Raw genomic sequence first — 288,358 nt, 5'->3', positions numbered from 1 at the left:
CTAATAGGCCACACCACTGACTTATGCTCAAAATATTACACCTGCTTGTATATTAGACAATTATCATGTCAAAGGAATTTTGCTTTGATTTTTACTCCTGGCCCTGTGCTTGTTTCTGCAGATTGCATTAATTCAAAAGCCAGAGACCTTGGCTGATTTGTGAAGGACAATTAACACTCAAGCAAAAGTGTTTTAAAATCCAGCTACTGCTAACTTGCCAAAAGAAAGGACAAAGTCATAAAATGCACATTAGGGATGAAAAAAAGAAAAGAAAAGAAAAAAGAAAAAAAGAAAATAGGAAAAAAAAAAAGAATTTACTTCAAAACTGAGAAAGGAGAAAAGAATACCAAGAGAAACTGAAGCAGGTATAAAATACACTGAATGCTTAAGCAGTGAATTGTTTTTTTGAATGCTTGGCAAAGTGGTGTGGTAATCTGGGAACCAAAGAATATAGGGAAACATAAAAGCTGTCTATTGTAGTTGCTTAAAAAATAAAAAAGGTCATGTACTCAACAAAAGAGATGTGACGAAATATGAAAAAAAATTACTATTTATTACTATGAACAATGTATTTAAAGTATTGGTGGCATAAGTGTTTTTTCACGGTTTAAGCTGCAGCAAAACAACAAATGGATCTTCAAATAAAAAAAGGGATCCCTCAAATCCACCTCTATTTCTTCTAGGACTTTACTAAGAGGAAGAATTATTCAACAGAACCATAGCCTAATCCCATCTTCCAACCACTTTCAGAAACCTAACTTTGAACTTTACAATCTTCACATTTGCTAACATTATTCTACACACTGGTTTTGCCTGAACTACTCTATTAGAACTTGTTAGTGAAATTGAGCTGCTTTACAAAGTACTTAATGCACTTGTATATCCTGTCCTTGACAGGGGTCTTACAGACCAACTCGGTGGTGAACTCAAGTTTCAGCAGGGAATGAGTCAGGGAGGAAAGGGACAACAGAAATTCTTTGTGGCAAAGGACCATAATTTGAATCATGACTTGGAAGATAGTCATTTCAAGCACCACTCTCACAAACATATCTTCTTGGATGACAAATTCATTCCATAAGTACATTATAACTAGTCAAAAGCACACCCACTTTGGGAGTATATAAATACTCTGAGACTGGTTAGAGCTACCCACATATTAACATCATATATTACAGTTGTTTCAAAAGCAGATTTTCAAATTACACCAGCAGGATCTTTTCTATAAGTAGCTGCAGTGTGCTGGAAGTAAACCTTGGAGAACAGACACTTCAGTGGAGAAGGTTGCTGTGAAGTGTGACCTCCCTTTACCTTTCTTTCTTCTTTTCATTTTTTCTTAATAAGCAGAACTATTTAAGACTATCACATTCCACAGTGCAAAGCAGAAAATCTGTTCATCCAGGGCTCTTCTTAGAGAAACCAATGTCTGTGGTTTTCAACATACCCCCAAAGGAAAATGGAGCCCAGCACTCCCATTTTGTAAGCAGTAAGAGGGCAGGGAAGAGAGTGGGGTGATTTCCCCAAAACCATGTGAAGTTTTGGTGACAGATGGAAGCAGAATCCATGTCTCTTTTCCATACTCTAATGCCTTTATCCTCACCTGAACAACTGGGCAAACAAAAATGCAATGGAGAGGCGCTTGCAGTGACCAGTACTCCTCATTATACTGTTCTCCCATAATCGTCCATTGAATTTGGTGCCCAGAAACTGCAGCAATGCGAAGGGTAAGAAATCAACAGCAGCTTAAGGGACTTGGTGTTAACAGAAAGAAAGTAGAAAAGATGAGGTAACCAATCTCACAGCTTCCCTGGGTGGAATTGCAATACAGTCTGGGACTTGGGCAAAAACCTCAGTCTCCAATGAATTGTCATGGACTACAACTTTGGAAAGCTGAGGAAAAAAGCTGCCAAAGGCTTTTTGACAAACTTCAAAACCACTGTTTGATCATGATGTTTGTAACCATGCTGAGTACCAAACATGGTCTGCATCAGTGTTTAAATTACACAGGTCTGAACAAGAAGAATGGGGGAACCACAGAATGAAACATTTTCAGAAAAAGAAAAAAGGTGAAAGAGCATGAGAAACCTCACATGTTTTGATCATGCTGAACATTTATCCCCTCTCTTTGTCCTCTTTGGCAGTCCAGTTGCACTGCTTGAAGTTGTTCTTTTGGCGCAGTTGGACTGCTACTTGGTTTTCTTCATAGCAAACCTGGGAATACCTGGATTTTGCAAGAGAAAAAAATAAACTTACAAACTGAGATTTTGTATAATCCTGGCATGGAAAAACTACTGGCAATTCTAACATTTTTTTCATTTAAACAGCTGGGCAAAGCACTTCCCAATTTGTAATTCGGCCTCATGGTAACAACTGCAGAAACAGTGACCAAAATCGAAACTATCCTTATTCCGAATCCTTTCTTATTGTTCAAACCTAACTTTGTCTTACCAAGAATACACTTGAACAATGTAGTTGCCTTCTCTTTCAGTGAGTTGGGGTATCACTCATAATTTCAATAATAAATATGAACCTAAAATTCTCTCTGAAGCTTTGAACTTTATCCATGGTTTTCTCTGGAAAATTTCTCTATTTCACTCTCCAGTGTTTGGCTTCCAAATAACTGAACAAGTTGCTAAAGTGTTTGCTCAAGCTAATAAACCAGTTGGCTGGCACAATTTAAGAACAAAGTCCTACATTCCTCTACAGTATCTTTAAAACAGTAACTTGCTTGCAAGTTCAAGAGCAATCACGACACAGCAACTTAGCCCAAAATAGGTATGCAAATGTTGGCTGTACTGGATCACTAAGCCACTTGCTAGAGGGTCATTTGCATCTACTTAAGCAGAACAGGGTCTACTGAGACACAGACTGATTTCTTAAATATCTATTAGGATCTAGGCAGGGCAATTTTCGTTTCCTAATGAAAAAGGTCAAATTCTGTAGTCTACACACTGACAAGAACTTTGAAGAGCTAAGAATGGCAGCATTAAGAACATCTGTATTCATGTAATCAAATGAGTCTCCAAAATAAATGCCAGGATCGCTTTAAAGGCAGATGAGTTATCTAATGTGCTTGTATGAGGGAATGCAGCTCTCCCTGCACTGACAAGTTTAACACCCAAGCACGCAGCAGTCAATCCAGGTGAACAAGCTTTCTACAGAACGCGAATCAGAAAGCTTTATCAAAGTAAACATTTCTTTCTTCCTGCAAAGACAATAGACGCCACCCTGAAGTGCCAAGCATGGCAGTTTCTATAATGCAACACATCTGCCTGCCTGTGATCACCACTCCAAGATCTGAAGTCTGTGTGCTGCCAACGAACAGCCCTACCACAGAAAATGCTTGATTGAAGTATTTTCACTATACAGGATTGTGTCTGGCCCTGATTCTTTTCCAATGCTGGCTCATGCCAGTATGGCACTAAAGCTGTTAAAAACAGTGGAGTTGCAGCAGCGTAAGACTATAGTCTCTCTACCTTTGGAGGCTTTGGTGTCTTTGCTGATCTCTACGGAGGCCAAGAGAAAGCTGTACCTGCCACTGAAAAGGAGCCAATGTCATTACTGCTGAACCTTCAATCAGAAAATTACAGGTGTGGCTAAGACAGCTACAGCAGAGACAGACCAGGTGTCAACAGCTTTGGAGCAAGTACCCCCTTACATAAAAGTTTTCCATAAAATTATCTTTCTTAAACTTTCTTTGTGGGCCTTGTGATGTGCCGTTCTGTAGAATGGTGGTGTCTGATGAGGTGGAAGGGGTGTGGTGGAAGAGGGAGATCCTGGGCACAACCAAAGCAACGTGAGACTTTGCTTTTCATTGTTGATTGAAAACTGACCATGAGAACGCTACTACAGAATTTAGCATTGGTGTAGTAAAAGTGTACCTAAATAACCAAAGTGCTATGAAAGTGTAAAGTAAATGCTAGTGTACATCAGTCTTAAACAGAGACATTTCAAAGAATGCTCATTAAGTGATTAAAGTATTTACATAGCCTGTTTACATATCAGTATGTTTTTGCTTCCCTAACAGTATTTTTTTCTGCAGCAAATATGTATCCGTATGAAATATATTCAGTATATAAAACCTAAAGGTGGAACGTGTGTATCTGATGAATAGCCTGTTACAAGCTGATTGTATTTCAGAATTGTTCCACTTCAGTTTGCAATTTTTTTATGTTCTTTTGAAACTGACTTGGTAAAACTGAGATCAAGTTAATACGCATTTAATTCAATTGTTTGCAGTAGGGTTAGACAAAATTATGAAGTACGGCAGACATTGAAGCGCTGGGCTGCCTACAGTATTTAGGACAACTAAAAATAAAGAATATCAAACTATGAATTCCACAAATTTCCTGATTTCCTGGCCCCAGTCACTCTGTCTCAGATTCATGTTAGACTGAAAGGTCTTTTATACAATTCAGTCTTTCCTTAGACAATATGATAGGTATATCGTTAAATTATTTCCATACAGCCACTGTGTTCAAACAATAAAATTCTCCGTCCAGCTCATTTTGTAAATATGCTATAGCTGTTCAAGGGCTCTCTGAGCTCATGTGATTGGAGTGATGGCTCTCAATGGTCAAAAGAAGGGAAAAATCTCTGCTGGGATTTTCCCATCTGGTTTACATTGCAATCCAAACTCTATGGATCAAAGAAAAAGCGTTTTCTCTTTCACTGTGTTATCTAACATGAGCCAAAGTATTTTTGGGTTTGTTCAGTGGAAAAGCAAGAGAGCACCACTTTATGGAAACTATCCCTATTTTTATTAGTTTCAAGTCACTTTTTAAAGTCATAATGTATAGTGATAGACATGGGCATCAGCCACGTGAGTGCTGGTACAGAGAGCTGAACAATGAAATCTTTGCTTCATTTCTATTTGGTTCTTAAGAAAAGCTGTGACAGCCATTCCTAGAAAGATAATCATCACATGGCTGCAAGTTTAGAGGCAAACGTAAGCCAGATTTTAGCTTTTTGCCTCCACAAATCAATAGCAGAACTACCAGGTTATTTTAGAAGTTGTAAGGCTATCCAGCCTAATTTAAAGCTTGGGCTGAAATGCAGCAGTCTAGAAGGACAAGTTTAGTTAGTCATACAGAGCTTTGACTTGGACCCTTCGAAGGCAGACATGCTCTGCTTTCTTTCCATTTCAGGTACTTTCTTCTAATGCTTCTTAGTTGTATCAACAACCCCTCTAAGTCGTAAGTTCTGGTGCTCACTTCTCGTTAGCTGGCACCTAACCTTGGGAACATAAACTCCTCTGTGTCCTGAACTTTCCAGAAATGTAAAAAATGAAATCATAGAAACATTTAGGTTGGAAAAGACCAAGCAATAGGACAAGAGGTAATAAGTAGAAACTGATGTTTCTGGAAGTTCCATCTGAATATCATGAAGAACTTCTTTACTGTGTGGGTGACCAAGCACTGGAATAGATTGCCCCGAGTTTCTGGAGTCTCCTTCACTAGAGATATTCAAGAACTGTCTGGATGCAATCCTGTGCCATGTGCTCTAGGATGACCCTGCTTGACCAGAGAGGTTGGACCAGATGACCACTGTGGCCCCTTCCAACTTAACCCATCCTGAGATTCTGTGATCGTTGAGTTCAACCATAAAGCCAACACTGCCAAGTCCACCCCAAGTGCCACATCTATACGTCTTTTAAATATCTCCAGGGATGGTGACTCCACTCGCTTCCCTGGGTAGTCCATTCCAAAACTTGACAACTTTTTCAGTGAAGAATTTTTCCCAATATCCAATCTAAACATCCCCTGGCACAACATGAGGCCATTTCCTCTTGTCTTATCCCTTATCCCTGAGAAAAGAAACCAAACCCTACCTTGCTACAGCCTCCTTTCATGTAGTTGTAGAGAGAGATAAGGGCCCCCCTGAGCCTCCTTTTCTTCATATGACTTCACCAGCTTTGTTGCCCTTCTCTGAACACACTCCAACACCTCAATGTCTTTTGTGTAGTGACATAGTCTTTTCACGACAAGGCACAGAGTTCCAAAAAAAAATCCACCCCAAAACAAAACACCCCAGAACCACACACCAAAAAAAGCATAAATTAGCATAGTTTTGTATTTTTTCTGTCTCTTAGGCATTAGAGAGACATTTAGTAGCTATAACTTTACAGAGAATCAAAGGATGTCAGTTGTGCAGTCAAACACTGTCCTCTGGATTGCTTACAAAGTCTTTTAGCCACATCACTGTTTTAACTGGGGGTCAGAAATCCAAAACTTTTTAAAAACTTGCTGGATTTAAACTTATAAGAAACATAGAGATTAATTAGATGTATACATTGTACCTATCAGATCCCATCAGATCTTGGTGGGAAGACCCTCAGACAGCAAGTAGCACAGGCAATTGAGTGTCCTTATTCTACAAAGTCTGTGAACAGCCCAACCTTGCAGGAGGTAAGGAGCACACATGGGAGCAATGCAGAGTGTCCAGCTGTTGGGAAAAACTTCTCTGTCTGCAGGAAAAGCAGAAATTTTTACATCAGTCCGTGAAAAGGAAAAGACTATACCCAAAACCAGTCCAAAGTATATATATTTCATAGAAAGGAAATTTCAGCTAAGGAAAGGAAAAAATATCAGAATTCAAGAGCTTAGATAGTTCCACTGATTGGAATATTATGTCAGATCTAGATGAGATGATTATTACAAACAGGACATAACTACATTGATTAATGTGACATCAGAATCTAAACCAAAGATTTTGCAGAGAAAGTTGACTCATGTGGAATACAGATGGGTAAAACTTCAGGCATGCTGCTTTTAAGGGGAAATAAAGTCTTGAGGAAAAAAAAAGTTTGCAATTGCCCATAGAAATGGAATATCTGTTCTTAGGTTGAAAACGTATTGGAGCATATATTCCATTTAAAGGCTTTATAGTGCAGAGGATGAGAAAACCTTGAAAATGGGAACCATTTCTATAGGAGGAAGAAAATAGAGCACAGCTGTGCATGAAAGTTGATGTGCTATAATGGTGGGCAGCCACCGAGGGGAGAAGGCCAGCTCCTTCCCCAACCTCCTTTAGGGCTGCAGCATCTGCTGTCCTCCCATACATCAGTCCAGCTCCATCAATCCAACTTGCTCATTTCCCACAGAGACAGTTGCTGTTGTGGGGACTTAGCCTGATGTTGGATCTGTGCACTGAACCAATTCCTGCCTTGACCAGACATTTAGCAGCTGTTTACCGTAACCAGGCTGCGCACAACAGGAACTGGAGGAGGAGCAGGACTGCTTCTTCTGGTGGCAGCCTGCAGTTAGACCAAGTTCTGTGTGATGCAAAACTCGGTGAGAGCAAGAGAACACCGAATTGTCAACAAGTAAAGAAATACCATAGACACTCCATTACTGTCTGCTTTTAATATTAGAAAACTTCCTTTAAAAAACCCATTGTTTAAAACTTTGTTTAAAAAAGAAAAAGCATAGTGAAAACAGTCTGAAATTACACACACCGGTATATGCAAACAAATAAGTTTTGCTTGGGAGTCTTTGTTGATGTTGACTATGGATAGGGTTTCTGCACTACTCCTGTCACTATCCAGATCTCTTTAAAGAATGATCTCATATGTAAACTCTGTATTTAATACCTACGACAAACCAGCAGAGCATAATGTCACACATTGGATCACAATTTGATTGTTAAGTTTGTGACAACTGTGATTTGAAAGATATTACTTCATAACCAGGGAATTACAATTAAACTGTTTTATGGAAAACAGCATCAATATTGTTTAAATAACATTTTAAAAAACTGATAAGTTTGCATAGGTAAGGAGTATCAACCTGCAGGACAACACATCTGGGATCATCACCTGATGAAATACTGTATACTAAAGTCTTAGAAATATGCCACTAATGCTAAGAATAAGAGTATTGTAAGTTCTTGAAAATACAATGAGAAAAAGTGACACAAAGAAAAGCATCACAGGCATAGGCCTATTCACATGTATAGTAACAAACACATAGTCCTCCTCCCAGAGGCATCTGTCTTTTGTGAAGCTGCTTCTGTGAGTTGACTGTTATGTTCCTGGCTACAACATGAGCCTTTGTTTTTTAGCTCCTTCATGGCACTGGATTTTAGCTTTCAAAAGTATTGTGGGAATTGGAGCAGCTTTTCAGAGCAAACTGAACAGTGACTTGAGCCACAGAGATGTTGCAGGAAAAAAACCCTCACCTAAACAAGATGAGATTGAAGTGAAAGTCAGTATGGCACTGGAGGTTGCATGAGAGTAAAAGACATATAGCCAGCACTCAAACTCCGTGCATCTGCGACAGGAGCAGAGAAACTTACAATGAGAGGCCTCAGGCTTTAGTGAGCCCCCAGGCATGCACATATTACCACATGGTAAAAAAATAGCAAACCATGAATCTAGAGAGAAAGAGCATTTCTCTGGCAACTGCAGCATGGGCTAATTTCTAAAGGAACTCCCCAGTCCCCAGTGGAGAGGTAGTGTGAGTCAAAGGAGGAGAAAAATTATATCTGAGAATGGCAGTGAATGTAGGTGGAATTAAGCAAATCTAGCATACTCTTTTAGTACTGCTTCCCAGCGGAGCACAGTCATGATCACTTGGGGTGTGGTGTTTTGTTCAGGTCTAGAAAGAGTGGGATATGGGACATAAAGGAAAATAGAGTTCTTCACTAACTCCAGGATTAGAGGATTTAGAATAATTCATAATGTATTCAAAGTTAGCTCCTCTGCTGCTTATGGAACTGCAGAGAAGAGTTTAATGTATTCATTTGTTTAATGAAACTGCAGATTAAAGTTTAATGTATTCATTTGTCATGCATACAATTAAACCAAAATTTTTTCACTGATTGTGAGTTATTTACAGAGACTAATAATTACCTGATATATCCATTTAAGACAGGCCAGCCACAGTCTGTCTGCTGGCTAGATATGTAAGAATAATCTACAGTCGGAAAGGATGTCTTAGGAAGTTTAATTCTCTTGGAGAAAGTTGGCAGTACGTGGGGAGGTAGAAGTTTAAAAAAGCATTAGACATTTCAGACATGTAAACTTTCCTTGTGAGGGCAGTTTACATTGCCTGATATGTCCTTTTATAAAATATTAGCTTTATTGGCCAGAAGCCCAATTCTCTGGTCACATTCACAGACAGCTCTCATGTGAGCATGGACTAAGACACAGAGAATGTGAAACAGTTCTCGAAGTCTGTATCTTGGACGATACGAAGAGGAGTAAAAAAAATCTTGTTCTATGAAATAAATATCATTGCCAGATTATTGCAAATACTTGTGGACAATATGCTCAGCAGATGTGAAAGTGTGTAGTGTTACTGACTCAGTAGCACAAACACAAATTACTCTGTGCAGAGCAAAGCCTTGAGCCTTCGTAGTTTGCAAGTTTTTCTTCTGTGGAGGTTTGCATGGGTAATGCTTAGATTGCTGAGCCATTTCCAGAAAGCAAAACATGGGGCTAAGCTAAATATTTTTAAAATAAATGAATGATTACCCTCCAAAAACAGACATCTTGCGCAGAGTACAAGTTTGTCTCTTTTTTCAGCTAACAGAAACACCTCACAATCTTCATACCACAAGCCCTCCACGAGGCTGATAGAGTTCTGTGTATCTGGATAAATATCTGGTCCACTGTAATAAGTTTCTGTTTTCTTCTGCTGAGGAATTTTATTTGGCATGTGAAGAGGCTGCTAGCAACCACATATGGCAAACCTACCCCATAGGAAGGGCTTTCTGCAGAGCTATGCTGTCCATCCTCAGATGGCCCCAAGCCTGCAATGATGTGGGCAAGTTGCCCTGGTAGTGGCTGTCATGTTATCAGGCAGATGGGCTCTGGGCAACCATGTGGACTCACTGCAGGTGAGCAAACCAAGGAGCAGCTGAGCCTGTGAGACTGTACTAAGGGGAGCCCAGAGGAGTGCTGAAGGGGTCCCTCCCTCTACCAGCCATGGAATCTGGCAGTGCAACCTGGCACCAACTATCAGGGATTTATGCCTTGTAAGAGGTAAAGTGCACTGAAGCAATTTCAAACATTCAGGGCGGGACACAAAGCCATTTTTGTGAATTGCTAAAAGCCTTATATGGGTTGAAGTTTGTAAGTTTTGATGGTACCTGGCTGCCAGCACAGTGAGGTAATACATCTCCTCGCTAGGTCAGGCACAATCCCACAAACCGTAGAGCAGTCCTGGCAGCAGCTCTGCTCCATGTCTACCTATGCAGGCCAGATGTTTGTGTTTTACAGCTTACAATAGCAAAGACATGAGGCCAGCTGACTGCAGGCAACAACACTCCAGCATCCCAGGCCAGATTTGGGGTTTGTCTTCAGTAGACATTCAAGGTGCTTGTGACCGTTTTCTGTTGGCTCTTCAAGACAAAAGCTTTTCCCCAAAGGCTCGGTTGATCAAACTGAAATACCTGTTTTGTACTTGATGCTTAAGGTGACCTTCATAGCTTGCTGAAGAAAAAGGGATTTTTTTTTTTATTTGGAAAATTCAACAGAGGTACTCAACCTCAGCCATGTGTATCTACATTACAAATATATTTTTACTACATTATTGAAGCCTGATGGATTAGAAAGTCAGCTGCATAAATTACACTTCACAATCCTTTGCCAGAAGCTCAGGGGGAGACTAATTTTAACAAATCATCATCCCATCTCCTTTTTATGGGCTGTACTATTTTTTAAGGGATAAATTCACAGTGCTCAGGGTTCTATTTTCTAGCTTTTTTTAAAAAACCCAAACAACTAACATATGTAATTACATAATGCAGAAACACTTCCAATGCATTACTCTACTGAAAAAGCAAATAAAAATCTAAAGTTTAATGTTCCCAGAGTTCTTGCTTTGGAAAATTGCTTGGTACAGGAGAAAGGGATGCAAGAAAAACCCCTTTGGACTTTAGAGCACGACTCAGAAGCCATGAGATATTGCTCCCTCTGCAAACTGACACGGGCTGCACCTTCCCTTTATGCCGTGGATGCAGGTAAGACTGGCAGCAGGTTCAGGATCACTCCAATGAACAGAGCTAACCATGGAAACCACAGCAAGGAGAGAGTCCATCAAAACCCCTGGGGTTAATGAACCATGTGGCAGCACCTTGAGACTTTAATTTCATTCCAGTGAATGGTTTTAATTGGGAATTAAAACCAACAGCAAAGGTAAAACCATGAAAGGAGGAAGAGATTTACACTCACCTGCATGAGGAGTTTTGGATCCCTCATTCCCTCAAGACATACTCACCCAGCAGGAACTGTGGTTTGTCAGGATGCTTTGGCCATACAGATTTTCCACATGAACACCCACTACATATAATTTCTACTCCATGAGTTGTATATGTTACCAGAGGTGAGATCTGCAGACAAAAAAAAAGCAAAGGTGAACCCATATTTAACTATTTTTTATTGACTTCTGCTTGTAACATCACCTTGGAGAGCATACTTAATTCTTTTTCCATATTATACATACTCATGCACAGTTGTGGGTTGGGGGGTTTTTGTTGGGTTTTTGTTGGTTTTTTTTTACTCTGAAGTGTGTTTTGTTATTTCTGTTTTAAGATCTATGAGAAAAATTTCAGGAAGCTGCTTCTTTTTGAAGTTCTTTCTCAGGTCACAAAAACAAAAACAGAGTCAGCTTCCTCTTTTTTTTTTTCTTTTATCTTTGAGAAAATGAAAAAAAAATCTAACAGGTAAGGTGACTTAAATCATACATCTCTGAGTTTTTGAATTAAAGTATTTGCTCTTTCTGCTTTTGGAGTCTTTGAGAGCTGCAGTTTGAAGCATTAGCTCCCATTTTACTCCAATGTATTTTACCAGAAACTGTTGTCAAATCAATGCTGCCTTTCATGGGAATTTTGATCATAGGTTAGCACAAGAAATGCAGGTCAGTCAGAGAGCAATGCTATACAGAATTGAAGCATGAGACTGTCAAACTGTAAATATCATGAGGCACTGAAATAAGAGAGGGGACAAAGGCTCATTTTACCCTGAGCTAGAAAGGAATAGTCCTACTCTATACAACATACTATACCAAAATATTTTCATCAGCACCATAAAAACAAATCTGAATTAATGCTTTTCTTCACTTGCCATTCTGTGAACTATAATTTCAGGCTTTTCATCCTACCTGGACATTTTGCTTTTGAAATAATCTTGGTTTTCCAACAGACAGCTAGTTCACTTCTCCATGACCTCTAAGAAGGCTAGCTTATCTCTCTTTCCTTGGCAGAGGTGGCAGGATGATGGACTCAGCTTTGCAGGTGGGAAGCTGCGCTCCAGAGCAGCTGGAGACCCCAGTGCATGTAATTTGAATAGGCAAATAATGAGCCTTTCTTAATATATGTCTTTCAGAAAAACATACCTATATTCCCCATGGTCATATCACACAGTGAACACTAGCAACATGTCATTTAAAAGCATATTTTAAGGAGCGATGTAAAAAAGAAGCACAGCCAAGAGGTATAGAAACCAGTAACTGTAAATCAGTTGCATCAGTAAAAGGTTGCATTCCCATGGCTGGGGGAAGGGGAGCTTCTACCAAAGCTAAAAACAAGTTCCTCGTGGCAGCAGCTGGGAAAAAGATGACACTGCAAGGAATCATGGTTCCCATGCCCTCAGGATGGCTGAGCAGCCACCTAAGCAATGCGGCATCATACACCTCATTCCACAAGGAAAAAGCCCACAGAGTGGAGTTGTACAATAACCACTGAAGGGCGGCTTGGGAAAGAGCTCTGTTAATGCTGCAGCAGCATGATTTTGGCAGTTGTTACATCCCCAGTTATTTAGGCCCTTATGAACCAGGAGACTGAGTTCGGTCTCAGATCTCTCATGGTAGCAGCACAGAAACCAGAGCACGAACAGGCCTGACTATCTCGATACTACTGGCCTGCAAAGGGAATTTCCCTGTCTCAAGTTTCAAATCAGCTGAATGTCGAGGATTGTTCAGATCAGGAAGATGTTTCTTCCTCTCCCTTACTTCAATTTCAATACAAAATAAATGCAGAAGCTTCCAGCCTGGAGACATTTTAAGTGTAGCACATTTAACTGTAGTACATTTAACATGTAGCAATCTGTCCAGGACAACAGAATAATCAAACACAGGGATAAGAAAACAGATGGGCAACCTGAGCAGCCACAAAAGTCAGAAAGGGGAGAAGGCATACTGAGAGAACATGAACAGGGACAACCCACAGAGATGTCTAGTTTGCTTTCTGATGAGCAGTAATAAAACCCCACAAACAAGTGTGATACAGCATTTCCTTATTAACTGAGAAGTTGAGGCAGAGGTGGATATTTATATGACCTAACTGCTGATACCTATGATAAATCTTTCAGGTTCTCTGTAGGTAATAGTGAGACAGATTCACCACTTTCGGGTCAGTCGGTTTATCTAAATTACATTCCTGCTATAAATCCCCTTCTCAATATAGGAAACATCTCTCTCTCCACTAGTAATGTTAAGGAGTATATTTCCTGACTTAGGAGAGTAATCAGTGCCAGAAGTTTGATGCTGTTAGTACTATCAGGTTGTCTTTTCTCTTTGTAGTGTCACAGCTGTAGAGCTGTTCTCTGATCTTTCCTAATAGTTTCTGTCTGCTTGCAAACAAAAGAAAAGCACAGGTTGCATCTAGTTTGTGATTAGATACCAACACAATGGTGCCAGATATGCACACAGCAAACAGTAGTTTTACAATGAAAGACAAGCTAAATATTAATAAGCATGACAAAGTCTTCTTCATGGGGGCCTACTGAAAGAAAATACAGGAGTATGCAAGCACGGGGCATCACTGTAAGTGGTCACTGATAATATCTCCTAGCTGGATAATGTGTAGCCACTAGGACACTAAAGAACTCAAAATAAAGATGACAGGTTATACGTGTATATATACATACACATAAAGCAAACAGAAACAACCCACCTTCTGTTGAAAGTTTATCACCAGGTTGTTTGGCTGGCTGGTAGCTCATCTTAAACAAGCAAGTTATCATAAGAAAAGGCAAGGTGTAATAGTTTTTATCAGATCAGTGTGTACATCTGATGCAGTTCTTGAGCTTTTTTTGGGTGCATGCCCCCTTCTCCAGTTCTGAAATAGAAACAGCAACTACCAGGCCAAATGTACACAGGAACAGCCAGTCTGAGTTGTGAGTATGTAACAAGTATACCTAGCTGTCTTACTGTTTGCATGATGCTCCCCAGGGAATGTGTTCAGCTGAGAACAAATAGTGAATTCAGGCCAGGGCGTTCCCCCACCGCCACTAGCAGAGGTGCTGCCTCTGCCCCTGCCTGGGCAGCTGTTTTTAGAGAGGGACAGTTTCTGTATTAGCAAAAACAGTAGAAAGCAGCAAGGCAGCAAGTAATTTTTAAGCTTAAAACAAAGATAAAACCAAAGTGGACGCATACTGCATAAAACTTTTGTCCTTTAAGCTGCCTTCCTCCTAAGGAGAAATGAATGTATTATCCTGACAAATGCAATAGTGAAAAGTACTGAAGTATTTTTATTGTTAAAGTTTCCTGTGTTAGCAAAACAATTATTTTTTTTCTCCTGGTTTTAGCCTACCTAACACAAAAATATTTAAATTTAGAGAAGAAAAAGGGGAAAGAAATGAAAAAGAAAGGACTTAAAAGTCTAGAAACATTTTTTCTGCAGTGAACTCAGAGTGACTGAAGTTTGTAATATAAGTTGAGCATGTAATATTTTCCACTGCTTACAGTTCCCTTCTGAACTTCCATTTTGTGGAAATACGCTTGGATCATTGCTGACCTGTCTTTGGAAAAGGCTCTCTGTGTATTTTGGCTTGGCTTCCTTCCATTTCTACTCCTCTAAGTCTGTTCCCCATTTCAACATCTCTTACTGCCACATTGCCAAACACGTTGCACAACCCCAAAGAAGCAATTTATGGGAATATTAGTAATTCAGCTGTGACAAAACAAGTACTTTTCCCTTTTAACAGATAATTCTCTCCTGGGAATCATAGTTATGTGGCTGTTTGCTCTCTTGTTTATAGCATTGCACTGAATGAGATATTTAAGCAGGCAAATGACCCAAAGCAGTATAAAACTGTGAAAGCCAGCGCTAGGCAGCAGCTTTCAAAGCAAAACCTGGGTGGAAATATTCTGTGAAGACTTTTCCAACAGAGCCTGGAAGAGTCTCATATGCGAGTGTGTAACCTTCCTATAGTCAACCAAATCATACCGAACGGGTGTAACAGAGAGATCCTCCTTTGATGACTGTAGCCTGAGACAGCACCATCCTGATGAGAGTCCTGAGCACTCTAGGAATGTAGCCCATCACAAGTACGGGGCAGTCTTACAATGCCAGCAGATAGAAGGATATGGGACTGCATAACTTATCACAGGAATGGAGTTACTGATAAATGACAAAGAGCAGTCTCACCAAAAGTACTGAAATTCACAACTGTTGCCTAATCTTGCAAGCCCTATTTCCCTGAACACTGGTTCCCATGGGACACTCCTGCAGGTCATCAGTTTGCTAGGTCAAAGACCTCAGATTTCAGTACTTCATTGGAAAATTATATCAAGTTAAATGTCAGCTTCTCTGGAAAAATATGAACCCCTTTATGTGAACTTAAAACCTGAGACACATCAAGACCTTTTCATCCACCTCTTTTGCAAAACAAAAGCTTCCAATTTATAACATAAAGTGTGTTTTGCTGACCTTCAGTTGTCCTTTTTCCCTATTTCAAATATTGCCATCCCTGCAGAAGAGCTTGCCAGATGGGAGTATCTACCTGCCAGAGTTTACAGTCCAACACGTTAACATGAAATAAAATTACTGACTTCAAATTTATGCACTGGTTACAAGCTGCAGCTCATGGTCACATTTATTTCTGCTTGGCACTGATAAAGACCTTTGGAAAAAGATTCGTGGCATGAATTAGGGGTGGTAATTGCTCAAGCCCTCTCCATGACTTCCACCTTCAAGTCAACCCAAAGGAAGTCCTGTAGCTTGACTTCCATCTTCAAGTCAACCCAAAAGGAAGTCCTGTAGCTATACTCTGCTCTACCATCCATTATGCAATTGGTATAACCTAATAACAAAGTTCAGTGGACAACTGTGGTCAAGAGTTACTCAGCCTCTCAGAGGGATGAGAATGAAGTCTAGCAAGACCCTCTGAGCCAGAGAGCAGAGACAGGGCACACGGCCAGGGGCAGAGCTGCCTGACACACACCTGGCAATAAGCAAGTCTCCTAAAAGCAACACACCCACCCTCAGCTGTGAGCACAGAAGGACACAGAAACAAAATTACATTTTTCTATGTAAGGCTACTCAAGCAATCCAACATAGTTTCAGTAACAAGCAGTTTTTATGTTTTCCTGCCACAAATTGGTGAGCTCCACAATTTGCCAAACACTGGCACCATATGTCACCACAGAGAGATCTTCATCAGAAAGACTTGCTCAGACAGAGGTAAAAATTAGTCTCTGTCACTGATGCCATACAGTAACCCACAATATCCTCAGCCTGAGAACATGCATACAGAATAACATTCACATACCTAGGCCCGAAGGGGCGGATATCATTCTCATCATACATTGCTTCCTTTTGAAATCTTAGAGATATCACTGATGTCTTTTCTGGCTTCAACTAGGGCCTTCCTGTAGGACACCACCACCACCATCATTGCATGGGTAGTGGGACATCTCAGTCATGACCATCTCAGACATGCAGTCAGTGACCACCCAACCAGCCTACCTGACCATTTCACCCATTACCTTCTCATCTGAGAGCATGTTGTACCTGGCTATGTGCAGTTACTACATGCATTTTGATCTGGGGTCAGCACGAACGTGTGTGTAGGGACAGGGTTTGGCACAATAGGCCCTGAGTAGCTTGAGGGATCTAGTCCAGTCTGGAGCAGAGAAATCAGTTTGCTATTGCACCACTTGAGCTTGTTTGGCCTGGGAGGTACAAGCTACTCTCTATCTGCCATCTCTTTCAAAAGTGAAGCATCAAGAAAAATTATTTTTTAGAAATCTTATTAGTAAAATTGAGGAGGGATGATGAAGCACAAGGCAGGGATGGGAGTGAAGGGCAGAGGGAAGTAGAAATGTCATAAGCTGCTCCCCGCAAAGCTCCTGAATTGTGTAATACACCCCCAGCTTCTAAATGTCAGCACTAACGAGTAGGTTTTCTCATGCCTCTGTGAGTTTTCCATCTTTCCAGGGCAGAACTGAAGGCTACGTAGGCAGTAACAACGGAATGAGTAGGCAAACCAAGTGACAGATATTTGTCAAAAAAAATGGACAGAAAATTCCCACATCCTCTTCAAGGACTTTAGTTGTTATAGAATCACAAAAATAGTAGTGGGCTATAAAGGCACTGTAAACCAACAACTTTCTCTGTCCAAACTGGTGCAGGTGTAAACAGAATAAAAACACAAGACTAAGGTCAGAACCGTAAGCTATTGGGAGCCTTTGGGACAGAAGGAAAATAGGTTTGAACCCTCCTGTGTGAACTTTCTGGGAAATAAAAAAGTTAATGAAAAACTGTCATGTCCAGACTCAATACAGAGATTTACTGAAATTATGAGAAACAGGAACGACTTTTGGTTTCATCTTTGGTGAGGGTTATGGCACAGCAAGGGTGTTTGCAGCATTTTGTTCTGCTCCAAGACACTTCCAGTGGCCCTCTTGCCACTGTGAAACTATTCAATATATACTTTCCTAGAGCAGGGAAGAATATCCTGAGCCTAAGGAAACCATGCAACCACAGCACTGAAGTAGCAAATAACATTTTGATTGTCCATGCTTATATTTTCCATCTTCAGCAGAGGAGATATTTTATTTCCATTAGATTTTCCAGTCACACTTCTTTCATCCTTGACAAGTATAAAAGGGGACAGTTAACTCATACATTTCCTGAGGCCACCTCACTGCAAAGCCTATTAACTATATTCTAAAGAAACTTTCGCTGTTACTCTGCAAAGTGAAGGAGAAAAAGCATCAACTGAGCAATTGTATTTAGTGTGCCATCTATGAATTTGTGATAACAATAATGCAATTCTGTCCCCAAATCCTCAGTTGTTCTTCTTGAGATGACTGACTTAAGAGTGAGTACTCCTACTTAATGGTTTCTTTTCTTCCAAATAAATTCGTACTTTTTAGGTAGGTTTGTCTTTCTCAAGAAGATTGCTGCTTTTCAAAGAAGCCAATCCTTAAGACTTCACCTCTCTTCTCCTTTAAGTGCACTAATAGGAATAAAAGAAAGCCAGAAAATCCCCCCAAAATGTATTGAAAATACAAACCCACAATAACAGGCTCTGGCCCTCATTGTCCCAGGAACTAAATGCATCTCTTTACTTCTGCAGGGCTTTGAACTCAGGTAAGTGAGGATCACTGAGTTCACTCTACCATTAAATCTCTGCTCTATCACCCTTTCACTGTCAACGCCTGAGAAAAATTTTGTAGAAATGTGGAAAAAGAAAGTATTTTAACTTGGATTTGTACTTACTTGTGGCCTATGTGACAACCCACTTTAATCTGGATTTTAACTTCCTCTGAGAAAACATTTTTAACTCATTAAAATTACCCACACTCAGAAAAACCCCAAACATCCCAACCTTGGAAAAAAATTTCCAAAAACCCCAACCCCCAAACTCCCAAAACAAAAAACAAACCAGGGAGGACAGTGTGGACTTGTTTTCATTTATGCCAATTGAAATTTGGTGGACATAGGGCCACTTCCTAACTGATTGCTTGGCATGTTTTCTGCATGCGGTAGAGAAAGGGAATCAGACAACACCAGTGAGTATTTTGTTATCAATTTTCCCCAAGAACTTCTCCTGTTGGCTAGTCCAAGAAACTATGAAAAATGTATATGAAAAAAAAATTAGTTTCTTGATAATATCTTATCTACAACTTAGCAGTTATATATGACTTCAGCATTTAGAGTCTACAATATGTCTGCTGTTTGAAAAAGAGTTGCCATACCAGCAACTCTTCCTAGGGTAAGCATAATTAGGAGCTGGCCAAAAAAAAGTTCTTTCCCATGACTTGTATCTAGTCCTTAAGCAGAACGTACTATGGTAGCAAACGGATTTTTTGGACAGCATTTGCACTGGAGCTGTACTGCTATTGCCACATCAGCAAAAGGCTCTCACTCCCCACTGACATTTCTATGCCAGCAAAACTTCTACAGTATAGGCTGGACCTATGTTTTAGTTCTTTCCCACGGCTGCCCAAAGGGCCGCAGCAACATCTCAGCTCTCTGTAGCTCTGTGGCTCTGCCCCCATTTTCAGTACTCTTTCTTCATCTTTCCCTTCACCTGTGCTTTCAAAGGAAACCAGCCCCAGCTGCTCAAATACCTGTCTGCCACTGTGCCCACACTGGGCATATGCCACCACTAAAGAGGGGAAAGGCAGTGAGGTATGGATCATATATCTGCATTTTCACTGGTGAGACAGAAGTAAAAGCTTCCCAGGGATGTTTAATTCATGAGTCATCCCCATCATTAAGAATTCAAATCTTCTTGTAAATTCAAAATGTGAGTAACTGTTTGAATTAATTAAACAATGTCTCCTTTTGTGTAGGAAAAAAAAATCATATGTGAGTACTATCATGTAAAGGTCTTTTAGAGGAATCATTGCTCTTGTCCATGAAAGAATCTACCTCCAGATGGAATTTACTCCTTTATAGAGATCTCATTTCTCTGAAACATCCGATGCAAAATGTCTCTGTTCTGTGCTTCTGAAAAGATTTATTCATAGCTACTCTTCTGGTAAGATACTTGAATCTTGTGGTAATATTTGGACAAGGTCAGCTTCTGGCTAAAACTAGTGTGTTGCTATACATTATTCCTATCCTTAGCCAGTATCATATCATATAAATGCATTAGGACATTTTCCTGGACTACAATGTCTTTATACATATTGGAACAACTACAGAATAAACAAATGGAAAGGCATTCCCTGCAGCTGACCCGTAATTTGGAGTTCTCTCTCAGTTCCTTGACCTTCATTTTCAGTGTATAAAAACAAACCCAAGCATCGAAACCATACGCCTGTCACTTCCTCTAACATTCTGCTTTCACGAAAGGAATAGAGTGTGTAATGTGCCTTCACAAATGCCTCGGTATCAATACCTTCATCTCTGTATTTCATAGCTATGTTGCGCAGATCTCCATCAGGTCTAACACTATTTTCAGCTTCCAGCCTTTGCTCCTTACCTTCCTCCTTCTTTACCTTCCCCAAAAGAAGGAAAATCTAAGATGAAAGTCAAGCTGTGCTGACTATTCAGTAGACTGCTGTGCCTCACCTCTGCCTGCAATATCCCTGTGCATAGGGATGAATTCTGGATACTGCACAGTAGATCACAACAGTGTGAGAGAGATAGTGGTACCAAAACACCACACCACTTAATGCAATAGCCTATTTTTCTCCTTCAGATACTGGAATTAGGGTTAATTCTGTGCTATGCAAAGTGGCAAGCAGCAGGGAGGTTTGGAAGATTAAAAGAGACCAGACCGAATTTTGACTACAAAGTGCAGAAGACTTCAGAGCCAGATTGATGAGGAGCTGCAAGTTTACAAGACCGTTTGTGTCTTACTCCACTCCTGCAGCACATTTTCAGGGGCACACACAGTCGCCAAGGGTGCATCCAGAGAGTAAGACATAGAGCAGGGGGCCAATGCCAAGTGAGTAGACAGCAGCTCTGTAGAGGGCTGTGCAGCTGCTTCCCAAGCACACAGAAGTGTGGGATGTGCTTGGGGCTGCTATGGTGAATCCAGATGCCCAACAGCAAAGCAGCTCACAAACTCTAATTTGGACAGGAGTATATGCTTCAGGTATTACCCACACAGGTGGTACAACTCTCATTTCCCCCTCAGGATTTCAGAAGTCTATAAGAGCATAATTTTCACCTTGGGAACACCGTAGAAATATTGGGCTATAGTAGCTGGAATAAGGCATTAGTTTAACAGCATCAAATCAGAGATATTAAGAGCGGATATGGTTGAGGGTATGTTATGGGAGGTTAAAAACCCCAAACAGCCATGATAAGTAAATATGTCTGGGGGAAGGGTTGAGGGCTGAGGATTGAGGTGGGAGATTCCAGCTAGGTGGATGCTTTAGCCTAAACATTAAGAGAAAACCTGCAGATGTTTCAGGGTCTATGTCAATATGCAGAGTTCAAGCTATGTGTCTATATAAGAGATGGCAGTTTCTGAGTCACTGAACATTATTATTTGGCAACAAACTTATGCTGTCTCAACCACTTCTCAAGGGATTCTTGCCACAAACTGCTGTGAAAGTGATATGTATTCTGTAACATTCAATTGCAGAGAGTTTGTAAACCATCAAGCAGAGCTCCATATAACTATAGACACAGATACATACTTAAATAGAAGATCTGAAGTAAACTTGCCATATATGAGCCTGAGTTAGAGAAACCAACACTGGAGTCCAGAGGCCTACCATTTTGTGTGTATTTCTGAATTATTTATACTTGCTCTTCACTACATCCTAACAGATCAAATCATTATTTTGGGGGGACGATTTTTAGGAAATTTTAGTAAATATAACAGGAGAATTAAATCTTAACACCAAAGTCTGGCACTGAAAGCAGCTTTCTCTTTAAGATATTTTCAAAAATAACAACCACACCATATTTATAGATTGATTCCAACACTGCTACTATGAGTTTTATATGTCCTATTCAACAAGTAGATAAAGGTTCAGAAGGCCAGATACAGAAAAGTATTCAGGTATCTAAATGCTTCCTGATTTCATTTAGTCCAAGTTTGGTGGGATTTAGGTACCAAAACACTTTACACGATCTGGTCCTTTGTATCTTTGCAAAGCCATTGGAGCTATTACTCTCACAGGCAGGATCAAAAAGTCCCAGCTCCAGTCTCATTCTCAGTTTATTAGTCTACAGCTTTTTCTCAATTGCCTCAAAAGAGTTAATAGAAATAGCACATGACCTTTCTATGATAAGGCTTTTTATCACAGTAGCCTCCTTGAGAGTTGGTGTCTACTTTGCAGAGCTAATAATAGATAGCATTCCTACAGGGACATAATTCATGGGGCTGCATGCACAAGGCATGCACCAAAACCTCACAAAGCAACGAATGAATCATGCTCTGAAACAAAACAAACAGGCTACACACCCTGCACACTGAAATGTTCAACACAAGCTATCTGCCTAACAGCTACATGCTGAAACCCTAAAGGGGAGAGAAATGGTAGAGGGTAGGCAATAGCCAAATGACTGTATATCACATCTTGGGCTATGAGGTTGCTATTTTTGCCTCTGGTAACATCCTTCTGCCTGTTATATATTTTGTTTCTATCCTGTAATGATTGTTGATTAGGAAGAGAAGGAAAATTATGAACGATAAGAGCAGAGACTATTCAGAAGACATCAGTATGTTGTACTTAAATCTATAAAGAGGAAATACAGAAAAGGGGAAAGGATGACTTCACTTAAAGCAAAACAAACCCTCAGAGTTAAAGCAACTTTCAGAAGGCACATCCTCTTTCCTCCCTCTCCTATACAATACCATGCAGTTTGTTGAGTGAAAGTCTGCTGGATGAAATGCTTCTTTCTCAGCAATATGACAGCGATATCTTGAGCTGCTCATAATAGAATGCAAACATTTTTTGTAAACAAAGTCATTGCTTATAGGCATGTATGTATCTAGAAGGTGATGGCTCCTTTCAGTACTGCCATTTAAGTTGCCAGTTTTGGCACAAACCTGCATTTTTGAAAAACAGAACCAAGGAATCCTGTTATATAGAAAAAAAGGCATTATGTTCCAAGCTGGAAAAACAGTCTCCCTTCCCCCCTGGTTTTGTCTATCAAAACAGGGCAACAAAGCTTTGCAACCTTGATATTGTACACCACTGGCAAGGTGACTCTTATTATATCCTGCTCACTGTCATAGGTATGGAAAGGGACCTATTCCATCAGTACAGAGGGTTGTAATAGTTTAGGAAAGGAAACAGTTAAAAAACATTGATCTAAACTACAGTCATAAATAAAGAGATGGTGATCCTTATGGATAATTAACATGTAGAAAACTTTTGGATTTTGTTTTTAAAGTTCATGCTTTTCCTTATTATTTGCTTTATGCATACAGCATTTTCATTTTGGTCTGGTGATAATTCATGGACAAAAAAAAATTCTGGCTGATTCAAAGAGCAACAAATCTATTTATATAGACAGCACCACAGCCTTTGCAAAAGTATATGGAGTGAAACCGTGTCCTTTCTGAAATGCACAGGAGTCTACCATTGAGTTCAATAGGGACAGGATTTTGGCCATCAGCTGAAGGTATTTCTAAACTGAAAGGTGAGGTAGCCAGCACAAAACCTTACAAAGTTAAACATCAAAGGGTGCTTAGACAAAAGAATTTTATGTTCATATAATTTTGCTGTTGGAGGGGCTTGCAAATACATTGGTGAAAATACATTAAATGCATTTCCAAAGTCCAGCTTTATGAGCACTCCTTCTTTAACCATGTATATGTGCACAATTAGATGTTATTAGAGCCAGCCCTTTGTGATCTTTTTTTCCTCCTGTAATGTTTATAATGTGTCCCTGGTTAGCAAAGTGTCCAACAACTCTAGAGTCATCAAATGTTTCCTGATTTGATTTCGTAGAGAGACAGACAGTAACAGTAATGAGATACTCCCTAAGGATTTTTTCTTCCCAAGCTTTCTCCTCTTCCACATTTTGCACTCAAGTAGTGATGTCCATTCATCTCTACTGGTATCTCACCTTGCCAAGCTGAGCTTTGGCTAGAAGGAGTATTAGCAATAGTTCTCCTTGTAGACACCCCACTTCTTACTTTTTTTTTTAACCCCAGTAATTACGAAGCAAAACAAAATATTGATGCACAGCCTAAAATAGATCACTGAACCTTTGAAAGGGATGGGCATTTTCCTCCCGTAAGGCAAACTATGTAATCTGTAGCACATTCTTTTGCCAAGTAACATGCTCCATCTCACTTTAAGAGAGAAGTAGTGTAAAACCACCTCACCCTTTTTCATCACTACACATTTTTACAGTTGTTCTGTTGCTGCTTCAGATATTGTAAAATGCACCAGTTCAGCCAAGTGCTGTTTCAGTCTGCATGAAAACAGGCATGAGAAATTCAATACCCTTCTAGGTTTTTTTTCCTTCCAAACTTCCATCAGCCATCATTTCACTTCTTCACAAACAGCATCCAGATGTTAATAAACATACTGTTTTTCAATGGCACAACCTCTTCCTATTCAGCTTTTTCTATCATTTATTTTGTCCACCCTGCAGCCTTTGTTCATTGCTCATATTTCCAGCTTACCACAAAATATGTTGCATGAGTGTCAACAGAAGAATTCCTCTAATATGAACCAAAACAACATTATTTACTTCAAATCCAGGGAAGTAGAACTTGCATTTATATTTATGCTCATTGGAACTTCCACTAATATTTTTCCGGATGGAAATTTAATGTGGAGTATCGCTGAGTGTTCCAGTTGGATTCCAAAAGTGAACATCTATTTTGAGAGTTCCAAACAACAAAGAGATTGAAGATCTTTTAAATATTTTTAAAATGTGCTTTATTTGTTAGAAAATAAGTCCCCAGGTCATGAACTATGGATTTTAAGATCAATACAGACCTGATAAGGTTGACAAGTAACCAAAGTAGAATGTGCTGCACCTTGCACAGGCTTTGCAGCATCACTGAACACATTAATGCTTCTACATTTTAAAAAATTTTCTGAGTTAAATTTATGGGCATGCTGATCTAAACTAGGTAAAGGGGTTTAATAGCTATATGGGAAATGTGAAAATATTTTGTCGCAATTCCCATAATTGTGTATATAGTGATAAACAGTTGTTTTCAACCTGAGTTCAGTGGACTCTGGAGGTTTGCAGGCTACTTCTAAGAGGACTGTATAAAGTAATGAATAGAAGCAAGGGCATCTTTTCTGGGTTTAATTCTGCTACATATTCACCCCCATCTCTACTGATCAAAAGTGCTTGAAATGACTGGTACAACCTAAAGGAGAATTAATTAGGTTATTTCCTCCATGGACCTGACAACAACAAAAATTGGCAAAAAATATTTCTAGAAAGTAGTGGCCTATTTCCAGAGTCCTGGAACTGAGGATGAAACAAGGAAGGGCTCCCCCAGTAATGTATTACCTTCTCAGGAAGGTTCCTGCAGGGAACCTTCTCCAGGTTCTTTAAAAATGCTGACAGCAAGTCTGAGGAACCACAGAGTTTCTCAGGGTATCTGAAAACTGCAGATACCAGAGATACTGCACCTCTGAAAACCAGCTCAGGAACTGAGATGTGGTGCAAGTCTGAGATGGACTTTTGCTAACTGAATCATGGCTCTCCTGCTGTGTATCCTCCTGTCCTGTAGAGATGAGGATAATTTTATTTACAGTTAAGCTCACTTATCTGGCTGCTCTTTGTGCCACAGGATTGAGGCTTGCTATGAAGGGTTAAACCCTTTTCTTCAATTAATATTGTTTGATAAAACTCTTGAGTATGCCAGGCTTGCCAGCCAAAGCTGAAGAGCTTAGAAGAGCCAAGGGCTTACCGTACTTCAAAGCCAGGACAAGGGCTGGGAGCATCAAGGTGATCAAAGAAACATGGAGCAGACAGATCATGGACAGTCAAGGCTCTCCTGGCACGTGGAACTATGACAAGAAACAAACTGTGTCCTCAGGCCTGATGTTCAGACCTTTCTTCAGAGGAATCTGTTGCCAGAGCATGTGCTATTTGCAAACACCCAGGATCAGAAAGCAGTCTCTATGTCTCCCTTGCAAAACTGCAAAATAGGTTTGAATCAGACTTAACCCTAATCAAAATACATTCGAACCAATGTTTCTAAGGTCTTTTTAAACTCATAACAGCTTTGCAATTTCTGCTAATCAGAAAGAGTAACAGCAAAGCTATCACCACTGTCTCCAGATAGGCACCTGCCAGGCACCAGGACTGTCTGCACCTGAGCAAGTCTGCAATGCTGTGTTATATCCTACACCTTTCTAGCCTATGTCCTCAGCATCCATAGAGCTCCCACGAGGTGCAACTCCAGCCTCTGTGCTCCCCACAGGGCTTGGTGCTGCTCAAGGTCCCGCCTGGCATCTGCTCCCTACAAGGATTCTCATGCTATGTGCTGTCAATGTCTGCTTTCCATTTTGAGATGGTCCATTTTCCAACTTAAATGGGTTTAAACTGGTTATGAGCCCACCAGCAGAACCAAAACAAATTCAGCCAAAGTCCAAAAAGAAAAAGTCATGGCTCAGCTTTCTGGTTTTATTTCTCTAAGGACTTTGCTAATGGAAGTGAGAAAAATTTAAAGAAAATGCAATTATTTAGATAATGAAAATTATCATTACAGCCAGCCTCTAGAGTTGCCTGTAAAGTCTCAGACCTGTGGGCTAGATTTTGCATCAACAGAGTCCTTGGGTCAAACAAGCTTCATTACAAATATGTAAGAGAGGAAGGGAAGAAAGAAAAACAGATGAAAGAAAGTTAAAGCAGAGTCGTGACAGTGCTGTCTTTGAGTACAAGCCCTGTGCTCTGCTGCAGAGCAGAAAGGTGGGAGAAGAAAAATCCACAGCAAATGTCTTGGTTACATTCCCCTGCTCATGCCACAGCTTCAGTGTTGCTGTTTGTCTACCTGTGAGAGCATCTCACTTTCCCCAGAAAATTATTCCCCCTGCCTCTCACACAATCAAGACAGCAAACCTATCAGGAACATGGAATTTGATTGCAACTCATATGCAGTAGATGTTCTGCTATGAAAGCCTAAATAAAAGTCAGTTGTGACACAAGTGTGATTACGGGAAAGGCCCCCGTTATTTTTGTTTGGTTTTAAACAATCTGTGCTCTGCAGCTGAATATTTTTTTAAGGACATAATGGGTATAAGGTGATCACTGACTGTATGTAGAAAAGGACCAGATGCTTTTGGGTTACACTTCTCTGGACAGGCAACACTAAAAGCTTGAACAATATTCCCCCAGTAAAAATGCAAAGAGTTAAAAAAACCTCCAGGCTGTAACAGTGAAGTCACTGCTTATATTCCTACCCCTATTTATGTAACAGTGTTTACTACTTTTTCTCCCCAGAAGTAAGATTTCAAATAATTGACTACTCTTCTCACTTTCAGTCTTAAAACTCTGTTCTTTTCAAGTCTTTATAGAAAGACTTCATAAAGTCTGATTCTGTTCAATTCCTTTCCAATTACAAGGTCTTCTGCAAAACGGTTCATTTATACCTAAGGAACAGCTCCAAAAGAACTGCTATGAGGAAAAGTGTTTAGTGATGATCAGCTATGTCTATAAAGATATTCAGAGGCAAACTCCAGGTTTAACTTCTGCTAAGAGGAGACATTGAGCTTTTGTTGTCAAATTAGATTCAGAAACATGGGGAACCAACAGACAAAACCAGCAACATTCACATAGAATCATGGCTACAAACAGGGAAATCTCAGGACTTCTCAGCAAGGTAGGCAAAATTGGATTTTGCCTCCTGGAAGAAGGGATTTGAACTGGAGGTTGAGCTGTTCCTACCACAGGAAGAACAAAAGAAAAAGTGGGCACAAGTGGGATGCAGAGACAAAGACCTGGGAACCTTTGGCTATCTGCTATCCTAAGAAGAGAAGAGGAAAGTTGTTGGTCCATATTACTGAGTCATACCTCAGGTAACCTATTGCACTTCCCTTAGCACAAACACCTTGGCTTTTGAGTGCTTCAAAGCAAATGAAATAGGATTATGGTACTTTTGTTTGCTTGCTTTAGCTTGCAGGTTTTTTTCCTACTCAGGGCAATTTGACATCTGAAGGAAAGGTTCTGGCTACTTACTGTAGTGGGTTTGTGTGGCAAGGTTTGGGTAGCAGGAGGGGCTACAGGTGTGGCTTCTGTATGAAGCTACTAGAAGCTTTCCCTATATCCAATGGAGTCAATGGCAGCTGGCTCCGGGATGGACCCAACACTGGCCAAGGCTGAGCCTGTCAGCGATGATGGTAGAGCCCATGGGATAACAAATATAAGAAGGGGAAAAAACCCTGCAACTGCAAGCAGAGAGAGGAGTGAGAACATGTGAGAGGAAGAACTTTAGAGGTGACACTTGCTATAGCCTCTTCAGCTGTGTTGCCTTTTTGGTGCTTGCTGGGCACTGGGTGAATCTTGTTTATTGCAGAAGCAGTATTCTACACCAGCAGAAAAAGTTGCTTTTCAATAAATCAATAATTGGCCTGCTGTGTTCTGCACATGAAATGGTTAAGCCAGTTCCTTCCCCATTCTGTATTATCTACTTTATATAAATGATTTGTGAGTGTTGATTTGTTGGTTGTTGGTTTGTTTTGGTTTTTTTTAAGAGTATGCAGTTATTCCACAAAGGATTATATAAAATATTCATGAGGTTCAGATAAAATACACCTGCTGTGTGGTTGCACTACCTACCAAGTCTTACCTCAGTTGGACTGATTTATATATTTTGGCTCTGTTTTCATAACATTTTACTCTTTTGAGCCAAATAACATCTTAATCAAGGAAGATAAGAAACTAAAGTCAATTAAGTCTGTTCAAAGTTTTCACTTTTACTGGTTTTACTCCTCATCACAAATCCTGATCTGAGCAGAGTGGCATGAGTATGCCTAATCCATTATACTACAGGTTTTGGAGGGGATTACTCAGACAGTAAAGAGTACATATCAAAGAAGAAAATAAGGAAGAAAAGTGGGTTTATTTGCTTGCACTGAAAGAAACAAACTAGCACTGAAAATGCACCAAAAATAACAATTAAACATCTTTTCTTTGTAAGAAGGCCAATGTTAAATAAACAAACTACGTCATGAGATGATGACATAAATGAATGAGTTTCGCCAGACCCAAGTTTCATCTTTGCCTATCACTGCTCCCAAAGGGGTCCAACTGTGCAATTATCATTCCATTACAGTGATGCATTGCTTTTGCTCCTTCTAGAAAGTGAAAAACTAGAAGTTTCGACAACTGAAAAGAGTTTTGTTCATAAAAAGATCATTTGGTTTGTGTACTTCATATTAGAATGAAGAATTTCCATTAGCCAAGTGCTTAGCAGTACTTCTTAATGAACTGACCTGTTAGGATGGATGTCTTCGGTATCCTTATCATCTAAAACAGTGAACAACTTTTAACTTCTGATACTTCATATAGAAAACCCTTAAATGCATCATTGCATTATGATGACCACTTAAGTGTCCTCAAAGCATGGTGTTAAGTGTGATTATTATCTTTTTCATCTAACACTTGGTGGTTTAGCTATTTTAAAAAATTACTATTCCATGGCTAACAAAATAATTACATAATGATGCTAAATAATACCAAATCAAAATAAATAAAAACATTCTAACAATGTTTTTGGAATAACACCTGAAAAGGCTGTTACAGTGACCTGCAGTTACGAGGATCATAACAGACTCACAATAGCTGGAAATGGAAGGATAAGAGAAACAAAAGGCAGCTTTGAACAATCAATGCATCACTACTGATGGCTGCACAGAACCACAAATACACCGATTCCACCGATAACAGGAGGAAGAAGATGGAAACACTGCTGAGCAAGTTGTATCCACCAACGCCCAGCCCTCTCCAGCCTGGCAGGCTATGTGGCTTATTCTTGTTGTGGGCAAGGCTGTACAGTGAAATCAGTCTTCAGATACACTGCACAGCCATTTCCCCCATACACACCAGTGAACCCAAAGCCACAAAGAAAGAGAGAATGACTTCATTCAGTTCACAGTTTACAATCTTCATGGACCATTCATAGACTATTTGATCTGAGTGGCCACCCTTTTTATGGATTATACATGAGTAAGATGAAAAAACAAAACCCTCTGTGCACTAGCTGCCTGCTTTTGAGTTTTAAACTAATAAGCAGACTTCAACTTATAAACACTCTCTACACAGTAATTAGGGGAAAGATTTTTGGAACACCAGTCTGCAGTTGGGGTAAAAATAGTACAGATGAGTCACACTTTTTATTGGTTACATAAACTTTCATTTTCATTAAACTGTTTTCTGAACATGCATTTCTTTTTTTTTTTCCCCTACTTGCTGATATTGATTGGGCATTGTTTTTGTTTACACCAGAATAACAGTGGTTGCTACTTTTGTGACAAGTTTTGTTCTCACAGTTTTGGTAATAACAACAACAAAAATACTATTTTCCCAGCACTAATCAGCCCCATTTATCATGACTTCAGAGCTGACAATTTGTGGCTTCTCTATGGGTACAGTAAAGCGTATGCTTTTCTTTAAGCATAATATTCATCCTGTCTCTCAGCTGGATTTCACTTACCATATACACCACCTAAATCCAGAACAGTTTATTGTAACCACAATCAGAATCTAGCCCAGACAGTTAATTTGGGAAAGGAGCATAAAAATACCACAATAGTATTCAATGTGTCAGGGACAACATTGTTATAATATGCTAAAATATGGTGGAAGAGAACCTGCAAGTAGGTAAAGACTTTCCACTGCTTTGATGGGGCTTGACATATACAAGTAGGGAGATATGGAACACAAAGGGTGTGGTTAGAAGTTCAGCCTCCATATGTGGCTAGACCCGTTCGATAAGATCGAATGCCCTCACAGAGACACAGCCTAGAACATACATGCAGGGACGGTGGCCGACAGTGCAGTTGTCCTAAAAGCTTCCTCCACATCCATTGCAGGCAGCAGCACATGGCTCACAGCAGCCCATACAGCTGAGGTGGGACAGAGGCCACAGGCTGACACGATCCAACCCTCCACTCACTCTTCCAAAGTGCCAAGATCTCTGTTCTACTTTCTGTAGTGGAACCTAACTTTATGTGATGTCCCAGCACCTGCATTTCCAGCTCTGGTACAAAGCATTTTAAAAGCTGCAGGTATTATCTGCTCATCACTGTGCCTTGAAAATATGATACTGCTCTCCATGTCTTCCCTTGCCTCACTGCACAGTCTGAGGTTCCTCTTGAAACTCTTGTCCTTTACTTCAGCCGGGAGGCCAGCTTATCTCAGTATCTTGTATCAGAAATGGGGGCCAAATACGATTGCGTACTTGGAAGCCAGTTTTAAACTTAGGAGGTAAATATTGAAATGCATTAAATCTGGGGATTTCAATTCCTTGCCTGCCTGACACTCTTGGACTACTCCTACAATATTCCAATATTGAGCCTTCAGGCCTCCACTAAGCTGGAAATCATGTGTGGTATTTTGACTACATTGTAGGTTTTCCAAAATAGCTGAAAATAAGAATTAAATGAATCCTAGAAAAAGGGTAATGAGACCAGACTCATAGACTACAAGATTTGGTAACAATTCTAGATGGAATTACCTCAGTTTGAATCAAAACAAAGTTTATTAATTCCCTCCATGCTCAATCACCTGAGGCCAACCTGATTACAGTGGGGGAATGGGTAGGGAAGGAAAACCAGAGCGCTCCCAGTGCTATCACAGGGCTGACCAAAAACGGAGCCAAATTTCTTTATTCCTCAACGTTAGCCATTACAGTCCATTCCCCTCTTCATTCTCTCTAACTGGTAATCAGCCATGTCTCACCACCCAAGAATGAAACTACCCTACAAATATGTTACACACCAATAAAGGAATTCATATTTTTTCCCATCATCTCTATCCTCCTATTTTAGGAAGTGGCTTGGCTTTTTCCCCCTGCCCTCCTTGCAAGCAATATTTGTCCTTTTCCCTACCCAATTCCTTGCCTCTTGCACACGCACCTCTTTCCACTTGTTCCTCTAACTGTAGTTTCTACTTTTTCCTAAAACAGGCTGTCATGGACTAAGTAACAAGCAGCATTGCCTTAAATGCAAGAACAAGGTTTAATGAAGTGGACAGGAGACAAAATTGCAGCTACAGAACCCACACTGAGGAATGTCTCCAAATACTCATGAATAAACAAGATGTAAGGGAAGCAAGGGTGATCAGTCATGAAGATGGATGAAGCAACAGTTTCTTCTTCTCAGCTGCTTGGCATTTCAATGAGATGGCAGAAAGCCTTGGCTTTAGTGCAACTTGAGACTGCAAGGATAACAGTTTACATCTCTGCCTTGTGGATGCCACAGTTATGCCTTGTCAGACAGTAGTGTGGGAATGTTTGCAGGGTTTTGCCTTCAGAATGAAGGAAGCAAATAATTGCATGCAATTGTCAGACATGTCCAAGGTTACACTACTAAAGTCACATAATGAAAGTACTTATCGTTATTCTTTCTCTAAATGGACACGAATTAGCCTTGGACTTTGCTGACAAAACCTTTCTGTTCTGTTCCAAACAGGATCTTTGAATCTTGTGTTCCATAACACAACTCCTCAATGTATTGTAATGTGCGTCATGTGAGTCACAGCAGCTGAGTAAGAGGTAAGGACCCAACACTGACATCTTGTCTTCTGTTACAGTTAGGCAGTTATGAAAGTGGACAAAGCAAAAGTTACAAAATTAGGCAATGAACTTGACACCTTGCCAGAATCCCAATGGATTCAATTAGCCCCTGCCCAATATGAATGGTGCATAATCTACATTTACATCAAGCTGCCCCATAAATCTTATGGCTTTATAGTCATCTGCCTGCCGGTACCTTAGCTGCCATTCTGACTGACTGCCAACATGTTTTGTCTACTTATGCAGTGAGAAACAAAGGGAGCTTTTTTTTCTCTCAGTTCCTATGTCCTTTAATTTTTGCTTTGGAAAGAAACTTTATTAATTTTCCCATCCTTATTCCCCTGCAGTTGCTATTAGAGGGAAGAAGAGGAAGGGGAGGAAGAATATGAGAAGAACAGCAGAAAGAGCCAAAAACTGTCAATGTCTCAAGCATGTTCTCATGTTTTTAAAATGCCAGGAAAGAAGGATAACTATTTCCATTTCACTTCCCTCCTCCAGTTTCAAGCACTCCATGGGAGAGGAGGTGATGACTAGCTGAAGGCATTAAGGAGTATATCATGAACAGCTGAAGCAGGAAACCTGAATGTCTGAAACGTCAGAAAGGTTTCCTCTCTCAGTAAGTTGGAAACTGTGATGTAAAGCCCAATCATTTCCTTCTTCCACTACACTGCTTACAGGGAGTGTTATTCCCCATTCACTCTGGGGGTAGTGTTTTTCTCCATTGATTCTCCAGAGGTGTCTACTCATTCTCTATCCATAGTGTCTGCTAGTGGTCCCTTGTAAGATCCTCTTCTCAAATCTGAACTCAGAAGATGGAGCCTGTCAGATAAAGCATAAATCACCCTGTTACATGGAGGCAGGAAGCCTCAACCAGCCTTTCACCAGGCAAGCAACTGAGCACTGCCATCAGTAGAGAGGCCACTACAGTGGCAATCAAACATCAGCTCATCCAGCCCACAGCTTGGCAAAACCACATCTCTGTCCCTTGCGTGCCACAGTGTATCTTCTGGTGTTCAAGGTTGCTTGCAAGGAGGCTTGATTCCACACTCTGGCAAAGTTGACTGTCAAAAAGAGATTATCTGGGCACTTAGCCTACATTTTTCATTTGTGTTTTTCATGTTCATACTAATTTATGCATATAAATAAGCTATATGTACACATTATCTTTTCTACATTTTAACAGCCAAGTATTTCTGAGTGAATATTAAAGAGATGTTAATAACATGGCAAAGCTAATTAAACATTGAACATGTTGCTATGTAGCTAGCATTTTAAAGAGAACTACAGCTGCTGTGATGGGATTTCATTTATGTGCAAGAAAACACCCTCTTAAAATAATCAGAAATACATTATTCAGAAAAAATACAATATCAAACTATTTTGGCTGGCAAAATAATAAAAAATCTGATGGGAGAAAATCACACCATTTAATAATCATGTAGGAAAGCTCAAATTTATACAAGGAGGTAAGGCTTTTTCATTATACCCTAGATGATTGTGGCTACAATAATGCTATCTATTTATGAAGGATCTGGATGCGGTAATCCAGTCTTAGATGTAACAAATAGAGATAAATATATATTAATAAAAGCACAGATAAAGAGCATCAGCAGATATGCCAAGTATCTCTCAGTTGTCAAATACAGAGATAGCAAATATCTTTGGAGTTCAGTAAATAGCTACTCTGAATGTTAACAAGCACAGGCAGGAAATTTAAACAAAGACTAAAGCAGCAGGCAAGCCATACTGCACTGCCTCAGCTGCCTCTCCTACTAAGCATTCTGTAACATCACGTGAAAGTGTTCTTTTCCTGTTCTTTATTTATATGGTATCAAAGCCTGAAATACAATTTTCCTTATGAAATGTGATTGCCAACTCTACTTTAACTCTGTCAATGTAGCACTGCAAAGTTCCACTTCTTATTGTCATTTCTATGTCAACCATTAACTCTAAGCCTTTCCTTTTTTCAGATTACAATCTCTGTAAACACCCCTTGAAATGTGAAAATAAACCTCACTTATTGTAGCTTGTAGCTCTTCTCAAGTATCACAACAGCTATACCGCGGCTGGCATCTCATATACTGTGCCTTCCGATAGCTGTGCAAACTTCAGTGGGTTTACACAACTTAAACATCTGCAACTTATGCAGCTCAGCAGATGAGATATATAGCCAGTTCAATGCCTCCAAGTAGCATCAATTCATCTAGGAAGAAATGGTTAGTAAAATTAAGTATGAAAACCAGATATGGCTGTATCCACAGACGAGTCAGATTTAAGAAACGGCATAGGAGCTACATTAAAATGCAGAAACCCATATCTAAAATCATATTGGTTCTGCATGAGAAGTTAAAACTTGCCTCTTTGGCTACAGCAACAACGTATAAAAGCATAGAAGCAGATCCCACAACCTCACAGTGTTATTGAGGCATTCTGAACTCTTCAATGATTTTTAAAATAATGGAATGTATTCAAGCAGGCTAAGGAACAGCACTCCCAACTTCTGCAAACATTGTCCTTGAAATAAGATGTTAGCACACTGCATTTGAGCAAAAGCAGAGTTTCATAGTGGGATGAAGCACTGAGCCATTTAGAACAGAAGCAACAAAGATTAGATGCAGCTCATAAAGTTGTCTTACATAAACAGAGTCAAGCAGGTTATATCCCAGCATTCAACAGTCTTCCCTCTTCCAGACAGTCTGTCACACCTATGATGTAATAGGGAAACCTCCAGATGGGAGAACTTTTTCCTGTGCTGATTTTCACTACAATCTAAAGATTCACTGCAGGGTTATTTTCACGGATTGCCTCCAACAGGTCAAACCCATCCAGTTAAGAGGTGCATCTAAAACAAGTATCACTGTCATGTTCCCCAAGGCAGAAAAACATAGGGAAGATGTTGCCAAGATTAAAAGCAAAAAAAAAAAAAATCCCCACTAAGACTGAATGTCAAAATGAAAAACTGGTTAAGTAGTAGCCCTGCATCCCAAGATTGTTCATGCTTCTAAACTTGGGCCTTTGGTTGCTAAGGGAAAGATTTTCTTCATGAATGTATTTAAGAAATAGACAATAAGTTGGCCAGAGATAATTGCTTGCATTCAAAGCACAGCACCTTTTGCTAGAGAAAGCTACAATCTTCCAGAAGGAATAGCTATACAAGAAGAGAGGGCAGCTGCTGGGATGACCCCTTGAGTGGACTGCAAGGATGGCATCTTCCATGGGAAAATGAGACAACAAATGAGGTCAGATGGATGTGATCTGCAGCCTCAAGGGATGATAGAAGATGGCTGCTCTAATGACAATTTTGTACAGAGTATTTGCCTTGAACATACAGAGAACATGACATAAAGACTTCAACCTGGACTATAGTTGCTCTTTCCAATCCTCCCTCACTCTAGACTTGGCAGTGGGTCTTCAAACTCTCTGACTTGAACCAGAAAACTCTAAGAGCTAGAAATCTCCTTTGCATGACACATGGGAGTGCAGAGCAGCCAGATTTGATTTTTCTCAGCTGCTTCCTGAAGCTTGAAGAAAAAGCAAGGCTAAGAACTCCATGCCCAAAGAGGAGCCTATCTCTTAAATGTGGTTGGGAATGAGGCAAATTTGTTGATCTGAAAGACTAGAAATAGCATGGATGTTCCTAAGCCTAGGTGAGTCACTAGCAAAGTAAGTGCAGAAGACCATACTGTTAAGAACCAGTTGATGCACTGTATCCACATTCTCATTACAAAGAGAGTTAATCAGACAGAACCCAGACCATGAGAGAAACAGACTACCTTTGGACTTAGAGAGACACAGAGGGAACCTATGGCAAGAATTCTTTCAAAAAACAAAGAGCAGCTCAGGTAAACAAACCCATCTTTGCTTCAAAAGCAACACGAGCAAACATTTTTTTATATTAGCAGGGAAAAAATATTATGTACTTGTCTTAGACCTTTGTGCAAAACATTAATGAAATGAGCACACTACAGCAGTGAGCCTAATAATAATTTTCATTAGGAATGGCACAACTGAGACCATGTATGACAGTAGGCTACAGCTTAACAAGTGTGGGTCTAAATCATTCGCAATAAAGTTTGAATTTAGAGATGTAACAAGCAATTCCCATTAGCCCCAATTAAGGCTTGGGGAAAACAGTGTCAAAATGAAACGCCTACTGTGAAAGCTATAGAATGAGACTGTGATCCATATTTAATACTCTTAAATTAAAAGACACCAGTGGAGAATGGATGGTTGTCTGATGCAACTTTGCTAGAAGGTTGAAAGCAAGAGTGTCTGCTCTGTTACAAACTCATGTTTTAGTTGCTGAGGATTTAGAGAGCCATAAACAGGCAAGATAAAACCCTGCATCTGATTAGGAACCCCAGGAGCTTTCAGTGTCCTGGGAATGATTCTGCGCATATGATTTGTAAGATTAAAATGTCTGTTTTTCCATAAGATATAAATACTCACACACACACACATACATATACATAAATAACATACAAAAAGCACCACTGCAACTGAACTTGGTGTGTGGAAGAAAATTCTTGTTCCAGAAAAGGTGTGAGATAATCAGGTTCAAGGCCACTCATTCTGCAAGATGGGCAATAAGGCAACAGGCCATGTCAGCCATCCACCCTGGCATGGCAGGGCACAAATGGACTGATTTTATCCAGCACCAACATGGCCCATGTTCCTTGGGAGACCAGAAGATCATATAATAAATATCAGAGCATTCCTCAGAGACTAACTGAGTATAAAAGGCCCTAGGTTGTTCTAACGCATCTGGAATTCAGCATCAGATCAATGTGGATATTACATCACTGTCATTTACATGTTTGTTTCGAGAAGCACCATACAAGTATATTTTCAGTTTTAAGAGGAAGACCCGACAGGAACAGATCTCTTGTTGGGCAGTGCTCATTAGCTGGGACCATGACACAGGGTCATTTTCAAGCTGCACAAGAGCCCCGAGTCTCCTCCGCTGGGGGAGAGCCCCACTGGGCAGCAAGTGATGGGAGACAAATATCCTTGTCCATTTCCACAGGGCAAAGTGCACAGGGATATTCTGCAGTATCAATTTCTGACAAATTCTGTACAACAGCAAATGGAGCAGAATATGCAGAGCTAGTTGCTTTGTCTAAAAGCAATTCAGAGACATGTCAATGGCATCCTGCTCTAGGAAAGGCAGGGGAGCAATACAGACATATTCCAGAAAACAAAAAAGCAAACAAAAAAAACCCCTCACTGTAAGACTTAGATGAACTTGGCAGAAGCAAAAGGAACGAAGGCGCGTTTTTCCTGGCATAAGGGCAGACAAGCTCATGGTGATGTACAGAATATGATTTGTCTGGAATCTTGGAGTTCCCAGTTAGAAACCTGATTTTGCATCCACTGAAAACAATGGTAAGACTTCCAGACACTAATCTAGGTGAGATGAGGACTGATCCTTAACCACACAAATGCAGAACAAGTTGGCTGATTGTTTTCAGGGAGTTTAGTATTTGTTTGAAACAGGCATTTTCAGGAAAAGTTCCCTAAGAGAAGGAATTCCTGTAACAGTAAAACATTTTTCTTCACCATCATAATTTTATTTTGACTTAATTTATGACTAGATTAATTTTAAAAGCACTTCAATACACTTCTATATATACATATATATATATATATACAGAATATATACCATGACATACATGTTTCTCTAGCTAGTTGCTCGTTGTTAGATGAGAGAAAGCTTCAAAATTGTTCTCCTCACCACCCTTTTGTCACTTTAAAATGAGTGACTTTACACAGGTGGCTTGTAGTCAGTACCATTTCAAACAATATTTGCCTGAACAAATCTGGACTTCTAATTAGGTTTAGATAGCTTAGATGCAGTTTAATTGTGTTTTGCTAAGTCCTTGCTGTTATTTCCAGAGATAGTGGCAACTCCTAGATTCGCTTTACAATCAAAAGCAGGAGAAGCTTGACATGCTTTTGTCAAGCAGGAAAACTTCAAAATACGTTTGACTAAACTGACCACATGAAATTAATATATTAACAACTTGGAAGAGATTAACTCCAACTCATACACAACTATGATATTTGTTGCAACATGGTCTGTTTGGGCAGAGAGATGTGAAAGGTTGTTACATGTACATCAAAAGAAGCTCTTGGCCCAAGACTCTCCATCAACGCTGATGACACACCACACCAAACACTGCTGCTCCCTACCACAACAAGCCACACCAATGACAGCACTAGGAGAGGTCAGCAGCTTCAACATCCCCTTTCCAGATTTGCCAAGCCAGGAAGAAGACAGCAACCTGGCTTTCCACAAGGCTGGAATGTTCAGCTGTGTAGGCAACACTCGACTCTTTAGCTTTCAGAATTCAACTCCATCCAGCCACAGCCCATCACAGAACAGGTAGGAATCATCTCAGTTGTCTAACTGATAAGTCAATGCCATTGGTATCTGTGTGCTGATGATGCACACCAGCTGCTGTCTAGTGCCACACTGCTGCCCAGACATCTGTATGGATGGAGCAACTGTGGATAACAAGGGGCAAATCACAGAGCCATGTGGATAGCTGAAAATTGCTGGCTGGAAACAAAGGGCAAATGGAGCAGTGCAGACCAGCATGCGATGACAAAGGCATAGATGAGCAGAAGGCAGTATAGATATAGAGCATCTCAAGGGGCTGAGGGTACTCACCGGGCATCAGGAGTGACAGTCCTCAACAGGATTCAACCAGTTTGACCCTCCCTTTGCACATTGTCCAATTCCAAAAGTAATCATGAATCTCCTTCTATGAGCCTAAAGAGTTGCCACCACAAAAATAAACCACATTTTCTGTTTACCACAGCTTTAGGCCTCAGACACGTGGCCTGGTACCCTGTCACTAGATACACCCCTCACATCAGCTGAGGCAACAGGTCCAAATAAATGTACTGTTGATTATTTCTTTGTTTACAACTTATTCTTCTGCCTCAGTCCACCCTTGGCATTAAGCAATTATTGAGCAATAGTGCATGTATCACATATTTCCACTGCCATGGATTCAACACAGAGCACAAATCACAGAGACAGATGTATCAGGGGTGCAAACCTCTGCAAGCCAGGGCTGCCATCCCTCAGTCTATGAACAGCTGCTTCGCTGACTAGCAGGCAGCCCCTGCATCAAGAAATACAAGATATCCAGCATTATTTATTACCCCTCATCAAGGTTCCCCTGTTTGGAGGCTGCCCTCTTAGCCATGTCAGATATTTTTTGCATGCAAAAAAATTGAGTATTGGAAGACAGTGGCAAGATCCTCACATACCACAGGTCCCTCATCACTCCACACCATGCCAGAAGTGTGGAGCAGATGAGGAGTTAAGGCAGCCTGGCAATCTGTGGATTTGCTTTCAGCTCAGTGGAACCAGAAGATAGCATGGACAGTTGATTTTAGCACACTCATACAAAATCTGTCAGGAAATAGGCAATGACAGTCTTGTGGTAGCCATTGTTATTTGTGGGAAAGAGGACCAAACTACACAGTCCTCTGATCACTTGCGGGAATAATGCCTGTGACAATATAGACCTAGGAATTTTTATTACAATCTTTGTATAAATTACATTATTTAATCTTACATTATCTAGTACTGTACTGCTAGAAGGATATTTTTTAAGCAACAGTATAGACCATTAGCAAGTCTGAAGGACACAGACTACTTGTGAATATCATTTTCATCCATATAATAGCTTAAAAAATACACTGAACAGCAAGGAAATAATTAAATATTGCAGGAGAACAAGTAATTTTTTGTAGATGTTAACATCCACACTGAGCTGTGAATAGCAACACATCATAAGCTCTTTTCACAGCACTCTGTAAGTTGTGGTTAGTGAGCCCACATTTAGAAGAACCAGTGGAGGATCAGTAGACAAATCTCTTATCCTACTATGTTGAGACATACTAACCATTTTGAGCCTCCTTGTAGAAAGGACATTCTGGCTGCAAATCTGTTCCACCAGTAAATTTTCTCTTGTGAAGAAGGATCTGTCATTCACAGCTACAGGAGTTCACACCAGTCAGTTCCATCTATATCTAGCTGTGAGGTTACTTTCTTTTACAGGTTTGCAAAAGGGCCTCATAATGGCTGTTAATACATCTGATGCTACAGTACTGTAACTGGGGACTCACTGTGTGATATCCTGATCCAAGCTACAAACAGCTTCCCCTGAGCTGAAGCACCCCCTCAATTCACTGTCCACTGTAACTCCAGCCTTGAAACAACTACCTTTAAAGTAAGGCCAGCACCACAGAGATGCTGCGAGAACGCTTGACATAACACAGGTCCTGTCTAGAGAACACGGAAATCTAAACAGACAGAAATGTAGGAAATGCATAAGTGAGTGATCCACCAGCAGAGGCTAAGATACGAGGAAGGGGGAAGAATCCACATCTCACATCCCCCCTTTGCGCAGCTTCCAGGGCACTGTCAGCAATCACTACATCTTTCTGAAGCAACTTTCAAGGAGTTCGCTAATTCCCTCTACCTTCCTCCATGCATAGAGTCCACCACAAGGCATATGCTTTGTGTTGTTACAGAGCAACAAGTAACAGAGTAGTCTGTGCAGCTTCCAAAGGAATTTCTGGGCGCTTACTCTGCGTTTATCATAATACCAATGTGTTTCCTGGTTACCGCTCTTTGTGATGTTTATATGCCAAGAACAGATGATCATTTCACAGAAACCAAAGAGCCTAAACGAGAGGAGAGACAAATTACCACAAAGCAAAAAATTTGGTGCAATGCACTACCAGAGTAGGTTAAATTCTCAGAGCGTTTCGAGTATTTAATATATACAAGCTGTTATTTATATGTAGGTGTTATAATTTTTTCCACATTAGACAATGCCCAGCCATTCATTTTTTAAATTAAACTCTGAAAAGGTAATTTGAAAAGCAAGACTGGAATCTGTCCTTACTGCAGGATTCTGTAATTAAAACAGACCTTTGCAAAATATTTGCAAGAAGTCCCACACTAACCAGCTACTTTTACATGGACAATAGCTGTTCCATCAAGAATTCATCCAAGTCAAATGAAACGAGACCAAAAGCTTGCTTAAAGAATCCCATCCACAAACTATTGAAATACTGGTAGTAATGATACAGTTTCACATCTACCTTGAAAGATTTTGGGTTTGCATATTGTATTCAAGCATCTAATGTTAAATTTATTCTTTGCTTTGCTAGTGTTCCTGTTTTTTTACCCTTCCCCCCTAAATAAAACATCAAAGGTGTAACACAGATTAGTCACATCTAAGACATTCCAGCACATTAGTTTGCCAGCCATTAGTAATCCAAATGGAGTTTTGTGTAAAGCTCACACTAAAGAAGCAAAATGCAGACAGATTTTGCCAAAGCTTGCTAAGATAAAGAGGGGATCCTCAAACTTCTTTGCAAGAGCCAAGCAAAATGCATTAGTTTACACTCCCAGTATGTAGAGCCAAGGAGAAAACAAACTAGCCCTATATGTTGGCCTTGTGCCCTTTCCACACCATAAAATGACTAAGGCAACATGGAAGAAATGTTCTCCATACCCTGCTGAAACATCAGCTTGCTTGTATCCTTGTTTCCAAAGGTCTTTGCTTTACTAACAGGCACAAATGCGTTGCTTCTTTTTGGGCGCCTGTATGATGTTCAGTGTTTTACTTACCTTAACTCAAAGTTTGACAGGTTCCATACTGTCAAGGAATGCACTGAAAGTGATGCTGTACAAGAGGGTGAGAGAGAGAATGAAGTGCAGTTTTGTGTGTAATATGATTTACAGAATTTCATACTGCACGCAGTAGTCATTAGTGAGATGAATTATAAATTTTACACTCCTGTAGTCAGTTACTCAGCTGATCTTTCCAGAATCTTGGCAAAAGAAGCGCAGCTATGCATATATATTATACTTAATGATGGCCATTAAGTCTGCAGTCACAAGATTCAGTTTGCCTTTTGCAGCTAAATTTGTACTGCAGCCTCCCAGACTTTGTAATAGTTACTGACATGGTACAAAATAATAGTCCTGTGGAATCATGACCCTGATTACTAAAGGGGTAACTGCACTCCCCTCTTCATCTTCACTGATCCCCATTGGTTTATACCAACAATAAGTGTGGTTCATTCTTTGAAGATGAAAGCTGCTATAAAGTTCACTTTATTAAAACCACTATAAAGACTTGTTATTTTTGCTCATATACCTGCCGAGTGATAGTTTCCAGAAGTCTAGTGGCACTCCCTGAACACACACACTCTGGTGTTCTGGTTTGGAGAACTCTTAAAATGTAGGACACTTTTCCAGCTTTTGGTGTACAGCTTCTTGTTTGCTTTAGGACTACAGGTCAGCCTTTCTATAACCCAGACAGCTGTTTGGAGATACGGGTTTACTGTAAGGTAGGAATGGTACAGTATTTTAACATATTGAGATGACCCAGCAGACCAGCTTCATAGCCTGATGCTGATCTTGACTAGGCCTTGGACTGGTGGGTTTGGGCTCAGATGCGGCAGTGCCAAATTCTCATCATCTTTGACCCCAGTCAGAAATCTCCTGTGATGATTCTAGCCGTGACCACCTTTTCCTGCATGTTGACTTTCTGTACATAGGAAAAGTCCTGAGAAGCCTGCAGCACCATTTTTTAGCTTCTATTGAAAATTTTGCTCCCTCTTCTTCCTCTTTGGTGCAGAATCTCTGAACCACTGTTTCCCAAAACAGTGTCCAAAAACTCGCATGGGCTTAGTCTTTTGAGGCTGATGACAAAAATCTTAGAGTAGCAAAAGAACAGCCCAGGTTTCTAGTACCTGCACCAAGACACAAACCTGCAGTCACTAGGGTCTTCAAAAATGATGATATCCCCAGGTACTCACCTTTAAAAGTAGTACTCTTCCTACCAAAATTGTCTGCTTCACATTTTCAAGCCAAGAGTACGATTTCTGAGAAGCACTCAAGAACCTTGAAATTACTAACTGTAATTAGCCTACCTCCTTTTCTACTCATTCAAAAACTTTATTATTTGTTTCAATTTCTGTGACCATTAACCACAAAACTGGCTTCTCAGACATCTGCTAACCACCTTCACAAACCAAGTACTCCATCTATGCCTAGAGAGACTTTTCCCTAAACAGAAAAAATAAAGTAAAATAATAATAACAACCAAAACAAAAAGCCAAAATTAAACAAAGAAAAAAGAAAACACAAATCAAGACTTCACTTGAAAAGGAGTCAGGGAAAAATCACAGTTGTGTAGTACCATATGCAGCAATTAAGTAAGAGAGGAGAAACAAACTTTCACCTCAATCACGAACACAGAAAAAACAAACTGGAATAATCAGTTACATATCTCGGTTTGTGTTCTTATGCAGCTCAAAGCATGTCCAGAATCCGATGAATGAGCAGTTTTCCTAGCATTTGACAGTCAAAAATCCCTGCCTCAATAACCTTTACAACACGGATGATATTTTTGCAGACCCATATCTTAACAGATTATTCAGTATCTATTAACAACCTGTTTGCTTGTGATCACAACAATAACACTGTTCATGACTGCTCCTATTGCCTCTTTGGCAGTCAGAAGTGACCACAGCCTGTACCTTCCACCACCTCTGCCCCTTTCCTAAGCTGCCAAGAAGTCAGGAGTTTGAGAGATCTAAACTGTTGTTATGACCATCCTAGTTCTTATAACTTGGTTTTCAAACTCCCAATTCTTGCCTAAGTTTTTGTTAAGAATAGAAGAAAGCTCAAAAAATCATGAAGAAAATTCCTGCAAACTACAGGCAGGAGGAGGCTTTTCTCACAGCACATGTCCCTTGTAGCTATTTGCTTCACCTCCTTCAAAGACTTTGTTTGGAAAGGACACTCCTTTCCTTTCTACCAGAGTGGTTCCTTTGGAAACACAGACTTGTATATGGAGCGTTTTAAATTAACACATTTTAGCTATCTTGCTGCTTCCTTCCACACCCTTAATCTTTTTAATGGCTTACCAATGTCCAGATATTTTCACAAAACAGTAAACAAAGGGGTTTCATGTCCCTTAGCAGACTTCCTTAACTGAGGATTGGGTCTTCTATTTTAAGACAGAGAAAATAGCTGATCCAAAACAAACCCAGATCTGCAGTGACAAAATGGAAGTAAGATTCTCCAAAATGGAAGTAAGGTCAGACATTACTGAGCAACTTCCCAGAGAGTCAGTGTTAGCCAAAAATGTATATAGATAGCAAAGTTTAAAGTATATTAACCTATTTAAGTCATATACTTAATTCATCTGTACAGAATTCAGTTCTCTAGTGCTAAAGGGATGAGAATAGGAGCTTTTCTATTCTCATCTCAATCTATTGCAGTTTAGAAAAAAAAAAGCAAGAAAGGAAGTATCTTCAGCATTTGGTTTACTCCTTTCTTTAGTAATCCTGGCACAAACCAAACAGAGTACCTAGGACAAGACAGTAGGATAATCCATGTGGAAATGGATGCGTGTGGTACAAGAGTAAACCAGGGGGGGTTTATTTTATATGTTTATATTGTCATATGTATATGCACATATACATAGTATATAAACAGACTGAAATTCTATACACATACAAACACATGTATTTCCGTTTTTCGACTGAAATCCAGTACTGCTCTTAAATATGTAGGCCACACACACAGCTCCTACAGATATCAGTGCACATCTCTGGGCTAAACCCATTTTATCTAGAACATCTTAGGCATGAAGCCCAGCTTCATTTTTAATACTGCTTCATATTTAACTTTTATTTATGCTATGCAAATATTGATGATCCTAAACAAATGTAAAGAAAAGCACAGAGTCTGTTTTGAATTCTTGAACAAACATTTTCAAGATCTACATTAGTATACTATGTTTCATATTTTACAGAATATCCATCCCATCATGAGCTGCACTTCAACAGGGCAGGGAGTGGGGGGAGAAGAAACCTAGTCCTTTATTCTGGAAAGTGAACTTTTACATACACGCAGCTGAACTGCATCATAACTTCAGTGTTAAGTCTTATGAACATAATGTATTTTCAAAATTGGTATTTTAGAAAGAAAAAAACTAACAAAGGCAACAAGCTTGCAAAAATGAGTATTTTCCACTTTCCTCTTACCAAATAGTTGAAGAATATAACTCGTTTGAGAGATACAGAGAGAAGTCATAGGTCCCACTCATGCACCTATGATATCAACACAGCTTACTTTCATTTGCTCTGTATTTCCTCATATTAAAAACAAAAGCACAGAAAAACAATACCTATTGTAGCCTCTTCTCACACCTCCATCCATTTACTTCAGTTCCTTCACCATAACAGCATTCCCAAGTATGTCCTCTATATTCTCAGTTTGTATGCACTTGCTACCCAACTGCAGATCATTAAGCTGCACACCTGCAGTGACTTAACTCAGGCTTTACTCAACTCTTAACCCACCCCAGCAACAGTGAAATCATTCGCTTTTCACACTATCATTCAATATTTTCTTCTCATCATGGTACTCTCTGCCAACTTCCTTGATGGATCCAATCCCTAATATTCAGCAGGTAACCGAAGAGCAACTATTTACTATACCAGCTACAGACAAATATGTAACTATTTAGGATTAAAAAAAAAGGTAATTTTCACCTTAGGTGATGTGGATGACCACTGCATTGAAATAGGAGCAATTGTTTATGTAACTGCATGTCACTTAGCACTTAAATGTGTTGAGAGATGCTAGAGCCATTTAAAGCTCTTTCTTTTTACTAAACTCCATTTTAACTAAAAATACTTATTATGGGGACAGCCTCTCCATATGAATATTGTGACTTTTAAATGCTCTCTGTATTTAGAGTTTCTGGGAAACATATGCTGTTTATGTACTGCCTGTATATGCAGAAAGAAATAGAGCAGATGTGAAGTTAGAGCTGCCCACCAGCAAAAGAGTACTTGGTGGGGAAAAAAGGCTTTGCTGTGATACCTTTAGTATCACTCAGATTTCTAGAGATTTCTGTTTGCAAATGGTTTCATGGCCTGTTCTGTGGAAGTTAAGTAAATTCCCAGCCACAGACGGAACTTTACAGGCAGAGATCCCCAGGGGGGACCCATTGCAGAGAATTCCTTCTTGTGACATTCCACTCATTGGGCTGAATTTATCCTTGAAGTAACTGTATTGATGTTGTTAGTATTACATGAGGGATCAATTTCCCTTACCTCATTTGTTTCATTTTTAAAGCCAAAGAGGCCAGACTAGCCATTCTGAAAGAATAAACTACCTTATTTCCATTTCCGCCTGCAAAGCTACAGCAATTAAGCCAGCAAAGAACCTGTCCCACTATCCCTAATACTGGGTTAGATCTTACACTCAATGCGGGGTAATTTTCTAGTGAAGGATGTTGACACCAAAATAGTCACAATCAGTTCAAAGCTGGATTCAGACTACCTTGGGTTGGGGCACTGGGTGTTGAAGGTATAGAAAATCCTCTCCAGCTCAAGGATATTAACAGTGGTTGAGTAAGAGAGGCCTGTACAAGTGATGGCCTGTGCATTGCCCACAGCACTTCAGATGCATCATTTCTAGGCAGGTTAATAACGATCAATAGTATCACTCCTCACAGATAGCAGGTAGCTCTTTAAGCCTGTGTTAGAGGCTAGGTTTGAGGCATGGAGTACATAATACTGCCCTGAAAGTCCTGAGAGCTATTATTTCTGAGTTAGCCAGGGACTGTGGTACAGCAAATCCAGAAGCTGTCCCTCCTGTGATATATATTCCCTCTCCTTTCCATCAAGTGCAGCCAACCTTCATGCCCACAGAACTGCTTTTGCAAAGCAGTGCAAAGGTCCACAGCTTCCATGCTTCATTTTACACTGGCCACATGATTTATAAGTAGAAATCTTATAAAAACAGAATTTCAGCTGCATTTCCTTCACTGACAATGTTTGGCAAACATGTTATAAATCATAATGCTAGTACCAAAACCCTGCCAAAATCAAAACAGATTTTATCAAGCTTTTATAGCCTCCAAAAGCAAGTCCGCAGAGCTTGTTCTAATTTATTATTGTCTATTAGAAAATGTCATTGAATGAACGGTATTTGCTACAACGTCAAGCACACAAAACATCTGCAACACTTGCAAATAAATTACATCTTCTGATGATCTAAAAATACATATCTCTTATTGTATCATGAGAAGAATGGGGAAAGTAACCTGATTACAAAACCACCACAAATCCAGTGCACCATGTAATTGGTCTCATTTTATGCATTGACTTTCTTCACATCTGTGCAAATAAAGCCATTGTTACAGTGCTGTGGCATATAATACATGCAGCTACAAAAACGTGAGTGCTGCTGTGTGTTGAGTCTTTGAATGGAAGTGGCACATCTGCTTTTGGCATAGGAGTGTAAATCAATCCAAGATGTTTATTAAAGAGTAAGTAATGACCTGTCCACACACTCTTTCCTCCATCCAGCCTTGGTTTTGTTCTTGCTTTGTTATATTCCTGGCAGTAAAACATGGGCTCTGCACATTGAAAATATCTGTTGTTTCTTCATGTATGGATAACATAACGTGTCACGTAATATTTAATGAGTATGTGATGGGGAATAGTTTGGGCAAAAATGCAAGTCAAAATGAGGTGGGGAAGAAAGAGTAAGTACAAACAGCTACAGCACACTGACTGAAAGGTTTATTACTCCGGATAAGGCAACTACGTTCCCTATGCTTTTTGAATTACGGATAAGACCTAGATTTGAATTCATGTTCTAGTTCTTGACAATTAATGAGCAAAATTTGCAATAGTAAAAGATGGTGGATATTTTTTTAAAGAATGGAGTAGTCAATAATGCTTGACTTTGCATTTACTGAAGGTATTTATACCTTCCACAACTGGGTGAAGGTATAAATGTTCCTACCTGAGCAGAACAGGTAGGAACATAAGCCTTTCAGTTCTTGCCTAGGTTGAGCAGCAGGAAAAGTCAACACAATATTGGCACTGGCCAACATCGGCACTGCAGGTTGGCCCTTTTTTTGGAGCAATTGCTGATATGTTTGGCACAACCTGTAATATGTTCCTTTCCCACTGACTGAGGAGCTCTAGAGTCTGCTGTGGAACAGCAGTCCAAGGACAACAATACCATTTGTGGGCAGCCTCTTCACGGGCTACTTGCATGAAGCAGCACTTAAATATCTGGACCTCTGGAAGAAGGCAGTGGCTCTAGGTCTGACAATAGAACCTGGGACACACAGTGCTCCTTCCTCTTCCATCAAAAGATGCACAAGAAAGGGTCCTAGAAGGAACCCCCCAGAAGTAGGCAGCAGGAGCAACCCATTCTGTTTCCCAGTGAAGGGCCCACTTTTGAGTAACCAGAGGTAAAAAGAAAATACCATGGATGATGTCTTCTTGGCTTCCAGATAGCGAGGTGATAAGAAAGTGATGCTATTCTTCAAATGCATTTCGGAAGCAAGATGTGTCCTCTCAGACACTTAAGGGCTTATCCATTGGAAAGACAATATCTCTTTTATATGATGACAACGGAAAACCACCATTTTAAGAGATGAGGTTGCAAAACATACTGGTTGAAGAGAGATGGTTCAGGCAGGCTCATTGTGCAGGAGAGGGAATAGAGGCTGCTGGAAGTGTGCCACCCAGTGTTTTATACTTGCACATTTAATTGACTCCACTGACCAAACATCTTCTGTAATTATCATCTTTTTTGTTAAAATGGTCAGGACATATTAAAAGGCTGGATTCCGTGTGCATATGTTTCATTGATAATGCTGCCTATCAGCTCTGTCCCAAAAGTGTCTAAGATTGCTGTAAATTTGTTAATTGGGTCTCTTTTCATTTGTAGCTGAAACTTAGCTGCATGAGTGACCTAGGTGAATTTAACAAGACAGCATTTTTACAGCAATTACTAGTGCAGGCTAGAATTATCTTGATCAGAGTTGTTACAGCATCTGGTTAAGATATTTTACCCAGGATAAAATATTAATTGAAGTAAATCAAAATACCTGGGTAGCCCAAAAAAATTAAAAAAGAAAAAAAAAGCCAATAATGCTTTCTCCCATTTATTCCACACAGTCTTCAGTTTCTCCTTTCAATTTAATTTTATTTTTATTTTATTCGGTATGCCTGATAATGGGACTCTGTGGAACTAAACCTTTAGCAAGTTGCTGGTGCCAGCTTTTCGCAGAGTGCCCTGGACAGGTCTCTTCATTTCCATTTCGTTTTGTCTTTCTGGCTGACACGTACTGTTATTTAAATGAATGCTTTTGAACTCAGATTTTTTTTAATGCAAATGTGTGCTGCTTCCCTATTGAATTGAAACCATCAATACTTATTTTTCTCTATGAAAAACAGGCTAAAGAGTAATATTCTCAGGGCTGAAGGTGGGTTGGGATGTTGCTTTTCCATGAATTAAAGCTAAAAAAAGGAGACACATAAAATGGTGAAGTATCAAAATATTGTTTCAATCTTCCTTCTACCCAAGATATGATTAAAGCAGTGTTGTATCTTTTAAAGAACAGCTGAGGAAGGGAAGGTGCCAAGACACAGCAGACTGGTCACACTACCTCAAGGCATTCTGTAGGGGAGTACACACAGAAGTGTGAGACACTACATCCCTTCAGCAATCTTAAGGTTATGAGTTTTGAAGGTTATGACTCATTTTAATTTGAAAATAGGTGTCCTCTCATTTTTAACTTTTTGGAAGCTGTCTACCAGGAACCATAGGCTAAACTTACAGAACATCTTAGAGGGAAGTAAGTAACAGGGAAGAAAGTAAAAAAGAACAGATCCTTGGTTGCCTTTAGAGTATACTGCATTCTTATCTTCAGATTTTTCTTTTGGCTATAATGTCTAGAAATGTACTTTTAAATAAACATGTGAATGTGAAAGTTCTCCAGTAATCACATGCCTCCTGAAGCTGGAGCTTTCTGCTCACCAAAACAAGATATGCAAAACACCACATGCCATGCTCCAGCATCAAAAGGGTGGGTAACACCTGAGTTACCTCCATCCCTAATCTCTGCCAGACCAAGAGATGTGTGATGCTGAAGCATGTGGACTTTTTCACCCCTTCTCCCATTGGACAAGCATCCATCTCACAGCAAAAAAAGCCACAGTCCATGCCCAGTAGCACCACTGCCAGCAATATTAGCAAACAGACCTCAGAGGCTGAGCTCCCCTTTCAATCACAGAAGTTGTTGCTTTCTCTCACTGTCAGTGGTTGTTGTTCCAGCCCAGGCTTTCTACACATTTCTGGACTAACGAAAACTTAAAGTGCTGCTTGCCCTGCAATACCAAATTTATGGATGAGGAGACAACTTCAGCCTGCCAGGTGATAATTTGGCACCCTTATGTCAGTTTTAAAATCCCTACAGCTGTAAATATTTATTGGATATGAAATATACTCTAGATAACACATTATCATATGAATAAATATAACCTTAAATAAAACATGTGCACTCCATCTTTTATTCAGTTTATAAAATTCTTGCTTCTCGCTCCAAGCATTCTCAGTCTAATACAGCTACTCAGAAGCACAGCAATCGATGGTGTGCCCTGATTTCTTTTCTAATACAATGTTTTTTTTCTTGTATTTCACCTCTTACGGCTTTTGCAAAGTTTTGATTTGATAGGACAAGCACAGCGAGGGCATTAGGACCAAGAGAAAGACACACACATTGCTCTGTATTATGTCTGGCAAAGTGCTTCCTGACTGAGTGCCGTAGTTATGTGTGAAACAAAGTCACGGACCGACTAGTTCTCATCTGTTGATCGCAGTTAAGTTAAAGCCTCTGAACGGAGGAGAGCTGTCAGATCTGCTTTCAGAGACACAGTGCTTCAATCCAGGCAGCAATTGGAAACTTTGAAGAAGCAGGATCTATCTGGAAGGAAACTATAAGAAACGGGATTTCTTTTGACTTAGAATTTTAAAAGGGAAAAAAATCAAAGCTTTAGTTACTCTTTTAATCAGCAAAATATGTGCTTTCCTAACTAAGCTGGGACTCTGTTCAATAAAGGATCTACTTTATTTCACTGGATCCATGCTACGTTTTACTACAGTAAGTAAAATATTAATAGGAATGTTATTTTTTTTCTGTAAATAGAGAGGAAAGCATGAAACAGCATCAGTGAAATGTGAGGGGAGCAAAAAAATCCTCTTGGCAGATAGTGAAAAACAGGGCTTTTGTGCAACCCGAGGACTGGAATCTGAGGAAGATCGAAGTGATATTTAACATGACCATCTGTATTGTTTTGTCACCAACAGCATGTTCTTGAGGAAGAAGTGCAGATATGGATCACGTAAGCTGCAGTTTTTCTTGTTGTTTCTGATGCTGGGTTTTTTGCTACTGATGGTTACAATGCTGAATCCACCACCCAGCAACCAGAGCAAGGAAGGGACTTTCCAGCCTGTGGAGTTCAACCCCCGGGAAGGGTATCAGATGGACTTTGCGGAGACCCAAGAGATGCTGGAGACCCAGGAGGAGAGCCAGCAGTATTACCCTTTGGATGGTCTATCGCCTTTCATCTCCCTGCGGGAGGATGAACTGATCGTGGCCGTCGTGTCGCCCACGGGCAAAAAGAACCACAGCAAGACCAGGAAGGGCTATCGCATGGTGAAGCAGCAGAGCAGGCGGGCAGAGGGGAAGGCGGAGGGGGACCCTGAGTCCCTGCCGCTGTCCCTACCCCTGCAGGCTGGGGAAGGGGCTGCTCCGGGGGAGCGGCCGCTCGGCCTGGAGACCCACGGCTTTAACGAAGCGCTCAGCGAGCGGATCGCGCTGCGCAGGGACCTGCCTGAGGTACGACACCCGTTGTAAGTAAAATACCCTATTCGCTTCTGGGGGAAAACCTATCTCGTTCCGCGCCGCCGCGCCCACCCCCCCCCCGCACCTCTCCGCCTCCAAACCCCGCGTTCTTTCCTATCAAACTCGCCGCTCCGGGTCGGGAGAGCGCTTTTCCCCGCGCTGTGTGGGGAGCACCCCCCGTTCCTCAGAGGCAGGGGCGCTCCCACCCTCGCTCCGGAGGTGGTTCAAGCCCTCAGGAACCGACGGGCGGCAAAGGTGGAGGGGGGCGCGGGGTTGGGGGGCACAGCTACGGCTTCCTGAGTCAGAAAGAAAACCACAGCCCAGCGTACCCACCCCAGCAGAGCCGACCGCTGCTGCCGTGTGCGCGGCTGCGCCGCCTCTCCCCGACCCGCCCCGGCCCGGCCCCGCGCCGCCCTGAGGGCGAGCGGGCGGCAGCGCCCCCTGCGGGCGGCGGAGGGAGAGGTCCGAGCGGATGTCTGTCCGTCCGTCTGTCCGTCCGTCTGTCCGTCTGCTGGGGCTGGAAAGGGAATCCGCGCCGGGATGTCGAGCGGGAAAGGCAGCTGCCCTCCTCGGCCAGGCCCCGGGCTCAGCCCACGTGCCGGGGCTGTGATGGGCTACGGGCTCGTAAAGCGATAAAGCAGTCGGGAGTTGGGGCTTTCAAGTCTTTTAGAATAAAAGTGACCCAATGGTCACATATCAAAATGGACCCGACCCTGAGCTGGTGCGGCCTCACTTTGAATACTGTGTGCAGTTTTGCGCACCACAACATAAAAAAGATATCGAGGTATTAGAGAGTGTCCAAAGGAGAGCAATGAAGATGGTGAAGGGTCTAGGGTAGAAGCTGTATGAGGAGCAGCTGAGGTCATTTGGTCTGTTCAGCCTGGAGAAGAGGAGACTGAGGGACCTCACTGCAGTAACAACTTCCTTGTGAGAGGAAGAGGAGGGACAGGCACTGATCTCTTCTTTTCTGTGGTGATCAGTGACAGGAGCCAAGGGAATAGCCTGAAGTTGAGTCAGGGTAAGTTTAGGTTGGATATTAGGAAAAGGTTCTTCACCCAGAGGGTGGTTGGGCACTGGAACAGGCTTCCCAGGGAAGTGGTCACAGAACAAAGCCAACAGAGTTCAAGAAGTGTTTGGATGATGCTCTCAGGCACATGATGTGACTCTTGGGGATGGTCCTGTGCAGGCCAGGAATTGGACTCAGTGATCCTTGTGGGTCCCCTCCAACTCAGAATATTCTGTGATTCTCTGACAAACACTGAAAGGAAACTCCTGGAAGGCAGGAAGGTGGAGATTGGTGTGTCTGACCAGAGCTGCCAGCACCACCATAAGTGGCTGTAAGGCCACTGCCTTACATTTGGAGCCTGGATACTTGAAAGTCAGTTGTCCCAGGAGCCCAGGAGGGGCAGCTGATCACACTTCTTAAAAAGGATCTGAGGTGTATCTACTATCAAGCTGCCCCAGGGGAGGTTCAGGATATTAGGAGGAATTTCTTCACAGAAAGGGTGATTAGACATTGGAATGAGCTGCTCAGGGAGGTGGTGGAGTCACTGTCCCTGGAGGTGTTTAAGACTGGACGTGTCACTCAGTGCCATGGTCTCACTGACAAGGTGGGTGATCAGTCAAAGCTTGGACTCAGTGGCCTAAGAGATCTTTTCCAACCTAATTGATTCTGTGATATGCTTCCCTGCCCAAGGAAGAGGGAAAGGATATGGGTGGGTATCTTTATTTCTTGCCTTCTGTAATGAAAACTATTGTAGCTTTCCTCCAGGACATAGTGGAAAGATGCAACAGAAAACATTTTAAGCAAGACACAGAATAATTTTGCTTTCTAGTGTTCATTTTCACATGTTTAAAGGTAGCTGGCAGCTACAATTTAGGGGACAGTCTCAAAGAAAGAGAAATGAAACAGTGTTTTCTGTACTTGGTGACTAGGTTCAGTGTTAATTTCGATGATTCCATTAAATAATGAGATGCTGATATTATTTCAGTTATTTTTTGGCATGCTTCACTGGCAACTCTTTGAACTATGTAATGTTCAAAGGAGGAATGACGACCCTGGTTTACTGCCTGTGATGTGAGCCAAAAAACAATTTTACTTTGGCAGCTGAAGGGCCATCCAACAAGAGACAGGTTTAGTTAATACTAATCTCGGTAAGATTTAAGCCATGGTCTCAGAGCTCTTGGATGGATTTTGCTGTCTGACTGGTTACAGCCTAAAGAGCTCTCAACACCACAGCTCACAGAGCCCTGACTGAAAATTCAGATCTCAACATCTGAAGCTGATCTAAATCCAGACCATAAACCTGCAGCAGAGGTATATCTCTATGCCAGTCCTGTCCTTTACAGCACAGCACACAAACCACAATGGTATTTTTTAGGTGTAGTTTAGTCTGGGGGCCTGGATCACAACTATGTCAGTCCAGTTTTACACCAGTGTTAAAACGAGAGTGAACCAGAATCAGACTGTGTATGTCTCTAATCCATTTGCATAGTGTTGTTCATAACAATGTCTGTTATTATTTAGTTAGAGGGAAGCCAACCAGTTAGAGATGTTTCAGTGAGTTAGTACCATGGACTAAGTCTCTCTCATTTTACTTGAAATTGGATGGGAAATTCTTCACACCAGAAGAGTACTCTGAGGTACTTCCATCCCTTCATACTTTTTGCTGCTATCAGCTGGTCCAGCTGCAATTGCCACCCTCCTGGGACACCACAATCAAGCCTGCCATTGTGACTTTTGTGATGGGTGTTCTAAGAAGGTCTCTTGGGCTTGAGTGTCAAATGTATCCAGGCAAAAGAAACTCACAATGTATCTACAAAGGTTTTAAGTTTCATTACAAAAGTATAGCTTCCACTGGAGTGCTGTTGGGAGCTGAATCTCAATGAGACATTTTCCTGAAGGTGAGTGGGAGTCTATGCCTTTGCCATGTCAGAATTGCTCTCTGTTCATTGCTGCATGTGACAATTCCTTGTTTTTCCCAAATTGGATTAAATCACTATGTCTCATATCAGTCACACTCCTGATTTTTTGAAATGCCAATTTTTGATGGACAGTCTATGAAACTGCTCCAAATTACAGGGAAGGTATTTCTGTATACCAGTACCCTTTTGAATTTTTCTGAAGATTAGATATCTATATTGCAAGTCTTTGCCAATCTCCATGGCAACTAGGCACTTGCCACCAACGGTATGTATTCAAGTGCAGTTATTTTCAATTCTTTTTCCAATTAAGATTTCACAACAGCCTTATTTTCTTGCTATAGCCACACTACTAGCAACAAGATGTTGTAGTGTTACAGTGCAAAATATAGGTGCTAATATCTGTAGAATGTTTCTGATTAGAAGCTGCTTGGTAGTAAAAGGACTGCATCAGCTCTTCACTTTTCTTAATTACCTCTAGATTCTTCTGCTTGAAAATATTCACTGTCAAGTCACGAGAGTATTCTGTTCTCCATCTGCTGAAAATAGAAACAATTATCCCACATGAAATTGTGAGGAAGCAGCATTATTGATTACAGAAAATTAGTAGACCAAGGGCGACATAGATTTATTACAGTGCACAAATCATCAAGAAAATTTGCCTGTCTATGAAAAAATATTAATATGAACTATTAAAAACTATAACAAATTATTACAATTGTGCTCATTTAAAATTTATATTTCCAAAAGTGTATCTATAATATTCATTTATGTGTACTTGTAATTAAATCATTCAGACTATGGATTCTCTTAAACGATTAGCAGCTTTGTGTCTGTATAGTGTCTAGCAACATAGGGCCTCAGTCCATGAATGGAAGTACTAAATAAAATGGTAATAAATGGAAGCACTAAGTAAAATGCTAATAAACATAGCAATATTAAAATTATATCCCTTACATGAGTTTCTCCTAAGTAGCTAATTGTTTAACAACCACTGTAAAACCTGTATAGTGATTTGCTTGGTAATACAAAAAAGCTGAAATAACAATGGGCCACACTCAACCAATTCTGTAATTCCTTGAAGTTCTTGCTGCTGGAGATTAAATGAGTTAGGGCACTGAATGACTGTTACTTGGGAAATGAAAATATTTTAAAATGTGTGTTCTATTGTAAGCAAAGCAGATATATAGACACAGCCTTTGCATTTCTGCAAGGGGCATTGGAAGGCATTTTCTGGAAAATGTACATCTTCGTGCCAGGATAGCGTGTCCTATGTCTCTGAATTAGGACTGGTACATCAGAAAACACTTTGTGTCATGAAGGCAATTTGTAGGTCCTTTGCTTACATTTATGAAACAGCCATTGTTTGGCGAGGGTTTATGGTTTTCACGTGCAGTTTCTGTGAGGATGAACGGAAAGTGTTTTTCATCTTTAAATGCTTGAGTTGTCAAAGTAGCATCTAATTCATGGTAATTTTGATGGAAGTTGTTTCAAAGTCATGGGTGAAATCTTGGCCCTGTGGAAAACTGAGGAGCCATGGGCTCCAGCTGCAGTCTGGATCATCTCTAGGAATGCCATACACTGACCCACATAGCCAGGTGTCTTGCAGTAGGTTGTGTTAGTACCTGGAGTTGTAAAGTAATAGCAGAAAATGGTATAGAGAGAATCTGCCCAGTTGTCAGCCTCATTCATCAGTGACTCATTTTCATTGGAAAAAGCAAAATTTGTAGTGAAAATACATTTACTTTCTTAAATATATCTGTCTTTGTATTCATGGTCCATGTAGGGATCCATTTCTTTCCTGTAGAGGACTGAGATGTTGCGTTTATTCACTAGGATCTTGGTCACATCTACTGCTCAGTTGTTAGTTTTAAAGGTACTGCATTTCAGTTTGCTCTTTTCTCTGTTACTTGAGAAAATGTGGAAATTGGTAGAGACTGACTGACTTGCTTTACCTCCCTCTCTGCTCTGTCTAATTGTCTTTATGGTTTTTCTTTGCTCTCTGGACCATTTCTATTTTGAGCTCTGTTTTTTGAGGTACCCAGAGCAGAAAACAAACTATCCCAGAACACAGGAAAACTTTTCTTTTTGTATTTTAATTTTTATGGTGTCATTCCCATGTTTTCACTTTGTATTCCAGTTTTGGACACATTAATACTTCCTTTTCTTAGAACTAAGCTGAGATCTTAAACTGCTTTCCGTTCCTGAAGGTTTAAGAGTTGCTAACAACTTTGCTCTGAGAAAAAAGTAGCCAGCTGTACCAGCATTTCCAGTGTCTTCCTCATTTGATCCCGCAGGTGCCTACAGCAAAAGTATGACTCCAGTCTGCCTACTGCAAGTGTCATCATCTGTTTCCATGATGAAGCCTGGTCTACTCTGCTGAGAACCGTGCACAGCATTATGGACACAGCCCCAAAGGCCTCCCTCAAGGATATCATCCTCGTTGACGATCTCAGCCAGCAAGGTAGCCCCTATTTCTCTGTGTGTAAAATTGCCCTCTTTTTTCCAAAGCTTCAGGGAAGAAGCTGTCCTCCTCCAAGAAGTGCATGAGGAGAGTAGAAGGCAACAAGGACTCTCAGAAAGAGAGCTAAGCAGAGCCCAGAGCTGGCTCCCAGATTTCACTCTTCCATCCTTAGAATTCAGCCTTTCAACTTCGAAATATGCTTCTTTTTCAACCCCCTTAATCTACAACCACTCTGAAATTTCTTACTTTAAAATAAGATCACAGTATGCAAATCTTAGCTTTCCCACTGGACCAGATCTACTGCCATAATTTCCAGACTTGGATTTTGGCTGAAACATAGAATGGAAAACTCCACAATGCTAAAGTAATCCAAAGTGCTTGGGAAAGCCAAACACCTGTAGTACGTCACTGTGATCTGTGTATTTTTTTGAGATGATGAGAACATCCACCTTTTGCTGAAAACAGGAGAGGAGGCTATTAAGCTTCCCACAGGAATAACTTCACACCTAGTGAATCTCATTTTCCATTAGTCTCTACTTCCCTTTGACATTATGCCACTGTGGAAATATTTGGAACGTGGCCTACTTGGCCATTTAAAACAAATGCCCCCAAAACATTATACCAGCAAGAAGTAGCATCTCCTACTTCCTGTTGCTTTTCTTTAACAAATCTTGACTCAAAGCTAAAACATTTCAGTGACTGTTCTGTTTCTGACAGGGCCCCTGAAGTCAGCTCTGAGTGAATACATCTCTAAGCTGGATGGTGTGAAGCTCATCCGGAGCAACAAGAGGCTTGGAGTCATCCGGGGTCGGATGCTAGGAGCTGCACGGGCAACCGGTGACGTGCTCATCTTCATGGATTCACACTGCGAGTGTCAGAAGGGCTGGCTGGAGCCCCTCCTGGCCAGGCTGTCCAGCAACCGGTAAATATCCCTGTGGCCTCTGAGCTCCCTGTACGTGCTCATTTCTGCTGAAAGAAATGTACTTGGAAAGTGTTGGGTAGCTTTTTTTTATCCTCCCTTGGTTACCTTCTTGCTTCTGGTCACATTACTTTCATTTTCTACCTTATCCCCACATGCATCACTCTGATGTGTGGGAAGCAGGACAGGTCACACAGCTGTTAACCCTCACTTCACACACTTCAGTGTCACTGAAATGTCAGCGTTTGTATCCAGTTAGAGCTATGAGAAGGCTTCCTGGTGCTCTGAATTAAAAAGGTTGCACTCTCAACTTCTTTGCAAATGGGCAAACATCCACCAGAGAAACTACTGTGTGACTCCATTATTTTTACTTTTTAGCTGTCTCAGTGATAAAGCCAAGAACAAAATTCTTTGTCCTTCTGTGCCAATTTGGCTATGTACAAATGTCACCCATGCCATTTCTCTTCTGCAGAAAAAAACCAGACTTCCTGGGCAGCCTAGACAGTTCCAGTTAATCACAGGTACTTTCACTGACACCAAATTGACAGAGTAAGGTAGAGATTCATATTTCTGAGTCTTTCATATTTAGGGTGGTGCTTGGGCCTGCTCTCTAGTGTACAGCTGAGCTCATTTATGCAGTCCACAAGTCCTTCAAAGAGATTAAAACTACTGCAAATGTTTCTAGAGTTACATGTCAGTAAATCCTTTATTAAAGGGACTTTTCTGAAAGAAAAATTTGTACATTAACTTGTCTATCATTACCCATAAACCACTTGGGAAAAGATTACCTGCTAGAGGGGGTAAAATAAAAAAAAAAAAGTCCTTAAAACTCTTACCAGACCATTAAATAGTCACACTAAAGACCTTCAAAGGCTGTTCCCAGGCACTGGAACAAGATGCTTTTATGGCTTATTATGTTTACTTATAAGAGAATTAATGTGAGTTTTTAGAAATTATTACATCATTTGAATGAAAACATTAAGAATACTGAAAGCAAGAGTAATGCTGCCCTAGGACATCAGGAATATTCTTTTTGAAAAGATTCCTCCTTGGAAAAGCAGATTATTTTTGTTTGCTGGCTAATTAGATGGTTTATTATGAATATACTTCATGATTCTTCTGCCTTGAGCTATAGTCTATTTTTGATGTTCATGCAAAACTCCTGTGTGTTGGTCAGTCCTTATTCAAGGGTGTATTGCTGAAATAAAGAGTTACAAAAAGTCTTCAGGAGAGCTATGGTGAAGGGAGAATTACAATGGCGAGAGAGAAGTTAGGACCCCACCACAAATGTCAAAAATTCACTGTCAAAAATTATCTTTGTTGAGGAAATGCAAGGCCACCAAATCTACTATCATTCCAAGATTCTGTAGCCCTGTCACCAGGGAGTGAGGAAGGAATTCTCTTCCTCTATAAGGCCCATATGCTCATTCACTCCTCCAGGAGAGCAGAATTTAACACTGAGTTAGCTAATGTCTAATTGGATTAATGAAGCAAAGGTGGAAGAGTGTTTGGATAATAGTATGGGCTACACCACCCCTTTCTTTATGCCTTATCAGTCATTGTGCCTGACCCTGGAAGCTTTGTCACTGCTAGTGGGGAGAACCTGTGACATTCTCCATTGCACAGGGAAGACAAGCTCTAAGGCATCTGGCAATCACTTTCTCATGCTGTCCCACTTTCTCCAGCTGAAGAATGGTGATAATAACACTGACCTGATAAGGAAGTTAATTCATGATTTCTTGTAAATTGTTTGTAATGCTTGCATGGGGATCACCATGGAAATGTAAAGCATAGTCAACTTGGCTTCATTTAGCAGCTGAGGAGCTGTTAAATTGAATCATGTTCACTCCCTGAGACTACCCAAATGAGGAAAGTACAGTGAAAAAAAGCTTACAGTGTCTGGTGAAATATCCATCTTTCCTCTTCTTAATGTACCAATCAAGCTGTAACTCATGCACTTTTGCTGGAGAGTCAGGATGGGAAATTACTTATGTAGAGTGAGTGAGTTGTTTGCTGGCAAGGAAAAATGCAGCCCTTCCAAAGCTCAAACCTTTGCGGGAGCTTAAAGGATCTGGATGGATGTTTTAACTTTGAAAATTGTGATTAAGCCTAATTTTCTAGACTGCAGATCTATAGCTATTACTGTGACCTGTCTTAGAATGATGCTGAGATCCTTGCCCGAACTGAGACCTCACTGTGAGTTGAACGCAGAACAAGAGAGTTACCCCCAGCATTTAGTAGCCTGTGGAAATGACAGATAGGACAAATACAGGAAAAATTATTCCAGTTTTACAGGTATGGAAATATTTGACAGATATTTGGCTTGCTCTGGGTGATGATATTTCATCTCTCTACATGATGGCTTTATTCACTAGCACAATCAAATATATTTTTCCACAAAAGTATTAAGTCTTTCTAAAATCATTGAACGTGCATTTATGGGCACCTTGACTGGGATTAGTTCTGTGAACCGTACCTAACAAATTGACTGGGAAGCTGTGCATCAGCCTAGTATATTGCCTAGAGAATGGTTCAACGGTTTGTAAAGCATTCCTTGACATTTTGATTATTCAAGGATGAATACTGTAGGTACCTGGGCAATATTAGAAAACTAGAGCAGATGCCCCACAGATAATTTCATTTGACAACTGTTTGTGTTCCAAGCTAATTCCAGGTGAGTAGTATGGTGCATAGCAATGCAGCTCTGCCATTATTACAGTCATCTTTTGAAAGGTTTGCCTTTTCCAGGAGACTGCGGAAGACAGCTGCTATTTTGTATTCCGTCCAAAGGCAGTGAAAGGCAAAGGGAGCATATAATGAACTGTACCATGAAGCCTTGAAAATGTTGTTCCCTTAATCTGAAACCAGTGGCCATAATGCTGAAGCAGGATGATTTAAAAAAAAAAAAAGATCCAAAGAATGTTTCCTGAGAATACTCATGAAAGCAAAATGAACCTTGGTTGTTTCCTTGATAGGGAATTCCACATCTAAAAAAGGTCTGGGCACCATAACTGTGGCAGAGGGGTGGCTTGCAAAGGGGTAGCTGGCCCTCAGGACCTTTCTCCCACTCCTCATTGTAAGGGTGTTTCACTCTCCCTGCCTATACCACAGAAGCCCGTAACATTATTTAAAAAGCTTATCTAATTTCTAAAATTCCATTTAGCACCATGATTCTAGGTCACTAATCTTTAATGAAAATGCTGATAAACAGAATTAGAAATTAGCATAGCAGTGAAAAGGTATTTCATCATCTGTCTGCTCCCATTCAGGAGTAAATGGGAGCCTCAGCTTGCAGATACAGGAATATAAAACAGAGCTCTGCTGTCCAGAAAATTTGTCTGGTTCTGATTTTGTGGCAATATACTAGAGAAAAGAGAAATATTTTGCACCAACGATGAACAGCTCCTTCATCTCTTTTCATATGACTCCCCACTTTTCAGTGGCCCATATCCCAGCTTTTTGAGTTACAAAATACATAAGCCATCTGTTTTCTAACTTCTCATAGGCAAGCATGATGTTATCCATTCAGATCCCATACAACCCCAGCATGTGAGCATGCAAGTCCATGCTACTCTCCTTGTTTTGAAAACCTTCCATATCCTTCACATTTAACAGCCTATTTCCTGGGATTTCTGTGTTTGCCTGATCCTTTTATATCCTCTATTTGTCAATAACCTTCATTTCAAATTCAGTAAATGTTCTGCATTTACATGGTATGTTATGGGAAGATGTGCTATCTCTTTACAATCTTTCACAGTTAATCAGGATCAAAAGGTGACCTATTTTAAAGAAGTTGAGGTAAAGAAACTGAGGATGAGAATCTAAAACCAAAAGCAGATATTACTGCTAAACACAGGAGCAATGAGGATTTAGGCACAATTCATGGCACAGCGCCCTGACTGTCCAGTGTAAAAACGTGTTGGTTACACCTACAGATTTTGTTACCCCACGTACAAATTTGAGCATTTTAGCAGAAAAGACAGCTTCAAAAATTGTTACTTTTTAATACAGCATTCCCTTTGCACTCTACCTAGCCGAGATTTGTTTAGTGCACAGCATATGAATAGTCCGTCCATTCAAGGAGACCCTTCGTATGCCCTGAGTTAGTCTGGAGCTGGTCCGTAGGGCAGTATTTAAGTAATTCTTTGCCATTCCTGATCACTGCATTTTATCTTTTTATTAACCTTATCTAATTTCAAATGTTTTGCATTGCTAAGACTTCAGTTAGCCAGGAAGGTGCTTTCAGTGAAAGTGCAGCATGCTGTGGAAACAGCTTGGGTCCTCAGTTACTCACTGAAGTTTAAACTATGGGCAGAGACAGAGAACTTGAACTGCCTGGATTTCCTAGATATCTAATTTTTGCAAGAGTAATCCCCTCTGAAACTGAGGAAAATACATGATCTTCCTGTTTAGTTTGGGTGGGTTTTCCCTCCTTATTAAAGGGGGGATTTCAACAGATTAAAATCTGTTTCCTTCCCAGATACACAAAATACAAAGTAAGTATAAGTCAATAAAAAACACTTTCAAAGAAAGTGTATCTAAAACTTCAAAACAGATATGTTAATTAAATCTTCCTCTCCTCATGTTACTTAATCTAAAACCAGAAAAGAACATAATGTCCATGGTGACTGTAAAGGGTCATGGGAAGACATTTCATTACCAATTGTATTTGGTTGAGAAATCCCAAACCAGGAAACTGTTCTTCTTTGGGTTTCTCTTTTTCATGGAATTGTGACCTTTTGTAGTTCATGTGCGTTCCAAGCATTTGAAATATTCACAAATTCATCAAATGGTTCAAAGCCTTGCTGCTAGTCGTATTTGAATTTCCTGTTTTTGCCTTTCCTTGGATTCCACAGAGTAAAATTAGCAGTAGTTTGCCAATGTTTCATTTCAAAGTGCTGAGAAGCTGCTGTCTGCCAGTTATGCAGTTAAAAACAAGAAGAATTCGTAAGAACATCTTCCAACTTTCAATTACCTTCTTCTGCAAATTTGCATTTAGAACCATCATCTCTGAATATGCAGAAAACAGATTTTTTTGTTTTTAAAGAAAATACCAACCAAAAAATAGGTAAACGGTGGTTGATTAAGATTAAAATTGGACATTAACCACTTTTCACACAAGATAAAATTTCTGGATTTCTCTATTTCAGATCAGAAAGATCCTCCCAATTTTTAGTTTTAAGAAGATGTGTTTCTATTAGTTTCAGCAGAGCAACACCAGTTTATATTAGGTGAAGATCTAGAATTACTCTTACAAACATACTCTTGAAAAATGTTAATCTTGGCATTCTGAAAGAGTTACTAGATTAGTAGCTCTAAAACACAGTTATCAGTTTGCACTCTACAACTGTAGATTTTATTTTGTTCTGGTTTACTGTTGAATTTAACCAGGGTAGAATGTAGAATGGGACCTATTCAAGTGAGTTATTTTCAGCTGTCTTAAACACTGTAGTTTTTCACATCATACTTTGCAGATAGTTTGGATATTTGCTCGGTTTCCAAACCGTTAGAATCTGTTATGTCATTACAGGTATTTTTCTTGAACAGCATTGAAGAATCAATGCCCAGTTACAAGAACTACTACTGTGGTACTTACTCTTGTGAGCAGTTGCACTGATACCAGAAGCATCATTGGAGTTTGGAGTTTTATAGTTGCAACAATTTAAGGTGGATCCAAAAAGAAAGACAGCTTTTAAACGGATGAAATAATATGAAAATGTAGGATAGTCTGAAATCATCTAATCCAGAATATCTATGAGCATATCTAAGTATCTGCACTGTTTCTGTCCAAACTATTCAAGATCAGTTCAGTTCATGTGGTCTAGTCTTCATGGTCAAGGTCTTTTGAATGGTTTAATCCACATTGCCTCTGGCTTCCACTCAAATACTCCCTCCTGGTATTTTCCTCTTGACTCTGAAATTGTAAAATAAACAACCCTGGGGTCATTAGTTCCTCAGTCCCGTCTGGATGAGAATGGATAAACCAGTAGCAATAGACAGTGTGGGTTTCAGCAAGTAGCAGCAAACCGAGGTGGGAAGTGTACAGCTGCAGCTCTCTTCTAACTAGACAGTGGTCAGAGATACTCAAACACTGGAGAACGCAGTAGGCTGTGGAAATTACTATTACAGTGACTTTTAATTTCTTAAGTTTAGTCACATAAAATCCATTTAACTTGTTAGGTGGATTTTTCCCAGCATATCAAAGGAAAAATACCTGCTTACGTGAGTCCATCAGGACACTACCTTTCAGTAACTTAGAAACAGTTTCCTTTCAGTGGTGTTAGTGAGTAAAACTTTCAGTAGAAAGGCTCCTGCTGGCTTGAGCACTAAGTGGTTTCTCCTGTCCTGGATGCAAAACTGTGTCACAGGGTTATCGTTAAGAGAATCAGGAGAGGATATCAGCTTTATTATTTTTAGTACAATTTCTTTCCATTTCTTGATTCCTGCAGAGGGATAACAGCAACTCACTGCCTTAATGTATATGCCTACAAATGCTGCATGTGACTATAAAAGTTTATCATCTATTTATAAAAACTAATGCTTGTTTCTAAGAGTGCCTATTATTGCATATTACAAAGGATGGTTTTACATGTGAGCAGAGAAATATAATCACTTTTCTATTTTAAATCTTCCTGCTTTTAGCTTATCATAGGACAGTCTGCTTTTATTAGGAAACAAAAAAATAACAGAGTCATTTTAAAGAAATCCCCTTCATAGTTTGTCTTTATACAATTCACTGACAATCAGTAGTCTCTGTTTCTCCATGGGCTTCTAAAATCTCTACAGGAAATGTCAACTTTGATAAAACTAAGTTTGGAGTTTCCCCCCACTCTGATACTGAAAAAACATTAATGATTGTAGAGGCAGAGAAGAAGATATGTCAAGATTATGTTAACATCGCCCAGAGCTACCCTCTTTCTCAGCTGGTTCTGGTCTTTGCTGTGGAAAAGTACAAATGCCTCACTGCGCTGGAGACTTCTGAGATGTCCTTTCTTCATTAATAGTATTGTGTTTTAAGCAAATTTGTCTCAAGCGATTTCTGACCAACATACAAATTTTTAAAAGAGGAGATAAAAAAATCTACATTTTGCCCCAAAGTTGACCATTTCATTTCTCTCTCTCCCTAAACAGAAGTTATTTTCTAGGAAAATAACTACTCAAGAATAATTTCCTATATGGACATTCCTACTCTAGAACAAGAGTAATTTTTTCCAACATACTTTAATATCTCTTAAATATTACTGATTTTTCTCCAGAGGAATTATAGCCAAGCCCTTACACTGAGACCAGAGGCTATCCTTTTTGCATAACAGAGAAGAAATAGATAATGTTGTTCTTCAACGCTTTTTCCTGAAGTCCCTAATACCATTGCCTTTATACTGTGACAATTTCCAAATATGATATGTCACTGACCTGGAAACAAGGAACACTGAAGGCTCTTCTGAAGTACCAGTTAATTCCAAGATGATATGCAAGCATGCTGCAAAATACTGACTTGTTTGCCATGGGGAAATGTCTAATGCCTCTTCTCAGACTAATCCAAATTTAACTCCAGTTAGAAAGGAATTGAAGGATTGCCACTTATGGTGTAATGGCTCTGTTCTGGCTCTTAAAAGTAGATTCTACACTGTGACAGTGCATTTGCAGGAGCATTTTAAGCTTGTGATAAAACACAAACAGAAACTGGTTTATGAACTCAATAATAGATGTTTTTGCAAAACAATCAGCAGAACAAACTAAGGATAAGTGCACTCTTCACTGGCCTGAAGTGACAAACTTCAGTTTATGTGTAGAGTGTTTGTGAAGTGTGTGGAACAGCTACAGAAAAATCAAAGGATGGTAAAGTGTGTGAGGCCCAAATCATCTTTTGTTATAAACTTTGCATCCATGCAGAGCCTGTAACATCAGAGGCTGGGGCCTCTGTGTGAAATAGCTTTATAAGAATTGTGATAGTTTATTCATAGCAAAATCCTGAATAGTTTTAAATGACAGTGCAAGGTACAGGGTATCAATAAATTATTGATCTTTAGATTCTGCACTGCATGCCTCATGCCCTGAGCACCTGAACTTCTATCAGCAGGGAAAATAAAAGCACTCAACATTTAGAGGAGTGCTTATGCTAGACAGTGTCAAAGTGGAGAACAAATGTTTGCTAACAGAGTAGTGAACTTAATTTATGCTTTGGTTTGGGAAATAAATGGTATTGTCTTTTTCAGAAACAGTGTCGTCTCCCCCGTCATAGATGTCATAGACTGGAAGACTTTTCAGTACTATCACTCTGTGGGCCTGCATCGAGGTGTTTTTGATTGGAAATTAGATTTTCATTGGGAACCAGTGCCAGAGCATGAAGAGAAGGTACGACAGTCTCCCATCAGCCCTATCAGGTAACAGTCCATCAGACAATGCGCCTCCACTCAGCTCAGCAGCAAACTGTACAGTTTGGGTCATCTTCCAGCTCACAGGAGAGATATGGTTACTTGCATATCCTGAGTTAATATTTTTGAAGGCATAGGTTTTTTGTTTACACTGTTTGTTTTGGCCCTTAGTAATTATTCTAACTAGATTGCAGTCATGCTTTCAACATGACCAATATTTTCCACACATTGACACAACTGGTGTACAGCCTGACCAGACAAGGTGTGGAGGTTTGTAGGGAAAGCAAGAACAAGTCATAAAGAGTTAAAAGAGATGTCTTAATCATGATCTGTTTGTTTCTTTTTTTGGATGTACACGTATTCCACATTTCCCATTGTTCTGAGCCTTATTTGATAATTCAGCTCTTGACTCCCTTCCCCAGGCAAATCCTAGAATTAGACTCCAGTTATTCTTTCTTTTGGTTAGATAATCAATTCATTCAAGCTTATAGGAGCAGTATTTAATCATTTTTAATGCTATCTCTATGGAAACGGTGGGATTTTCACACTTCACATAATTCCTTATCCAACACTCAAGGTGTTCACTTTCAAACTGCTTTCTACACAGGAGTCCTGTGGTAGCTGGTGCAGTGGTGGCCATGGATCGGCATTACTTCCAAAATACCGGAGCTTATGATTCTGACATGACCATGTGGGGAGCAGAAAATCTGGAGCTGTCTATAAGGGTGAGAACCTTAATTAAAACATCAAACTGTGGTAACTCTTGGGCTTTTAAGGAACTTAAATGAAAAGGCAAGAAGATATTTATAAAAGAAATTAAGTGCAAAACTTATCAGGGTATTCAGATTAAAACCTTCTTTGCAGAAATCTATCCCCACGCTCTGCAGTCTGTCAGGACAAAATCATGCAGCTGCTCTGATTTAGGAGCATTATGTCGGGAGAAGGAAGTTTTGTTGGCTATCAGTATCTGCCTGAGGACTGAGTCACTGCTTTTGGCACCCTCTGAAAGCTGCCTCTTCTATTTTGGCATGTAACATGCACCAAAGGGAGAGTACCTTTATTTCTTTGCCAACCTGTAGTTTTAATAACAAATTATTAATATTAAATCCTTTGCATTGATTTTTGCTGAATACAAAGAGTAACTAAGATTAAAAAGCAATGAAAATTGCAGGCATGAAGGGTATGGTCTCTTTAATGTCCCAGACAAGAGAAGGTGTGCTCCCAGGTCCTTCCACTACACTGCACTGTTTGTGCACAGAAAAACATAAAAGCATATAAATAGCCATGCTGGGTCAAATCAGAGGTCTGAATGCCCAGTATGTTCTCTGTGCCTCTGCATCTGTAGGGAACAGTGTATAAAGAAGAATATAATAAGGCTCTTGCTGTTTCCAGCAATGTGCAGCTTAGGATTTCCTGAGGCAGAGTCTAGAGTAAAGGAGCTTCTCCTTTTCAGATAAAGGTAATCTAAATAAGGTAATCTCCTTTTGTGCTTTCACCTGTGTTCCAGACCTGGCTCTGTGGTGGCTCTGTAGAAATTATTCCATGCTCCCGAGTTGGGCATGTCTATCGACATCTCGTTCCCGCTGCTTTTGCCTATGAAGAGGCCATTGTGAGGAACAAAATCCGGATAGCAGAGACCTGGCTGGGCCCATTTAAAGAGAACTTCTACAAGCACGACACAGTGGCTTTTTTAATCAGCAAGGTAAAGACATCTGTAGTCGTTTGTTTCTGAGGGAAGGCATGTGAGTTGAGGTAGGTGAAGAAGGTGGAATAGGGGTGGGGATGTCTGTGTTGAGTCAAACATTCAATGAGCATGGTGCTGGGGATGGACTTTTTATTAAACATTCCAGTGGAAGAGCTGTCAGATCAGGAAGGGAAGAAAGAATATCCTCTCCTACAAGGCAGTGGGCCAACTTGTGAGCAATTTTGAATGAAAGTGTCATTCACCTTCCTGTTCATTTAACAAAGCCATGCTTTTAAGGAGAAAAAGACTCCCTGAAAGCATTTAGGCAGAACACAGGTAGGTGCTGTGCAAAGTTTCCCATACAGTTTTGCTTCTGTATTTCATAGAATCACAGAATCATAGAATGGTTTGGGTTGAAAGGGACCTTAAGGATCATCTAGTTACAACTCCCCTGCCATGGGCAAGGATTCCACCCACTAGATCAGGTTGCTCAGGGCTCCATCCAGCCTGGCCTTGAACACTTTCAGGGATAGGGCATCCACAACTTCTCTGGGTAATCTGTTCCAGTGCCTCACCACCCTCACATTAAAGAATTTCTTCCTAACGTGTAAACTAAACCTACTCTCTTTCAATTTAAAACCATTGCTCCTTTTTATAAGACCTCTTTAGGTACTGGAAGCTGCTCTAAGGTCTCCTCAAAGCCTTCATTTGTATTCAGCTTCATCAAATGATCCCAAATCTGCTCTTTGCTTATAGTAGGAAGGACTTCACTCCCGCTCCCCACCCACTCAGAGGATCAGGGACTTAAAAGAAGTGGGAAGCCTGACTGCCTGCAAAGACTGAGGAAAAGAACTCACTGAGTACCTCAGCCTCCTCCATATCAGTCGCCACGAGTTCACCCTTCTTGCTTATCAGGGAGACACACTCTCCTCGGCCTTTCTTTCTGGTCTATGTACTTAGAGAATCAGTTCTTGTGATTCTTCATGTCCCTTGCCAAGTTTTGTTCCAGCTTTGCCTTGGCTTTCCTAACCCCATCCCTATACATTCAAACCATATCCCTGCACTGTCCCCTGGTCACCTGTCCCTGTGTAGCCGCTTCCACTGTCTGTGCATTTCTTTCTTCCTCTTCAGTTTGAGGAGCAGATCCTTGCTCAGCCATGCTGGTTTCAAGCCTGCCTCGCTCGATTTGGCATACACCGGGATAGAGAGCTCTTGTGCTCTAAGAAAAGTGGCCTTAAAGAGCTGCCAGCTCCAGTCAGCCCCTCTGTCCTTAAGGACAATTTCCCAGGGCATCTCTTTCACCAGCTCCTTAAACAGCTGGAAGTTTGCTCTTGCAAAGTTCAGGGTCTTGACTTTGCTCTTCACCAGGCTGACATTCCTTGAAATCACAAACTCAACAAGGCCATAGTCGCTACAGCCCAGGCTGCCACCAATCCCAGCAGCTCTAATGAGCTCATCCACACTGGTGAGCACCACCAGGTCCAGCAACACTTCACTTCTGTTTGGTTTGTCTAATACCCAGACAGTCCTGCACGCTCAGTCATTGCAGGGCTGGCCATCACCTAAGAAAGCCAGATCCAGCAGGGGCTGCATTACAGTGGGGAGAGGAACAGGGCTGTGTGCCAGCGTCACTTCTCTCTTGTCACCTAGTCTGACTTCCTTACACTCCATGGATAGATCTGCCTCTCCAGTTGGTCTGCTAATCCTACAGTCTGTGACTACTACATTTCCTTTTTTTACTCTATTTTCACATCTTTTTCAAAGCTTCTCTCTCCTTGTCCGTGTTGTAGGTTTGAAATCCACTAGCCACATGTTTGTCAGTTGACTCACAAGGGTTTCAGCCTTGTACCCGAAAGGAGCACACTAGGCCAATCTTTTTAAATGGGCAGTTAGGTCCTTAAATAATTTAAAAATTTCCTGAAGGCTTTTCTTGTCAGCTCAGAAGCAATTTTCTGTACTAAAAACTACAGTCACCAATGATACAGTTTACTAGCTGTAAGCAGCATGACCTTTTGCCTGAGTTTATTCTAGCCAGAATACTTTCAGTACTTCTAAGTATGATGCTCCCTCAAATGATCCATTTTATTATCTCTGTGCCCAACACACCATAACATAAACAGCTCTTTTTCTCTTTTTCTTTCTTTCATAGCCAATATTTTCAGCATGTCAGTGCAGCTGGATGTCATTCAAAAGGCACAAACAAGCAATGACACTATTGCTGCTCAGCTGCAAAGGGCCCTGTGGGGATTTATTGCACTGAGAGAGTGAGCAGAGCAACCTATGGGCCACCACAAAATTCTCTGTGAGCCTTGACTGCTAATACTGCCCACTGCAGAAAACAACCAGTGACCCCTGTTAGGTTCCTTTATAAGCCCTCTCAGTTTATGATCTGAATCACATCTTGCACAGGATATTCATGGTGTGAGCATTAAACAGATGAATAAGGCTCTTCCCAGCTCTCTGCTATTTCAGCCACCATCTCTTTTGCTCCTTTTCTTGTGTGGTTTGTTTATTTAATTTACAAGCACAGTTTCCTTTCAGATTGGTTTACAGGGATAATGATTTTCTTTGTGTTATTTACACCATTTATTCAGCATCAAATGCAGACGGTAACTAGTATGACAAAATGAGATTTACTGCCATTATCTTCTTCAGCCAAAGCAGTCTCATGAGAGACATCTCTTTTTAAGGGAAACATTTTACTTTTCTCCTTCCCTTTTCCAGGAAAACCTCTTAGGGGACAGGGTTGTGTGGTGCTGAATTGCTGAACTTTGTTCTTACGTTTATTGAATCTAAGACTGACACTAAACTATGAGGTTCTCTTTAACATATTGCAACTGTTGAGCATTGCCTGTGCAGTTTACAGGGGCTGGCAAACAGTGCCACATAGCATGACTGATCCCTGCCTTTAGAAGCCCATACTTTGCCCTTGATCTCCAAGGCCCTTAATTTGTCAGCGTTTTCCACATTGCAAAGTCCTTTTTATGGATGCAGAGAAATAGCTGGTCTGAGGAAAAAGTTATTTACAGGCAGTTCTTTGCTTATGTTACCAATCCTAATTTTTGATGTAGAAATCCAGACCAGTCTCCTGGAATCCCATCCCAATGGCATTTTTAAAAAGTAGAAGCATGAAGGGGGGAGATGTATTGCTGGAAAGAAAGAGGAGAAAGACTCTTAAGGCTTGTGAGATGTTTTTAATATTTGGGCACCGAGAGACTTAGAAAACTGTTTTGTGTGGTTTTGAAGCTGAAGGATTAGACACTTAACTACTTAGAGTTTTCAGAACCCTGTTAGCCATCCTCAGTGCTAAATACCCTCAAATATTCACACTGTCGGTTCTTTGCAGTGCAGATGCCTGTAACTGCACCAAGGATTGAAGGCATTTGTCCTTTTTCAGAACAGAGGAAGAGTTGATATTGTGTATGTTTATAATTCGAGAAAACACAGAAATCATAGGAAAGTTTTATGCATTTATAGCTGCAAAACAAATTTGTTTACTAGACTTAGTAACTGTCAGATAATATATTTTGGGCTAAATTCTGTCATCACTTATGCCCTCTGGTCATGAAGGACTGACAATAACTGCATAATCTGGGCTGTTAAAGGCCAGGAAATTGAGTTTTACTCAGAGGGACAAATTCTATACTGAATGACAATCCAATACAATACCACTGAATTTCAGTGCAGCAAGTGTCAAATTTGGTCTTGACTTTTTAATGTAAAAATATGACAAAGGCTGACTTATCTTGCAGTATAATAATCATTTTTAGAGGAAATACTTATTTTCACAATGTATGCTAATTCTGAAATATTTACTTCTCTCACAAAGCCAGACTGTGGCTGTTTTAGCACAAAGTTTGAGAAACGCTATAGCTGGACTTCCTCCTTTGCAAGAGATATTGATAAGAGACATATCAATATCTGTAACACATAGGCTAGAAAAGGTGGTAGAAACAATTCCTATTTTCACTCCTAGCATCTCTAACACAAATACACTAGTAACCTTGTTGCTCTTATGCTTTCTCCCTTTCTCCACAAAGGCAGAGAAGCCAGACTGCAGCGAGCGCCTCCAGCTACAGAAGAGATTGGGCTGTAGAAATTTCCAGTGGTTTGTATCAAATGTGTACCCTGAACTCTCCCAACCTGGAGACACGCCAAGATTCTCTGGCAAGGTAAGAGAAAACATCCTATAAAGAATGATCGGTGTTTTTCATTGTTCAAAGACTCCACTGTCATTTCCGTGTACTCAGGGAGCATAGAGTGAGTGAGAGGCTGTTCCTGCTTTGAAACCTTTATTGTCCAAACAGCCAATGCAAACAAGGGTGGGAGGAGAAAGAAAAGGACAGAGACAAAGGGCTAGCACACATCTCACATAGATGTCGAAACACAGCCAGGAACTGAACCCAGATTGTCTGACTCAGTTCAGTGTCACAGCTCAGAGGATCCTAGGTTTTTAAGCTGCTATTAGTAAAGGAAAAGAATTGTGTTGCCTCATGCAGATGGCAACAGCAACAGCAGCTGAGATATCTCTGTGCTGATCCATGTGCACAAAGAGAAAAAAGCATTTCTTCAGTTCTGCGCTTCTCCCAAGGACAGAAGTGGTAGCAATAGCAGTTCCTTGGCTGACTGTGTACAGGAGGCAATATTCTCAATGTTGTTTGTTGGGTTTTTTAAAAATAACTCATAGTTGATAATTATAATTCATTAAATGTTAATTTATTCCCAGCAGCCTTAACAGAAGGGAGTTTCCCCCAAAAAGGCAACAAGGTCTACTAATTAATTCACAGTCTACTACTATCTGGAGCTGGGTTTTACTGTGTCCTTTTTCTATTTTGTCTGCTCTTTATTTTCCAAGTTTGCTTGAGAAGAGTGCAAGAACTGAGTGTAGATGACAGAAATTGTCACATGTTTCTTTTCTTTTGGAACATCTCGGGTTTTTTCTAACTACAGTGTCCGATTGAAGTGCAATTTTCCATTAGCATAAAAAGTTTGAAAGATTTCTTTTCATTATCATAATAGTTAAAACCAGAAGTGGGTATCTCCAATTTAAACAAAACTCACTGGGTAGCACTGACCTTTGATGAAACTCTGTCTTTTATATCAGGTCAGTTTGCAAGATCAATATTCAAGATCTAGGCTGGAAAAAAGTAGTGCCTGAATTATGAACAAAAACGTATCATAAAGGGATACAATTACAAAAATGTTAGTTGAAGGATATTTTGGTTGTATCCAACTGTGAGTTATTTCAGTATAAATCTTTACTTGCAGCTTTACAATACTGGTGTTGGCTTCTGTGCAGATTACAGACCTGGAAAAGCCACTGCAGAAAGCTCTATCAAACTCTCACCTTGCAGTGACAGTCTCACCCAGGTAATGTATACTTTGAGTATACAGGCATTGTGTCAGATCTAGGGAACCATCCTGAAGACAGTCACTCCAACGTGTAAGTAGCTGGGTTGACGCTCGTGGAAATAACTGATGTGTTCAGAATTAGGCATATGTTAAGGTATTGACGCCCACACTTCTGAAGATGAGTAATTTGAAAAATGGCAGTGTTTCATGTGTCACTGATAGACACACTTTGCTCCAGCAGACATCATTAAGTGCCTATTTGTTTGGTATATTTGGTAGTGTCTGCGGAGCGGAAAGCCTGTGAGTAAAAAATACATAACAGTTCCAGAATAATGGGAATGGGTTTCCCCCATTAGTGACTAAAACTGAAGTTTAGTGTCTACATTGCAGTGTAAAGCAGGAGGAAAATTCATGTAGACTCCCAAACTGAAATTAGTCTAGAAAGTTCATGCTTTAAAAGAAGCCAAACCAATGTAGACTGACCGCAGATATTTATTCCAAGTCCCAGGCAAGTTTTCCTGCTCACACTGAGCTCAGGGCGAGCTGCAGGCACATTTCTAACTGCATTGTGTGAGGACACTGCCAGAAACACCCTTCTATTCAAATATTTATTAAACTAGAAAATTTTATTACAGGAGGGGTTTACTTTATACATAATTGCAGTTCACAAGGCCTTTTCTTAGGTAAATAGTTATGCCAGTATTAGCTAGCAGGGGAAATTGCTTTGAAGGGTCAAGGTTCTTGGGTCTCTGTCATTCATGTTTGGGTTGCACCTTAACAAACATGTACAGGAAATTGCTTTTTGGAATTAGCATTTAGAAATTAATTGGGATGTCTGTCCATCATTGTTCAAACAAACCCTCCCTCTTCCAGCACTTTGAATATAACAGCATGAAGGAAATCCGGCTTGGTTCTGCCCCGCTGTTTTGCTTTGATGTCAGACACGGGAAGGTTATCCCTCAAAACTGTACAAAGGAGACAGACAACAGCCACCAGCACTGGGATGTCCAGGAGGTCAGTAGTGTCTCTGCTGTGAGGGAAAGGCAGCTGATGGTGACTGTGGGATCACTGGGTGATTCATGTGGGGAAGGGATGAGGTGGATCACTGGCATTCATGTGGGGAAGGGATGAGGTATTTGAAGGGCAAGTTTCACTTCTGTACCATTTTCAGCCAGAAAACTTAGGATGCCTCTTGCCCATTTACACTATATGAAATACATTTCGTTTAGAAATACAAAGTACAGAGATCCTAACTTTATTCCTATGTCCTTGTTTTCACTGTTTGTCTTATAGGATAGAATCAGAATCAGTGGTTGTGAAAATAAGAGCAGGGCAAATCTTTGCTGACTTCTTTTGGATAGAGAAAGGGTCTGGGAGTCCTGAACCCTCCCAAATGAGAGCCCTTTGTGAGGAGCTCTTAGTGGGAAACATTAAATTTCCTCCTGTACGTAAGAGAAGAGCAATATCAGAGGAATTCAGTATTATTCAGTGGACTTCACCCAGCAGGAACTCCTCTACAGGACTGAATAACCTCATGCTCTGGGACAGCCGGAAAACAGAAGTTACTGTAGTTGTTGGGATGCAGAAAGCCTCTGGGACAGTTCCTGCTGTAATTTGGTTTGATTCCTAAGGGAAGCACTGTGAAATTTTGTGGCCGGTAGTAGTGAGGCTGATGCTGATGACAATCTGTAGCCACAGGAAACAAATAGTGGTGGAAAAGAATTCTGCACCTACCACTCCTGTCAGCTTCAAAAGGAACTATGAATATCTACCATGCTCTGAGCACAAAGTTAAACCTACTCATTGTGTTTGGAGTAATACTTAAAAATGTTTGAACAACAAGTCCTTACTGGTGATCTGCTGTATATAAAAATTTTCTAGCTTTTACTGGAAATCCTTTATTTTTATTTTGTTCTTTCTTTCCCTTCTTCTCTCACCTTGTAGAATGGAATGATTGTCCACGTCCTTTCTAGCAAATGCATGGAGGCAGCAAAGAGTGAAGATGAGATGGACTTGTTTTTGTCTGTGTGTAACAAGAACGCAAATCAGGTGTGGCAATTTGAACGTTCCCATGGGCTACATCAGAGATGACTGACAAGTCTCTGTGGAGGTCAAGTCTCCAAAATTTAACATTACTTCTGCTTGGGATTTAAGATGCATTTCCTGCATGGACAAGAAAGATGTTTGTGTTTGCTGTAGCATGCAGGGAAGTTAGGAAGGTCTCTTATCTAAAAGCCTGGCTCCTGATTTATTCAGCTCTAGCTAAAATTTCTATTTATTCTGAGAAGCGGGGAATAAAGAGACTGAGAACCAATAGATTCTCAACTCTGCTATTGCAGAAGACAGTTAAGTTTGCCCTTTGAAACAACATGGAAAACTGGCTTCCAGACAGCCTGTCTTCAGCATATTCTGTGACTTCGGAGGATACAGGAAAATTAATGTTTGTGAGACTTTTGAAACTGTAAGAGGAAGCCAGCCAAACCAGGATAAGAGTTTAGCCTTGTTTAACAGTGCACTCGACTCATATAAAAAAAAAGTAAGTTTTATATGTATAAAAGTAGTAGATGTTTCCACATGTAATAGCAAAAACTTTGTTTTCCAACTAGCCTGAGTCAAATTTCTACCCTCTATGAGATTACACAGAGCATAAAGTAGCACTTAATTAGGCACTAATTGACTTGGAATACTAACAGTCCTCAGCGTTTGGCACACCCTTCCTTAAATCCTTAGTCCACAATCTATTTTGGATGGGAGAATGAGACTGAAAAAACAACTTTTTGTTTTGTTTTAATGACATTTAGGAATAACTCCTGAGGAAACTTTTGTGGTAGAAAGAAGGGTAACAGCTTAGCTTCTCTGCTTATTTGCAGAGAATTATAAGCAGAATTGGTGGCATCCATTTGCTCTTGTAAAGCCATGGGCTGAGTTTATTATTATTATTATTACAGTAACAGAAGTGCTGGCTGAAAACAGCAAGTGAAGGGAAACAACAGTTTTCAACAGTGGCTGCCCAGGAAGAAAATACTGGTGCTTGCTTCCATTTGCTTGCAGCCTCAGTTAAGTCTTTCACTCTGTGAGTTTTAGCCAAGAACGAACTGTAGATTCTTGCTGTCATGGCTCTCCAGGCTGGTCCTCAAAAGACCAAATTTCCTAGAGAAACTTCTTCTGTAGAGCCTGCATTGCTGCTGACCTGCTGTCTTTCAAAGGGGTGAACGAGAGTTGAGGTTAGGTAGCAAGAATGGTCTCACACAGCATGCAGTAGCCAAGCAGACTTCTCCTTTAGTATTTTGTTAGGGTACTTTCAATTTTGGAGTTAAAATCAATAATGATGACACTTCCCAAGAGCCAGCTAAGACAGAAGAACAAAGATTTGGGAGTCTTCGCACATCAGCATCACACCCAATTTATAGTATAAATCAGTCATGATCCTATGGATTTATTAAAGGGGGGGCATCATTAAGGAAATTTAGTTAGGTTTTGAGATGTTTTTCAAGAGAAAAAATTGTGGGTTTTTTTTTTTTTTTTAATGTACAGCACATTGTTTAGAGAAAGGAAGGAATAACAGAATATTCTGCTCAGAGCCTTCCAGTCATCTGCTTTTGGTAAATCATAATAAACTGATATTGAGCATATAAAATTGGTCACAACAGAAGACACAAAAATCATGTTTGCAGTGTTGTCCAAAATTTTTCCCAGTGTCTAGTTCCCTGTCTACTTCAAGTGCTACAGATTCCATACTATATTCAGGCATCACTTCAATCATCCTGATTATTACTCCTGCTTTCTTTGATAGCATCAGAATCTAATACTATTTCTGCAGTGTTGCTTAAAATTTCCTGTGACATTCTTAAAATGCTTCAACTTTCATCTGAGAAGATGGTAGCAACCTCTTCCAGAGCACCAAGTGATCCCTGACCATTGCCCAAATTTAGGGTGAGAAAAGAGAATTTTTTAAATTGCATAAAAGCTGAGTAAAATGCTGTTTTATTGACACATGATTCCTTTATTTAAAATTATAAGTATTCCAGATTTTAAATTATGTATTATTTATTTTATTTTGGACACTACACTAGGAATATCATTCCTTCAGCATTTGGGTTAATATTAAAAAAATGTGTATATAAATATGGTAATTGAACAGAAGTGGGATGTATCGCAAAGAAGAATGAAAAGATTTTTGGTTTAGAAAGGAGATGTTTGGAATTAAATTTCAGAGACATGGACATCTTCATCTTATGTTACTTTTTAACATAATGATAAAAATGTAGAAAGTAAGGTTTGCTGTAGATATACATACAATAGAAAAATACATTACCTGATACCTCTTCCAACAATAAAATGAAAATATATGGTTCAGTACCATTTAGAAAATAATTGTTAAAATACTTCTTTTGTTTAGTAATAGAGTGAATGTGTGTTCGATTTCCAAGCAAACTGAACTCCAGAGCACAGGCCAGAAGGGAGCTACAAGGTGGTCTAAGAGGTCTCTGCACAGAGACATCCAGGGTACACAGATTGTGTACCATGTCATGGAGCACACTTCCCTCTAATATAAACACAGCTTATTATTACACACAAAAAAAGCCCCAAAGGGAAAGCATTTATCCCTGTTTTTCCTAGATTCCTTCCTGTATACCTTTTAAATGCATTGGTTGGTTGTACCAATACTATTTCCTTATTGTGGTCATTTACACCCTGCCCCTGTGGTTGGATCCATCTGCTGAAACCTTCTCCTCATGGGAGTGGGCTCAACAAAGAGTCTCTGCTAAGGGTGCTGGTGTGTTTTCCTCATTTTTGCCCATCTTTCATGCAATAGTGATGCCTTCAGCATCACAAAACATGCTTTCAGCTCTGTATTTAGACAGGGTCAACATTCCAGGTTCTGTTAATTCCCACTGACAGGAGAGAAACATAAGAACAGAATGTTTCATGCAAGAACGAAGCAGTTTAAACTTTGAAGGCCTCCAAAGTATAGCCTTGGGCAAGAACAAAGGAATTCCATCAAAACACAAATAAACATCTTATAGTCTAACTCCACCTGTTTCCTTGAATTTGGCAATCCAGGCATAATGAATGCTTTGAGCCAAACCCACCCGTGAAGCTGAGCTAAAGGGTCAGATTCAAGAACAGGTCACCTTTTGGTTGACAACACTTTAACTAAAACAGCCTGGTTTATTCCTCTCCCAGCTAATGACAAATGGAAGAAAATAAAGACTTGAAGTATTATTAAACGTACTTTTAAACCAAGACCCAGTCGATGCAGTCAGTGCTGGCTGATGGTTGGGGTTTGTCCTGGTAGGTGAGGTGGGTGCCATCACTGACACAGAGAAACACAATGGTAGCATTTCTCTCTCTATGTTAACCTGAAGTTTAAACGGGGAAGGAAGGTTAGAGCAACGTTCATGATAAATCCTGCAGCACAGAAATGTTCAGGGTATCTCTCAGTCCACATGTAAGTGCCTCCAGGTCCTCCCTTAGAGACGCTGGTTGAGCGTGATACTGTCTGCTGATTAAAACCCAATAGCTTCCATTACAGATTTCCTCAGGAAGGAATGGAGCTATGCTCAGGCACCTGAGACAAGAACAGTAACAGCCTAGGTTTCCATAACAGCTGGAAGGTGACACATGAGAGAGAGCTTTCAGATTCTGACTTTTTATCTCATTTTATCTCCATCAGTTTGATTCAAATTGCAAACGTATTGGAAGAGAGTAAAAAAAGGAGTGTTTTGCAAACATTGGTCACATGTTTTTAAGCTTGTGTTTTTAAGCTATGCAAACTGCACGTCGGCCCTGAATAAAGTATATCAGTGCACAGTTAAATGTATTTTAATTTTCTTCATTGTGTGATGATTTGTTAATGTCTCATTTTCTTCATGCTGTAGCACAGCTGGTCTGCATAGAACCCAGTCGGAAAGCCTCCAGTGGCAATATTCTCATTTAGCCATCACCTAACAGTCTTACAGAAATGTAGAGTAGGACTCTGCCTCCACTGACATCTTATAGGGGGCTTGATTTTGTAGACCTTTGCCATAATTTCTATTGGTTTCAGTGGAAAGGTCTGAATAGGGACTACAGAAGTAGAATTCCTGGAAAGGAGAGTCTCTGGAAAGCGTGATCTCTGGCACACACTTCAGGCAGCTCACAGCTGCTTATTGCTCCCACATTTATTAATCTCTCAGTCTTACAGACTGACAACAAATAATCTAATAATGTCATTTGTATTGTTACAGGCATAAATGAGCTTTAGAGGATTACATCCTTTAGTATTATATTTTTCACTGTATTTTTTCTTAACTTAATATGCTACTAGGTGAAAAATGGTGTTTTTTTACAGTCTCTTTTTCATCATTTAATGTAATAATTACATAAAAAATTTAATCTCAGCGCTGAAAGAAAATCAGCTGTTACTTTGACTATCAGGAGTTCATCTCTCAAGATTGAAAGCATCAGATATTTACACCTGAGTACAAGCCACTGGGAGGCTATTTCTGTCAATCCCTCTTTATACATACAGTTTGGGATCACTCTTTATACATACAGTTTGGGATTACTGAACGAACCAAAAGCGATCAAAAGCTGTAGTCAAACCAAAATGTTTAATGCAAACCAGTCCTACAGAGACAACAGGTCATTGCATTCTGTCATCTTCTCTTTCTTTCCCTCTTATTAGCACACACTTTGCCCGCTTAGAATTCAAGAGCCAAGCAGTGAACAGAGTTTCATAATCAGAGTATTTCAAGCAGGTAGATGCATAAAATTCATCATGTCAATTAAAAAATAAGCCTTGCAGTAAATTTCTCATCAGACAAGTTGTCCATCTAAACCCCTGCCTTTCTATTGTCTTATCTAGTTCGTGTATGTGTCATACCCATTGAAAACTCATCATCTGTGCTGCCAGGATCTGCCTTCACTTACCAATCAGTCACCAAACCATATAGCTTAAGTCTGATTGAGCATCCATGCTTCCTGAGCTCATGCAGTTCAGCTGATGGATCACCAGCTGCCCTAGCAAGCTCCCAGACAGAGGCAAGAGCAGCTTCTTCAGGGCAGTGTGCTGTTGATCCCTTTATTTGCAGAAGCAAAGGGAACGTTAATTTCCTAGAGTAACAAATTGTGGTCAGTCTGTGGTGTCTGCGTAAATATGCACACGTACAAGCCCAGGAACAGAGCCTAGTGCTGATGTTAAGGAAGTAACTTCTAGTTTTACATAAACAATGAACGGTTTCAGCTCCAGCTGCTGCTTCTGAGTGTAGCCCATGACAGAACTCTTAGGATTCTCTAGTGCCAAGAACAACTCTTAAATCAGCAATGAGAGGCAAGGGTGAAACAAAATAGGTCTTGACACTGGAAAATATCTTGATAAGCAAAATAAGAACCACAAGACTATAATTTGCTAATTACAAGAAGATGTCTGTCTTTTCTCAAAAATACACAATTTCGTACAGTTTCATTCAAGATGACGCATAACACGATGCTCAGGCTTGGCAGATAGTGGTGATTCCATTTTGTGGAATTACCAAGGTTTCCAAGTTTGGTTTCAGTGTGGAACAAGACCCACCATTTCCTTTGCTCTCTGAAATAGAGCTGGAATGTCACACAGGCAGTGATCAGAGAGGTTCCCAGGCCAGGCTGCTCACAACAAGGTGCTGGGCTCTGCTTCCTTGTGACCCATCATAAGAAAGAACCTTTTCCTCTGGGATGTCTTGCTTTCAACAAGCTGGAAAATTTCAATAAAAAGTTGTTTTGCTGGAATTTGCTTTGACAGCTCTAGCGAACGTGTTTATAACAATTACAAACTAGCAAAGACTGTTAACTGAGCAGAATGAGGAAAATCAATATTAGAGGGAAAGAATAAAGTGGCAAATGGGAAAGGCTGAATTTAATTTCAATTCCCAATTGCGTTTTACAGCACTGTAGAACAACCCAACAACCCAATAACAATAGCCTTAGTTTTATGCTGCAAGTACTGGTTCATAATGATATGCCAGGCAGGAAATGGTTTTCTCTAAATAATCATGCATTCGGGCCATTTGCTCTCTCTTTGCTCTACTTGGCACCTGGGGTGATTTTCATCTCTTCTGATCTACAAAAGCAATCTCTGGAGGGCAAAGGACAAAGCAGAAGGCTGGGGAAAAGGGCCCAGGACTGAGCCCTCGAAGATGTTTCGGCTGGAGGCAGCGGTCCTGCTGTTTAATATCTTGGCATTTGATTCACTCGGGGTGCCCCCCAGCATTTCACTGGTCAGGAAGATCCAGGCACCCTCAGAGGCTTCTTCCACACCTCAGCCCTCCCTGCCCTACCTTGGGTGGCCGGACAAATCACCTGAGCACGCCCAAGCGTAAGGGAAGCCTACCTCCCAGTCCTCCGGGAAGTGGCAGGAACACGTGAAAAACACTCTGGATGGGAAGCAGGGATCACCTTTTGGGTCGAACTCAGATGGTGTAGCTGGGACAAGTGGCCACGTCCTCCCCGCATTCCAGGTTCTCCTGCAAGAGCCCCGGGAAAGCGGCCACAGAAGGGCCGCTCCCGCCCCGCCTCCCGGCCCCGCCCGGCCGGGCCTCACCCGCCTGATGAGGATTCGGACCTCGCAGGGGCAGGGACAGCTGTAGGTCCCGGTCTCTTCCTCGTACGCGAAGTCCTCGATCTCCACCTCGTCGTGGAACACCGACAAAGAGGCGGGAAGCGGCGGGAGCCGGCACGGGGGGAAGGGCAGCGGCGGCTCCTGCCGGGACGCGGGGTGGGGAGGACGGAGCTCTCCTCCCGGGGCGCGGCGGGGCCGGTGGGGACTCGCGGGATGTGAGAGAGGGATCGGGGGGATTCAGATCGGGAGGATTCAGATCGGGATCAGGGTGAGGAAGGTCAGGGTAGGCGGTCAGAACGATCCATTGATTCCGAGTGAGGAGAGGAAGGAGCCACGGAAAAGTCAAAAAAGTAGCGCTCGTTTCTCTGTGTGGAGCAAAGGAAGGAAGCGGGTATTTGGAGTGGCTATTCTGTACCAGCTAGGGTAAGAAGGGAATAAAGGGAGAACATCCCACCTGACAGGAGCTTGGCAGACTGAAGCAGTGCACTCCATGGAGGGCAGGGAGTTGCCAAAGAGCTGGTTGGGTGGAGAAAGTCACAGGGGTGACAGATGGGGCAGAAGCTGTTCACATTGTGTAAAGGTGTGATTCACACCTGTCCGTGGTAGAGGAGAACCAGGGCTCATTAAAAGACATTTTGGAATTTATTAGTTCCAGAGTAAAAATGACAACTGACTTTATTCTCATCTTCGTGATTGGAAAGTGACTGATGACAATGTAAATGGAACAAGGATCTTGAACTACTGTTCAAGAGTCATTTCTTATTTATGATAGAGTCTCAGTCTTAAAGTAGTCTGTATGAATAGGATCTTTCAGCTGTGACTATAAAATTAGGCTGCCATTTATTTTGTTTTCAGTATTATGTGTTGATACTGAACTTTGGGTTGGTTGGTTTTTTACATTTTCATTTGTAGAACTGAGCATATTTGCTTCCTAAAGTGGTAACAGTGAAAAGGAGGAGCATGAGGATGGCTCATTTAAATGACTGTCCACCTCAGCAGCAGAATTAAACCAAGTATGTAAAATAAACAGTCCAGAATCCCTGACTGGAACTAAAAGTTGTGCCACTTCTTTGACCAGCAGGTGTTGCTGCATTTATTAGCAATTGCAGAAAGGGTTTTGAAAGTTGTGAGTTGATTAAAAAAAATCTTTATTCTCAGTCCTAGGCCTCTGAAGCAAAGTGTCAGACTTTATGTGGTTCATTTGGATGTTGTGGTGATTTAATTAAAGTCACAGCCATTGGCATAAACGGCTTACATAAGAGTGTCCACTTTTAAACATCCTTCATGTTTACATTGAATTAGTTAATGTGATAGAGTGAAAAGCATGAAAACATGAATCAAAAATCAAGAAGCCTTAAAAAAAAGATGTATATGGATATGCTGTCTGAAAGACTCCAAATCCTAAACTGACCTCATGAGTTTGAGAAACTCAATGTTTTTCAATCACTCTGGCTTTACATACAGCATGCCAAGGTAGAGGAATGTGACTTCTAATCTTTTGGGTCCAAATCTGATGCCGTTCCTCCAGTCTGTCTAGCACTAACCCATGTTGTCACCCAGCCCACTGGGGGTTCTGCTGACCTGACACTCAGGTCCACCTTGTGTGACTGTTCTAGTGCCAAATAAGTGGTTATGTTGTGTCTCTGTTTTTAGGAACTCTAGAAGCAGAAAAAAAAAAGAGATTTGTCGAGAAGGTCATCTTAGAAAGCTCTTAACAGGAAAGCAAGACATGAAATACCAGTATGGGCATGAACTCCAGCAAGTAAGGAATGAATGCCAAAATGCCATTTCTTTAATTAATATTCTGGATTTTCTCCAGGAAGAGTTATCTCATCTCCTTCCTCTTTACATACAGCATATTGCAAAAAGAATAAACTGAAATGGACCACTCAATATGTGGAGGGAATTATGCTGTTGTGCTAACCAAAGAGAATTATGGTACACTGATTTAAAAAATAAGCTCCACTTTTTTTCTTCCAGCACCTCAAAAAACATTCTGCTATTCTTCTGAACACAAGTTATCCAAATCTAGGACTGCTACTGCCTTAACTCAGTGAAAGACTATAGTCTGCCAGGAAAATACCCAAGACATAAAATGCATTTATAGCTACTGGTGATTGTTATTTTATGCCTGTCAGTAATCTTTTTAGCAAAAAGCTATCCTCAGTTATTGATATTTCATTATGGGGTTTCAAGGTGACTCTGTAGATGACAGGTATAGATAGCCCCTAATTTTCTGCTTCCCAGTAGGAATACCAATGAACATTGGAAATGTATTGCAGATCATGGAATGCTGTCCCTCTAGATAATTCCCATTTTGACCCTTGACAACAAAAAACTGTTGTTTTTTGTCTACACCCATCAGCCAGATCATTCCAGCTGTGCCAGTACCATTAAAACGCCCCACCCCTTGTGGATCTAGTTCTGCCAGGCTGGCAATTTCTCCCTCTGAACTGAGGGAATATTAAGCTGCAAAAAGGGCAAGAGTAATTTATACCTACTCCTTTACTAGGTCTCATCAGTGTAATTCTATTATTAAAAATGTTTAAAACATTCCTGCAAAATAAATAGTAAAGTGAATAAAACCCCTACACGAGGACAAAGTCTACATCCAGCAAGAATGTATCCTTTTTTTTTCTTGTTTTTGGCAATGGAAAGACAGTCCTAATGGAGAACACAGGAGAGCAAATAACAGCAGAATGGACAAGATGGAGGAAGTAATTTCTCAGACAGTGAGAATGTGCAGGTGGTCATTTGTTCTACTGAGACTAAGGTTACTCTTTTGTGGCTGGACATGTCAGAATTATGCACGAATCTATAACTGAGGTTTCATCGTTGCCCTATTTAAGAGGCTCATCTCAGTTTTCTGGTTGCTTTCTGCTGGACTGGTTATAATGAAAAAATGATGGAATTTCTAGGAGCAAAGTAACTGTATTTTGGAATTGTCATTTCTTGGCAGTCATAAGCAATGAATTACAATAAGCTACATCGGGGGCGAAATGCCGGAAAGAGTCTGCTCAGTAAAGATCTGGAAAGTGCAAAAATGAGCAAAAATAAACAGTATTTCACATTGATAAAACACATTTGACAGGCTTAAAATACAATGGTCAGCTCAGCAAGAAAGTTGAAATTAAAACTGAGTAGTTTCAGATTTTCTGAAAAGGATGTTTCTTAACAGTCTGTGTGTCTCCAGTCGTGGATGTAGCTCTTCAAATCTCACTAAGGCGTTTTGCTCCCAAGTTAGTGTTGAATTGCTGGTCAGGAGCACCATCTGTAACACAGTAGGGGTGTGTCCGGGTGCATCCAACCATGGGGACAACAACCTGACCTCATGCAGCAAGTTATGGGAACAGAGGCTGGTTCTAATCAGGTATCTTACCTCTGGAAGGTATTGTTATAGAGATTGTGCAGCTGCTGAATAAAGTAAGTGAATAGAAAGGATCCAACAGTAATGTTGGATAAATTTGACTCATTACTCACTGAATGAACATCCCCTGAAACATTAAGTTTTGGAGGAACCAAAACTACTCAGAAGTTGGTGTCAAGTGCCAGCCTGTGTGGTGGCATTGTGCAGGGTGAGAAATACTGTGAGACTTCATACTGACTTCTTCAGAGTGAAATGAATCATTCCATAAATGCCGAAATGCTTCAATTGACACTCTGGGACCAAACTGATTTTTATGAATTTAAAATTGCTTCCCCTATTTTTCAGTTCAGAAATAGATAAAAAATAAACAAAAGCCATATCTGACCAAGAGCAGTCACAGAATGTGTGTTGGGGCATTTCAGTTATGGCTCTGGAGAGGACAATGTCACACTCAGAAATCAGGGGTTTTTCCTGTGGGTCTGCCTCACCTTGAGCCTTAACAGCCTCAGATGTGAACGACACCAAAATGCACCTGCTCAGTTTGGTTTTTTGGCTGACATAGTGAAGCAGCAATCAGACTGAGGCTGAAACATTTATGAGAGAGAGTCATGAAGGGCAGAAAACCCAGATATGTATTATTTACTGGACATGTCCTTTATTCCCTGTTCATGGGTAATTCATTCAAATTCTGCCCTTCTGTTGGGTGAAGTAGATATGAAGTAACATCCTCGAAGCAACCTGTGTTACTCCAGATTTACGTGGTTGTGCTGGATGGCAGGTTCCGCCTTGGAGCATTTTATGTTAGCCATGTCTCACAGAGTGCTCTGTGCCTAGGGCTCAGAATATTCCCAGCCAGTTTAATCTTCACAAGCTGCCCTTGCAAGGCAAGCTGCAAATGTGTTTACAGATCTAGCACAATAATTTCTTACCCTCGAGTTGATTAACCTGTCAGAAATGACTCTTGTTTCTTCAGACCTCTGCTTTTGCAGGTGTTCCTGGTATAAAGTGCCTCAACAGTACAATAATGAACTAGACAAAATGTGCAGACGCTTTATTTGGCATGGAAAGAACCCAAGGACACAGCCCTACTACGGTTGCAAAAATAAAAAACGAGTGTGGGGAACTTGGCTTTCCTCAGTGGAAACTCAACATTTGGGTGGCCTCACTGCAGCCTGTGTGGGGCTGGCAGTCACTGTCTCTGAATGAAGAGGCTGACTTAACCTGGATCTCTATCAAATCCTCCCTCCGTGAGACCGTGCATTTGGCAGAGGTACTGACAGAAATTCTCCGGCTGAGAAAGCGCAATCAAATCCTGTTAGGCTTAATATCTTGAGAAGGGAGTCTATTAGTTTAAAATACTGGGAAAGTTTGACTGTGGTTGTTTGGCATTTTCTCTGGTTGCTGATTTATTTGAATTCTCCTTCAGTTATAAAAACCCCAGATCTGAAAAAAGGATCAAGGAAAACAAACGAAATAAAAGATTTGCAAGGATCAGAGTGTTTTGTAGGGGCCAGATTAAATTCTTCCAGTGTGTGCCTTCTGTACATCACCCCTCACTTGTGCATGCACAGGAGATAACCACGCAACCCTAACTGCTAGGCTACTTGCTACATTTACCGAGAGAGCAATAAATTCTGAGGTTAGTGCCTGAAAAAATAGTTGGAGTAGGAGGAAAATCCTTCCTCTCATAAGCAGGAGGAGGTGGGCCCTGAATCAGTGCATCCCCCCAGCTGCCCCACTACCATGGGTTCAGTGCGAAATCCACTACAGGAGAAATCCACATAGGAAAGGCTTAGGTACCAGCCCTCTCTGCTGCTCCCCCTTGCTTCCACAGCAAAATTCTGTCTCTAGATTGCTCAGCAGCTTGCGGCGGAGGTGTCGGGGCCACAGAAGCATATTCTGATGCCCAAGGCAGGCTGCCAGCTTGGTGTGTCATCACCAGCTCTCCCCAGGCCTTATGTCAAGGGATATTAAAAATACAACCTCGGTCCCAGTTCAAAGCAATGCTTGAACTTCATGACCTGTCCCTGGCAGGGAGCACGTTTCACTGCTTGCCACGTCCTTTTCATAGTCTTACAAGGGATAGGACTTCTAACTGCCCCACTGTGCACCATCCTGGGGTTTGGGAATTTTGATGTTTGTCTCATGAAGAAACACCTGACTCCACAGCTTTTACTTGCCCAAGGAAAGCTCATAGGCTCAGACCTCAAGCTGTTTGTGAAGCCTGTCAAAACCCATTTGTCTAGATTGCAGCAGCAAATATCACAGTTAAGGCTAAAAGGCACTTCTATGCCAAGCTCATTCTAGGTCACTAACTTCCTAAGGGTATTCTTCCAAGAAATAGCTTTATCTTGAGTAGTTCTGCAAGAGGAGAGAGACTGTGAGTTATAGTTAACCCCTTCTTCACAAGGAAAAGCAAGAATTCTTCAGTCTATCACATTTATCACTCATTATTTATTCAGGCTAAGACTTCCCCCCCAGGGCTAATATTAGAAAATAAATTTATAAGTAAATAGTAGATTTGCATGAAATAAAATATTCTTTGCTCTTTCAAAAAGGACACTATTGTATTTGTGCATCTTGGGCAGTATCCCTGCTTCTTTTAGAAAAGTAAATATAATTATTCTTAGAAAAGTAAATATATTGTATTCAAAATTAAAAGAAATCCCACATTGAAACAGTCCACCAACTCCAATAAAAGGCTTCACTGCCTGGAAAAGTCAGATACCTATCAGGAAAGCCACTGTAGCAAAGACAAGGAAATACAAGAGGCACACAGATGCGGCTTTGAAGAAAGAGATGAAGCCATGTAAAAAGTGCAATATGGCTAATTAAAACTAACATGGAAGGGAAGTAACAAATTACAAAACTAAACAAATAAAGCCAGCTAAATAATGAAAGGAGTGGAGATAAACCAGTCTGGGACAGTCCTACCAAAATGCATGGAGTTTGCACACCTTCATCAGCTGCTGTTAGAAGGCTGTGGTAGAACGACTACTGGGAGGGACTAGAAGAAAAACTACCTGAGCCAATGGTCACCTTGTCTTCTAAAAGCCATCTGGGTCATGAGCAAGAGACAGGAGGTGAAAGACATGGTTATTCCGAGGCTTAGATTCTAAAAAGTTATTCCCTTAATTAAACAAAAGTTTTAAGATAATGTCAGCCTAGTGCTCAGCAAGTGTCAGAAAAACACATCATGTTAAGAATTTTTGCAAAATGGAGAGCAGGATAGAGAACAAATATCTCTATGCCAATGTGTGCGATGCACCTGTGTCTAGAATTGTGCACAGTTCTTATCTCCCTCTCAAAAATGGTGTAGGAAAGCTGGGCAAGGTTCAGAGAGGGCAACAGTGACAATTGCAGGTATGGAACAGCTCCTGTGTGGAACGTGCCTGACTAGACAAGGACTTTTAGAGGCTGGAAGAGAAAAAAAGTAAGAAAAAAAAATCTTAACAGTCATCAGTAGGCTAGAGGTGAGAGCACAAAACTGTCTTTTCCTATATAAAAAGCGTCTTCAAAAGAACTACAGGGCAATGGGTCCAAAACAAACAAAAAGAGATATGTCTCTTCACAAAGCACGCTTAACTCAGGTAATTCCTTTCCAGGGGATGCAGTGGATTTTGAGATGTGGATTCAAAAAGTGATTAGACAAATTCATGGAAATATCTATTTATTTATGCTATTAAATACAAATGCATCAGTCTCAAGAAGTCCACAACTTTCAAATTGTGTGGGAGGGTGTACTAAGGAAGTGCCCCCAAATGCTTGGCCTGGTCATCATTAGACTTTTCATTAGCTTCTGGGCAGTGCTGGGGATGGGATGGGACCAAGGAGACCCTTGGTCTACCCTGGGACAGCCAGTTCTGCTCTGACGCACTTACCTGTTTTGCTGCCACAGTTCAGCTCGGCCTCCAGGACAGAAGCTTCTGCTACTGGCTCTGAAATGGTCCTCTGACAAGTGGTTTGTCTGTATCACTGCCTCTGGACTGTTTACATACCTAAATTCAAAGTCTGGTTCTACTTAAGGGATGTACGCCAGAATCCATCAGTGTGGGAACACCTGTGCAGTGCACTGGGGGTCACAGAAGCCTCTGCATAATATAGGAAGCCAAATATGTTCTACCAAAATGAGAGAAAAGGTAGGATAATGTAGGGTTCATATTTTATCTACTCTTTTCTGTATTTAATTAAAAGAAATATTAATCTTAAAATCTGTCACAAGCTATAACATCAGTTCTAGTCTCTGTTATAGAGTGATAAAAATGATAAATTTGTGCTGCAGTCTCACTATTGCCTAAAAATAAATACCTTAAGATGGTATTGCATTGCATAGGTACACAATTTTCATGGAAACAAACAGCAACAGGGCTATGATCGAACATGCAGAAATAAAAACTGTTAAGCAGGTATCTCTTTCAATGTATTTGAAAAAAAACAAACAAAAAACAAAACACAAGCCCTCCCTTGAAAAATGTAATTTTTTCCTATGGAGTGTGAAATAGTCATTCTTCCTAAGATTATACCAGAAATTCATCTTTTGTGTAAATACCACAGGACTACCTACAAAAACATCATGCTCAGAAACATTGCAGCTATTTAGTGTTCTGGTGGATGGGAATCTTTTACTTGAAGTAATGAATGTGTCAAAAAGTTGTCCTCCAACTTGTCCAGAAGGACAACTGAGACCAAGGTAAAACCATTTGCCATGGAGCACAAAGGTCCTGAAGAGGGCACTGAAGAAGTGACTTAAAGAATCAGCGTATTGCCAGCTCCTGTTGATTTTACCTTGAGTCTTGTGATAATTGGATCTTTCCCTAATGCAACAGCTTCAGCATTCAAACAACAAGATAAGGACCTTGGTTTTGACTTAAAAATAAAAGATGACGACCCCTGGACAGGGCAGCTCTGCTCTGACCTTCGTGCACCACCTTGCCTTTGGAGCAAGCTTCTCTTGGCTGGCTGTGCTCAGTGACAGGGTAAATGCCATGGCAATCATTTTCCACGTAACAGGAAGCCTGTGCTAGGCTGGTGAGCTGCCAAGAATTTTGGAGAGATGACATGGTATGCAAACAGATTGCAATGGTGACAGGAAGGGGTGGGAAGGAGTGATGACAGGTTGCTTAAGGTTTTACCCTTTTGGTTAGTTTCTTTTGACCCACTTCCTCCCTGACCACAGGTGACACTGGGACAACTGTTTTCCAGCTTGGCACAGCTTCTGTCAGTTGTTGCCTCTGTCACTCAACATGTTCGACCAGTTTCAGGGCTGATGACCCCAGCATCTTCACAGGATCCTATTTGTAAAAACATTTCAAGAAGTTTTCAGTGTAACAAACACCTATCCCTACAGTTAGCTTGATCTGAGCATTAGTTTGGAATAGAGGAGATGGAAATGGAATATGCAGAAACTGCTTGTCTTAGTGACAATACAGAGTTGTCAGATCACTTTCTTAACTGAAATTTTGCCTGTTTACTTGAAATTATTCAGTATGTGCTTCTTGGTAGATAGACTTGGTAATCTATGTAATGATCTTTAGTTAACTGATCTTCTGCAAGGAACGTCCTTTTTTTCTGACTAGTGCTGAGAATAAAAATTAAAAAACATGATGGAGGGAAGAAATGTCACAGTATTTACATAAGGGTCCTCTAGGGCATTATGATTTCCCCAACATATAGATGATGAAAAAAGTGCAACAGCAAAATTAGTGGCCTAATGACCCCAGCTCTTGAAGGTCCAGGCTCTGTGTCACAGACTTCTAGAACAGGTATTTAAAGCTAATCGTGTATGCCACTGATATACAGGCACAATCAGCCAAAAGTATGCGACCTTCTCAGTGAGTCTCTTTGAAATGCAAACAAGAATCTGACAGCTCAGAGAAGCTAAGCCTCTTTAGTTTAATGAAGAGCAAATTTTCTTCCGTTTCTTCCCATAAAACTGTGGCGACGGAGTGTATTGCTTGTTTTCAGTATTACACAGGAGTTTGGAGGTGTTTACAGTGTGAGCAATTTCAGAGCCTGAACATCTGAAACGGACCATAAGTTGTCCCACTGTCTGGTCTCTCGGAAGTATGAATTACTGCATTAACATTCACGTGATGCTGCTTGCACTGCACTGGACTCCTCTGTGCAGAGCCAAGGACCTAATCAAACACATAATCAATCAATCTGCTTGTCAGATACAAACAGCAAACAAAAGACTTTTGTGTCCTACACAATTGCCTTTTCAGAAGAAAAGTGAGCCACTGGTTTCAAAGATCATGTAATACACAAGTAATGCATGAGAGGCCGGAGCCCGTGGTGCCGTGAGGAAACCTTGTGACCGAATTCCTGACAAGGGACATTTCTGACGGGTTACTCACACTGCCCTGACTGGTGTTCTGGAATTATACACTATGAAAGGATATTTTAAAAGATGACTGCAATCACTGGAGTCAAAAGCTTCTTACAAGTTAACAAAAGACAGAAGTGGGCAGTTCTTTGGCTTTAGCATCACTGAGCTCTCATGAAGAATGAACTCATGCTACAGAACTCCTCTCTGCACAGCAGAAAGGAAAGCAACAAAACAGCTCAAGTTTTTAAACATCTCTTTCAGATTCAAAAAGGACAACAAAAAGAGAGATACATGACACCCATTCCTGTTTTGCCTCTTTTTGGGGGGGACAGCAACTACTGCCTTGAGACCTCTGAGACACTGTAATGAGACAGAGTTGAAAGCAATTTATGTGGGCAAATGTGGCCACATCCTTTTCTAACAGCCACACCACCTTACTGTTGTTATGCTGTAAAAAAACCTCCAGAAAAGCAACCATAATGCATACTTTGTTAAACCTTTGATATATACATTATGTCATCAAGTAATTTTACTGTGCCTATAAATTGCATTCTGCAACTTGGATCCTATTCACACCTGGTAAGAAACCTTAAGCACAAACTTAAACCAGTCCCAACTGATTTAATGAACTAATTAATTTTGCTAAAATTACTGTTAAAAAAGCCATTACCAGTATTTTAGACGAGTGGGAAATTCAATTGATAAGCACTTTTTACAACCGTGTAGGAATTTAACCCTATGGAGTACAAATAATTCTCTACAAAAGTTTCATAGGTCTTTTTAACAGGGCCTGACCTTCAACATAAAATGAAATCTAGTCAATGATTTCTGCAAAATCTACGCACCTTTAGAGAAGCTACACTTGGCCATTTATTTTGATACATTACATTCCCTGGTCTTGCATTTGAAAGTTGTTCTACTTCCTTTTAGACACAGAATCATAGAATGTGCTGAATTGGAAGGGACCCATCAGGATCATTGAGTCCACTCCTGGGCCTGCACAGGACACCCCAAGAATCACACCATGTGCCTGAGGGCATTGTCCAAACACTTTTTGAACTCAAGACAGTTCTATTTTATGTAAAATACTTGTGGAAAAATCCTGAAGATATTTATGCAGTAGAAATTTGAACAGGGGTTTAAGTAGGGTTTCTGTAAATTTGCTTTACAGCATCTACTGATAGACTGAAACAATTTTTATTAATTAATCTGAAGAAATCCCAGTGTCATTACCAGAGCAGCAGCAGCAACTCAAGACCTGTGGAAATCATCATGGCTGGTGCAGAAAAAGAATAAGCAATAGCCCATTATAACCACTGGTGGAGTCTTAAACATCTTTATTTAAATAGTCAAAATAAATATTTGATAAGATAGAGCTAACCAAAGTACCACATCTGTTTGGTTTTGTTTCTTTAAAGCACAGCTATCAAAGTAACATGAGTGCCACCTCCTGGTTTAGGCATGGAAACACTCTGGGTTGTGCTTATTGCATTCAAAACTTCCAACTGAAAGGTACAGTTTTTCTTTTTTTTCTTTTCTCCTTTTTTTTTAAAGTAATTAAAATGTTTATCTTCAACATTCACAGAATGTTGTAAGAACAAAAATAGCTAAATGCAAGGATCCAGTAACACCTGCTGATCTTTAGTGCCTAGAGCAAACTAACTATATAAATACTTCACAAGTATTTTTCCTCAAATTTAACTTCACAGACGTCAAATCCTACTAAAACACAGGAATGACCATAATTTTAAGTAAATATTTAAGTGCAGTGGCTTGTAATACAAGAAGTAGTCTTGGATTCCATGTGGAGTATGTTCTCCCAACACTTTTCTACCCTAAAAAATGCCTTCTTAAGTGAAATGTGTGCATCTCTTATCCAGGAGGTGACAGAACCTAACAGAAGAAGGCTGAGAAATTCAGCAAATGTACTACAAATGGCACAAAGAGCTGCAGCCCATTTAATATCTGCTGCAACAGTCAAATCACAAAGCTGTTGAGAAAACAGGAGTAAATTACTATCTTGCACATTACTAGCTGTGCAGGAGTAAAAGGTTTGACTCTTTTTGTTTGATTTCACACAACACCCACAAAAGGGCATCACTATTATGTCAGAGCCATTTGGTAACAGCTACCAAAGATGTTTCAAAGCAACTTTAGAAGTAATTTAAGAAACAGATCTGCCCAAATTCACGTGTTGCCCCCACTGCAGATATAAAGACAACTACACTTTCCTCATGCCTGCAGTAGTAAAGACAATTTACCAACACTGAGTAAACACTGGCTCTGGGTCTCTTATTTTCTCTCCATATTCAGTATGGGCTGGAAGTATACGAGCCCAAATCCTGGGAGATGCTGCACCATGTCAATTCTGTATGGCATCATGTCCTATGGACTCCTAAATTTTGTCCCCCAGCATTTCAGCTGGCATTTAAGCCATTTCACCCACACCAAGCCTGTTTATCTCCACAGGCTAAGAAGCCACTGCTAGACTAAATGTTACGATTTCACAAACTCTGTGCTCCTCTTCTGTATATTGACTTGCTGTAAATTAGGATCAGAACCCTCAAGTCTTCTGGAACACACACAGCAACTTATATATATTTTTTAAATGTATAACCCTTTGGAACAAAACCCATTCATGTGTTTGATGTCCCAGCAAATTCTTATTCACGCTAAGAAGACGGACACTTATTGCACTTGTATCCCACAGCAGCAAGCACTTCCAGGAGGAGGACCTCGTCTCTTTCCAAAGTCGCCATCCCCATACTTTCTCACTCTAAAGCAGCAACAGTCCATGACGGATTAATCAGCACTTAACCAACTCCTTGTTTGGCAAAGGTTCTGCAACGACTTCATCACGCATGAACTGCTCCTAAAGATAGCAAGTAGAGTTTTAGTTGATTTACATTATTTCTGGATCTCCTCTCTGGCAAAAAAACACCAGATACCCAGGCTGGAAAACCGAGTGATTTAAACTGGTATGAATCTGTCCCCCAAAACCTGAATGCCATAAGCTGCCAGGCTGCCGACAAGGCTGCTGGAGTCAGTCACAGGCAGCTCTTCACCTCACTGAGATCGTTCTGTCCCTGTCCCTCTCCACGCCCACCCAGCCACGTGCGTTTTAAAGCCCAAACACGGCAGCAGGAGACCAGAAAAATAAGAGCTGGTGTAGAAGATCTAGTCCTAGATCAGCGATTTTTAAACGCCGCTCCCGCGCTTCCCGTTCATGGCGACGAACCGGGACTCGGAGGGACCCGGCTGGAGCCGCGCCCTGCGGCCCTGCCCGCACCCACCTGGTCGTAAATGACGCGCAGGATCAGGGAGCAGCTGGGACAGGTGGCCACGTCCTCCCCGTTCTCCAGGTCCTCCTGCAAAAGCCCCGGGAAAGCGGTCACGGCCCCGCCGCCTGCCCGGCCGATGAGCAGTATGGCGCTGCCCTCCTCCCCGCCACTGCCCGGCCGCCCCTCACCCGAGTGATAAGGAACCGGTCCCCGCAGGGGCACGGGTAGCTGTAGGTCTCAGTCTCCTCGTCGTACTCGAAGTCCTCGATCTCCACCTCGTCGTGGAACACCGACATGGCGGCGGGAAGCGGTGGGAGCCGGGACGGGCCGGAAGGGAAGAGGCGGTGCCTGACGGGGCACGCGGGCGGAGCCTCCCGTCATGTGATGCGGCGCCGGTAGGGGCGGTGGGCAGCGGGGTCGGGGCGTCCTCGGGATCTGAGGGAGGGATCGGCTGGGGAGGGGATGGAGGGGCGAGGGAGAGCCGGGAGGCGGAGGCTCAGCGCACTCGAGTACCCCCGGCTGGCTCTCCGCTCTGGCGGGAGCCCCGCACGCCGGTCGGAAGCGGTGGCCGGGCCGCCCCCTGCGGCCAGTGGCGCTGCCGTCTCCAGCCCTGACCTCCTGCCTGGCGATCCCGAGCGGCTGCGGGGGGACGGACGAGGACTGCCGCGACCTTGTCCTTCTCCGTGTCCTTGTCCTTCCCCTGCCCCTTGTCCTGCTCTCTGCCTCTTGTCCTTGTCCTTCCCCCGCCCCTTGGCCGCCTCAGTGCCGCCCAGCCTCAGCCGGGCACGGGCTGCCCAGCGCCCCCTGCGCCCACCGTGCGCTCCTCAGTCCGGGGAAAAGGGGAAAAACATTACTTTCGCTGGTGACTTTTGCAGGAGATACTGTTTGTACCTCTTACCGAGAGATAGTTTCTGGTAAAAGATTTCCTTATCCTGCTTGCTTAAGTACCCTTGATGCCCCCTCAACACTCTCTTGCATTAACTTACACAGTAATTTACTCTTCAGTATGGTATGGGTAGAGCTGAAAGTAATTCTCCCTTCAGATAGTAATGTAGGATTGAAAGAAAGATGTGGTCATAGATCTCAAGCAATACTAACTAACCCAGGGCCAGTGGGTCAGAGGAGAAGGAGAATGAATGATTGATTATAAGTCAGGAGAAGAAGGAGTCATATAACAGTCATAAAAGTAGCACTTGTTTGTCTCCATGGAGCAAAGGAAGTGTAAAAATGCATATAAAATATCTAAAGAGGGGGTATCAAGAGGATGGAGCCAGGTTCCTTTCAGTGGTGCCAGCCACTAGGACATGAGGCAATGGGCAGAAGCTGATGCACAAGAAGTTCCACCTGAACATGAGGAAGAACTTCTGTACTGTGCAGGTGACTGAACACTGGAACAGGTTGCCCAGAGAGATTGTGGAGTCTCCCTCGTTGGAGATATTCAAGAACCATCTGGACACAATCCTGTGCCATGTGCTCTAGGATGACCCTGCTTGAGCAGGGAGGTTGGACCAGATGACCCGCTCTGGTCCCTTCCAACTTCACCCACTCAGTGATTTTGTGAAGTAAGGGGGTATTTGGAGTGGCTATTCTGTACCAGCTAGGGTAAGAAGGGAATAAAGGGAGAACATCCCACCTGACAGGAGCTTGGCAGACTGAAGCAGTGCACTCCATGGAGGGCAGGGAGTTGCCAAAGAGCTGGTTGGGTGGAGAAAGTCACAGGGGTGACAGATGGGGCAGAAGCTGTTCACATTGTGTAAAGGTGTGATTCACACCTGTCCGTGGTAGAGGAGAACCAGGGCTCATTAAAAGACATTTTGGAATTTATTAGTTCCAGAGTAAAAATGACAACTGACTTTATTCTCATCTTTGTGATTGGAAAGTGATTGATGACAGTGTAAATGGAACAAGGATCTTGAACTACTGTTCAAGAGTCATTTCTTATTTATGATAGAGTCTCAGTCTTAAAGTAGTCTGTATGAATAGGATCTTTCAGCTGTGACTATAAAATTAGGCTGCCATTTATTTTGTTTCCAGTATTATGTGTTGATACTGAACTTTGGGCTGGTTGGTTTTTTACATTTTCATTTGTAGAACTGAGCATATTTGCTTCCTAAAGTGGTAACAGTGAAAAGGAGGAGCATGAGGATGGCTCATTTAAATGACTGTCCACCTCAGCAGCAGAATTAAACCAAGTACGTAAAATAAACAGTCCAGAATCTCTGATTGGAATTAAAAGTTGTGCCACTTCTTTGACCAGCAGGTGTTGCTGCATTTATTAGCAATTGCAGAAAGGGTTTTGAAAGTTGTGAGTTGATTAAAAAAAAATAATCTTTATTCTCAGTCCTAGGCCTCTGAAGCAAAGTGTCAGACTATATGTGGTTCATTTGGATGTTGTGGTGATTTAATTAAAGTCACAGCCATTGGCATAAATGGTTTACATAAGTGTCCACTTTTAAACATCCTTCATGTTTACATTGAATTAGTTAATGTAGTAGAGTGAAGAGCATGAAAACATGAATCCAAAACCAAGAAGCCTAAAAAAAGGCAGACTTGTATATGGATATGCTGTCTGAAAGACTCCAAATCCTAAACTGACCTCATGAATTTGAGAAACTTAATGATTTTTCAGCACTCTGGCTTTACATACAGCATGCCAAGGTAGAGGAACGGGACTCTTCATTAGATGTGTACTTTGTTGTGCTAAAGTATTTTAAGATTGTTAATACTTTTGTTATCAATAGCTTCTACACATTTGCATGTAGAAAGTGCTGAAGTGTTTTGTTTAAACACTTAAGTACACCTTAAGTCCTCTGTAATGGGGTGAAAAAATTTTTTAAGTAATTTTGTTTACTGGTGGTAGATGACTTTTAAATAATTCCATTCTTAAAAGTTGCAAGCTGCTGTGGAATTAAATGATGAAAAGCTATTAAAAATTATGGACAGTTAAAAACTGCAGGAAGTATTTCTTATGCTTGAAAGTGGGCATTTTGAGTAGTGACTTTTGAGAAATGCATTCCATTTCTGAGCGGCCTAATTAAAGGAAGCTCTGCCTCCATTTGTACAAGATTACAAACAGGACAAAATACCAAGTGACCAGCCAATACAGTTGTTAGTGAAAGCCTAGAGAGTATAGGCTTGATTAACTGAACAAGCTGGATTGTTGCCATTTCAAAGGATTCAAAATGAAAAACATTTTGAAAATAAATTACATGCCTTAAAAGAATGCAGAACAAGAGATTTTAATGGAAATAAAATATTAATGCTTTAAAGAAGCAATGGACTGCATCGCAGAAATAATATGATAGAGAATTATGCTAATCCATTTTAGGAAAAACAAAGGCCTACAAGGTATGAGAAATATCTCTTGGCTCTCTGATTTGCATGTTGTAAATGAACTGTGGTTCTGCCTTACTTTGAGTGTTGACCATGTCGGTTTATCTTTCTGTGTCACAGCTCCGTTTGAGTGCCCAGTTTTGAATCTTCACACCATGTTTCCACTGTAGTGCGTGTAAGTGTCCTCCACTTGCTTAACTATGTAGAGAGGTGTTATATAGGGTACATGGAAGTGTGAGGGATCAATGTGCTTTTAAATAAACCTGTGAACAAACAGGCTTAATTAAAGTTTGTGAAATTGTCCAACCAGAATCCTTTCTATACCAATAGAAAGGGAATGCACAGTCAGTGTTTGATCTTCTTTCATATATTGTTTGAACATTTAAAATCAAAGATATGTTGGCTGGAAGGCACTTCTGAGGGTCATCCAGTCAGATCTGCTTGGAGCAGGACAGTTGTTCACACTGGATTAAGCCAGTCCCAGGTAAGTCTTTTGTAAGACCTTTGTAAGTCTTTAAGTTAACAAGGTTTCTGCTTTCCAGTCCTTCAGTTTTTCAGTGCCACTTTGAAGTGAAGCTCTACTATTCAGGATGTCAACCATCCCTCTAACACAGCATCATCCACAAGTTTGCTGATCATAGAATGGCCTGGAAGGGACCTCAAAGACCAACCCCTCTGCCATGGACAGGGACACCTGCTGTGTCATCATCCAAGTTGTTGATAGATTTATTGGCCTGTGTCAGCCCCAATAACAATGCCAGGGTACTCTTATTACTGTTGTTAGCCAACAACTGAAGCAACTTGAAGCCATCAATTCTGTCTGCCCAGACAGTTTTCAAACACTCCAACAGTCCATCTGGCCTCGGCTTACTAACATGCAATGGGAGGTGGTGTCAGGAGCCACAGGTCAATCAAGATGTGTTGTGTCCTGTCCCCATGGTTGCATGACCAGACATTTATTTCATCATGGTAGCTGTTCAGATTTATCAAACATAATTTACCGTTGGTAAATCTGTGTCCAGTATTCCTGATTACTTTCTTAGCTTGCACAGAGCTAACAGGACAAGCTCTAAGCATTTTTCCAGAGGCTGAGATGGTGCCGACTGGACATAAGCACTCCTTCTTGCCTCTCTTAAAAATGACCATTTGTTAGTCTGTTTCTAGTCTGTTTGTAGACTTTGTGTGGTAAATGTTTTTCATAGATAATACACAATTGCCTGACAAGCATGTCAGCTGTGTCTCTTAGCAACCTTGAGTGTAACCCATCTGGCTCTGTGCATCTGAATACATCCAGCTTCTTTCAGCAGTTGCTGGCCCTACTCCTGCTTATCCCTGTCCTTCCCAAACACTACTGGTACAAGCAGATGTGCAAGCAAGCTTTGCCTGTGAAGACTGGGGCAAAAGCAGTGTTGTGCACTTCAGCCTTTTCTATATCATCTATGACAAGCTCATCTTCCCCTTGTGAGAGACTGAAATGTTAATGACTCAAACAATCGGCCATTTTCAAAAACAGCGAGTGCTTTGCTTAGGCCAAAGTTTGCACCCCCCAGCCGAAGGGGAGGAGGAGAGGTTTAGGTGGTGAAACCTCTGATCTGCATAAGAACAGGCCAGGTGCAGAAGGGATTAGTATCCACCCTGGAGGATGTTCGTGACAAACCAACCTTTGTTTAAGAACAAACTGGGTTTTGAGCCAAGTAGGGGGAAAGGCTGATGAGAAGCAGATCCTGTAGAGGCAGGATAATGCTTTTTATCATGCAAATTTCCTCCCTTACACAACTGGCTCAGGTGTAAAAATCCTTCCCCCCTGGGGGAGATATCATAACATTCACCTGTAAGCCTAAAGATATTCATCGCTTCTCAAGGGGCATAACTGGCTCAACTACACTGATTTGAGAGGCAGCTGTCAAGTTTTCTCTCTTAGAAGGTATCACTCTTTATATAAGTATCACCTATATACTTTCTTAAGTGATACTTTTATGCTGATGTATTTCTATAGATAATAACCAAAACGGCTACGTACTTACTTTCCATTGCAACCGAGTTATTGTACAATAAACCTGCCGTATATATGTGTATAAACACTGGTCATTCAGTGTCATTTCACTCTAATCCATCCCAAGGGATCTATTAACAAGAGCGTCAGTTATCTGGCTTCAGGGGCAGGTCATAACACCCCTTCACTGGACTGATGCACATTTTCACTTCTTTATGATACTTCCGTACTTCTAAAATTCCCTCTCATTATCCTGTATGTCTGTTGCTAGTTTTAGCTCCAGCTGACCTTTGGCCTTTTTGTTTTGAAGGAAAATAAAAGGTGAAAACAAGCCATGTCAAGCAGTGTTTCATTTAACAAATATTTATGATTTTTTTCAGGAGCCTGTGATTCTGAAGAGTGCCCAGTCGTCATGGCTCATACTACTGTTTATGTGGGTTGCACTGTTCCTCAGTTACTGAAAGGTGCTAGCAGAATTTTTCCTTCTCATTCTGCATTGGGAGTGTTGAGGCACTCTTCTTTTTATTACTGCACAGTGAACGGGTAGGTTATCCACTTTCTTTTTTCTTTTGAGACAGTGCCATGGTAACACTGCCAAAATCAAGCTGACAAAGTACTACAGACCTATAAATACTTAATTTAACTCCCAATTATATATTTATATTTAATTCTTATTTAGATTTATGTCATCTGTAGTCTGGATTACACTGGTAAATTGTTATGTTAATAGAAATTCGTATCAGTAAGGGACAGTAGCACAGCTGTCAGAATGACAATTATCTTTGTTTGCTTTTTGTTGCAGCACAATAAAATCAAAAAGGAAAATGGATCATCTAGAGAGGACGGCAAATAATTTTCGCCAGGAGGTTAGTGTTGTGTTCTTTAGGATGCAAGTAATTTTTTTTTTTTTTGCTGTGAAGGTAATTGTATTGGATAATCACGTTTGATTCTTAGGCTCCGTTTTCTGTACTGCTGGAGTCTGTTTTACTTCTTCTTCTCGTAATTTTTCATACTTGATGTTGTTATAAAATTAGCGTATTTTGTACTCAGTGGGTGAAATGTAATGAGTTATGAAAATTGTCAATGATGTGATGCTATTTATTTTATGTTGGACAAGAAATTTAATAGAATTCTGGTCAAGTATGAATTATAATAAGTAACGAAAGCACATGGATACCCATCACCTCTACACAGAATTCTCAAATTTTTATGGATTTCTATAATTCTCATCCAGATTTGAGATTAAAAAATGTGGAAAATGTCCTTTTATACCACGGGAGGTAAGAAAAAATATAGACATTTTGAAAGCAGAGCTGATAGACAGTTGTAAAAAGGATCTTCATTTGTATCTATTTTAATTCACAAATACAAGAGCAATAAAGCATTTTCTCCATCAAAATATAGAAAGCATTCTTTTTCATAACGTTCAGAGGTGAACATACTCTTGTACTTCATATAGATATTTCCTTTCTATATTAGGCTGAAGTAGATGTTTTGAAGTTTTTAATACTGGGAGAATAAATATTACTTCAGTTCTCAAAAATATTTGACTAGTGAAAAAAAATCCACATTTTTCTTAGCCCTTTCAGGAGTTAAGGCACTTTTTTGACTGAAAAATCCCATCTTTAATGCTCAGGAGTTGGGAAAGGGTGTCCAGTTTTTCTCCATTGTTTAATTAGCTTCTCTCAGTCTTGAGTAGCTATTTGTGATGAGCCAGCCTTGCATGAGCCACCCAGCAGGACAAACACACCACACAGATGTCAGCGTGTGTACGTGTACATAATTACGTGCTTCTCTGCTAGGTTTTTCCCTAACTTTAGTTGAGAATAAGTCACAGGCCAAGTGAATTCTTCCCGAAAGGAAGCCAGGTGGAGGGGATATGTAGGTCACTCCCAAACCAGACGATTCAGCACTTGTGACATGGGCTGTAGATGGATGAGACAAATGCAGCCTTGCTCTGCCTGTTGCCAGAGCTGTCGGGGAGTGAGCCAGCTTTGGGAACCATGTGTCTCAGAACTGTGCCTCAGCTACTCACACCTAATGCCAGCTCTTACTTGAGTACAGTGTAGCATTCCTCGTGGACATACAGCTGCTCAGGTGGATCCAGTTTATCCAAGAAAATGAGTGTAGAGACAGGCAGAGAGATGCACGTTCTCATTTGCTTCTGACATGAAAAAAATCATGGCATTTTTGAGTTTTGCAACCATGATTTAGTTATCTTGGATATTTCTGATTGCTTGGCTTGCTTACTTTTTCTGCTCAATGTGGGTAGCTAGATAATATGTGGAAAATGGATCCTTATGAGGTATTGGAAGCTCTGGGGTGGTGCAGGGAACTGTAAGGCCTGAGGAAGAGAAGGAAGCTATGTGGGATAGTTGAAAGAGCAAGGCTCAATTCTTGCTACTGCACATTCTCTGCATATCAGAGGATTATACTGTTTCTTTTTTTAATGCTTAATTTATTCTTTGTTACTTTATTTCTGACCACTTTAAAATCAGTTTATTTTAAATCCTCGGCTTGGTTTCGAATTCCATGTAATCAGCAGTTGGCTTCCCACAGTCAATATTGCCTTATTTGGCTATTTCAGTCCTGTAAAAGATGAAAGAATCATAAATCTGTGTTGCATTAGTGTGAATGCTACAGAACATTGCCTGTTGAAGAGTGATAATGTGAAGGACCCGGATAAGAAAATGTGCCTAATGCTTTCTTGAAATACAGCTGCAAAATCTGGAGTCCTGTGTCCTCTCCCTCTCTCTGCAGCCTGCTCTGGGCCAGTTGGATACTCTTGTGATAGTCCAAAATACTAATCACTCTGATGCAAATTTAATTTTTGAAACAACTTTATACCGATTAAGAATTAAATTTCCAGCGCTCTGTCTGCTTTCTCAGCCAAATAACAAATTAGGGAGTGTACTGAAGAATAAAGAAGGGAATGAAGAAGATCTGAACTTAATGTCCGTTTCCTGCATTTAAAGTTTCTCAATCAGAACAACCATTTAAGTCATGTTTAAACTGACTGTCTTCCCCATTTAATACTGTCTGCCAAAGTGGAACAGAAATCTATGCTACTTCATTTTAAATTAGCAAATGTCCTGCTGTTTAATGGGACAGGGGACGTGTTCAGATGTTACTTTATGAATAAATTAATTTCCTGCCATGTGTTTTAAATTACAGCATAGTTGCTTAAAATTTAATTTTTTTTTTATCTGTTTGATCTTACACAAATGAGAAATGATAAAATTGCAATGGTATTGTGAGTATTTCCTACTGTGGTAAGTGACATCAGCGTCTTTTAACAGAGTGAAATCTGTGTATCACTCTGTGTAGAAAAGATTTAGGGCATTGCTTTCTTTGTGGAGGAAAAAGGTTAATAATTATAACTCAAAAATACCTGAAAAGGAAGGGCAGGGAGGGGATGAAAATCCATGTTGTACTGATGGTCGTCAGAGTTTAAGTGGGGTGTTTGTCCTCAATGGCCCTGTGGCAAAATCTGCTTTTCATTTTTCATCTTTTTTTTATTTTTAATAACTATTTAAAAGTGGTATCAACCATGGCTCTGACATCCCCTCCCACATGATTGCCAAGCAAAAACTCCTCTGTTAACCAACAATAAAATCCTTGTGTCGTAGTTACCCCGTGTTCATAAATAAAATATGTGGTCAAATGGGGAAGTATAAATGCAGGAACACAAGGCTTACTGGTTTTCTTGCATTGATGCACTAATACATATGTTTCAGTAATGCATTTAATTACTTAAATAAAACTAGATACAACTCCAGAATTCTCCTTTTTACTTCAGTTGCAGCTGATCTTTAACAAATGTCCTTTGTCAGTCTTTATATCAGAAATCTTTTTACTTTGTTGCTGGAAGATGCTGGAGTGTGTGTCTTGTATAGATGTGTAAAGAACCTGAAAAGGGATAAGTAGCAATCACTTCTCTTTATAGTTAAGCTTTCAACTGAAAGTGAGTTTGTATATAATCTTAGAATAAATCTGACAAAAGTGACAGACACGATGGACTGTAAGTACAAAAATATTTCTCCATTCAATGACTATGTGAGTGAATCATAGAATCAAAAAATGATTTGGATTTGAAGGAACCTTAAAGACCAGCAAATTCCAATCCTCCTGCCATAGGGGGGGATGCCACTCACTAGATGAGGTTGTTCAGGGCCCCCCCCAACCTGGCTTTGAACACTTCCAGGGATGGAATCCACTTCTGTTTTTCTACGCCAGTGAAAAAATATTAGTGCTGTAGGTAATGAAATGCTGCAGAGAACATGGAAGGGATAGATATTTCATGCACAACTTCTTGAGCACTTTTGCTGCAAATGATATCTACGTACCACAATGGCTTATTTTCCTTTTGTCAGGTAATTACACAAGCGAAAGTGTGTGGAATCACCGATGAATCGGAGACAGTCAAAAGACTTCGTTTGGCTATTGCAAATAAGGATTTTACGTTCAAAGCGGGACAATGGTAAGATCTTTCAGTATTTGTGGGAGAAATTACTAGGAGAAGTCTACTACAGCAAAGTGTTAAAAGGCCTCTCTGATCCTTGAACCTTGGAAAAAAATTGTTAGTTTATATAATACCGTGTTTTCTTATTGGTTGCCCTGTCAAATAGCTGATATTTGCCATAATTTTTAAATAGTCATTATAAAATATGTAATATTACTAATAAAAGGGCAGAAATGGATGTTCTTTAAATGTTCAGTTTGATTGTTTTGATGTTTTCCTCTGGTTTATGTATATTACATTGTTTCTTCAAGAGTACTTTGAAGTTCCATGCACTTTATTCTGCAAACTGTCTTTGCTGTCTTTATTTACTAGTTACCTTTACAGTGGAGCTGAGACTGCTGCTTTGCAAGTTACTTAGTTTTGGTTTATAATTAAAACAGAGTTCCTTGCTAAGTTTTATTTTTTTCCCCTTGAAGTTTCTTTAATTCTGAAAATTAAGCCAGTTAGGTTGGATTAATAATATAGAAAGGCAAATTTGAAAATAAAAAACTTGAATTATTAAGCCTTTGAAACAATTAGCTGTTTGTTTAAGCAATTTTACAGGTGTTCTTTTTTTTTTCAAGGAAGTAGTGAATATTCACGTTTGTCATCCTTCCTTGTTAAAATTACTCTTACTCTGTCACTTTTTTTTTCTCTTAGAAATTAATTTAAAACTATGAGTAGTTGCTTTTGGCAATGGACATTTAAATGTTTTTAAACTTTTTATTGGTTTAGGCCATCTGAAAGTGGTTTTCCTGGAATCAAAGTATAGCTGCTAGGGTATTAACAGCATATGTTACTCATGGAGTGTTAATATGCTGGCTTTTAAATTTAGAACCAGAACACAAGATGTTGATTGCAGTAATTTGTTTGTGAAGTAATTTGCTGCAGTTTTTGCACATGTGCAGTGACTCATATTAAATTCTTGCTTGCCAGTACTTGGAAAGAGCATTTACCCTTCAAAAATGTTTTTGAAATTATCATGCTGAAAACTGAAAGCTTTAATTATAATTACTCTTCTTCATTTTCTCCTTCCTTGAAAGTATTCTAATGCTATTGTAAGGTACACAACAACTTTTCTGTACTTGTAGCTATAAACTGTGGTTGCATTTTTTGATGAGCAGTACAAAATACCAGACCACAATTTCCTGAACAAAAAAGGCTAACTTGTTAGGATTTGCTATAGTAAGATGTCACAGCCAAAGATTGTCACTAAAATGTTTAAATTTTCTGAAAGTGTTCTAATTATTGAGATTTTTAGAAGCAGAAGTGAATTTGTTTTGCAAGCACGCTGGCAGATACCGGTCTTTATCTGACTACAAATAATGATGAAGAGACTTGTTGCTGTTACCCATTTTGATTTACTAAAACATGCATTGAGGTATATGCATGTTACAAAGCTGCTTCTTCAAAGTGTTTGTGGTTTTAATGTTTCTAATCTCCTCCTTCCAGCAATCAGTAATTATTGTTCATTTCTTAAGGATTTGGCTTAGCTAGCCTTTAAAAGGAGGGAAATGCAAAACCACTCTCAGATCTCTGGTTTACATCTTTTTTGCCTCTCCTTGTTGTGGGTTTATATGTAAGGGTTTTCCTTCTTTTTTCCCCTTCAGCTACTCTTTTCCCTTAAGCTGTCACAGGTAGCATTTCTTAAGGAGCCCTCTTATCCTTCCTAACATGGCTAAGACAGACAAGCCATCAGAAATACGAGCTTGTCCATTATAATACAGTATACTGTGCCCTACAATCTCACAATTATGTAACTGGGAAAGAACTACTAATATGGAAAGAAATGTACATCTGCATTAGTATTTTAGAAAGGTTAAAACTATGTTTGATTGAGGTTTTGCAGCAATGTTTGGTTTTGTGTGTGTGTTTCCCCACTTGGGCACAGATTGACTTGAATGTAAATTGTTACTTTACAGCACAAATTCTTATTTTTTCGTTAATGTAAGTAGTAAGATTGTTTTCCACCAGAGGGAGGTAAAGAGCTTCAGTAGCATCGTTAGATGTTCTTTGCTCTGATAAATGCTGCATTATAACAGTTGTCCTTTCTAATTTCTTGGAGCCTGACTGCCAGGAAAGCTGGGCCCCATGGGGCAGTGGGGCTGCAGAAGCTGAGGACAGTGAATTGAGCCTTCTCAACGTTTTTGGTTGTTAACCTTTCTTTTGCAGTCTGATACCTTTATACACCATCAAGTTTATTAGCATGAAGTTAAAAATTATATCACTGTTGTATCTTTCACACTTTGTGCATTCTTCGAGAGAGAGGATGTTGTTCTTCAAAGGGTGAAGCTGTGTGGGGAGATATTTTTTGTTTAAAGTCGTGAACTATTCAAAGTGCTTCTCTCTTCCCTCAAGCAATTGTGATCTCTGTAAAGGATACAGCTTTGCTGTTTAAAGAAGATATCTGTGCTGTGGAAGCCAGTCTGTATTTCTTGTTGCATCCTCATTTAACAAATACTGAGCCAGCCTAACCCAGGCTTGAATTGAATAACGATTCTATAGTACTTGGCATTGCAGTGTGGTTGTTTGTTAAAGGGAGCAGAAGAACTAGTTATAAACATTACGTTTATTTTGAAATACAGGGATTTTGTTATGTGCTGTAGAAAACAAAAGTATTTAAGATTTATGGAACACAGAGGAGTTCAAATGATGGATCATAAAACAACTTCTAATTTTTTTCTGATAGCTAACTGTTTGGAATACCAAAGCCTTACTTTTATGAGAATGAATTATAGTTCATATGGAGTAATGGCTTACCTTCCACATTGTCTAGTGTCTAGTGTTACAGAAGCTTAGTCATATCTTACCTTCTAATGTGTAGAAACCCAGGCGTGGTTCACTTTTAACTTAAAAAAACCCAAACAAACACAAAACCTGAAAAAGCAGGAATTTATTCCAGTTCAATTTCCTAACCTAGAAAGTGATATCTGCCACCAGAGGGAGCTGCAGTTCTGCTGCCAGTAACCGACTTTTCCCATGAGAAATTTTTTACACACTGTTGGTTCTACTGTTTCATCTTCCCAGGAAAAGAAAGTGTTTAATCTAAAGTAATTTTCCTAAAATTAGAATCCCAATCTTCTTATGTTTTAAAATTGAAGAGCCCATCAAAGGGACCAAAAAGAGTGGGATTTAAGCCACTCTATCAGACCATATTGTGTTTTTGTTGTAATACTCAAATAATTTATTTAAAACACTTAGAATTCTAGTCTGTTGTAAGATGTGACATCTAACACTAAAAACAGTCCAGTTTTAAAACCTTCTAGTTTAAAAAACATGATGACTTGTTTCTAGATGAAATTAATTCTAAGGAAATGGCGTTATGCAAGATTAACTCCTTTTCTGGAAAAGTTATGTTACGGAAATGAAGATGTTGTAAAGGAAGGATAATTGAAACAAAAGCAGCCATATTGTTTTGGCTGTTGTTTTCCATGTTTGAGGTTGTTGGCTTCTTTTTTAAAATTCTGTTTCTGGTCTATTTTTAGGGTTGATTTCTTTATTCCTGGAGTATCTGTAGTTGGGGGATTCTCAATATGTTCAAGCCCTGGCCTCTTAGAACGAGAAGGAATACTAGAGCTGGCAGTAAAGCACACTGTTCATCCTCCTGCTCACTGGGTTCACACTGAGGTAAATTACATTAACTGTGAGATTTGGCTCTTTGTTTGTTTGTGGGATTTTGGGGATGTGGAGGGGGTTATGTGTGTGTGGTTTTAGACCACTTTGTGCTATTGACTGCAAAACTCATGTTGACTTGTTCAACCATTTTTAATACAACATAAATCTTAAAACCTATTGTTCAGTAAGAGACTGAAATTGGATGTTTATATGGTAATATGGTTATTGGAACCTTTTGATTCCACTTGTGCTTACAGTGGACTAAAAATGATATTGTAGTTAGTGCATATAAGGGTTCTTACTCCTTTGGAATTAATGAACTTAAAAATGTTGAAAACTCTCTGTTCTAAATTGTGTCCCTGACAACAGTGTTACACCTTACAAAGCTAATCTGATAACGTTCCATAATTCCTGAGCATTTTTACAAATATAAAATGGAAATCATTGATAAATCACAGATAAATATAGATTATTAAGGGGGAGACAAGGGAGATATTTAGATCAAGTTTTCTCAAATGATAAAACAACAGAATACTTTAGGATTTCTGTAATATTCTCTTAAATATGCAGTATTTTTGTAATATAGACATATTACCCAAGGCTTGATTTTTTTGCTATATTAAAAGCAAAGCCTGACACTTGGCCTCTTGCAGTGTTTTGTTCATCATTTACCCCATTTAGTTACAGTCAGAGGAGTCACATATTTCATCAGTGATCTGTCCTATCAATTTTTATTCTTTTCACAATCTCTGAAGACTCTTTTAGGACTTCTGATGTCATAAATTAGTTTGTTGTTGCTGAGTTTACTGGTTGAATTTTAGGATAAATCTTTAATCAAGGGGTAAGCTACGCCAAACCTGATGCTGTAGAGAAACCACCAGGGGATATCTTCTAGCTAAAGAAAACCACATGCTTTTCCTTAGGAAACAAGCGGAAAAAAAATATCAACCTAGAATTTGAAAATGACGTATATGTGGTGAAAAAGCTCTGGTACTTAATTGTTTAGAAGTTACTTCTAAAGGAAGTTGGTAACTCAGGGTAGAAGATGTTATGGGAATAGTTAGCACTCATTTACTTACTGTATTTGGGGCTTTTTAGAGGTATTTATTTCTTAATATTACTGTATATAAATCATAAATTTTAGAACTGTGTACTTTATAGCTTTAGGAAAATGTAGCCTTTTAGAAAAATGTCCATGTAATGCATTGATCGCTTCACTTCTCTACCTGAGCTGTGCTTATAAACTAGATTAAATGACAACATTTTCTCATCATATTACTCCAGAATTTTACTGTCTTTTCTTGTATACTGACTTATTGTTATCACTGTCATGGCCAAAGCGTGGAAATATGTGGGAGACTGCTGATTATGAGAGAGCTCCTCATGTCCAATCCTGATGAGCTACATCTGGTTAAGGTGGCAGGTTTAGATGACAGAGGTTGTTTCTCCCTGAAAAGGCTTATTTCCTCAAAGGGAACCATATTCTGTGTCCTCCTTCTGCCATGTGAATCTGGAACACTTGTGGATTCATGTGTCTCTAAACCAGAGTAAAACATGGTGGGAAAGCCTGGTGGTGTATATGAACAAGGAGAGAGAAATTGGTTTCAGATAATGAACGCTGACTGTCTTACACTACAATTGAGGGACAATACTTCATGGAATAATTAAGAAAGGCAAGAAATTTGTGGTTTTTTTTTTAATGATCATGCTAACTACTTTAGGAACTTGTGTGTTCTGTGCAATACCTGAATCCAAAGGCCTCCTCCTTCATCCTGGTGGAATTGTTGCATGTTTAGACCTTTGCTGTCTATGCAGTTGTCATTAATGGAATTCCTTTTGTTGCAATTTACTGTTTCCTGATACCAGAAGGATTCTTTGGAGGAAGTGTTTTCATTTTCTAAGCTAACTTTTTAGCAGTTCTTGTAGCTTTCCTTGGTTTTCCCTCTTCCTTTCCTACCTTCCTTGGTTTCCCTATCCTCTTCGGGTTTTTTTTTTGCAAACCTGTATATGGCCTGAAGTGAGTTGTGTTTTCTGCTCTTACTTGTTCTGTCTGCTTGCAGTGATGTGGGAGAGCTCACCTGACTTCTCTGTACTGCAGTTTCACCCTTCATACCGGGATGCAGTGCCGGTTTACCAAGAAGATATTGGCCCAAATGGATTTTTTTGTTGTAGCTTTCATCTTCCATGTAACAAAAAAACATGCTCGGACAAATTTCTCTAAGAAATAATATCTTACGTCCGAGTGGAGAATAAGAGAGAAGGTTTTCCCCTGATTTTTATTCTTCTGTGCCTCTGAAGTTGCAAATGCAGAAGTGATTCTGTAAGAAATATTCTTGTGGATACTGCTTCAGTTCTGGGTGTTTTCTATTTTTTGGGAATTTTCTTGACATGAGGCTGGGTTTGGGTAGAAGTGTGATCTCACGTTGACCTCAGGTTTTCACAACCACGTCCTGCGTTGGAAAACTCTTGCGTGAACCGTTCCTCTTTCAAGTCCTTTGGGGATGAAAAGGGGGAGTTGCCATCCTGCCTTACCATAAGACTGAAGCTTTTGAAAGTAGAACTGGATCCCTAGAGACACTGGGTTACCTCAGATAGCTGGAAATTTTGTGAATATTCTGAAGTATTTCTGGTTTTCCCTCACTGGTCAATAAAAATAAAAAATCACAGCCCAGCAAGTCTTGTGACTGGAATGCGAGAAGAATAAGGTTTCAATTTTGCTTTTCATTTTGAAATTAAATATCTTCTTTTCCGTCCTAGTGTACTCTTGACTCAGAAGTGGCTCTGCGAGTGGGAGGTGATTTCTTCTTTGATCCTCAGCCTGGTGACTCCCCAGTAAACCTAGTGCTGATAGCAGGGGGTGTTGGAATTAACCCATTGTTTTCTATACTGCTGCATATAGCAGATCTTCATGGATACCAAGAGGGTAAAGGAAATGGATACAAACTGGGAACAGTGAAGCTGTACTACAGTGCAAAAAATACAAGTGAACTCTTATTTAAGGTAAATAAAAAGTTTTTTTTAAAAAATAGGTCTCAGCTATTCAGCTACTAGTGAGTATATCAATTGATTGCCAGACTCCAGAGAGTCCTTCTGTGTAAGACAGTGTACAAATGGAGACAAAACTCACTTCCTGCCTCAAATCCCATGTGTGTTTTCTTAACTTCTTAGGCCAGTGTACAAATTAAGGCTGTTACTAGATATACCTGGTCTCAGTGACTTTGGTGATAAGTCAATTACCCCTAAATTTTACTGTAGCCCTGCATTTTACTATAGTCTCATAAGAGCATCATAGTATAATAAAGAGTATATATATTTATATGTATATATACACACCAATAGTATGCATAATGTTATAATACTGAAACCACATAGTCTTGGTATAGATTGTATTGAATTTAAAGACTAGAAAAGAGCAATTATATCCAAAGGAAACACTTTCTAAAATAACAGGGGAGCTTTATTGATAATGCATTAGTTATTATTGAGTACTGTTGTATGAATGAAGGATTTATAGCTGCTCTTAAAATTTCTTGTCCAGCACTTCATCAACATTTACTCAGCAGTTAAAGATCAGTTATCAGACTCAGCCATTAAGGGTCACTGATAACATTTTAGGGTCAAATTAGCCCAGCTTCTGTAAAGAAGCATCCAAAATGATTTAGGTTTCTTCAAAGTATTGAAGGCTTTTGATTGTAAGATAAAGGTGAAAATAAACTGTGTATAGGATCCATCACTAGTTTTTCTTCTGTAATTCTGCCATGTTACTAGATATGGAGATATTTGCTCTCTTTGAAAACTCATTTGTTTGTTGCTAGAAGCAGAATAATCTGCTCCTCCGTTTGGCCAACTGCTGCTGTGCCAGTGTGTTCTGAGCATGCACAGGTGTTTTCAGTGCCTGTGCTAACATTCTCGAGTTTCACTGCAGCCGTGCTGTGACAGCAGAGCTTTTGTATTAAAGCTTCTGGGACAGAAGAGAACACAATGATATTTACAGTGCTTACAATATGCTTCACGTGTCTGTCAAAATTCTTTACCTCTGTGCAGAGGAGTGAGGAAATAGAATCACTAGGAGCCCTTATGCTGTTGCAAGAAACATCTGTACAACTCTCCAGGGGGAACTGCTGGATTGTCACTGATGGTTTGGAGGACCTGTTCCCTGAAGGCCCAGCTCTGTATAGGCTGACAAGGGCAAAGGGAAACACCAATGTCTTGGGTGTGATGCTTGTTGTGGATGTGCTCTCATGTCACAGGCTGAGGCACTGCTTCTGAAAATCTCCTTAGTGCAAACGGTAGAAGCAATACAGTGTGAGAGTTACAAAAGATAGCAAGTCAACAGAGGTACTAGTGGAACTAGTGTCCAACAGTGTCAGTCTGTGCTGCTCTTCATTCCTTGTCTTTTTAGGGATTCAGGAACAGATTTGCCTACTAGGTAGTATCTGTCTAGGGTTTTTTGTTAAGCAACCCATGGCAGACTCTCTAGTGTAGTAACCAGTTAGCAAGCAAACACAGCTAAATGAGCTAATTTACCTATTTGCAGAGTAGACATTATTTGTATTTCAAAATATTTTTAAGAATTTCCAGTGCCCATTCCAGCAGTGAAAATCTTAAATAGTGCAGAATCTAGACAACAGCTAAATCTTAATTTCAGAATTAACTACAGCATCTGAGAGACACATTATTTTTTTAATATGATTTGAATTGAAGCTGCTGGGTTTTTTGGCTGTAACTTATCACAGCTGTGAGTTAGGGAACTGAAAATTACCATTTCTACTTTCTACTCTGGTAAAAAGTAACATTACCATTATATTGTATTTGGTTTTACTTGGAGGATGTGAGACAGTAAAAGGTCTAGTAATCTTACCACATAAAGCAGACAGGACTCAAAAAGTTCCTAACAAATGGTAAATACATACTGCAGGGGGGTTTTTAAATGGAAAACCCCTATGGAAGTGGAAGGAGGAAATAGTGAGAATTTAAAAGGGGAAGAAACTGGGAAATGACATAACTGGTTCTTAGGTTCAAATCTTACAGATTCAACCTATCTCAGCAAAGGAGACAAGCTCTAGCATAGCTGGCAGGGAGTTTACATTCCAGGTGTGGGAATTGTGTGTGTAGGTGTGCAGGTCAGCCCTGTGGAATCAAGCCCATCAGGTTCTCGGTGCTGAAATGCAAAGTCTTGGTTCTCAGTAATAATCACTGGTGTTCTGGGAGTGTGTGCATACATCTGCTTTGATTTAATGGCCTGTGGTGTAAGCAAGTGTGTTTAACATTACAGAAAAATATTCTTGGTTTGATGAACACGTTTCCTGGAAAGATCACATGTTGTTTCCACGTTACCCAACAGCGTTCACAGATCTGTAAAGAACTTCAGCCACATGTTACAGGTAAATGTACAGAATGGTATCAAAGTCCAAGTTTGATTACATCCTAAAGGATGAAGTTATTAGGCATAACTCAGTATTTTTACATTTAAAGGTTCAAATCGAGATGTGAGTTAAACCTAAATAATTTCACTGACCATACTATGCTTTGCAGAAAAATTTTCCCTTTCCAGTTTTTGTTTTCCTCTTTTAATTCAAAACTTTATACTGGTATTTCCCACTTCAAACTTTATTCCAGAAATTTTTAAGCAAAGTATTTACTTTCCTATTTACTTTGCTTAAGGTGGGATTGATGAAGGATAATCTGACTGCTTGTAAGAGACATTTCAGCATGTTTCCATTTCTGCTGTATTTGTGTTAGAGATACTTACCTATTTTTTTCATGAATGTGGGATTTTTGCTTGTATGTAAGCTGTGTTCTCTTCAGTGACTAATACCCTCTGCATTCCAAGCAGAAGTACTGATCTAAATCCCCAAAAGAACAAATGGCTTTCGAAGCCTCAAATCTCAGTACCTATTATTCTGAAACAGGCCAGGCATTTTTAAGAAAGGAGTGCTTGAAATACCTCTAACCAGACATTCTTTTTGAAATGACTTCACGATTAATATTTCTGTTCTCATTTCCTACTTTTTTTCTTTGTCAGAGGGAAGAATATCTGAAAAGGATCTAGAAAAACACGTATCTAACAATACTTCATGGTACATCTGTGGTCCACCTCCAATGATAGAATCCATATCCAAACTACTGTCTAACATTGGTGTTCCTGGAAACCGTGTTTTCTTTGAGAAATGGTGGTAGTGACACCTGCTGAAATATATTATTTTTTCCAGTGCATTTTGATAAGCTAAAATGTACAGAAATGGACTATGAATTATTTGGAAGATTTTACTTCATAGATGAAGATGTCCTCAATTGTAACAGTGTTCCTTTTAATTTAACTGTAATATACCTGTAATGCAGTGCTGATGCTTTGGGGAAAGAAAGTGATTTTGTATTAAAGACATTAACTGTTATGGTTTTTGCTAGTTTGCTTCTTCTTATGAGTAGCAGCATATTTTCACTTCAGACACTTCGTTAGTCAGCTTTTAGAAGACTTTCAGTGCCTGATTCAGCAATTGCAGAGAATTAGTTGTGCAGCAATGCCAGGTCTGTTTATAAAAATAAATGAGGCCACAACTTCTGAATCTGCTCCAAATGAGTCAATACCCTTCCCTCCCCAGTTCTACATAACACAGTACCACTTCTATAGAAGTAAAGCTGCGGTGTTGTGACTTCCTTCTCGCCATTTCTTGTCAAAAGCAAAACCCAACCTTTTATGTGGTTCAGCTGTGTTGACAGTAAAAGACATTTTTTTTGTAATCCTCTTCAGCCCTGAGTTAGAAGTGTTGAGTGTAGCAGTGTTAGGCATCAGTACAGCTTCCCACCTGAACCTGTATCCCGTGCCAGTGCCGAGGTTGTCCATCCAAGACTGTGCTTTTGGGTGCTGCATCCTCAAAAGCAGCACTGGCCAGCAACGGCCAAGACTGGAAATCTCCACAATCCTGCTGCATAAAGCACAGAGCTTTAGGGGAATCCAGGACGTATCAGTTCTGCTTGGAGAAGAGTCTCTGGAAAGATTGCTCTTGTAAGGCATGAGTGTACCTCTCTGTGTCATGGCTGACACCTGAGCCCTTCCAGAATGAAGCTTCTTTGCCCAGCTTGTAGAAAAACTCATTGTAGAATCTGAGACTAACAAAAAGCTATAGTGAGTTTGCCAATTACCTGCATAGACAGTTCAAGTCCTTAAAGTGGTAGAGATTCCCACTGTACATCTGAAGACCTCAATAAGGAACAGTATCAAAAATACTAAATTAATATTGAATTAGTAAAAATGTTAAACAGATAAGGCCTTGTCTTTGTTAGTGGCTCCTTACCTTGTGTTAAATGTTTCAGGCAATAGTCAGCTAGGTAATGCAGCAAGTTTCTTGCCATCAGTGTGTTACTACTTTGGCCCTAAACAGAGGTTGCAAGGATATCGATCCCATCAGCCTATTCCAGCCTGCAGCAGTACTGTTGGTGTGAAGCACTTTGTTTTTCAAGCATAACATCCCTGTGGTTGGCAAAGAAGGCCTCCGGCCCAGCTGTAGTTCTCTCCCAAAAGTCATTTCAGCTTCAGCATGCTGAGTTTAGCCTCTAGTAGTGCCCTCTTTTTATCAATCTGGTACGTTGTACAGCTTGTAGGATACCTACTGCCATATCCACATGCACCTCATCTTCAAAATCCAATAAGGCAGCCCAGCTGGGAAACTCCAGGCCCTTGCTTTGAGGGAAGCACAAAACTACTACTGTAATTATGGCAGAAGGTGATTCAACAACTGAAATGATGCCAGCGCTTCCTGAGTGTCGAAGAGAACAGGCCATACCTGCTGCTGCTCAGAGCACACACAGCTGAAGGACAGGCTGTATTTTCCATCAGGAGGGCATGACTCTGACTGATGGACCTTAAAGAGTTGCCTTTTGGGGACAGCACTGTGATGAGGCCTTGCCTGTAAGTTTACGCCTTCTGCTGCCTGCAGCCTCATCCACTGAGGTCTGTGCTCGTGTTCCACGCGGCTCTGCCGCCCGCTGACATCGCCAGCCTCCTCCACAGTCCCTGCAGACCCAGAGGGGATGTCTCATCGAATTCCCTCCTCCTCAGACGAGAGGAAGATTCTTTCTGAGTACCCCTATTTCAAGGAATGGTTCCTTGTTTGTTCACTCTAGAATGTAAATAGGACAGCATGCTTGTCACAAAAAATAACACCAAGGGGGCTTTGCATTCACAAAGATTGCAGTTGACATGTCAGAGCCTGATGCTTGAAAGCAGCAGGGTTTTCCTAGGAACGTGCAATACATTGCTATCGGGAAGTACTGGTGCCCTAAAATAAAAACCACACGTTAGGCTCCTGCGTGTTTTGACAGTGTAATGATAAAAAGATTCTGAGAAGCCTTTACATGTTGTTTTTCTTATGACTTTTAAATCATTATGTGGATTATAAACTGGTATATCTTTTTTTCCGCTTAATGCATAGGCTTTCTGCAGGCCAAATGACATCTCTTTCACAAACCCCTCTTCAGACTTGCCCCAAAATGTCCATTTAACAAAGGCATTTTGAAACCCTTTGCTTCTGTAATCATCTTCTTTTCCCTCTAACCTCTTTCTGTCATCCCCTGTTACACTCAAGCTGAGCGCTGTGGGGCAAGGGCATAGCTCTGTAATTGTATGGGCTCACCCACTTGAAGAGCAGCACTAAACATACACACACTGCACGGAAAGATGAGAGGAGAAAAATAATTTCATACCTCCCCACCCCCAAATACTGGTAACCTCTGTTAATGTCAACAAGAAGTCCTTTCTTACCTTGTAATAAATGCCATTTCTAAGCTAAGAAGTCAGGAAAGTTGTTGACATTCCCTTCCTCCATGGCCTTTTCCTGTTGACACTTAGGAATCTTTCAGTAGTCTCTTCTTTCTAGAGTCCTGTAGTCTTGTAGTGAAACATCAGTTTCACCCTAATGTCTGTTATTGGATCTGACTCTGCTTTAATTGAAGACAAAAATAACACCCCAGAAACATTCACCCATATGGTCTACAAATAATGAAATAAATGGGATATTGGTCTGCACTGGCAGGAACAGAGAGCAGCCCCTGCTGTTCAGCTGCTACGGGGTTGGAGAAATAGTCTCATCACATTGGAGAATCATGTAATCATAGAAAATGTTTATTCCTCTTACACTTGTGCCAGCAGCTAAGGAGCAACCGAAAGAGAAGTAGACCGATACTCTTTTTTTGCAACAAAAGATGAGAAGCAAGAAATGTGCCTCTCTATACATTTATATTTGAACTTAGGGAGATGGTTTGTGAGTTACCTGGTGTTGCAGCCTTATTAGACTTTATCTTCTTCTTCTTGTGGTATGTATTTTACTAGTTTGCCTGTCCTTATCTGGTACAATAAGTATGAAGTATTCCTATAGGATTTGCATTAATTACCTGGAAAAAGAATGGCTATCCACTTATCATTACATCACTTTAGTTAGCAGGGTGCTTTTAGAGTGAGTAACAGAAAGCACTTCAATTGAAAAGCCTTTTTTTCCCCTTCAGCATATAGGTAGGGTACTGACTACAGTCAGCTGCCACATCCAGCACCACAGGCACCTTTCTCAGGATGGAGGCTTTGGCAAGGATCATCTTCTAAAGCAAAAAGAACATCTCCACTAACAGCCTCAGAGGCATATGAATTGTGTCTACAACTCATAATTCATAGGGGCGTTGGTATTGTTCACCCACATTCCTCATGCTTCTGAGAAGCACTTATCAGCAAGAAATTAGTATTTGCTCTTCTTATACTCCTCAGTTCTGTGAGGATGAAACTCCTGCATGAAAGGCTGATTGTGCTTCATTTCTGCCCTATAATTGGCTCCCTGAGGCAAACACAGAGTCACGGCAACTACTAAGAAAAAGCAGGGTACCCAAATGCAGAGCCCTTCCCCTGCTCACCTCAGAAACCAAGGCTGACAGAGGAGCCAAAGTAGGGAAAAAAGGGTATATTGTACTTAGCTTCATGTCCACGCATATGTTAAAGCTACCTGGGGCTATTTCACTTATACTGTTTTCAAATGCACAGATCCAATAGTCAAAGACATTAGGCAAGATGAAGTGCCAGTCCAATCATTTGTGCATTTAACCCCTCCTGAACTCAAAATAAACTATTTTCATTATGATGCTTCAACAGTTTGGACATTCTACCCATCATAGTTGTACCCCTCTACCCCTGCTCCCCACTGTTTGTTGCAATATAAAACCCCTTTTTTATCCTTCATTTAATTCAGCCACTCCTCTTTTGACATTTCTTCATTTGCCTGAGCTGGATCTTCTCCTTAGAATTTATCCTATTGTAACAATTGTTGGCTTATTCAGATGACCACTTGCTCCAAACACCAGCACACAAAACTCCTCTCAACAGAGTATCCCACGTGCTTCTCCCTCAGAGACAGGCAACTCTTGGGACAGGTGTACACACCTGAGTTGTGGTGGTCTGACAGGGATGGTTCAGGTTAGAACACACACCTGTGCTGTGGGGCTGCATCGTCACCAGCTGACACCAGGAACATGTGGTAGCACAACCCATCAGCTCCTTCCCCAGGACATGCCGGCGACGCTCATCCTTCCAAGAGAGGCATGGGAAGATTCGTTTGCATCCTTACTGGGAGATTCTGCCTAATCTGGGGGAAAATTCAGGTTTGGCTTAAAATGCTGGCTCTCTGTGGGAAAAGAAAGGGCCTGGCTTCTCTCTCCATCTCCTGCCGGGGGTGACCAACCCTGCTGCAGACTTGGTGGCTCAGAATGACTGTGGCTTCTCTCTGTGAGCAGCCAGGATGGATTCCCACTGTCCCCCCTGAGCTGACAGTTGAGGCTGTACCTCTGCAGCCGAAAGCCCATTTCAGCTTCTCCCACAGACTTCTCCCACTCCATTGTTGGCGTATTTCCCCGTGTTGGTCAGGTTTTCAGAGACAGGATTTGAGCCCTGGCCTAATCCTTTCTCTTCTCCATTCAACCTTCAAATAAGGTGCTGACTGCTTCCTTTCACTTCCTTGGCCACTCCTGCTTTTTCAGGCCCAAAATAGCAAAAGCAGTTGAGATAAAATACAGATAACAGCTGTGGAGCCTTGCTGCTGTACCCCACATGTGCATTACTACCCAGCCCTCATCATATCTGGATCACCTGACTGTGAGGTGATTTAAGTTTTCTCACTTTCCTTGAGATGGGGACACAGTGAAAGCACATGCACAACTCCAGACAGCTGAACCAGCTCAGGGTAATTCAAAGTCACGAGTTGGAATTGATTATGTGACTATAAACCCAAAGCTGTTTGCGCTCTTATGAAACTGAAAAAACAGGTAAGTTCTCTTTGACTCTTCCCAACCCTAAGCCACTCCAGCACTTACAGGAACAAAGTTTTAAACCAAGCTTTCACTTAAACACAACTTCCCCCCAGACCCTTCCATGCTCTGTCAGGCTGGGAAAGGAAAAAGAAGTAGCCAGTTCTGTAGCATTAGTAAATACTGCTAATTCAGTAGTAAGGAGCTTCCCCTCATCACCACTTAGAGATCCCAAGTTCTCCCTTTTGGGGACAAATTACTGGCAATTTTGCAAGTATCACAAATAAGGAATCTCTTCATGACCTTTATTTCTCCTTAGTTTTGTAAGCAGTTGGGTACCAGTTAAACAAGGTCAAATTGCAATCCAATAAATGTTTTCTATTAAAAAGTATTTGGAGAGGTCTTTCTACTGCAACACTTTCTACTAGCAAAACGTTCATTAAATATAGTGAATTTTTAAACAAGATTAATACAAAGCTAGTCCTTGAGATAGAAACCATCAGTAGAAGGATCTTAAGCTAGTAAAATCTGCGAACAGGTACTTAAAACTGTACAGAGCAGAGACCTTGTATTTAAGTAGAACAACTGAAACAACCTATTTTTGAGGCTTTTGGAACCCCATTCTAATATCAAGATATTGAAGGAAATAATTGAAAAATACCACCAGAAACTGCAGTTACTTACAGTCCTGTGATTAAACCACTGAATTCAAAATAAAAAACTCTTTAATCAATGACAAAAATACCACCGTGCTTTCTGTGTGTGAAATCAAATGGTTTAAACTTGAGTGCCTTCGTCCCAATTAAATGAATATTCAAAGAGATGTCGTTTTTCCTTTCTCTGCAATGTTCTGCCTACTGTGTAATTTTTAGGCATAGAAGATGCTTTTGAACCACTCTAGGTGCACATCTGATACAGAACATAGTTCTTTGTACAGCATTTTGATTTGAAGACTAAAGAAAATTATCAGGCACAAGTCAAGGGAAAAAATGGCAAATCACTTACAGAGCTCTTTCTTTAAACAAAAAAAGTAGGGGAATTTACAATGTATTTCTCACCTCATTACCAGATTACTACCCCACTTCTAAATAAGGATGAAGGTGGTCAAAAAGAGAGAAACCACTTCCTCCTATGTTTTTAAAAATACTGAAGTACTTGGAGAACATTGGCACAGAAACTATATTACATGTACATTCACTTGTAAATATTTTAATGTAGCTTCAAACATAAAAATGCTGGTAATTTTACAGAATTTTGTTCGTTATCCATCCCAAAATTGTATGAAAAAAACGCTCTATTAAGGTATTTGCATTTTGTAAGGTCGTTTAGTGACATCTGTTGTCCACTGACCCCTGTGTAAAATTTCAGTTCTTTCCCACAAGGTATTTCGTAATGGTGAGGAAGTGGTGCAAAACCACCTAGAAAAGGTCAGGAGATAACATCTAATTTCAATTCTTGTGAGGATAACCACTGACAGAAGTATCGTTTACCTGCTTTTTTGTTTCCTGTTTTCTGTCTTCTCAAGCCCCCACAATTACTGATGAACTGTGGACTGGCAAAGAGTGAATAGGAAATGGCATTTTATATCAGAATGATCTGCCTCACACAAATTTACCATAGGGCTTGTTTACCCAGTGTGCCTAAAGTAGGTACACGATTTGCTTATTGTTCAAAGATCTGCAAGGGTTAATAAAATTCAGAAGAGAGTATCATCAGTAAATATGCTACTGGAGATAAATAAGGATAACAGCCATCTTATCTAAGCTTTCCAACTTCAGCCTGTTTAAGCCCAAATACCATTTTCATGACACTACAAGCCTAGTGACAAAATAACATATGGCACAACAACTTCTCCAGAAAAGCTATGTGGACAAGAAAGTACTACAGAGTAAAATCTGACCAATTGGAATGGAACACTTGCCCTGACCTGGGCTCAAAGCTTGTTTGCTAAGGTCAGTCACAGAAAAAAGTGAGGATGTTCTCTGTCTGTCACTACTTTTTAATTTAAAGTGTAGCTCTAGGAGAGCATTTCCCACTATGTACAGTGGAAGGAATTTTGCCTTTTCTGTGGGTTGAAAAGTCTGGGCCCTGTAGTTACTTGAAACATCAAGATACCAGTGTGCTAAGGAGCAAAGCAAGCACAGCGCCAAAGCAATGCTGAGTAGAGGAATGGAGTTTGCAATGGGGATTATCAAAACCTGTTCTTTTGACTTGGCAAAGACTCAGCAACTCACAGGATTCCTGAAACGCAGGTGTTACTCACAGGAGCAGTCCGCGCCCAGCGCTGCCCCATCGCTGCCCCCGCAGTCCCCTCCCTCAGCCGCCGGAGCCTCGCACCCCCCGGGCGCGCTCAGGCTGGGGCAGGCAGGCCCGGCAGTGTCGGCATTGCCAGCAGCATCGCAACTGGCAGGACTCGTGTCTTCTGACGCCCCGTCGTGATGTGGACCTGCGCCCTTGGCCCCAGCGCCCTCGTCTCCCAAGTCTATGACATCGTCCAGCTGCCGTTCTGGATCAGGCTTGGCTGCTGCTGAGATCTGTGCTTCCAAGTTCCTTGTGTTCTCTGTAACTTCAAATTCCTGCTTCTCCTCTGCCCTTTGCTTGTCCCTAGTACTTAATTTAGCCTTTGTGGAATTCTTCATTTTTCTGTTGTGCATGTCTTCCTTGGAGAACCTCCAGTGAAACTACAAAGAAGGGATCCAAATGTTAAAGACCATTAGAGACAATCTCACATGGACATTTCTTTTCCTGAATAGAAATGTTTTTATTATGTAGTTTTAATTCAAAGACTAGTTTGACCAAAAAGACCCAAGATTAAAAAAATTGCATGACTAAATCAGACAGCTTTAAATCATTTCTGCCTACACCTGTCAGGCAGAGAAACAAGACTCTGATGAATTCTGCTCCTGCACATACCTAGTGGGTTCCTCTCCGCACACCGCGTCACTGTTAAGGCCTGTGGCACCCTGGCAGCCCACCTGCACCGCGTGGAAAGGAAGGATATGCAAGGCTGCACAAGTGCAGACAGAGGAAACAATCCTATGGCATTATTCCAATGTTTTTCATCAGGTTAGCAGCAGAACTAATACCCAAGACTATATCCAAACAGTAAAATATTCTGAACTATTTGTATGAATGTTTTTTGATTAGAAAGCGTGAGGCTGACTCTTGCAGAACTTGCACAAGACTTGAAACAGCCACCCTTTCAGAAGTGTTTTGACTACAATTAAAACAAAATGGGAATTAGCAATACCTTGAAATACTGACTTGACAGGTGTAACATACATAAAGGCTAACAAATATGCCATTATTATATCTGCTTCACTTGTCAAAAAATAAATGAACCTTTCCAAGGAAAGCCATACCATAGGGTCACAGAACCATAGCCTGGTTTGGGTTGGAAGAGACCTTAAAGATCATCTAGGTCCAACACCACTGCCATGGGCAGGGACACCTCTCACTAGACCAGGTTGCACAAAGCCCCATCCAACCTGGCCTTGAACACTGCCAGGATTAGGGCATCCAAAACTTCTCTGGGCAACATGTTCCAGTGCCTCACCACCCTCACAGTAGAGAATTTCTTCCTAATATCTAATCTAAACCTACTCTCTTACAGTTTGAAATCATTCCCCTTGTCCTATCACTACAGTTCCTGATGAAGATTCCATGTCTGGCTTCCTTGTAGGCCTCCTTCAGATATTGGAAGGCTGCTGTGAGGTCCCCATGCAACCTTCTCCAGGCTGAACAGCCCCCATTTCCTTAGCCTGTCGTTATAGGGGAGGTGCTCTAGTCCCCTTATGAATTTCGTGGCCCTGCTCTGGATTTGCTCCAGGGTTCCAAGCCGCTGCTGAGCCATCCTACACAAGTTTGCTAGGTACATGTGAATGTGCATGACCATTTTGTCAGCAGTGCCCATTGCTGATGGCAACTCAGGGGTGGGTTAGTAGGCAACCTTTGTATGGTGTAAATAATCTTATCAGGACATTGAGTAAATCCAGCCATGCTCCAAAAGCCATTTTCTCCAGAGAAACCAGGTCTGTGCTGAAGTTGGCCAGAAGATCTTGTGTTCATAAATTTTTGATCTAGCTCTTTATTCCTTAATCAAAAAGCCATTCAAAACCTATTAAGTTTATTAGATTACAAAGCTGGAACTATGCTCTTTCCTTCTGTTGGCCAGAACTTAATGTAAAAAGAAAAGGCAGGGGTGGGGGGGGGGGAGGTTGGGAGGGGAAGAAGAAACTGGCTTTCACAAGATTCTTCTCGGTTTTACTTAGAGGAAGTTATCTTTCACTTTAATAGCACTGCAATTTAGAGAAAGAGGAACGATAACATCTCAGTTCTAGAGCTCAACTGTTTAAAATTCAGACACCTGAGTTTTCTCCTCTTTGATTTGCAGAAGTGCTGGGCACCCACTGCTCCCCTTAACTCAAAGCTCTCTTTGATGGAAGGTAAGATCAGGGCCCTCAATGGGATAAAGATCAAACTGTAGGAGACTCTGTGTGTACATGCAAATGTACGTGTACTCAGTCAGGTATTTATGTTGTATTTCACAAAAATGCATTCAGCCAGTTTCTGCTGAAATAGCATCAGTTTTGTATAAAGTGATTGAAAATGATTATCTCATCACTGACTGAATATTGCAGTAGCAAGCGTACTTCTGACTTACTGAAGAGAATCAAGTTGTACCACTCCTTGAGTGTTTCCTTTTCTGTTTCTCTAGGTACCCTGAGCAGCAGTTGGACGGTGTGCAAAGACAGGATGGATCATTTTCCAACAATGCAATATCCTTTTAATCTTACCAGCCTATTTCACTCCTCCAAAGGGTTATCTGTAAACATTTTAGACATGCCATATCTCAAGTTAAAAAAAAACACCCTAGGAGCCTGTGACTTTGTATGTGCAGAATATTCAGCAACTTAGTCAAATGCCAGGTTTGGTATCTTTGATGTGACTCACAACAACCACCTACAGATGTTGAACCAGTCTTACATCTCTTTATATAACTATAATCAAGGTATGTCATTTTTCCTTGACCTTTGGTATGAAAATGTGCTGTAGTGATTCTTGCCTTCAAATATGCCTGTATATTTAATGCTGCCAACAAGTTAAGTCCTTTGTTTTGTCAACCAGACATTGTTAAATAAGTTTTTATAACCCGGAATGAAAAAAACTTAAACAAAGTTTTGAATCATCTGGATGGTATGTATGTGTTATAATACAAGGAATCAGTATCATACTAGTTTCCCTATTTGAAGAAGTACAACCACATACGGGTTCCCACCACTTCCACTAAAACCATGTACAGTGGTAGGAAAAGAATGACCAAATAGAGGCACTCTAATGCTCATCCCAAGATCCCTTTAATCACTGGAAAACAAAGAGAAAAAAACAAGAAAGATGGGCTTTGTAACATGTAAAGACAATATTCCGGGCTCCAGCTTTGCTAATGAGAGAGGGTACATCTTAAATCACAGTCACACTCCCAGCACTTCTCTCCTACTTCAGTCAGTTCAAATACTCCCCTGCTCTGCACTGTATCAAAAAGACAACTCTCACAGAACCAGGCTCCAGAACAGTGAGGGATTTATAGATGAAAACTATCTACATTCTATAAACTGTTGGGTAAAATGCTCCTTGTGGTCAGCTCTGCTGAGCACTTCCAAACTCCTACTCCAGCTCAGCTCTGCAGGGTCTCGAGGGCCTCACTCCTGCAGGTGACATCAGGCTGGGCAGCACCCACCTAAGCACACAGACCCAGAACACAAATGAGGCTGCATTCATCAGACGCTCATCGTCGTGAGGTTTCAGGGATCTTTTCCATACTTCATCTGGCTTTCCTGATCCCTTCCATACTAAAAGGGCAAGGCAAATTTGAGTACTGTAGGAAGGTCATCACTTTCCCAGTCTCTCAGCTGTATGGCATGATAAGTTTGGGCAGGGGTTCCCACAGCTACACATTTGAAAATGGAAGTGGGAATACATACATGTACCCACATCCATACATCATTAGCTGTCAGCTATGTCCTCGAATAATTTAGCTGGATTCAGGAAGCTTTTTTTGGTTAAACTGTAGCAGAATTCATTATCATTCACACAATAGATGGAAACACCAGCCAAGATCAGGCCTACATTGTGCTAGGCTCTACCAAAATACACACAGAGAGAGAGAGAGAGAGAGAGAGAGAGAGAGCACAATTTAAACAGAAAAGAAAAAGACAGGCATTGGGTGAGAGAAAACAGTATTGGTTCTACCTTGCAGGCAGTGAATATGGACAGAGAATTTTAGGTCATATATGGAGGTTTATGGATGGCTTACATAAAGAGAAATCTACATCCCTTCTGCTGCCACAAGTTCAACAGAGAATGAAATCTAAGAGCTTTCACATCATTTGAGCATTTTTTGTTTCTTTCATTTGAATAGTTCCATTCCTTGTGTCTGGCTACTGCATCACAGAAACACTGAATAGGCCATTTTTCCTTCTATGGGAAATCAATTACAATATAAAAATACCACCAAAAAAACCCAAAGAAACCAGAAACTCAAGGTTATTTACCTTAGATTCTTTCTTCTTTGCTTTCTGGGGCAAAGAAGGTCTCTGAAGAAATACAATTTGCTTTGTAGATAAATTCCCCTCCCTGAAAAGAAACAAATGCACACTCCTGAGAATGAATTAAATTCACATCCAGCATCATTCAAAGCGAAAATCCATCTCAGTCATTTATTTCTGCAGGTCAAAGAAGAATAAAATGAAGAATGATCCACATGTTGCCTGTCCCCAGTGTCTTTGAGCAGCCTGATATTTTGCAGAGGGGGTGGGGTGGGAAATGTTCAGCCTGACAGAGCCTGTCAGCCTGTGACACAGTTTTGTTGAATGTTTTAGCATTAGTGTGTAAACACAGAATAAATTGTTTGGAACAAAAAGGAAGAAACCCAAGCACCCCGGAGCCTGTGCGTCTCAGAGTGCCTCCTCCCTCCTTCCCTGCCTCCCAGGGCACTGATCTGGAATGGGGATGGGTGCTGCCTACATGTCTGCAGCACAGCAGGAGGAACAACCAAATGTACTTTCATTAGGAGGGTGCCCTTCTGCACTGTCAGCCTGACCTGTCTTATTGAAGGTATTAGTGGGATACAGAAAGCTGGAAGAGAAAGAAAATCATATATATCTTTAAGAGATAGGGCTTACAAACCATAATTGTGATTTTCTATTCATTCCTGTATTTAAACATGTATGACAAACTCAAATACCATTTTTCCCCCGCACAGATGGCCTCTGCTTTTTAGGTTTTTATATGTAGGAGTTGTCTTCATCTAGACCTCATAAAGAGCTCTGCGTATTTTTACTCTTTAAAGACAGAAAATCATGACTGATTATATGGGTACGTATATAAACATAAATATATTCTTGACCACTGAAAATTCAGAAAGCACCATCTTCATGATTAACAAGTGGGATAATTGTTTTTCACTAGTCATGAAGAGTATTTTTAAGTGACTTGTGTTTATATTTTAAAACTCAGAATATTAATAACAGCAAAGCAGACCACAGAATTATTATATCTGCACAGAAGGCTACTAGAGCAATGATACCCGAGCCTCACACGGTTCTGCTCAGCTGGACTGTATCAGCAGCATTAGACAGAAATCTATTAAGAATAAAATTTCTTTTCTTCATATAGACAACATCTCACTCCAAACATTATCACACATTTTGTCTTTGCTCTAAGAAGGGTTACTGGAAGATCCAGAGCAGGAATTTTACAGTCAAGGAGTTTACAGAGAGGCAGAAACAATACCCAGAAAATTTATGCAGAAACCACACTGCCACCTTGCAGTATTCTGCCCACCAGACACGTGCTTCCTGCCACATGTGGCTTGTGATGCTGAGAAAACCCAGAGAACAGCTGCAGCAGGGTTTGTGAGGAAATCCACACTAACTGCACAGGGAATTGCCTGTACAGACTGTGGTGCTTGTACAGCAACTTCTCTGGCCAAAAGGCAGCACCCACCCCCTCCCTACCTGTTTGTCTTCACAATGGGAGTAGGAAGCACACACGTCAGCTGCCAGCCGTACATGGCAAGGGAATTCAGCAGTGGAACATAATCTGTCTGCACTTCAACTCCCTGGGGAAGGAAAATCAACAGTTAGCATCACCACTTGGAGTGTGACATTCAGTTCGACACTAAAAAAAAAAAAAAAAAAAAAAAAAAAAACCAGAAAAAAAAACATTTGTGGGTTTTCTTGGAGGGAGAAGGGGTTTTGTACAGAAGTGGGTCATTTTCTAAGCTCAGCTGGGCAGGAAGGAAAACGTTCAAAAGCATGAGATACAAGACCTATTGCCCATACATCCCAAACTATTAAATGAGCTTGTTTAAAATGGTAAACATCTGTGATCTTGTTTTTGCACTGCCTGAGTCATCCATCTAGCTTTAGATGATTCCAGATCTGAACAGGACAAATTCATTGTATGTTATCAATTATGTCCTCCAAAGCAAAATTATGTTCTAGTTAAAAAGGACAACACTGCTTTGCTCATATTCTGCTCTTGTCTAGGCTACAGTAAATCCTGAATATCTGCACTCTACCATGGTGGATCAAAAGCAAAATAGCCAACAACAACAACAAAAAATGTAAGTACGAGTCTATTCCTTTTATCACCCACAAATACACATTGCTGCCTTCTTATTTTGAATCAGGAAATCCGTGGGCGAGACCAAAAGCACTGCTTTCAGCACAGAAGTCTGGCTCCTGCTGCACATGTACCCAGCAGAGCCTTCCTGATTCTCTTTCAACTAAATGGCAGACCCTGTAATTCACACAGAAAGAACCACTGTGGTTTCGACAAAGATTGCTCCGGTGAGGTGTCTGATTGCCAAGACTTCCAGTAATATAGCAAATAGATGCTAGAGGTTACTTGGTAGTTTTTAATTTTAATAGACAGAAAGCAGACAAGTGATAACTACTGGTCTCTACAAATATAAATAAATTCTATTGGAATAACAATTATATTTGCCAAGAATCTCAGGTGCTTACACAGGTTTCATGTGCACGTAAGGAGTTTTAACTGCCAATTCTCAACACTGGGGAAGGCACAACAGTTTTGCAGCTCCAAAAAATCCATTTATTCTGCAGTAATGAAATAGTCATTTGATCAGAACTAATCCAAATCCTGCTGTAGTCATTTCAAGGTATTTTAGTGAATTCCAATCTCAGCTATTCCTTTCTTCTAACAAATGTAATTTAGGTCACTTGGTATCTTTATCACTGAATGGCTGCTGACTATACCTATTAAAAACCTGATCATGACTACAAATGCAAATAGCTGAAGAAGCTGTATTACTCCTGCTTAAAAGGAGAATGTTTAAAACCTCTACCCCAGAAAGTGCATGCAAGGGAACACTACTAATGTAACTTCTGATTTCTGTGCAGAGGGTTTTGGGGACTTAGAGAAATACTGCTACTTTACAACATCACCATGTACAGACTGGAATTTGTAACTCCAGGAGAGGAAAGAGACACCTTGCAAGAGGAGTGCAATACCACGTGGCCCTTAACTCGTCCTCTGAAGCGATCAGGACTCATCATGCAGCAGTGATAATGCTAGATTCAAAGTCTCCTTTGACTCCAATTTCCCTCTGTAAGATGGATATTTCTGTCCTCTTTCCACTTTTTAAAAAGAGTGTCCAAAGGTAACACAAAAATTACAACATATCTAGACACTTTTAAGAGATAATGTCTCAAGAAAACATATTACTAACATGCAGAGATTTATGAGATTGGTCAACAACACCTTCAAAAAATAAACACGAAAATATGCAACATGATCATTAAGAATAAGGTCAGAGCATCCACCATCGCAAGCCTGCCATGAGGTGCCACATCAAAGGACCCGACTAAAACATTCCCTTCATCAAACAGTGTTTGCAGAGATAAAACCAGAAGGAGCTCACTCATTTAGAGGGTGGAAGACTAGCAGGTCAGGAAAGACTGGCACAGCAGACCTTGTTTGTGCCCCGAGCAACATCTTATGTTGCAAAGAGGATTTCTATTTTGAATTCATTGCCTAAGGTGGGTGATTAGCATGGAGAACCTTCTCCTTGCTTCAGGATGCGCAACAAATGTCAGAAATCAGAGAGTGATTATGGCAATGAGGGAGGACATCAATACCACGCAGAGCTCATTTGACTGTTGTAGAAGCCAAATTATTTCAGGGACATGCCATCACTCCTGCCACAGCCCACTGTCCCTGCAGGCTCTGAGCAGCGAGACAAGGCTGGCTTTGGACCTGTCTGACTTGTCAGGATTAAGCATCATCTGCAGCAGGTGATGGTGTAGTTCACAATCCAATGGTGCAGAAAGGAAACAAGCAGGTAAGCACATTCAAAAGGGTAAAGTTATCAGAAAATACATTTAAGATTAAAGTCAATTAGGCCTAAAGAAATGGTTTTTTTGAATCTGGAAATTAAAAAAAAAAGAAACGCCCATTGAAAGAGTTCTGTACAGACGTTACAAAAAGGTGAACTCTTATTTTTCCTATGTGCCGGTACCCAACACCCCAATGTACATGTTAGGCTGTTTGGAGGGAGGAAGTGTATCCATCATGCAGAGGTGTACACCTCCTCCGAGCTCCACATGCCCTTCAACAAGCCCTCTCCGACTTTGCACGACACTTCCTTCGCTGGAGTCAGTCACTGCACTTCTTCCCCAGGTCCCTGGGGAATAAACTACTCCTAATAATTGCCTGAGTTTGAAGATGACAGACAAGAGAAAGGAGTCACTCCAGAATAAACAGGTGTAATCCACATGGGCTTCAAGCTCCTTACTTGCAAGTACAGATAATTGAAGCTTTCTGTAAGACCACGAGAAATGACTTCTCCCTCCCCCTCCTGAATCATCGGTTGTAATCCTATCCCACGACTGGAATTTGTGTGCCAGCAGGAGTCACAGTTATAGAGACCTTTAATTGGTGTCATATTAAATGCTTTCTAAAGCAAAAATGCTTCTAAAGAAACAATACACTCGGGGATGGGTGCAGAGGAAAAGAGTCATCTTCTATTTGCTTTATATTTAATACAGTAATTATTTTATCTACTATTATTAGAGACAATGGAAATATAATTTCAAACATACTGCTCCATCAGATGAAAGTGTGATGCTCTTTCTAGCTAGCAAATACTGGATTTGAACACCAGCAGAAGCAGAAAAAATGTGCCAGAGCTCTCCTGAAAAAGAAGTGTTCAAATAATGCGTCTCAAACTGGGAGACATTTCATTCAGTGAAAGGGTGGAAAATTTTAATTAACTTGCTTCCCACTCTCCTGTGGATGATAAGTAATCTCTGATCACACTTTGAGTGTCAAGAAGCCAGAGCACATTGAGCTAGGATTTTCCCTTGACTTGCATCACATGAAAAGAATTCTTTTTATTTGTAGTTGTATTGTTTGTTTTCAGCATTTTTGCCTTTCACAGTTCCTTCTGCTCATTAGGAAAAAAAAAAGATTAAAAAAAAGATAAGAATAATATCTAGGGCAAGCCACACAAACAACTGCATTAACAATTTTTCTTTTCTTTCCCCCAGCTACTGAAGCAATTTTAACCACAGCAAGGTAATAAACAAGACAACTACTAAGCTCTTGTGAGACAGAAGTTCTTTAGAAATCATTCTTTCCTGGGCTAAGTGATTTAGTTACAAGGCAGCTACAGATTGTCACTATTTAATATTTTTTCCAACATGGATTAAAGACTGAAAGATTGAAAAGCCCATTAAATAAATCTTAATAAAACCTTTATCAGCGAATCCTAACAGACTGCATACCAAGATATACTGACAGATGGCAAAAGAGGATGGGAAGTAGAAAACACAAGTTGCTTTGAAAGTGTAACCTACTGTTTGTTGCAGAAAATGGGCACTGCACTCAAACCCAGCTCCTTACAAAAAACAGAGGGGAGAGTCCAGGAGGGTGGCAACATGCACCCTCCGCCAAGGCTGGTTACCAGTCCCCAGCACTGCCAAAGCCAAAGCTTTTCTGTCCTATGGCACTGAAGGGTGGAAGAGGAAGTGGCAAAAGTACAACTTGCACCTTAATGGAAAAGAAGAAAAATAAAATGAGAGAAATTGAATATGCAGGCCATGTGAGAATGACCCTGTAAGAGTGTGTTGCAAACGTTTCATGTTTGTAGTAACACGGTCGACACGAAGACTAAATACAAGCTCTAAATTTGTGAATGATTTGCCTTTTTCCTTTTCAAGACTCCTTCCAAAAGGTAATTTCTGCTAACAATGTAACACTATTGAACTGTTAAAAACATTTATCGGAAGCAAAAGAGAAGTTTCAAAAATGCTTCAGCAATAAAGTTGGACTATGTTCCTCTAGTATTGAGCTGCTCCTACATTTCCAGATGTAATACTCCACAGCACCTTGCTAGCAGACACTTGCTACACAGCCATTAGCTGTAGGGCAGAGGGGTGTGGGGTGGCTGCTGCACCCTTAGAAACCACCAGTGGCTTTTGGCAGCAGATGGGTCACTGACCAACACAGAGTAGCTGCCAGATGGGGACCTTAGTGAAATGGTAACAGAGCAAAAGAGTAATAAATAAATCCACAGACAGGCTTTTTCCTCACTATTCTAGGCATATGCAATTCAGAGTTATTTATGATTACTAATATCTATGTGAATTTGTGCAATGTAAAATATTTTAGAGAATATAATAAGGCTGTAACACTAAATGGGGCAGCATCCTGATAACACAGTTTTCCTGCACTTCAGATGTACCCAGTCACAAATTCAATATACACATAGACTGCTGAGTAGCATTCACAGCTGGCTCCACATCTAGGGTAAAACAAAAAATAACCAAAAATCCCTCTTTGCCCACAAAGCAAACTTCGCCCACTTCTCTCACTGAATTCTGTGGATACAAATCCTACTTTCTAGCATATACAAAAACATCTGAGCGCTCCTGATATTGCCTGCACCTGTAACATGGAAGTACATTTGCACAGCAACACAATTCTGCATTTATAGAAGCACAGAGTCAGTAGCCAAAGCTGCACAAGGTGAATGTGTTGACACAGAGGCTTCCCCACGCACGAGAAACATGGAAACACCCTATGTAATGTGTTAAACTCACCACTGCACAGGCAACGTACACACAATAGGACAACTCCACATTACTGTCGGTGGAACACACGAAATAAATGTGATCTAGCAGCCCATCAGTACATTTTCCTAAATAACTCCGGCGTTTTTACTTTCACAATTCCTGCAACACTTGTGTACCTTAAAGGGAGAGTTGATTTTACCATTTGTCCATGAACTGTTTTGGGAAAAAAACCCCAACATAGAAAAACACTACCTGAGAACCTGCGTACTCCAAGGTGCTGTACCACACACAGATGAATCATTCCCATGCAGCTTACCCAACATAATTTCCTTTGATTATAATTTATTCTCAAACAAAATGTGGCTTTTGCCAGAAGGCTTTGTGCACCACTCCACCATTATGCTCACATTTCTATGTGAGCAAAACAGCTGAAGCCCAGACCCTCCACTACCAGCAGTTCAGGCAGCAGGAACACAAACACTGGCACTGCCCTTCTACGTGCAGGCTGTGCATGCAATTTATGGGGTCCCACTACTGCCTGGCTAAAGGGGATCTGCTGGGGAAAAAAAACTTGATTTGTGTCCTGTGTGGTTTTATAGGAAGCGTACAAGCTCGTATGCTCACTTTTTCCTGAAAAATTTTATGGGTGAGCAGAGAACTAATTCTTATCTCTGATCTTGTCACAAACCTAAGAACACTGTGACAGATAGGAAAGGGTTTTTTTTAATTCATACTGTTTTAAATCCTGTGCTTTTCAGGCTGTTTACTTCAAGTGCCCTTTATTCACATGGAAGAAGCAATTGCCTTGTTAGATGTTCAGTACTGCCAGCACCACAAGAAACTGTCAGGGGAGTTCCAAGTTCATACTTCCAGATTTTATTACTAAATTTATCATCAAAACCAATGAAAGATTAGCCTGTGGGTTTTAATCCTGTATAGATTATATGTCTGCTGAGTTCATATATATGTATATATGCTGCTTTCATATCTTACATAAAAGAATGAAAGAAGAATTATAAAAACCTTTGGAAGATAACAGGCTCCTGAAGGTTTTTGTTCAGGTTTTCTTAAAAAGCAACAAGGGGCACATTGCTGAAATATTATGCCCAGGCAATATATATGTCCTTTGGGTGGTAAAGAGGGTCACACACACGACTCTTCTGGGCTTTTCATGTCCATCGCCATCAGCTCCTTGGCTGACCCGGTCATGCCTTTCTCCCGTGGCCAGAGACAGCAAAACATAGCTTAGCTGACATATGACCTAAATCAGATTTACAGACAAATCAAATCCTCATTTCCAGAGAATTTGTTTCAAGGCTTACATTAAGGCAACTTGCAACCTAGGCTCAGCAGAGATAAATTTTTAAATCTTTTGGTATGTCGCACTTTAAAAGGTTTACCATGTCTACGGTGGAGACTGACCCCATTCAAGTCTGCCAGGGAAATGGCAACACCACAATATATTTGAGATACATCAAAGGTATGGTACAGCAGCAAATACAAAGTGAAGAATCACCAGCTGAAGATTTTCAATGAGAAAATACCTGTAAATTAAGGATATTATTTCCAAAATGAACACTGCTTCAGAGGTAGAACAATGGCAAAATCTAAAATAAACGTTATAGCACTCAATTTTACGGACAGTATTAGCTACTTTGTCTTAGGTAATGGGGAAGAGAAGGTGACAAATTTAGAGTTGGGGAGAGACAAATCATGCAGGCTCTGATTAATCAGAACTGTCTACCCACATTTGCCTACACAAGCAGAATTAAAACCATCAAACAAGTTTTAGGGCTAGATCTCAGAGACTGCAGTGGAAATAATATGTCCTGACATTTTTAGAGTTAAAGGGATAAGGATGAATGCAGTATTTTGTCATAACAAGTCCTGTGGTCATTTGTAGAGGATATCAGAGCTCTACTTTGAGAAGAAAGAGTTAAATTACTCAGAGCTATTACATCCTGTCTGCTGCTTGGCGGGACCACATACTGTGACAGCTGCGAGCTTTACATCCTCTACAAACTGACATTTTACACACATACTGAGTGCATCACACTGTTCAGCTTGTTTTATCTATTAGCCTTAGCAATTAAAAAGGCAGCCCTTTCTCTGCTAAGAGGTGTGCCAACCCCTCTATTTTGTGTTCATGGTTAAACAGCAAACCTTTACCTTTCCATTTAGAAAGGTTCTCTTTCTAAAGGGCGTAGATATTTGCTACGTCTTCCTTTTTAAAAAAGCTTTCTTTTGTTGTGGCTGGGATTCTTTTGTTTCTTCTTAACTGGGATACAGCACAATAAATTTACATTCAGTTCCAACCACATCTGAACAACTCCACAGCTCATCCAGATAATCAAATCTGATACAAATTTAAAATAAGGATCCATTATACACGTTTATGTCATGCTGCCCATCACAGCTTCTTCCATTGCTTTAGTACAAATGAAAACAACAAATGTAAACGGTTAATCTGGATCAGAGCTGAACCTATACCTCCCCAAAAAAGAAATTCTACATTAGTGAGTCATTCCACTGCTCCATAATTACCCCTGTGACAATTATACTTTGAAGCACTCATAACAGAAAGAAAGCCTTTACTGGGTCTCGGACATCTTCCATCACTAGTGAACTCTGTCTTCTTCCCCATTTTACAGTCCCTTCCTCTGCACTGCATTATTCCATGGTTATGGTAAATAAAGGTGAATTTCAACAGGGTTTACACAGAGGTAACTTGGTTTTCGATACAACACTGTGCAAGTGCCTAGAGATCCCCCAGCTTCCAGCCTTACTTTCATCAATTTGATGACTTTCCCTACCTATACCTCTTATGTCTCAGAAAGCTTGAGGCATGAAACATCCCAGCAGTTATTTAAATCTCAGGAGGAGAAAACAGAGGTGGTCAGCTCTGCTCTTTCTCTAAATAGGTAAAACCTTTGCAAGAGTTCCCTAATGCCTCAACATCTTTCCTTCAGCAAGTTTTTTCTTTTCTATATTCTTCCACTTTCAGTTTGGTGGGCACCATGTTCGTAATGTCCACAAAAGAGCCACACTTGATCTGAAAAGAGCAAAATTGCCAGGGAACACCCAGCATCCAAATTTTTAATTACGACAGAGGATAATCTGATCACACCAACAAGCTGTGTATATGCTGTAAGTCAGTTTCTGAAATTGCACATCCCAAATCTTACGTCTGGAACAGGAGATTCTCTGCATTAGCCCTCACATAGACATGATGTGTAGCAGTACAGCATCTCTTGACACACCAGATGGCATTGGGAGGTTGATTCCCTAATCTGTTGACCAGCTGTGTCTCCAGCATGGAATTGCTAGAATTGAAAGCAAATGATACTCCACCTACCCGGGCTATAACACTTCAAATGGCCCTGCAAAAAATACTCTTCTGCTGTGTCCTAGAGTTGTGGCCAGCACTCTGCCATCACAGGATCCCCATTAGCAGACGTCCTTGTCATGTAGCTTGACACAAGGTTTCTGGTGTCCATGAAGAGCAACCCAAAAGGTGTGTAGGGGCCATTATGACTAACTTTGATGCGATATCTTACTGAGACAGAGAACCTTTCACTGGTTGTCTGAGAGCCAAACTGGTTTGAGCCAAGAATCCATTTATAGCTTGGAAAGCTTTCTCCAACATGGCTATAAGTGACAGCTAAGGAAAAGTAATATATATTAGGTCAATCATGCAGGATACCTGCCCCAAATATTTTGTGTACTTCCTCTCAGCACATCTGGTTTAGTTTCTACTAAAAGAAATCCAGTTTGTACAGATCTGCTGCATAAATAATTATCTGAATTATCTCCTTTTTGCTTGCTTTGCACCTGGCCCTGACTAGTGCCGTGTGGCAGTCCTTAGCTCTTGTACTGAAAGAGATGGCAAACAATTCCTGTTACATGTTTCCCATGATTTAGGAAGTCTCTACCTATTCCATTCCCTGGAACTCTTCTCTTTTCCAGGCTGAAAGGACACACCCATGAAAAGTCTTCCTAATATGGAAGCTGTCTGTATCATGGATTATCCCCACTGCTCTTCTCTGAAAAATTACAGTGCTAACACAACCTTCTGAAACAAGGTGCTGTCAAACACAGCTTACACAGTAGTATGTAGTAGTATATGTTTGCTGTTTCACTCTCTATTCATTTCCTAACAGTTTTAAACATATGGTTAACATTAATGCTTCTTAACATTTGCCTTCTTGATCAGCCCTGACCTAATGCACTCATGGAACCATCTGTCATTATCTCAAAACCTTGTTCCTGAGTGGCAACACCATAATTTGACCCTAAAAATGAAAAAGAATTTACAGTCAAGTCTGTCATGACTAACATTTAATGCAATATAGGAATCATTTTTTCAGATGCCCCTCAGCAACAAGAAAAGCTGCTATTAACGTATTATACTGTTCTACAAGTTGTTTCTAGTGTTACTATATGGCCATTTCTTGCTACACTGCAAAGTCATTATCTACTAACAAAAGTCTTAATCCTAGTCTCCTGGAATTTTACACACTTAATCTAGCATCTGTCCCATTTTCCTTTAATCCAGTCTTATGGCATGTGTATGCCAAAAGGATGGATTGTCTGCCTCAGGATTTTACACCATTTACAGTATATTCCAAGTGATAACATCAGGTATTGCCTTTATAGATACATAATATCTATTTTTAGTAGACAATTAATAAAATAAAAAAAATAAAAACCTTCTAAGAGTTATACAACTTCTTCTTTTCCTCCATGTTCTTTTTGCTTCAAGTCACAAAGAATTTAAGCCCAGCTTTTCAAATATCTATCTGTGCATCAAATTTGTGGTGGGAGATCGCTACTGACCAATCTGGTCTAAACAATGTTTCTACTGATCAGAGTGGGCACTTGGATCTATAGAAAGCCAAGCCATGACAAACGTGGTTTGTTTATAGGGACCTATCCAAAATGCACAGTTCTTTCAGCGTAAGAAGGAGGTCAGACAGAAACCAAGGCAGTTATCTGTGCACTCCTGCTGCAGCTCAGCCTACCTAAAGGGCTGCCTTCTTTAGAACTGCAATGTTACAGTGACTGGTGTGATCATGTTGCCCTGGCAACCAATGGAGATGCTCTTTACAGATCTAGCAGACATCTGTAATTTTGGGACAGATAGCCCTGAGTTTCATTGCTCACCATTGCTGACATTTCCTGTCCCCCCCAAAAAAGCATGAAGATTATCAAAATCAGAAGTGCACTGTACAAAACTAAAGTGTGGTTAACTGGCATTACTGCTATGTTCCATCCCTTTACCTCAGTTGCCTGTCTGATACTGTTGGAGCACAGATCAGCACATGAGAGTCTGCCACACAGTCTTAGAGTGTTTTGATTTAAAAAAAAAAATCAAAGAAGAAAGATTGTACACATACCTTCAAGACAGTCCACTGCTCTACCACAATTGCATCATAACCCTGCATGGTTTTACTGTCTTCCACAGGAACATCTTCAAAGAGAAATACTCCATCCATTGTCCCGTGTAAAGACTCTGTGAAAACACAGGATTGATTGTAAGCTTTATGGAAGGCATTCCTTGTGTAGTGAGGCATCTGAATTTATTAATAACATATTCTTCCAAGGATGTTACTAAAAAGTTCACAGACATTCTCTAATAGTCCAGCTCTATTAACCTTTAGCAGTTTTTAAGAGCAATACTACTCCCTAATAGCAAACCTTGCTGTCCACTCTGTTATTCCACAGTTTGTCACCAAAACCCACAGCTCTCCCATACTGAGCAGGCAAAATTAATTCAGTCCTCAGTTTAGCAGTACTGCTCACCTACTTGAAGTTATAAACGCACTAAACACCATGTATTAAGTCAGTGTGTTATTTTCAAGGGTTGTTCAAAGTATACTGATTTGTATTTATGATATTTATTATATATATGACTATATCTATTCATTCACAGAAGTCAGAACCCTGCACATGGATCAGCCACTGCATCTCAGTGAGCTAAATGGACTAAGGATGATCTGGCATATCTGAACAGTGTGAAAGAAAAGATACATTCATAACTATTTAATCAATTTATGAAGGCATTTTGACCATCTGGTTTAGTGCTTCTCTATTCTCATTTGCATTCCCAACACATTCAGCCTTTTTTCAGACAACACATACCACTAAAGTTACTCGAGCAGCACTTTCTCCTTCAACTTAACTGAATAGTCCATAATCAGCTCCCATGTACAAGAACTCACGTTTCGTCAGCTCCGTGATGTAACAGAATCAGAATAACTGAAAAAACACACTTACTTTTCTTTGTTAAAATAAGCTAATTGATGAAGCAACAGAATTAAATTTAGAAAAGCTGTAAATAAGAAGGACTGTATTCTTTATAAACAGAGAAAACTCTTCTCACGTTGTCACAAAGCATCTTTTTCAGCCTTTCTAGTATGAATAATATATTTACCCTGTATGACTGATTATAAAGACCCTGCTTATGCCCTCCCCAGGTTTTGTCTTTTGAATGATAATTTCCTTACACTTTTAGGAAAATTATGTTCCTTGCACTGGTAGGATACATGTTTTTGAAATGCAGTCACACATGCCAAAAGGACAGATTCCTGAACTGATAGGAATCTTCTGGATAAGCCTGCTTAGGTGTTTCATCGGGTCCCCCTGATTTCCTGGTGGATGTTATGAGGTCAAGGAATGCCAGCAGGAAAGCATTGCTGCCTCCAAGGGAAAACATACATCAAACTCAGAAACAATTTTCACAAAAGAGGCAATGAAGAGGATTGAGGCTTCTTACCTCTTGCAGACACAACCTCAGTCAACATATTCTGATGTCATTACATGATCTAAATCCAATTTATTATCTGGAAATAACAAATTTGTTGTGGGCAAAGCCCACAGCTGACCAGATTCCTACATTTGGAGGAATACGTCTACACACACACACTGTAGCAAGACTCTTGCTGCAGGTGTCAAGCCCCCCTACTCTCTCTTGCTGCAGTTGCAGTTAAGTCATTAAGTTGCAAGTGAGGAGATGCAAATACTTGTCTCTAAATTAACACAGCATATTTATTTGTAGTTCAGTTGGGAAGGAAAAAAGTTGTAAACCAATTACTAGAGATACTCCTTGAGATTGTGTTGGGAGACTGAAGGAAGAAAAACACTGTCTACTTTCACACTTTCTTTGCAGGCAGGTTTCCTGTAACTCTATTTAGAATAAAGAGAGACGAAGACTCCTCACCACTACAGCAAGCCAGTATTACACATTGCTCCAAGGAGGATGAGCTGGACTACAAAGCAGTAACTCCTGTCATATAGGCAGATTTCTCATCCAAGTAAAGAGAACAGACATTTTTGTTGTGAAATAACAGGCCAGATCACTAAGTAGCTGGGTTACAGGTCTGAAAACACAGGCAGAGCAAGCTTGCTATGGGTACAAGCTTTAATTACCATATTCCATTCAAAAAAGGTACTTTTTTGAATGAAAACTAGACCTGACATTGCAAAGAGGGAACTTCTGTGCAGTGTATCACATTCCAACACCCAAACCCATACCCAAACCTATTTCAGGATGCACAATGTACAAAAACCCCTTTAATTTCCAAAGCAGGGATGACAGGACAGCATCTAAGACTGAAAGCAGAAACCCATAGATCCCTACTAGACACAGACATCCAGACCTTGCCAGGGGGAGCTTTATACGGCACCAGTGCACTGCTCCTGTGTTGTGAATTCTCTTAATGAAATTCGGTGTCACACTGTTGGCACAACTGCAGCTTGAGCTCACCCCACGCATTTGCCAGCTAATTAATAAGCGATCAAAACACAATCAGCATGTGTGTGTTTACACTCCCTCATAAATCATCCTTTGTGGTTTATTCTGCTGCACATTCCACTCATGCAATTCACAGCTTCCACATATGTGAATATCACAGCACATATGTAACGTTTTAGAAACTAATAGCTGAGTTTGTGAGACCCTACATGCAGCAGACACTTCCACTGTGACAGTGCTGGGTTTATGGTTGGACTCATGATTTTAAAAGTCTTTTCCAACCTAAGTGATTCTATGACTTTGCTTTCTTGTTGGATGTACAGTGATTACTCTTGAAGGCTACATTCATCTATCCTGCAATCCATGGATTTTATTTTTTTTTTTTTGCTAGGAAAGAAACCTATAGAAAATAAGAAGACTGTGAGGGAGGAAACGATGAGGGAGAGACAGCTGCTGTAAATGTAAAGAGCACTGTCTGTTCAACAGAGTGATGCTGGTGAAAAACTCTACAAAAGAAACTGGTTGATGATGCTCAAGATTTTCCCTCTTAACCATAACAAACCTCCTCTCTACTTGTCGTGCCACAGTGTTTTAAACTTCCATGCCATGAAAGCACACCTTCCAATTCTCACACCTTGGCTGTACAACTTCCCTTTTACAGGCCATCTACTACTCTGGAGAGAAAAGGGGAGGTAAAGAAAACAATAATTGGATCATTAAGTTCTTTGCATGTGAAGCATTTGGGATGCAGAGAATAATTGGGGGAAAGGAAAAAGCAGCAGAAAGTAAGTTAACAGGGTCATATTTTGGAGAAAAGGCACGCATAACCCACACTATGCTGTCAGGATCAGCAGGAGTATCAGGGAAACTTAACACAGAGGTGTGGAAAGACAAGAAGATGGACAGATGCACTGAGTCTGCCTGTAGTATTTTATCACACAGGTACTCTAGATCTAAAAGCAACTTCAGTCTATACACACATGTTCTAGAGCTGCCCCACTAGGGCAGCTAACAGTTTTATAGAATCATAGAATAATTCAGGTGGATGGGGACCTTAGGAGGTCTACAGTCCAACCTCCTTCTCAAAGCAGGTTTCATACAAGTACAGACCAGACTGCTCATGGGTTTATCTAGCTGCATCTTCAAAATCTCCAAGGATGGAGATGGTACAATTTCCTGAGCAGCTTCTTCTGGAGAGTGACTTTTTTCATGATGAGAAAGTGTTTTTTTATACCCAAAAAGGACCTCTCTCATTTCAATTTATGTACATTTTTCCTAATCCTCCTACCACACACCACAGTCAAGAGCCTGGATCCACCTTTTTGAGTCTCCTCACAGGCACTGCCAGGTCCCCCAAAGCTGTCCCTTCTTTAGGCTGAACCAATCCAGCTCCTTCACAGTCTTCCCTAAGAGGAAAAGTGCTCCAGCCACTGACTCTCTCTATTTTGCTGACTCTCTGCTAAACTAGCTCTGGTTTGTCAATATCTTCCTTGACCTCTTTGAAAGGGGACCCAAACCTGGATACAGTATGTGTTCTACATGCAACCTAATGAGCACCAAGCAGAAGAGAACAGTCACTGCCTTCTATCTACTGGTTACATTCTTGTTGTTACAGCCTGGTATGCTGCTGCCTTCTCTGCTGCCAGGGCATACTGCTGGTTCACCTTCAGCTTGCTGACTGCTAACATCGCCCTGGACCTTTCCATAGAGCTGCTACCCAGCCAGGCAGTCCCCTGCCTGGATTAGTGAAAAGGCAGTGTCCCTTCCCAGAGGCAAGACATTTGTCCTCATAGAATTTCAGAAAGCTCCTGCTGGCATGTTTTTCCAGCCTGCCCAGGTCTGTCTGGACAACAGCCCAGTCCTCAAGCACATCAGCTGCACCCCTGAGTATGGGACCATCCACAAATGTGACACAAGCAAGACTCATTGCCTCCTCTGCATAACTCATAAAATTGTTAAACACAACAGGTCCCAGGACAGATCTCTCTGGTACTCCACTTGTTACTCCAGGTAAAGTGTGAGCCATTATCCACGACCCTCTGAGTCTAACCATGCAACCAGTCTTTTACCCATCTAGGCTGCACGGTCCTAACTTGGATACAAAAATATTGTGAGAACCATAGTAAAATTTCCTTAATGAATTCACCCAAAATGACATCTAGTGCTTTCTCTTCATCCACAAATCCAGTCATTTTATCACAGAAGACAAGCAGTTTCAAGTACGTTTTACTCTTATTAAATCCATGCTGACTGTTCCCAATCACTGTCTTCTTCTTCATGTGTCCCAACACGTTCCAAGAAGACCGACTCAGTGATCCAACCAGAAATTAAGTGAGGCTGACCACCCTGTAGGTCCCTGGTTTGTCCTTTCGGTCTTTCTTTTAAACATGGGTGCAACCTTTGCCTTTCTCAACTGTTAAAAACCTCCCCTGATCTCCATGATCTCCCAAAGATGACCAAGGGTGTCCTTGTTATAATGCCAGCCAGCTCTCCCAGAACTCTTGGATATAGTTTGGTCTCAGAAACTGAGGCACTCTCTATACTGATCTTCATCCACTGCTGCTAGTCCTGCAACTTCCTTGAACCTTGCCTTGAAACTCAGATGCCTGAAGACTGTGTCTGTGAAGACTAAGGCAAAGGAAGCACCAAGTATCAGTCTTATCTAGATGTATTTTATCTCTTTTGCATATCCTGATGTAGGATGAGGTGGATTGTAACACAAATCCTACTGACTATATAGGTCTAGGCCTAGATCCCCATTGATTATAATGGCACTTTGGGGTGACAACTCATACACAGATACCTGCAGGACAGATGCCTATATTTATTCAGCAGAAGGTTACCCAACCTGTCTACAAAGATCAGCCATCTAAAGCTTTAAATAGTGAGTTGGTTTTTCCAGTTTCCACTGTTTCTCATGCAAAGTATTTCCTGATTCTGATGCAGCTGTATTCTCTTTTGGTAATCTCTTTTTTAACAAGATTTAGCTTCTGACACTTCGCTTAAGTTAAAAAAGTCCTTAGGACTTTCAAATTCTAGTCCATTTGCAATAGGGCAGTAAGGAATGCCAATAAACCAAAGCATTTTGACTTACTTTGCCATTTGTAGTATCATTTCTCAATCTCTAATCTTGAACTTCACTCTTTCTTGAAGAAAAGGCTCCAAAAATAAAGGTTGCAATCACTGTCCTTCTTCTGAAAATGTTCCATTACCACTGCATTTTTTATTAAGGCATCCTACTGTGTGCAAAAAGCTATTTTCACTGGCTTGTATAAATATTTGATGTAGCTCGGTTGACAAAAAGCTATTTTGATGTTCTTGCTTCTGATTTCCAAGAAGTATATAGGGAAAGATTACTTACTTTACCATGACAGCTGTCCTAGTGGGTGACAATTTCCCCCTTGTTGTCTTTAAACTACAAATTCCCCTTACCTAGGAAACTAACCTTTAGGCTGCTGTTGCTCTCAATGAGGAAAAAACTAGCTCTCTGTGGCTTTATGTGGCAAGTGACCTGACTGTTGGCCTTTGCTTCAGATTTGCATTCCTCCCTCCTTCTGAATCTTTTCACCTTCAGTACACGCAGAGAAAATAATTCCATATGGACGACAGCAATCCCAGCCACCTCAGTGGCTAAGGTGACGATAATCGGTCAAACGCATCACTGGTTCATCTTTGTCGGAGGCAGTGCGAGTATAACAGAGACCATCAATCTGGCCCTCTTAAAAACCTGACTACTTTCCCCTGCCAAGCAACTCACGTTTTCTTTCATTTGCTTTGTGTTTAAGTACTGTCGATGTTTCCTGGTTGGTTGGCTGGCTTTTTTTAAGTTTGAAAGGCAGAAAATTCACAGACAGGATAGTGAAACAAATACAAGAATGCCGGGCATTTAAAGACGTTCAAAACAACTAAAGACGAATAGGCTTGTGATTACTCTGTTAAGGTATCAAAATACAACCTTGAAGAGGTTTGACTCTTCCTGCCTTCTCACACTGCTGGTTGGAGACTTGCAGTCACAGGAAAGGAGACCCCACCTGCTACTTCCTTTCCATTTGGCAATAATCTGTAGCTTGCTGCTACAATCTCCACTTCTCACTAGAAAATGGCAAGGGTGAATTCCTATGATCACTTTAGATCATTAGGAAGGACTAGTTTACATCTGGGACTACAGGCAGGATTACCAATTACAGTCGGATGAAAAACACCATCAAGTAACTGAACTGCAAATTTAAATAAATAACTGTTATCTGTCAGCATAAGAACATTCAAGAACCAAGCATACTGCTGTTTCTGACTTACTAGCAAAATGTGAATACATTTAATATATGGTGTAACTCTTTATGGTTTACATATTGTGATTTGTAATTGTGTTATATTTCTGTTTATAATTATCTGCTACAATAAGCAAAAAGAAACAATTGTTATCAGTGAACTTTAAAACTCTTTTAAAGACTAATTATTAAACTGTTAGCAGAAGGAAGAAACAGATTTATGACTGCTGACAATCTGGAAATCTTCACTTCATTGGGTATTCCAAGGACAAGGGGGAAAAGAAGAAGATAATAACCCTGCTTGTAAGTCTAATAAGCAAAATAATGAATTCATACTTTAAGCCAAAAAGAAAATCAGCCCCCAGAACAAAGAAATGTGATATAACCAATTAAAGTATGCTGATATTACCTTAATTTGGAAGAGGATTAATCAGTGAATAAGACTAGCTATGAAGAGCAAGATAGGCTGCAAGGAGCTGAGAAGCCCTCAGCCCCCACTTCTTCCCTCCTCCTTACCCTGCGTTGTTTGATACTGATTGGCATATGAATGAAAAAGGTATTCCATTTCTCTGCAGCATAAGAAAAAATTAGGATTTAAATGATAAAACATTTAACTGCAACTGATAGTAACTCACAGATGTTCTTAGTAATGTTCTTCCAATAGCATAATACATTTTCAGAAACCTTGTTCCAGCTTTTTGATTTTGAAACCTGTTCTTCTTGTAACTGTAAAATGCTAACAAAAATGTTTACTAATTTTTCACCTTCAATCTCTAATGTGACTTAATCCTGAATCTGTCCACTTCTACATAATTTGTTGTCCTGTTTGCATTGAAACTCTAGTGTCATCATTCAAGCCTACTTCATCTATGTTCACAGGCAGTTATCCAGCAATCCTCATTCTGGTATCCAAGCACATTAACTCCCCCCAGGCCTCCGTTATGTAAATGAACTCCAGAAGTTTAAATAACTGAAAAAATGCTGTGTTTAAATCATTTTAGAGTTCACTGATAAGCAGATTTTATTTTAAAAATCACATTGAGCCTGATAGAGTCAATTAGGTTTGCCTCTGTGAGTCGCAATTTATATACAGAAAGTAAATGACCATTTGTTTTTAAGCAAGCTAACTAGCAATTACAAGGCTTTCCAGGAAGCTGTGTGAAAGCATTCCATCAGCTGAACTTTAGACCTTCCTTTTTTTGATATTTGTTTGTAAAATGAAAAATTAAGATTGCCTGTTAATTTCCTGATTGACTTTTACCAGAACTGACTCATATTACTGTGTTTTATCATGGGTCCTGAAATTCTGACCAGCAGCAAAATGGGAATAAGATGCTTGGAAGCAGTTCCCTATAATTTTGAAGCACAAATCTTAGTAGCTATGCCCAAGCTCTGAGTTACCACATTCCTTTTGAAGAATGCAAAACAAACCAAAATTAGGTGAAAGATTCAGTCATAAGCACTTTAACCATGAAGTATACCAGTCACATAATTTTCCAGTAAAATTAATCCAGTTGTAACTCCAACATTTTTGTGTTTAAGTACTTCTCTTCAGTTGTTCTCATGGTTCCTTGGTTATGTCTCCTGGATCCCTTCGTACAGCAGGCTTATCTTCAAAGCTATGGTGGCCACAAATACAGTACAGACTGGCTACAAGTATTAGGCTGGACTTAGTGCCACATTTTCACAACATGCAAAAATCTGGGGGGTTTTAATCCTTTTATATTGAGACCAACACTTATACATCACTCTAGCTAGGATAAAACAAAAATAGGAGACAATTTCGTAAAACATGGTGCCATCAGGGTGGAAAGGGCCTCTGCAAGAACTGGGAGTAACTGACCACTCGCTGGCCAGATAAAACTCAAGAGTCCTTACGCTGACCTGAAATCAGATCCAGATGCAGTGTGTGGCCAGACAGCTAAGAGGAAAGTCACTCTTCTATTTATGTCATCTGCTTTACAATCTTATTAGTTTAATTCACTTTACTTGCTACTGTTTATTAACTCTCTATATTTCCACAATTACAAGATCATCTCTAGTATTGTATTATAAAATAAAATACAAGATCTGTTTTCCTTATTCAAATGCCAAAATATTTTCTGTGCTTTCATTCCATTTCACTGAAAGAGGTTGATCTAAAACAAATCTTCCCCAAGCCCATATTAAAGCATCTCCCAAATATCTTCTCTTCAAAGATAATGACCTCTATTAGAGGAAAAGGAAAATAATTACAGCATAATGCTTACTGTAATTTCCATACCATTTACCATTCCAAGGCTGAAGATGCCGTTTACCAATGAGCCTCCTTTCCTGAAGTGATCTGTCATGTGCTCCAGCCAATTTGCTTCTAAGCTGTTGACAGTCTGCCCATTCCTGGAGATCCTCATAGGGATAGTCACTGTGTAATACTGGCTGCACTTTTGTGTGGTTTTTGGTTTGTTGAAGAGAGCGAAGATCTCTGCTTCTACCAAAGAGTAAAAAAAATGGAGTAATGCAACAACCGTATCATAAAATTTCAGCTGAAACAATATAACCCACTGTTTGCCCTTGCCTAATCACACTGTGCAACTGCAAAAAATTCTTTGAGATGAGGTTATCTCCTTAATACATTTTTGCAGTAGGGTCCCAAAACCTAATACAGTATTTTGTTTGCTGTTATAGTATTTGTTACTCATAATGGATTCGCTGTTGATAATAAAACATTTAGAGACAGTAATACCTGAGTACTAATGCAACACTCCCCTACGGGAGCTATCCGTTCAAATACGAAATCTTACTGCAAATTTAGGAGGAATTGCAGTCTGTAAATCACAGCCATTAAAGTATTAAATAGCTTGGGTTTGGTAACACCATGTCATGGAACCAGCCAACAGCAGTCTCATCTCAAGAAAATGCAATGAATCATTCACATAGAGACTGTGCTAGCTGGTTCACTGATTTACTCTGGGTCTGAGCCAAGGTGTGACATTGACACAACAGCAAATGAAATTTAAAAGTGGAATTGTGAAGGGTCTCACAAATGAGAACATCTTCTAGACTCCGCTCCATATCTCCTCTAGTATATCATAGAAGCAGTTACTGTAGGCAAAAGAGTCATTGCTGACAGCAAAGCTGAGCTTTCACAGCCCTAAAGTGAAATCAAGTTTAAATGCAGATACTCCTTCTCAGAAGGGTACAACTGTCAATAAAATAACTAATAAAAAATTGGGCACATTATTACTTATTACTGGACAAGGAAATAATGGTAAAACTTCTATTGACTTCCAAATACCAAAAATTCTCCCAAAATATATTAATATAAAAGGTAAAGACATTATAAGAAATTCCTTCATTCAATAAGCTCCTCTTGTTTCCAAGCTATTATAGTCTAACCTCAAGTAAAAGTAAAGAAAGAGATGTCAAGACAAAGGTTACAACTGCTCTCTACCAAACGTCACTGAGCAAGAAGCAGTGTGTAAATTGAAAAAGATACCAGAAGGGAGATGCTCAGAAACAGGCTGGCAGCACTTGAAGAGAAGAGCTGGAAGCTCACGTTGCAACCAACATGAAAAGAGATCTAAGGATCACAGACATAAACCATAACTCAAATAGAGTAAAAAGGAATAAATGTTAATGTGAGTCCTCTTGCTGTTTACCGCTTGTTTAGAAAGAAATTCTGATAATCCCAACTCAGAAGAGCACACGCAGAAAGCTCCTCTGATCGTTTTGATTCTGACCCCCAGAACAGACTCATGTTGGAAAGGGAGATTTTCCTTTTGTGTATTAAGACACTAATACAAGAAGCTTGACATGACCCAACAATGTGCGCTCACAGCCCTGAGAGCCAACCCTATCCTGGACTGCATCCAAAGCAGAGTGGCCAGCAGGTCGAGGGAGGTGATTCTGCCCCTCTACTCCACTATGGTGAGACCTCACCTGGAGTGCTGAATCCAGCTCTGGGGTCCCCAGCACAGGAAAGGCATGGACCTGTTGGAGTGAGCCCAGAGGAGGACCACCAAGGTGATTATGGGGATGAGGTACCTCTCCTATAAGGAAAGGCTCAGAGAGTTGGGGCTGTTCAGCCTGGAGAAGAGAAAGCTCTGGGGAGACCTTAGAGCACCTTCCAGTACCTAAAGGGGCCTACAAGAGAGCTGGAGAGGGACTTTTTACGTGGGAATGGAGTGATAGGACAAGCAATGATGGTTTTAAACTCAGAGAGGGCAGAGTTAGATTAGATATTAGGAAGAAATTCTTCATGGCAAAGGTGGTGAGGCATTGGAACAGGCTGCTCAAGGAAGTTGTGGCTGCCCCATCCCTGGAAGTTGGATGGGTCCCTGGGCAACCTGGTCTACTGGAAGGTGTCCCTGCCTATGGCAGGGGCTTGAAAATATATGATAAAGTCCCTTCCAATCCAAACTATTCCATGATTATACTAACAACAGCAAATCATGGAACTGAAAATCTGTAGGGAGATGGTAGGTTGGATTTGACACTGGGTTGTTACCAACATGCATTTAAAATGTGTGGGAGTCTTTCCGTGTCGAGTTGGTTTGTCACTGCATAATACACCAGTCTAACCCAAGTCACTACTGACAACAGTTTTCACCTGAAAACCTGAATCCTCCAGCATGGACAAAGACACCTTCAGGTTGCTTCTAGGTAACACAGCACTTTTGGACATACTGTTGGAATATCTGTGCCTTGCTCACAGGCAAATATTTTTCAACATGCTTTGAAGAGCCCTTTAGTAACAGGGAAAGAGAATGAGCACTACAAAACATTCAGGAATAAAGTGAAGAAGCATAAAAATAACATTTAAAAAATGTTAATTAAAAAAACCAAAAATTAAGAACAAATTTAAGATCCCACAAATACTAAGAAATATTAACTTTTTTCCTGAAGTTTCACGTAGGGAAGAAGGAGTTTAAGAGTGGTAACCTCCTACGGAACACGTAGGGAAAAAAAAAGCAAACCACCACCTGATGCTTTCAATCTTCACGTTCCCAAGGAAGGATGGAGAACTCATGCCAAAAGTTGAAATACATTTTCCATGGGAGGAAAAGGGAGTGCTGTAATAACAAAAATTCATGCAAGAGTAATAAAGAAATCAGCAATTTTGTACAGGATTTGGGAAAATCCTACTGTAGATGAGCTGTCACATAAAATTGCCTTCTCAGTCCTTCAGTCTTGGAAATTATTTGCATAACTCACCAATTAAAAAAATAAATGAAAAATAAACAAAGCCAAAAAGCACACACAGAAAGAAAGATAATTGAGAAAACTAAATGCATTTTTAAAATAAACCCTCTTATCTGGCAAATCAGCCACTGTAATAAAATCCTGGTGTGCTCCAGACAAAAGCTGGAAAGACTGAAAGTAATCCTCTTCACATTATGCAGAAATACAGCAAACATGGTTACTTGTAGCAAAAGAATTTCAATGTTCAGTATGGAGAAGAACAGCATCAAAAAGATGATTAAACTTCCTAAGTTAACTCTCATAGCATATATAAAAAGAGAAAGAACTGGTCTGATTAGACTTGGAGATAACTAATTTTTAACTATAAAACTAAGAGAGGTTTTTATGTGTAAGATTCCAGTGTTGTGATGACCATCTCTTAAGGGTGTAAACCAGAAGAAATTGTTCAAACAATAGCTGTGTTTTTACCAAATCTGGGTGCCCTTTTGCCCAACAAAAACTGAAGAAAGTATGGTGAAAGGTTACTAGAGCATGATCCAAATTTGATGGTGAAAAGCTGATTACACCAAACCGCACCGGAAACCAAGACAATAGTCCAAGGAGAGTACAACGCAAAGTCATTCTTGGTCCTACACACACAATTCCCACAGGGGTAGAATTGTTTGACTGAATCTATGTAAGACTTAAAGAATAGGGATAAATTAAAGTCAAGGACAGTACCAGCTTTAGAAAGTCCATCTACATTGCCCTTGAAGAGATTTGTAGCTCATAAGAAAATTTAGGAAAACGTAAGAGAAACCAGCGTAAACATGGTTTTCTTGGATTTAAACAAATATAGGAAAGAAAAGTATTTTGAGGTTTAAACTGGAAATGAGGAAAAGAACCTTTTTTTGATTCCTTTTAATTTTCTAAATTACTCTGGTCTACATCTTGTTTTGAACTATAGTTCTTGCTACAGAAGTAACCCCTGAGCATCAAACACCTTATGGAAGTTATTTTGGGACCTCAGATGAGACTTGTGGTCTTTGATGGCATTAAATGACATTTAAAAAGCGGAAAGCATGCCTGAGGAGAAAAATATGTCAAAGAAATGAGAGAAAAAAACCTAGTATATGGAGAAAAATCTTAAAAAGAAAAAAAAAAAAAAGGAGAGAAAGAATTGGAAGGCAAATTATTAGGAGCCCCATTACCAAGACGATCTTTATTATGAATTAGCAAATGTAAGTCATTAACAAAAATAACTGCTGATTTCCAGTAATTACAATTCTGACTGTAGCACTGACCCCCAGCCTGACGATAGAATACTAGGAGACTTCAGGGTCCAGATCACCTATATTCCTGCTGTTCCTGACATGGTTTAATTCCAGCTATGTTCACCTGCTACAAAGGGGCTAACTGTGATAAGGCTTTGTGACTTATTCCTTCTATTGCTGCAAAACCTTGTCAGGCAGATTAGCAGGGCTTTTTACTCAAACACACAAAAAGGACACAAAGATCAAGAGCTCTCAGGGTATAGCAAGAAATACAGAGATGAACCAATTCAGCCAAACAGACAAAAATAAGTCTTTACACTCAGGCATACATATGGGCCATAACAAAGTTGCACCTGCTTATATCATCTCTGCCATCTGAGTTATGCTCAGTTGTTGTGAACTGTGTAACCATGCTGAAATCAGGTTAAGTGGCTCATTTGAGGCATCTTTTCTTCACTATCACAGTGGTAATGTCCCCCCTGCATCCCCACCCCCTAAAGGAGCTGGGAACATAATTGAGGCAATTTTAACTTGGCTTTTATGTAGGAGAGGTCACTACAATACTTACTGCCAGTAAGTGGTTTTAAACATCGTGCTGGTGTTTCATTCTCTGCTAGTCCATTCATCTTGTCTGCTGCTCCTCTTACACTCAGGTTCGCGTGTTGAAACTGTTCCTCGTTTCCCTTCGCAGACTTGAGATTCGGCTCTTCAGCAGCCTGTCCTTCACCTCTACAGCCCTCTCTGGATGTGGCACATTGGTCAGCACTTTCCTCACTCTGTGTCGAAGTACTGCATCCATTAATGCCATCTATTTTCTCGCCAGCCGGTGAAGCATGATCCTCAGGGTAATTTGAAACATTTTTATTATCTTTTGATTGCACAGAGTTGTTACTGGCAGGTGTCAGGGAGGTGCTGACAAGACAGTTCTTTTGGGAATGGTACTGAGGTATAATTCCAACAAATTTCAAGCCTTGACTTGCAGCATCTTGAATCTACAAGTTGAAGAAGATTAGATTTTTAACTGTCAAGCTGTCTTAGCTAAATAGAAACACAGAAAATAACACCCTTCAAGGCAGCAAGCATGTCATTTTGCTACTTTTGTCCACTACCACAAGAAATTGTCATGTTGCATTTACATAAAAAGTTATTCTAAAGAAGCAGAATGAAAAGATCCCTACACCATCTGAAATAATGTGAAAATGGAGGGGGAAAAAAAAGGAAAAAAGGGGGGGGAAGAGAGAGAAAATGCCTACATATTTCTTCACAAGAGATAAAAGTATCTGTTTGAAAAGCTTATTTATTACAAATTACTCAAAGTGGTATTTCTTACAAAAAGAATTTTAGTATCATTCTCAATAAGTCAGAGACTTATTATTACATCGGCTGTATTAGGTGCGTGATTATGACATTTATGCAAGGAAAGGATTATTAATTAACTGTGCTATATGCACCATTATAACAACAGTTGTTGTTTGTCCTATTTTGGATTGAGAAACAAATGGCAGACTTTCACATAATGAGTAAATAAAAGCAAAGCTATATTAATACGCCATTTTCGGAAAGATACAGAACTCAGAATAGAAAATGGCACTGTGACATAAGCTAAGACGAAGGAAGAAAAAGGAAACTAAGAGGGTCTATCACTAATCCTTTGCACTTCAGGTAAAGAAGGAAAAGGAAGGAATCAAATCAGAAAAGACCCTAAGAAAAAACACATTGGGCTAGTAGTAATGACAGTTAGACAAAGCCAGAATTAACTAACGAAGGTTTGAGATGAAGCAGAAAGAGAAATCTCTTTCAGGCAGACTCAGCACTACGGATGCACCATCCACTCCAGTCACCAGCCTCACACCCCTCAAACCCAGGAGAAGCTGCAGTGCGAGACAGACTTCTGTGAAAACATATGAGTGTCTACTGCTTCATTTATCAAAATCAATCACTGAAATTAAAAGGTTTCCATGTAATGTATACTCTTCGTGTAATGCAAAGTCTAAATACACATATATGTTTCAAAAATAAATGCCTTGAGAATGGAGAAATTATTTCATTTTCTCTGCACACCATGTAATTCAAGAGAGTTAAAGTGTTTTGATTATTCTTCTACGCTCAATTTAGTATCAACCTAGGAGAAACAGGTCAGTGAGGGGGTTTTTCAATAGAAAGTAAAGAGGAAGAATTTTGTAAAACTTCTTTTTTTCTTTTTAATTTAAGAGGAAGCTCATGTTTGCATCTCTTCTATCCAGATTTTTTTTTTAATGAATCATTTACTTCCTGGTAACGTGTTCCCTGATCAACAACAAGAACTTCCTCTTTCAAACTACTATTATATTTTCCATGTTAAATTAACTCTTGATTTCATGATCACAGGAACTTAAAACAGGTCTCCAGGAAACAAGGCAATGGTCTTCACAGGTGTTTAGCCTGGAAAACATGGGATGCTGACTTAACTAAAGCTCATTGCTAAAGAGGACAATAACCTCTAAGAGGACAATAAAAACAGCACTGGCAGCGTCCTGATCAAATGAGTATCTGTCTACAAAGAAAGTTAGCATGTAACTTGCTCAGGAAGGTTTAAGTGAATGTCAATAACAGATGCATTCATAATATGCTTAATGGCCCAGACTCTCCATTGTAACTTGCTTAATACTTTTTTATATAGTCAATGATAGAGTTACAAATTCATTTCATCTCTTATCACTCATCTACAGACACAACACTACATTTGTTTAGTAGGTTGCAGGGCAGCTAATTAAAGAAATTTAACTAGTATGCAACTGTTAAAGTGTTTGGGGATAGTATATACATAGTAATTTTACTGGTCCTGGTCAATAAAGACTGCTTGTCAATCTATACCAGACTCCCACGCTGTGGTTTGGATGAGAACAGCTTTCACAGATATTGTAGCAATGCTTTACAGTCTTGGCTTACTCAAAAAAAAAGTGTTTGTTCTAAGGAATACCTGATGCTGAGGTGTTTCTTCTGAGGCTCTTGTTCTGAGAATGGAAATGGGAGGAACTAAGAGCTGAATTGTAGTCTAAGCTGTATTATCCTAATAGTTTAGCAGAAAAACTGGAAAAAGTCTATTAACTTTCCCAACAAGTTAATAGACAGTATACAGAACACAAAATCTTATTTAAACATGTATTTCAAATTTTCCCAATTACATATGGTGGAACCAAGCACCTCATTATTTTCAATAAAGCCAATTTATCAGGAAAAGCTACATCAACAGTGTGATGTATGCTGCAGAACAGCAGAGTGATGTATCAGCAGACACAGTCTCTCCCTTCAACTTTCTACAAAACCATGAAGAGGCTAGCTCTCACTAGAAAGTATAAAGCCTGAGCCTGAACATTTTCAAACTACAAAGACAATTCATTTTTTCAGCATCCTGTTGAGAGCTTAAATAGTATGAAATTTTAGTTGTCTTCACATCCAAACTGAATTATGCCATCCAGTACAAATTCACGTTTCCTGTTTCCTGTATTTCGAATATTGAATATTTGAATTATAAAAAAAAAAACCAAACCAAACCAAAACGAACCCAAACCTCATAACTGGAGAGGTTGTGCCCAGGAGTTATGCAAGGACAGAAGGACTGTTCCTAGCAGGTACCTGTGGTTTTGAACTCTTTGAGGCATTCTGTGCTGGTACACACAGACAGATATGTCTCTTCCAGCCTTTTGGGAAATTATGTCAGCAGATGCAGTGTTGGGAATCGGCAAGAGGGCAATGCATGGGAGAAAGCAGGGGTAAAGCTGCACTGAATGGGAAGAACATGATGCTACTCGGATAGGATCACCCAGGATATATTCCAGATTAGATAAACAACACAATTACCTGTCTTTATGTGCCAGTTTAGAGCGCTAACAGAGACTACTAAGAAAGGCCTGTGTCTTACTGCATTGTATGACTAAATGCGAGGAAAAAACATAAAGACAACAACTGCATCTCTACCACTTTTCATATCAGATAAGATTAATAGATTAAAAATGCCCTTACATGAAGTGATCCATACTAATTTCAGATGTTTTACTGACATTTTTTGTACTTTAAATATACTACATACTTGCCCTTTACATCTTTGGAAATTGTGAAAAGGGAAATTCCAACAAAATTGAAAATAAAAAATAATCTTTGCTTCTTTCCCCAGATAGGAACAGAAACATTTTTATTGCCTCATAAAGCGCTGCTTGGATTACATTAACCACAAATACAAGACCAGATCTCCATCACAAAAGATGCTATTGTTCAACCACAGAAGCAGAACTTAAACTTATTTATTTCAATCTGGATAAACACCCAAGTGGGTACATCCAAATTCATTTGTAACCCGGTTGCAACAAATTGGATTAACATCAGTTTAAAAATAGAATCTGCGTAAAGAAGGGGTGAAATTTCACATGTACAGAGGGCCAAGGCAGTTAAAGAATTTAATGTCATCCCTATAATTTGCTTGATTAGAAACCTGGCATTTTCCCTGAGGGGAAGAAATGACAGATTTAGCCTTTGCTGTCTGTGACATAAATATCAAATCTCCCACGAACTTTAGCAGGAATAGGAACAAGCACCGTGTCCAACCCCGATGTCACTACCTTAATTGAATTTTAGCTGGAGCACTTGTGTTAACATTCTTAACATTTGTGAAATGTTATTGTTTATTTCAGAACTGCCTGACTGCTATTTTTACACTGCATTTGGAAAGAAAAGGACCCATCACCAGCATAATGCAGTGTCACTAAACATTACATGGATGTAGCAAATTTATATCTCACCTTTTAAAATTATTTTGGTTCTCTTGAAGACTCCCTACCTAATTAGAAAATGGCTGACACTCTAAATTAAAGGTCTGCAAAACCACACCTGGCAATAAGTATGGCTGAATGATGAAATCCTCTTTTCTGGAAACTACTTGTTTTTAGTCTACAGATCTCACAGCCACATTCAGAAGCTCATTTTGAACAGCCACATACAGGTTTTCTTTTCAAATCTGTTTTGAATAAAGACACTTGGCAAGTCCATTGTACAGCCCACGTATTGTTTGTGATTCTGTGTTTCTTGTTGCACTTTCAGCACCATAATAATCTCCTATTGCTAGCAAGCATGATGGTACTCTTATAAATATGGAAACTCAAGGATAGAGATACCATGCTGAACAGAATCATACACCTTTTGTCAGTTTTGGCAATCGCTTACAGGGAGATCCCGATGGCATCCCTGTGGGATGGCACAATGAAAATCAAACACTTCCATCAAGTTCAAGATAGTACTCCAGCCACATCAATAAAAATGCAAAATAACACAGAGAAATTTACTAATGAGGACCTCTCTCTGATAAGAATTTCAAACAAATTATTTAATAAGTGTTAGGAATTTCCCTTAACTCTTTTATGCCAGGATTAACTCTTATTTGGAGTGAATCCAGAAGAAAAGCAGTTTTACTAATGTCATCAAGGCACTCTAGTTTACAGCAGTCCTAAATGGTCTCAAGGCTTACACTTTCTCATTATTTTAAAACAAACCACCTTTAAAACCTAGGCACTAGGAGTGAACATTTCATTAATAGGTTTGCTATATGGCTCATGATATAACTAGATACTGAAAGAATTTAGTAACAACCCAGTAAAGGGGACTGCTGCTAATATAAACAGTAACCCAGAAATAATTTATGAGGAACATATATAGCAAATATGCACTCAGAGAGAATACAACATTTTCAAGGAGCAATGAACTGGTTTTTGGTGGTCAGACGCAGCTAGCTCTGCTGTGAACTTCGGGAAGGACTGCTACTTATTCCAACTGATGGCCAAACATATGGCCTTGGAAACAATAGCTGGTTAATTTAGCCCAGAGCTATCTATTTAAACCAAGCATGAACTTAGTCAATAAAAGAAATGCTTTTCTGTTTATTTAGTTGTCGTTTCAAAAAGAACAAGGATGAAAGCATTAGAACTCATAATGTGCACCAGAAACCAGATGAGTGTATTTTTCTACCTTCTTTTTAGGATTCAAGCAGATCTCCTTTAACAACAGCACCAGGATCTTCATGCAAAGAACATGAACTTGTGGTTTGAGGAGAATGCTATGTACTGCATGCCAGGGACTAGAAAAGTATGCTCAAGACTACAGTCTTCCAACTGTGTCCTCCTTCATTAATATTTAGTAGTACACATTTCATCAGAAATACTGCACATCCCCCTTGTAGTCTGTTCATTTCTGGAAACAGATGTTTAAAATTAAGACAGGCTTCTAGTTTGCCCCTGATATTTTCCACACGTCGCACATGCTCTTTCCTTAGAAGACAGCAATAGTCATCAGGAGTTTATTGCTTATTTTAAAATCAACTAAGCTTAGCTAATGCTCTGAAGGAGGGATTTAGTTCTTTCTATATGGATCAAAACTTTTGAAACTTTGGCATTTTTGCATCCCTAATACTACGTTAAAAAAAATATTCCACTAACCAAAGAGCATCAATTGCCAATCGTCCTATTACTCTGAGACTGTGTCACTACTTGCAGATTTCCAAACCAAACAACCTTTCTGACCAGGATGTTCTGTCATTTAAGCCTGTACTTTCCATGCATTTTTAACCTTTCCCAGTTTACACTGGAAATTCTGATTTTGAGACAGATAGTTCAGGTTCATATACATATAGGAAAATATAAATGCAGCTTTTAGAAAGTAAAATCCCAGTCTGCATTCAGGCTTTCAAATTACCAAATATTTTCACTGTCAATTACACCAAAATAGGCCATCAGGGATAAAATACTGGAGAGATGCACTGGAAAATGTTACTATAATCCCAAATCACAGAACAGTCCTTTAAGCAGTGTTGTTGGCAGTGTTTATATATGAAAACCTTGACCAGAATTTTAACATCTGGGAACTTTAGATAAGACTACCAGAATGAAATTCACAGATCCAACAGAAGAGGATAGAGTCCAGAAACAAACCCAAAAGGTAAAACCTAATCTTTCCATCTTTGGAAATCCAACAGAACCATTAATTTGCCATTTTGAGCTCTCATTGCATTTGTGGTAGAGCAGAATAAGGCACTGAACAGGGCAAGAAAGCAAGCTTTGCACTTTTACAACATGCCCATTTGTAGTAGCCTCTGCAAAAGTGAACTGAAAGCTACAAACAGCACAGGGAGAAATGTACTGAAGTAAGAAGCTACTGCAACTTACTCCTGCACTGATTAAAACAGAAGATGGGATCTTAAGGCAGTGCTGCAGGAGATATTAAATTACAGCAAGCTATATGTCTCCTGCTACTCAAGCCAAGGCAGACATGAGATTAACAATTTGGAATTCCTCTTCAGCTTGCATTATTTTTACTCCTGAGAACAATACAACCACACTAAACACGTAGTGCAGCATGGTGCAAGTACACCTGCTCCTTTTAGCATATTTCATTAGATGACAGGTCTTGAAACCAGTCTCATCCTCTGTGGTCCTGGGTGTGATGATTCTTCTCAAGTTATCTCATTTTAGCATCTGTTTCTTCACTGAAGGCAAAGCGTGAACATTGCTGGCCACAGGCTACAAAGGTTTGGTGAGTGTGGTACCTGCCCAAAAGCCACTTAACATACTTGCATCCTCTCACCCTTGCCATAAACTCTGAAAGAAAGTCCTGAAATGATATACATAATTTAAGACTTATTCCCTAAAACTTGTTTTAGCCTTGGGATAAACTGCTAAAGAGCAGGCAGCTACGCTCGCTCAACCCAAATACTTGATATACATTGTTTAAAAAAAGTCTGTGGAAACTCTTGTCCCAAGCTCTTGCTCTAGAGAACTGGCATTTTCAAAATGCAGATCATGTCCTGTCCAGGAATCTTTTGCAAAAAACTCCTACGATAATGGGTGAATAAAAGCCAGGGGAAAATAAAGATTCACAGAGATGTAGAGTTAAGTATTGTATCTAATAACCATTGTAGCAACTAGCAACAATGCAATTCAAAACTGGGACAGTGGTTTAGTCCATCTCTGTCCTAGGCAATGAAAACAAACAAAAAGGTTCAGGACAACCGGAATATTTTAAAAAGTAGGAATTCCATCTCAAACCTATAGGCTTTACATTTAATTTGCAGGCAACACTTTCTTTTCTTTTTAGATCAACCAAAGAGTGTTTCTTTAAAATCACATTGTTTCATCAAGCCATCTGTTACTCGTAGCCAAAATTACAATTTGAACAATTTGCCCATATTTTATTTTAGCACAGTATAAAATATTATCAAATTTACTGTTATTTAAAAAGGTTTTTTTCCCACCAGACAGAAGTAGGATCATTAAAAACATCAACGACATACTTTATAATATCTATTTTTATCTTGGACAAGGGGATGACTCTGGAAGCTGCTGGGGGCAAAGGATTATAAAAGCACAACCAGGCTCCTGGGAGAGTCCTGAAAATAGTTTTGCAATGTCCATGGAAGATATATATCAACACCACTTTTACAGGGCTCAGTCAAAAGAACACAAGTTGAAAGAAGCTTAACTAGGAACAGATGTTTCCCTTCACACCAGGTTGTTTAAAATACAGTATATGCTATTTTTTAACATCTCTTGTTATATATACACTTAAAAAATGTTAACAGAATGCACTTTAATAAATATTATCACAGCAGATTACAAACAGCTGAACTATTGATGTTGAGTTTCAACTCCTGCTTCACGACCATATCTACAAACATCCAAATACTTAAAAAATAGAATAGGGTCTGTTGTGCAGAAAACAAAGCAGTCAGCTAAGTGCTTAGCAATGGTTTTCATTACAATGCACTACAGAAATAAACGTTGTATTGTTCTTTTGCAAATACCCTGGAGAGTAAAGGTTTTGGGGTGGGATTTTTTGGGTTTGTTTTAAGGATGGAAATGATTTTAGAAGAGATTGAGTTCACATCTAGGTAAGTAATCCTAGGTAATAAACAGGACTCTAGAGGGGTCATTTTCTAGCCACAGAAGTAAATCTGAACTGCTTGTTAATTGGAAGAACAAACCTCTGAGCAATATTAAAGATGCAATTTTTCCCCTCTTCTGTCTTTTACTGCCACCTGCTCTGAGTGTGTACCCTGCAGGAAACTTCCAAACGGGCCAGCTAAAACATATCTCAAGTAAAGAATAATGCTTAGGATTACCATAACCACCTAAGGAACCCTGGCACCAACAGAGCAATTGGAGACTTCTCAGAAGAGATCCTTGTAAGAGTGCAGCAACTGAGTCAAGAAATGCACCAACAGACTAGTGCTCTTCAGAACACATATGCTGCACCTCTTTGTTCCTTCTAAAAAAGAAATCTCAATGCAAAGATTAAGAGAGGAAGAATAAGTAATGACAAACAGAAAGAGACAAGAAAGTGAGAAATACTGGAACAGCTACATAAACCCCAATATTTTTCTTAGCTATTGTAAGTGAAAGTAAAAAACCAAAAATTGTAATATTATTAATTTTCAGATTATTTTCTAGAAAATTACAGATTTTTGTCTTCTCATTTGCTTGTCATACTGTTAGAAACACAAATAATTATATATATATGCATATTATTATGGAGATACTGATACATTTATCATCATAATTAGATGCTAAAGAGTTTTAAAACTCAGAGGCTGAGAGCTCAAAATCATTCAATATTGCTTTCACACAATATGTGGGTATGTGAAGTCCCCTGTTTTCATCATACAAGACAAATGTTCATTCTCATGTGAGTAAATATCTAGAAAGTAAGTGAATCACTCCCTTGACTAGAAACATCTATGGAAAAGATTTAAAAAGTTCTTGAAAATTCATATAGGCATTTAGCTATTATTTTAGAGGAGGAGAAACAGAAATCCTCCTAAATACTTCAACCATCCTTCTATCTAACTTAAAAGAAGCCTGAGAGTTAACCTGTCATTTAAGAGCAACAGTAATACAAAAATTCTTTACCAATTAGAATCACAACACAGATGATTGCAGAAAACGATGTGCATGAACCAAGCAGTTATCCCGAAAACTCCAAAAAGCTACATGTGAATGGAGAGGAAAAATCAAGACAGCAGGAAAAGAAGGATCTCAATATTTTGATAAAAACACCAATATGGAGAAACATGCAGTGAGACTGAACTGTGATTGTTTGGGGGGTGTAGCAGTTCCTTACCCAACCATTCAGCCAGTCTCCAGCCTCAGGCTCCCTCCAAAGGAGAGAGGGTAGATAACAAGCAGGAGGATCAAACCCCTCCAAGAAATGTCTCGCCTTTCAGGAGCACGCAAAGTTCAACTACAGTTTAGTAATGCATACCAACTTCCACTGCATAAAGTAACACTTCAAACATACTAATATCTCGTTCCAGTTTTATTCCTGATAACATTTTCTTTTCCATAAAACTGCCAAGAAGGCTCAAATACAGTAGATCCTTTCAGCAATGCAGGATGTGAGTTCTTCATACAAGTGTTAGTATTGTACAGCCTTTCTTTCAAAATTGTCCAATTCTCCACACAACTTGCCTCTGTACCAGAGGGAATTGGTGGTCACACTTTTAGATGCCAACTCTAGAACAAGTACACAGGTGGCAGCATCCTTGTAATGTGTTTTGTTGGCATATTCACAGAATATACTGATTTGGAAGGGGCCCACAAGGATCATAAAGACCAACACCTGGCCCTGCATAGGACCATCCCCAAGAGTCACACCATGTGCCTGAGAGTATCATCCAAATGCTTCTTGAACTCTCAGGCTTGGTGCCATGACAACTTCCCTGGGGAGCCTGTTCCAGTGCCCAACCTCTGCACGAAGAACCTTTTTCTGATGTCCAACCTAAATCTTCCCTGACACAACTTCAGGACATCTCCTTGGGTCACTAGAGAGATCAGTGTCTGCCCCTCCTCTTCCCCTCACGAGGAAGTTGTAACTGCAATGAGGTCTCTCCTCAGTCTCCTCTTCTCCAGGCTGAACAGGCCAAGTTGACCTCAGCTGCTCCTCATAGGGCTTCCCCTCAAGGCCCTATTTGCCCATAAAATCTTTGCTAAATGTAAAAAAAAGTATAATGACAGACTGTCAGGGAAGAGAAACAACAGGACTGGTGTACATATGCTTCCTCTGGGAAGTCTCCAGTCTGTCTGATGAAACTCTTCCAGCCATGAAGACCAAGTTTCCTGAGCTATTCCTCCCTGGGGTCCCACTCGCTTAAGCCTGAGAGGTACCATCACTTCCTTGGCCCAGCAACGCTATTATTAAACAATAAGTGTCAACAAACTTACTGGCAAAGTCACTACATCAGCAGCAGTCGAGATTATTTGCAAGGTGATTTGGACTACAGAAGCTGTTCTGAGGACCACTTAAGGGAGCGACACATTACTGGCATTTGTACTCACTGAACTTGACCAAGACATGAGCAGAGGGACCAGCAATGAGCAGATCTGACACACGCTGCCTCATCTGGCAGATTTCATCGCACAATAAATGTCACTAAGGTGTTTCAAGATGGCAGTCATGTTCCAAGTGGAACCGGTCCACTTCTGAAAATGTAAACCCAATTATTGATCAATACTGCCTTAGGTTTGTTGGGAGAAATTAGACGAATTTTTGATTCAAGTAAGGACAGATCAGTGGGGAGGGGTCTTTGTCTAGCCAAAAACACCAAAGGAAGATGCCTGCATTTGGATTTCAGTTTAGCTAAAGCATTTTTAAACCATGCTTTTCTGTGCTTATCATACTTCCCCAGAGAAGGATAATGAGTCCATAGGGAAAAGAAACATGAACCCTGTAATGGCATCACAATGAAAAAAAGTTACCATAAATGAATTTCCTCTCATTATTAAGCAGGCAACCAAGGACCCAAAGATGCACTTCCTAAATTTTAAAAAGTCAAAACTGGGGAGACATGGTACAGAAACAATCCTCCATTCCCTTTCACCTATACCACAAAGATATGAGTGTAGCAGTAAAACCTTCTGCCTGTTACAGTTCTTCTAGAGCATGTAACTCAGATTGGAACAGAAGACAAAGGTCATGAGAAACATATTTGCCATTCATATATGATTGTGTATTCAAAATAACCCTTTTCTTGTGATGTCAGCCTAGCTTCTGCTTCCCTTACTTGTCTCCATAGATTCAGAAGAACACTCTCAGACGAAAAAAACGATAACAGGATACACAGAAATAAAAAGCAACTAAGGAAGTAATTAAAGGCTACCCTATCTGACATGAGATACAAGTCAAAGTATTACAAAATATGGTATCTTAGAAGTAACATCTCTGACTTTCAACTACTTCAGAATGATCTGAGCCACAGTGATCAGAATTTCAGAAGTTAGCTTTGCTCATTAAAAAGCAGATGAGCAAATCTTTAATCTCTGTTTTGCCTGAGAGCTAAACAGGAGTTAGGACAGGAGTGCTAATATCAATTCAGCAATATAGTATATACATAACAGTTACCTCCTTCATTGTCCACAAATTATGTGTCAAAGACACCATGGGACTATTTTAGCTCTTTAGGACAGGTTAAGCTGCACAGATCCAAGTGGATATCAACAAACAAACAAAGTGTGGTGATGTCAACACCATTCTAAGGTACAGGAGGAGTGTATTTTATGCGACATTGTGTCCTCAGTCTTGCCATAGCCAGAAACCACAGTGGTGGTTTCAAAACCAGCAAAGAGAGTGGAGAATTGGGACAGAGTCCAGCAGTGCAGAAGGATCTCAAAAACAGAACACAGGTTTGACCAGAGAGTCTTCTTTGGCATTTCTTAAATGTCTTGTAGTCAACATTGTACTGAGGCACTTCGTTTCAGTCAGCAAAAAGCATTCTCCAGGTGAAATAATGTCCTTGTTTCTACCAAATTATAACATTTATATGGAGTTATAGGGGGAAAAAAGCATATATAGAAAAAAAAGCATATAATACCTACACTGTATGCCATTACAAAATTTTTTTGTGTTTGCAGAAGGAAGCAGTTAATATTCAATATGAATTTTCAATGCAACAAAAAGTCAGTTAAGAAAAGTTATTAAAATTGCATCCTTGTTCAAACTCCAGGTAAACAATACTTGCTCAGTAGTGTATAATAAAATTAACAAAATTAATTTTCTCAGGGTATTTTTTTGGAATTTTTTGCGACAAGCTCATAGAGAAAATTTTGACTTCTCATTTTGTTTTGAAAATAGAGCTATTCTATCTGGTTTGGTTTTTTTTTAATACAGTAATTTGCAATGCAGTAAGATGGTAAACCTGTGCTAGAAGTCTCTGTTATGAAAAGCTCTGTGATCAAGGATTTGCCTATTCAGTTAAAACATTGTATTAACTTCAACTGTATTCCACAGTTTGAGAAGAATCATAGGGCTGTTCTTTTCTGAAAGCAAGCAACTGCCCTCTCTAACAGCTTTTTGTTACTGCTTTCTTTGAAGAACATTCTTTATTTTTCATTTATTTTGTTTGTAAACATCTGGTTTATATGCCCTTAAAAGCAATGGACATTTTTGTTGCTCAGACAAATTAGTTAATAGGACAATTAACTCCTACTCCCAAACAAGTCCTGTTTCCTGAGTTTGATTTACATAAAAGTGTTGAGAATTTCACAATTGTTAAACAATTGTGTTTAATCAGATACAGACAGTGACATAGCACACACTTGACAGCAACAGCTTCAAAGAACTTCAAATTTCTCTACATCAAATAACATCTGAGGATGAGCGACATACTCAGCCTACAGAGAAAAGGTAAATATACATTCTAGCTATTAAAATTTAAATTATTATCTTTCAAAAAGGCATCTTCATAACCCCATAATCAAATGGCTTCTACCAACAGAAACATTTCCATGTCTAGAAAAGAACTCTAAAGAGTCTCAGAACTGGATATTTATGGAAATAAGATGACTCCTGGATTGTCATTTTGTTTTCATGTTAGCCATACTCTTTCTGAAGTTACATATGAAAAGAAATTTTCTGTCGCAATGATGCACAATTTTGCTACCAGTTGTGACAGTTCCGCCTATATTTCTCTTCTCTGACTTGAAGAACTGAAGAATAAAATCCAACGTGTTGAAACTGGCACACAACAACTACACTAGTTTTGCCTAAGTGTAAATATATCGAAATAATCCAAGATAACATCAGAATTGTAGTGCAGTAATGCAGTTCAACCTGAAGCAAAATTCAGACTCAGACTTTTGAATGTTATTAAGTGTTCAGAAAACTTCAGTTTGTTCTGATACCAAAATCTATATATCTTTAAGTTTGACAACGGTGATCAGATAGTTATAGCTGCATTATTTTTAATCTAGTTTTTACAATTCATAGTAAAAAGGAAAGATCGAATGAGTGTAGTCTGTCAAGCTGAGTCCCCATCAAGAAATTTACTCTACAAAATTTTAACTATTAGCACTGCAAGATGAAATAAAAGTAGGGGAGTATACCTGCTTACTATTCTTACACCCCATGGCTAAGTAAATATAGTTCTCAATGCTAGTTTATATAAAGTGCAACAGGACACAACAGATGCTGCAAAATTTGAAACATCCACAATGAATCTGTCTTCATTAAAATGGACATAACCTGCTAATTTCCAATCTGGCAGAATATTATAGTGTCAAAAATAATTTTAAAAAGAAGGCAACAAATAAAGAATTGCAGTGTTCTCTTCAAATTCACCAGTATATATAATAGCTAATTGAAAGCAACACTGTTCTGTATGACAAAAGGATTTAGGTTACCAGTACCATCTGTAACTGCTCATCCTGTAATACTGAACCAAAACTTAAATAATCTGGGAGTTTCCGGGAGGTAATAGGCCTTTTATGTAAAGTACTATCTAACAGGCTATTTTGACACTAAAATGGAAATTATATATATTGTTTCAACATAAAACATTGCACATTATAGGACCATCTTCTACACTGGTAACTTAGTTGATACCATCCATATATGATAGATAGGTCACTCTCCTGTGACACTACAAATAATTTTCTCATAATAACATGATCAAACTTATTTCTCTCAATAAGTATAACTGCCCTTCAGCTACTTAAAATTATAAACCACCAAATTCTCGTGCAGTGTTTCAGCTGGACAAAGTGTATACATATCCCTACTGTCAAACTGACAGGACTAGAAACAGTAATTATAGTGCAAATAAAAGCATACTGTGTTTTGGGGTTTGCCCCCCCTTTCTTTTTTTACTTACTTTTTTAATAAAATCAGGTATCTCCTTTTTCTCTGAAAGGTGGTTAAAAGAGGAGCAGCATTCTACCTCCAAGACATATCCTTCACTACTGACGTCAGCTTTTGGAGACCTAAAGAGGCAGACAGAAAAAAAAGAATCACTTTCTGTTGTTAAGACTGGATACCCAGATATCCCATTTATAAATATTTCTCCTGGAGACCTAACCTTCACACAAAACTTTGGTTCCAGTACATTGACCCCACTGAGTTCAATACAGTTCTGACAAGTCTCATCTACCTGGTAGGGGAAGAAATCACACCAGTGACTGCAGATGATAGAATGCTTCAGGGACTTCCAAATTTCTTTATCTATCCAAGAAACACTTTGTCAGCCTGGCATCTATGGTCAACACCAAGGAGTTGCACAGGTGATATAACTCAGAATACACAGAAAGAAAGTTCCAATGCAATGGGCTGACAGATGCTTTGAGCCACACAGGGCAGCCTGATGTAAGATGTGTTTCACAGACAGCAATTAAAAGAAATCCCTTCTCTTATCTAGCAGCATTCCAAGTCAACATTTAAAAAATCAGTGCCTAATCAAAGTAGTTTATCCTTCAGTCTTCCCTTATGCTTTGTTGTTGAGACATTTAAAGCAGTGTTAGAAATCCCTCCTCTTTCAGAAGACACTAACTCCTAAAATAATTCAAAGCGTGTGGCATTTGCTGTATACATTGCTGAACAAAGCAGCACTGTGGAGACATGGTATCGGTCAAAATACGCCAAGGGAAAGTTTGGAAGTTATACTGAATGTTCTTGAGAAAGTCTGTAGGCACGGACTGCAAAGAAGTGCTACTGAGTGCACTTTTCGCCTCCTCTGACCTCTCATGAAAGGATACATCTGATCAATAAAGGATAACTAAGGAATCATATGTTTCCTCAGTTCTTTAGGAGAACACATAGAAGAATGCACAAAAACAAAGGCTAGCCTGTATTTCTTGGGAATAGTAACAAAGTAGTTATCTAACACCCCATACGGAGAATCAAAAGAGCTAGTTTGAAGTAAAGAACTAATCGTGACCAGCAGTTGTCTGATGCACTGGGTACCTACAGGACAGGAAGAAAGGTACAGAAGTTTGAACTGAGAATGCTGAGGAAGCAGCAAAACAACAAAACAAGGGTTTTGTAGACTTGCCATGCTTGTAAAAGCAAGTCTGTGCAAAAGCCCTGTTCTGGGGACTGAGATTGTGTGATACGTAAAACACGCTTCAGCTACAGATGGTCCCAGGGGCTTTCCCGAGATGCTAACAGTTCCCTGGAGCCATGAGATGTGTAGGCTGCTGACTGCAAACTGGCAGTGTGTTTCCTAGGCAATACTGCAGACATTTTCTGAAGTATCACATGACGTTGTATTTTGTATTTGATCCTCCCCCTTTCACACAAGCTACACTCTCACTTCATTTCTCTCATCTCACTTACATGTGGGACAGGTGGTACCTGACTCTGCATTGTTTGGTTATACTGAAGTCCTTTTCCCATTAGTTTTTCCCCTCTTTTCTAGGTTTTTCTTATAACCTGTGGTCCCACGATTCTGGAAAAAAATTCTAACAAATCACTGGTGTCCATGAAAACTCTCCAAACATTACCCAAATACAGGACTTAAGAAGTCATTACTGGGGGACTAGAAGTATTCTACCCCTACTCCTCTGTAACAGGCACACATGAATTAACTTAAGCAGTCGGAACAACTTTATCAAGAAAATAAAAAATCATTCTGTGAGGGGCAACATGTGTACTGCAGACAACCATTGTGCAGATTTTTCACCACAGATAAATTCAATAAATTCAAGGACATAAAAATAAACTTCAGAAAGTCTCCCTGCTAGAGTACTTACTACTATACCTACTTTTTTTTTTTTTTAAATCTGAATATGACCAACTGGAATTGTAGCCCTGATGTTATCTAGCCATGTTCCAAATAGAAATAATACGAACTAGGACTCTCTAATGCCCAAGCGATCAATAAACCATCAGAACTGCCACTCAATATTGCAATGTGAAGTCCACACAAATTAAATGGAGCAAACACAATTCTCCAGTGCTTCAGCTGTTCTATCATTACAAACCAGAAGTGGATTACCAGGAACAGGTAGCAAGGAACCAAGCCCTTTCTAGACAACCAATCCCCTTTTGGGGTGTCAACTGCAAAACTCTACAAATGTGAGGAACAAACATCTCTGCTATTTCCCTTACTGGGATAAACCATCACAGTTCCCTTCCAGCCTGGCTGAGGAAGCCATACTCCCCTACCAGAGACTTTGAAATACTATCGCTCAAAGTTAAGGTATCAAATCCCAGAAATTAAGTATGCACCATGCTATTTCTGTGCCCACTCTTTCGACAAAGTCTGTTCCTTACAGAGTGATCAACTCTAGCACTACTGTAAATACTTGTTGAAACACACATGAAAACTTACTATTTTAATTACTCTGAAAGAATGAGAAAGATTGTATTTTCATTTTAAACCCACTGGCTACCTGTAAAAATAAATTCGTTTCAACCTATATTGGTGAGGTTTATATACAGGTGTAAGGATTCCTCTCCTCTCCCTTAACAGCTCCCTGGGCTCTGATTGTGTGAAGTTTTTTGAGGACCTGCTTCTAACCTCTTTGAAAGGAGTAAGAGTGATCTGAGATGCAGATTATAGCCATAAAAATATAGTTCTTACTACAACTGCTCTAAAATGTCCTGTTTATTTTAACTCCTTTAAGAAGCACTTACTTTGAAATACACTTGCTGCTTGGAAATATTTAAGTGAATAGGAGACAGTGAATTCCTCCTTTAAGATTCTGAGGGCTACCTCTGCACTAGGGTTCATAAAGAAACTGCATCAAATACCATTGTACTCTGTTAAGAACATTATTTTATGGAACACACTTAACAGCTTCTACTAAAAGTCGTAAAATCCTAAGTTAAAATCTTCCAACAGAAGTACCCTATATTACTAAGAAATATTTTTCCATGCTTTCAAGTAAATTATGTCCATATATGTTAAAAGCATGTCTTTGTCTATACTGGTAGTTTTTACCTTTTTAGGAAAACTTTAAAAACCTGTTATTCTGTCAAAAACAAACATAGCTTCTCATGCGAAAATAATAAATATCTGCAGATATTTACGTGGTCACAGACCACAAAAATAATTTTCTGAGCAAATCTAGGTGGGCAAGAAATTACTTCCAGTCTCTATGCAATTACCAATGCATTTCATACATGTATCATGAAGTATTTCATAGATACCATATAAGTCTCACATTAAACTCTTTGAATATTATTAGTATAGCCATAAGGAAGTAACTAAATATAGGTACAGGTAAATTCTATACTGAACAGAAATTAATATAGTTTTGGGTTTATTAATTTAATGGGACTACTTTTAGGATCACTTTCCTTAGAGATTATGAATTACGATCCCCAAAATACGCACATCTATCAAGATCCCAGGCAACATGGAAAAAGTCCAAAGAGCACAGTTCATTCCTCTGCTCTGTTTTGAAGAATTGATGCAAATAATTTGAGAACTAACCCAATAATCCACCGGTTTTATAGTACAGGATGTTACTGGGAGTCCAATGTACAAAATATTTTAAAATTAAAGTGATGAGTTTAAAGTTGATTTCTTCTTTCCTATAATAAAATATTTCTCAACAGAAGGCGAAAGAGAAATGCTGAGATCAGTTTAGTCAAAAAAATGTGTGAGCTCCAACAAGAAAGATCTTCTTTTTCTTCTGGATGCAGAGTCAGTAATTTCTTCCTTTTCTTTTCCTCCTAAGTTGGAAGATCGAACCTTCCTCCCTTCATTGCCTGCAAACATTCAGGGGTTTTTATTACTTTTATTACTCCAATTAAAATAAAAAAATCGCTGGGTTAATTAAAAATGGCCCAGCCCTGAAAGAAGCACATCTGGATACACTCATGCTGTACTCTTCTTAGAAGCCAAGATGACTGGAGAAGCTGGGACATCCCGACTCATTACAATGCCCTGTACTCACTCTAACACATTTTGTGACACCTGAAAGGTAACAGAAGGGACAGTGTGAACAATGCCAGCACTTGCCCTGCAGTGAGGAAGGGCAGTCTCCTGACCACTGCTCCCAGAGAGGATAACCACTAGTTAGCCATGGAGATTTACAGGAAATTTCATTGTAACTTGTATACCCTAGGTTTTCATTTGTTTTTCTTCCTTTGTTATATACCTCGTTGTTTGTTTATCCATTTTCCTGAAAAAGGATTTTTCTGTCACTGTAGGTATCTTCAATGACCACCATGGACACCCTTAACCAGGGGATGGCAAAGTGTTGAGAGGAAATTTCAGTCTACCTGATGCTGAGCAAAGAGACAACATTCGCAGGCCTGGCAGGGTCAGGGTAGAGGGTACCCTCAAATGTTACCAGTACAGCTGAGGACCACAGGCTTACAAGCAGTGTCATCCTGAATTCTAAATAGCACCTCTAGTGCCACTAAAGAAGAAGAAAATACATATAATAAATAAGATTTCCCCTTATAATTGGAAGTTCTTGGGCCAAAAATATTTTACAATGGTTGTTGCAGTAGGCTGTCATTTCCTGCACAGCTGTTTGTTGTTAAGCACCATTTCATGGTAGATAAACCATAACCAGCTGTGGAGTACCAGTAACTTACAGAGTAACTATTAAAGCTGACAACTCAATGTCTGTTACAAACTGGATTTCCAATCCTTTTCAGACACAAGAAGGAATTGAGGAAGCCAACATTTGGTCCTAATCTTCCTGAAGTTCCCCATGCCCATGAATTTGGCAAGCTGAAACACACTTGTAAACTGCACGGACACTCTAAAATAACTATTTGATTAAGATGATGCTGGGAATGTAAGTGCAGTTTTGAGATTTTCCACTACACAGGAAGAGCTCTACAGTTCAAAATATAACTGTACATTCATAACAAACTGATCTACGTTACAAAAAAAATAAAACCACACCAAAGTGATTAACATGAGCAGCTGGTGTCTGTATGATTCCAGGTTAAAAACCTAGGAAAGCTAGAATATCTGAAAACCAAGAAAGCAGCAACTAAAAATCCATAGGTTTTATGATGCCCACACAACAAACACACAAACACAAACAAAACAATTAAAAATTTTATTTTTATAAAAATAAAGCAGGTATATTGTATCATGACAGCCTCAACTCTAACCCATGTGACAGTGTTTTAACTTTATTATCTAAACATTTTCTTTACTAGAAATTTTCTTATATAGGAAGCCTTATTACTGGAATATATATTATTAGTTAGTAAAATTTATAAACATTTTTTTAATGACAGCATATAGAGTTCCTTGAGAAAAGTTTGGGCACATATGGATACATAGGCATCTTTACTGTGCAGTGTTTATAATTTTGAGAATACGGATGAAAGAACATTTATTTTGGGTCAACGTTAAAAGTTATTGTGAGGAAATATGTATTTCTTTGAACTTGTAACAAATAGCAAGCTTTCAAAACTCAAGCCATTGTCCTTTGAGCTAAAGGAAGATATCTGTTGACTCTTGGGTACAGAATAAATATCTTTTCGCTTAAGTTGAAATCAGCCTGCTGAGAGCAACAACACACTGTATTTGCACACAAACATGTTTGATCCTAATGCTCACGAAGGCAAATTCAGACGTTTCTCATCTTCAGGCTTAAATCCTACATGAAAAGCAAATAGATACACACACACACACACATACACGCATTTACATTTGAATTAAAAATATATTGTACCAATGCTAAGTACCTACTTTCACCAAAGCGAAAACACCAAAGTGAAATACCAGCAAAACCAAGAAACTGTAAAAATCTTGGTTTACTATTAAACTTTTGAACTCAGTCTGTCAAATTCCTTTGCAGATAAACAGAATTCTTGTTAGCCAAGTGATGAAAGTTTGCATTACAGGATTAATGGATATAGGGAAATTACAAAAATAGAATCAGAATCATCTCATCAAGTAAACCTCTGCAACACCTGACACCTCATTATTTTTCAGAAAGGGAAAACAGCTGCAAAGCTGTTTGAGGTAAACATACAAATTTAAAACATTTAGAACATTTAGAAACTCTAAAACAATTATTCTTAAATCAAACTACTTAATCTACTTCTGCACAGCACTGTTTCCCTGCTGATTGCTTTCCTGACTGGAGGCAAAACCTGTAGATTGCATGTCCTAAGACACAGGTTGAACAATGGAGATAAATTCTTTGGAATTCAATTTATATCCCTTGTTTTTCTATTGAGGTAAGATGGAGCATCTGCAAACACGTCAAAACTATTGTAAGCAGACTGTTTATGAGCCCAGACCGTGTATCTTTTCTCCTGAGAGAGAACGGAGCTTATTTTCCAGTCCACAGTATTTAGAAAGGGACATTAAACATTTTAACTGACACTGAATTTTGAAACTTAAAGATACCAGGCAGAGGTATCACACTAAGGGAAGCTGGGAACAAATTTCAGCAGCTTTGTGCTATGGTTTTGTTACAGTTTTGTTCAGGGACTGACTTTGAGATTTCTCTGCAGGAACAGGTTACCTGCCACAGCCACAGGCTGTCCAAAATAGTACCGCGCGCAAGACACCTACACTGAGATTGTTGTATCAAAAACCAGTGAGTATGGAAATAAAAGGGCAAGGAAAAAAGGTTACTACACACACAAAGAACAAATGATCTCTGTTCTTAGGGGGAACATAAGCAACATACATGTTACTGTCCTTATCTTGGTTAGCCAGAACCTCCCAAATACACCGACCATCCCCTGACCCTTCCACCAGCAGAGACACGCTGTCACATGTTCACACTCTCCAGGGTACCACCTTATATTCCTTTTCCTGAGATTCTTGTCTTCAAGTGTAAATCAGTGTGAATCTACTTTTCTCAAGTGGAATCAACGTGAACCAGCAGGGCATGGCCTATACTTCATACCTGGAGCCTAAATTCAGAAAAAAACCCCCTGTAAAAACCTGGGCTTGAAGATTTTTCTTTGCATAATTTATACGAGATGTTTTCTCCAAGAAACCCAAGTATCTCAGACAACTGCTTTTTAAAGATCTGTCCTTTACTGTCACATTTTCCCTAACATTTCCAAGGGGCAATCCTTGGTTTTCAATAGGTACAGCTTCCATACATGTTAGGAATGTGTCTCCTCAAACGTCCTACAGCAGGAACGACTCCTACTTACTTATTTACCAGAAATGATTACATAGTCAACATAACACAGCCACAGAGGAACCAGTACAGATCAAACAGAAAACTCCCAAAGTGACTTTAAAAGTCACCTTAACATACAATGACGCTGCAAATTCACACTATTTTGAAACTACATGACAATAGGACAGTGGCAAAATAGGATAAATAACACTAATAGGTACTTTTTCCATGAGTTCTAATGTGCAACACACCTCAGCACTACCTTTTCCATTTTATTCTTGAACAAATTCAGGCACTGCACAACTCAGTGACTGCAGCAGCATGGAGTTCCTGATGCACATCATCTGTTGCAGCTAGTATAGACTCTTCCTGCCTTTGGAGAGGCAGAGGTATAAAACTAAGTCCTCAGAGTGTAAGTCAACAGTATTAATTTTAAAACATAAAACTGACATAGAAGGATGCAACAATGACTGAAGAATAATTCAAATGTTCAGTTCTGTCTCTGTATACATAGAATTGACATTACTGTATCAAAAAGGCACTCATACAACAATTTCATTTCTGTTTTGTTCAGGCAACAAAAATAGGAAAGGTGGAAAACCACATCTGGTATCTGACAGACAACAGACAGGTGAGGTGTACAGTGTTGGAGCTATCTGTGTTGAAACACCTGCAGTAAGAAAGGAGCTACAGCCTCAGGTGTTTTGCAGAAAGCGCCCAGGAAGCCTGAAGTTGGGCCCCACATCAACGTACAGAGTTTTTAATGACTCCTTGACTCATTCCCCAAAAACACCATACCACCAAGGGGACCACTTTGTACCTCACAGCATAAATGATGTTACCAGTGATTCTATAGCTGTGGCTGAACCACTTGTACTCCTAGAATCCTATGACAGATATAAACACTCATGTGATCAACAACCATCCTAAGCAGACCTAACTTCTACCCAAGAATTCAACTGTTTTATACAGAGACAGCCTAGAGATGACAAGACATCTGACAGTCCCCAGTGGAAAAAAATGTAATTTAATCATTATCAGCAGTGTGATGAGAAAGGTTAGTTAAAAAAATTAACAGTATGTCTTTTTGTTTCATACTGTCACATTTTTTCTCCCCAGCTGCATGTGGACTGACATGAACTCATGGTTCAAATACAGCTGGTCTCTACACAGGCCACACAGAGACCAGATCTGAAATCTGTGCAACACCCATCCCTCTTCATTGCACCTGGCAATGTAAACATTCATTGCACCTACACACTAAGGAAGCAGCTTCTCCCATACTCTTAGCCAAACTCCAGAATGTTTAAGCTACATAGAACACCAAACTGATGTCACTTCCCTTTCTGGTACTTGTCTGTTTTTTCCTGCTTCGCCAAGTCTCTTCCACTTCCCTAGGCAGTCAGAAATGACAGATAAGAGAATGCAAAGAAACGGAGTGCAAATGCAAAAGGAAATATAATTGGTTCAAGACTCTCTACTGGCTTCAATTTTGTACAGTCATTTACAGCTGTCTAAAGTGTATGAACCACTGGCACCCAAGTGAGTGAGGAGGCAATTAAGATTTTGTACTCTTTCACAGTCGTTCTGCACAGATGCAAACTACTGGATACAGTATGAGACAGCAGCGACACACTGAGCGCTCTGGCTTGAAGACTGTATTGCTCCATTGGGAAGGATCCTGCTCTTCTGTGATATGTCTTCAGAGCTCAGACCTGGAAGATGCTGAACCCTTGGACTCCAAACCAACAAAAGTCCTTAAGTGATTGCTTAACATTGCAAACTTGTGCATGTAAATACTTTCATTACTTGCAGCAAGGTATTTTGTAGGCAAAGAAAATAAGGTCCCAAAACCAGGAAAGCTCAGCCTGATGTTACTCAACAAGTCCACTGTTCAGCCAAACATTCTACATTTTGACCATAAAACTGAAAACCCTTTAAACAATAATATCAGGCAAGCCAGCATGAAGTTCTGCATTAATAAAATCAAAATCAAGGTAAATTGAGAATTATTTTAGAAGCTCAGGTTGTCTGTGACACCTAATGTCTACATATATTTTTTAATGGAACGAAAAACTTTTTCCTTGGGTTAGAGACTGAAGTTTAACCCTGTCCACTACCAACTGGCTACCAGGCTGTAGCAAATTGAATGGTGAATGGTTTAGTTTTTAAAGAGATGTTTAAAACAGCTACATCCTTTCTTTAAAGCATCAGCACAAAGAGCAGGACTACAATGGGCAAAGGGAGGTTTAATTATCCCCAAGCCTTCAGTATTTGTCATTCTAAGAAGGGGTGGACCAGGGAACGCAACTAATGAAACTACGGAGAATGGCTGCAACAACACAGGTAGCTGCAGAGTTGTGAGTGGTCAGGTAATATTAAATTAGATTTTAAATAATTAAGTAAAAATCCTATGTTTACAAATATTCACATTTTAATTTTCTTCTGGGGCATTTAGCAGCACAGTCTCTTGATTTTTTTAAAATCACATTAAATCATAAAAGAACAGAATTCCTATTTCTTCATTCATCTTCAGACTTTGATTGTGTAAAATATTCTTAATACATTTTAAGAAACTGAACAAAGCAGGAGAGCAATATTTTTATTTGATGAGTTCACACCGATTGAAAATGTAAAAGAACATGTAAAAGAAATGTAAAAGAAATTGCTTAGAGGAAAGAAAGGTCTAAAGTCTACACATAAATTTCAGAAGTATGTATTAGTACTATAGTTCTCAAATTAATTGCATTAACCGTAACTGTTTAAACACAAAATATGCCTTTTTTAAGCAAACATTTCTTCTGTCTTAATCTAATAAATTCTTAAAGGGTACCAACGAGACCATCCTCACAAATTGTCAGGCATAGGGCTTGTTTGTTTGCCTCTCATGACAACACATCCCAAAATACAGAGCATATTTCAATTTGTTATTCTCTGAGTTGTCTGCCAAACTGCAGACGAATTGTAAACATGGAGAACATGTTAAGCCTATTCAAGCCCACCAAAAAAAAAAAAAAAAAAAAAAAAAGAAAACAAAAAAAAATCATGTCTTGCACAGTAAACTCTGCTATAATTTCCTGATGTAGGTCAAAACTCAGCGGGAAATCACATTGTCTATTTTTATCCCAGTTCACTGGAACTGCTTTACCTTTCTGTTTTCTTGATAAGCACAGCCCTGAAGATTTGTTCCTGGGGAGTTTTCTCTTTTTCATCAGTTGGTTGCACAAAAGGGTGGACAGCAGCCAAGATAAAGCCCTGCTGGTACAATTCTTGCAGCTGAGCTGGAAGATCACACAAGGAGGAGAGCTTGATTGCAGATGATCCTGGCAGCTCAGCTGGAAACAAAAAGAAATTGGTCAATAATCCTACACTGGACTATCATGTATTTTAAAATTCAGGCTCTTCAGAGTCAAGCAAGCTTCACACTGATCTACAGTATTAACACCAAAAGCGACCTTTCCTGACTCCGATTTTGTATTTCAGATTTTAGGCAGGCTGTCTTGGCGAAGGACTTGTATTACACAAGAGACTGGTGCAATTAAACAGATACGTTAAAATGCCAAATTCACTACATAGTCTGGCAGAGATGAAATGAAGAATTTAATAAAAACAAGGCAGTTGGTCAAAAGATATTTTAAGTTTTAGTAGCAGTCATAGTAGTGCAAGTAGAGGAGAGTGTGTCAAAAATACAAAACGAGAAAAAAGACAGTCAGTGAAGGTAGAACATGTCAAATTCAAAAGCAATAAAGAGAAGCATCCATCTACACAAAATTTGTATTATCAGACTAATAGATCACTGATGCAAAATGCTGATGAGACCAAGTGTCTGCCAATATGTCTGAAGACCACTTTGTAGCTATATTTATAATAGGAACGCTAAGAGTAATGCATACCTACAGCGATGAGAAACCTTTTAGAACAGACACTAAACCTTATACCTCAGGGTTCAAGGAAACCTATACAATATCAGACAAGGATGAGACACAGTATATGAAAATAATCCTTTTCCAATCTGCTTACTGTAGGGTTTTATGCCTTCCTGTGAAGTATTTGATGCTGACTCCCATCAGACACTCGACATACACACAGATACTTCAGCAATTGGAATCTTGTGGGCTTCAGAAGAAAATCCCATAAATCACCTAAAACATCTTTCTATTCTCTTCCTCTCTATGTCAGTAATTCTTCATACGTTTTTCATATCTTGTGTGAAAAAGCATCTTTCTTTCCTGACCTTTGCCTCTTCATTTCCATCTCTCTTGGAGGATATTTATTATTTCATCCATAAACCAGGTGAGAGCACATAGGGTGGTGAGATGTTCCTCCCTTCCCACTGAAAGGGGAAGGGATGTTGCAACAAACACGACAGGGGTTCCCAGAACCTTGCAGGCCGTCACGAAAAAAACCAGCACTGGAGAATAGTTTGTATGAAAGACACCGGCGATGCAAAATAAGGTTTCATTGTACTGCTTTTTTCATCAAACCATGTGGCTACTCTTTATGAATAATTTAAGAGGTTATCAAAAAACTAATAAATATTCAAACCAAATAATACAGAGGAATAATTTAAATAATAATAGAATAGATGTGCTTGGTATGTTTTTTTCTTCATATAAGACCACGTTCCAGAAGAGGATAATGGAACGTTTTGACCAAAAGTTTAAGATACAGAATTTTTATTATTTTTGCAAATAAAATGAGATCCAAGCTACGTGTACGTTGACAGACAATAGGGCTCTACCTTCTACAACAGCATACAAATCACTTCAGAGTCATAAAAAGAGATGGTACAATGAATAATGCATAGTAATAAAACCAACTGTTACTTACTGGACCCTACTGGGGATCAAAATGGGGAAACCCAGAGGTTAGAACTCCATTTGCCCTCCTGTGGCTCAGAGACTCCAAATATTTTTGACTACACCGCAAATAATTCAATTAATTAAAAAAATAAGAAAATCAGAATACCTTTCTAACTGAGGGGTTTACTTGAACACAATGGACTAACTAAACACTACTCAGTAATGTTAATTCTGGTAATAGTGCTCCAATTTTTAGCAATCATCTATGAAAATAGATGCTCGCCTTGCATATGTACATAGTATCAGGATTCTTCTGAGGATACCTTGGTAAAATTGGTAGAAAGTCTAGTCATTAACACGGGAGAGTGATTGCTTCCTCCTAAAAGCTAAACATGAGCAGAAAGTGTGAAAATGCATGTAATTGGAGCCTTGGGATGTAACTTGATTAAAAAAGAAAGGTAATAGAAAATAAGAAATGGGTGGGATCATCCAGCTGGTTCATCCTATTACCTAGAGGCAGGATCAGTCCTAGTTTAGCTATTTCTCACAGTTTTTCTCATCTATTTTTAAAAACGTTTAGTAATGGAGATTCCACAAGCCCCGTAAGTCATGTTTCAGCACTTCTCTATTCTAACTACTCCAAACCTTTTCCTAGCACCTGGCCTAAATTTCCCTCTCTGAAATTCAAGATTGCTACTTCCCCACTAGAGTATTTCTTTTCTGCAGCAGCATTTTATAATTCCTAAAACCTGTCATGCCTTAATCTTACTTTCTTTAGACTGTATAAACTTGGTCCTTTCAATGTTCTTGTTCCTTTGTGTTTTCGGTATTTCTAAATAACTTTTGATGGTTTTGTCCTCATTCTCTTAAATTGGTCCACGTTTTTCTTCAGGTATAGTATGTGAGCTTCATCACAGCAATCCAGTGTAAGTCTCATCACTGCTTCGTAGCACAGAAAAGCTCTTTAACATTTATTACATCTCATGTCAGGTTACATCATTGGGGGGGGGGGAAGGAAATTATTTTCCCCACAACTAACAGTGGCCAAATATCCCAGCCCTTAGTGAATTCTGGTTTTTTTCCTTTCAGTTTTCAAGAGCCATTCTGGATTCTGATTTCTAGTGCAAACAGTACTTCTCAGGTTGGCAAAACTCAATAAACACACTCAGTAGTCTATTGTCAGAATAATTAATTCAAATTATGAATTTTAACAGACTCTGAACAGAACTATTTTAAGCTTTACAGTTAATATATCTTTATGGGTTGATGCCAAACTATTGCTAATTTCTCCTTGGACTAGAGACCTTTTGGAGAGAAAAGACAGTTCCTGTTACACAGCTGATGCCCACAAAGCCTACATGAATTTCCTGAGTCTACAGACCTGTGCTGTGCATTCTTGTTATTCTACGACTGGTTTGAGTGATGCAGATTTCTCCCCAGAAATCACTGCTACTCATCATCTTCTGGTCATTTTAAAAGTAAGATATTTCTTCCAGTATCTTTCTAGGCATTAAGCTGGGCTAACAATCATATAATTCTCTTTAAAGGTAGTTTAAAAAAGGACATCACACTTTCCCAGAGAGTTGCATTCATCCTTCAACATTCTTTAGTCCAAATGGTAAGCTTTCAATTATTTCTTCAGTTAATTCCTCTAAGGTGCATACCTGTAAGTTTGACCTACTTGAAAACACCTAATTTATGAAATCAGTTGTCAATCTGATTTTTCCTTACTTTAACTTAGAAAAATGCTAACATTTTCAGGAAACCTTACACAGCTTCCAGTAAAAACCATTGAAACATTTGGTTTAGTTCTTAAAGAGAATTCTAATCATGCCACTTTGGGAAGTAAAAGGAAAACGAAAATTGTGTACAACGGGGACTTGAGTAAGGTAAAAGAGCAAAAGAAATACTAAATAAAATCTTGTATAACTCCACTGCTTATAAGCCTCTATTTTGCCAAAAGATAATGCTGACTTCTTTCAGCAGCCTCCTTGCTACTCTTGAACCACAGTTAGCTCACAGTTTTACATTCTGGTCCATGTTTCCCTATTTATTGTTGCACTTCACATCTTGACCTCAAAAGATTCCTTTGTTTATCCTGTCTACATCTAGATGAGCCTGTAAGAAACTCGTAAATGACAGAGGCGGTGTTTTTCATTTTGGCTAAGGCTGAAAGTGGAAATAGTAGTGCTTGCTGTTTCTGGAACTGATTACCAGGCAAATTAGTTTGTTGCCTGATTGATCATTGAAGCTGAAAACACTTCCAGCAATGCTCAGATACACACAGAAAACTACAACTTAGAGACCCTTCAAAAAGAAACAAAGTTTGTGTTATACAACTGATATCCATAAGGTGACTTTCCTTGTGTATTCTTTGCTGCTAATGGAAAAACCTGACAAAACACTCACACTGTCCTCATCTTACCACAGAAAAATCAATAAAAGGAGTGAGTTTCCATAAAAATTTACAGGTTGTGTCATGTATATATGAAAGGGGTCATCTCTGCAACTCCAAAAAGCAATTTATGGGAAACAGAGAAAGGAGGCACAATCTACCACAGGGATCCTGAGGGACTGAGAGCAGGCTGAGAAATATGATTGGGGTGACAGGCATTGAAGAGAACTTGTTCCTCCTGTGTTAAAGAAGCTCCTCTTTCCCTCCCAGTGGATCATCCAGGGCTCCTCCCACAGAAACCAAACAGCCACTGACCAGCCTCAAACTGAAGCATCTCATATGACCTCTGACAATTGTGCTACAGTCCACGCTAAAGAGCTAGATGTATCCCAATCAGATATTAAGAGAAAAGACAATTACATCAACTGTCTACAAAAAGTAGGCTGATTTTTCTGTATTAAAACAACAGATCTGGGTACCTTTGAGATGCTATAAACTGACACTTTGAAGTAAGAAAGGTTTGCTATGCTTTATAAAATAATGCCTGGATTCACCTATTAGCCCATGCTTAGTGACAACAATCAAGGACAGTACATCTTTCTATAATATATACTCAACAGAATTAGATGCTTTTAACTCTATTCTCTTTGATAAGCAGCAACTTCCTTTTCTTTATAGTTACATTTAAGACAAAGATAAAACAAACTCGTTTTTTAATTTCCTTTTAGTTGAATGATAGCTATGCTCCAGAAAAACTAAAACCAAAATGGCATTTATTTAATTTCTCTTTATTGAAGTGGTCAAATTCAGGATCAAATCTGTGTCTTAGTTTCTCAGTGCTCTCATCCTTAATATTTTATTTAAAAGGACAAGTACACAGTTCTACTCTAAATTTCTATTATCCTGTGTATCTACTATCTTGTAAGATTTGCTTAGTTTGCTTGCTCCAACAAAACGAATTAGGTGTTGGGATTTTCTGGTCTTCATTTTTTAACATGTTTTTCTGATTAAGTTTTTAGGCTCTTATTCCAGTCACAGCTGTTAAAGGTAGAGGGAACCCTTAGTGACAGTTTACATTACACATGAAAATGTCCCACAAAAATGATGGGGACTCCTTTTAACTATTTTTTGTTCCCTTTTTAAGTTTTCATGTTCATCTGCATTTTTCATGTTCCTCAATGTATTAAAAAACATTAAATAAGCCTTTTTCATAGAATAAGCCTTTTCATAGAAGCGGCTTAGGTCGGAAGGGACCTTAAAAGTCATCTAGTTCCAGCCCCCCACCTTTGCACTAAAACAACCACAGATCAAATTGGTGTGTACATAGATTGTACACGTTCTCTGTCTATACTGGGTACAGAAGAAAGCACTTTGCCCAAGATGTGATGTGTAATGGGGTCTGAAACAAAAGGCAGAATGGCAAACTCAATGGACCCACACTATCAAGCAACGCAGCAACTCAGTTACCCGGTAGCTGCATGCACATTACTCCTATTTCATAGAATCATAGAATAGTTTGGGTTGGAAGGACCTTTAAAGATCATACAGTCCAGTTCCCACTGCAAGGCGCATGGACATCTTCAACTAGATCACGTTGCTCAGAGTCCCATCCTACCTGACCCACCTGACATTTCTAGGGATGGTGTATCCACCACTGCTCTGCAAAACCTGTTCCAGTACTTCACCATCCTCATCGTAAAAATTTCTCCCTGAAGTCCAATCTAAATCTATCTTTTTAGTTTTAAACCATTACACCTTGTCCTATCGCAGCAGACTCTACTCTAAAACGTTCGTCTCCATCTTTCTTATAAGCCTCCTTTCAGTACTGAAAAGCTGCAATAAGGTCATCTCAGGACCTTCTCTTCTCCAGGCTGGAAAACCCCAGCTCTCTCAGTCTTTCCTCATATGAGACATGCTCCAGCCCTGTGATCATTCTGTAGCCCTTATCTGGACCCACTCCAACAGGTCCATGTCTTTCCTGTGCTGAGGGCCCCAGAGCTGGATGCAGGTGGGGTCTCTCCAGAGCAGAGTAGAGGGTCAGAATCACCTCCCTTGACCTGCTGGCCACGCTGCATTGGATGCAGCCCAGGATATGGTTGGATTTCTGGACTGTGAGGACACATTACTGGGTCACGTGCAGTTTTTCATCCACCAGCACCCCCAAGTCCTCAGCAGGGCTGCTATCAAATCCCTTCACCCCCAAGCCTTTACTGATACCTGGGATGGCCCTGACTCAAGTGTGAGACTTTGCACTTGGCCTTGTTGAACCTCATGAGGTTCACATAGGCCAACTCCTTGAGCTTGTCCTCGAGGGGCATCCCAACCCTCAGGTGTGCCAACTGCACCACTCAGCCTGGTATCATCTGCCCACTTGCTGAGGGTGCACTCTGTGTCATTTGACCAGGCCTAACACACATCAGCAGGCTCAGACTCTTCAGGAAATACAGTCCTAACTGTTCTCTTTTTCAAAACACAGTTTGAGAATATTTCCCAATCCATTGTCATTCCTGTGAGCCACTCCAGTTCAAGGCACTCACAGCCAGTGAACTATAGTCACTTGTACTCCTCCTGGAACCTCCTCCATCCAGCACCACAAAGACTTGCAGGCCCTTCTACAAACCTAGAGATGCTTCGGGTGACTCAGGAAAAGAACTTCATCTCCCCAGGAGAGCTTAGGGCTTATGGAGCGTTCCTCAGAAGAGGGAGGTGGCTGACAGGATGGCCACAGCGGTAACCTCAGCACAGCTCTCCCTCTCCCCACTGCGGGCTCAAAGCCATATACTCGAACTTGAGCAGGGCTCAAGTGAGCTATAAAGAAGCAAACATTCAAACACGCTACTCACTACTTCCACCCACCTCCCCTACACAGCATGAATTTTTTGCTGCTGTCCTTCCAAAGCACCCAAATCTCCCCCCTGTACTCTGCAGAGCACATTGGAGACCACCTGAAAGACCCTGAATAGTGTCCTGGTGTTAGAATTTACAGTCCTTAACAAATCTAGCAATGAGCATGTAAGACAAAAACAAGGTACAATCAAAATTATGGTCATACAGCAACACCATCCACTGATGCCCTGCAGGGCTTTATAATAGATCTGGCTATTTACCTCCTGCCTTTAGTGACTGCTTCGTGGAAAATAGCATTATCTTGCTCTGTTGCGCCTCACACATCCCACCAAGGCTGTTGTGATTGCATGTCTGCTGGCAGGAAACTAAATAGCAAAAACGAATGGAGATAATAATGCGGGAAGATAGTATATCAATGAGCACGTGTGTGAGCAGACACATGAACCTGGCATAAGGCCAGAAAAATTCCCATGTTTTCACACAGGGCACTTCCCAAGCACGTTTGTGACTGTTTGTAACAGCCCTGATCATTCTGTAGAATTGCAAAGCAGGCACATTTCCTCTATTTAGCATGAGGATTGCTGATTCTTAATTTAACATTAATTCCTTTCCAGCAACTTTAATCTAATTTAAATAAATCTACAGCAGACTAAGTTCTAGAAGAGCAAAACACTGTCTTTGTATCAGGGCCAGCCAAAGAAATTTAACTAGAAGGTTTACTGTCAAAAGATGCAGTTTCACCTACATTAAAACATTTTGTAGGAACACGTCAATTGCAGCAAAGTTTTTAATTTGGATAATGTTCAGCAATTTAAAAGTGATGTATGCATGTTTTACATGATCAGAGTGGTTAAACAAGCACATTTTTTCCAGTGGTTCTATGAATTTCCACTTCGCTTGAAACTTTGGAATTACCTGTATTACTGGAACTGTGATTTCTTTTTGGAAGGTAGAATTGCAGTGACAGAGGGTGCACAGTCACAGTTAGGATACACAAACAAACCAGTAGTGCTATAAGCAGTTTGTGCCAGCAAGCTGAATGCTGACTGCTAAATGAAGGACCATCCTGTCAGGCCTCTTTTTGGTTTGCCAAAATCCCTGGGTTTCTCCGCGCAGGCCCCGAGGGCTGAACGTACCAGTACCACAGCTCCTCGCAGAGAGCTGGGTGAACATCAGAATTCACCTGGAGGAAGGTGCAAAGTAACAATCTATTGTGAAGTGTTGGATTTTGTCTAATAATGCAGCACAGACTGGAAAAGATCTCCTCTCTGTACTATAAATAAGAAAGTTTTTAAGGTACTTTTCACTGACTTATTCAGCAGTTAGTTTGGAACAGCTGAAGGAATCCAGATCATCATCCTTTCCAACTATTAAGGCTTGGTAAGGCCAATTTGTTACTCCAGAGAGTAGAAAGTAAAGTGTTGCTTCAGTATTATTGAAACACTTATACACTGATCCTGGGAAAAGGTTACTCCCAATCAGTGTCAATCTCTAACAAAAAAATATTAAGGCATCTGTTGCAAACTTTTCATTTTTTGTTACAAGCACTAAGGAACTCTCTCACATAGCACCAATCATTTGCGTGGCAGAACAATGCAGTCATGTAACTCTCACTTAACTACTGTTTCCTCATTCAACCCACAAACAGTTTCTTGTCAATGACAACAACACAAACCTACCAGAGAATCAGAGCACTTTTAATGAAAATAAAGGCAAACCCACTAATAATGCAACTTAAGGAACACAAAGCAGTAAATAGATTTCTGGCAAGTTTTGTGAGGAATTCCAAGTAACTGTTACCAAACCAAAACCCACCAAACAAATAGTAAAGCAGTATGACCAACATAGCAGAAAAAGTATGGTACTTCTGACACCATCACACAGCTTGAATTACCTGAAACACACTAATGCTAGAATTTAATGAGCTAATAGCTCAAGCTTTTGGAGTAACAACTACACAAGCTGTCTTTTTTCCTTCTGAATAGAGCCTGAGCTTCCATGAGGTTCCTTAATTTCAAAGAGAGGGCATATAGTCTTGGTGCACCACTCTTCAAGCTGTCGCCAGAGGCAAGACACTGGGTGTTAATATAACACATTGATTTTTTTTAGTTATGCTAAATGACGTTTTCAGTGCTTTTGCTTTCAATCTTCAAGGCAAATACAGTAAATGTCCCCATATAAGAAAGTAAGGATGAATATGCAGGAGTAATCACTTCTTCATAAATGAAGGATGGCTGTTCAATAAGCTCCTAGTGTTTACTTTTAGTGAAAATGTAATAAAGGAACTTAGAAATATTCAAAAGCAAAGTGCTGTATCTTAAGAAGGTAGAGGGGAAAAATTCTGCAGAAAGATTGTGAAACTGCATATATACCCTTTGAAAGCATGTAAGTATATAGAAATGTGTACATATATGTATGTAAGCATACTATATTTGTGCATATATGTGTATGTATGTACACATACAGATGAACACCAACATTTTTTTCTTTCCTTTAGGAAATAGCAGACACATGCATCAGTCAAACTGAGAAAGTATTAAGATAACTCACAGATGTAATGAGATTAGATGAAGTTGTCTGATCAATTGTGTTGTCTTACCTCATTGCATCTGTGAGTTATCTTGCTTGTTGTCCAGTCAAAGTTTCATTTCTGTGCCTTGCAAGCATAAGATAAATACCTAAAGAACTGCATACATTTGCCACAAACATGATGTGATTATACAGGGGGCAGTTTTATTTCTGGTGTCTCAGAAAAAAGGAAACACCCAGGCTATCACCTCCACTAAGTTAAGAAACAATCACTAAACACGTTTAGTTACCTAAATTAACAAGCACTTCTTAAATGACTCACATCTTATATCCATTAGCTTGTGGGCAGAATTATGCAAAATGGGAAAAATTATGACTACCTAACTCAAGGCAAAAAGGGTTAATTACTGTGCAAAAAAACAAAATAAAAGAAGCTGAAAAAGGGGAAGGACTTCTCATTTAAAGTGTGCACAGAAAAAAACAAGCAAATCCTACTATTCCTTCTGTACTTGATCAGCTCTTTGAAATACTGGGGTTTTAATCTGTCCCTCTCTCCTGCTTGCCTGTACTTCCTAAATTGATGCAGACTAAACACAGAGACAATAAAGACAGATAATTTACATTTCACAAATTCAAGAAAACTCCAATTATGCCCAACCAAAAGCAGAAAGTGTTCAAAGTTGCAACATTTTATTCATGCAGACTTGTTAACTGTGTAAGCTCCAAAAGACAAGAATCACATTGAATTACACAAGAGAGAAGGGGTTAATTCTGAACTACAGGAAGGGCCAGCATGTTAATTGACATGTATTTCCACTGCCCAAAAAAGTACTGGTTCCCTGTCCTAAAGCCTTTAGACACCAAATGAATCTTCTGATGCCAATAACTTTACCTGCCAAAGTCAAACACTGCATGCTGTTCATTTTAACAGCTTAAGAAGTAGTGAAATAGGATTTCCCATCACTTCCACCAGTGGTGCAGCAAGTCATGTCTCTCACAGCAAGCAGCCGGTAATCAAATACTTTAAAAGGGAGGGAAAGGGGAGCTACTCAAGGAGCTAAAAAATAGTACAACTTACTAAAGAGACCTTCTGATATCTTAGAAGTTGGTGGCATCATAAAATTTGGAGGGCTGATGCAGTTTTTTTCTGCTTTGACCCCTCTCCAGCTAATGTGCTTGCCATTTTTCTTAGAAGCAATACTAACACTACCAATTTTCACAGCTAACCCTGCAGCCTACAGAATCCTTTCACTCCCTCCCTCACACACTTTTCTATATGTATTTTGTATTTTCCTCATGGCATAACCCTTTCCTTTTCCTCTCCTTCTCTGTTTTATGCTTCACTTCAATGTTCTTTCCATATTTCTGGCAAATTTTCCTTTGCAGATTCTGCAGAATATAACAAAGAACTAACGCTGGTTTCTTTGCAAATTTCACAAAAAGCAAACTTACACTGCAGTAAAAAAAAAACACATAAAAAGCATAGATAATATCCTCAGAAGAGCAGAAAAAATCCCTACTTTAATAAGTTTCAAGTTATGCAGAATGTATTCTTTTTACAGTATACTTTGCTAGATGAGAAAAATATCCTTTGAAATGGAATTTTTAGCACTTCTTAGCTTTTCAAATCACTATATCCTATTGTTAATAAAATGCTGCATGTGCTGATTCTTTAAGGAGTTAAAAAGCAGAAAGCTCCACATATCAATCTACATATTTCCATCCAAACCAACTGAGAACAACCTTTACATTACCATTTTTAATTCTAATCAAGCAGAGGTGAACGAAGTAGCTCACGTTCATTACACGAGATTTTTTTCCATACTCAGAAGATAGTTAATAACTATAAATCTCGCTGAAGCCTAGTTTTCAAACTGAAAAATGACACGAGGATTTCAAACATTTAAGGAAAAGGGAGGAGAAGGAAGTCAACACAGCGGTAACTATGGCTGAATACATTCACTATGATCTGATGCACGTTTTTCATGATACACCGATAATTGTGATTAAAATCAAAGACTTGATACAACTCAGACAAACAAGAAGATAAAATTGCCATCAAAGTATTACAATAAAGGTGGGCTTTTTCCCCCAGTTCAATAACTGGAAATTAGATAGAACATTTTAAAAATTTGAATTTTATAAATTCAGCCTTCAACACAAAGATCTAAATTTACTGACATATCAAATAACCTCAGGAAGAAAGGTTAAGATTTATCAAGATAGCTCTTATTCCCCAAGCCAACCTGTGCAACAGAGAACTGATAGTCTCCAGGGAAACCAAAATCCTCTTGGCAGGTCATGCCTGTATATATTTTATACATAACACTTTGCATTATATACATGGAAAAGGACAGATAGCTTTAGGAATGCTCGAAGGCTTTATTCAAATGTTACCTGCTGTTTTCTGTTTCTTTTCACTTTATATCTCCAGTGTTTCATATGTATTTGCCCCTTCTAATAGGTGTTTCAGTCTTTCTTGTAAAATCTTACTTAGGATGATACTGCATGACAAGTTTGTTTGATTTTTTTTTAAAGCTAAAAAAAGATTTTTTTCCAGTCGTGACATCAAAGTCCATATATTGCCCTATTTCATATGTTCTCATTTCTTGGCTGCATCAACCAATAATATTCCTTTTCTTCAAAAGGGAGTGGTAGACACTAAGCACTTAATATTTTAAATTAGAATTAAGTACCATTGTAACTTCCATCTTTTTATCTTTTTCCTGGCTTGAATTGTTACATTTTTTAGATAAAGAGAACACATTTCCAAATTATATGTGTTTTTCCTTTGGAAGGTAACATAAGGTGTAACTTCTCAGTGTTCTTTTTGGCCTCCATTAAATCAAACTCCCCTATTTGGACAATGTTACAATGTTTCATAAATGTCTCTTAAACTGTTTTCAGCTTTACTGGCAAAACTAAATAAATGAAAAAAGCAGCCAAAAATGTAGAATACATGGTACAACTAAGCAAGCAGCGTTACTTGAAGGTATATTCTCAATTAGATTTTGGCATCATGTTTAGCTATGTTTGAAAAAAAAAGTTAGGTAAGAGAATGCTACATGATTAAATTCAGTATAAACAGAGATATTCAGAGGCAGGTAAACTAAATTCAGAGGAAACGGCATTTTAATGCATTTGGATTTTTTTTTAAACACATTATCCTGTAGTGATTCTAAGACAAACACTTATGTGGACACCTATACAAGACCCACAACACAAAACAGTTGTTAGATTATAAACAGAAACAAAACCGAGCCATCTAACTCCATCAAAATTTTCAGAAAAACACCAAATTTTAAAAAGGAATAAAAGCAAATTAGATCCGGCTTAGTTTCCATTTGGTAGGTCTGCCTGGGGAACTGGAATGAAAAACCAAATGCAAAACATTCTCCAAAAAGTATTTACTATTCCTCTCAGCTTTCCTGCCCAACACTTCTACTTTTTGTTGTACTGGTAACAGAACTGTATTCCTACCACTGTAAATTGTAAGAATACCTCTGTTAGGGTATAAGAATTTCATGTGAAGAGTCTGTGTCTGTACAAAAGCAAGATCAAAATTCTACTGTCACAGCAGACCTCATACCACCCTCACAAGTCTTGCCCTCAGTGCCACTGGTGAGCAGTATTTGGAGATCTCAGCTACCTCACAGCATCAAAGGGAGCAATCCAGTTGAAACTAAAGCTTTTCTGATATTTGCAGTAAAACAGGGCTGAAGAGGAAGATCTTGTGGTCCAAATCCTTACAGTTTAAAACTGTCACAGGAAACCCACGACATGCTTCATGTGCAAAGATTTGCATGAGAACACATGAAAATACAGGGCAGCAGAAATCCCTATCAAGCAATTTCCCCAATGGTTCCTGATTAATTTGGCATATGGAAGAGCCATGTATTAACCCATCTATGATTTTTAGATGACCATATAAACTAAAACTAATTCCAGAAGATATAAAGCTGGACCCACCAAATGGATCAGTTACTTCGCAACAGATCAGGCAATCGCACGAATTAAGCAATTGCACAATGAGGTAAGGGAGAGTTCTAGCTATGCAAAGAAGACCTGCTTTACAGTCAATATGTTATTGCATCTACCAAGTGGTACACAAAGGCGGTTAAAGACATGATTAAAATCAGTATTAGATAAAACACTTGCTGATTTTTTGCTACCTGTATCACTAGAATAAAGTCTGTTTGTAGTGCTATTCTACAAATTCCTGTGCAAGTTTTTTCCATTAGCTAATGAAGAGAGATTCCCACTGACGAGGCTTTTGTTCTTCAACCTCGCTGCCACAGCCTCAAACTTCTCTTTTTTTTTTTTTTCTTCCCACCTCTTGGATCCCTCATAATGATGAGAAACAGCAATATATGGCTACATTGGAGCAATGCACTGGCTCACTGGACAGCGAGCTGTTACCAGGGAGAGTGTGCACATCTTGGTTTTCCTTGCCTTTCCCTGATTAATAGAGGTCTCTGTCTTCTGCCAGTTTCCATGAAACTAGGAGAAGCCTAATTGTCTTTAAAAATTTCTCACAAATTGCTCTGAAATTGTGCAGTTATAATTATTTGGAGGAATGAGACAGACAGACTGTGAGCCTTTTTTAACTCTCGTTTCCCTAGGAAACCAGTTCAGAAACAAAACAGAAAAATCCATCACACTACCACCTACAAACGCTCCAAAAAAAAAAAAATCCTTCAAAAACAAGGACCTCGAAAGAAAATCCTGCAAAAGGTATTATGGGATATTGCCTTCTGTAACACCTCTAAGACTGTATTTAACAGTGATAAGGCTTTCACAGAATATTGAAAACGACTAGCAAGCAATAGTTCACCACTGGCACCTAAAAGCAGTATATGTCACTGCCAAACACACCACATCACTTCAACTTGGCAAGAACGCTTGATTGAAAGCCAAAGAGTAGTGGAAAAGGCTGTTAAAAGTTAACAAAGTACTTCCCAAAAGTACTGTTTTGTTTTTTTAAGCAAGTCTGCTAGAGCATGGGTGATGGATTTACTGAAGAAAAAAGTTTTTCTTGGCAAAAAAACCCTGCTTTTTTTGCTTAGAGCAAATTTTCCTGTCACTCCCCAGAATCTGAACTCCTACTCCCTCGTTTCAGAAAAATGTGGACAGTTTCTGTTTTCAAATGAAGAATTCCCACACAGTAATAATGATAGCATGCAAATCCATTGCTTAACATGGGTCATGGGAAAATGGCCACAAATTCAAGCATCATTACAATGGAACAACAAAAGACAAATTATATTTTTTAATTTATTTTTTTAATTTTGCAATAAAATGTTTTTTGTTGCAATTTTGTTTGCAAAGAGCAGCAGAGTATTTCTCCAAGTGTTTATGAGAAGGCATTGTTTTATCCTTACTTCTCAGTGTTGTTCCATCAGAAAAAGTGCTTCAATGAAAACACTTATTGGAAATGAAAAGGAAAGAACCAGGGACACCTTACCTTCAAAGATGTTAAGGAATAAGTTAATGAAGTTAATATAATCTAATCCCAAAGTAGTAAGTATATGCAATAAAGATGTAACAGATGTCCTCTCCAACAGGAACAGAATTCTTTTATGATATGAAGGTGGTAATTAAAATGCGTTATGCAGACCATCTTAAGAATGAAGACTTCCCTTACCCCCTGGAAGGTTCCCTTTCGGGTTAGTGACATGAAAAACTTAATTCCATAAATGCACATTCTTACTGACTAAATAATAAAATACAGAGGCAAATAAACAGATGACTTTCTCAGTCCCCTTTACGAGGAACAGAAAATACCCGTTACAGGAGGCACAGCGATGTGTGACGATGCATATTCACGGTGAGCACACAACAGAACTGCTGGCTGTTACTCCTGTCAGCTCCTGCTAGCACAGGAAGCACCTCAGGGGCAAACCTGTGAAAGAACACGAAGCACAGTGCCTCTGTGCCCTCGCTAATACCGTTTTCTTACTGTTCCTAATAAAGCAACCCAAAGAGAGGTCACAAGCAACCACCTCACATGGCTCTAACTTCTAATCATATGACAGTCCACGTCACTTTGAAGACACTTTCACTTCTCCCCAGTCCTAAATGGATTCTGTAAAACAGAGAACCATTTCTAAGTTCTTTTATGTCAAGAAAGGTCAGACCTGCTACTGGCTAATAATGAAATATCACTGATAAAGTAGTCTGCATCAATGTTTCTGGAAGGGTTCCCTGGAAGTACCTCTTGATGAGAAGACCAATTTTTCACAAAAATTTACTATAATAAAGAAAAACTAAACATAAAACAAAGACAACAAGTAGTGCAAGAGTGCAGCTTGAAAACAAAGTCTTACAATTATAAAGTGTTGTATTCAGTGAACATGTGGTGAAGAACAATGAAAATAATCCCACAGAATCTGTACAATTTTATCTATTTGATCACTTGAAAGGCTTCATCAAGGCATTCAACCCAGCTGGAAAAATAGGGTCGAAGGACTGCAGAGAAAGACAGATGCTGCATCTGAGCTGAGCATTCCTAAGTAAATAAACAACAAAAACAAAACAAAACAAAAAAAGCAATTCTGACACAGTTCCAAACTTTATGAGACATTAACTTAACAAAAGACCATTTATTCTGTCACTCTCTTTTTGTTCTTTTGTTTTGTAATTTGAGATAGAAGTAGATGCTAATTTTTTTTTGCTTACTAATAATCTGTGCGATAACTGCTAGCGAATTAACCCATGTAATTTAGCACTATTTGTCAATTCTTTTATCAGTTGTTATTAAGAAATTCAGGAAACAATTGTTCAAACAAAAGAACACCGCAGAGGGCTTAGCAACTGAGGAGCTACAGCAGTAGACTGCTATTTATTTATATTTCACCAGCAACCATGTCTTGGCTTACCTCTAACTTTCTAAAAAATTGTATCTATTTATTTGTAAACCTCATACCTCATTCTCTTTCAGATTTAAGGCCTTTTATCAACTCATTTGGAAACACATGGCATCTTTAACACTTCTCACATCCTTTAATTTTTTATGTGCCACGTAGTACGCAAAAGCCTCTGTATTCTCAGATTGAGATGAACTCTTTCAACTGATGACTGTTTAACAGAGACAGATAATATTTTTGCAGTTCTTAACTCACCTGATGACTGTCAAGCTTGTCTTTTGTGTGTTGATCAAGAGCTGCAGCTTGCAGCAAAGGCTTAATGAGATTCTCTTCCCCTTGAAAGGACTGTTTTTTTCAAGAAGAATCTGTAGCTAATCACTGCAAGTCTCAAGTTGAGAGGATGATTACTTGGGGGGAAAAGGAAGCTGAGAGTTCTGTAAAACTTGTATATGAAATAAGCAGGGTTTGCAAAAAGCAATTTGGCTGGGAAGCCTTCAACTTGCAGTTCCTGTGCAAGACTTTATCACAGTGCATGGGTTACCACTTACCAGGAAGAGTCATACCAGTTCACTGCAGTGGCTGCTGAGCAAGCATCAGACTCAGCTGAAACTTCTCATATGCCACCTTGTATCTCGGAAACTCCCTGACACTACTGCTGATCCTAAGTTTATCATATAGCACAATGTGTCACAAGTATCAAATCATTTGCAAAAGCATGACTGCACACAAACCAAGAGTTTGCTGGGTGTGTAAGTTATATCACAGAAAGCAACTTGCAATTTCATGCAGTAACTGCGTCACTGGGACTCCTCTGAAGCCCAGGACATTACATATTCGTAGGACTGCAATAAGATGAAACCAAGTCACTAAGACTCGTGTTTAGTGTTTTAGATACTGGGAAAAAATATACAACACATGTCAGGGTTTTGCCAAGATACCTGAACGAGTGCCAAAGGAGCTAGTGTTTGGCAAATGCTAATAAGTCCTTGTCCTCTACATGAGCCATTAACATATTTCCAGACTGCCTCATCGCTTAAAGAGAAGGCCACAGTCTGGAGGCCTGGATCAATCTTTATCAGCTTTGTAATATGTTATGGCTGCAAGATAGTAATGTTCAAATGGTATTTCACCAAATTATTACACTGAGGAGTTTTGAAACTGCTGCAGACTATCCATGAACCAGCAAGCACTGGAATGCAACACTAAACTGAGACCTAATGCAAAAAAGGTGCATTATGCCAGGCCCAATGTGACACGTTTGCTTGGCAGTACATTTACATCTTCTACAGACTTATTAGGCTACCTATCACCTGTGCACATTCACACAGGTACTGAGAAACAAAACAGTAGCAATGGGCTCAGGTAGATAATGCACATTCGTGGACATAAGATCAACGCCTCTCTCTATACAAAGTAAAAGTAAAGAAAACTCAGGTCATACATTCACACACAAAACCCGTGCAAATGCTGTAAGAACACTAACCTGAAAAACAGTTAATACTTGAGACCCAATCATTAAGGTTTGTAAACTCCATTATCTTGCTGAGTACAATATTCATAACCTTATTTAAGTTGCAGTCACAAATTGTTGCTAGAGCAACAATTCTATGTATTTACAGAACTGGACAAAGAAAATTAGAAATCCTGCCGTTTCCATGCACAATAGACATGATAGATTTAAGCTACCTAAATGTTCTCAGGTTATCCTTCAAACAAAATTTAAATTGAATGTTGATCTTTCCTAGAAATGATAGCATTTTGAGGTTTAAAGTAACCTTTCCCTGCCCAGTAACGAAATAAGTCTAAGACACTCAGAGGAGGTTTTTCATGTCACTTCAAATTAAAAAAAAAAAAAAAGTTGTCATGAAAGACCCAAAAGGGATCTGAATCCAGAAATGTAAGTTGACTTCTTTAGTAAAAGACCATGTGCCTGCCCATGCATGATACCATGGGTTTTTTTATTCAGGCAAAACTTGACAGCAAATCTTGTCGGAATGACAGCAGCAGTCCCTGCCAGGCTTCACTGATACAATACAACAAAAAGGCATCCCTCTGGCCAAGGAAAATTCCCCAAACACTGAAAACTCATGCAATGCCACGTCTTCTCTTCCTGCTTAACATGTCAAATGATATCTGTCCCTCCATTTTTACAGTCACCCATGACCCTCAAGTTTTTTTAGTTTGTGTGTTCATCTCCTCCTGCCCCTTCATATTCTTTCCTTATTTTATCTGCTCTATTTTCTCCTGCTGTCCTCTCCTTTGTAAAGATTGTGTCTCTTCTTCCCACCATGCACAAGTGCTCACATCTATCCTGGCAACAAACTGAGCAGGCTATAGTAAGTGTCATGCTAACACCACATTCTTAGGCTTCCAGACATAGACAGGCACTGCTGTGAAGCCCCTTCCCTGTCCAAATACAGAGGAACACAGCAATAGCATTACACACAACATTTGGGGTCTCCATGTCCATGACCTACAACTGGTCCCGGCCAGGGTGGTTCTACCTCTCGAGAAGACGTAGTACTAAGGTGTCAGAGGCTGTCAGGGTAGTGCCTTCCCCTTCTGCACTCGTGACAAGTCACCTGGTCTCATACCCCCTTAGTAACATGGTCCTGCCCCTGGAACTCCTCCTAGCTCTGTGTGTTATCTGCTGCAGAGATACCCACAGCATGGACACATCATTTTGTACTGGGGTAGGTTCTACTCAATGTAAGGATATTGGAAGATTGGGGTTTATTCTCCATTTCAACATGCAGCCTGCAGACAGGGTGCATATCTCTCACATTCTCCTCATGTCTGCAGGTCCAGTGCCAGATGCCAAAGCTGGGCTAGTTTTTGCTCCAGTGACTTCTCTGGTCATGATGATCCACTGAGGAATGTTTATGGTGTAGGTCATATCATCACATCACCCTTTTTCGTTGTCTTTGCCCCTGCTCCTGAGATTCCAGATCCCACTTTTCGTCCTTTGCTTTCCTTATAACACTTTCCTTGTAACTTTTGGGCTGTGGTAGTCTCATCTGAGAATAAAGTTGGCCAAGGTGTTGCTTGAACTCTTTTTCTGACCCATTGGTGTTTAGCTGCAGCTGTGCCTTCCACTCCACTGTTTCAGTGGAGAAACCTAAAGAGCCTGTGTATTTTCTGGGGTGCAGCAGCAGGAAAGTTATGGCAGGGAGCCTGGGCTAGGGATGCTATAGCTCAACACAAGGCTGACAGATATCTTGACTGCTGCATTTTTTTGTGGGAAAGAGTGTGCAGGCAGTTTCTAGGAGTGAAGGATTCTGGCTATGAAGACCTTTTGGAGCTTCATACAAGCTGACACGTCAGCTGAGTGTTGACAGCCTATCAAGCAGCTGACAGGGCACGGTCCTTCTCTGAACGGGGTGCTTCAGCCAAAAGCTTAGGAACAGGACTGGCAGGCCATTTCCTCCGCAAGCTAAGAGAAAAGTAAGGGAGGAACAGATGCTTCCCAGGGAGAGATACATGTTTTCTTGTTGAGTAGGGGAGAGCAGGACTTCATCAGATTGTACTAACCCCCTTCCTTCTCCTTAGAAGTCTCTCCCCTCCAAGCTAGTGGAGCAGAAGGGCAGACTTTATTACCATTTCTTTTGTCAATTCTCCTTCCTCTGTCACTTCTCTTAAGAGCAGGGCTCAAGTTTGACCCTCACCCCTCCCTTTTCCCGCATAGTTTGCTGCTGCTACTTGTCAGTCATATTTTTCCTTAGCAAACAACTGAGTCTGAAGCCTGTTATTCTTCCTGAGGACCATTGAGCCAGCAGCTGAAGGCATCTGTCAACAGGGAGAAAAAGTCAAAACAGGCACTGAGAGTAAGGCAAGAGACTATGCCCATGTAGGACAGCCAAATGCCACCAGGAAAAGAGTGAATCTGCTCACTTCTAGACACTCAGCTCTGCTGATCCTCTCTGCAAGAACAGTGTTTGGAACAGTCTGGAGGATAACACTACAGAACTTGATCATAATTTTGCCCACTGCAAACTTGTCCTCCCTCCCCAAACTGGCCAGCCACTGACCATCAGCTACTGCAACCATGGGACTCCATAGGGCAACAGCCACACATCCCTGAAAGCAAGTTTGGACTCCCAGAATTTCATCCAGTGATAGCAAAGTCATGGAAGTAGCTTGTACAAGTGCAAATTCTGGCCTATCACACCATCCTCAAGTGCAGAGGGAATCACTAGCCCTAGCAGTTGAATTTTGTGTCCCACATCCATGGTACCCTCCACTGTCTATAGGGCAGAGAACACAGAAGACTTAAAACTCACAAAGGTAAAGCATGGTCCACGTCTTCCTCCTCAGACAAAGGTAAGGAGGAAGCAGGCAGGAGTCAGCTCATCTGGAGTGTGCTCACAGAGTAACTGCACAGCTGCCAGTTGCAGAAAAAGTCAGAAGTTGTCAGGCAGTAGCTGCAATGGTAGCATGTATGAAAATGCAGGAACAGAAAACAAACCCAGAACAGATGTAGAACAGAAATTAAGACGTGTTTCTGCATGTGAAATCTCTTTAACAAGTGTCACTGGCAGAGCAATGACAAGCAGAGTTATATGCATGAGACAGACATTGGGACAAAACAGCACCTCCTGGAGTGGCCCCCAGAAGGGCTTGCAAGCCAGATGGGAACATTTTTCAGATACCTTTCCTGCAGGCTGCTTTGAAACATGCAGTGGGATGTCCAGTGTACAGGAAGACACTAACTTTCTTGTCTGAAGTAAAACCCTCAAAACGCATTTAATGTGGTGTAAACTTCCCAGAAGCAACTGCTCCAATCTGGCTGTCTGCTCCTCTTGCACCCCACTATTGATTTAAGATAACACACAGCCTGATACCAGTCAGCGCTCTGCTATGGGGACCCTTGGGCCTGACCCACCAAGACACTGTTACAGGCCATGTGAAATGCCACTTCCGTCACAATAGAGACTTCATTCTTCATACAAGAAAATGAGAAATATAAAGGGAAACAAAAAAAAAATTCCCCCACAATTAATGTACATCTACTTTCAGTATGAATAAGAGAAGTAATTTCTCAAGATCAAGAGCAGTTGACACCAAAAGGTCCTTTTTTCTCTCAAAGGGGGTATCCTCCACTCAGGATTAACCAATTCTCAACCTTTCATTTGCGTGAGATTTTAACCAAACAACAATAATTTATTTTGTAAATGTGTTAAGAACTCCATTACAATATTGCACAGATTTTGCATATCATCTTTTATCTGGATGATGTCCAGGAATTTGTAGTAACAAGTCCTAAAATGACTAAGCAGATTACTATAGAGATGATAACGACTCATCACTTCTCTCCAGTAATAAAACCATAAGGCATTTGTTATTTGAAGTTCCAAGCCACTGTGTGATCTCCTGTTCCAGCTAAACACAGGGGAGGTTTTGTTTCTGAGAAAACAGAATTGGGTCCCTGTGGCTTGAAGAATTTCACCATTCCATCAGAAACGCCTGACCGCTGGCCTTGCAGACTGCCAGGTCTGGCTCCTTAGATCTTGAGCAGCATCAAGAGGATGAAAACCACATGAAGACTGGAAAAATGTGCAAAGTCAAAGGCCAAAGAAAGGACACGGCCACTCAGAAGGATCATGTGCAGTTGCTGATAGAAAGAAAAGGTTTCTTGAAGTTGAGAGCTCCTTTTAGACATATCTGTATTTTTCCATGATGCGAGTGAATTACAGCATTCATGTATGTGTGATGTACGGTATGGAACTCTGGTAAGAACTCACTAACTACACTAAGAAGAACCTTCAGCTAAGACAGTAGATACAATCAATGACTACATGGTAAGAATGGAGTATTACAGCCACACCATCTTCAGTCTACGAACAGGTGCAGACTAGAAAAGTTAGCATAAACATGACTACTGTGGCACACAGTAGTATTTATGCATGTGGAACATGCATAAATAGAAAAAACACCCTGCAGATGTTCCTTTCCTCCTAGTCCATTTTTGTTTCACACACACCCATTGCCTAAATACACATGCAGAATCCATATAGAAAAAGCGGCTATGATGTTGCTAGATGTATTGGGGGTGAGATTCCATAAAAGCATCTAAAAGAAAACTGTATTTCCAATGACAATTGAAAGTACAGTTCCAAAACACATCATACTCATATTCTTTAACATACTTGAGATGTTCTAATACACATACCATTGTATCAAAGCTTTCATCTAGTCTACAATGTATTATTCCAACTCAGAATAGCAGCGCCACAGTACAGCTGAGGGGACAGGCAATGCCAGCAAACTTTAGCCTTTTTTCCCATTTGAAATTATTTCAATGGTACAGCTTTCCTGCAGGTATATAACTGGTAAGACATGTGTTAGGAGATTTAATTCATAATATTGACTGGCTTCTTGCCTTAGATTCAGTGAGAACGGTGCTTTGAAGGCCATGATCTAGCTACCAGTACCATGAACTGCCCAGGACCTATTCCCAGTTCTGTCACAGTCATCATAGGACTTTAGATAAAGCTCTTTGTACCTTCTGTTATATTACAATTAAGTGTAACCATAAAGCAAAATGTGACTGAAAGCTTGTATCCCCATGAATTACCCCTCTCAGTAAGTGCATATACAATACACACATGTGCCTGTGTATTGCAGACATTATCGAGATACAGATACAGATAAGCTTATACATACAGAAAAAGAAGTGTGTGCATGCAGCCTACTACAACAAGGATCTAGGTACAATAATTACTGAAAGCAAAGCTTCCATTTAGAAACTGAAATATGTCTTAACAGTTTTCACTTGAGTGAAATGTAAAAAATGGTAACATTCAAATCTAATGACTCTTTAAAGCAATTACATTTATGATGTAATTTATGGCATTTATTAAACTCCTAACATATGGAATGCTCCTTTTATGTCAAACTGCAAGTTTCCCAAGACACACAAGTTTTATAAACTGTTACAGCAGGAACATTTCACTTTGCTGTGACTCACAATGGCAAGTCCTGAAGGGTTCCGTATTGCTACAGGCTGTAGTTCACAACCAAGAGAAAAAGAAAACCAAGAGAAGCCAAGAACATTTCATTTCTTCATACTTGCGTTAATAGAAAGGACTGAAGCCCAGATCCAGCAAAACCCTTATGATGACTCGTTTTATCACGTGCATATAATCAAACTAAGTTGAATCGGATATGCACATGGACAAAGCTTCAACAAAGGGGAAGCATTAACAGGATCTGGGCTACATAGAAGTAATCCATTGGCCTTTTCTGCTCCTCATCTTTCTGCTCCGAACCTGTTATATATTAATCTCCTCTGAAGCAATGTTTTAGTCCATTATAGATGATCTATACACAGTCTGCTTCAAGTTATCACATTTCATAAATAACCTAACAATATTTTGCTGTGCTAATTTTATTTCATCACTCCCAAGGACAAAATGGTGGTAACAGACCTGGTCAACTTGAAATACAAAACTCAAATGCTAACTTAATTTATGTTCTTTTGCTTACAGAAATGAAAACAGAAAATTAAATAACTTCACCAATGGGGAAACATTTGCTTTTACTAGTCTTAAATCAAATAACACCTGCAAATGCAGAGTTGAAGGTTTTGTTCTTTTTTTTCAATCATACAAGCCGCTTGCTTGGAGAAGTGGGTTGGTTTTCTTTATGTTTGGGGGTTCTTTTGTTTTTGTTTTTGTTTCATGAATGGTGAAGAGAAACAGAAAGCAGAAGAAAGGTACAAGTAACTGCTTATAGAGTATAAAAACTACCAATAGGAAGCGATGGTAAGCACTGAAGTCAACAAGTACTATGTTCTGTAGCAAAAACAATTTCCTGACAAAAGATGCATACATATTTTACAGGAAAAATGCTTCTCTATGCACATTTTCCAGTGCATGACACTTCCAATTTCCAAGCAAACTTCTTCTTTCCCCCTCCAAGGGGAAAATTGAGGTGTTTTTTATTAATTTAAGCCTACATACAATTGAAATTTAATTTCAAATTAAAGAAAACTCAAGTATGGATATAGCCTTAATTATTGATTCTAATATAGTAATGTCCTCTGTAAAAGTTCACTAGCACATTATTTATGTCTTGTACTGGAAAACCGGCAATAAAAATCAAAAGCCCAGCCATAGCAGTTTTAATAAGACTGTAATAAGTATTTTTTGAGCAGTATAACTGGCTCCAAAACATTACAGTAAAGTATCCATATGCTTGTCAAAACTTGAAAGATACACTTTCAGATTTTTATATATATATATACACACACACACATATATATATATATGCACACATATAAATATATAGGCACATATACCTGAAAATGTCTCAAATCAGAGTGTTTTATGTATGTAGCAAAATTGTTACACCGAGAGTACTGTCGGGAATGTTGGAATGTAACTAATAATCTTACTTTTAAATAACTTTCTTCTTTTTTTTTTTTTTTTTTTTACTAAATAGACAAATTCTTGATAATCAGGATAAAAACCATATGTCCATGTATTCATATTATAACTTAAAAACTTCTCTGGAACATGTGAAATGTTGCTATTTTTCATTCTGTCAAAACATCTGGATTTTAGTGGTTTTATAGCACAAATGGCTTGTTCAGAATATAGCCTTTCCCCATTTAAAAAAATTTATACACCCATTTCATTCTCATCACATGGCTAGCATATGTTTCATGCCAACTTTATTCAAGGCCAAAACCTGTCGTAACTCATCAGGCCAATGATTTATTATAGGAATGCAAAGCAAAGCAAAAAAAAAAAAAAAAAAAAAAAGATCCAATCAAGTCAGTCAAAAAAAATTCTCCTAAATATCAAACTTCCACACTATTCCGAGACGTAAAGAAATAAATTACTATCAGATTCCCAGTTTCTGTCATAATGGAAAAGAAGTAGAAAAAAAGAAATAAAGGATGAAGAAGTTAGCTGAGTTTCTGTACGATCTGTCATTGTAAGTGAAGTTTTCCAAAACCAGTAGATGAGATAAGAGCAAGTAAGGAATGCAGACTATTGAAATATTTCTCTTTCCAAAAAAATAACCAAACAAAAAACAGCTTACCCCATGAATGCACTGTTGAAAACACAGTTGCTTTAAATTAAGGCTGTTACATTTGCGAGCACATTTCCTCCTGAGGCTTGCTCACCATTTGCCTCTTATTTCTAATAAAACTTGGAGACAGTAGAGGTAGAAGATGATCATTATTCAGCTCCTTTTATATATAAGGAGACAGATGTAAAATAAAAACAATTTTTTACTTTCGGGCAGGTGATATAATCTTTTGGGTTTGGGTTTTTTTCCCCAGTAAAGGCCTGAAGTATATACAGATAAACCCTAATTTGTCTCTTCCAGCTTTCTAGCAAAAGGTTTGCTGCAGCATTCATCTAATGCTACTGTCTTTTACTTTCCTCAAATGTTTTATTGTTATAAAATTCAATCATTGCCACTTAACATTAGTACTGTCTCAAAGGCAGTGAGAAGGCAACCAACTGAGCAAGTGTGAAGTGAGGATTTGCCAGCAGAATGCTAGAAAAACATTCCTATTGCAGATACAGGTATTGTACACCTTCTCCTGCACCTGTCACACGGCACCAGTGGGAGTGGCTGGTCTCTGAGACAGAACGACCCCAAGAAGCGGCAGAGGAAACGACTGGGGGTCAAAACCTGTCGGAAGAAACCTGCTGAAGATGGAGATGACACGAAACTGGACTGTACAGTGACAGATGAGCCTGACTTTGTGAAGGAATGACAGCAACGAGATGACAGCAAGGTGGGCAGAGTTCAGGAGCTGGATGAGCCCACCAGGAATGAAGTTATGTCACAGTTGGGGCAACCAAGTAAGGTCACTGCTGTCAGCAGAGGGAAGATGCTGCTTTTCCTCTGCACCTTCTCTGGCACTTTGCCAACCCAGCAATGAGCCACCCAATTCACAAATCTAATAATGTCTTCTTCACAAGTAAAAATGCATTATGATTTTATCAATTTAATTTGGGTGAAAACTGGTGTGATTTCACCTGAGGAAGAGCAGCAGCCTACAAGCTTTGGACAGTACAGATGACTAAAGAATAGAGCACAGGATGACACTGTCAAGGGACAACACGGAAGACAGACTGTGAGTTCTTGGAAGAGAGGCCACCTTAGGAGAACCAAGAAAGGTAATGCTCATAAGCAGATATTATAAAGCCAATAATTCAAAACAAGCATGCCCACCTCAAGGTTTTGAAATGCCTTAGGAAGGTGCCCCTTATTCCTCAAGTGCCAGTCTACACTAGATGATAACCCTTTGCTGGTATCAATTTCCACACTTGCTCAAGAAATAAAGGACAGTGGCAAATCTAACCATTTTAATTCTGAAGAACCATGCAGATTATCAGCGTGGGGCACACAACAGAAAACAATGGGTTCTCCATAGTCTACTTCCTTGAAAGTTCGGAAAATCTTTCCCTAGATACTTTACTTTCAAGTATATCAATCTTGTAACACTGGGAAATGTAAAGATGAAGTTTATGCTTGCAACCTTAATTCTGTCTTTTGCATCTATACATTATTTATACAGTACTTAAACAAGTGATCAAACACTATTTCCACTGGACATCTGTATCAATGCAGAACAAGGCAAAAGTTCGAAAAAGAATAAAAGTATTTAATACAGGAGCATATTTCTTATATTCCTTTAGCTGTGTATGCCAGAAGGTAAACAGTAACCAGAAACAGCAAGCAAGCAAAGTTAAACTTCTAACAAACACAGCAGAAAAATGATCACCAGGACAGTATTTTATCTCTGTTTTCAACAGTGATGCTAAAAGAATGAGCATTGCCAGCAGTTCAAGGGAGGTAATTCTTAGCCTCTACTCAGCCCTAGTGAGGCTGTCTCTGGAGTGCTGTGTCGAGTTCTGGGCTTCTCGGTACAAGAGAGACATGGAGCTCCTGGAGCGGGTCCAGCAGAGAGCTACAAAGATGATTAGAGGACTGGAGCATCTCTCCTAAGAGGAAGCGCTCAGGGAGCTGGGCCTGTTTAGCCTTAAGAAGAGACAACTGAGAGGGAATCTCATCAACGAATAGAAGTATCTGAAGGGAAGGTGTCAAGAGGATGGAGCCAAGCTCTTCTCAGTGGTGCCAACCACTAGGACAAGAGGTAATGGGCAGGAATTGACACACAGGAAGTGCCACTTGAACATGAGAAAGAGCTTCTTCACTGTACGAGTGACCGAGCACTGGAAGAGATTGCCCAGAGAGATTGTGCAGTCTCCCCTATTCGATATATTCAAGAACTGCCTTGACACAATCCTGTTGAATGGGCTCTGTGATGACTCTGCTTGAGGAGGGAGGTTGGACCAGATGACCCACTGTCGTCCCTTCCAATCTCACCCATTCTGTGATTCTGTGAGTTCATAATAGTGTGTGCTGATTTAAAGAAGGCCCTGTTTCTTTTCCTGACAACATATTCCCACCACTTATACCAGCTCCAGCCTTCTTCAGACCCTTCCACAAGACACTGTTATGGCAGAGGATAATGAAACAAAAAAGCTGCATAACCTGCCAGATACATGAGTTAAATCAATTCACAGAGCTGAATAGGAGGCAAGAGAGGAGAGTAGTATCTTCCCAAGCTGCAGAAAACTTACATCCACCCAGCTGCCAGCCAAACTGCAAATGCCACATTCTGGAACTGGTCTCTAATTATCTGGATATCAGATTTGCCAATATATGCAGTTCTAAACCGCAGATATGACAAGCATACACCTTTACGTCTGAAGTCAATATGAGCTGCTTTTGGAACACATGAGGAAATGCTAAGCATTTGGAAACCTTCTGGCAGTAACCTGTGAATTAGTTCCCAATTGCAACACGGAGAGATAATCGCATCCTTCTCACCATTAAGATTAAACGCTAGTGGGAAATACAGTTATCAGAGCAGTCTTACAGAAAAGCTCCAGAGAAAAATGAGTACCTGTCTGCACTGCCAGGCTCCCTCTTCTTGTAAATAAGGCCCAGCATAAGGATACAATAACGTACTCTGCAGCCACTCATAACTTAATATGGCTTATTCTAAAAACCCAATGAAGCAGAAAACTTGTGGAAAAAATGATGTCAGGAGATATATACACACACTGAAAGGGCTAAAGTAGATTCACAGAAGACAGACTTCACAATCCAAATGTTCTTTTTACACAGCTATGAGCACTCCATTTTTAGAAGCCTTTGAATCCACACAGATATAGGTGAAACACTCATCGTTAACTCTGGTTATCTACAAGGGTTATTTCTCAGTAAAAATGTAAATCAACCAGTGATGCCGTTACCAAGAAAAATCTGGAACGACGTAACACCACATAGCGATGTGAGCCTTTGTACAGCCAAAGACTAGAATATGGACGGAGCTGCATAACCACAGCCTGTTGCCCTGCCCATCCTGAGAGCACACAGTCTTAGGTGATACTAAGAATAAAAAGCAGGAACAACAGCTCCATCCCCCCCACATCAGCCTATCTGCTGACATTTTCAGAGACTGGAGTGATGGGGATACAACATGCCCAAGCAAAACTCAATGGGAACGCCAAAGATGACACTTCATGAGGTATCAGGAGAATGCACATGCTAAAGTTTGCGAGGCACCCAGACAGAACAGTGATGAACAATCCAGAAAAGCCCACAGAAGTGTGTCCTCAATATTAATTCACTTTTACTAATGACACAACTTGCAGTACACCTCAGTAAAAGCTGTCAAACTATCAAAGGACATAAACAGTTCGCTTTGAAATAAAAATACATAAATGTCTAAACAACTGCAATACATAAATATGAAAAAAATTCCTCTACCATTTGCTTGGTGCTCTCAATAACAGCAGTGCATCCCAATTAGCGCATCAAAAAACACCAGAGAACACAAGTGCTGGAGGCACGCACTAAAAGTCTGCAAAGACAAAATTCCCCAACTCTCACATTGCCTACAGAAGCGCAGCCCTGTCCAACCACCTATTCCAAACCTCCACCTTTTCCCAAATTCCAGTTTACTGGCAGAAAGTTTTAAAACCCAACAAATTCCCATTACTCTGGACTGACACGCTGAACTGCACAAGAGGTGCCGCATCAAGCAACATCCCAGCAGCTCTTTGTCTCACACCGTGAGAGAGGCACCGCTTTGGCTTTTCCTCTGACCTGACTTGCAAAACAAGACAAGTCACAGGGCAAAAGCACAGAGGCTTTACTTGGCATTCTGCCAGCTAGCTGTAACAGATTTTGGTACTGTGTTGTTCTATATATAGCAAGAAGCAGGTCTCAACCTTCTGCTCAAGCTTCAGATTTCCAAACGGTGTGAGGAGTAATTGCTTGTAGAACAGGCTAATTCTGAAGTGAAAGAGGGCAATGGCAATGGTGTGAGCAAAACTGGCAGTGATACCTGATGTCAATCAGCAGGGAAAGAAACGGAATGTATGTGGATTGTCGTGTGAATTAAAAAAAAAGACCATTTCAGAGAGAAGAAAAAACCTAAGGTAAAAATTGCATGAGACTGGACCATCACCCCTTTGATGTTTTAGATCTTCAGTGCCACCCACCATCCTGTTTCCATCTACATGGGTGCACCTGTGAGCATCTGTAACTGCATAAGAGTTATTTAAGGCAAGTTAGCAAAAACGAAAACACCAGCTTCTCAAAATATCCCCGAGAGACCACAAAGAGCAGAAAGGGAAGAAGAAAAAAAGAGCAGTAAAGTATATAACCTGGCAGATTTGAATGGCTTTACCATATGAAACTTGGGTAAAATGCAAATTAAGGAAACAAACATCTATACTAGAGTAAAAGAAAGAAAAAAAAAACAACCAAAAACAGGGGATGGGGCATAAAAGAACCTAAAATCTGATAGCCTATAACTATCTCTAAGGTTAAAAATTAACACAAAATTCTCAGTAAGCTCTCAGCATGTAAGTATTATGACTGAAGAGAAGGCATTATACCTAAAGAAACTGAAGACATTTAAAAACCTTAACTACTATTAAAAGCTATTATGAAGAAATTAACATGTTAATTTGAATAGAAAAAAAAAATCTAAAGAAAAATACTGTGTACTTACTATCATTTAGTGTTGTGAAGTCCAAGAATCGATATTCATAGCAAACATCTATCTTGGTTTCTACCTGAGGCCTCTTCAAAGTTGAATAGATATTACCAGGTCGTTTTTCATCATGCTTCTCTAGTTTGTTCAATCCACAACCCATTTCAGCAGCTCCTGATACAAAGATAGGGAAAGGGAAAACGCATAAACACGATTAATTTTTACTTTTTTCTTTCTGGTTTCATGCCCTACACTAGCACATTTGGTGATTTTTAATTTTAAATACAAGTTAACTACAAACTATATGAAATAGTATAATTAAATAAATGCTCAGATAGTAACTGAAGTATATAGTACTCATATCAACCCTCAGGCATGCTATTATTTTATTGGAAAATTGACAGTTTAATGCATGTATTTTGCATCTTTCAAATGTATTCAATAGTATACTCTGGAAGACACATATTCCATTATAAAAAGTAGCTGAAAATCCAAAATAACTTGCTAATATAAAGGTTGACAACTTAATAATAATTTCTATATATGCAACTACTATGAGAGCAGCTAGTATTAAGCTTTACACAGATCTCTGTAACATTAGAATTCGTATCTAGCCTTCTAATTCAATGGAAAAAGCAGGTCTGCAGAGAACTAACAGCATTTACAAAACAAACTCACTTCCTCCTGCCTCATTTTTTTAGGTAAACCACCGGAAATAATGGCACTTTCCAGAAGCCACGTTCAATACAAAAGAGGGGCATGGCTACAGAACTGGACTAGATAAATACGTTTCTCTTTAATAAGCTGCTAGCCCACAAGATTTTAAAAGATTACTTCTGACAACCATTCCTGCTACACACTAAATGTTTCTCAATATCCCACACATTATGGCTTATCCGAGTATGAAAGAATGGAAGAATTGCCTGGTTAAAATACTTAGATGATCCAAACTCTCTCATTCCTCTCACCAGCATTGGTGGGACTGAAGCAAATTATTTCAACCAGCAGCAAGTATGAAACAATAAAGACAGATCGAGTAGGTTTTTCATTACAACCCACCCAGCATCCTGCCTCCACCTACATGGAGAAACTCATGCTTTTGGGATGGAGAGGGAAACACTCAGTAGTGACAGAGTGGCTCCCCTAGGCCATTCCACACCCCTCACGGCATGGGATCCATTCAGTGTAAAGACACTGCACAGAGCATCAGGAAGATCAGTGTTACAGCCTCCCTGCAACCTCCAGTGTACAGCACTGAGCACGTGAAAAACTTCAGTCGCAGACTAGGGCTGCCTTTACCTTGACAGTTAATAAACCTAAAGAAGAAAATGAAAACCTTGTTCAGATTGCCCATCTCCAAAGAGCTGCTTGCAAGCTCATGCCACAGGTCCATCCCCCAAATGCTTAGAAAGTTAAGTCAAATTTCCAGCCTCAACATATTTGGAATCCACTTGAAGAAATTTATTTATACTTATATTGTGCTCTAACTTTTATACATTTTTTCACTCCTTCATATTTCCTTGTGAAATCATTCTTATTAATAATTACCAAATCCCTTAGCATATTTCGGTAGGACAAATGTTCTCAAGTCCTGTTCTGCCATTTCCAAGACAGGATCTCTGTTCCCTTCACCACCCCACTCACTCTCATTTGCATCACTGTTCTCATTTCTCTACATGAACACAGGTGACCATATGCTCAAAAAGAGATCTTAACAAGGCTTATTAAAATAACATTGATGCTTCCTTGTCTCTACTGCAAATAACACACCTACTGCACCCAAGATCATCACTCACAGCTAAATCATCACGTTCACAGTTTACTGTCAACTTCCCAGCAGACAAAGAACCTGTTTCTCTTTATTTTTATCCAACACAGCTAACTGAGAAGTTTCCAACTCATCCCTCATAACTTTGCTATATTTCTTTGCATTTCTACTGCTCAGTAATAATCTTATCCCGTTCTCCTGCATTCCTGGAAGAAGGAGCTGGAAGTCTTTCCAGGCTCAACAATACCACCCCTCTTCTGATCATGTGCAGAGTCCATAAATGCATACTTACATCTTCTTGCAAAGTCACTAATAAATAGATCAAAACTGGACTGACCAACACACCAAACTTGAAAAAAGCAACATAGTAAATATTTGATGACACAAAACCTGGAAACAGAAAAAAACATTTCCTAGAAAGACCTGCAGCATCAAAAAAAGGGGATGATGCATCATATGTGTTCCTGAAGTTTCAATATTTGGTGGATTCATCCAACAGAAAACAACCTTCCCTGATTACTTTGAGAGAAAAGTAAAAACTACTTTAAAAATTTCTACCAATGAAATCAAGGTTTGGGACTTTTTTTTCTCATTTGGCATTTAATGTTGAAAATCCCCAGGATCTTTTTATTTTCCCAAAGTGATACTTTCTACCATTTTTTTTTTTTTTTGGTAGTGACAAGTACTACCATCTTTGTATATACAGCAGGTTCTTTTGTCTGCCTGTGCAATATTATTAGCTTCAGTTTAAAATGTTATTTATTTTAATACACAAACATCTACCGCATATCAATGAGCCCAACAAGATACTAGGCATTTTTCCATGAGCTGTAATGGAATACATCTAGCAGCGTACTTGTGCTAGTAAGGAATTGAGATAGTAGTAAGTATTAGAAAGTGTATCAAATTTCCTGTTTCAGCAGTAGGTCAGTAATTCTTATACATCTTAAGTACATGGGACAGCACTTCATAAGGACAAAAACTCCATTTCAGAGGTCATTAGGCCACAGTGCCTGCAACCTTTGGTTATACAAATAGTCTGAAATCCACAGGACTCTTCAGAGAGTGATGGCAGCAGAAGTAGGCCTCAGGGACTCAGTATTTCACATTGTGGAGAGTTGCATTCTTTCCTAAATTGGGGTGAAAGTGCTAGAAAATACAAGCCTGTGCTTCCAGCAGCAGCCACAGACACTCTCCTGTGCCTCTCCAGCAAGTATTTCCTCAGCCCTTTGGAGAAAAACTGGTCAACCCTCATTGTCCATGTGAGCAATGACCTCTGTGAACACTGACAACCCACAAGTCATTCAGCATGGGATACCTGCCCAATTGGAAATGGACTGAAAACACCCTTTTTTTGGTGCTAATTCCCTAGTGATTGCTTACTAGAAGACTGATTTTCATCTTTGTGCTGCTTGGTTAAAATTTCAATCAATATCTTTGAAGATAAATGCTTCCTCACATTTCATTAAGTATACACTTATGTTACTTAAAGCATGCATATGGAAAAGGATGATGGAAAAGAATGTTTTCTCTTGAAAAAAAATGAGGGATCAAGGGAAAAAATTAAGCTTCACAACATCACAATCTTTTCCACCGTAATTAGGATGCAAGTCCTACAGCAGTAGAAAACAAATCTTAAAAAATTAAGTTCCTACTTTAATACAGGAGTCTAAGTATTAAAATAGTTCCAGAGATGTACAAATACTTAAAGTTTCCTCAAATATGCTGGTGATGTATATATGACAAGTCACTACTGAATCACCAAATTCTCCTCAAAGTTATCCCACAAACTTCCTACTGAGACAGCTTGCTTTATAACTTTCCAAAGACTTTTAACATTAGTTATTATCCTCTTCCTTTCATTTGCAGCAAAGTTAGTGCTGTTCAGAGTCTTCCCACCATCATCTGACAAAATCTCCTTGCTTTTCAGTTACAAATTCGGTTGCCAACAGGACATTATTCACCTTATTAATTTTCTACACTGGAGTTATCAAAGAGTGCTGTAAGAAATATTCATCACTGATGTATTCAAAGTAACCTAAACAAATTTCAATCTACTTTTTCAGGAGGTATATTATTTGGCTACAAGGGATGTTTAAGTTTACTGTACAACTTATATTTATCCTGGTTTTCTATACTTGCATGTGAATTCCACTTTTTTTTTACTCATATTAAAACAAAATATTATCACTAATATCCACTTTTTAGTGTATTGAAAAACAATTCTTCAAAAACACTACCAAATTTTCAAATTCTTTTTGCTCTGCAATAGGTTCTAAGACACACATTTTCTTTCTCATGAATGCAAAAATTAATTATCAAGTCACAAGTTCCTTACTTACAAGAAATACCTTCAAAAAGTAACATCTAACAAAGAATATTGCCACTAAAATTAAGATTTAGCTATGAGCTCTTACAGCTACACATGCCAGAAAAACTAATTCTGTTAATAAACTCACTTAGATTGCAAATTATCTTACACATGCTTTATGATCTTGTTAATCTCAAATTTTTCATGTGTTCAGCCATGTGATGATAAAACTAGAACTGAAACCCAAATCTAACAACAGATTGGGTTTTTTTAGTCTGTATCTCACTTTAATTCTGAAAAGCATCAAAAATAGAAGGTACAATGAGTTGCTGAACAACAGCAAAGCCTAGTCAATTAATTCTTAAGTTTCTCTTGCGAATGACAGCAAAGGCCTTCACTGGTTAGGGAAGGAGCAGCTTGCTTCTGCAAACTGAGTTCAAAAATGTAACCCAGAATTCGTACAACCCAAGCAAATGTCCAACTTGCAAGCCACAGAAAAAGCCTCTTGCTGCCACCTCCTCCTCCCCATTACTGTCCTCCCTGGTGAATTTCAGGAGTAGAGGAGCTCTGTGGAGCATCTGGAAAACAGGATAGAAACTCACCCTAGCATGGTACATGACCTCCCCGTGAACACTCCTTCCCAAAACAGGTTTTATTGAAACCTTTGCCATGAAAAAAGCCAAAAAATGACAACAAATTGTACTCAGCAAGAGAAAAAAAAACCCAACAATACTTCCATTTTTAATCACCTCTGCAACCCATGAAAATTAGTGTATCTCGAATATAACATCGGAATTTTTACAGCTTTTATAGAGATGTACAGAGTTCTCAACTAATGATCTCTGAACCTAAGCTTTCTAAAATACCCTCTGCAGCTTGGGTTTGCTTTCTCACATTGCTAGGGTGTGTCCAAAATAGATTAAATACAACAAGTTTAGAATTAGCAAAGAACAATAAGGATAAAATAACACCATGTAGCTAACAACTTATTTTCTTGTTAATAGTTATTCAGGCCCCAGGATTGCTTTTCAGCAGGAAAAGAGCACAAAGAAAAGGAAGAGGGAAAAAAAAACCCTTTCTTTTGATCTGATTTTCTGTTTGGAGGTTTTGGGGAACAAATTAAACTAATTTTCTGATTTATTGATCCATTCTTTCATGAAACTCCATAACAATTTATCTTCAAGGAATAATAATCAAAATTACACTGAAATGTAACAGAACCACATGGCTAATGGAAGCTTGACTACATTACCAGAGTAAGTAATTTAAGGGATTTTTATCAATTAAGTACATATTGGCTAAATAGTTTATTTCAACTGTATCAATGTATTGAGTCGATGACTACTTAAGGGGATAATTTGAAAAGAATTCTGATGCAATTCTTTTAAATACTTATAATATTAGAATCAACTGCTAAGTATATATAGCATTAGATAGAATATTCTAACAAACATATAAATGTAATACGCTACCATCTGAAATAGAACCAAGGTAATTTTAGTATTTACAATGGGCTATATGGACAATTCATGTTAGTCAGCTTGTTTTTAAGCACAATTAGTGAAAATAAGTTTTCCTGCATTAGTATTTTTGAAGTGTTTATTGTCCAGGACTAGTGACTGCATTCTGTAAGCTTTATCACAAATTATTTTTTAAAATACATATAATAAGTTACTGCTAAAGTTCCTTTCACAAAATTATGGAATATAGTATTCTTACTGATGAGTGTAGCAGCTGGGAAACAAGATAACTGCAATGTATTAATAGGTTTTCTCTCTTGATTTTGTTTAAGACCTTTCATCCTCGTTCCTCCTTTCATGGGTGATACTTAGGTACCTCACAGGGATGCTAGAAGGCATTTACAAATAATTACAGGACTTCACATTTGTTGTGTAGTAATGAGACATGCTTATTTTCTTAAACCCTCACTCCTGCAATCTTGACCTTTCCATTTTCAACATAATAAGCACTTCATGCTCAGTTCACTTGCTAGCATGTGGTCACTTAATTCTTGCATCCTTCCCACTCTGCAAAAAAACAGAGTGTTTAGTCCCCCACTCAGCTCTGAACAAAACCTGAGAGAGCTTGCAAATTATGGTCAAGTCCCTTTCCTAGCATAGTTAAAGCAATGAAGCAGAGGAGGAATAACAAGGCAAAAAACCAGCATAACTGAAGCAAAGAATTAAGAACATCAGACCTGACAAACTGGGTGTACAAACAAACAAAGAAAGCAGAATAGTACGCCAGGATGATCCTTTGTCAGTTCCTAGAACAGAACCCTGTCTGTGACATATCCCCATTTTTCCTGCCCTGGCTTACTACTGCATAGGTTTTTTCTGAGATTACACTGTTTAAGAGGGAAATTCCTTACCAAGAGATACATTGGAAAAAAAAGGAAGATCAAGTGGGTGTTACCAGAGGAAAGTATGTATGCATATACTCAATAAATATTGAAATAATTTTTATTTGTGAAGATGGATCTTTTGTTTAAGTAACTTAAGTTTACCAAACAATTCGAAAGATTCTTAAATACTTACTTTGAAAATACAAGGAATAATTACCATAAATCCCATAATTACCAATAGTCCCATCTATTGTTGGATGTTACAGCTGACCAATTTTTTTTCACCATATACTTACAAGTTTGACCAGTGCTGTCAGGATTTTAGACTGGAGGCTGATAACTAAATCTCAGCTTACAGAAAGGTTGGTGAAAGAATAATCCCAGATTTATCCTTTATCATTGATTTGATTTAAATTAAACTGCAGAGCAACCCAAGTAAATCTGCAATTAAGGTTTCCAATTTCTAAAAGCAAATCTCAAAAACTAAAGAATTCATTAGTGAGATGAACAGGAACAAACGGGAGGATGTGAGCACAGGGGAGGTCTGGAACATGTTTAAACTATAATATGAGTATCTGCAGAACTTAGAACCCAAGAAAGTGACAAGAGGATTTGTAAGAAGGGTTCCAGACACAGCAAGATGACTTACTTAATAAAGAAGGAAAGCTAGAAAAAGCAGAGAGATGTCAAGGGACAGGAACAAAGTTCAGCAGAGGAAACTACAGTCTTGGATCAAGAAACACCAGCATGAAATGAAATGTGCCAGAAGCCAAGGCAAGTTGGAGAGGTCAAAGATAGCACAACTCAACAGAAGCAGAACACAAATCAAGACTAACCTGGACTCATACCAAAAACTCTGGGTGCCCTGTCATAATGAACTGCATTTCTATGATTAAAAACCAAACTATTGCATCGGGTTTGGTACTGTCTCCCTGGGAGACAAGAAAATGTACTGACTACACAAAAAAAATGGAGAAGAACATAATTTGGCCAATTAAGACAATTGCTAGTCTAGCCTCAAGAGTTTCTAAGCTTGAGGAAGAAAACAAAGTAATACATGGATAAATACAATATGGATTCTGTAAAGTTCGAACAGTAAAGTAGACCCTGACAGGTCTTGTATACCCAAGTCACAAAGAAAGCACAGCCCTAGCAGGCAGCATGTCAAATAACATGCCACCACGAAAACATGATTTCAACAAACTCTTATTAGGTGCTATTGTCCTTACTGCAGTGTTCAAAACACTGACTTGGGCTCAACTCTGCTGCCCTGTATAACACACACTTACTTTGCTCTGTGCTGTCCCTGGGCCTGCAGGTCATCAAGCCACCTCTGTGGGCTTCCTGCCCATAACCAGGGGCTGCCATCAGCCACACTTAACCCTCTCTAGGGAAACAAAGGTTTATGTGTGTGCATGTGGGGAAGAGCAAACAGGATCAGGGAGAACTGATGGAGAAGGAAGTCAAGCTGTGCTAGTGTTGGGGAGCAATCTGAGGAACAGTAGGCTGGTGGGAGACCCTTGTTTTCTACCCTACCCACATCCCCCTCTAATGCTCATCCAAAATATCTCATACTTGGTGATACCACGATGCTGTCTTTCAGCACAGCAAAAGATTCAAATAGTACCTCATATTTCTAGAAAATACTTTCACACAGGGTATTTCTGGTCAAGATAACAAAGTGTTAATGTCACTGAACAAGGCACAGGTAAAATTTATCTGCACCACATGCAAATGTTCAAGCAAGTTGCCTCCCCTGAAGACAGGAGACTACAAAAATGCTAAGAAGGACTAGAGAAGTACCCTGAAAAACATGAGGGAAAATCACAGCAGCTAACATTTGTTGTCTAGAAAATAAAGACTGAATGAACCTGACAAAAGTACGTGTAGGAATGTTAGGAATCTAACTTTCCTTTAAAGTTAGCCCCAAACCACTCTGAATCCACAGAAAACAGGTATGAAAAACAGATGCATACTGCAATGTATGCACAGCTGCTTCAGGACAGTGAGTAAAACCATGGTAAAACACAAAACTAGACAAACTAGACAGTTCTATGCTTACTGCCTTTTGCCAGTTTGCCATGGAGCAAAACCCCAGCCAACTGATTGAGGGCAAAAACTACAGTGGATCACTGGCGTCAGGTGTGAAAGTGTGGGATCTCACATAAAGCTGGGGATGGAATAATAGTTATGCCAATATTTTTTACTTATTTTAAATACAAACTTCATCAATTTTGATTTTTCTTCTTCACAAGTCTATGACTCCAGCTTTTACACCACAGAGTCTGAGACCACTTCATTATACCCAACATGGTATTTGCATTTCCCAGTACTGCAGCTCAGAACTCCCTTAGGTATTTAATCACAGCTGTATACAATCATTTCATGCTACATTCTCATTCTTGGAACAGGGAATGCCAGCATTCACAGGGTGGAAAGCCCCTTGTCTAATGTAACTAACTTGAGGTTAAGTCAGATTCCTAAAATAACCCTTCATTCTGAGACTTTTCTTTTTCCTTAGAGAAAACAGAAATTAAATATGATCAGAAATTAAATGTGATCACTAGCACTGTAATTGCCAGCAACTTGTTATTCAATACTAGAAGCTGAAATGGACTGGATTCATTAAAAATAAAACATAAAAGTAGATGTACAAAAAGATTTCCCCTTGTAAGCTGGAGATCAGCTAAGTCTTCATAATGTTAGTTATTCTCCTACTAAATATATAAATAAAATCTTTTTTTTTTAAAGGGAATAAAAACAGAAGAGGCATACAATCATACCACAGCTTCCAAAGTTTGGCTGAAAACATTAAAGAACATTCTGTCAGGTATAATTATATTTTTATCATTTTAAATCCAGCAATCGCTTTAGCACAACAGCCACCCCTACCAAGACCACAAGTGGGCTCCAGCACCGCTTCCCGTCCTGCCACACAGCAGCCTCTGGTTCAGCTCGTTTCCTGGGTCCGAGCTGGAAGCGCTCTGGAGGGAAGCACGCTCAGGCGTAATGGAAAACAAATGTCTCCTATTAATTATTAGACTAAGCTGAAAGTACCACAGAAGAGCTCTAGAAGTCCATCCAACTAAATTCCCCTTTTCCAGAAACACATAGGCTGTGAGAAGAGGCTGCTCTGACAAGAATTCAGATAAACCAGAGATGTATTTCATACTCAGACGTACAAATGCTGACCCATGGTCATCCTGCCTCTCTTTACATTCCAAGTAAAACGTGCTGAAACAGCATCGAGAACTCTAAAAGGCATTAAAACTAGAAAACAGCGACTGTAAAAGCCCAAACCCCAGCCAGCCCCACGGCAGCACGCCGCGGCACCGCCGCCTCCAGGTGCCCGGCATGTAAGAGGGCGCCGGGCTGGGCGGGCGGACACCCGGCTCCTCTCAGAGCTCCGCTCCCGGCTCGGCCCCACGGCGGCCACGGCTGGACACGGACTTCCGCGCTGGCTGGGAGAGACTGCCAGCACTGCCGCCTGCGGTCCCCCCGGGCCGGGGGTCTCTGCACACACGGGCTGACAGGACGGCGTCTTCCCGGGCGGGCTCCGCTTCGGCCCCTCGGCAGGACCGCGGCGGGCGGACCCTTCGGAGAGGCTGCACAGACCGCAACCCGCCGGGGAGCGGGCAGGAGGCAGTGCCCCTCTGTGCCCCGCGAAGGTCTCCAGCAGCCCCTTCCTAACCAGGGCACGCCGGGCCAGCCCGCGCCCCGCTCGGAACTTCGGGAGCCAGAGCACCGGGACGAGCCGGAGCCCCAGAGCGGTTTTCCTCTCTCCGCGCCGACCCTGCCCAGCAGCAACCCCCTCCCGCCCCCTCGCCGAGTTTGCCCGCCGGGCCGGAGGGGTGCGCGGCGGTACCTGGGGCAGGCGGCGGGCGAAGCGCAGCCCGGCGGTGCTGAAGGATGCCCGGCGGGCGGAGACGGCCGGCCCCGCTGACAGCGCTTCCTCCTCCTCCTCCTCTGGCTGCCGCCCGTGCCCGCCCGCCGCGCTCCGGGGCCGCTCCCCCCTCGGCTCCGCGACAGGGAGGTGCCGGGGCAGCGCCGCGCCGCCACACGGCCCCGCCGCCCGGCACAAAGTTTGTGCGGCGCAGCCCGGGGCGGCGGCTCCGCTCGGCGCTCAGCCCGGCCGGGGGCCGCGGCCACTTCCTCTTCCTCCGAGCGGCGGCGCCGAGCCCCGCGCCCAGCCCGAGCCCGGGCAGCCGTGAGGGCAGCGCCGCTTCCCGCCCGCTCCCGCGACACGGCCCGAAGGCGGATTGCTCCGCCCGCCGGCCAGGGCGGGAAGTCCCCCGTGCACTGCCCGCCTTAGCCCACACCCCGGCCCAGGCACGGCTCCCCCATGTTCCCCCCCATCATCGCTGATGATACAAACTGGGAGGAGTGGCCGGTACCTCCGAGAGCTATGTGGCCCTTCAGAGGGACTTCGATAGGTTGGAGAGTTGGGCAGAGAAGAACCTTCTGAAATTCAGCAACGTCAAATGTAGGGCCCTGCACCTGGGGAGGAATAAGACCCAGACACCAGTACAGGCTGAGGGCCAACTTGATGGAAAGCAGCTGTACAGAGAAGAACCTGGGGGACAAGCAAATGTCCATGACCCAGCAGTGTGCTCTTGTGGCCAAGATGGTCAATGGAATCCTGGGATGCATTAGAAAGAGCATTGCCAGCAGGTCGAGGGAGGTGATCCTGCCCCTCTACTCAGCCCTTATGAGGCCACATCTGGAGTGCTGTGTGCAGTTCTAGGCTCCTCAGTACAAGAGAGACATGGAGCTCCTGGAGCAGGTCCAACAGAAAGCTACAAAGCTGGTCAAAGACCTGGAGAATCTCTCTTACAATGAAAGGCTGACGGAGCTGGGACTGTTCAGTCTCGAGGTGACTGAGAGGGGGCCTCATTAATGTGTATAAATATCTAAAAGCTGGGTGTGAAGAGGATGGAGCCAGGCTCTTCTCGGTGGTACTAACCCCTAGGACAAGAAGCAATGGGCAGAAACTGATGCACAAAAGTTTCTGTATTGTGCAAGTGGCTGCATGCTGGAACAGATTGCTCAGAGTCTGTGGAGTCTCCCTCACTGAAGATATTCAAGAACTGTCTCGATGCAATCCTGTGCCATGAGCTCTACGATGACCCTTCTTGAGCAGGGAGGTTGGACCAGATGACCCACTGTGGTGCCTTCCAACCTGGCACAGAGTTGGTACTCTGTGACTCTGTACTACAGCTGTGCTCCTTCCCCTCTGCCCCCAGCCAGCATAGGCTTAGTGCTTTCAGCTTCCGCACTGTCGAGCCAGAGCTGGGGTCACACAGTGGAACAGGTCTTCTTATGCCCAGAGCCTTGCATATCTCTTTTCAACATGCCTGTTCTCTCAGATGGTGGCAAGCCCTCCCAGCTCCAGGTCAAATGAGTTCAGCTCACTCAGCCTCTCCTTGCAGGACACATGCTCCAGCCCTAGCCTTGGTGGCCCTCCACTGAACTTGTCCCAGCTTGTCAGCAGGATTCTGAGAGGGGAATGACACATCTGGACACAGCATATGGTCTAGAAGGGCCCTAATGAGTGCCAAATAGGATCATCATTTTTTCCGAGCTACTGGCATGCTGTTACCTTTGTTGATTATGGTCAGCTTATTGCCTACTAACAGAGCTGCCACTCAAACAGGCAGTTCCCAGTCTGGATCTGTGCAAGGTATCCTCCCTTTCCAGAGGCTGAATGTTTGTCCTTGTTAAACTTCAAAAAGTTCATGCTGGCCTGTTCTTGAGCTTCCCAAGTCCTTTTGGACAGCAGCCCAGCCCTGAAGCTTGTCAACAGCACCCCCAATATGCAGTCACGTGCAAACAGTGGATCCTGTCATCTCCTCCAGGTCCTTGAAAAAGATGTAAAAATACAACAGGCCTCCCCTTGGTATTGCCCTCCAGGCAAAGTGCAACCCATTAAACTGCAACTGTCTGACCCCAGCCATGCAACAAGGTTTTTACCCACCTAGCTGTCCACCCATCCAGACTGCAGAATCCTAAGCACATTCAAAAATAGCATGGGAACCAGTGCCAAGCACCTTACTAAAGTTGCCATGGCATCCACTACTATCCCCATGCCTGCAAATGCCTACATTTTATCAAAGGCGGCAAGCAGTTGGTAAGGCATGATGGCACCCTTTCTAGACGTGACGTATACAAAAGCAAGTCTGTTCCAAGGGGACTCAATGATTTTAGCAGGGACTGATTTCCTCATGGTTCCCCAAAGTTGTCCTTCTTGCCTTTTCTGGAAATGGCCTTGCTTTAGTTAATTGTGGACTATCCTCACCCCACTCTCCTTCCTGTCACTCGTACACACCGCAAAATACAGCCACTCTCGAGGCATCAATCAGCTCTTCTCAGCACCCTCAGACGCAGCCCAGAACCCCAGCCCAGCCCAGGCAGATTTGTACAGGTCAAGTTCTCAGAAGAATCCCTCTCTTGATCCTCATCCATTGCTGGCAGCTTTTTGCTTGCTTGAATCTTCCCTCTAAGCACATGGGTCAGGTCATTGAGGCAAAAGCAGCTCTGAGTACCTCAGACTTACCTGTATCTGGATTCAAGAGGCCTACATGTTCCTTGTTCAGCCTCTTACTGTTCACAGAGGTTTTTTGAGAGCAACATGAGATTCCACAAGCCCTTCTGTGTGTCAACACCGTCCTTATGTGCTTTGACAACATTTCTGTAACTCCTTCACCATAACCTGTTCTTGCTTCCACCCTGATAGTTTTGCAAGGAAGTCCAATCAGGTGTTCCCTGCTTGGCTTAGCTGGTATCCCAATTCATCAAGATGGCTTCCTATTTGGATGTGTCACTCTTGCATCAGAAAAAGGCTCCCATTAAAAATCTGCCTGCTTTCCTATGCTCCCTTCACTTTCAAAGCTGCCTCCTATTTATCAGTTCTCCAAATAAGCTGAAGTTTGCTCTCTGAAGTCCAAGAACTTGCAGTCCTCGCTCCCTTCAGGATCTTGAGCTCCACTGTAAGACCATGACCACATCCAGAGTTTCTATTACTGCATTTCTAAACAATTTTTCCTTGTTAATGGACATCCATGGCCCTGGCTGGCCCATTCAGTGTATCTACCACAATGGTTTTCTGAAATCTGCAAGGTTGTTTCCATCCCATCCAGCTGTCAGGAAAGACTAACCCCTCTCCAAGAATCAGGATTTGTGACCCAGAGATGTCACTGAGTTGCTATTTTAATCAACCTTCATCATGAGTAGCTAACCTGTAATCCACCATCACCCTCAGTAGTCACTCCTTTGAGCCTTAGCGTTCTGGACCAGCCTGTTGTCCATCCAAGAGCTCCATACACTTCAGCTGCTCTTTTTACAGAGTGAGCAACCCTCCATCCTCATCTTTCCAGTAGTTCTAGAAATCCATGTATCCATCCTAAATGTTGTACTTGTGAACCAAGTCTGGAACTTTGTGTACCACCTGTTATTGTACTTTCCCTTATTAGGACAAAAGCCTGTTCAGCAACTCCTAAAACACCCCTGATTAACACAGAAACTGCCTGAAGTCCTCGTGCTCAGCAGGCACGACTACATTTGCTATACATGGTCCACTTAAGAATCTCTCTCCCTACTGTGCAGGTGCATAAACAAAATTAATTTATGTAAAAATATATAAGCAAATGCTACACTGGCACCTCAATTCCTTCTTTACTGCAGAACATTTCTGTATTAAGTGCTGCTATTGTGATGGATAAAATCTATTTGAAAGCACTGCCCCCACTTTTTCCTCAAGTGCTATGAGGGAACAAAAAGATCTCTCCAGTGGCCTTAAGTCCTCCTAAAGCACAACTATCACCATTAGTGAGCAGTCAGTAGCCAAAAGCATAACATCAAAACATTTGGAAATGAGGAATCAAGTTACTTCACCACCACTGAACTACGAAGCAAACACTACCAATGCATTTTGTCTGGGAACTTTACCCATCTCCTTTTTCTATTTCCTTCTGTGTATTTTGGTTTTATCCTCTCCATTTCTTTTAATTATACACACAGTTTTTCCTCTTTCCTTGTCCCTTGTCATTTTTCCTCCACTCATTAGTTTCTCTGTCTTTCTGACCATGTGAGAAAGCAGCATGCAGTCCCATCAGGGTGCCGCGTAATTGAGCTGTTTTTCTAATACTACTGTTAAAGCATATGGGCGAAGGATTGCTAAGTGTATAGGAAGATGCGAAAGTGCAGCCTTCCCTGTACTGTAAACACATCAGGTCATAGATGGCTCCAGAAGGAGCATCCTAGGCACCAGAGCTTGCTGACACCATGGGTAATGCAGATCTACACCTTGGGGGTTGAATTGAAAGGATGTCTGACAACACTGAAGACTCTTACTGATGCAGTCTTCTCACATAAAGGAACATCAACACTAGAAAAACAACATTCCTAGATGTCTGTAGATTGTTATGAAGTAGCAGTCCTGTACACATGAAAAGTGTTTCAAATTAGTGTTTACAGTGGGTCAGATAGTACAAACCCAGGCACTACAAAACATCTTTCCATTGCCCACTTCAAAGTCATGCATCAGACATGTCTGCAAACTTAACAGGGATCAGATACGAGGTGTTTTGATGCACCAGTTTCAACCTGGAACTCTTCTATTCCAGCATTAAATACATAACCCATTATGTCATTCCTGCACTTTTTATTAGAGGCAAATTTGAATTAAAAGTTGGTTCCGTAGGATTTTTGCCATTAAGACATTTTCCTTTGACTACAAGAGTATATTTGAGAAGCAGCAGATTGATTACCAAGATAGACACCTCTACTATCACCTATTTCGGTGTGCCAACACTGAAATTCAACAAAACAAAGATGGTTCAAGTGCCTGGTATCAAGGCATGTAAGTTGAAGCATAGCACAAAATCTAAACTGATGCTGTACATCTAAACTATTGTTTCTAGACTACCACTGTAAGAACTTCAGAATTCAGTTCTGGCTCACTAGTATTCATATATTCTTTTTAATATGCACTTTTGCCATATTTTGAAATTATTTGCCTCTTTCAGACCATGTTGGTACAGATTTGATAAGATATGATCTAGAATTTATTTTATCAGTAATAGCTATTTCACATGGTACTCCAAGAACAGGCAACACTATTTCCATAAGAAATCTGATCAACTTGAAAAAAACCTAAACAAGCATCCTAGACATTTCAGAGTTGTGGTATGCATATCTATACATATATATATACGCACAGTCACACACAAATACCTATCTGCAGAACAATAAACTACTGCAAAGCACAAGTGACTTGGTAATTAAAAGGTAAAATACTGCTCTAACAACTATTTAACTACAAACAACTGAAGTACCTGCTTTAATCAACTGTAAGATGTTGCCCCTAGACACTCCATTAGGGAATATTAGTTTACGTTAGGAGTTAAAAAGCGCTTTGATACGTTTTATTTCTGTGTCTAGCCAGCGTAATCTCTTTTGTAAATCCCCACATTTAGCAGTGCAGAGCTCCACAACCTCCTGTATCACAAGCAGGAGTGATCATGTTTTCCATTTGCACTTTGTAGTCTTAGGTGCAGCTGGGTAAGGCAAGTTCAATGTAGGTGTAAATTGCTACCGGTAGGGCACTGAATAATTCAGCTTGACCAAATATCTGTACTTACTTTGGCCTAGGCAGAGATTATTACATATTGTGAAAAGCAGCATGAAATCACATCACAGCATTTCTCTCTTGTGCAAGGTGTTTCTAGTTATGCGACTAAATAACCCCTTGCTTGGCTATTCCAAGCATTATTTGAGCAACTAATTGGAAAGATACACACAGGTGCAAAGCAAAGATATTCATTTATTGTTTTGCATGACACTCAGTGCAATGCCAGTTGCTGTTATTTTCACTACAAAGTTAGACTCCAGCGTCCAAATTAACCATATCCCATTTTTCTGGTTTTTGCAGTTGTGTGAAAAATATTTAAAGATCATTGAGAATAAAATGTGTTTCCTCTGTCAAAAAGCAAGAGACACCTGCAACATCACACTGAACAGGATTTGGCAAAACTTAAGTTACTTCTGACTAACTCCTGTTAATCAAAAACAGATACCAAAATATCAGTAAAGAAAATTAGTTTTGTTATTTACCTACCATTCTGCAAAAGCATGTTTAGGATCTAATGAATTTTTTATTAACAAGACAAAATAAGAAAGAAAATACAAAATGAGAAAAACTAGGCTCCATTTGAGGTAGACAAGTCATTTAGCATATTTTCCTCATTTACTGTTAGTTAGTTTCAGATCACCAGTGCAAATTGCTGTGAAACATCTTAATTACCCAAGGATCAGACCTTTTTCTTACTTGTTGAGATACCTCATTTTTGATGTCTAGTTTTTATTTTGGGCCCTGTAGTAGAAAGTACCTCTGTCTTACCAATGTCAAACACATCATCCCCCCTGTACTCATTTCCATTTCCACCTCAGTTGGTAGAAAATGGTATGACCGCTAGGAAAAACAATTCCTTTAGTTTTGCACAATTCCTTAGTGCCAAGCAACCTGCCACTGTGGCAGCTCCAAGAAAGAATCTGCAATTGTCTGACCCATGTCTGGTTCCGATTTGTTTTTCCAAGACTCTTGCACTCTCAAGGTCTTGAATGTCTTGTAGTTTTCAACATTTGAGTCTTCAACAGGCTGAAGGACTCAAGACACAGAGGTGATGATAAGCTTGAGTGGAAATAAAAAGTTTCAATTTTTGATGAACTCTTTACTTATTGCAAAGTAATTATGTCATCAGGTGTTATTCAGAACTAAGCCATAGCTTCTCCGTAACGAGGAAAACTGCCTCCAAATCTGAAGGAACTCAGACAGACTAGAAAGCTCTGGAGAAGTTGGATCTATACTGCTGCTAAAGAGAGAATCAGACCAGTCCCCGGCTGCTAATGGTGATGGTGATATAACCCTTTCTGCCCAAGCAGCAGCAGCAGCACACAACCTAACCTTTGCTCAGAAGCAGAAGCTACTTATGCCTTTCCAGGGTTCCAGAAGATGGAGGCAGCCTGTGCCTCTGACTAGCTCAAAATTTTAGCCCAATTAGATATTTAAAATAGCTCATATTTTATTTCCCAAGAAGAGTGACTTCAACAGGAGTTCTACCGCTAGAGCATTTTAATGGCACAGGACAATATCTTTATATTTCTTATTATTAAAGTGCTTCTATTGCTCATTTGTCAGCAACTACTAGGGAGCTGCAGAGGCTGGGTATAATTACGGACCAGTTTTCTGTTTGGAAGCTCTTTCTGAAAGGTGCTTTCTGTACTCTTGAAACTTAAAATACACTTATGGCCATAAATTTCTGAAGACTACACATAGTTATATAACAATATGTGGACGTAATTTTGATGTGATCAGTATCTGACAGGATATGCCTGTGTAGAGCAAGAGGAAAGCTGTGGCTACATTGAAGAATTACTGACAGTATATTTAATTCATCCCTATTTATTTCACCTTTCTTGAATGTTTCAGTACACACCTGACAGATAACACAGATTTCACATTCTCATCTCATTAATAACTTTGGTTAAATCCAAGCTGTAGAAGAACCTTCAGAAACAAGAGACATATGTCCCCGAATGGCTGCATATAGAAGACCACTGTCCAGAGACTGAGATTTACTGCTGTATCAAGTTGGCACTAAAGCTGCTCTTGCTCTATGTCATGAGAACAGTGGCCAGATTTTCCTTGTCATAAGGGCCAGTCTAGCAAGCATTAGAGAAGCTATGACCTGTTTCAGATTACATTCCATGAGCTGTTTCTCTTGCACAGGTGCTTCAAAAACCTGCAAGTGAAAGCTCTCTATAAAAGGTCAGCTAGTTACAAGCCAGTGCAGAAGGCACAGACTTCATGTTAACAAGAAACACTAAATTACTGAAGGAGCTGGAATATATGCCTTTTCCTACATTAAGATATCCAGACTAAGCACTGCTTAGCACCATCAGTAAGGAATTAGATATGTACTCATACATATTTCTGTTTCTTGAACATTCCGGACTATAAACCAATCAATGCATCTTTCCATTTCTCCATTGCATTAAGCTAAATCACATATAAAGGAAAGTAATTTTTGGAACTTTTGAAGTTTTAGATTTCCACCTACCAGATACTTGGTGCCCAAATGTGTTAGTGAGGTCAGCTGAGATTCTCATTTGAACAGATTTCACTAATATAAAAAAGGACTAGACAACCAGGCTTTAAATAATGCAAAAATTAATGAAATTTTTACAAAGTGTTAAACAGTCTATTATCTTTGTAGTAGACGGATAGGTAAAATACACCCCAGAAAAATACTATTCCACAAATTTCACAGAATCATAGAATATCCTGAGTTGGAAGGAAACCACAAGGATCATCAAAATCCAACTCCTGGCCCTGCACAGGACAGCCCAAAGAGTCACATCATGTGCCACAGAGCACTGTCCAAACGCTTCTTGAACTCTGACAGGCTTGGTGCTGTGACCACTTCCCTGGGAAGCCTGTTCCAGTGCCCAACCACCCTTTGGGTAAAAAACCTTTTCCTAACATCCAACCTAAACCTCCCATGACACAGCTTCATGCCATTCCCTTGGGTCATATCAATGATCACCACAGAGATCACTGTGTGTCCTTCCACTTCCCCTCCTGAGGAAGTTATAGACTGCTATGTTCCAATGGCAAAACAGGGACTAGATTAGACAAAAGACTAATGGGTCACTATCTTAAAGTTATGAACACCTGATTCTAGCCTTGTTTGTAATAACTTGTGGAAAGAATTTGCTCGTTACCATCTGAATAGATACAGTCCTAGGAATTTCAGTACTTAATGCAAAGATCTGAAAATTAATGAAAAAGTAAGTTGTAATGAATTCATCCTTTCTGCAAACTTAGGATCTCACACAAGTTGCACATGAACTGTGTATTCCAAGTGCGTTATTTTATACACCAGAAGTATCACTGCGGCCTGAACAACTCTACTCTAAGTTTTCTTTAAACTTCTCAGACCTAGAAGTATTCAAACAGTGCTTCACCCTCCCCAGTAAAAAGTGTAAGGCCCTTTTCAGGTATCTTTGTTGTGTAACTGGATCAAGTATAGCTAATAAGATGAAGTTTGACAAAAGAGAAAGTGAACAAGAACCACAATCTAACCCAGACTCCTAAGAAGCAGTATAAAGAATGAGTATCAAAGAGCACTTTCTACTCTAGATCCAACTAGAAGTAACAGGGCAGGACAAGAATAGCCTGCTCTGAAGAGACTCAGTTATCAAGAGAAACGCATGAGTGGAGTAGCTACAGAATAGTTTCAGATTTTGAAAACTGTAAAACCATACCGTTCTAGGCAGTTCCGTTATAGAAGTGATTTTGAAAGTGATTTCAGCATTCAGAACCTTGGGACACCAGAGACAGAAAGCCAATGGTGTTGAAGAGAAGGTGCTTGAGCACATGACGAATTAACAAAGCAAGTAGCATTCGAATAAGATAAATGTGGACTCTATACTCATCAGCGTTTCCATATGGACACAAAACATGAACTTGTCTGATGTTATCTGTGCACTTGTACTAATAAATAAATATTTTAAGTTGACCAACTTTCTGCAACTGCAAAGGTTGGTATTTTCTGCACTATTTTACTTTTCTGGGATGGTAAGGTGAAAAACCTGCTACAAGTCTTTAGAAACCTTACTCTGCCATGCAAAGCACCTGGGAAACAGTATTTGAAAAATAAAACCATTAAGTTTCATCCTTGACCTTACAATTAAGTATGTTTTTTAAAATATATCCTTGTTATAAGTAACAAATACAGTAAGAAAACTAATGGCATTTGTAACTAATTACAGCATTTCATTTTCCCCACTAGCTCCACCTCTTTGTTACTACATATGAAGTGCAACACACAGGTTAAAAGAGCAGATAACAAGACTCCTAAAATTTAGTATCATAAAAATCTAGTTTGCAAACTTCAGTTTCCTAACATGTTAAAAGACTCTGAAGTTTAACTCTCCATGTTATTTAATTCAGGTGAAAGTAAATCAAACTTTGTTCTCGAGTAAGGCAAGACAGAGATTCTCTCTGTTTCCCACAGAGCCTTGCCAGGGGCACTTAATGGGCATCTCAGCCAATCCCCTTAACTGCTCCTGTCCTTAAACTAAGACAGAATTCTGTTTCTAATTAGGTTTGAGACATTTGCTTTCCAAGTTGAAAAGCATTCTTTCCAAAATAACTAACAGTACTATAATACAATTCTGTGTCATCCTTAGCTTGTACATATGTGAGGGAACAGACACAGAAACATGAATTTCATAGTTTCTGAAGCTGCATGTTACAAGCCAAGCAGGCTGGTTTGAGATAATACATCATTTGCTGCCAAAACACGGACCCCTGCCACTTGGATTAAGAGACCACTCTAGTAGCTTGGAACAGACCTGTTGCCAAAACTCAAAGCTTCAAAATGACGTCAGGAATCATCATTGGCTACGTATGTCCCCTACATTTTTTATAACAATCTTATTCAGACGATATCTCATCATATACATGAGAAGTTTCCTGACTTAGGTTGTCCTGTGGCCTCAGGAGCTGCTTCTAGTTCTGCATACAGGAATATTTTTGGCTGCTTAGGCAGCATGTACACTGTACTTGAAACTACTATATTCACAACAGACAATGAGTACTTCTGGAAAACTCTAGGTATAAATACATAGTACTATCTACTACTGCTTTCTTTTTAGGCAGTTCCATCACAGGGTTGGGTTTTTTATACAGAATTTAAATTCTTTTCAGAACATTGAGTATGGCAAAAAATCCGTTAAAGAATCCCAATCATCCATGAAAGAATTTTGCTTCATAATTTCATTTTTTAATTGGGTTTTTTTTTTAAGTAACAGCTTTGTTGCAAGTTAATGGATTGCTATTTAGGTTAAAGCATTACTAAGTCTGTAAAGCAAGGATCAAAACATATTGGAGTCATACAACAAATGTTGTGCATTTTATGACATTGTGGCAAAATACTCTAGTACAGCCTGCCTTTGTATTCTCTTCAATATATACCAAAAGGAAGAATAAAAGATCAAAACCTGAGCAAAACAACCTACTAGAAGCTGAGTGTGTTCTCAAGGATCTGTTTTCTTGCCCTTTTACTCTTCCATTTAGAGACAGGTTTCCAATAACGATGTACAATAATGAATTAGACAAAATTTGATCTGGGCATGTACAGAAGCTCTTAACTAAGATTGTTTATTTTTAATATGTTTATATGTTTATTAACTAAGATTGTTAAATGTAGAAACTCGGCAAAAATACTACTTTAATTTTTTAACTTCTTTAGTGGTGTTTCTATAATAACAAGATAAGCGAATATGTAAGTGAACCTTTTTTTTTTTAGTCTATTCACTGTTGGCTTCATAATACTGTCATAAAACGTCATTTATATTGGAAAATGTCACCCAAGAAAGCAAACATTTCATAGAGATCACAGTTCCCTAGGGAAAGCAGACACAGCAACAGAAAATTAAATTATCTACAATTTCTGCTGGATAACCAACTCTCCTCCTCCAACCAACCTAGAGGGATCTGGTCCTAGGAAACACTGAAAACAGCAGGTAACACTGAGCACTGGTAGCACTGAGTTCCCATTCATTGCCAGTGACTGTGTTCCATTTACAAGAACAGAGAGACCAGGAATGAGTACCCAGTTTAAAGAAGTGGTCCATGTTCTTACTCATTTTAACCCCACCTCTGTAAAAAAGGGAACAAAGAAGGTAGCTAAATGAGTACCTTCTGAATATACTGAGTTTTGAGTATCTCTTAACGGGCTTTAACTGTTGTGTATTTATCAAATTCTTGGGATTGCAGAATAAACTAGACTTACCTGAAAGCAGAACAGGGGACCAAAGCCTTTTCTGACTCATATCCTTTTGAAATACTGTCAAGTTCATTTAAGGATTTATTTGTAAGCACTGTACAAATAAAGAGAGGAACTGAAAAGAGTTACGAATAAGCTGACAAAAATTTTTCAGCTATGGAATACATCAGTGGTTTAAACTTTCCAGTCCTGTTTCCCTATGAGTGCCCAGTTCTATCCTGTTGACACACTCGGAACCAGTGTCAAAACTGCTCACAAACCCTGCCTTTTTGCCAAACCCACGACAACTCATAACACAACCTTTGGCAATCTTACGAAGTGCTCTCACTGCATTTCTTACAGCTGTACTTTTTAACCCAGAAATTAACTAGTCTACAACAAGAACTGCTATATTCTGCGATGGACAGCTTTTATTGTAAAAAGGCAGACCGTAGTGTTGCCCAAGAGAAAGGTTTTTTAAATTAACAGTATTTGGCTTCTGTTAGCTTCATGCCCCACCTGCTGGCTCACGACTAAATGACAGTGTGACACTTTCTAAAGAAGTCACATGCCTATTATTCTGTCACCAGTAGGTAGCTCTCTGCTGTCATGGCAACTGGTACCATTCTGCTAGAAGATGGACTGCACAGCTGGGTCCACCACAGCATGAAGATTAACATGCAGAAATAGAACCGAGACGGTTATAAACCAGATACTAGCCAGACTTATCTCACTGAAGTATTACAAAGCATAATGTGAATAAGAAATGTTACAAAAACAATGAACTCCTCGTGTATCTTTAGCCTGTAAGAATTCCTACACCTTCATCTGCACCCAGCTCAGTCACCATACTGTGTTATGTTCAGGTATGGTTTCTCAAAAACACATCAAAGAGTCTAGAAGAGACAGAAGTCAGGGCTTATAATGCAAAAATATTTCAGTCTTGTTTATTTGAAAATGCTCTTCGGAAGAACAGTTTTAAAACTTATTTTAAAGAATAAGTAACCAAACCTCATTCAGTTGAAGGAGCTCTGCTTGCAGTTAGTGCTGACGTGACTGACGTTAGGACCTGCTTAATAATTTGAAAAAACATGAATAAGGGCCATTTTAGAAGCAGATGTGCTTCATCACATTCATCCCTCCCAAGCTGAGGGAAATGGAATCAGTAGACAACTGCTCAGTAGTGCTGAGACATAAAATGTTTCTGTAGTGGCCTTGAGTTTACACAGAAGCCTAGAAAATGTTCTTTCCCTGGACATAGAAGAATTCGCTGAAGTGTCAGTTCCAGGATTATGTTTTATTTCAATCTACTGACTCAACAGCTCAAGACTTCTGAACCTCTTCCAGATATTCCTGCACGGAATTAACTGCCTAAAACGCTGTTTTTAAAAGCTGAACAATCAAGTTACATGTAGTAGGAGAAGTAAAAAAATCCCCTTTCAAGCTTTCTTCACCCCGGTAGCCATGTTTGGTCCTGTGTCAGTGTAAGAAAGCAGGCTTTGGTGTGAGCTATCACACAGCACAGCAGCTCCCCATCTTCTGGCAGACTGGTGTTCTGAAGTGCTGTGCACCTTACTGAGTTCCCCAGAAACCACAGCAGAACAAAGCTCATCAGCCCAGACTTCACAGTCTACTAACAGGCAACATAGCACTAAAATATAATTTCTGAAACTCCACCACTATTGATTCTATCTTACTTTGAAAAATCTGCTTTTAAAACCTGTTAACTTTGCGCTTTTAATTAATTAAACTACCCAAGACAACCTAAGAAAACAAGTAATTTCAGAGTCTGTCCGTCTTCTAAGTCAGGGGATATCTAGTGCAACAGTGAGATAAGCACAACTGACAATTCAGGTTTTATAAATACTGTAACATTCAAAGAAAAAGACCAGACAGACTTATTTCACTGTCAAAAACAGATGAAGTCTAGCACTTACAAGAAGCGTCTTATCAATAAAGATCTGTGTCCTGGTTTGGGCTGAAGTAGTTATTTTCTTTGCAGTGGCTACCATGGGGATATGTTTTGGATTTGTGCTGAACACAATGTTGATAATATAGAGATGTTTTTGTTATTGGTGAGCAGGGCTTACACAGAGCCAAGGCTTTTTATGCTTCTCATACTGCCATGCTAGCAGAGAGACTGAGGGTGCACGTGAGGTTGGAAGGAGACACAGCTGTGACACCAACTGACCAAGGGCATATTCCATACCATGTTACATCATGCTCAGTATAAAAAGTGGAGAGGGAAGGAGGAGGAAGGGGGGAACATTTGGAGTGATGGTGTTTGTCTGCCCAATAACCATTATGCACTGGAGATGGCTGAACAGCTGCCTGCCCACAGGGAGCAGTGAATTCCTTCCTTGTTCTGTTTTGCCTGTGTGCATGGCTTTTGCTTTTCTTTATCTCAATCCACGAGTTTTCTAGCTGAGACCCTAATTCTCTCCCCAATCCTGCTGGTGGGACAGCAAGTGGTACTTGATTGTTGGCTGGGGTTAAACCAAAACATCCTATTTCTGCAACCCATTTCCTTAGAAGAAATTCAGTAAACGAGCTGCTTAACTATGTATAAAGATATCTATTCTAGTGCAAGTAGAATCAGGAGTACCAAGCAAGCAATCTCATTTAGCTGGGTAAAAATCATCAAGATGGCTGGGCCCAGAAAATGTTGGTGAATGGAGTTGCATCCAGCTGGTCAGCTCCCGAGAGCTCAGTATTGAGGCCAGTCCTGTCTAATATCTTTACCAATGATCTAGATGAGATCAGTGCACCCTCAGTGGGTTGCAAAAGACATGAAGTTGGGCAGAAGCGCTGACCTGCTGGAGGGCAGGAAGGCCCTGCAGACGGATCTGGAAAGGCTGGACTGATGGTCCAGTTTTAGGAGTTTCAACAAGGCCAAGTGCTGGATCCTGCAACTGGGTCACAAGAAACTGCACGAAACACTACAGGCTTAAGGAAGAGTGGATGGAAAGCTGCATGGCAGAAAAAGACCATCTGGGCCACCCATCATGCTGGGCACCTCAGCCTCAAGCTGTCATTAGAGTTCAGAGAGCCCATAGAGCTATAGCTGCAGAGACACTGGGGCTGCAAAGGACATGCCAACGGGGAAGTTGGTCCTCAGCTAGAAGTGAGAGCCTCCTTCAGGACTCAACCCCCTCCGGGCTCACACCCCCACTCCACCCCCCAAAGGTAAGTGAAAAATCCTAACAATAGTGGTAATTCACCAATGGCCATGACTCCAGAGGGCCAGTCACCCCACACTGCCAAACACTTATTCAACATCTCTTGTCTTTCTTTACAGTGCCAGACTAGAGTCAAGCTCAACAGGCTCCTTTCCCCACTGATTCCAAGCCCGTTCCTTTGGCTGTGGTTTTGCTGGATAGTAGATAGGTACAGTGCATGCATGTCACCAATTAATGATGAAGCACTTGGCTAGGTATCAAACATACTTCTGTGTGCCCCTTTTCCAGGTTAAGGTAGCCCATCCACCCTGGTCAAAATTGGTAAAATCTTGTCCAAAACTGATGGTACGTGTTATGTGACACGTCATGATACAACCCCAAACTGACATTATGTGACAATGCCTGCAATTCCCCTAGATAGTACTGACATCATCACAGTGGTCACTGGTATGGTTCCCACTGTGCAGCAGGTTATAATTGGCAGTTTGGCATCTATCAAATTCACTATAGAGGGGGCTATGGCCAACCATCACCTGCATCAGGGTCTGGTACTGACATGTCTGACCTGGCTCTACACCCTCTGGGCTGCAACCAGCGTGGAGCCTGATGGCAGCAGCTCACAGAGGTCAACTCTGGCATGCCTGACCATCCTGTGGGGGTTGCATCAGTTTTAGCAGCACTATCCTCCAAGCTGCTCACTCTACCCAGCTTTTCCATCCCATGGGTCAGGGCGTGGTGGCTTGTGACATGATCACCATTTGTTTCACTTGAGATATTATCAAGTGGGCAGCAAATGCCAAATGCCCCTGATAGGGAAGGAGCAGCTGTAATTCCCACACAGCAAAGATCAACTCAGTTACCCCTAAGGGCATCCACTGTGACCACAGAAAGATACAACCTCTGTACCTCAGCCCAGTTAGCAATCATAGTCCCTTCTTAACAGAGTAGTAGATTACTCCTACCCTTTTCCTGTGCTTTATTGAATTTCTTTGCCTTGACACTTAGAGCACTGGGCAGAAATCACATTGCATCAGCACCTGCCCCAGGCCTTCGTGATGCTTTAACAGTTGGATTCCCCTGCTCCGCATCAGTTCTTAGCTGGCTGCCAGGCTGCAGCTGAGGCAGGGCTGAACATGAGCCAGCAGTGTTTCCAGGTGGGAAGAGCATCCTGGTTTCTATCACAAAGATAAGGGAAGCAACTGTGTCCCCATACTGGGCTCTAGTGAGGCCACATATTGATACTGTGTTGTTTTGGATTCCTCACGACAAGAAAAACAATGAGTCACCACGGCATGTCTAGAAAAGGGCAAGGAAGCAGGTGACGGTCTCGAGCACAAGTCTGATGAGGAGCAGCTGAGAGAGCTGGAGTTCTTTAGCCTGGAGAAAAGAAGGCTCAGGGGAGATCTTATTGCTCTCTACAACCACCTGAAACGAGGCTGGGGGTCAGTCTCTTCTCCAAAGTAACAAGCAACAGGACAACAAGGAATGGCCTCAGGTTGTGCCAGGGGAGATTTAGTTTTGATATTCACAAAAATTTCTTCACACACAAGAGTTTTCAAGCATTGGAACAGGAGGCCCAGAAAAGTGATGGAGTCACTCTCCCTGGAGCTATTTAGAAGATATGTAGATATGGCACTTAAGGGATTGTTTATGGTAGATGTGGCAGTGTTAGGTTAATGCTGGTTGGACTCAATGATCTTAAAGGTCTTTTCCAACCAAAATAATTCAGATTTAGGTAATGTCCTCTGACCAACGCATATTTCTATTACCTACCTCACTGTTCCCCTGAAAGAAAAAGACTGAAGTGTGTGCTCATAACACATTTCTATATGATTACTCCACCATGTGTACAGAGGCTCCCCTTGGCATATGTTAAAAAAGGCATCATTTATCTTATTATGACATACAGAAGCCATTAATCCCATTTTAATAATTTAACTGCTGCCTACATCCAGTTTAAAGTCAGCTGACATGGCAAGAACTGGATGGCTGCACAGTTGTGTTACAGGCCAAAACACTAGGTTGTTTGCCCCCTTCCCTCCCAAGGGAAGCAATTCTGCCTCTCTGGTGAGACCCCAACTGGAGTACTGCATTCACCTGGAATACCAACCACAGGAAAGACATAGACCTGCTGGGTCAGGTCCAAAGGAGGGCCATGAGGGCTGGAGCACCTCTCCCATGAAGACAGCCTGAGAGCACTGCGATTGTTCAGCCTGGAGAAGACAAGACTCCAGGGAGACCTTACTGTGGCCTTCCAACACTAAAGGGAACCTGTAAGAAAGATTGAGACATTTTAATAGGCCCTGTTTCGATAGGACAAGTAATGGTTTTAAACTAAGAAGGTAGATGTATATTGGACAGAAGGAAGAAATGTTCTTCCATGAGGTCAGCGAGACACCTGAACAAGTTGCCCAGGAGTGGTGGATGCCCCATCCCTAGACACATTTATGGTCAGGTTGGACAGAGTTCTGAACAACCTGATCTAGTAATATATCCGTGCTCATTACAGAGGGGTTCACTAGATGGCCTTTAGAGGTCCCTTCCAACCCAAGCCATTCTATGAAATGAACTATGTATGAATCTGCAGTTTTAGGCACAAATTCTTCCCCAGGGAAAGAAGACTTCTATTGAAATTGGTGGGTTTCTCTGTTTTAATTGTTCTAGGAAGACCTTAAAAGAAGCTTAAGTATTTGTTGAACACTCACTCATAGTGTAATAAAGGAACAAGCACAAATTAAGGGGGGAAAAGCACTTGGTTAGGTTTGTTCTAGCCAAAAAAAAGAAAGCAGACTCCTTAAGACAATCATAGAACAGCTGGGGTTGGAAAGGACCTTTAAAGGTCATCTAGCCCAAACACCAAATAGTTCAAATACAATGAAATTTGAACACCTGACCTTAAGAACTACCTACAAGAACAGGTTAAGTTAAAAGCTTAGAGGGCATGATTACACACACCCCAAACACAGCAGGTTTACTGCAGACACATAGGCACTGTCTTACAAGCAGCACCTCTAACACCCCCACTACATGAGAAATATATTAACTACAGCATGCATCTTTATTTGACTACATATTCAGAAGCTCTGAGATTCCATACGGTAATTGTTTTAGGACTAGCAGCATGAATAGCCTTATTTTCAGCTCTGACACTGTATTTTACAGCAGTATGTTTTTAAATATAAATCCTGCCCTCATTACTGTACTTGCTACAGTCTCCCAACCTTAAGGTAAACAAGCAGAAAACTCCCTTTCATGTTTGTCTTGAGCACCAAGTACATATAAGTTCATATTACTGGAAAAAACCTCCCTTTGAATTTATTCACAGAAGTTTAAGCCAGAAGAATCACTGGGGCAATACAAAGGCCTAGTTTGTATAAACTCAGCTGGGGCCTTCTTTTTTAAAACAAGTTACAGGTAAAGTATGTGTACTTGTGTTCCCTGGAGAAGCCTGAATTTTAAGAGTAGGAATAAAAAAGTACGAAGCAAATATCCATCTGGTTGTAAAGCTACTTTAGGATTTTCTTGAGATGCCATATTTCATCTGAAGAAGCCTCATTGTCTTGATAGCATGGATCACTTTTTTTAAAAATTTTACTTTGTTAGCAACATTGAAAGTGGCAGACACTAAAGCTCTTAAAATATTCATCTATCCTAAAACACTGGTCTACCAAGTCATTCCTGCAAGGAATACAGACCGTATACCTGTTAGAGGACTTTTAGGAAAAACCATTTTCTTTGTAGCAATCGAGGATCAGATCACCTTCATGTTAAGACACAATTCATCTTGGTTTAGCACACAAATACCTAGAAGGAAAAAAATATTTCCATTTCGACAGGGAATTAGTGTCTGTGCCAGACAATCATTCTAATGGAGATCAAAGAATGCCATCTGTCTGGCTGTCTCATTCCAAGAATAATTCTGTCAGGGGGCAAAGCTTGTAAAGAAAGTATGAAAAGGCCAACAAGCAGCAAACTGGGGCACTTCAGCCAAGAACCATAATACAAACCAAGTGTCATAGCTCTAGAACAGAAAAATACAATGCTTGCATTTACTTGGTATCTTGTCTAAACAACTGCTTCTTTTGACAGAGTTATCTTAATATTTAAAGGAGACTCAATGCTTTTGAGTCTCACAGAGAACATACATACTGTGCACAAGCCAAGGCAGATCCACCAAGCCTCACTACTGCCTGCTGGCTCACAATTAACGCAGTCCACTTGATTTGAGAATACAAGAGGTACAAATTTGCAAGAAGCCTCAACCATGCACCCATTTTAGAAATGCCTTCAGCCACACACACATTAAATAAATGTTTCAACTTTCAGAATGCAACACAAAAGAGACTTACCTACTGGTTTTGTGCTATGTTTACAGGGTACTTCAAAAAAACATTATAAATGCATGTTCTCAGTTATAGCTTGTTAGTTTTACTGGCATATGCTCCAAAAGATACAACTCCAAGACGGGAATTTAAAAAAAAAAAAACAAAAAACAATTCCCTAAGGCTGTGGCTAACAAAACCAGCACAACATGATGTAATGGAAAATAAATGGCACTTGTAAGGCCTTGGCTATGCATTTCCCTGTGATAAACCTCAGCATTCCTGTAAGAATAGTTCGTATCTAGCACCACCATTTCACACACACTGAACCATCAACTCACTCACCAGATGGTCCTGGGAGTAAAACTTGGTCAAATAAACAGAAAATGTGCACTCTGTGTAGGTATCTTGAGGTTTATGTCTTCTTTTGGTGTTGAGATTCTTCAATGAGAGCTACACATACACATTTCTGTGTCTTCTTATAGCTCCAGCATAAAGCTTTAAATACAGCCCAGGGCAACCAAATCAACTAGAACATCAAGTCAAAATGACATCTGCATTTGCAAAGAAACAATTATCTTTACCAGTAAACTGACACTGTCCCCCATCCCCCCTTAATTAAATTTATCCCGAACACTCCTGAGAAGCAGTCCTTGGACATTCGTAGTAACTGGAATTCTTGTACAGGGTATTAAGGTTTTAATACCTTTACCAAATTATTAGTTAGATTTGTCACTAGAAATTTAGGTAGCCAAGGCAAAATAAAAATTTATTTCATTGTTTCAAAATACACAACTAAAATATACATGATTATAAAAATAGTCTTACAGCTAGTCTTTGATTAACAGTTTGCATCACACAACAAAAGCATATTTTAAATGCAGTATTTTCTCAGAATTTTAACATACAGATATTTTTAGGATTTTTTAATTAAAAAAATCATACTCTACTGAGTAGCCAATACAGATAATTACATTCTTGCATTTTAAGTTACATACAGAAATGTCAGGATTCTCTTCATTACTTACCCAAAACCAATACTGATGCTCAAGACTGCAGGTACATGAAGTGTCAGTAATGAACATAATCACATTGATTATGTTGTCTAAAGGCAACTAGGACTTAAGAAGGGCTTCAGCTCAGTTATATCTTCTTTTGCCCTGATTTAAGAACTCAGTTTTAAAATACAATCTCTTGGGTAAATAACTATTTCCATTTTTAAACTGCAAAAATTAACTGGTCAGGGTGAGTCAAATTGTGGTTAAAGCAAACCTGTGTAATATGTAAAGTGTACGTTAAAACTCAGAAGAAAATCCACATGCAGCAAACAAACTGGGGAAGCATGCAAACAATGTAACTGAAGTTTGTCAACTCTTACAACTTTAAACTTCAAACTACCCAAGCAGGAACTGTATCAAAACAGGTCGAACATGAACACAAACTTAACTTGAAGCAACTATGAGAAATATTATGCTGAATGTATTGCTGAACTGTAGTAACATCGACTTAATTAATTTAGATACTCCGAAGTCTTCATTCATCAAACACTTTTGAATCCTGTCCTTCCTTTTCGGAAGTGATATACTTTGCTCTCCTGGGATCAGATAGAAGACAGGACGGGGTGGGGGGGGGGAAAAAAAAATCAGATAATCAGAATAAGGTAACTGAAGTTTCATGAAAACTATATTGAGATACTCTGTAGTTTATTCTCCCTCTACAAAACTGATAAATACAGCCTCTGTATTCCCGTTTCAGAAGACCAGCTACCAACCTAAACTACAATTTATTGCTTAAAGCAGAGACAAAGCACAACTAGCCACCATCTACAGTGGGCAGGTAACTAACAAGACTATCAAGGCTTGTAACAACATCCTCTGTCCAAACTACATAGTAACCCACTGCTTTCAGCCATTTGTCACTGAGAAATGACTACCCAGACTTATGCTCTTAATTGTCCATTAGCAATGTTCAGCAATTCATGCCATCTTGATTAAAGCCATTGAATCCAATTTCAGCACTTCTTTCCAGCATTAAGCAATTGAGAGCCAAACATGTACAAGGAAGGAAAAAAATTCAAATGGCATTCCAGATATTAATCCCTTCATCTTTATTGTATCCTGTAGGCGAACAAATCGAAGGGCAGCTGTATTTTAAGATTTCTTTTTGCTTTCACTACATACCTTTATGTTGTCGTCTTGTGACAGAGAGTCATTCCTCAGCTGGTTCTCAGGATTAGACAGACAGGACACTACTGTTTGCATGCCCCTGTCCACAGACTTCTGAAATACAGTTACAGGTGCATCAATACTGATTTTCTTAGTTAGGGCACTACTACCTAGCAATGCTGGTGTGTCATAGGGTTCACTTGGCATTCAGGATTGTTCTCAAATGCCTTACGTTCCCTGAAGTATTTGTCATTTTTTCCTCCTCCCTAACTTTTAATACTGGTACCTAACTTTTAATACTGGTAACTCATTATCCCCCCTTTGTGTTACATTATCTCCCCTCAGTGGAATAGGCTGGCTGGCAGCTGAACAACGAAGTCTGTTTTAGAAAACTGAATTCAGAGCCAACTATTGGCTATACTGGGGTCAGCTTCCACAGTGAAAAAGGGAGTAACCACTACCAACAGATGCTTGAAGCTTAAAATACATCTAAAACAGCAGGTAGTGCTATCTAATATGCTTTTTTAGTACCTGTAATTTTCCCTAAAATTATTACAGATTAAAGTAAAGGTGACAGGTAAAGTTCTGTCACTTAAAAACATTAGTATACTTAATCAAGTAGATCACACATTTTATACAGCCCTCAGCATTGCAGACAAGTACTAACAGTTTAAAGGAAACATAAGACTTCTGAAGTTGTACACATCAATCAGATACACGGGACTGAGCAACTGGCTAAAAGTGGCAGCTATAACCTAAATTCCTAGGATACCTGTCAGAGGCCCTTGACCCAAGCCACGTAATCTTAATGTGCAAATTTCTGGGAACAGGATTTACGGTAATGAACATCCAAGTTTTGAGACAAAAGACCTTACCTTTTGTGGGCTGTTAGCAGGCAAGTGCATGGGCTCAGGAACAGCACATTCCGTCTGTATAAATCCCGGATCCTCAGCGTGATGGTTTACCGATGCATAAACCTGTATAGTTTTATAAGTATTGCAATACTTCAGTAACACTGCATGCACAGTAATATTCTCACTGATCCTCATCTATCTATCCGTAAAGCCGTGCCAACTATATTTTCAAACTTTTGCCAGAAGTGTCCTGAGTGGGGAAAATGCTGCATCCTGATCTATTTTATTAAGGCAGTTACTAATGGTACTTTCAGTTGCTTAACAGAGACAGTTCAAGAAGAGCTGTCGCTCACATAATCAAGCTTAAAACATCTAATAATGAAAGCCCTACGCAGTCCTACTCTAAAGACTCTTTGACCTGCTACCACTTAATTGTTAAGTGACATACTGTGGCTGTATCATACTCATGAATGTTATTGCACAAAAATTACTTCAAGCCAACAGGGTAGTCAGTATTTCAGCGACTTCTGAAAACTTTCAGAAAAAGAGAGTATCATTCAGAATAAAATTATGTATTACAGTTTTTAAACACTTAATTGAAACTGCACTCAATAACCACAAGATTATACCTAAAGAACATAAAAATGCCCCAAGAAGCAACTTTAAGTTCCAACACTGCTAAAGAAATACACAGTATTTTTCCTCTCTCCATAGATGTCACTTGTATAAAGTCATAGAGCGCAAGTAATTTCTTAGAAGCCAGCAGCACCATCTACAGTTTGTAGCAGCCTGGGAAACTATTTTTAAAAGCTGTTGAAAGGAGCCAAAAATAAATCAGTATTTGCAAAGAACACTGAAACTTTTTAAATTTAAAAAAACATTGTCCATCAGGTCATCACTTATTTTTCCTTTGACTTTTCCTGAAAAGACCAATTCCATTCATGTTAAAATTCCAGAGTTCTGTGACCAGAATGTATAAAGTAATGCCATAAAACAGGTAGGTCTGTTCCGTCTGGTAGCTCAAAAAGGCACCACTTCAGTAGAAATCTTAAACAATTACATGCTCTTGTCAGCAAGATTTTTATAGATCTGATTACATACAGATCCAGACAACAAATACTTTGATTTTTTTTAAGTATCAAACAGTAAAAACCACGTGCTAATTGAGAAGACGGTTTCAGAAGTTTAACTTTGTAGACTCACCAGACCAGGAGGCATAACATAACTTCTTTGCTCCCCAGCAACCCACTGTGGTTGACCCTTAAACAAATATTGGACAAGAACCAGCTTTAATCCATTAATTTCCAACACAGACAAGTAACTGCTCTGCAAGAGCCACCATTTATACAATTTCATGTTTGGATTTTTCACTAAACAACAGTCTATACCTTTACGTCCAACAAAATTGCTTATGTTATTCAACTGTCTCCTTCCTCTTCTCATTCCAAATAAAAAAAAAAAAAAAATAGGATTTCTAAATATTAGGGAAAAATAAGGGAAATCACAGCAGCCACACTGAAAACAATCTCAAACCTCTAGCTGCTTCCAGTTACTAAACTTCTAGTTTAATTTTAGTGACAGGACTTACGCACACATCTCACTTGAAGTGAGTTCAAAACCCACTATCAGTAAGTGCCTTCTCTGATGTTTTTAGAGTGCCAGAGTGCATCCCCCCTATATACACCCCACATTTGTATAGTCTGCTAAGACTCTTAAGTTACCTAACACCAGCTACCCTTGCTATAGCATGTACAAACACAAAGCTCCTTCCCATAAGAAAAAGTATTACTAATCCATGTACTTTTTTCCTAATTTGGAAATTGTTTTATCACTGTATATTTAAGGAAACAAAAACTATATTCTATTGAAAAAAAACCAAAGCATATACTAAGGTATTCAACAGTTTCCATCTTATTAGAATAAAAATATCACTAGGTTTTAATATCTGCAAAGGAAGAGCTGAAGAAAAACAGAATTCACAGTAAGATCAGACTTCAGTTAACATTTCATTACTGTTTTGTCAGGTATCAAACAGCCTTTCTGCTGCTACTAAAGCTTTACATACCTGATAGTTATAAGCCGGTTGATATCCTATGGGAACTTGCTGCTTTAGCAGTACAGTTGGTGATGAACTGTATGGATATGGCTGCAAATAAAGCTTTGTTTTTAAAACTGCAAGTTTGAAGCAAGATAAAAGTACTTTTATTTGTAGAGGTATTAGCTAGAAGCACGTTTTCAGAAGTATGTGGCTATACTGTTACTTCAGTTCCTGTTCAGACTAGGCTCATACTTAAAAGAGACCCTTACAGATTTCCCATGGGGCTTGGCTTCAGCACTTCAGGCACTAATAATCTCTAGTCAGTGGGATTCTAAAGTGTCTTATACATCTAAAAATCCCATTATCTCCTTGTAGCTGATCTTTTAAGTCATTTCAGAAGAATAAGTTATGCCATAAACTTTCCGTAGCAGACCTGAAGCAGACCAACTACTATAGAATAACGGATACAGCCTGAAGATCAGTTTCTAGGAGCCAAAGGAAAGCTAAATACTCCAGTTCAGACATTTTACAGTATTTCTTCCCTGTAACTACTCTGACACAACATTAACCTGGAACCTTTCTTCAGAAAATAGTTAAAGGCACATTCCAGCATTTAAGTGAGTATTTTTCTTCCTACGCTATTCTACTTTCCCAATAAACTCAGGAGGATCAGCAAGAATACTGTTATCAAGCTCTCTGCCTTATTTCTGTGAGTCACTGCAGTTTGCTCTTCTTCACTTGCTTAAAATATAGAAAGCAGGATCAGTTGGTAATTAATACTGCCCTGTTGCATTGCCACAACACGCAGGCTAATGCAGTGAGAGTCTAACCTGGTCTGTTCACAGTACAGGACTCACTCTACCTACACCTTATCCGAAGTATCAGTACAGCGATGCCCTGCAGGCAATACTGTACTGGCCACGGCTACGAGCAGCAGATGCAGTAAAACAGCATCTGCTGTTCTTAAGACACAACAGCAGTTTAAATCCAAGAATCTGCTTGGCCAAGAGGAGACAAGAGTACCAGAGACAACTTCTGGTTCCATACTTGTTTACAAAAATACATTTTGAAGCTTGTAGTTTATTCTGAGGCAGGACAGCAATACATTAAAAATCTGGACAGATTTGATTTGTTAAGTACATCAACAAGAAACAAGATCATTTAAGAACTGTTAAATAATTCAATCTTAGCTCCACCTTCAACAGTTCTCATTCTTAGAAGGTATTTTCCTCTTTATAAAGAGGTCGCAACACAAGCAGCTTTTCAAGGTTGCTGGCATTCTTTTGAAGTGGTTTGAAGTTGTGTGCTTCTTACTCAGGAAGATAATATGAAAACAAGGAGCAAATCAGATTGGAATCTGATCTGATTGCACCTTCAAAAATATTTAATGATTCAAAATCAGTGACATGAACAGCCTTACCTGAACATACGGTGTTACTGGGCTCATTATAGGTGGAGGCTGAAAATACGTCTCTGTATTCTGACTACCCCATACACTATGGAACTGTGGTGGAGAAGGACCAAGGACAAACGGTCTGGGATGTATGGAAGAAGCTTGTTCTGAAGCAAAGAAAAGATAGTATTAAGGCCTTTTCACATGTATTTCATTAGGAATCTGAAATTAAGCTGAAAAAAATCTTGACTTTTGACTTTTAAATTTAACTCAACATTAACTGTATTATATTGTGCTACCAACCCAAGTTTTATTATCACAGCTGTACATCATTTATACAAGTGAGGTCATAGAAGTTAGAACCAAGGTTTAATTGTAACATACATTCTGCATCAGATAAAGAGTATCTGCAAGAATACTGATGTATAATTAAGAAAAAAACCTCTTAATACGTATTTGTTATATGAACAATTTTATTTAGATATACTTACTCAGGTTTTGTTGCTTCCTAATCGCTGGCCCCAGTTTCAGCTTTTTGCCGTGGAAGTTGATTTGTGTCTGAAAGACAGTTAATTCTCTGTAAGGAATCAGTGAGGTGACTGGTTTGTGGGATTTTAAGGAGACTGTACTCTGCTTCTACACCACAGTACCATCAACTCACAAACAGGTGCAGTTCTCCTCTCCTTCTTAACACTGTATGTCTTTTATCTTTAATTTCCTGCAGTGCCCTCAGCACTCTCATTTGTCTACTCACTGCCTCCACACTTGTTTCATAGCACTTGCCTTAACAGCAACATGCGCTACTAGTAGCTTGCAACCACATATTAGTGACTGTCAGCCCTGTGGTTTTATACATACAAGTTTTAATTATTCTTGCCTCAGTGAGAATATTAATACAGAGTGACCACAGCCTAGGTTCCCTTGAAACTCTATTTACATTGCCACTTCCCTTCGTTCCCACCAACTTCCTGACAGGCTTCACGTAACATGTTAGAAACTGTCCACCTATACTAAAGGAAATGACTGCTTCAGAGAGGGAAGTATTTCAATACATTTATTTTCACAGTTACCGTACTCAGTTTGGGGAGAAAGAGGGAAAACAAAAAAGCTCTGTCCATGGTTTGAGACCTACTGAAGTCCATCAGAACCAAGTAGCTGATTTGGCTGTAAGCACTGAGATTTAAAATTTCTCTGATAATGAACTGTAAGAGCAGAAGGGCTGTAACAGTTCTACCCCTCATCTCCTGTGTTAACTACAGGAAAATTTATAACACGTGAACAGCCGCAGCACAGTCCAAGAAGCTTAAAAAATACTTGCACTCCAAGTAGCACCAAAATGCACAAATACTGCAAGAGAAACATACTGCAACTGCTGAGATGTCAAGTAAAAAACTGTCTTCCATGATAATGTTATCTCCAATAATAAAAGGTCTGTGTATCTGACATAAGGACAAAGATTCTATGACAATCATCCACTACAAAAAGCAAGCATCCAAACACACCAAGGCTAACACTGATTTTGTTTCTTACTTAAGTAAATACATAAAGATACTACCACCGGCAGACAGTTTATCAAGTTTACTTTTTCGGCTGCCCTAGACTTTCCTAGTTCTAACTTACTCTACGTAAGTTGGCTTCCCTTGAACCTGTCTCTAGCCTTCATAAATCAACTTCAAATAATTTAGCAAAAGAGCTTACTTCTACTATTTTTTGAACATCCACATTCTCCAGGAAAGATACAAATCCATATCTAAAAAGGAAAAACAGTCTATTCAGTGATCAGAGTTTGATTTGATTGTTAGTACAAGACCAGTTAACAACATATATGCCAGGTATGTTATATTGCACATCAAGTAGGACATTAGTTTATGATTCAGCCTGAGAAAGTATTTACTGCTAACTAGCAACATCTGCTACTGGGCCAGGTGAAAGAAACTGAGTGACAGATTCTAGATTAATATGAAATAGAAATAAAGATTATTTTTCCATTTCAACTTCTTAAAATGAGTACTGCTGTTGGTATTAATAACTCAGAAAGGTAAAAAAATTAAGATCTGAACTATCATCAAATTTTGTATTTACTATAGGGGTCTGGACAAAAGCAGGAATTACAGGAACAGTGACACCACTGGGGGAAGCAATCCTTGAAGATTTTTCTCTTTATTTCACTGCCTCCCTAGTTTACTATATTAAAAATTGCATCCAATTAATCAAGTCAGTCAATTCATTATCAATATTCAGAACATGCACTGGTTAATTGCACATCAAGATTCACTGTAAGGACTAGCAAATAAAACTCATTTCCAGCTCATGCATTACTACATATGCCAAAAAAAATGTGACTTCTTTGAATCTATGCATAGAATCTTAGAAAAAATTGGGCTGGAGAAAACCTCAGAGTGCAGTCTCCTCCTCGAAGCAGAGATAACCTCAAAACTGGGATAGCTTCCCCAGAATTCAATAGGCTAAGGTCCTACATTTCCTTATTTAAGTGTTTCACCACAATAATCCAGATTTTTTTCTATATACCCAACGGGAATTTCCCTTGTTTGAACTTTGTTCACATACTCAGTTTGACTCTTTACCCAAGTGAGTTTGGGTTGTTTTACTCTAGAACTTATCACCAAGTGTCAGAAGAGTGCAGTCCCATTGCTCTGAATAAACCATCTTGATTCTCTTAACCATCCTGAACTCTCTCTAGATTTTTAACTACTCTCACCATCAGAAAAGCTCTGCAGAAGAATTGTCTGCATAAGCATGACACAAGTTTAAAGCTTTGCTTCCGCTGGTTAAGGGACAATAACCCTCTTTTCCTTGAACGGATAGACTGAAGCCACAAAAATCAGGCTGTTCTTTGTAAGATTACACAGGCTTAGTCAAGGGCAATACAGATTTACTGGTTTAACAGTGTTAATTCACCAAAACAGAAAACTACAGCTAGCACTATGGCTTAAGCATGTAAAATGTGTTGCTAAGTATCTGCTCATATAACCTATGACAGAATTATGCATAAGCAGCAATTTAAAACAACCACTCATGTTGTACTCACCCTTTCGAAACACCAGTTCTGTCAGTGATTACTTTCACCTCTTTCACAGCACCGTATTGTTCAAAGACAGTCCGAATTTCTGCCTCTTTCATCTAAAAGGAAACGAAGTCTTGAACTTCTTCAAACACATCCAACTGCTTAGAACTGACTTAAAGCAAACAGTACCATCTTTTTAAGCCCATCTCCTACTAGCTTAAGAACTAAAGGTTTCTTTTGGCACACCTGTTCCAAAATTCTCCCATGGCTTTTCAATACCTTAAGACTGGCAAAATGCACACGTGAAAAAAAAACCAAACAAACAAACTCCACCACCACTATGCAAAAAAACCCTCCACAAAACCGGAGTTAAATTTCCATTTTCTTCCCACTGAAGTGCATATCTTAAACAATTAAAAGTATATGAATATATAAATACCCTTAAATCAATTCCACCAACGAAGACAGTGTTTGGCATGATTTTTCCTTCTGGTAAAACATAACCTTGACTGACTGCTGATGAATAGGTGTTACTCTCTGAGGCACTTGCACATTGGGTCTCCACATTTACAGACTGAAAAATATCAACAAAAATACTTATTACAGTCAATCTATTAGACTTTAAGATACCAGAATACCTGCAGCTTCCTGTAGATATCACATAGACATCAACGACAAAAATGAAGCAAAAAGCGAGAAGACCACTTCTTTGGCTGCCTACCCAGCTAAAGGGCATTTGAACTGCAACCTCAAACTGACGTAACTGCTGGCTTCTTTCTTTCTAGATCTGTTCCAGCAAACCACGACAGAAGTAGTATTCACTTTGCTGTGCAAATTCTCTGGCAGCCTAGAACAGGAAACAGCTCTCAGCAGAAGTACCCACCCAGCAAGAAGCAGAACCAGCACAAGGAAGCAAGGCTGGTGCACAGATACTGCTGGTACACCTGTCATACACACCCTTGGCTGCCATGGAAGAGGAGCATTCGTATCTCGCTAACGATGCAGAACAGAACCTTCAAGGATAACACACTTATTTAACCCTTTTACACATTAAATAGCTGAAAAAAAGAATGAACAGGCTACTTAGACATTCTGACAATTTGGTAAGCATCAAAAATAAGCTTTAATAGTTGTTAATAGAAGTGTTTCTTAGAACTCGAAAAAGAGATGAAAAATGCACAGGGGTGAGAGCCTCACACTATGAACACAAGAAACACAATCTTCCTTTAAAGCTAATTTTCAAGACTTCAGTACTCTGATGCAGAACTTTTGCCAATTCAAAAATAAATTTCAGCTTACTGGAATTAACAAATCTTTTTCCTTTTCTCATCACAAGGTAAAATTAGTCAGTTTGCTCTCTCCATTATTCCAGCAAGCATGAAGTTTAAGTTGATGCCTGGAAATTGGACTAACGTCCTCATTACAGTAGTCTTTTGGCAAAAGAAAAGGTGAAAATCGACTATTGTTGGGGCCAGGTGGCTGCTCAAATGGGTTGCAAACATCGCTCAATTTAACGCTCATCTAGGAGCGAAAACCTTTTCTTCTGGCCACAAATGCACAAGCCCCCAGTTTCTCAGGCTTCCCGCCGGCCTCAACACGCCCTTTTTTAAAGTAAGCATTACACTTCCTGCCCTTTTTTTTTTTTTTTTTTTTTTAAACATTTAAACCCTATGATTCCCGTCCCGCTGCGCAGTTTCCATGACAGCGCTCCCACCGCAGCCTTCCCGATGGGCACTAAGCGGAGCCCTCAGCCCAGCACTGCACGCTAACAGCTGATACTAAAGAGGCTTAAAAAAAAAAAAAAAAAAAAGAAGAACACTTTACTCGTATACTGTTCGAAGCGTCTACGCTTCAGTCGCAAGTCTCGGTTTTCAAATTAAAAAAAAAACCCAAAACACTAAGAACAAATAGGAAGTGAGCTGTCGGAGCGCGCTCCGACGGCAGCTGCTCCCGCTCCCCTCACGGCGCCCGCAGCGCACTGGGCGAGGGCGGAGTTTGTATCTGGCGCGTGAGGGAAGCCGAAACGAGGAACCTCGGGCGAGCGGGGCCGTGGTGCCGCCGCCATTTTACGCCCTCGCACCTCAGATGCCCAGCGCCGACGTGGCGCGGGGAAGGAGGTTTCGCACTCCTCAGATCCTCTCTGAGGACAATGGAAGCTGTTCAGAAGCCCCCGACAAGGGTTCCCGCCGACCCTAAGCGCGGCGGGGTACGCCGCCCGGGGACAGGCGAAGCGCCGTGCGCAGGGCAGCAGCACCACGGCAGCGAGCAGCTGAGTCCATATGGCGGCGCCGCCGCCATAAAATGGCCGCTCATGGTGTGAAGACCGGTCCGTCGCCAAGCCCTCGCCAGACCGTAAGGCTGACCCCCAGCTTCCCTCGCACAACTCCGTGGCTTTTCACTCGCGGCATTCCCTCCATAACCTTAACCCCTCATCTCGTTAGATTTTAAAACCTTCAAGGTGTTTTAAATGCTAGTAGCCCTCAGGGGCTCCTCCCCGTCACAGCGCTATAAGGCAACATAACCCCGCCTGATTACCCTCTCTGTAAAAAATTTCTTCCCGGCGGCTCCGCGTTCATGCGCCTCGCATTACCTCCCAGCACCCCAGTACCCTCTGTCCCGGGACGGCGCCCCTTTCTCTTCCCTCCACCTACCATCATTCACCAAAGCCGAGGCTGCGCCCACACACCAAAAAATGAGGCTTTTAAAACAAAAGCAAAATTATATTTTTTGAGAAAAACTGGGGACACCTTAGCCAGATCCTCAATGTCACCTGTGAGTGAAACGGAGACCCCCCTGCGGTCGCCTTGTTAAGTAGCCCCAAGTGGAAAGGGGCGGGGAAGAGGCTTACACCAACCGGGGTGGCTTTCTCACATTCGTTCTCTCCGCCCCTCATGGAGCTCCCTCGTGTAGCTGCCCATATACATCTGCCCAGATACATCCGCCCAGATACAGCTGCTCCCGTACCTATGCCCAGATACACCCTTTCCCGACATGCTTCAAACGACTGGAGACAAAGGGACGAGGAAAACGTGGTTTCTCTTCGTTGGGAAATGAGGTGAGGCCTGTTATTTGCGGCATTGTTGTGCGGGATGTTGCTGCTGAGTGCGTGTGATGGCAGCAGCTCTTGGCATTTTTGACGAGAACTCGCTCTAAACTTGGTTTGTGGCACTGGTGTGTTGTTGAAGAACCTTTGAGACAAAGCTTTTCAGACAGAAGCTGTAGCTTTCTCGTCGCTGTTTTCATGAACCAATGTTATATAGCTATTCTAGAGCAATCTGTTTCCAATGTTATATAGCTATTCTAGAGCAATCTGTTTCCATGGTGTGACGGCCTGTACTGAAAAGCAGCTTACTGTTTCATCACCAGTGGCTGAAGACCTTTCCAGAAGGAAACTCTCTGGTTCTACAATAAGACGACAGGGTTTGGAAATAATTTTTAAATAGTTTTTTGCCACTGGTGTCAGATGTTTAGAACAGATTCTGATTTTTGAAAGTTCCACAGAGAGGGGAAACTTATGGATGTCTTGACAAAATTAACCCAACGTCTAACCGAGCTAGGTTAGTAAAATGTTTTATTTATGCAGGGTTTTTTAATGGCAAAAGCATAAGAATGATCCTTTTTTAGGATGAAAAATGAAAGTAGAAGGCTAAATTGACAAACTGGAACGTATCTAACATGTAAGCTGTTTTTTTCCGATGGAATTTTGTTTCTTGTTATGGGGTTTTTTTTAACAGTGCACCAAGTGACATGAGTAATCACATATTAAAAGTAATCTGCTGCACTAGATATACCTGGACCCAGAGTTGGTTTAGGTAATAGCAGTAACAAAGCCCTGATCACAAAAGTTGTATTTATGTTAACTGTAGGAGAGATTTTGTTAAAGCTGCTGGGATTGCAGTATTATCTAAAGGTAATTGTTGACTTTCCTGCACCTAATGCCTCCTTACTTAAATAAAAGACATATTCTGCAATACTTTATAAGATCTATATTTTTATTTGCAATGGCTGAGATTTTGAAAATGGACTCCCAACAATGAGGGGAAAATAATACATAGTATTTACTTTTAAAAAATGGAATAATATTTGACCTTAGGAGTGACAACAAGTTAGTATCACTATTTCTTAAGTGCAAAGGGAGTATTTCTCCTTTTAATAAATCCTGAAACTAAACCTACTCTTAATTGTCCAAAATAGAGCAGAAGCCAGATTCGGGGTGGATTGAATGTGTACTTTACTTTCTTACTCCTCTTTTATGGCCTTAACTGCAACTATTCGGAAGGATTTCTTGTTTGCTATTAAATGGAAGATAGCTGTCCTGAAAGTGATAATATGAATGCTGGTCCAAGATAAAGAATTCTTTACCTTTGGCTGTGGAAATTATGGTGAATGTTGTCCTCTTTTAGCAAATCTAGTGTAATTCCAACGCAAAAGCAGAACAGTGTAGTTGCTATAGAAAAGCAACCCTTAACAAGGCATTATAGATTCTTCTAGTTCTGTGAAGCTGTCCTTCTGAGCTTCTGTGGGGTGGGTTTGGGTCAGGTTTGTGTCCTGTTTTTCCTTAACTGGTATTAGCTTCTAAAATTATAGAACATCTGTTGCTTAAAATAAAGGAGAGGGTAATTTATCTTCTGCTGCCAATACACAAATCTCAAAAGGGGTGGGGGGAGCGGAGTAGGAAATTATTGTCTTTGTTTTATCAATATTGCTGTTCAGACTGAAGTGAGAAGGAAGAGGTACTTATCACCTCATGAGATCGGTAGCAGAATTAAAAATTTACAGTAAATACTACGTTTCTGCTTCGTGTTCTCCTTTCTTGCACAAAGCGTTAAACAGTCAAGAGTGGAATAGTAATACTTCTAGCTAGCTGTCGGAGAGTTACAGAGAGTTAACAGCACGTTGAGCTATTCGCAAGCCATTAAACAACTACAGACGGACCTCTGCCCCCCTTTCCTGATGGTCGAGGATTATTTGCATATGACTGTCCACAATTGGCAGATTTGCTGATAAGGTACTGGTTATATCTGACAAAGTCTAACGACTTAAACACAGTTAATGTCTGCAGGGCAAATAGCTGGAAAGGCCCATTTGCTGAAATAGGTATTATTATGCAAATGTTTTGCTTAGTATAACTGCATTTGTAGTGGAACTCAGAGCTAAGATGAATATACCGCCAAAAAAAAAAAGTTGCATTCAGTCTGTATCACAGGCATATTAAAATTCTTGTTGTGTAAGTAAATCCTACAAAATCTTTTGCAAACTTCATATCTAAGGCTCTTTTCTAAAGCAATTAGAATCTTGTAGGAAGGACAATAGCCTCCTAAACATTCTTTTGCCAGAGGAAGCCAACAAATATGTTCAGATAGTTTCTGGTATTATACCATGGTTTTTTCTGTTGCAGTGTTTGTACTCATTAAGCCTGAAGTCATTAACTCCCTGCTAAGTGCACTTGATTTGAGAGCAATGTGATTTTACAAATCCTTCTCAAATCGAGTTTTTTATGAAGTGAGAGGATGGAGGCATTTACAAGGCCTGAAAACTAAAAGGCATTCTTCAGAAACTTGAAACTTGTGTCTTTTCACAATGATGTATTTTCTTTGATTTTTTTCTATACCTGTTTTAAAAAGTCAAAATATTGCTAATTAATATTTTTATCACATTTTTAATGTAAGGTGCTTTTACAGGGAGATCCCTACAGACAGATCTCTAAATCTAGGAATTAAAGCCTATTGGTTAGGTGTTTTTAATCCTGTTTTGTCACAGGTAATTAAAATAGTCTACAAATTATTTTGATTAATTCTATTTATGGGCAACTCATTCCTGAACAAACCAGTTTGTTTTAACTAAAATGGAATGTGGCACTTCTGTATTAAGAATGGCCTCATATGGAATTAATTAGGAACAGTTCCATGTGCATAAAAGCCTTAATTAACTTTTGAGTGAGTTTCATTTGCAGTGTCTTTGCTGGAATGTGCTGGATCTAGATGTATCCATATGAGTAACTAGAGTCCCAGGTGGGCTTCTATGACACGAACTGAAATAAGTTCTCTGGCAGTGTTCCTGGTATATCAGCTTGTTACTTCTTTGACAGTACAGGTCCATTTGCGCATTTCACGTGATGTTTGCCCCTTTCATTGTAGTGCTGTGGAGTGGGACTACAAATATAGCATTAGTTTGGGAGAGTTAGGTATTCCATATTAAGTATTCTAAATGATAGTAGTTATACAGGGAAGCAAGAGAAAGCCAGCTTGTTACCTAATACATTATTTATTTCTGTTTTAAAAAGTAATATGCATTTGTCTGAAAAGACTTGAAGTGGACAGGTCTGGCCTTATCTCAGTCTTCCTTCATTTACATTATTACCGACTGTAAGCAATGTGAAGGTGAACTGTGAGAAACAGTGCTGACTAAATGTACTGGTATTGTCTTGGAGGCTCAGACACAAGCATAGTTATTCTGAGTGTACGAGACTTAATACCTCGAGGGCAGTTGTGCAAAGTTAACGATTCCTCCCTACAGCAAACGCTGCACTACAAGTTGTGGAATATATCTGCACAAGGAGAACAGAAGATACAGGAATTTTTTTTGACTGTGTTAAGAGAGCTAGAGGGCTTCTATGTTTGTCTTTCTTTTTTTACTCATCCGTAAATGGCTTGAGAATTTTGAATTGAGAGGTGCTTAACTTTTAAGGTTTTTTTTTTGTTTGTTTCTAAAAATATTTTTATCCTTTAAGAAATTAGCGAGTGACCTGTTTCATTTTATAGGATGGTCATGCTACTACACTGCTTCATAAATAACAATTATTTATACTCACTATGGAGTGTATGTTTGTAACCAATGGTGAGTAGTCCATGGAAAAATTTAAGTTTCTTCAGTGTTAATTAAATTCTGGTAGTTCTACTTTAATTTACCTTTAGTCCTTTAGACAAGGACTTCTCACTATTTGCAATTTACTGAAACAGAACAAATTTTTATTTCTGTTATCGTTTAAACATATTGATCTGACTTTAAAGTACTCAATGTGTTTTACCACTGTTTTTAAATGATTAAGCTGAAGCACCTCATTTTTATAACAGATGTCTACACTGGACGTTTCTGTCATAACATCTGTTCCTCTCATTTAGAAAAGCTATTCTTATTATTATATTCCTTCCAGGAATTATGCAGTGGTACAAATCCAGCGTGTCTATGCTGGGAGCGCTTTGATTTCATTGAGCGATATTCTAATACTGAGGAACCATAGATGGAATAGTTGTTCCAGTTTTAATTAATTTCCTATCTAGAACAGTTCATATTTAACCATTAAGCTGAGTAAATTTGTCCATCTTCATTAAATTAAGAGTGTGTTTTTAACTTATGTGATCTAAGTAGAGGAACAATTATTTTTCAGAACTCCAGTCTACGTGGCTAACAAGTTGAAAACTGATGGGTGGTCTATCAGAAGCAGAAGAATCCTATTTTCTGAAATTATTTAAGAAGAAAAAAATTTAAGGTCAAGGTCTAATTTAAGGTAGCTCCATTTTGGATTTGGAGGCAAGCTCAGGGATTGTTTACACTGTACTGTTTGCTAAGATCGCAGGAGTGGAGTGTGTGTGTGAAAGTATGAACAGCTCTGTTTACAGCTGCATTTGTACTTTTACTTGCAGAGTAGATTGCTCAAAAATTACAGAAAAACTACAGTTGATAGTCTTCTGACAAGATTTTTGCTGTTCTACTTCTGTACTAGAGCAGAAATCAGGAAGGAGAACAAAAGCAGCCCTGGTGCCCGTTCTTAACTGTGCCAAAGAAAGGACAGAGAAGTGTAGGCTCATCTTGCCCTTTGTTTCTTTAACATATTCAGGGAGAGAAAAATGGCTGTATTGTTGCAGGACCCACACAAGAGCCTTGGGCTGTCCAAAGACATCTCTGATGGGGGTTTTAAAGCCTTTATCCTTCATATAAGGTTACTTCATAGCACAAAGTCTGAACTTTAACCTTTTGTTTGGCATCATGATTATGGGCCTGATTTTCTATACTTTAGCTGGGTTATTTTTTCCCTTAATTTAATGGGAGACTTACCTGAGTTAGAAGTTATGCATCTGGATACTGGAGTTACTCCTTTTGTCAGCAAATCAAGCCTTAAAACCTTTACAATTTCACTGACTTCGGTGAAAGTACATTACTTTGATCAGTACTAATGTGGCTGAAAAAAAGATCGCTATCTGCGTGTTTTCTACCATGTGATACTACAGGAATCAAAACAAAAGAATACTGAATTAAAAATCCACCTTTTTGTGCTTCTTCAGTTTTTTAACAAAGTACTTGAAGATGAAGGGGTGGAGACAGAAGAATTCTGTAGTATAATAATTGAAGCATTTATATTTTTCTAGCTCATATATATATATACTGCATGGGAAAGATTAATAATTTTAATCTGTTGTACCAGTTACTCAATATTTGTGTTCTTTTCAACTGTTACAGTGTTAAGTTTTATTTTCATTTGGAATCAAATTGTGCTTTAGCTAATTTATTTTCCTCATTCTGTCTCATAAAATTCAAATGACTAGAAGTCACTGGATAGTTTTACAGGGAACTTTGCCTACTAAGAGAGTTTTATTTATATTGATGTCAATGGCTTTACACTGCAATAACCTTATCCACTCGGGAATTATGAAAAGATTAAAAAGTTCTGATGATGAAATATTTTAATAATAGTATTTTCAGGCTTTGATAGAGATCAGAGGAGTCCTGAACCGAGTCATTATACTGTGATCTCAGCCAACACCCCAGGACAGGTCAATAGTAAGACTATGAAAGTCTTTTAAAAGAAAAATAACTATCTAATTGTAATGCTGATTCCTTGTTAATTGAGAAGCTGCCCAAATCTTTGTCATAAGCTGTCAATTCTGGTAGATGACGATTTGGAGATCAGTAAGACTTTTGATATGAGAAGTTGTTAAAAGCCAAGAGCTTTTCTCAGGAAAAAAAGGCTACCTGTATTCCAAAGGCTTAACTTTGGAATAGTAGATTCAGGGATCTATTAGGGCAAGAGGCCTGCTATACAAGAAAGAATAAGAACCAATGCATTTTGTTCTTCAAGATGCATGGCCTGCATTGAATGGCTAATGCCTGGCTGTAGTTATTGTTCTGATTAATACAAAGATGACAAAAGCAATTAGAACAGTTTCTCGAATTTACTGTTTTCTGCATCATCTTCTCAGTCTTGGGCTAGGCTCACTGGAGCCACAGATTGGCTCCTCTTATTCATGAGAATTACTAATGATAGATTGAGAATGAATACTTTTTGATTTGTGGTATAACTAAATGAATAAGGATTACTTGAAGGCATATTAAAGGTATTGTTAGTCATACTAATTACAACATCAGGTGCATTTCAGGTCATTTCAATACAGACCATACATTTCTTGCACTTGGGATAAAATTAAAGATTTTGTTTTGTTTTCTCTCTTTTTCCAAAATTATAATCAATATTATCGCAGTAGGAAATTAACTTATTGCAAAGTTGTCGGTTTTGGTTTTTGTCGTTTCTGAGAAACTGCTGGAGGTGGTTTAAGTCACTCGGTTGTTAGGCAACAAATTATCTCTATTGTGTGAACACACTTCTAGCTTTAAGTTATCTACAAGTGATTAGAAGGACTAAAGAGAGAGATTCTGCTTTCTTTTCTCAACCACTTACCTGTTTGGTTGATCGACGGAGAGATAGACAACAGATTAGCAAAGGCATATAGTGCTTTTGGAAAACTCCACAAAAGAGTATGGCTTAATAAACACTTGAAGAAAAGCACCAAGATCAGTGTTTACAAAGCCATAGTGTTGTCGACTCTCTTCTATGGCTCCGAATCATGGGTCACCTACCGCCACCACCTGCGTCTCTTAGAACGCTTCCATCAACGCTGCCTCCACACAATCCTAAACATCCACTGGTCAGACTATGTGACCAATACATCTGTTCTTGAGCAAGCAGCAGTCACAGGTATTGAGGCCATGTTGCTGAGAACACAGCTGCGATGGGCAGGGCACGTCTCCAGGATGAAGGACCACCACCTCCCTAAGATCTTGCTTTACGGTGAACTTGCCACAGGCTGCCGCAAGAGAGGAGCCCCGAAGAAAAGATACAAGGACTCCCTGAAACAACATCTCAGCCTTGGCCATATTGATCACCATAACTGGTCTACTCTGGCCTCAAATCGGGAGGCCTGGAGACACACCATCTATAACGCTGCTGCTTCCTTTGAGAACACACACAGGATCACCCTCGAGGAAAAAAGGCAATGCAGAAAGAACCGTGTATTGCAGAATACACCATCTAAGGAATCTTTCTGCTGTGCCTTTTGCAATCGGATATGTCTGTCACGTATTGGCCTCATAAGCCACCAGCGTGCCTGTAGCAAATGTGGATAGAGCCTTCCCAAATCTTCGTTCGCGAAGCCGAGCCATGAACGTGTTTGGTTTCTGCGGTGCAACTTCCCCAGCAGAACTAAGGAGTTAAAGATGTTAAAGATGGAAACGAGAACTATGGAAAGCTGTGTACTTGTTTGTTTTAAATACTTATTCCCCCAAGAGTAACAGAAAAGGGAAAGAAGACTTTTTTGTTTCTCTTTCTCACTGCAGTAATAGTACAAATACATAGTAAAACTAAGATCTTTTGCCAAAAGAGATCAAAAACTCAGCATTGATTCAGCTATGGCTGTCAAAGTATAAAAATTTTAAAATACAGTATGAAAATATATCTGTAGGCAGCCAGGTTACAGTGTACAGTAATATCAGACAATATAGCCAAAATGCACCACACCTGAAAATGTAAATAATTCTTGTTAATCTCCTGTAGTACTGAAAATTCATAATGTTAATCATACCATAAATAGATGTTCACTATATCCCAGCTGACCTGTTGCTCTCTTTTGCTTCGGCAGTCAAAGACTGATCTCTGCTTTGCTCAAGGAAATGTAATTTATAGAACTATAACTCTTGGCATAACCAGATAACCTTAAATTCTATCATCATTTTCTGATCCTAATGGGTATGTCCTGAAAGGAACTGAATTGCAATTCTGTACTTCAGCCTAATCTTATAATTACTTGTATGAGTTTTAATTTTGCTCAAGGGAATATTCGAATCTGAAAGTTCTTTCTGCAGTATTTAAGCAGATTGTAACACCTGTCAACCTTTATTTTTGCAGACTAAATCATACTGCACACGTCAGAGAGGGTTCTGTGTGTTCATCCAAGTAGCTGCAGTCCAAAGTGAATTCATCTCTCCTGAAGAGTACACAGACAGTACACAGCATTTGAGATGAGAATTCAGAATTATTCAATATTCAGGTATCTTTACCAGAAATACGTCTCCTTTGCATTCTTTGTGATACTTACCTTTTCACAGCTATTGCCCTTTTTGCCTCATAGTTTGAGTGGCTCATAGTGCCCCACAGTGGCTGACAGTTTTTCCTCAGTTTTCTGTGACTCTTATCTTGTATTTCCAGCTCTCAGCTCATTGTGAAGACTCTTCTTGTTGCTCCCCAGCAGCACGACAGAGCATTTACACTACCACACTTCATTCCATTTTATTATTCTTCTCATTAAGGGCATTCAGATTTTCCTAGTCTATACCCTGGTGTGTCTCTGGGTTCAGTACCCCATGTAAGCAGGAGCAAATTCATAAGGGAAGGAACATTCATCTTCTCCAGCATCCCACAGGTGTCACTCATACATGCAATTTAGTGCGGCAAATTCGTTCAAGCTCCTCAACTGTATTTACCAGGGTTAGGGGGGCAATCTGGTGTATACAAGCTCTGATAGCAAGGAGACTCATATATGCTAGTTCTTTAGCTACAGTACACATTTTTACCAATTGCTGCCTTTAATATTTTTAAAGAATGTTTCCACATTGTAGAAATTTTCTCTGCAAACGTAAGGATAGAATTACTGATTCTAAAATTCTGGTTTTATTTTGAAGTCTTTTTTTTAGCTGCTTCTCTGAAGACAAATTGTGCAAAAGAAAATAGATTTAATGTCAATGCTTAAATTCTCATAATTGTGGAAAACACAGGGATCTTTTCTTTTATCCACCAGATAAATCTGTATCTAACTGCATGATTTGGTGGCTGTAATAAAATGAAAAATTGCAGGATCAAAAGAGATACACCCTATTTTATACCCCATCCAAGTAAATATTCTTCTGGTCTAAAATTACACAGGATATGACAATGAAGTATGGTAAAAATTCAGTGAGGTCAGTGCTTAGTTATGCATTTGTATGGCAGTGCATCTCTTATTGATACAGGCAGTGTGTCTCTTATTACCTTCAAATATATTATGAAATCTTGAATTCCTAAAGCCTGTAAAGTATTTTGCTGTGACCATGTGTCACAGGTTTCCTTGTTCTAAAAAAAAAGGGGGAATTTTTTTCTTTCCCCTGCATCGCTGTAAAAGGAAGATGTTGAACAAGAGAGGGAGAAGGTTTCTTTTGTTTCAGTTAAATAAATACATACCTGTAGGGATGGGTATGAACTGGGACAGGCACTGCCTCCCTAAAACTTTGACAAATCCAAGTGAAACAACCTCTTTCTGAAGCAGACATGGCACCAATTCCTAGTCCTGGATTGTTGTAATGAAAACTTGGAGTTTGAGACAATCCACCCAGAAAAAAACAGTAAGCTTCTTACATTTACTCGGCAAGGGTAGCTCTTCAGAGAATTATGCAGTGAATAACGTTCATCGTACTCCTTATAACTGAGGTGCCTGCATCTCTGCTGGAAAAACAGTTCTATTAATCCTACCCATTGTAAGTTTTCCTGCTTTCCATGTAATATTTTAATTTTCCTTTACACCTGTTGTCTTCATTAACATATGCAGAACAGTCCTCTATCTATCATGGAGCAGGCTGGATCATGGTATTACTAATCTCACAGAGAAACTTCAATACTGCAATTTTCATTTACAGAATCAAGAAACATCTGTGAAAATGACTGTGGTGCTGCAGTTTGGGTGCTGGACAGAAGAGGGTGCCCTTCAGATAGCCTGAGAGAGAAAAGACCTTGGCTGTGGACACTGAAAACAGCCGGAGGTCGTCAAACTCCCGGTTCAGCGAGGCTGTGGAAGCCCATGCAGCCTGCACTGTGTGGCCTGGAGAAGGGCTTGCTTGCACACTCCGAGCTGCTTGGACACTTTAATAAAGACTGCATGAACAGCAGGAGTAGTGTTTTGATGTAGCTGGAAATCCCGAGTACAGCATGCTGGGAGTGAGCGATGCTGTTATTGTTTCTGCTGCATTCAGAAGGTGGCTATAAGCTGATACATTTAATGTTGGCTGTGTGCACCAGAGTCTCTGTACTGTTCAAATCAATGCTTTAGAAGATGGTCACTTAGTCAAGACTGTATCTCATAAACCACCTGAGGAAACGAATCCTGTGCTTGCCTGGCTGCATGGAAATATGATTTTTGACTCATACTGCTGGAGTTCCTGATGCGTATACTCCTACAGGGGGCAAGTTTGTTGGCTGCATTGAACAAGCAAAAATGCTTCCACATTGTAGAACACTCCCATAACATTGATTCAAGTTTAATCGGTTACATGAGGTAGTTCAGAGAGCAGTTACAGCTGTGCAAAGCATTAGTCATTGTTAGAATTTGACTTCGTGTGATAACCAGGCAATAAACTCAGCTGTCAATCTCTGTAGGAATGAGCCATTGTGAGAACTTAAATATCTGCTGTGAACATTTCTGTCAAATAAATCACATCTCCTGAGTGGATGCTTCCACTCTTTTGTCAAGGAAGAAAGACAATGTTTTCTTTGGTTAGTTCTAGAAAGGCTAAATAAGCGTTGTAATGATTGCAAGCCAACTCTGTCCATACACAGGATTAATGCAAGTGTTCAGGGTGCAAAGATGTTTTTAAATCTTGATTTACAGTGTGTTTTTCAAATTAACAGAGCACTCAGAGCCCTCAAATGATACTCAATGGGTCATGTTTGTTTCTCAAACATATGCCATATATTTGAAACTGAATCTAATGCTTTTAAATGAACTAATGATTAGTGTTTTTAATAAACAGCCTGAAGTCCAGTGTTAGCTGATGAATTGTGAAACAAGAAGAACATTTACAGGACATACTACAGTATATCAGCTTAGCAGAATTGAAATTTCACTTTTTCAAATGCTGCTTCAGATAGAATTGTCTTTTCAGGGCAACTTGCGTTCTCCAGTGGAATTGAACCAGGGTGCAGAATAAGCTGCTATAATTATGCAAGCCCCATCACTAAGATAATTACAAGTATTTTAATCATCCTTAATTCTTATATCACAATAAGAAAACTTCGGTCCAAACTATGTTTCATCCATAAAACTGTTTAAAGCATGAAATCTAAAGTGTGTCCGAACAAATGAAGCACAGCTTCATCTTGAATTGGTGAAAACCATAGTTACAGGTGACCAGAGTTTATAATGTAATGCTACTTTATTTTTGCTGAATGATGTAAAAATACCTGGAGACAGTGTTTTGTAGCCACATTTACACAAATACATGACATCAACTCTGAGAAGACCATTATGGGCTCTTCAAGAACAGTTACAGAAGCCAAGAGAAAAGTACTTCACCCTTGGAGAAGAAATACTGGCATGCACATGCGTAATAGGAAGAGCGACACCCTGTCTTTTGGCCATAAACTCAGCTTCTGCTGGATCACGTTCCTTGCCTGTTACTGTACAGTCAACACTGAAAAGACTCAGAGAAGTGTGAAGTAGTGTGATTTTCTTTGTATGTGTCATAGAAAACAAATCAGGAGATGAAAATGTAATGTTTGACTGCTTGTTTTGGTCATTTTTTTCTTTCCTAAATACCCTGGATACTGTCTTCTACAATGGAAGCAGTTGAACAAATTGAGTAAGTTTTTGCTGCTGTTTCAGAAGAATAATATAAAGCTACTTGTTTAGTCTGTGTTGTTGAGCAGAAATTACATGGCATACTGACAGCAAAATAGACTAATAGTAATAACAAATATAATTTATCTCTGCTATACTTTCAACTGGACTGAACTTTCTCTGCAAGACAGGAGAATAACTCATAAATGTATTATTCTGGAGGAATTAGAGACAAAATCAATACACTTTGCTCGTGGTGCACATCAGTGAGTTGTCATAACAGTGATTATAAGTTCTCCATCGGTAGTCAGGGTTGGATGCTCAAGCTGCTCCAAAAGTTTCTCTTGCTTGACAAAACAAGCATGAGTTGGTACAGGCTGATGCCAGACTAGCTTTTTATTTGAAAAGCTGACAGTCAACACTATAGACTTTGTTACTCATTTGCCATTGTTGTTGTATTAATGGATTTCTTCAGTAAATGGCCAGAAGTAGCCTCTATCACAGGTCCATCTGCTTTGGTCATGACTTTCCATTAACTCCTTTCAGCAGAGTAGGAAGCTCAGAAAACTAATGTTCACATTGTCAGAGATTCGGAGGTATGGTGGAGATGGGGAGGTAATGTGGGTTGGGAGTTCAGGCTTTTAGTATAAGTGAGCTCTTGTAGACACAGTGAGAGCAGCCCTGCTGTTTTTTTGAGTGAAGGATGTAAGGGGTGGAGGAGAGTAATTGTAGTGTATGTGAATCCGTAATAGACCAGGATTCACTGATTCCACTGCTTGTTGAATGACAAAGTACAAAATTACACAGAAGCGGCTGTAATGATGAGACAGGCGTGAGCCCAAGCCGCAAATTCAAATCAGAAAGCAATCACAGGATCAGCAAAGGATATAGCCAGGCACAGCCATATCTGTAAATGCAACTCAGGCAAGGACTGATAGCAGGGACCTGAGCTCAAATGCAACTCTTGAGCCAAGTGCAGAGGCCCCTGATAAGATGTCTTACAGCTCTTTCTCATACTACACTTTTCAAAGCAGTCTGGTTGTATTAAAGCTGACATCAAAGAGTGGTAGCCTGGGTGACAGGCCTGGGTGACAGGCAAAGGGAAAAGAGACTACAGTGTTTTTGTGAATGTGCGGCCTGACAATACACAGTGGAGTAGCTTTAAGGATGGGGTTGTTGATTTGGGGTTTTTTTAATAGTGGACTTCGGTTCATAAATATGTTGTTTCTGTAGAAAAAAATGTACAAAGGGCTGAATTCTGTTATTAAAGCAACCATTGATCCAGCTGTGGTTTCTCATATGCAGATAAAATTGGCTCGTATCATAGTAAGACTTTGAGCTTGTCTAGTAATTACCTGCCATACCTCGCTTTGTGTCTGCAGCTCCTCAGTTGGTGACCTGCTGTTTGTTAGACAAAGACCACCTGGTTATCAGAAAATCTAGCTAAAGCCACAGCAGAAAAAGCAGAATTAGAAGGTGGATGGGTTGCCTTACTCACCAAAAGCAAGCTGTTGAGGGACACCTTGAAGGAGTTGTTTGAAGTAAATGTGCTGGCTGAACCCTGTGGTACTTCGTGCAGATGCTTGGACAGAAGCAGGGGTGTATGAGTGCCCTTGTGTAGACAAGATGGGAGTTATATATTCATAGAAGTGTTCATCATTGAATGTTACTGGAGAGAAAGGTCATTATGTAGAAAACTGGGGTTTAACACATGTGGGCTTCAAGCATTTTAATTAGACAAAGAACTAGTTTGCTAGCTAAATATTTCTTTTCTGAGCTTTGTGCTTTGATCCTGCAGTACTGTAGGGAAGGAAAATCTTGGCAATAGGGGACAGCTCGTTGCATTCCATACTTGATAAAAGGCTACTACTGCTCAAGTGAGCACTAGAAGACATACAAGGAGGTCTCACAGGATTTGAATTGTTCTGGAAAAGGATTAAATATTTGAAAGATTTTACAACATCCTAATTTTTTCTGATCTCTAGTAACCCAGCCTAATTGAAAGCTGTAGTAAAGTGATTAAAAGATGGAGTCTGCTTTGCCATTGTCTCGAGCCTGGAGCTAAAAAGCCTTGATGCCACAGCTAGGCTGCTGTGGGAGCTGAGCTACTTGCAAAAGCTCCAGGAGGCACCTAGCAAGCCATCAGAAGCAGGTAGATGAGCAAAAAAGATAAAAAGTTGTTACAATCAAGAACATGGCAAGGACTTACTCTCCCATATAAGGTAAGCCAGGCAGATCTTGCGTGGAGACTGGGGGAACCGGCCAATGGATACTCAGGGCCCATCTCGGTACCAGGCGAACTTTGCTCGTATACTGGTGAACTGGCCGATGGACATCCAGGGGCTAGCACGGCGAGAGTATTTAAGGCTGTGCTCGGTGACTCCGGGGGGGTGTTTGAGGACTGCTGCAGGAGCTGCTGCCACTCTGTTACCCTGCCAGTTCAGCTTGTTTCTCGGAGGCTACAAGGCAACCATGGTAGAAGCCCAATGGAGATCTACCAGCTTGCAAGCCAGTGGCGCTTCATGGTGGTGGTAACTCCTGTCCTGTGCTTTTAACAGTTACCCTTAGCTTTTCTTACTTTTATATGTCCCTTCTTTCTCTCTGCTCCTTTGTGTTACAAAATAAAGTTAAGTTGTCATTTTGGGATCCAGCATGTGGGCTCATTTGGGCCTTAATCTCACTTACGGGAATGTTTTAGAACCTGATTCCCCTATGCATCCAAGTGGATTGGAACATTAGCTTGTTTGAAGGTTGGAAAGAAATGTTATTTAAAAAAAATAATAAATAATTATCTGCAACCTTACATTGGCTCACCAACCACAAACATTTTTATTTATTACTTTGAATGTATTCAAGCTGCTCAAAGAAATGAAGAAAGTGCTGGATAGTTATATTACCGTCAGTAGGAGTCTTCAGTTTCATTGTCATGATTTAAACTGTCAGTATAACAGAGCAGTTATATTGAATGTGAAATGAGGCTTATGAGAATGCATGTCTGTGCCTTGTGTTATACTCACTGGTTCTTGTTTCTCTCATTGTATTAGGTTACTCCACCCCCTCACCTCTCGTGGATCAGCAATAATATGATTAGCATGTTGGCAGAGGGGATTTTCAGAGAAAAACAGAATGTCCTTTTTTTGAATGGTGATAGATTAGAATTTCTCTCAAATGTGGAGGCATTCTTAAGTTATTTAGTGTCACATAAAGCTAATAAAATTTTATGGAAGACAGATGCAAACCTATGTAGTTAAATAATTGGTTTTTAGGGCTGCTTCAGTGGCAGGTGTTTACCTTAGTTCTGTCACAAACTGTTATCCTGTGCCCATCACTCCACTGCGTTACTCTTAGAAGGAACTCAATAATATTGAACCAGTTACAGTTACAATGAATATATCATTTCCCATGAGTAATTAATTCTGCCCTTACCATGTTTCTCTCACTTTGGTTTGAATTTTTCCAGGTTCAGTTTCCATTACATTGCTGTCTTCAAGTTTGTCCCCCCACTACGGATTTGTGGGGGGTCTACCATCGGGTGCATCTGCCTTAGATTTCTGCTTCATTCCTGTGGCTGTGCCCAGTCGTGCACACTGCACACATGTTGCTTCAGTCCCAGCTTGTCTTTTGGATCAAAGCAGCTGTTTCTCTGTAGGAGAAAACTTGGATGTGTCTGGAGGCTCTACCTCAGTTGCTGTTCCAGATGGCAGTAGAGACTGCACTCGATTTGGCTCCTTGTTCTCTCTCTCTTCCCAGCCCTCCACTGCTATCCCAACATCATCTCAACCCCTACATGCCCTCATTGTGTACAGCACAAGCCCTCAGCATCATGTTACAATAACACTGTCCTTACCTTTTTTTTTTTTTTTTTTTTTTTTTTGGCACTTGGAATGGAAAAAGATGGGGTTAAAAAAAAAAAGATGGTTTAGGATGGCAAGGACAACAGGGGAGACCTGAAATCGGGCCTGTGTGCATGAGACACTGCCGTTGTTTGGGCCAAGCATTCTGCGCGTGAGCGGCTCTGCACCCCTGGCTGGGAGGCTGCCGGGGACTGCGTGCTTGGAGGAGTGGATGTTGCCTTTGCATCAAATGCCCTTCCATGACAACCAGACATTTCTACTGATATAAAAATGGGCTGCTTTAAATGCATTTAGAAGTTGATGTGGCCACAACTGTAGTCAGTGGAGGAAAGGGTTTTTTGCAGTTATGTTGCCACAGCGAGCTGGAACATGCCCAGGGCAATGAGGGCTGTGCAGGTGAGGACAGATCTTGCCCCTACCTTCTGTCTGGCTGTTTTTGTATGATGCTGTTTGGATCAGTAAAAATGAAGAGTTTTTCACCCTGTATTTCGTCTAGATGTGTTTAGCAGTGAACGAAGAATTTTTTTAAAAGAGAAAATTGCGATTTCCTGTCTATCGTTTCTTCTCCCTCTTAAATGAAATGTGCCCTTGAGTGAACAGAAGTGTGACAAGGACGTACCTTGAGTGACAAACATTGAGCTCTGATGGCAGGATGGACTGTTCTGTGTTTCTAATTAATGACTTTCCTCTTCTTACAAGTTCTGAAAAGTATGTATTTCCTGAACTGATTTTTTTACAGTTGTGTTTAAATTTGTGAACAGTGACTCCATTATTGAAAAATTATAGCTATGCTCATCATCTGTAAGGCTGTTTAAGTAGAAAAGCATGCTGCATCAGGTAGAGATGAATGCTGTGATTACTTTTATAAGATAATGGAGCCCTGAGTTTTTTGAGCTGTGTTTGTACATTAACCTGAAATGAACTTTCTTGCTCAGTGGTTTCATTTGTATCATCATTTTCAGTCACTAAACCATAAAAAAACACTCCAATTCCCTGATCAGTTTTAAGCACTTCCTGAATTAGAAAAAGATTTCATGACTGCTGCTTAACTGAGTAATATCTGCCTTCATTTAAAGTATTGGCATGTTTTATGTATTAACTATTAAGACCTGAGTCAATCGTGATGCTTTTTGATATATTTTCAGTTTTTTCTTCCATGACTGTTTTGCTTTTCTCTGTTATCTGCACGGTCACTCTCAGCCCTGGCAAATTGCTGTCCCTCTTAAGTCTTGATCAACATATAGCTATACCAACATGAGAAGAATGGGAGGTGGTAGGGTTACAATTTCTTTTCCAGTAGAGCTACATGGTGCAATTCCTCGCACACACCATTTATGGACAGACTAAAACTGCTACAGCTTATTCTGCTGTGAGGGGATAAACTATTACAAGGTGAGCACCTCTTAAATCATGCACCAGGGATAGCACAAGCTACTCATACTCTTCTGACTTCTGCAGAATAAAATTGTCTAATTTTGGTGTGTAAACACGTTCTCCTAAGCCAAAAGCTTAAAATCTGATCCCTTGGGTCACTGTGTTTCTCTTCTGCTTTCCTTCACCCCTATTTCAGGCCACATATACGAAGAAGTATGTAGATCACGGCATGCCGCGTATCGGGTGTCTCTGACAGCTGGCAACACATTTGCAGTACATGCATAGCACCAATATTTCCAAATGCAAGAGGGAGCACAAAGACTTCAAAGGTTTCATGTTTGCTCACAAATTATGCTTTTTCCCCAGGTGGTTTTCTGTGTGTTTTAAAGTTTGAAAAAATATTCCTTGTTTTCAAACTGAACACAAGATACTGCACTGACCATATACCAGTGCTTTCTGAAGTCCCGAAGGGCACTCTGGGAACAACAACAGTTTTTGTTCCCAACAGCTATACATATATATACATGTATATATATATATAGTTTTTATTTTAATATTATATATAATTTGTTGTGGTATTATGCAGATTTGGGTGGGTTTTGTGTTTTTTTTGGTTGGTTGGTGGATTGGGGTTTTTTTTGTTTTGTTCAGAAGAGGTAGCTAGAGCCAAAGCAAGTAAACCTGACATGATAAAATCTGGAAACTATATAGCTAAGGTACTTCCAGTTCCTTTTATCGAAAACAGTGCCTGTGCTTCCTTATATTTCACTATTGTGTAGTAACATATTTCGTCATATTGCAAGTTATTTTTCAATGTTTTCAACTGTTGTTTTGTGTACCTTTTTAAAGTGACATCATTTCAGCTATTTATATGATGTTTTCTCTGATGGCAGTAAATGGAAATCTCAGCCGAGTTTCTGTCTTCAATATGCTAATTTCTACACAGTCTACAAGCAGACTGCACCTCCAGAATAAACTTCAGTGGTGGCAGACACATTGTCTTCAGCATTGGGTAGCAGATCACTGTAATAAACTGCTTTATACATAAACTCATTTATACATATATTGATCTGAAAAGAAAAGAACAACCAAATAAACCTGGCTGGACATAGATGAAATGTGGAGTCTGATTTACTAAATTATTTGTGAAGTCCTAGAGATATTGTCATAGAATGACCAGAAGAGCGTTACCCAGCTCCAACTTGATAATTAAAGGATCAGGTTGCAATTTTATCCGCATTTTGAAGGAAAAAGGACAGAGATTCATAAGGTGTTGCATTAAAAGACAGGAAAGTGTATAGTTGAAGCAGAGACAAGCTGGTAGCAGGGAAAATGCTGGGCTCTTAAAGCAAAACAAGCATGGATTTGTTGAGACAGGCTGCAAAAAAAATCCAACTCCATTTGTTGCACACCAGCAGCAGACTGCTGCTGTTTAGCAGACTGTCCAGACAATTAAAGGAAGATTTTCAGTCCACTTGACAGCTGGTTTTTAAAAGGAAGAGGGCAGGGGAATCCCTCCTTGTTACTCCTCTGTAAGGATGTAAGCTTGATACTCCTCTGTAAGGATGAGTAGCAGTTCCATCTTGCCACACCACTTCAAAGGAAAAGCAGGGATGGAGTGACCTACTGTCATAGGTTTACTTGTTCCACAAAAACAGGCAGGGAACTTTTCTTTCCTCTGCATTGCTGTAAAGGGGGGATGTCGAGCAGGGGAGGGTAGTTTTGCCTTGGATGATTGACCCACACAAAAGAAATAACCAGCAGATCCACATTCCAAGCTGATGGCCCTCTGAAAACTGTGGGGAGGGGTGATGAGTTTTGAGGGTTTTTTTCTCTCTCTCCTCGGAAATGGGAGTGTAATGGGTTTATTACCCTCTCTGAGAGGGAAACAGAACTAGGACAGATCACCTGGTGTATATTTTACCACTAAGATATTCCATATGATGTTATGTCAGCTCAGATATAAAAGACGGGAAGGAAGGAAGTAAAGGGTTTTCTTCTCTTCCAGGTAGCTGCGTGGTGGTGGATGGGCTGCTTCTTCAGGGGAGAAGAGTGTTCGTTGTGAGGAAGTAATCTTTGTTGTTAGTTCTTCTCTGTGTGTATAGTTTTATACGTTTTTTTTTTCTCTCTGTGTACATATAAAGCCGTTTTTCTTGGCAGTTACGGTTTTCGTAGTTTTTCCCTTCCTGTCCCCCATTCCTCCTCCCCTTTCCCTCCCGAGAGAGGTTGGGCGCAGGCCCAGTGAATACCTGGCATTCAGCCGAGGTAAACATTAACAGGGAGGCACTCCACTTTTGCCCTGATGGAGATAGGGTGTGTGTTGGAGGGGTCCGAGGTTCACTTTTTTTTCGGCCTGGTCATCTGGCTGCTTTCTGGCCCCAGGTTTGCCTCTGCTTTCCTGCGCCCTGTGCTGCCCCCAGCCCAGACCTGCTCAGTCTTCACCGGAGAGGCTTGACCCACCTGCAGAGGAACCTTTTGGGGAGGAGGTCACCCTTTCCCTCCTCCACTCCCGTGTTTGGCAGTGGCGTGTGCCCATCAACAAAGACGGGGAAATCCTGGCCACAGCCAGCCACAGACAGCATGAGTTTCCTGGGAAGAACCCCCTCTTCCCCCTTTTTCCTTTTCCCCTTCTCGATGGGGAGGAGATCTCCATTTTCAGCTTCTCTCGCATTTTGGGGCCCCACGCGGTGACCACCAGAGCCCAAGCTGCTGACCAACACCAAGCAACTGAAGGCTCTGCACCTCCAGTGATCCAACAGCACCACCTGCCAATCATGGTTAGAATTACTCCAAAAGGCAGAAGGTACTGAACTGTTTCCTTTTTGAAGGGGATTTTTGGGTACAGGATTATTGTTTGGTTGGTTTTGTGTTCTTTTGTTGTTCTGCCAATACACATGTATCGTTTAATAAAGGGCTGTTATTTTTTATTTCTCCTTACTTCCTCAGCTGGGGCCTCCAGTACGCTGGAGTCCCCATCATCAGGCATATCTCCACTGGGATGCAGGGACAACCTCAATACACAGTGTCAGGATTGTGGTCCAGATAAATGGTCCCTGGCCAGGCACAGGTGTAGCTGGGACACCTCAGGCAGGAAACGAGGGCAAGAGCTTCAGCTTAAAAGCAGCATCCTGTGAAGCAGGATAACCCTTGCTGACCTCTGTTCTCTTTCTCTCAAGGCCACCAGCAGCCTTTCTCAAATCTGGCCCTGAGCCTGTGAGGCTGAACACCCAGGAGCTCTTGGGTACTCTGCAGACCTTGTTTCATCTGTTTGATCAGGGACATTGGCCATCTGCCACTGCCCCTTATTTTCATTCCCTCCTCCTTTTTGTGGTCTGCGGAGGTCAATAAGCTATCACAATCCCAGGGGAGGCAGAAAACTGGAATCCTTTATTGGGTTCACAACTTCATATTTAAAGGGTTCATTGTGACTGTTGAAGATGATGAATGGGAAAGATTCAGAAAATGGCGTGAACTGTATGAAAGTCACTGAGGGAGCACCAAAGGACATCAGTGGCCTCGAGTTTTGCTACCTATATCCTCATTGGAAATAGACTTTATTATTACAGACTACAGACTTTGTTAATGCATGTTATATATTACCTTGTACCCCAGTTATAGTCATTTTCAACATTTTCAGACTTGTTTTTCCCCTCATGTTCTTGTCCCTTGCTCTGATTGGCCGCAGTTTGCCACAGTGCTCAAAGCCCTGTGATTGGCTAGTGCTGACATCATTTTCCCTCCTGCCTTCCCTCGTTGGTTCATTCCCTTGTCTGTCCCATGCTCCACTCATGTTCCAGTGCCTTCCACCCGAACCCTATAAAAGCCAGTGCAGTCCCTTAATAAAGGCAATAGCTCCAGACCTTCCACCTTGTCTGAACCCCTGTATGCTGTCATGTTCCTACTTCCACCCCGGGCCGTGGCAGTTCATGGTTTACATATTCAACAGGGGGCTTGCATATTCATTTTATTACAATTGAGGACTTTCCAGAGGTGAGGTAAGGGAAAAACCAGGTTTGACAGGTGCAGGGGGGGACAGGTAACACAAAAGGAGAGATAAAACACCATGGGTCTTCTGTATAGGTTGATCAAATCAGGGTATGGTCTCTGGCTTGGGCAGGGCATGTGATAACATCATGCAAGGAGTCTCTTCCGTCGTGCTGGAGGAGGCAGGAAGAATTCACAGTGATGAAGTTACTAAAAAGGGTTTTTCCCCAGCTTCTGTGACTCAGGGTTTTCTGTTTAGCAGTTTCTTTTCTCATATCTAAAATTTGGAATCCAACAGTGGTCTTCAGAACTGCCACATCTACTCTATGCTATCACTAAACTGGGTTCAAGGCAAGTAACACTTTCTTGGCTACAAGGTCAGCTTTTCCCTAGGCCTTTGCTTGATAGCTTGTGTGGGCAGGTGGTTCTTTGAGCTTCCAGTACTATACAAATAACAATGCTTTCTGCTGAAAATACAGCATGTATTTACAACGTAGACTGCTGATAAATCTTTGAGGAAATTCTGGCTACAAATTAGGCACATTCTGCTTTGCCACAGGCTACACTTTATTGGACATGAATTTAAGTAGTTTGCAGATGAGTACAGCTGAACTGTACGAATACTGGTTGACTAACAATCTTACAGTTTGGTGGGATTGTCAAAATAAGAAACAAACTATTAAAGACTTGTGAACTTAAACTCTGAATCATATTTAGGGTTGCCAAATTAGAGAACAGTACAAGTTTTTCAGTAGATACAATTTTCAGTACATACAATTCATTCAACCTTTGGATTCATAAACCCAATATGATCATATAATTGGAAACTGATGTCATAAGTGTTGGAGACTCACAGAAAGATGAAGAGACAGGGAGATGGAGCAAACAACCACTGTGATTATGCTCTTGGATTGTGCCATTTCCTTGTGAAAAATGACACTCTGCACGTCTCCTGTAGAAAATTATATTTGAAAAAGCAGTCCAACCACAAGAATTAGCCAATGTTACACGATTGCTTTTTCTTTTTACATCAGAAGGATGCAGATTGTGGAGGAAGACTGCTTTATTTAAATACCAGGAAGGTGGGAGACAAGGGCTTTGATTCAAGTATTTTGTATGAGAAAGTCTCAGGCAACCGGCACAGGATGGAGCAGCCTTAACAGCAAGACATAACTGTTCCTGAATGCAGCAGCAGTGGAATTATTGCCACCTGACAAAGCTGGTGTTGATGCTTAAAGGCAGCATCTGTAGGCTCAGGCAGCATTTCAAAGCAGCTCAAATACCATCAGCTAATACATCCACCAGCATGTGAAAGTCTGAATTATATTAATGTTGTTGGCTAGCATTTATGTGTTTGGGAAAGGAATTTATGAGTAACTGTCTCCCCAAGGGGTTTTCCCGTAAACCCTGGGGCTTTGCTATAAACCCCTTTGCTGTAAACCTCTTGGGAACACATTTTATTCAGAATTTCACATGGAGGACTAGAACTTAAACTACGAAAAAACAGATCTCTTTCATTTGCTCTTTCTTTAAAACATCATAACAGATCCTGTACAAAGACAAGTCTAGGCAAGATGGGATTTAGAGTCTTACACTCTCACGGTAATTTAAATACTTTTGAAAATCCTACTTATTGTGAAATTTATTTATTAAGGGGTATCAGAAAGCTTGATAAAATGAACAAGGCTTTAACTGCTTTGGGGAGTACCGCATTAACTTTCGTTTTGCACAGTAGCAGCAGGTATTTGTTGAGTCAGAGAGAACAACATTGCCGAGGTGACAGCCTCCACAGCAGGTGGAAGGTCACGTTCCCGTGTCCACCCTCTTCCACCATGGATATACATGAATCTTCAGAGAAGATCAACATCTGTCTACAGGCTGAGAATAGATACTTATTTCCAACTTCTTTTGGTAGTTTTTAAAACAGGCTTTCCTCCAGATAACTAGGCTACTACACTTACTAAGACATAGAATCATAGAATAGAATCATAGAATCGATTGGGTTGGAAAAGACCTCCGAGATCATCGAGTCCAACCCTTGGTCCAAATCCAGTCCATTTACTAGATCATGGCACTCAGTGCCACGTCCAATCTGCGTTTAAAAATCTCCAGGGATGGTGAATCCACCACCTCTCTGGGCAGCCCATTCCAATGCCTGATTACTCTCTCTGTAAAGAATTTTCTCCTGATATCCAACTTAAATTTCCCCTGGCGGAGCTTAAGCCCGTGCCCCCTTGTCCTATTGCTGAGTGCCTGAGAGAAGAGACCAACCCCCACCTGGCTAGAACTTCCCTTCAGGTAGTTATAGACGGTGATGAGGTCACCTCTGAGCCTCCTCTTCTCCAGGCTAAACAACCCCAGCTCCCTCAGCCTCTCCCCATAGGACTTATGCTCCAGTCCCTTCACCAGCCTTGTTGCTCTTCTCTGGACCCGCTCCAGCACCTCAATATCCTTTCTGAACTGAGGGGCCCAGAACTGAACACAATACTCAAGGTGTGGCCTCACCAACGCAGAGTACAGGGGAAGGATCACTTCCCTGCTCCTGCTGGCCACGTTATTTTTGATACAGGACAAGATCCCATTGGCCTTCTTGGCCACCTGGGCACACTGCTGGCTCATGTTGAGCTTCCTGTCAATTAGTACCCCCAGGTCCCTCTCTGTCTGGCTGCTTTCCAGCCACCCTGTGCCCAGCCTGTAGCGCTGCAGGGGGTTGTTGTGGCCAAAGTGCAGGACCCGGCACTTGGCTTTATTGAACTTCATCCCATTGGAATCAGCCCATCTCTCAAGTCTATCCAGATCCCTCTGCAGAGCCCTCCTGCCTTCCAGCAGGTCGACACTCCCTCCCAATTTGGTGTCATCAGCAAATTTGCTGATGATGGACTCAGTGTACACATTTTCACCAGTACTTTTTGTGAGTGTCATTGGAAATACTGGATTATTTGGAATTTCAGCGCTGCGCATGATGAGAGATTAGGTGTATAGGTGGTAGATGATGCAGTTCTTTATATCTATTAAAGATGACTTACCCCTCATGTATTTTGCACTATAAAAATACTAATGGGCACAGATAAAAACATGATTAGCAATTACAAATAACATTTTCAAGATCAAATAACCCCCTCATCTATTAAATCAATAAGCAGTCATTTGATTCATTTGTTTATGAGGATTAATTCTGTAAGCCAGCTTACTGTTCTGATCTGATCTGTAGAGAAAAAGGAAACTCGAATGCTATATTAAGATATGTTCCACTCTGAGCAATAAAGTTGAGTGCATCAGAAAATCAAGTTTGACCTGAGGTTGATCTATTAGGTTATACTGATTGCAAAAAATTACTATTTAATTTAGGAAGCAAATTCTACAGATTCTAATAATTCTTTAATTGAAATTTAAATGAATACAAAATATCTGAGAAGCAGGAAAATTAACCAAAAGTCTTCTTGGCATATGAGGGGAAACAGCCTTGTTCAGTAAAGATCTTTCCTTTAAATTATGGGATAACATTTGCAATTACTATAAGAGTTTTGGCCAGACATTTGTTTTTAAAAGGGCTATTTGTCCTTAAACTGAGACGTGAGAGCAGCTCTGTTTTTAGAAAATATCCTCTGAATGAATGAGGTGAGTTATTCCAGCAGACAGAGAGCAGATGCACTGCAGATGAAATCATTGCCCTGCAGAAAAACTAAGGAATGTTAAATGGTACATAACGCATTGTCCTGGGAGTTGTACAGTGTGAGTGGGCTCTTGCATTACTCGTAACTTCTCAGGATTTGTCCACTCTGGTTGTGGACATTGATGGTGTCCTGCTAGGAAGACTTAAATGCAAAAAGTTTCAGGTAAGTGAGCGTCTAACTTTGGATAAGCGTTTATATTACTGAAATCAAACATGTAAATATTAAAAAATTTTTTCCAAAATACATTTGCATTTTTTTTTTTTGGTTATAGTATTTAGAGGTGAAAATGTAATGCAAATTCTATATTCCTTTCAAGTGCTTAGTGAGTCCTTAGCTGTGAAGTACTGTATTCTAGGAGTGACCTCTGCCCAGTGAAAGCTGTTTCCTGTTGTCTTTCTGGCACTGTGATGGCTCTTCTATGTGCTGCCAAGGCTTTGTGTTCAGTCAAGATATGTGAGTATTGAAAATTGTCTTGGTATTTTTCTGTTCAAAAAATAACTGTAGGTAAGTCAATAATAGGTTGATTAGCTTTCTCTGGAGATGTACATTTTTAGTGTCTACTTATTGATTTCTTCTTCTAGCTACATCACAATAAAATAAAATGACAGAAACAATATACCTAATTTGGTGATTCTCACTTAGGCAGCAGGAATTAATTTTTCCTCTCCGTCATGTAAATCAGATGGTACAAGAAGGATGTTCAAATTTTAGAATTACCCCTTATGTCTGTCCTGAAGCCTTTCACTTTCATTTGTCTGTGTATTCATTTTATCACTGGGCAACATAGGGGGGAAAAATCAATCCACTTAGAATCTTTTTTTCATACAGTCCCGTTACTTCAGCTTTATCTTACTGATCATGCCTGCGCTTGGTTGTTGTGTACAGACTTTCTATGTTTCTCCCATTATATTGTCATCTCATTAAAAGTGAAAAAAACCCAAAAGTGAAACTCAGACAAGAAGAGGTTCCTTGCGTCCCCTCCAAGTCTTCAGTTAGTCCACCAAGTAACTTCTTTTCCTGCCACACCTGAAAGACATTTTGACTGCTATGTAGCTCATGCTTTGCTATGTACCACCCTAAGAAATAGCAAAGTAATCCAGAGATGAATTTTTCCTGCAGTCAGTCACTTACACTGACAGTCTCAGTTCCTGGCTGTAGGGACCACCTATGAGAAATTGTATTTTCCCCATCCTCACTTGGGAAGGTGCTTGTGGGCAAAGCAGCTGGCTGACTGGGCACTGGTTTCCTGGGAAGAGGGCATGTGAGGCCTGGGAGCCCTTGCTGGGCTTATCCTCCTTCCAGGTAGTGTCTTTCAGGTCTCTCCAACAGCAGTCAGACCTGTGGGGAGGCTTGCTGGGGAACACTATATGGGAAGTGTGGGAGAGGAAAACGGGAAGACTCTAACCCTTCTGAGCTGCACCTTTAGTGGCCTACCATCATATTTTCTGTTTTATGTTATTGTACTAGTTTATTCCTTTTCCCCTTTTCTTCCCAGCTTGATGGACTTTCCAGACGCTATTTTTCTACCAAAGTAATTTTTTTCCAATTTTACAACTGGTTTTGCTTATATGAAGTCTCTTCTGGTCTCATCCAGGTTCACTTCATAGCAAGGGCATCAGTGTGCTTCCTGAATGCATCTCAAATGCTTCCTGAACAAGTGGCAGCATCTTTTTTCTCAACCCTGCATCATTTCTTAACTTCACTTTTTCTCTCTTTACGATGTAAAATGCATTTGTGGCTTTTCCTTAGTTCCCAGAAATCCCAGAATTTCCTGTCCTTTTCTCCTGATTGATGCAGCTTTTAAACTGGTTTAAGACTTCTGGTCATTCCAAATTTATTCCAGCATAAGCAATATCAAAGTCAAACCTCGCTGCTCACTTGGCTCTATGATTATTATACTTCTGTTCATGATTTTCTCTTCTTCACCTTTTTTTTTTAAAATGTAATTTATAAGCAACAGTAGATTCAAGTTCTTTGAAGGAAAAAGCATTTCCTTATATGTATTTGTACAATTTCTAGCATAAAGCTAGGCTTAGGGTCTCTGTGTAGTGCCTACAGTATTATGTAATATGCTAGAAAAACAATAAAAATACAGTAAAAATAAAACATGACTGGTATTGAATACAACTTATACACTAGGGCAGAAAAGTTTTTTTTAATTTATGAACAAGGTTTTGGAGAGTCTTGTTTTGATCTCCGTTTGCTGACCTAGGTAAAGATATATATTCGGCTTTAAAACTGGGTCAGCAGACCTACATTTCTACCTGTCACACCTACCTCATCTCCTCCCTTTTGCAACTGAGCATTTCCGTGTCATATACCCTCTATCTCTGCTCAGCACCTATCTATCTCTCTATCCGTCTATCTCTCTATCCATCTATCTATCTACCTAAGCGTGGAAAACATTTTTCCTATTTTTCCCCCCTTCTCTTGGAGGATTTAATGTAAAAGTTTGGCAGAGTCTTGCCCAAATTACCTGAAGGCATACAAAACGAACAATTGAAAAGTAGAGAAATATAAATCGTAGTTTCAGTTATCTTGCTTATTTATACTGACTGAACTGAGTTGAGGGTAATTCTGCAGTAGATCAGGTTGGGAATTTGACAGTAGAAATTGTGACTGCTGTTACACTGCTAAGAGTTTTGCTTGATCTTTTGGGTTTGATTTGTCCCATGTAGAGTTTCAAAACTTTTCAAAAGTTATTGTTCTCTTCTACCTTCCTCAGTATGAATTTAGCTTAGTTCTTTTTTGTAGCACTAGTCATCCACATTGCTGTTTTATTGTTGTTGTTGTTGTTTGGGTTTTTTTGGTTTTGTTGTTTGGGTTTTTTTAAAGCAAATAAAAAAGTGGGTGTAGACTTTTTCACTAAATAAGTGAAATTGGTGTGTTTTTTTTTTCTCTCGGACAGTTTCTGCCTGTGCTAAATCAGATTTTCATCAAAATCAAACTATTAACCTACTGATATTTTTTCAGAGACTTTTCATTTCTAGGGACAAGGCATCATGTCACTCCTGGGATGTCAAACAAGCTCTGTCCTTCTATTTGAAAATAATTAAATCTTTTCTTCTTTTGTCTGTGCCTGTGGCTTACAGTGAGCATGGCAGTCTGTGCACAGATCCACTCTGTAAACAGCAACCTTCAAGGTAAGTTGTCCATATGCACTTTCATCATTTACTCTTCTTCCTATCTTTCAGGGCTTCTTTAGTCTCTTGGGGTTGTGCAAGTGAGCAAGCATAATGCATGCTGTATACCTGTGCCCAGTGTGGAAGGAGGGAGAATACGGGTACATCCATCCTGAAGCTATTGCTAACTGAGAAGTGTTTGATCTTGAATGTCTATGGCAGTGTACTTGAGGACAGCACGTCTGGAAGAATTTCAGCTATCTTTTTTCTCTTGAATTGCACCACACAAATTTTACTCCTGAAATTTTGCACCAGCCGTATATTTTGAAATGTCAAATTTCAGTTGTATTTTATCTTTTTTAGCAGACTCACAGATGCAGCACAGTGGAACAAGGGGATTTCAGAAACTCCAAACAACCACAAAACCATAATCTTCCCACTTATGCAGACATTTCTGAGGCATTTAGAACAATTATAGACAAACTTACTGCAAGTATTAACCAAGAGCCATTTAACCCTGGAATGTGCTTCATCTCCAGCTGCTGGAAGAACCAGTGGTATTCCCTCCCTTGTAGTTTCAGATTACCATATTCCTAAAAATAGAGCTATAAAAACCAAACTGTAACCAGAGAACCACCCAAGCTAGTAAAAACACTTTTTAATTGAAAGGGCACTTTGAAATCCCTGTCCTGAAAAGACTGAAATTATTTATGGGTATCTCGGAGGAGAGAGAAGGAGGAAATGTTTCCAAGAAGAGTGGACTGTTCTTCCAATAATAAAATATAATCAAAACTACTTTTTAGCATTTAGAATTTACAAGCTGGCAGCAGCCTGCTACATGCTGTATAGACAATAATGAAAATAATCAGTCACGCTCTTTGATGCTGTACAACCTCTTTGTGCTATAAAATAATGGCAGTAGCTGCCCCCTGACCAAGTAACTGGTGAGTAAGCAGGGAGGATTGCTTCTTTTGAAGTGTGTGTGTGTGTGTGTGTGTGTGCTGTAGAGACCATCTAGGAACATTCCTACTTCCCTCTCCTTGTGGTTGGTATATCAAAGCAAAGGAAAAGGGCTGAAGGACAGGAATTTTCTGACCAGGTTTATTTGAAGACCTCTCTGGTTTTTGTGACCTACAAGAAGCTTCCTCTAAGATAAAGAGAGCAATCCTGAGCAACAAGTAGCTGCAGCGATCACGAGTATAGATGATGGACAGGTTTAATCTTCAGGTTTCTATCCTAAGTGTAGAATTGGCAGCATTGAAAAATAACATAGGGTTCATCCCTGGATACTGTTACAGACACATTTCAAAGAAGCTGAGATTAATATCTGTCCATAATGACAGCAGTTTGGATAAGATCTCTTCAGCAGTTGTTAGGAGACAATGCAGAATTTACCTTCACTCAGAATTAACAACTTGAACTTTAATATGGTAGATCTGATGTGACTGGACTCTCTAATCACTGTTTTTCTTTTTGATTTTTTTTTTAATTTTATTTTAGCTTTCTTGCTGATCATGAATCATAACTTTGTTCTAAGAAAAAGGGAAGATTCCACTCTCTTTGCTTTTCAGAGACTTTATCAGTGACTTTCAGACTAAGAGCCCTCAGGACTTACTGTATCTCATAAATACAGTCTCACTTTGAAGTCTAGACTAGAGGAGTTAACTGTAAGCCCAAGTGAAATGTTCTTTTTTCCCCCCTTCCTATATCTAGGAATACTGCTACTTTATTAGAGAATTGAAGCAAGCACTGCTTTAATTAATTCTTCAAAAAGGCAGCAAACAGCCAGGCCACATATGACTTCTGTCATCTCAGAAAAATCTAGCAGAGAATTCCCTTCTTGAGTTAAAGGTTAAATATATAAGCTGTAAAGTAGACATTCCTAGAGGAAAAAAGAGAAGGTTGACCATGGTTTTAGGGACCTGGGACACTGGAATGAAATTATGATCAAAATTATGTACAAGGCTCTAACAGAACTGACCAAAAGAGCAGTTATCACCTAAAAAATGTTTGGTATTTACAACAGGGAACAAGCATTGACAGATGGTTGAGGAAATGGGGGAAACCGAGATATTCAGGGAAAATAACTGCTAGTTCTCCCAAGGATTTTAACTTGGCCAACATGCTAATGAAAATCTCTTATGTGATTTAAATGCAAAGCACCACAGAACATGAAACTGTATTGAATGGGATTTTCAGCTGTACCTTTGAGAGGGGGAAATACCATTCCTTATTCTACAATGACACTGGACCTGTAAATAATTTATGTAGAAAGAACTGTCTCTCAAGAACTGTCTACTCTGGGAGGAATTTGGGATAGGTTGGTTATCTATATTTGACATTGGATTAGTTACAAATAAAAGAGGCAGTGACATATGAGGGATAAATGATGCTGTGATATCTGAACTTCTAAATGGCAGAAAGCAAGACAGAAATTCAAGAACTGCTAGGACTGAGAGGGAAGAGGGGTTGAATATAAAGGACAGAGACATTTGATGGTGAAACAGTATCCAGGAAGTGAGATAGGAAATGGAGATTGTTTCCTTGCCCAGAAATATGAGAACTAAACCGTTTTCTGGCAGCAAAAAGAGCTAGAGTACAGAGGAGAAACTGGATGGGCTTCAAGAGCTTGAATGAATAGCGGGAGGGAAAATAGGAGAAGATTGCAGGGTATGCAGCATGTGCAGAAAGCGTTCTGAGGCACAGGGGACAAGAAGAGGCTCTGAGAAGGGAGCCAGAGATGCAGGCAGACATTTATGGTATTTCGGATATTGTATGGAGGTGGGGAATAATGAACAGTACAGAAGGAATTATTTCATAGATCCTGGATGGGATGTCAAAAGAAAGAATGAAGAAAACGAAAATAGTGCAAAAAAAGGTGGAGAAGATGGAAGTGGGAGGGAGGGGGAGCATGAGGGCCAGGAAATGTGGGAGGTATTTAAAAATAAGGGAAGGAGTGGGAAAGGCAGATAAGGACAGTAAGGAGAGGGGGAAGAAAAAAATTTATGATGATCTGTAAGTATGCATCCACTAAAAAAAGTAATTTATTTAAAAATCGAATGCATTATCAATATACAATACTATATACATTTCCTTTTATCAGATACTCCCTAAGCTCTTTGCATGGCTAGAATAAATAGAATTTGAATTCTCTACATAATTTTTTTTAGAGAGGCAGTAAATAAATTAACCATTTAAACAACATTCCCAGTCTCTTAAGTCAAATCCCAGTTTATGGATTTTGTGAGACGTGGCGTCATAGGCTTACTTGTTCTAAAAAAACGAAGGGGAGTTTTTTTCTTTCCCCTGCATCCTGTGAAAGAAAGATGTTGAAGGAGGGAGGGGGAAGGTGTTTGCCTAGGGTGATTGACACACACAAAGGAACCACATTCCAGACTGGTAGCCCTGAGAAGACTCGGGGTGGGGGGAAGGTATGAAGTTTTTTTTCTTCTCTCCTCGGAAAGGGGAGGCACTTCACTTTTGCCCTGTTAAGGTGTGTTGGAGGGGTCCGAGGTTCACTTTGTTTTCGGCCTGGTCATCTGGCTGCTTTCTGGCCCCAGGTTTGTCTCTGTTTTTCCTGCGCCCTGTGCTGCCCCCAGCCCAGACCTGCTCGGAGAGGCTTGACCCACCTGCGGAGGAACCTTTTGGGAAGGAGGTCGCCCTTCCCCTCCTCCACTCCCGTGTTTGGCAGCGGCGTGTGCCCATCAACAAAGACGGGGAAATCCTGGCCACAGCCAGCCACAGACAGCGTGAGTTTCGTGGGAAGAACCCCCGTTTCCCCATCTCAGTGGGAGGGCAGATCTCCATTTTTGGCTTCTCCCACACACCGGGGCCTCACGCGGCAACCGCCAGAGCCCAACAGCGCCCCCTGCCGGCCAACACCGAGCAACTGCGGGCTCTGCTCCTCCAGATCCGACAGCGCCCCCTGCTGGCCGTGGGTAGATTTGCTCCAAAAGTCAGAAAGAACTGAACTGTTCCCTTTTTGAAGGGGATTTTTGGGTACAGGATTATTGTTTGGTTGGTTTTGTGTTCTTTTGTTGTTCTACCAATACACATATATCCTTTAATAAAGGGCTGTTATTTTTTCTTTCTCCATACTTCCTCAATTGGAGCCTCTTAATTTCGGATTTACAATTGCTTAGAGGGAGGAGTTTGGTCTTCCTCATAACTCATCCTCCTTAGCAAAGCACTTCAGTCTCATTGAACTGAGACATGGTATTTCAGTAGTTACAATATCTGTGCAGATAGACTCCACTCCAATAAAATGCACTACTTCTCTTTGTGGCCTGTGGTAAATTTCGAAATTGTGCTACTATTTATTACTATATTTTTAAATTATGTAATAAAGAAAAAGAAATCAAACACAATCTCTCAGCTGACGGACCCCACAGGCAAGGAAATGCGTCATACGGCTCCTATGTCTCTGGTGGTATGAATTATTTCAGCCTACTGGAGGAGAAGAAAAGAGTAAGGAAAAAGCACTAAAACTAAAGAGTGAAAAACAGGCATTTTTGTTGGGTATAACCCAAGTAGATTCTATGGGCTTGATCCATAGATGGCTGTGTTGTGTTCTTCGGTCTTTTATCCCTGTGGTCAGACTAGACAGGGATAGTCTTTACCAACACATTCAGCAGAAGTGAAGAAGGTAACATAGAAGATAAGAAGGTATCAGTGAGAACTGGGATACAAGAAAGACAGTAACAAGGATGAAAACTGAGGTTGGTACTTATCTGTTAAAAATAAAATGCTTTTCATTAATAGATTTGAATTAACTTTTCCAATAAACTAGTGAAAACTTCCATTATTCCCATTACAAATGGGGAAATTGCACTGAATATTTCATTATGTTATAAATTACTGGGTAATACTGTAACCAGTGATACCAGAAACATTCTTCAGCAAGTTGTAGAAGCATGAGATGTCACTTGATGACTGTCAGGACAGATTTTGATAGCTCGATTCTTTCCAGTCTTTCATGGTGACATCTCCAGCTATATGTTTGTTGGCTTGTTTATATATGGATCACATCTATTGGGGATTAAAGAATTATTAACATACTTTCTTGAACAGATTATATTTGTTCTTGGCATCTGTTTGAATACTGGCTGGGATTGTTTCCTGGTTGGCTTTGGAGCACAAGTTGCTTGGGCAGATAGGGGGTAGATTTCTCATGACTGTTTTGTCCTCAGAATGCCTCACAAAGCAAAAATTTCCAAACCATCAGTCATAAATCTCTCTCTTTCTTTAGCAGCAATGTTAATACATTTTGAAATAATAGAGGTTCAAAATTCACTAGGAAAATATTGGTTTCATTGCTCATTGAAAAAACTTTTATTCGTATGTAGCTGTAATTCAACATCATGTTAACGTCAGCAGGGTACACAGCACAGTAAATGTTCACATCTTGACTAAAACTCCAGCTAATTCTAGTCTAATTAGTAAAATATATTGATGGTTTCTACAGCATTTTGCATCATGTTCTTGCTAGTTTGCTCAAGCTTCTCCAAGTCATTGTTGTTTGGATCGGGATGCTGGTATTTTTTCTTGAAATACAGCTGTTCAGAGAAATTGCATTAGCTGACGGTTACAGCTAAGATTCTAAGGTTCTTGGCAGCATAATTTCAAAAAATGCACCTGGAAATTTTCATGGTCCTATAATCAAATGAAGAAGAGTTTAAGTAGGCTATTTTTAAAAAGGTTTGGGACTTGCTACGGTGTTTAGCCCTCTGATTGTAAAGCTGAGAGGGAGAATAATAACCTCCTGGACTAAGGGAAAGATTTGGCATATATGTTTGTAAAGATCATATTAGATTTCTCTAATAAAATGCAAATTCTGAGCGGGTTTCCTTCCTCCATGGACACTGTCCCTTCCTAGTGCCTCCTTCTAAGCCGTGATTTTGCTCTCTCACTGGAAATAATCCTTCCCTTATTGGTGCTATCCCCAAGCCTGGATTCTTTCTCTGTCTGCTCTGCTGTTCCACTCTTTCTGCTTCTTTTCTTGTCACAAAGGGGCCAACAGTTGCGACATTTAGGAAAACACAGCTCTTATACACAGCATATTGCTTCAATCCTGTACCTCCAATCCTGCTTCTCACTACAGCGTGGCAGTGCATGATGCCAAGCTCCCCAGCTGCAGTAAGACATCCAGCTCAAGCCTCTTGCTACAGCTATGTGGAATGGAAGCAGCATCCTGAGACAGCAGGATAGGCTTTGCCATCCTTGGGTTGGTCTGTCTGTGACTGTGACAGTCTTATTGTAGCCATGGCTGAAATGCACAGCCAGAGCTTCAGAACTCCTGTGGGCTCCTGGGAATGTGCTCATGGTGAAGATGGAGATTTTGAGAGAGTGGCAGGGATCTGCTTCTTCCTAAAAATCCTAAAAAAGGGATGAAGGAGTAGAGGATGAACACTGTACATAGCTAGAAATAGGTTGGGCTTTTTCCCTACCTTCATCTCATGATTTTCTTTCTCTCAGTGTGATATTCTGCAACCCTCCTGCTGCTGCAGCTTTCCTGAGACCTCTCTGTCTCCCTGCTGTTTTGCCTCCAGGGCTTTGGCTTTCCTGCTTGGCACCAGCATCCCGTAGTTGGGAAGAAGCCTTTGGGGAAGGCAGCAAGGCCTCCAGGGTGTTTGCTGGCAGAGATCATCCCTGCAGGCTCTGCTAGCCTCCAGCTGACAGCTGTGTGCTCCCAGGAGCCACTATAATACAGATGCTGCCATCGGGCTGGAAAATTCCCATAGGAGTTGACCACACTGTTGCTCTTTTACTCGGCTAAGCAAACCCGCCCAGGATGCCTAAATTAGTCACTATTGGGAACTTTGCATTTTCCTCAATATAGCAGAAATAACTAGTAGCTTAAAAATTACTGACCTTCGTATGAATACATAGCTCAAACCAACTTCTGTATTAATCCACTAAGAAAATAAATTAGTCTGTAAGAAAAGCTCTCAATGTTTTTATGCTTTCCCTGTGCCCCGGTCTCTGCTAAAATGCCCTCTTTCTCCTTCTGCCTGGTGTTCAGGACTATGGACTTTCCTCCCTGAGGCTGAAAAAGGAGTAGGTAAATGCAGAAGGAGAAGTGATGGACAGTGGACAAGATAAGGTGATGAAGCTGGTGGATATTTTATAGGCTACAGGTACTAAAGATGGGAGAGACCAGTATGAACTGTAGAACTGGTATGTACAGTTGGAACTATCACCATAAAAGACAGTTTGAATCCAAGATAAAGTGTGTCAGCGTGAATCGTGAGGCGCTTTAATTAATGTCAGGCTGAAAGGGCCAGAATAATTTATGAGACTGAGAAGATACAGGGTTGAGAAGCATAGAATTAATTAATGTTGAGATGGTAGGCATGCAGGATTGAGAATAAGGGAGCCAGATTTAGCCATTTGGAATCTAGGGGAAAAATCAGTCTTTTGTATGACCAAACAGAAGTCTGTGCAAGTATATGTAACTTATGTGAGTTATAGGATATTTGTCACTGTTGCAAAACATTGCCTGTTTTGAAATGCTAATGGCATCTTGCATCACTGGGCCAAATCCTGCTTCAGAGGCACTAGTGTACCAATAAATTCACCAGGACTGCTCAGACAAGACAGTAAAATGTAAGCAATTGACTTTTTAATTTTCAGAGTCATATTCCATATTAGTCTTTGACCGAAATCACTTGCACCCATTTCTCACTGATGTAGAACTAAAGACGCCTGTAAAGTTACTGCAGAATTATATTGATAAAGGGGAACTATTCTCTATAGAATCATATTGTGCAAAATCAAATGCAAAGGAAATTTAGACTCTATTTAATAACCACAGGTAAATCAGGAGGATGTTAGAATCCCTACCGCCCAAATGTAAATGGAAAGAGGTACTATGCACACTTGAAAACAGATGCATCCATACTTTCTCTAGCAGTGCACACTATCTCTAGGACCTTGTGCAGCAGCTACTGCAGAAAGAGGAAACACAGTGGTGCTGCATGGATTGGGCAATGGCTACTGGCTGCTTCTCTCAGACCAGTCAGGGAGGATCTGTCTAGGACCTGTCTTCTAGGGCAGCATATGGTTTGCTAAACGTTTTTTCAACTGTAGGATGACACATATCCAGGTGGCTTTTATTCCCTGATAGAATTTTAAAGAGATGTTAACAATGTTTGCACTTTTTGGTTTTGACAGTCTCTAAAAATTACATATTTAAACCTTCTCTCCCTCTCTGACAACACAAAATCCAGCTCCTCCTTCAGATGTGCCACAGTGCTTTCTCAGTTCTCATCGCATTTCTCAGAGTAGAGAAATCCTGTTAGCAGTGCCACCTCTCTGCCCCACCAGTGGAGCCTTGGTCAGTGCTGCAGCTCTGAACGCCTCGTGCCCATGCCACTTAAAACTGAGAGATGGGAACATTTCCATGCTCAACAAATTCAGTGCTTCAAATCTGTCTGGGGAAGCAGCAGTGGGATTTTAACAGCTGAGGAGCTTTTGTGCTGTTCAGCCTTTCATTTTAACAAAGGGGTGATTGTTTTTAGGATATACACCTGTGTCAATAACATAGATGTATAAGAGAAATGTACTTGCTTGAGCGAAGTGCGAGTCTTGATAGTCAGCTATCTTTAAAGATAAGGAACTCCCCCTCATTACTGGATCAGGCACTTTCCTCTCATCCCTTTCCAAATATACATATCTGTACTGTCAGAATGGTGAAGTCTGATTTGTACGATGTGGGGTGGATTAATGAAAGCCACTGAAAGTACTTCCCTCACTAAGTTTAGACAAGGAAGATAATGAGACTTCTGGGAGATGCTGTTACTGGAATATTGCAGCACACCAAGGGATGTTTAAATGACATGTAAGAACCAGTACTTTTTTGCAAGTTAAGGACAGAGACCATAGCCAGAATGTTTCATTTCCAAAAGGACATCTGGCAAATATTGATCTACAGTTGTATTTATTGTGTAATGGAAAGTACAGGTTGTGACATGAGCAGTCAATATTTTTTTAGATTATTGATCCTTACAGTGGCTATTGATTGTTTTTTAGGAGATAGCACAGTCTATTTTGTCATTTAGCTTAGCTTAAAATAATTGGAATTGCAAGTTTTATGCCTGTATATGTGGAAAGGGACTCAATATGCAAATATTGTTCCTCATCATTGGCAACGTATAAAAAATAAATATTTTTAAGTGTTTTTTCTTCCCTGTTATTTAGTAGGACTACTCAAAAAATATTATAACTTTGATAAGGTAAAAAATGAAGTTGTCTTCAGAGGAGTTCAAGTGCCACCATCTCCTCTTTTCTGTCTGACTTAAATTTTTTTTCTCAAAAAAAATTTTATGAATAAAGTCAACTGTTAGAATGAACACATAAGGGATCTAGCTGTTTTCTCTAGACATATCATCTTATCACTCACTCTCATCTCATCCGATATAATTGTTTGCTTTCTTCTGCAGAGAAAATATGCTGTTGCCTACCACTTGGGGATTTTATATAAGGTTCAGCAAGTACAATTGAGTGTACTGGATTTTATGAATTGTAAAAGAAGCTAATAATATTTTTTGTTCGATGAAAACAAGCTGTACATGGGGAAGGACTGGTATACAAGAAACGGCAGTAGACTACAAGCCAGGTCATGCCTTGAGGTGTTAGTTCTTGTGATTGCTATTTATATTTTAGTACAGAGTGGAGTCTTTCTTTTGACCAAGGAATAGTATTCCCACTACAGGCAATCACCAGCTAATGCTCCAGCCATTCTGTAAATAAGTTAATCCTGTATTTGCACTTGGTTCCTCTTGCAAGAGCTAGAGACAGAACCAAGATATTTGTTGTACAGACTCCATGCTCATCTTTGCTGACTTTTGGAGTAAATAAGGTGTCAAATATATGCATTGAGCAATGCTATTTATGTTATCTAGACAAGCTGACAATGCATCATTTTGCTGTACTGCATTTTCCCAGACCCAAGAAAACAAACCACAAATCTTTCTCCTGTTATCTAGCAAGTAACTGTATACCACTTTTAAATCAACAGCAGCAGGAGATGGAGCTATTTTTTCAGGTGTCATATATATCCTGATGCACTGTCTGTCCTGAAGGTCATGAGTCAAATAATTCTGGGAATAGATTTTTATCTAGTCTGAAAACATTAATCACTTACAGTTTTACATCTAAACCCAAGCAAACAACAAAAAAAGTCTAACAGAAGTGTAACAAAAATGAAAGCTACCCTTAAAAATTTAAATTAAAAATGTCTTTAAAATGATGCAATTTGACCACTGCAGAATCAAAATATAGGCTGATGAGTATTCTGAGATTTCACCCCTGACATTGTTTTAAGAAAAATTTGTGTAACACACCTGTGAGGGTGTTCACTGTTGCCACTGCCTACCTTTGTATGCAAGAATTAGGGATTCAGTACCTTTCATGTTCTGGTAGGATTATATGGGCTATTTGTTTCTAATTAATATTTCTCTTCTTTTTTTTGGGGGGGGGAGGTGAAAAAACTGCAAAGTTTCTTTTCTTACTGTTACATAAAAGTGAATCTGACCTACAATGTGAGATCTGAAACTGAATCAAAACTATACAGAAGAACCTAGACTTACTTTGGTCAAGGCCTAGAGTCAGACCTTTCTTAAATGCGGTTTGATTCCAGATGAAGGGCTGCAAGCGATCCTTTCCCCTCAGTGATGATTTGGGTTAAGAGAAGGTCTGCTGTTAGATTGGATCTGGGCCCATCTTTAAGAACTGCTATCAAAAGCAAAGATTATTG

General features: G+C 40.0%; 5 protein-coding genes and 2 long non-coding RNA genes across 23 annotated transcripts; 3 read left to right on the top strand and 4 right to left on the bottom strand.

Annotated features, from left to right (window-relative positions):
• Positions 1–50,555: 50,555 nt before the first annotated feature.
• GALNT15 (polypeptide N-acetylgalactosaminyltransferase 15) lies at positions 50,556–79,671 on the top strand. 2 transcript variants are annotated; one of them, XM_039390636.1, is made up of 11 exons: positions 50,556–50,660; positions 51,594–52,139; positions 57,351–57,517; positions 58,235–58,439; positions 66,653–66,820; positions 67,419–67,536; positions 68,319–68,513; positions 72,536–72,667; positions 73,764–73,865; positions 74,721–74,861; positions 75,792–79,671. In XM_039390636.1, exons 1-11 carry the CDS (start codon positions 50,635–50,637, stop codon positions 75,936–75,938), a joined length of 1,947 nt encoding a protein of 648 aa, XP_039246570.1. In that variant the 5' UTR covers positions 50,556–50,634; the 3' UTR covers positions 75,939–79,671. The 2 variants fall into 2 exon arrangements, with proteins under 2 accessions (XP_039246570.1, XP_027579585.1); XM_027723784.2 differs by lacking the exon at positions 50,556–50,660 and adding an exon at positions 50,898–51,387.
• Positions 50,784–52,604, bottom strand: LOC113989332. Its single transcript, XR_005567019.1, has 2 exons — positions 52,465–52,604; positions 50,784–51,221 (listed from the first exon to the last, which is right to left on the bottom strand). It is a non-coding gene; the product is annotated as an uncharacterized LOC113989332 (long non-coding RNA).
• Positions 79,672–83,158: 3,487 nt separating the features above from the next.
• OXNAD1 (oxidoreductase NAD binding domain containing 1) lies at positions 83,159–115,412 on the top strand. Of its 5 annotated transcripts, none has more exons than XM_027723773.2 (9): positions 83,159–83,441; positions 98,858–98,912; positions 101,111–101,273; positions 101,533–101,596; positions 105,104–105,210; positions 108,717–108,858; positions 111,604–111,846; positions 114,122–114,230; positions 114,872–115,412. In XM_027723773.2, the coding sequence occupies exons 3-9, from the start codon at positions 101,143–101,145 to the stop codon at positions 115,024–115,026; spliced, it is 951 nt and encodes a 316-aa protein (XP_027579574.1). In that variant the 5' UTR covers positions 83,159–83,441; positions 98,858–98,912; positions 101,111–101,142; the 3' UTR covers positions 115,027–115,412. The 5 variants fall into 5 exon arrangements, with proteins under 5 accessions (XP_027579574.1, XP_027579571.1, XP_027579572.1 ...); XM_027723770.2 differs by lacking the exon at positions 83,159–83,441 and adding an exon at positions 95,652–95,799; XM_027723771.2 differs by lacking the exon at positions 83,159–83,441 and adding an exon at positions 96,878–97,596.
• DPH3 (diphthamide biosynthesis 3) lies at positions 93,439–95,920 on the bottom strand. The gene is made up of 3 exons (XM_027723777.2): positions 95,593–95,920; positions 95,417–95,491; positions 93,439–94,995 (listed from the first exon to the last, which is right to left on the bottom strand). The coding sequence occupies exons 1-3, from the start codon at positions 95,698–95,700 to the stop codon at positions 94,930–94,932; spliced, it is 249 nt and encodes an 82-aa protein (XP_027579578.1). The 5' UTR covers positions 95,701–95,920; the 3' UTR covers positions 93,439–94,929.
• Positions 115,413–120,417: 5,005 nt separating the features above from the next.
• On the bottom strand, positions 120,418–218,175 carry RFTN1 (raftlin, lipid raft linker 1). 2 transcript variants are annotated; one of them, XM_027723799.2, is made up of 10 exons: positions 217,802–218,175; positions 207,532–207,687; positions 177,182–177,368; positions 166,842–166,950; positions 152,250–152,673; positions 147,511–147,714; positions 138,623–138,738; positions 128,142–128,245; positions 126,678–126,759; positions 120,418–122,807 (listed from the first exon to the last, which is right to left on the bottom strand). In XM_027723799.2, the coding sequence occupies exons 2-10, from the start codon at positions 207,674–207,676 to the stop codon at positions 122,382–122,384; spliced, it is 1,797 nt and encodes a 598-aa protein (XP_027579600.1). In that variant the 5' UTR covers positions 207,677–207,687; positions 217,802–218,175; the 3' UTR covers positions 120,418–122,381. The 2 variants fall into 2 exon arrangements, with proteins under 2 accessions (XP_027579600.1, XP_027579598.1); XM_027723797.2 differs by having other exon boundaries at positions 207,532–207,684; positions 217,802–217,882.
• A 5,561-nt stretch (positions 218,176–223,736) lies between these two features.
• Positions 223,737–249,533, bottom strand: DAZL (deleted in azoospermia like). Of its 7 annotated transcripts, XR_005567014.1 has the most exons (17): positions 247,700–247,782; positions 247,464–247,589; positions 247,182–247,316; positions 246,767–246,858; positions 245,416–245,467; positions 244,209–244,275; positions 243,745–243,884; positions 242,352–242,432; positions 241,490–241,546; positions 240,308–240,409; positions 239,448–239,546; positions 238,296–238,861; positions 237,613–237,765; positions 236,648–236,749; positions 235,043–235,216; positions 229,794–234,322; positions 223,737–223,988 (listed from the first exon to the last, which is right to left on the bottom strand). XR_005567014.1 is itself a non-coding variant. In XM_039390631.1 (12 exons), the coding sequence occupies exons 2-12, from the start codon at positions 247,476–247,478 to the stop codon at positions 238,808–238,810; spliced, it is 891 nt and encodes a 296-aa protein (XP_039246565.1). In that variant the 5' UTR covers positions 247,479–247,589; positions 247,700–247,784; the 3' UTR covers positions 238,010–238,807. The 7 variants fall into 7 exon arrangements, 5 of the variants coding, with proteins under 5 accessions (XP_039246565.1, XP_039246564.1, XP_027579619.1 ...); XR_005567013.1 differs by lacking the exon at positions 223,737–223,988 and having other exon boundaries at positions 226,456–234,322; positions 237,613–237,796; XM_039390631.1 differs by lacking the exons at positions 223,737–223,988; positions 229,794–234,322; positions 235,043–235,216; positions 236,648–236,749; positions 237,613–237,765 and having other exon boundaries at positions 238,010–238,861; positions 239,448–239,543; positions 247,700–247,784.
• LOC113989347 lies at positions 248,768–267,940 on the top strand. Of its 5 annotated transcripts, none has more exons than XR_005567017.1 (4): positions 248,768–249,797; positions 257,919–258,060; positions 259,679–263,816; positions 265,055–267,940. It is a non-coding gene; the product is annotated as an uncharacterized LOC113989347 (long non-coding RNA). The 5 variants fall into 5 exon arrangements; XR_005567018.1 differs by having other exon boundaries at positions 259,679–267,151; positions 267,716–267,940; XR_005567016.1 differs by having other exon boundaries at positions 248,771–249,797; positions 259,679–261,616; positions 263,580–267,940.
• The last annotated feature ends 20,418 nt before the right edge of the window (positions 267,941–288,358 follow it).

Source organism: Pipra filicauda, unplaced genomic scaffold (assembly GCF_003945595.2).
Source record: "Pipra filicauda isolate LSUMZ 115617 unplaced genomic scaffold, ASM394559v2 scaffold84_size4826128_pilon, whole genome shotgun sequence".
NCBI classification, from domain to species: Eukaryota; Metazoa; Chordata; class Aves; order Passeriformes; family Pipridae; genus Pipra; species Pipra filicauda.
Note: the sequence above shows the minus strand (reverse complement) of the source record. Positions and strands in the feature narration are given on the sequence as shown.

What these genes read in the sequence shown, in the direction of transcription:
- GALNT15 (XM_039390636.1), top strand. Translation starts at nt 50,635, where the DNA reads ATGAGGAGACAACTTCAGCCTGCCAG. An exon ending in TGACGATCTCAGCCAGCAAG is followed by an intron (nt 57,518 to 58,234) that starts GTAGCCCCTATT and finishes TGTTTCTGACAG; the next exon opens with GGCCCCTGAAGTCAGCTCTG. An exon ending in GCAGTGACAGTCTCACCCAG is followed by an intron (nt 73,866 to 74,720) that starts GTAATGTATACT and finishes TCCCTCTTCCAG; the next exon opens with CACTTTGAATATAACAGCAT.
- DPH3 (XM_027723777.2), bottom strand. Translation starts at nt 95,700, where the DNA reads ATGTCGGTGTTCCACGACGAGGTGGAGATCGAGGACTTCGAGTACGAC. An exon ending in ACCGGTTCCTTATCACTCGG is followed by an intron (nt 95,492 to 95,592) that starts GTGAGGGGCGGC and finishes GGGCTTTTGCAG; the next exon opens with GAGGACCTGGAGAACGGGGA. An exon ending in TGCGCGTCATTTACGACCAG is followed by an intron (nt 94,996 to 95,416) that starts GTGGGTGCGGGC and finishes TGCTATCTTTAG; the next exon opens with GAGCAGTTCATGCGTGATGA.
- OXNAD1 (XM_027723773.2), top strand. Translation starts at nt 101,143, where the DNA reads ATGGCTCATACTACTGTTTATGTGGGTTGCACTGTTCCTCAGTTACTG. An exon ending in CTCACTGGGTTCACACTGAG is followed by an intron (nt 108,859 to 111,603) that starts GTAAATTACATT and finishes TTTCCGTCCTAG; the next exon opens with TGTACTCTTGACTCAGAAGT. An exon ending in ACTTCAGCCACATGTTACAG is followed by an intron (nt 114,231 to 114,871) that starts GTAAATGTACAG and finishes TTTCTTTGTCAG; the next exon opens with AGGGAAGAATATCTGAAAAG.
- RFTN1 (XM_027723799.2), bottom strand. Translation starts at nt 207,676, where the DNA reads ATGGGTTGTGGATTGAACAAACTAGAGAAGCATGATGAAAAACGACCT. An exon ending in CAGCCTTGGAATGGTAAATG is followed by an intron (nt 138,739 to 147,510) that starts GTATGGAAATTA and finishes GTGTTTTCACAG; the next exon opens with AGTCTTTACACGGGACAATG. An exon ending in CAAAGAAGAAAGAATCTAAG is followed by an intron (nt 122,808 to 126,677) that starts GTAAATAACCTT and finishes CCTTCTTTGTAG; the next exon opens with TTTCACTGGAGGTTCTCCAA.
- DAZL (XM_039390630.1), bottom strand. An exon ending in TAGGAAGCAACAAAACCTGA is followed by an intron (nt 243,885 to 244,208) that starts GTAAGTATATCT and finishes TCTTTGCTTCAG; the next exon opens with AACAAGCTTCTTCCATACAT. An exon ending in CTGCTAACAGCCCACAAAAG is followed by an intron (nt 239,547 to 240,307) that starts GTAAGGTCTTTT and finishes ACTGTATTTCAG; the next exon opens with AAGTCTGTGGACAGGGGCAT.